This window comes from Equus asinus, chromosome 4 (assembly GCF_041296235.1).
Source record: "Equus asinus isolate D_3611 breed Donkey chromosome 4, EquAss-T2T_v2, whole genome shotgun sequence".
Taxonomy (NCBI): domain Eukaryota; kingdom Metazoa; phylum Chordata; class Mammalia; order Perissodactyla; family Equidae; genus Equus; species Equus asinus.
In genome coordinates, this window is record NC_091793.1 from 113,721,593 (window position 1) to 114,009,950 (window position 288,358).

General features: G+C 38.6%; 2 protein-coding genes, 1 long non-coding RNA gene and 1 other non-coding gene across 16 annotated transcripts; 2 read left to right on the top strand and 2 right to left on the bottom strand.

Moving 5' to 3' along the window:
* Positions 1 to 365: 365 nt before the first annotated feature.
* Positions 366 to 73,836, bottom strand: ATF2 (activating transcription factor 2). Of its 11 annotated transcripts, none has more exons than XM_044768678.2 (17): positions 73,626 to 73,836; positions 61,529 to 61,629; positions 58,633 to 58,667; positions 54,132 to 54,178; positions 53,234 to 53,308; positions 51,677 to 51,746; positions 40,519 to 40,615; positions 37,102 to 37,220; positions 36,832 to 36,960; positions 33,214 to 33,392; positions 32,479 to 32,593; positions 30,454 to 30,540; positions 20,639 to 20,788; positions 17,928 to 18,134; positions 7,422 to 7,527; positions 2,725 to 2,906; positions 366 to 1,845 (listed from the first exon to the last, which is right to left on the bottom strand). In XM_044768678.2, the coding sequence occupies exons 5-17, from the start codon at positions 53,263 to 53,265 to the stop codon at positions 1,780 to 1,782; spliced, it is 1,539 nt and encodes a 512-aa protein (XP_044624613.1). In that variant the 5' UTR covers positions 53,266 to 53,308; positions 54,132 to 54,178; positions 58,633 to 58,667; positions 61,529 to 61,629; positions 73,626 to 73,836; the 3' UTR covers positions 366 to 1,779. The 11 variants fall into 11 exon arrangements, with proteins under 11 accessions (XP_044624613.1, XP_044624614.1, XP_044624611.1 ...); XM_044768679.2 differs by lacking the exon at positions 54,132 to 54,178 and adding an exon at positions 69,365 to 69,446 and having other exon boundaries at positions 73,626 to 73,761; XM_044768676.2 differs by lacking the exon at positions 54,132 to 54,178.
* A 169-nt stretch (positions 73,837 to 74,005) lies between these two features.
* On the top strand, positions 74,006 to 137,294 carry LOC123285219 (uncharacterized). Of its 2 annotated transcripts, none has more exons than XR_011502871.1 (3): positions 74,006 to 74,123; positions 134,472 to 134,539; positions 135,029 to 137,294. It is a non-coding gene; the product is annotated as an uncharacterized lncRNA (long non-coding RNA). The 2 variants fall into 2 exon arrangements; XR_006526835.2 differs by having other exon boundaries at positions 74,032 to 74,167.
* On the bottom strand, positions 83,933 to 87,588 carry ATP5MC3 (ATP synthase membrane subunit c locus 3). 2 transcript variants are annotated; one of them, XM_014851662.3, is made up of 5 exons: positions 87,150 to 87,588; positions 86,852 to 86,962; positions 85,579 to 85,656; positions 84,869 to 85,062; positions 83,933 to 84,192 (listed from the first exon to the last, which is right to left on the bottom strand). In XM_014851662.3, the coding sequence occupies exons 2-5, from the start codon at positions 86,888 to 86,890 to the stop codon at positions 84,078 to 84,080; spliced, it is 426 nt and encodes a 141-aa protein (XP_014707148.1). In that variant the 5' UTR covers positions 86,891 to 86,962; positions 87,150 to 87,588; the 3' UTR covers positions 83,933 to 84,077. The 2 variants fall into 2 exon arrangements, with proteins under 2 accessions (XP_014707148.1, XP_044624618.1); XM_044768683.2 differs by having other exon boundaries at positions 86,852 to 86,979; positions 87,150 to 87,254.
* Positions 91,879 to 91,985, top strand: LOC123285393 (U6 spliceosomal RNA). The gene has a single exon (XR_006527143.1). It is a non-coding gene; the product is annotated as a U6 spliceosomal RNA (small nuclear RNA).
* Positions 137,295 to 288,358: the final 151,064 nt, after the last annotated feature.

Sequence of the window (288,358 nt, forward strand, 5' to 3'; positions counted from 1 at the left end):
AGTATGGTTGAGGGTAGGGCGGGGGAGGATTAAGAATTCAGTGTTGGGTATGTTATGTTTCAGGGGTTTTGTTAGGCAGTCACCAAGCGATGCCAAATGCTGGTGGATCTGTGTGTGGCTGAAGTTGAGGGAGTATTCTGGGCTGGGGACATAAGGTTCATTGCATATGAATGGGGCTTAAGGTGAATGCAGAGAAGAGGAACAAGGCCCGAGCACCCTGGGGTTAAAAGGTCTCTGAGAAGGAATAAATTTTTAGAGAAAGAGAATATCAGGTTCTTCTCAGATGATAAATGCCCTGACGGAAAAAACCGTATCAGGTGATGTTACATAATGAAAGATAGGTAAGAACAAGCAAATTATGAACATAATTTAAAGATAGAATTTATTCTCTGATGGTTTACTCATGCAAACTGCACATAAAAGAAAATAGTACAGTTTGTGTAACATTGCAAATATAAGGACTCAAAATGCTAGGTACAGAAGTAGTGTGACATTCTGAAAGTCAAAATGGAATTTGTGTTTATACAACTAATAATGATTTTTATTTGCTGAGTACAGACTGATTTACAATGAAAGTTTTGCTAACCTTGGTAAGCTCATTAACCGTTTACATGACTTCTTACATCTATGTAGTTTTATTTTACAGTTGCAAGAATTCCTGTTACCAAAGAACTTTAACTTGCATAAATAATAAAATGAAAGAAAAATGCACTGAAGGACTTAGCAGAGTCAAAAATTGAGGCTTTTCCTAACCCATCCAAACTACAATAAAAAATAGTCTTCTTGCAGAATTCGTATTTTGTGCCTTTGAGATCAACTCCTTAGCATAACTATGGCAAAATCATGATTAGAAATTGATTACTTTAAAATTATAAAATCAGTTAAAAAAATTTTAGAATAGAATTATCAACTAAAAATGCTTTCATTTTTAATAAGCCAAACAATAAAATTCCTATTATTTTCATACTTAAAAGTCCTGAAATGTCATTTGTATAATTTGAATGTTTCCCAGGTTGGAACTTAGGCAGGTGGGATATATCCTTGAATTATCAAGGATATTCCATATAGGTTTTTAAATGTCAGTCTCATTAGGAGATGGCACTGAGACTTTAGCAAATAGTGTAGTATGGATGCAGAACAAACTACACAACTTATTATAAATGCGTTACAGATATTTACATAATGGAATCCTGCTTGAATGCCAGAAGTTGCTACTGGGTAGGACTCATAACTATTTTACAAAGTTTCCTTACACACATCTACTACTTTATTTTTAACAATTTAGTCTATTTTAAAATATTGTACTGTATTTTGAACATAATTGCTGAATAAAAATAGATAATGGCACATTAGAAAACTCAGTATCCCACAGATGACTGGATAATGAGAAAAGTGTACCTACAATCATCTCATCAGAAACGAACTACATCATGGAATGTTAGTTCTCCAAGCCTGCACAGTAATGACATTTTAAATTGCAATCATCTATTGGCCAGCATCACACTGAAGGCATCTTAAACATTCAAGCAAAGATTGCTGGCATAAACTATTGAAAGACACACACACACACGCGCACACATACATTCTCTCTCATTCATTCTTGCTTCCCACATTATAATTACATTGTTCTAAAGATAGATACTGATTTTTTTCCCACGAGAAACGTTATCAAAATTTGCTACTAAAAGATGACAGTGCTTTCACAAGAATACGTACAAGTTAGCTTGCAAGTACAAGACAATGGGGGTAAACAGTCTTAAATTTTCTAAGTAGTAATTTTTAGGCTTTTCTGGCAACCATACCATACTTGATTATGCATAAACTTCTCAGTTTGTAACCTGAAATCTGCAAAAAAACAAAAAACAACCTAATTTCAAAAAATTATTAGATATCTGATAACCCTGTATCATACATTATATAATTTCGTATTAGCCTCAAAACATAGGGTTTAAAATACTGAATTTAAGACTTGAAAAATAGTCATTTTTGAAATGATAAAGGATTTCAAAATTCATGTCTACTTAAAATCTTAAGAGAAAATGCACTAGTAATGATCTTGATTTCGTTTAAGAGTGTGCATAAAAGCACTGTATGTCATTTACCATGTTTCACTCACATAAAAAGTGTTCTCTAATGTTCTTCCTTTTGCATTATGTGCAAAATAAAACGCAAAAAGATTAAAAGCAAATTTCTATCTTTCTCTGGCTAGTGCTTTATGACCTTGTTAACATTACAAAGTCAACAGGGACTACGCAAAACTTTGGTTTAAACGATATAACAATACTACCATCACAGTTGAGGGTTAAGAGGTGGTCAAAAGAAATGGAAGTGGGAAAAGAGATTCAGTAACACCCCCATTTATTAAAACACCACCAAATTAAAAGTGAAATAAACCACAATGAATTATAATACAATTTACACATTGAGCACAGAAAAATTATAACAATCTAACAATATTTATAAAAAAAAAGCAAAATCAGTCTTTTTCCAGAGACTAAAAACTGTTGTTCAGTCTGATCATCAACTGCTGCTACACCAACTTTAGAGCCAAATTTAATTTCAAGTAAAAAAAAAAAAATTTACAACCACAGATTTCGCATAAATGGAAACTGGTCTTTCCTTGATTTCCCTTTGAAGTCACTAATGAGTATCTAAGACTGCTGCACCGCAGGGTTTTAATCAGCTTCCGGAGGGCTGCGACTGGGAGGGAGGGGCCATAACAACCTGCGGGAGCGCCGGCTCTGTACTCTGGTCCGCCATCTGGGTGAGGACTGACGTGGCCACAGCTTCTGCCTTGGAGGTTGAACTGACGCCATTGGATGTGCTGACAGAACTATGCTGTATCGCTTCAGCGTGGGGACTACTCGGCACTGACAGGTCTTCTGAACTGTCATCTTTATCAGCAGCTGAGCGGAAAAAAGAAAAATTACTCAGTTTCTTAAAATATCTGTAAGAATGTATCAGTAGGTTGAAGTCAATATAGAGAGTAAAAAGAGGGCATTTTACAAAATCAGTTATTTAGATAAATGAGTATGACTGGAACTGAGGAACTGAGAGGTGGCTCTAAGTCCTGAAGTAGGCAATTTTACCCTCAACAGCTCCAACGAAGGCACAACCATGCACATGGAAATATCAGCGTGCTCAGTGCCTCACAAAATATGGCTGAAGAAATATTTGCTAAATAGTGTTAAGAAAGAAAATGGGTAGGAATTTGGGAGATAGCTTCTTATAAATATAACAAAACACTTATCAAACAACCCATTTAACAAAACCAGTCTCTTTGCCTACATGCTATTCTTATTAAAAGATAAAAAAATGTGTAAGCACATGCATAAACAAAATGAATTCTTACATACAAATTATATCTTCAAATTATTCCCTCTGCATTTTCCAGAACTATATTCTGGCTGACTTTCCCTCTACTGCAGCAATGGATGATTACAACACCTGATTCTAATGATGTACACACAGGAGAATAAGCAATATTTAGACTCTAAATGCCACCAGCTGTTATAGTTGCATGAATTAATTGGGATTCAAATAAAAATCCATATAAAACTCTAGACACTGCAATTGAAAAGATATTCAGGAAAGGGCATTCTAAATATTTATGAAAATAAATCTACCAATTTTTAGGCGTGAACAATGAATCTTCTGCATCTTAACAGAATAGAATCCAGTAATTTCATTTAGTGAACAATCTGACATTCACAACACACACACACAGTTATAGTGTTCGTAAGATACGAGACACAATGGCATGAACACCTGTGAACCCAGCCCCCAACTTGAGAAGACTGCCAATGACACTGATGCCTCCTGGAAGCTCCTCTCCTCACCAAAGCTAATCACCATTCTGATATTTCTTTAACCATTCTCTGGTTTTTTTCTTTGAAGTTTTACCAAATAGATATGTATCCCTAAACAATATCATTTAGCTTATTTTTTAACATTCTAAAAACAGTACCATACTGGATGTATTCTTTTGCGCCTTCCTTTTTTCACTTGGCATTAAAATAATTTTTACTTAGTGTTTAGAAGTGACAATAAGCAGGCTTTCTATCGAATCTGAGAATGCATACTGGCCTGCTTACTGATGGCTAAGTGCCTACTCTGAGAGTCAATTATTAAAAGACTGTGGACTCCATGAAGCAGGACTTATCCTATGATTTGAATTGTAGAAGATGAAGGGGGAGGACCCTGGCAAACACGACTTTAGCTCAAATAAAATTCCTCATTTTGAGGGTTTTCTGCAATATAGTAGTTCTTACAGAATTTTGACACATTTGCCTCAAATGCATGCATGTTTTAAAATATATTAATGAGATAGAATTCCATCTTCTCTATCAATCTGCTACAAATGCAAAACCACACCCCTGGATAAAAATTTGACCTCAAGATATAACAAAAAAAAACCCTCAATCAGTAATCCTTTTAAAATTATATAAAGCAAAAAGAATACTTTTCTGATCAAGCAATACTGAATGTTATAAAATATTTACAATTCAGTTAAATATCCAATATAACAGTTATATGTTCAAAGAAAACACTGGCAATGAGAGATTAACTGGAAAAAATACTAAAAAGCAGTCTTTATTTCACCACTGTTCTTCAAGAGGACAACAAACTGACCTTTCTCTCAATGTGAAGTTCTATAGCTACACCAGCTTTCAAAAATAAAAAGGCTGATCTGTGATGAGTAGTATAAGGAAATGTAAATATATAGTTGAGGCAATGAAACACTAAATTTGTAAGGGACAAATCTTTAGGCTGTACAAAGAATCAGGTACTCATAAATTATGTAACTAGAAATTTCACATATAAGATACTTTTATAATGTGATATATCCACACCTACGTCCACTTCTAGAAGGTGAGGGGAGAAAAATTACTAGTATAATCACAAGCACTAGAAAGAAAGAAGAGATCTTACGGCACTCAAAGAGCCCTTTTCAGCCCTACTTAAGCTGAAAGAAACCAGCTGTTTGACAATTCCCTCTCTCTGAAGTTCCCTACCTATGTTTATACATATTTTCATTAATGAAAATATAAAGTTCTCAATTACATTTAGAGCCCAAGAAGCTTTCATTCTCACTTATGATTACAGAAATGACTATAATAATATAGTTTTAATTACGCCCAGCAATCTAGAGAATATGAATTAATGGCAACAAAATCACTCTTGTGCTTTATTCTTCATGGAGCCCAAACATTAAAAAAGTGTTTGCATTTTCATTCATATTTTATACGATTTGACTGTTAAGGTGACTATTTGTCATGGTTTTCCTATGACTCAGGGGATTCCTAGGATGAAAGACTTTCAGTGTTAAAATTAGGGTTTCAGTGAAACCCTAAGATGGTGTGACTTTATACTGTCACCTTTACCAGCAAGATTTTGTAATAACCTTTAATTTCTACTAAGCCTTAGTTTCCTTTCACAAATGTTTTGAAAGAGTCAACCAGTATTATAGCTTACTACTATTAGCAATTGCTGTGTGCTGTAACATGATGTATAGTGTTAGGTATCTGTGAATTTCCCCATATTTTCTCCAAGGTTTAAATATTCACTTAGTCAATCTCTATATTTATCATTCCTGTTAAACAACAAAGAAGTCAGTATTTTTCCAAAGACTTCAAATTTGGAAATAGAAATTACTTGAAAATTTCTACAAAATCCAATTATCTCCCAAAAGTCCAATTAATTCCCAAAAGAGAATTAATTTTATGCTAGTCAGTCAATTTGATTATCTAGATGACTAGACAGGAAAAAAGGTAGGAATAGTTCCAAACCCCCAAAATGTCTAATTCATTTCTTGCAGTCTCACAATCTAGTATAATATATATATTCACTAAACACTTATTAATCTAGATTTTCAGTTTATTTAAACCCATACATCTATGCACTTAAAAAATATACATTATTGCTTAAAATGAAAAATTGGCTTGCATTTGCTGAGCATACACTGCCTCGATAATAGAAATAAAATTGTTGGAATTATCCAATGATTATACAAGATTAAAAAATTGCAGATAATTTTTAATTAAATGCAACTTAAGAGTTAATATTCCTTCTAATTTTATAGACTCAACTGTATGTTTCCTTTTGAAGCTATCAAAATTCAAGAGAGCTCTCTTGTTAAGAAAATCATGTATGCATAATGCTAGACTCAGTAGCTTCTATAGGAAATTACGTTGTTAAGTCAGATGGGAGCCATAATGGCCTCATCCCTGCAGCAATCATTGTTAATACGAACCCCAAACATATTTCTATACGGTTCCAATTTACTCCACAATGTGTTTCACCATCTTGTCAAAATGACTAGATATCAAAGGACTGAGATTTATTTGCTCAAAACTGACAAAAATCAATGTTCTAAATATATATGGCAATAGAGAGTTGCTAAATCTACTGAATCTTTTAAATTAAAAAATATTGCCCATTCTGATGAAACTGCTTACAATGGCTACAAGTAAAGATGGTGGCCATTAAGTTTTATTGTGAGCACCTGAGGAACTGTTTGCATCCAATAGAAAACGTTTCTTTCTTTTGAATTACTGACACTGGCAAATTAAAATGAAGTGGATACATATGGTTGAAACAATCTTCACATTTACAAATATCCTGAAATATCACTAAATCATAAAAATGAAAGCTGTGGGTTATATATTATGAATGTTGCCTAATGCATTCCCAGCTCTGTTATTTGTTACAAATTTGTGTACGATGGACAAAATTGGCCATTTATTCAAGAGTAACAGCTGCTTCCAACATTGTGCATCTTATCAAAAAAGAAGGACATTACAAGAAGGAAAAAGCACAATTAACCTCTAAAATGCTGAAAAGAGAAGAATCTCATTTTGGGGGGAAACCATTTAAAGGAAACTTACAAGCAGATAATTTAAATACTCTTCTATTTTAGCATTTTTATGACTAACTAGAAGACTCAATATAAAGGTTTACAACAATAAAAAAAATTGCACAATGCTGATATCTAAGAAAAAATAATAGGATCTGATCCTTAGACACTATATATTATTAAGTGAAGACACTTGATTTAAAAAAACTCATTACCAATTGGAGGCTAGAAAAGAAGCAGTGTTTCACTTGTCAATTTAAGATAAAGTGTTATTCTGGGAAGACAAACAAAATATCATCAGTACTTACAGTATATTTTAAATTATTAACTAACCCATTTTGTTGATTTATAGTAATCCCTAGAAAAAAGCTAGAAATAGGAAAATTCAAAAACTCTCTAGATTCTAAGAAGCATACCCCCTATTCCACAGTAACCTTGCGGAAGTTCTGATATTTAATATTAAATATTAGAACTGCAGTCTCTGTTTCTTTAATGGTAGCTTGGATCATTCGGGCAGTATTTCACTGCTGTAGCCTGAGGCTATAGGTAATGGAACATTACTCACTATGATAGCCAGATTTCTTCTGCATGGCGGTTACAGGGCAATCTTTATGAGCCAGAAGAAGCTGTTTCAGCTGTGCCACTTCATTTCTCAGCAGGGTGACTTCACTCTGGAGAAGAAACAACTTATGTACCTTACCAGCTTCACACTAAACGTTTCTTACTGTTTAAAACAAGCGAAGATTAAGATATGAAAATCAAACATCTATAACAGAATATGAGGGAATAAACAAAATATGCTGCTTAAATATGTTTAAGCCATACACAATAGTTTTTATATTTTAGCATTTGTTAAAAAACTGCAACTTTTATAAAAATTTAAGAGATAACACCATGACTGGATAGCATATTTCAAAGTTTTCCCATTACCATTTGCCTTTGGACTGCTTATATATTACAGGTTTCCTGCCAAAGGTTTTTTTCATTTTACATACGTTACCTGGTCTTTTGATTATTTGAAAAATTACAAACATCAAGGCAGTCAGGATAAATTTTCACTGACTCTATTTACTTGAAAATGAAAAATTTATCCTGGAAACTCAAGCAAGTTTCTAGAAACTAGGAAAACCTCCATAAGGGAAACCACAATAACCAAAGAATAATGGATACCTAAATGCATTGCAAGACACTGTGTTGGACATGGAAACAATGACAGGAGATGTAATATCTAAATAGCTTTGTTGCCTTTGACCTAGGCAATCTGTATACATCTAAATTTAAATCTGACAAATAAATGGTGATTTGTTCTACCCTTTATTATAGAATGAGCACTTCGGCCTTTGTTTTGAATGCATTAATCTGGTAGATTCTATGTAAAAGGTCCAAATTGAGAGAGTCCAACTAATTCCTTTGAGTCATCCCCAAATATTAAAGACACAAATTAGTGATTATTACCAATACTCAAGAGTTAGAAATAACATGAATTTAATAAATTGCTAACAAAAAAATCTTAATTTACAAACACCTCTACTTATTTGGACTTACTTTAACCTTTACTCAGACTTCATCCATGAACTCAAAATTAAATGAAGAAATACAGCAAACACCTGTATATAAAAGCTCAGGCACTTCATTTTCCAGCCCTCAGTCTCTTAACCAGAAAGCTGAATGTAAAATAATTCAGCAGAATAGGCTCATCAGGCTCCCTTAAGTGACCAATGACAGAAACATAAAAATCAAAAGAATAAAAGTTAAGCAATCTAAAGGTAAGTGTTGGGGCAAACAGTTCCTCACACACTGACACCAACGAACGGCAACGCTGTATTAAAGCACACAGAAACCGACACTCACAGTAACTCTTAACTGTTAATGAAAAGGGTAAACTGTGTTTAAAACGTTGCACTTGAGACAAGAATGGGAGTATAGTGATCAAAATACAAAAAAAGAAAATATAAAAGTTTTGCTTTAAAAATAAAGTCTTATCTCGAAAATACAATTCTATGGAATACTGCTGTCATTAGTCTCAATACTGCTAATTATAGCTGTTTATTAATGACACTACTAAAGAGAAACCATATTATGAATAATCCAATATACATTATCCAAAAAAGTTTCTCCCTCTTTCTGCCTCAGTAGCTTGATTTTGAGATTCACTTCTACAAGTTTCTCTCATTAATTTCTGTAATATGAAATAGGGCTAGATATGTATTTTTAGTCAAGAATACACAATCTCTTATAATCTGCTACCTGTGACCACCCTTCACATTAGTCTGAATCTATGAAATAACATATAATCGTTTTGACATATAAAAATAGAAATTTTGTATGGCTAAATACATAATGTCTCTACCTAGAAAAGTTTTCCCCTCCTTTTTGCCTTGCTAATTATTTTACTCATCTTTAAGAGTTAACTTAGTACGGTACAAATCTGCATAGGAAGACAAGTTAGGTGTCCATTTCTGTGGTCCCACAGCCATAAATACAGTCATGAGTCGCTTAATGATGGGGATACTTTCTGAGAGATGCATCCTCAGGCAATCTCGTTGTTTTAAGAACATCAGAGTGTACTTACATAAACCTAGATGGTACAGCATACTACACACCCAGGCTCTATGGTACTAGTCTTACGGGACCACCATCCTATATCCGGTCCATCACTGACAGAAACATCATTATGCCACACATGACTGTATATGTGTGTTGTGTTTACTTGTTTGCCACCTCTGCCAGATTGGGAATTTCTCAAGGGCAAGGATTATCTTGCTCTTTGTATCCCCAAGGCATAGCACACAGCCTGGCGTAGACTGAGTACATGATAATATTTTAGAGAGGATCATGGTAATTCTATGTCCAAGGGGTGAAAAACACCAAAGAAGGTGAAATGAAATAGCTTAAATAATATAAACCTGGTCAGGTCCTAATTTCACTATTTATGCCCAAAACCTCACCAACATAGCTACACTGTTAATCTTCTGAGTCATGAAATGAAAACTGGCATATTTTACAGCATCATCTCAATTACAGAATTTAAAAACTCAAACTGTCTTCTTTCCTAAATACACTAGACATTCACCATAAACCATATTATGAAATAAATGTATAGGATAATATTCCTGAAAGAAGTTATGACTTGATTATCTAATTGATACAAAACAGTTGATTTAAATAATTCTGAGGATTAACAATTAAAACAATATTCTTATGCACTCAAAATTAAATATATATATATTCAAAATCTCTGTTTAAGGCAGATTTGCAACTGATGAATGGAATATCAATTTCTGTATTTTAAACTTAACAGTTGGTGGTATTATGGCTGTTCATCTAATTGGAATGCCCCGTCCATTAACAAATGAACAAATGTGAAGAAGCCACTAGCTAACAATGGGTAATGACCATTAACGACTGATGAGGTAAGGCATTCGATTCCTGTTACAAAACTTATATTTGTGTTAACTGAATTTTAATCGGAATCACATTCAACAGAGCAAACAACTGAAAAGACCAGGAAGAGAGAAGAAAATTAAAAATAAAAGCTTTTGAACATTTTAATGTAATTTACATTTACCTAAAAGATGTAATACACAAGTATGCTGTTCTTTATCCAAAATTCAAATAATCAAATTTTCCCCTAACAAATTCAAGCTATGCTCAATACAAATTCAGTCCAATCTTTTATATCATCCTGATCTAAAATGTTTTACAACGATAAAAGATTTTCTTAATGATGATCTTGATGCTCAAAAATGATTTCTGATTGAAAAGTTAAATTAATAGTTTGTATTGTTACTATATCCTAACATTCAATTTCTTTAGAGCTGGTACCAGCATTAGACTGGAAGCAGCAAATGGGACGTCATTACTAGCAAGGAATTGGGACTGAGAGAAATAATGCAAAAAGCAAATGTAGTTGGAGTGCTGACTGGGAATTAGAGTAGGCCAAGCTTTGAAGGAAGTGGATTTAGAGGAGCTAGAGAGCCCTAAGTGTAAGTATATGCTACTGGTCAAGAACAGGTCGAGTAGGGGCTGGCCTGGTGGCGCAGCAATTAAGTTCACATGTTCCGCTTTGGTGGCCCAGGATTCGCCGGTTCGGATCCCGGGTGTGGACATGGCACCGCTTGGCAAGCAATGCTGCGGTAGGCGTCCCACATAGAAAGTGGAGGAAGATGGGCACAGATGTTAGTTTAGGGCCAGTCTTCCTCAGTAAAAAGAGAAGGACTGGCAGCAGATGTTGGCTCAGGGCTAATCTTCCTCAAAAAAAAAGAACTGGTCAGTAGAGGTTGACAACAGGAGGCTCATGGAGGTAAAGATTATATACAACTGGATTAGGCAGAAGAGGTTAAAGCCCAGCGTTTTTTAAGACATTTATGATAAATGTAGTAAAATTTGACAAATTAATCCAAACATTCAAGAACTACAGTCACATACCCATATGTAAAAAGGAAAGGACTTAAACGATAGGCATGACTATACTAACAACCAGTGGTTGTATAAATCATGACTTTAATTCTGAGATTTTTCTAGGAAGGTCAGAAAACAGGTAGAATCAGAGAGAAAGGCCTACATACGTATAATAAGAGGCCTGAAGAGTCTATACAGAGACCTTAGAATGAAAAAAAAAGCAGTTAACAGGGGGCTGGCCCCGTGGCCGAGTGGTTAAGTTCGCGCGCTCCGCTGCAGGCGGCCCAGTGTTTCGTTAGTTCGAATCCCGGGCGCCGACATGGCACTGCTCATCAGACCACGCTGAGGCAGCGTCCCACATGCCACAACTAGAAGAACCCACAACGAAGAATACACAACTATGTACCGGGGGGCTTTGGGGAGAAAAAGGAAAAAATAAAATCTTTAAAAAAAAAAAAAAATAGCAGTTAACAGATATATATATAACTTGTATTTATCTGTATATAAGTAATTTGTATTTAAATACATAAAACCAGTTTGCTTAAGCCAAAGTGAATCTGAAGGGGATAAATGTTAAGCCATAAACGGATTTAATACTAAATGAAAAAAGAATTATTTATACCTCTACCATCTACTCTGTGGATTATTTTAGAGTGAACATTAATTGGATTCAGCCTCCAAAGCCCATCTACTATTTGTTAGCATATTTGTAGAATATGTTAATTATCTTCCTGAGTCATTCTGAAGATGAAATGAAATAAGGGACACGAAAACATTTTGAAAATGTAGAAGTTCCAGTCTAGAATATCTAAGAAATTATTGATTTTTTTTTTTTTGCAAAGTAAAGTGTATTTGGTAAGATAAAGGAGACTCAGAAAAAAATTATTATTCTGGTTTCAAATAAAATGTAAATTGGGGCTGGTTCTGTGGCCTAGTGGTTAAGTTTGCCCCACTCTGCTTCAGCACTCCGGGGCTGGTTCCTGGGCACAGACCTACACCAATTGTCGGTGGCCATGTTGTGGTGGTGACCCACATACAAAATAGAGGAAGCTGGCACAGATACTAGCTCAGGGCAAATTTTCGTCAGCAAAAAAATAAAATAAAATAAAAAATAAAATGTAAATTATTTTGGCATTGTCTGTACCATTGCTCTACTCTATTTGTTTGCCACTCAAAGGTTAATTACATACTAATGAACAATAATATTTTTTTACAGTTTATTTGAAGCAGATCATATTGATAAAATCATGACAGAATAGTCAATTGATCAATCAATCAAAACTTTTCATTGATATTTGGCCATAGATTGATGACCAAGTATAACATAAATTTATAATCTTTTGACGAAATTTCTAGTTCAGCCACTACCCCCAAAATTAAAGAAATAATTTTGGATAGTTTCTTCTTTGGGGAATTTCTCATTGCTACTATTTCATGTTTAGTCTTCACAAAAATCAATGAGTAAGTATCAAGATTCCCACCAGACAGTTCCAAGGGTTGTCATGGATGCAAACCTTACATCTGAGAACAACACAGTTCTTTAATTTATGTCTGTAACAATAGAAAAAAGAGGACAAAGTTCTTAATATTTTGGAAATACTTTGCAAAATGAATGGGAATGACCCTTTTCCTATTCTCATATTTAATTACTTGTTTCATGTCTGTCTCCTCTGCTAGACCTCAAATTCTCTAAGTACAAGGACAATGTCTTTTTCACTGTTATAACCCCTGTGTATAATAACATGCCCTGCACACAAGAGATGCTTAGTGACAGAATGAATAATAAATAACTAGCATTTGCAGAGTGTAGTTACAACACACTTTTCTGTACCCTCTCTCATTTGATCTTCATAAGAGTGCTTATTCTATGAGTGTGACAGATGGGGAAGTAAAGACTCAGAAAGATTCTCAGTAAAGGCTAGTAAAAAGAAGCACCAGGTCTCAAACTCATAATAAAAAGCATGAAGGAGGCCAGCCCCAAGGCCTAGTGGTTAAGTTCAGCATGCTCTGCTCTGGTGGCCTGGGTTTAGTTCCTAGGTGTGGACCTATGCCACTTGTCGGCGGCCATGCTGTGGCAGCAACCCACCTACAAAATAGAGGAAGACTGACACAATGTTAGCTCAGGGTGAATCTTCCTCAGGGGGAAAAAAAAAGAGGTAAAAGGTGGCATCATTATTACCCTTTTTCTCCTCTAGAACATACTTAAAAACTCCAGAGCAAAAAAGGAAGACAGTTATATCATAGAATAATATTTTTTTAAGAAATTAAAACAAACAGGTATTATATAGCATCTTCCAACTGTTGCTATTCCTTTCTATTTCAAGTGATAAATATTGAAATAAAATATTGTTTAGGTACCAGGAATAAAAGATTTGATCCTATTCCTTTAAATCCTATTCCCTAATGGACCAATAAATAAAACCTTTTCCATATCATTAACCTATGAGTGAAAACTCTTTATGTATCCAGCTATCAAGATTGCTTCCATTAATTTATTGAGCTTCCACTCTACATACATTTTGCAATATCTAAATTTTAAAAGCAAAATCCACAACAAAATCTCCAAATTTTATCCACAGAGTAATTATTAAGGCCCTACTGTTAGCAAAGAGAAGAGTCTACCTTTGTTCATAAAGTTAACATGCTGAAATGGTAAACTGAAAACTAACCTCCAAAATGAGTGGAACTGAAAGACAAAGCCATAAAGAGGTTAAAACCATTTCAAGTAAAAGACAACAAAGTCATATATTGCCTTTAAAAATATAGCAGTATCCAATTCTAGATTACCATAAATGTCTATAACACAATTTGAAGAAATTGCTCTTTTAGCAATGATTTTAGAAAGCTAAAATATAATTAAATTCAGTGAGTGGGGCAATAAGGTTGAAAATTAATATTTTCTTTAAGCCTAATATACATTTGGTAAAACTATGAGCAGTCACACCTCAACGCTCGTTAAACCTTTTATTGTATATAATATATAAGCAACCATGGGTCATTACTGCCCACTACACTGATCAGCTAAGCCTGTATGTCACGTGAAGGATTATTAAGGAAATGTAGAACTGATGAATGTTTTCACATAAAGCACAGTTTAATTATTTCTTTGACATTCAATTTTCTTTACAAGTCATCCTGTTCTTCACAGTTAATGGTTTTGCTGTTGGCAGACTGAAAGAAATTTTTTCTTCCTGAATCTACTATAAGCAAGTTAACTCTTCACACTCTGAAAACTAGAACCTGTCACTTACTTTTTAAAAACTGTTTTTATTTTACTTGACAAACTAAACAAAAAATAAAAATCATATATCCACTTGAAACAATAGAGAAAGTCAGAGTGAAGTACTCTTTCTTCCCAAACCATCCATGCTTCCCAAAACACTCTTCACCACTGTTACATCCTGGTACATCAATTCCTAAGATTTTACCTATATTTAGGGATTCATTTCTGTGCCGATTTGCATAGCTACACATTTATCCATTTAACTATAAACCTTTTATTAATGAAAAAGAATTATACTGTACATTTAAGTATGCAACTAACTTTTGAGTAATTTATTGATGTGAAAGTCCCATAATACAGAATTAACCATTTTAACGTGAACAATTCAGTGGTGTTTAGTACATTTACAATGTTGTGAAATCACCTTCCTCAATCTAGTTATAAAACACTTCTGTCACTCCAAATAAAACCCCTCACTCATTAACCAGTTTCTCCTTATTTCTTCCTCCCTGCAGTCCCAGCAACCATCAATTTGCATTTTGTCTCTGTGGTTTTATCTGTTCTAGATATTTCATATAAACGGAATCATATAATATGTGACTCTGTGTCTGGCTTCTCTCACTTAACCATAACATTATGAGGTTCATCCACACTGTAGCATGTACTTTCACGCCTTTTTATCACTGAATAATATTCCACAGTATGTATGTACCATAATTTATCTGTTCATCCATTGATGGACCTTTTCCCTGTTTCCAGCAACTTTTTTTGCCCATAACAATATATTACAGACATTTTCCCAGGTTAATACATACAGATAGACATTTTTTTTTTCCTTTTTGAAGAAATATTTTAAAAATCCCTGGTACATCATTTCACCTATCTCCATATTTTGGTATGCATCCCTAAAACTAAGAATATTTTCTTAACTAACCATGATGCCATCATCACTCAGTTTTTATTAAAAATACATATGTTACTTGTTCTATTTGTAATTTGAGGTATTAACTAAAATTATATTCAACTTTAGAGCTTAATTTAGTGATTTCTTGAATTTGTCTTCTATTTAAAAGTTTCATGTTTTGAAATTGATGTTAGCTGACTTTTACCTAGATGATAAATCTTGCCTTTATTCCTCCAATCAAGAAATTTCTAGCCAGGGGCGGGCCCAGTGGCGCAGCGGTTGGGTATGCATGTTCCGCTTCAGCAGCCTGGGGTTCGCCGGTTTGGATCCCGGGTGCGGACATGGCACCACTTGGCAAGCCATGCTGTGGTAGGAGTCCCACAGATAAAGTAGAGGAAGATGGGCACGGATGTTAGCTCAGGGCCAATCTTTCTCAGAAAAAAGAGGAGGATTGGCAGATGTTAGTTCAGGGCTAATCTTCCTCGAAAAAAGAAAAAAAAAAAAAGAAATTCCTACCCAAATTAGGAAATAGAAAAATGTAACACATTTTACAATAATGACATTTTAACCATAGTTTAATTTGTATGGTGGAAAAAACATAAGGCTAATGAAGTAAAGATTATGTTTATTTTGAATATTGAATTTTCCAAAGTTTTCTGAAATAATAAAGTACTATTACTATTAATAATGGTGACCAGGGCTTCAGTATAATTAAGCCAACAGCAATATCTCATTAAAAGCTGTTAATATTGTTATAACTTGGGTCAAAGCAGAAAACTGGCCCAACCTAAAGTCTCAGAATACCTTGTAAATGATACCATATATTTACATACCACTTTTTAGTTTTCAAACATTTTTACTTCTTAAAAAAGTCATGATAAGCCAAATTACAAAGGAAAAATACTGATAAATTTATCGTACTAAAATTAAAAATTTATGTATTTAAAAATACTTGCATTCATTCTAATTCAACTGAGTTATGCAATAAGCCAGAGAAGTAGGACCAGCAGGTGTTATCTCTATCCTGTGGGTGAAACAATCAAGGCTAACAAAGAATGATATGTTTACTGTCATACTACTATAAAAGAGCCAAGTCCTTTGGAAGAATGATTTTGTTAGGAACAGAAAAGAAAAAAATAGATACCTAATCACTTTGTTAATGTAATATGAATATTTGAAAATTTAAACAGTAAGAGTTAATATTCTAACAGAGAGACCTGGTAAAGAATAGCCATTTTTATAGTATATAATCTTTTTCATTTTGTTTAAGTGGAAAAAATTCAGAAGTTTTTTCTAAAAAATTATGAAAATAGTTCTTGAATAAGAATTCATTTATCAGCTGATAACTGTATTATAATATTTCTTAACATACCTAAGTATATAAGTATATTTGAAGTCTCTGTGATATGGTAAATCATATTTAAATTAATGATTAAAAATAAGTTGTGCCAGACAATTTATTTGTTCTAAAGCTAACCTGTCAATATTCAAAGCACAACATAGAGTTTTATAAGACATCTGTCTCACATATGAAAAAATTTAAGTTATAAAAATCTACATTAAGTTAAATGCTATGCCTGATGCCAAAAACTGTTTCCTAAGCATTTACAGACATTTATATAGGTGACATCTTTAAAGATGGATTTAGGAAGACAGCAAGTCTCATCATCAATTATGATTATTAACTGGGAATGAATAACTCAGAAAATTGACCAATAACAACTTGAAGATATTAACATCAATCTTACTAGTTGGCGCTCATCAATTGGTAGTTTAGAAGATTTTACTGGAGAATATTCACAACATTAAAAAAACCTAACAAAAACAAAAGGAAGGAAGAAAAAACAGAAAGAAGGAAACAGACTTGGTGCTGCCCGATACCATCACTGGAAATCTCACAAAAGCTTGAATGGGAAGATTTAAAACCTTTATACCCATGAGATTCCTAAGAAATGTATCTAAGGCACATTGGCAGGGCAGTATGAAATGATTTCTACTGCCACTGGCCATATTGTACCTGTTCTCTGGATAATTAGAGTCCTTCAGTTTCCAAAGCTGTCAATGTGGCATCTTTCACGAGCACTATATTCACTTCAAATAAAACAAACAAAACAAAACAAAATTTGTAATTCAAAAAACAAAAGAACTTAAAAACAAAAACTGTTACTGAAGCAACTTTATAGTTGTGATACAAACAAAAAGTAACTAAGTGAAATACCAATGATATTTTTAATTTTAAGAGTCTTTCTTTGAACTTTATATCACAATTTTATAAAGTTTAAGCCAGGTAGTTTAGGTACTTTTGTACTACACAAGTAAACACATATTTAAAATTTCTTCATTCTATGAGTGTTGAAAGTTTTATATTACTTCATCTCAATATTCAAATAGGTTTATAAAACTATGCTTCACTAAAGATTCCATACACACCCAATATTATGTCCTAAAATATCTGGATAGCTAACTAGAAAGACAGGGAAGAGCCTATTTCACAATTATTAAAAATAAATAAATAAAACAAAATTTACATATATGTACCATACCTGCAGTTGACCATTTAATGAACTCAAGTCTTCTGCTTTCTTCTCTAAAGACTGAACCCAGACTTTCCTTTTTTGTCGGCATCTTGAAGCTGCTGCTCTATTTCGCTCCAGAAACTTCCTCCTTTTTTCATCAGGATCTTCATTAGCTGCTCTTCTTCGACGACCACTTGTATTTTGGGTCTGTGGAGCTGTGTGAGCTGGAGAAGCCTAGAATAAACACAATGGGAGCTTCTTACATTTGTATCTCGTGAAGGCACATAGGCAGTACAGGGTGGCAGAAGGAGAGAACTACTATTTTCTAAGTCAACACTGTATATATCAATATTCTGGGGCAATGTGAAAATCACTCTGTGGTTTAACAAATTCCTTGAAATAAATGAGCATTGCCAAAACAAGATTCTCACTAATTCACTATCATAGTGAACATATTTTTTAAAGTTTATATAATATTTTCCTTTATACAGAAATAAGAAATTGAAAATGCAATACAAATGATCATGTACATATCATATTTTTCAAGTGTACTTTTCAACAAACACCATATTATTCAATCCTTTGAAAACTAATTATAAGGTATTAAAGTAAAAAATTTAATAACTTACTTAAATTCACTATGGGAAACCATGTTTTCTATGCTATTTTTGAAATAAAAAATAGCATTAATCTGTAAATTTTCTTTAAAAATTGGTTTCTCTAAAATTAAGGAGGGAAAGTATGTACATACTTAGGTAAACTCAGCTTTTCTTCAGTTTTTGAAATTTAGGGTCAGTCGTTTTCTAAGGGTCAGGTTCACGTAATTATCAGTGCTCATTTTTCTGATGGGTAGAATCCCACAGGACTCCAGATCTTCACTTTAATTGGTCCCCCCACCCCTCAATGGAATGGCCTGGTTATCTCAGATCAGCCAGAGGCAAAAACCTTCAGCCACTAGTGATACTGTCTAGCGCCTAGGACTAAAGCACAGTAAGCCTCTTCAAGCCTCTCACAAATCCCAAAATTGTGCCACAGAACACCTGAATATGGGAGACAGGAAATGAACCCTCAGAAATAGTGCAAAGGAAACAGTACTTTATGGCCATAGGCACTTGATCCAAAGAAGCAGCCTGAAAACAATATTTTATCTATAATTAATTATATTTTTAAATGGTGTGAACAAAGAAAACTTCTATCTTCTCTTAATATAATAAGCAAAAGTCTTATAATATAAGCTCAAGATAAGTTCTGTAGGGAAATCACCAAACTAGTTCTCACTCTAAAAAATACAGTTATCGTTTAATATTTTCCAAATAATTAGCAATAAAAATTATGTTATTTCATTTATACTTTAATTGTAATAAAGATCAATTATTAAATTATATTTTCTTTTCTTCATTCTCTTTACTTATTGATAATAGTAGGTTTTTTTCTTTTACTCATTTGGCTGAATAGCAGAGAATAATTTTTTTTAAACTGACAACTCAGTTATTATAGCAAATGCTAAGCACAAGTATTAGAAGCAAAAACTATTACAGTTATTATTTGTATATTTTAACTCCTAATAAGGATTTGAGGCTATTTAGCAGCATACATTCCTCCTTCCATTAATTCACTCATTCCACTTCATTAAAAAAATATAGAACTAGTCTAGAAACTAGAGATACAGCAGTGAACAAACAGATAAAGTCCTGGCCGCATGGAGCTTCCATCCAATACAATAAAATATAAAGATAAAAAATTAGATCCAGGGAAACTATAGTTAGTATGAGAAAACAAATTATATTCATTTCTTTTAAATAAACTTTTAAAGATGTAAAAAGCATGCTTAGCCTACAGACCATACACAAAAACAGCCATGGCATTTGGCCTGTGAGCCAGTTTGCTAACCCCTGAGTTATGACATTAAAACACACTCACTCACTTACTTTTTCTCTCTTGGTCCCAAAGTAAGGCTGTTTAGTGGATGATAACCACAATTACATTCCACTTTATCTTAAGTTTTGTAAAGATAAAATACAGTTATCTAAATACCTATGCTTAGGAGGCAATTTAAAATTTCCTGTTTACATGTGTTTATTTAATTGGAAAGTTTTGCTTTTTAATGCCAATGCTAATATTTTTTAAGTAGAGAAGACAAAAGGTCTAGATAGAGTTCTGAAACGTTCAACCGAAATATAGTAATCCTTTACTGCAGAAATATACTGTAGACACAGAAATGTCAATCATCTAACAGGCAGTCACAAACTAGAGACAAGTGCAAAGGGGCTCCAGTATAACAGCTGCTATAAAGCATATCTACTCCTTTTGTGATGTTTCACAGATTTTAATCCAAGAACCATTTGATTCCTGTTAGTAATGTAATACATATATACATTAGTTGTTGAATACAAAAACAACAAAAATGCTTTATTTAAAAAGTATTGATGGATACTGTGCCATGTCAGACCAACATACGGAGACACCCACAGAAACACTTACATGGTGTCTGAGCAGTAACAACTGCTCGACTATTCATTTTTTAATTATTTTAATTAATTTATTTATATCAAAAAATAGAAATATCAATGCTTTTACACTGAACTACATTTTCCTAAGGCTTTTGATAGGCTTTTGAAATAACAGTATGACCAGAAATAATTTTGTTCAAAGTATATGAAGTAGTCATTTAAGTTACACTGTATTTGTTTTTTTAAGGATGATAACAGAGTGTTGAACGATAAAAGCAACACACATACCGGAGTTTCTGTAGTGGATGTGGCTGGCTGTTGTAATGACTGTGGTCGAGATTCCTCTGACTGAGTCCTAACCAATCCACTACTATGACCTTTGACAGCATCACCATTGGTAACTGGAGGATGTTGCTGAGTCAAAGCAGCTTTTAATCTCTGAAATGCAAACATGAATTGAAAAAAAGCTCCCTGATTTCCACCCAAATCCAACTCCCAACATACTCTTTGGTTAACCAAAAAAGATATTTGTTAAGGAATGCATAAATACATTTGGTTTTAAAATTAGTTTTCATTTATCATATTCCATTGCATTCCTAAGATCATTATAAATACCATTAAGACAGACAATAGGACCTTTGGAAAGCTTCCCCGCTTTTGTCGTTTTATCTAGTACTACTAGAGGATTCTATACTTTGTTGTATCTAATCAATTCTGAGAAAAGAGTGAAAAATAAAAATACTGTTGACTGAAAATAACTAGCTTTGCTCAACTAAAATAAGTAACACAAGTTAATTACGTACACTTTCATCTATTTTCTTCCACCCCATCCCTATATCCCATATCCCAATCTTCTCAGGCTCTGCCTAGATCCTTAAACCTAAATCTCTTCTTTTCCAGATTTGGGCCCATACAATCTCTGACTGCAGGTGAAAAGGACCTCAGGGACTCTGAGAGACCTGGGACTATCATTGTTGCTATTGTTCTTAATAACTGAGATGTAGTCCTTGAGCCCCAAATAAAGGGTTTTTTTTTTTTTTTTTTGGTGAGGAAGATAGGCCCTGAGCTAACATCTACTACCAATCTTCCTCTTTTTGCTTGAACAAGATTGTCCCTGAACTAACATCTGTGCCAATCTTGCTCTATTTTTTTGTAGGTGGGATGCTGTTACAGCATGGCTTAATGAGCAGTGTGTAGGTCCACATGCAGGATCCAAACCTGTGAACCCCTGGCCGCTGAAGTGGAGTGCGTGAACTTAACCACCATACCACCAGGCTGGCCCACCAAATAAAGTTTTATCATAAAGTTTGATGCAAAGATATGTCTATTACATTTTCCTCAGATCCACATTCAGGTGCATATTGAGGGAAGGAGGCTAAAACATCGATATGAGGACTGTGTTGCAGTCTATTCAGTCCTCCCCAAACTTCCTAGTAGTAAATAACTGCCTGGCTGTTACATGTTAAAAACAGATTCTTGGAAACCTTTACTCTCTTCCTTCCCTGGATATAACAGAAAGGGGTAGGTAAGAGAGAAGAGCTTTTAAGAAAAGTCCTCAAATGTTTCTAGTACAATTGCTTTCATTCACTCCATCTAAGAACAATTTAGAAAATTTTACAACTATTAAAAATTTGTAATTTCCCTATTTTCATCTATGCATATCTTCTTACAGTCTGTAAGTGATCCACATCCCTTGAAAACTGAAGCATATATGAATAGGTCACCAAAATTTCCACCAAGGCAATGATTATACCTGGACTAGTGTTAGTGGACATTCTCTCTCTACCGCTAATCGTTGTAGATTCTGGGTATGATTTTAAAAACAAAGTAAGTAGTTAAAAAAAGGTTTTATTGAGGTATAAGTTATATACAGTAAAATGACTTTTTAGTGTACAGTTCTATGAGTTTTAACAAGCACATACAGTCATGCAACACCCCCTACTACCAGGATACAGAACGGTTCTATTATCCCCCAAATTTCCTCATGCTCCTTTCCTATAACACTCTCCTCCCACCCCCAACCCCTGGAAACCATTAATCTGTTTCCTGATCCCAAAAGTTGTGCCTTCTCCAGAATATCATATAAATAGAATCATACAGTGTATATAGCCTTTCGAATCTGGCTTCTTTAGCATAATGCACTTGCGATCCATTGTGTCATTATCAGTAGTTTATCAATGAGTTTCTAACAGGACAGCATCTCTGTTTTACAGATTAGGAAACCAGAGCTCATTTGCCCAAGGTCACACAGCCATTAAGCTAGTTCAAATCCTGGATGTGAAGCTGGATCTCTTTAATTTCGAACTGTATGATTTTTCCCTGGCATCACGTTACATACATTATCCTACCAAAAAACACAAGAAAAGGTCAAGAAAGATAATCTGAGGCTGGATGGCTTAATGATTCAAAAGACAATCATAAAAGATTAGGAATGCCAAGTCTGATACTGCATCTGCTAAGGCCAGGTCACCCCAGGATCAGGTACGTTCTTCCCCTCTTTTTTGGCAGAACAGTTCTTTATGAATTGCAAACAGCACCACAGTATGTAAAGTCCTAGTATCGTCACTGATTAGTATACAGAATGTATACTGTATACAGATTAGTATACAGAATGTATACAGCTGAGAAGACACTTTATGTTCAGACTCTACCTCAAAGTAAGTGTGTAACTCTAAACAAATCATTTAATCTCTGAATCTCAGTTTCCTTATCTGTAAAACTGGGAATAATGATAACTTCCTTGTAGGGTTGAGGTAAAGATTAAATATAATATGCAGAACTTCCTAAATCAGAAAAGCATTTTTCAAATGTTAGCTTCCGTATTTCTTCAAAAATAGCAATTGAGGTCTCTATTTTCCTAGCACAGGTATGGAAGTGGGGATGTCAAAGAATCAGGAGAGTTCCTACACTTTTGTATTTTCAAAATGTACTTAGGAAAAACATATACTTAGGGGTCATCCTAAGTGCTGGTTCAGCCTGAGACATTTTATTACGTAAAATATGTTCTCAAGACTATGTCATACACTGCATCTTTCAGAATCCAGATAAGATTCCTAGTTCCTTCCTTTTTTTCTTCTTTCTTTTTTAAACAAGCAGAAATAACCACATTAGTAGCTAAGACACAAGAAACTGAGACACTCCTAACTGACGGGATAACGTGGAAGAGGATGGATTAGAACTAAAGTCAGGTAAGTGACCAAAGCAGTAGTTGGCTGTAATCAGGGAGGAATACTTAAGCTAAATGGTCAAAGAACTGAAAGTAGAAAGACCGGAATTTGAAAGTGTGGGTCATTTAAACAGAACAAAAGAGGAGATTCTGGGGAGGTGGTCTGTCTGCATAATTCTATCTTTTAAAGACAGAATGTGAGATATCAAAATACAACCAACAGTATCCAGTCTGTTAGGTTAGGGTTTCACTTCTGGATATAAAATGTGCATAAGTAAAAGTATCGGTTGAGATGTGAAGCTTGGTAAATTATGTTTTGGTAAACCATTTTTAAGTCCTTAGGTGAAAAACATCATAGAATGGAAGAGCATTTAAAGTTTTATAGTGAAGAGCTTAACTCTTAGAATTAATGAAATACAGTAACTGCACATAGGGGAGTCTGAAGTACATAAACATCACTCTCTTGAATAATCTTTAGTAGGGCAAGTTACTACCTTATAGAGCACTTAAAAGCAGCATCAGTATTCATTCATTATCCTCTCTTGACTGCCCTAGGGTATACAGTACTCATCCAGTGAGGAAACTCTAATGTGCTCCATGCTGTTACATTGATTACAATGGATCTGACTTGGAAAGTGTGCCACTGGGTACAAAACGTAAGAAAAAGATTTTTAAGGGTTAATTAACACTGCTCTGAACTGCAGACTTTTTCTTTTTAAACAGCAATAAAACTACATGTATATTAAAAAAATAGAATGGGTTAGGTGAAAAAAGTTGTCACTAAATATGATTCATATAAATTTTACAATTAATATGAGGATATCTATAATCTACCCGTATATAATTGTTAGAGACATTTTAAAGAAGGACAAATAGTTTGATTCAAAAAATTAACGAAAACATAAAAATATAACGAATATTTATTTTACAATAAAATTTGGAAGCTAGCAGAGATGCTGGAAATCAATTACTAGTCCAATCACCATCTTACAGATGAAGAAACTAAGGCCCAAAGAGCGAAGTTTCTTCCCAAAATCATAGAGTGAGTTAGAGGCAGAGCTAGGAAGAGAAATTCTGTTGACTCCTAATTCACTGACCATATTATAAAGAGTTTTATCAAGCTAGAGTTTTTGTCTAGTATATTAGTAATCAATAAGAGTATCAGACATTGGTGAGCCCATTATTAAAATCAAAATTTCTATCAAGAGAGAAATTTAATGGAAGTGAATAAAGATTGAGTCTGCAGAGGAATTACATAAGATTTAAAAGGTCTCGGGGCCGGCCCGGTGGCGCAGAGGTTAAGTTCGCACGTTCTGCTTCTTGGCGGCCTGGGGTTTGCCGGTTCGGATCCCGGGTGCAGACATGGCACTGCTTGGCAAGAGCCATGCTGTGGTAGGCGTCCCACGTATAAAGTAGAGGAAGATGGGCATGGATGTTAGCTCAGAGGCAGTCTTCCCAGCAAAAAGAGGAGGACTGGCAGTAGTTAGCTCAGGGATAATCTTTCTCAAAAAAAAAAAAAAAGTCTATATTCTCCAACATGTACAATAAAACCTAGACATAATTTTAATTTTAAAATAAAGGTATACATTATTTGAAAGAGAAGAAACCTTTGTTTTCTTTATTACTATAAAATCTTTATTACTATATTTCTAAGCAGTCTAATGTTTAGAGTTAATTTTCAGCAATGTAAAATTCAACTACCATCTTGAAAACCTTTTTTCTTAGAGATATAGAATGTGTCAATTAATTAAAGGGTGAATAGTTTGTTGTGTTGACCAATCTGACATACGCATTTTAAGAGGTAATCTGCTAAAAATAATTTGCTATTCAAATTCTATGTTGTATGTTGCACCCTTGAAAACAAATTTCATCACATCTGTCAGAACTTAGTAGGAACAAACTACTCCATCATAGTTCAAAGAAAAAACATAATGTTCTCTAGAAACAATTTATGAAAAAGTCAGATCCATATTTCATATGTGCCACAAAAGCTCATCAGAGTAATAACCCTCCTTCTCCTGGGTGTTATCTTACCATCTGCTGCTCTATTACTTATCTTTATTTTGCAACTAATTAACAGCATAATCTTCTAAATTCAGCAAGTTAATTATCATTATTGTGGTCTTTGCAGCATCATCAGTCCTCATGAAGTCTTGTCTCCCCACCCCCAGAGAACATAGGAAAATGAAGTAGGTTGGAAGAGAGTCTGTTTCTTTGGAGCGGGCTCATTAGGTGTTTGCTGATTAGCTTGGCATGCAGAGGCAGGTCAGAAGAATTCTGCTGAACATGAGGTTCCACGCAGGGCTCAACTAAGTTAATGTAGGTTTCTGAACATTTGCCAAGATGCCCTCTGTCAGCTCTCAGTTGAAACCCCCTGCAGAAAACCTACTGGCTACCCACTGTGTACAAAGCTATTTCTCAGTTTGTCACACAAGTATTAAAGGAATGATTCTGGAGAATACTACTTAAATACTTCACTAAATCTTCTTAAACAAAACTCCTAGATGATTAACATTTTCTTATTCAGAAGAGTTATTTTTTAATGACAAATATTACATAAGAAAATTGTATTATTAGAAGAGCACCACAGATAACAAATATCTACGGTTTATGTTCTTAATGACAAACAGAACCCCTAAACCTATATTTGGTGAGATCTAGTGCAATGTTGTAGAAAATAGTAAGTGCTAGGAATTTGTGATTAGTATTAAAAAGTACTAGATAATACTGTATTTGTGTACCCCCACCTACACTTTTTTTAACCACCTTCTTACTTTTCCAAAGACAAAGTTCTTAAAAAAAACCTTGCTCTGAAGAAATTTCTTCAGCAAAAAGAAGGATCTTATTTCAATATTTATAGTAGATGCAAATACAGCGCATCTTCCTGTAAGGACTGGACATCTGAAAACCAGGCCACTACAAAAGTATCCTTGCAGGGGCCAGCCCAGTGGCTCAGTGGTTAAGTTCGCACGTTCCGCTTCATGGCGGCCCGGGGTTCACCAGTTCGGATCCCGGGTGTGGACATGGCACCACAAGGCAAGCCATGCTATGGCAGGTGTCCCACATAGAAAGAGGAGGAAGATAGGCACGGATGTTAGCTCAGGGCCAGTCCTCCTCAGCAAAAAGAGGAGGATTGGCAGCAGATGTTAGCTCAGGGCTAATCGTCCTCAAAAAAAAAAATTAAAAAAAAATTTGTAAATAGAAATTTATAGCTTTAAATGCTTATATTAGAAAGGCAAAGAGATTTAAATCAATGATTAAGCTTCTACCTTAAGAAACTAAAAAAGATAAGCAAATTAAACCCAATTAAGTAGGAGAAAGGAAATAGTAAAGATAAAAGTAGCAATCAATGATAGTACAAATACACCATTAAGAAAAATAAAGGCAAGCTACAGATTGAGAAAATATTTGTAAGATATATAAATATATAACAAAAAATTTGTAGCTAGTGTGTGTATACACACACACACACACAAACATATATATAAAGAATTCCTGGGGCCAGACCAGTGGCGCAGTCCTTAAGTGCGCACGTTCCACTTTGGTGGCCCTGGGGTTCGCAGGTTTGGATCCTGGGTGCGGACATGGCACCTCTTGGCATGCCATGCTGTGGCAGGTGTCCCACATATAAAGTAGAGGAAGATGGGCATGGATGTTAGCTCAGGGCCAGTCTTCCTCAGCAAAAAGAGGAGGATTGGCAGCAGTTAGCTCAGGGCTAATCCTCCTCGAAAAAAAAAAAAGAATTCCTACAACATAATAATAAAAGACTAGTAACCCAATTTAAAAAATGGGCAAAAGATACCACAGAAAATGTCTGGCCAAACTGGAAATGCAAATTAAAACCACAAGATACTGCTACACACTCCTAGAATGTCTATAATGAAAAAGATAGACAAAACCAAATGCGGGTAAAAATGTGGGAACAACTGAAATTCTCATACACTGCTGGTGGGAAAGTAACCTCTGGCAAAAGATCTGGAAGTTTCTTATAAGTTAAATGCATATCTACCCTCTGACTCAGCAATTCTATGCTTTGGTAGACAGACCAAATGGAAATATACGTCTACAAAAAGAGTTATACAAGAATGTGTATAGTAGCTTTATTTACAATAGCTAAACACTGAAAACCATTCAAATGTCCATCAACAGGAGAATGGATAAAGAAATTGTATATGCACACAATGGAATACTACTCAGCAACAAAAAGAGGCAAACTATAATACACTCAACTACCTGGACAAATCTCACAGACATATGCTTAGCTGCACACAAGAGTATATACTGATTCCATTTATATAAAGTTCTAGAACTAACTGCTGATAACAAATATCAGAACATTTGGGGGAGGTGGACTGATTGGGAAGGGAAATAAACTTTCGGGAAAGATGGTAATATTCTATACTATAACAGGGGTGTGAGTTACATGAATGCACTTATTTATCAAAACTATACAGTTAAAATTGGTCCTTTGCAGTCTATGTAAATTTTACATTAAGAAAGGCCTATTAGAGCCACCCTGATGGCCTAACAGTTAAAGTTCAGCATGCTCTGCTTCAGCAGCCCAGGTTCAGTTCCCGGACACGGAACCACACCACTTGTCTGTTAGTAGCCATGCTATGGTGGTGGTTCACAAAGAACTAGAATAACTTACAACAATACACAACTACGTACTGGGGCTTTGTAGTGGGAGGGAGGTAGAAGATTGGCAAACATGTTAGCTTAGGGCAAATCTTCCTCTGCAAAAAAAAAAAAAAAGACTTCAAAACAGGCCTCTTAAAAAATAACTGAGTGGGGGTAGGGAGTGGTCTGAAGTATAGACAAACTAAGGAATGGCAGTTATATTGCTAATAATTTAAGATGAGTGATGAGTACATGGGGGTTCATTACACTACCCTGTTTACTTTGTACATGTGTGAAATTTTCCATAATGAAAAGTCAAAAAAAAGAAAAAAGGAAATAGACTAATTTCCGAGTCTTTATTTAATTAAAAACAGGACAATCTTATTTACTACCCAATTAAAATAGGTAATCATCTAAAGATGGCTATTTTACATAAGCAAAATTCTAACAAGAAACTTCACTGGATTGTTAAATTTAAGCGGGGCAATCTGTGACTCCCCATACTATGCTTTGGGCCTTCAACAATGACTGTTTTTCATAAATAAATTTGTGAAAGTTACAGCTTTGGTATTTTTTAAGATACAAGCATACAAAACACTTATTCTTATTAATTTCCCGGTGAGCTTAAAGAAAAAAAGTTATTCAGAGAAGTGTTAAATTTAATAGTTTCTACAAATACGGCCTACCTCTTGTAGTCAAAAGTAGTTCTTTAAATCTGATTTGTTCCTTTTGAATTCTCTTGTAGGAAAAAAGTCCACTGGATATGTAAAAATATTTCTAGTTGCAGTGTGCAACAAGAGGATCTCTTTAATTCCTATTTCTATTCTACTCAATTCTAACTGAATTTTTCATTAACACAGTATGTTTAAAGTAGACGAATAAAAACCCTTCCCAGTGAAGCTCTTCTGCTATCAAGTGAAAAAGATTCATCTTAATATTTCCAAAGCTTTGACCTAAATATGCTGTTATGAGAAACATTCCCCTCAGGTTTTCAAGGTGTCTCACCACCATCAATAACCAGCTAAGTTTTATACTCCTCAACCAAGTGCTGTTCATTCAGACGGTGCGTAAGTTTTACTGTTAAAAAAAAAGTTACCACATGTCAATTTCAGATTGACTATTTGCACTAATGTAGAATAGCATTAAAAAATTTAAAGCCTTGTAATATATAATGGGTTTTATGTGTACAAACTTATATTGTTAGTATACTGCCTAGCACAGAACTAAAATACATAATAGGTGTCTAATAACTATCTATTGATTTCCTAAGGATACATTCATTAAATGAAGTTAAGAAGAATTAGCCCTGAAGTGTGTTAGACTGCAGAAGGGAGAACTGCACTGATTAAAAAAAAGAATGGGGACTGGCCCAGTGGTGCAGAGGTTAAGCTCGCACATTCCACTTCGCTGGCCCAGGGTTCGCCAGTTTGGATCCTGGGTATGGACACGGCACTGCTTGGCAAGCCATGCAGTGGCAGGCGTCCCGCATATAAAATAGAGGAAGATGGGCATGGATGTTCACTGAGGGCCAGTCTTCCTCAGCAAAAAGAGGAGGATGGGCAGCAGATGTTAGCTCAGAGCTAATCTCCCTCAAAAAAAAAAAAAAAGGCAGCAGCAGATTCAGGTCTTCTACCAAAAAAATTCTCGTTTACAGGATTTGGGACTAAAAGAGACCCCAGAAATCAAAGTTTAATCCCTTTATTTTACAGATGAGGAAACTGAGACTCAGAAAAGTTAAAGTGGCTTGATTAAGGGTAGTGAATAGCAGAGTTAGGCTTAAAATTAAAAATACATCTCTCCTGAATCCTAATCTGTAGTTTATCCCTTAAATAATGCCAATTTCTTAGTGTCTGAAACACAACTCAAAAATATGGTTTTCCTTTAAATACTCCATGCAATGTTTACTAACTTTTACACTATATCAGAATTCTTGTTAATACTGTTCTAATTTGTATCACTGTTAAACCACTCATTATATCAGCACTGCCTTTAGTGGATTACATCTAGTTTCAGCTGTAATATTCCCAGCCTCCACCAGGAGGAGAGTTTGTTTAAAAAGGCAAAGCCAAAAACCAGACAAACCAACGACACGAACTAGAACTTTACTCCCAATCCATCCATTTATTTTAAAGTAACACTACTATTCACTGTGTTAATGGAAGCTTCTCTTTTTCAAATTTTCTGGTTCTTCTATAGTGTAAAACAGTATATAACTTTATAAAATGTGATCTAAATTTTGTGCATTTGAAGCAGGCTTTAATGGAAAAAACTAAAAATAGGCTCAAGGAATGTACAGAACAAATAAAATCTTGCTTACCATTTTTGCTTCTGACTGTACTGGTTGAGGGGAGGAAGGACCCGGAATTCCTGGAACACTAGGCACCATGGTGACTGGTCGAACAAGCTTTGCAAAATATATTGAAAAACAATTGCTAGAGAATATATTCAAAATGAGATTTGCACTTTATTTGCACAATGGCTGCTATGATAATTTGAGACTTCAGAATCAGAAAAACTGTATTTTTACCCTGAACCCTTATTGATCTTACACCCTGATTTATCCTTCAAAACTTGTCAATTTCTCCATGACACTGGCTTCCCTAATCTTCAATTTTCACAATTTCTTTTTTTAATGCTTCCTTCTTATAGAAATCCATAATATTCAAAGTGATTGAGGCAAAATTTCTCACAGATCCGTCACCCTTCCATTTTGAATGTGAAAGGAAAGAACGTCAAAACTTGTGACAACTAGGCATAAAAAATAATTTCAACAATGAATTTTGCTTTCCTAAAATATATATACATATAAAATTTCTAAACTATATAAATAAAAGTTCTCGGATATATTAGTATACTGTATAATAACAAAGAAAGAACCTGATTACCTCTAATAATAATAATCTAGAACACATTTTTCCATTTTGTTTTTTGCCTTTTTTTTAAACCTAATATCAACACTAAATGATTCATTTTTGTATAACTAAGGTATATCTCTTCTTTCATTTCAGTTTCTTTCATCACAGTTACATGTAACAGGATAACCGTATAATCTCAAATATAGGGCAAGAAGGTTTCCTCTTTCAAAAATATCCTAAGAAGTAGTTACCTTATATTTATCACCTTATATATAAGAGCCCTTATAGAGTCTCTCAAATAATGCATTTTGAACAGCAAAGCTCTGTTTGAAGAAGATACATTATTTTGAAATTAATCAATGCTAATTTTGGATATTTAGAAAGGTCATTTGGAAGAATTGGTTAATAAAAAAAGCAAACAATTTTAGTAATATTCCTGGGGGTATAATCTCACACCAAAAGAGTTGGATGTTACTCTAAGTAGGCTTTTAAAAATAACTTTTAAAAGCTATACAATAAATTATTATATTGTATTGATCAGAAATATCTGTCTAGAAGGTAAAAGAAGAAATTATCTTTTTATTGTATGAATGAATATTAGCATTTGGGTTAAGATTTCCAAGAAGAAAATAATAGATTCAAAAAGTGTTATATTCAAATTAGGCGAAAAAGAAAATGTGTTTTGGAAAACCGTGCTAGATGTCTTAAAAAGTGGTTCTAATGATGAAATCTTGAATGTTGAAGACACAGTTGATGAGTTAGAATAAAACTTTTATAAAATGTGAGAATACGAAAAAAGCATTATTTCTAACTTACATTATTCAAAAGAATGTGGTTTTAAATAGCCACTGTATTATTAAATATATAAATAGATATTTAACTATCGTCTATGTCTTTCAAAATGTATATATTTAACAAGTCCCTCAAAAAACTTTTCTTTTGGATCTTCCTTCCTGATTTATCCTTCAAAAGTTGTCAATTTTGCTGAGACACTTGTATTAGGAAAGTGGAGAACTCTCTACTGTTTTAAACTGTTCAGATTTTCATGTTTGCGCCAGCAAGGAATTCTGTAAACCCAAGTTGATCATAAAAGTTCACAGACAGTGTTTATGAACAACTTCTACAATAAGTGAAACATGGAGTAACCTGACAAGTATTTTAGGACAAATATCTTCATAAAGAATAGAAATCTGTGTTAACATTCAAATTCTACAAATCCAAATTGAAATGGATTGAACAAGGAATAAAGTTAATACTAAAAATATAAGGAAAATAATTAAGATTTTTGGAGGATGGAAAAATGTTTTCTATCCAGTTATGTTTGCCTTGAACGCTCTATGCTATCACTAAATACTACCCACCACTAATAAGTATTATGCTGAATTCAGTTTCATAAACCAATCAAGCAGCCACGAGTGTATTTTCTGACTACAGAGATCAGTTTTTCTATAAAGAAAAGATTTAAATAACCTAAATTGCAAACTTACTGGGACTGCAGCTGGAACATGCACATTAGAACTTGTAATTGACGCAGGAATAGCAACAGGCATAGTTTGTCCATTAGGCAGATGTAATAGAAGAGGGAATGGGCCTGGTACAGGACTAAGAAAAACAAAAGAAGGGAAATTTTAAAAATCCATATCAATCATCTCTAAAAAATATAAGAGTACTTTTATTCCTATTACCATAACATTTAAAAATAAATTTTCTAAACACTGCAAAGCAAATTGCAAAATTTAATAATTTTTAATTGTGTCCTAAATGCAGAATGTACAGAGCGGTGTGAAAAAAACAGTGAAAAAATGGAGAAAGTTATGGATTTACTTAGGACAATCTCCAATATGTTAAATAAGAAAAATTCTTACCAAAAAGCTCTTGAGAGCTACCTATGAGAACTGAAAGAAATGCCATCTGGTGATGGAGTAATTTTATGTTTTGTGTGAAATAGCGTGAAAATGAGAAACCATCTTAAATTCACATCCTATTAGCTGATTTGTTTTTAAAATTAAGTTCTAGATATTTACTTTCTAATCTATTAGATAATACTTATATTTAAAAAAAAAGACTACCCAAGAACTTTTTCCAAAATTCAAAGCAAGTAGAATATGATTTACATACACACACACAAGGCCACAATTTGAATAATGAAATGTCTTGGAAAAATCATGACAGGAAAACTTAACAATTCATAAACAGTTCAATGATTGGCCCAAATCACTTACACAATTGGCCTGTTGGAGGACGGTGCTTGGGTGATTACGGTACTTGAGGTTGGTGAAGGTACTGCCTGCTGAATAATTACGCTTGAGTCAGAACTTGTAAGCAGCACATTGGGAACCTGTAATGATGCGGGACGAACAATAGCTGATGTGGGCTGTGCGGTTTGCACCAATGGTACTTCCTGTTTAATAACGAGATAGACAAAGGGTGGAATTTTAAAATGCAAGTCAAGTCAAGTACCTTAGTGAACATATACACTTCTAAAAGCATCCGTAGGATAATATTAACACTCCCCCCAAAGTAAATTAATATCTAAAGTTATTTAAAAGAAAATTTTTGAAGCAACTGTAAAATTTCAAATGCAATGTTCATATTTTAATTTAAAAACATCTGAGTGATTTTTTTCAGTACAATTTGTTTTCCTATCAATCCAGAAATAAGTTAGACTGGCAACTTGGCTATGATTCCATGAGAATTTCAGTAAAAATATAATCCATTTTCATGGAATCATAGCACTTAAAATTCAAAGTGGATTGCCCAGTCTTACTCCATCATTATTCTCTAAGAAGAGGAAAGAGGTACAGGGAGACTGTATTATGGTTGATATAAATTCAGTAATACAAATGTTTAAAAAACTTTTAAAGCAATAGAAGTGTTCGCTAATCTCAGGTAGCTACCCCTCCATTACCAACAATTTCTCAGTACCAAAAGACCAAGTAATACTGATAACTTGAATGAAAAATAAATAATTACTGGAGTGAGATCTTTCCAAATTAAAAGAAAACAGAGAATTTGTGAATTAGCAAAGACCTTAAAGATGGTCTTTTCCCCAGTTTTACAGAATAGTAAACAAAGAGTCAAGGGCCTTACTCAGAACTCCTTTACTAGTCAGTATAAAACCTGGGTCTACCATGTTCCTTGAATTGGCCTTACTGATGCTGCTTATTATCAAAATCTTATTAAGCAACATAGGAAGAAAGATAAACTAGTATTATTAGAACTTGATTTATTTAACAAGCTGGAGAATTTATAACATGCTCTCAAGAACTAATGGGAAGAGAGAGACAATAAACAAGTAAAACAAACAAGAACATTTCAGATTGTAACATGTTATAGAGTAGTAGAACAACATAATGAATCTTGAAAGATTCACTGAGGGAAGGTTGGAGTTGGCTACTTTAGACAGCACAGTGAGGTAAGGGGAGGTTCTTTGCAAAAATGGCATTTGAACTGATACTGAAAGGATCAGGAGGAAAGCATTCCAGGGACAAGGAAGCAATCCACAGAGTAATGGTCTTTGAGGCAGGAAAAAGCTTGGAATATTTGAAGAACACACCAAGAGTGGCATGAGGTGAGGCTGGATGGGTAGGTAAGTTCAGATCAATGAGGGCTTATGGAAAGAGTGTGAGATATCTTAAATGCAATGGCAAACCACTGAAGGATTTTAAGCAGAGAAGTGATATAACGTATTAAAAATAAAACCATCTATGAAAAATAGATTGGAGATGGAAGTAGAAACTCCAGTTGAAAGTAACTGTTAGGGCCAGCCCGGGGGCGCAGCTGTTAAGTTCGCACGTTCTGCTTCTTGGCGGCCCAGGGTTCACCGGTTTGGATCCTGGGTGCGGACATGGCACTGCTTGGCAAAAGCCATGCTGTGGTAAGCGTCCCACGTATAAAGTAGAAGAAGATGGGCATGGACGTTAGCTCAGGGCCAGTCCTCCTCAGCAAAAAAGGGAGGATTGGCAGTAGTTAGCTCAGGGCTAATCTTCCTCAAAAAAATTTAAAAAATAAAAAAAAGAAACTGTTAATAATCCAAGTAAAAGATGATGATGGCTTGGACTAAAGTGGTGACACCGAAGACAAAGGAGAATATATTCAGGAAGCAGGTCTGATAAAATTTGCTATTGGTTTCACTATGAAGGAAAAGAAAGAATTAAGGTTTCTTGGCTTGAGCAACTAGATGGATGGAGAGAAAATTTACTGAGTTAGGGAAAACTGTGGAAAGAATCAGGGGCTCTGATCTAGACGTATTAAGTTTAAGATGTCTATTACACATAGAAAAGGAAATGTCAAGATGAAGTTGGATATGAATACGGAAATTCAGCAGATATCTAAGTTGATATAAATTTAAGAATCATTCATATGCAGACAGTTTCTAAAGTTATGGGCCTGGATGAGATCACCTAAGAAGAAAATCGAGAAAAAGAAGAGAAGGGGGCCCAGAACTGACTTTTTACAATTTGGCAAGACTATGCCCTGCCCAGGGGGAGCTAATGACTGAGAAATGCAGGAAGAAAGAATGCCTCTCAAAGAGGCTAATGCAGCAATGAACAGGGAAAAACTTGACTGTGAAGGGACTGAAATGCTCCATAGGAAAAAAGATACTCATATCAAAGATTTAACAGCATTTACAAAAACTGTGCTAATGTGGAAACAACCTTTAGGATAATAAAATACATTAAGATAATGGTAAAATAAAGTGCAACCATTAAAAATTATGATTTTGGAAACTTTCTAATGACATAGAAAAAGGTTCATTAAGGCCAAATGTCTAAAGCACAGTATAAAAGGATCTTTGTATTTTTCTGTGTATCCATCTATCTTTCTATGTAACTATTCACTTACAAACATTTACTTGTATTATAAATGTGTGCACATACCTAGGAGAAATGTTTCAAAATATTAGTAATTCTTATCACTCAATTACGGGATAACAGGTGATTTTGGTTTTCTTCCTTGTATTTTTATATTCTTAAAGTTTTTATAATGAGAATGCATTTTTGTAATCAGAAAATGAAAAAAAAAAAACCCACAAAATATATGCCTAGGTAAAAAGTTGCTTTGCTGCCTTACTTCTAGCTCCTCTGCCACGGCACAAGTCTATTAATTAGGTTATGGTTTTAGAATAACATATTCTCCAAAAGAACACTGTCACTGCCTCTTTATATCCATTATCTCTTTACTATACCCCACATGGTGTCCCCAAATAAATGTGTTCATTATATGTGCTTATGAATGAAAAGTGATCAAGAAGTACCTATAATAATGGTTATTCAACACACATGATAGCCCAGGTGGCACCAGGTTACCAGGATAATCAAGATCCAGGAATAAGGCCCTAAACCACCTACAAGAGGCCTGTATTAAGACAGTATCATCATCTTAGTTGCTGCTACCGAAGATCAATTGCTGAGAACGAGTAACTATTCCCTTAACCTTTTAAAAGCCTAAATAATCTTTGTTTAAACAATTTTTAATTGTAAAAATTCTTAATTAAGCCGACACTGTATAAAAGTAGTTAAAAATACCAAACCCAGAAAAATTAAGTTAAACTTATATAGCCTTTTAAAGTAACAGTTTTATCTAAAATGACTGCTATTCTCCTCTACCATTTTTCTGTGTGAAATAAAAAGCTAATTATCTATAAAGGTGGAGTCTTCTTTTCCTGAAATTTCTGTGAGTTTTCACAAGCTTTCATAAATAAGACTATTACAATCTGACACTGAATTATGTACAATTTATTATATTAACATTTTATGGAGATCAAATACTAAACTTTACTTGGGGTGCTGATTTTTTCCACTTAGTTTGTGTTTCTACCATAAATATAAATTTCGAACCTTTTCATCACTGGTGGTCGACTCTGGGTGAGGTAAAGGACTATCCTGGTGAGTTGTTTCTACAACAGAGGGCTCCTCAATTTTGCTTCTTATGATGGGTGTTGCAAGAGGGGATAAATCTAGAGGCATCTAAAACACAAACATTAAAGAAAGTGTTAGGAGTTCAAAAATAGCCAATTAGTATATCTAAAATAAGAAAGCAGGAAGTGTGAACTATGATTATTGTTCTGTCTGAAGTACTCTTTTTTAACTTTATGGTTAACAACCTACTTTTTTAATGTCATCTTCTGAGGCTTTCTTGAATTCATTTTCAAATGGACTTGCCAACTCATTAAACAAACCCACTTCTTCACAGTTTTTTAAGAATCTTGTTGGTGTTGGGGTCTGATCTGAAATAAATGTCAAGAAGTAATCACATAGATTTAAATATACAGAACTCTAAAATATAGCTAGTAAATTAACAAACTAACAGGGCTGGTTCAGTCAGCTGTTAATTCTCTCTTTGGAAAGACCTCTTCCTTTAAAGTAAACAAAATTGGTTAAGTTTTTGTTGCAGTTCAAGATTATTTCCTCCAAATTTATGAATCATAAAAGTATGAAAGAAGTCTCTCTTGTTCTTAGCCCACACCTTCTGTCTCAGTAGACTGACATAAGCATCCTCTACTCAGGGATCAACTATTACCATTATATAACACAGTAAAAATTTTTAAAAATTTACATAATTAAAAATTACAACTATTTAAAATACATGCAATTTGGGGAAAACTAGGACAAGAGCATGTATATTTGCTCTAACTTGGCCCTGCTGCTAGTGTTCATAATCTATTATGAGAGCAAGCTTAAGATAAAACAGAATCTTCAGTAGGTATATCAAAAAACTATGAAGAAAAGAAAGAAGGTTAAAACAAGAGCCCTAAAGACAAAAACAAACCAAAACAAATCCCTCCTTATTATTATCCATTGAAGCTAATTTTCTATTTTAATGCATTTTTCCAGCTTGGTGTGAGGGGCTATATAAGAGTTCATATCTATGGAATGTTCTAATAATTTCTAAGCAGCAGAGAAATAGTCAACGCTATTTTCTCACACCTTGAAACATTTTAACTATACTTGAATATGTACTCATGCTATGTGCACACATGTATTGGTTACAGAACAAATGGCAGTTAAGGTCCATGTTGAATGAAAAACAGCAAATTTATGAATTTTGCCTGTTTAGTCTTACTATTTTCAAGGCTATTTATTCATACTGATCACAGAGTTGGCAGGATATTCAAATTCTATTCACATTTTATATATTTTAGGGCATCAATTTTATAGGTTATATCAGGGATCCAGCCTAAGCTAAATGAAAGTATAAGGATGACTCCTAGTTTAAGATAAAATACTCAAAAAGTCCTTTTTGTTGTTTTTTTTGAGGAAGATTAGCCCTGAGCTCACATCTGCTGCCAATCCTCTTCTTTTTTTGCTGGGGAAGCCTGGCCCTGAGCGAACATCCGTGCCCATCTTCCTCTACTTTATATGTGGGATGCCTAGCACAGCATGGCTTGCCAAGCGGTGCCATGTCCACACTCAGGATCCGAACCGGCAAACCCTGGGCCGCCGAAGCAGAACACGTGAACTTAACTGCTGCACCACTGGGCTGGCCCCCAAAAAATCTTTTGTGAAATTAAAATTAATATATTTATTAACTACTGTGTCCCCAGAATGGGCATTACTTACTGTTTTATCTTTGCTCCCCGCTCCCCCATACCCAGAGTACTCCTATGCTCACTACATACAAATATATTTAACACTAAAAGGACAATAGGCCTATCTCAGATACTATTAGTATTATCAGAATTACTGAAGGGACTCTATTGTGTCATCATTTTACCTATTATGCAGTCTGCAACATACACACCCCTACCCTCAAAAAGATTTCCCAAATCATACTATAGCAAGGGCCCAGCATACAAATATTAGCTTAGGTCCATCATGACTGAATTAGTAAACTGAGTATAAATATGACTCTCCTGTTCACACCCAAAGGGTTTGTCTATCTAAGTTCAACAGAAGGCTCCTAATTTGTGTTAAAAGGAGAGAATAGTCTTAAAAATAAAATGCATATGCATAAATCACTTTTATCAGTGACTACTGGAATAATCGGGCTTCAGAAGAGAAAAGTCAATACAAGCACAATTGTTTAAACATGCAGATGGCTTATGGCCATTGATTATCAAATATATACCACACATATCATGCATTATGTTTATACAGTAATGCTAAACTATTCATTTCAACATATGTTAGTAAAAAGATGGTCAAGTGTTGTGTTCAAATGTGTTCTATTTTTCTTTGTATTAAATGTAAATAGTAACATAAATTCTAGAAATCAATCTCAAAACAATTTTGAGTTAAAAAGTTACAGAGAGAGATACTGCTCTAAGGCAGTAAGTTTCAGAAAAGCAAAGACCTTCACACTCAAGAGAGTGAAACTTCCAGGCTGTTGTTATTTCGCTTGTATTTTATTTTTTGGTTCTAGCTCTTAATAGCAGATGTACAATACTCTAAAGAAATGCATACTTCACTCTTCTCTGCCTCCTTATACTTATGGAACTGAAAACAGATCGAATGTTCCCCTAAATTTTTCCTAAGTAAATTGTTTTTGATAAATTACCAACATTTTGCTACCTCCAACTTTTTCATTACAAAAATTTTGATACTGAAATACAGGAAGAATCATTTAATATCTGCTTCATTATCTCTCCAAAGTACTGCATATGACAATTTGATCTCTATGTTGGGCAATAATTTAAAAGTATTAATAGTACTCAATATTCAGGTATAATCCCAGACTAACAAATAGTATAACCTAAGCTTTACAAAAGAAGAATTTAAGGGTAATTTCAATATTTATGATATGTAAATCTGTGGTTACAACAGAAAAAGGTCTGAAATTTATACATATTAAATTTTATATTAAACTTTGTTTTCTTATCTCAATACTTATAAAATATACACATGCAGTGAAATTATATATATTATGTATGTATACATATACACAGATGTGTGTATATATATTTACAAAGCAAAAAAGGGGCAGCTAATACAGCATGAAAGGATAATAAAACCAATGCATGAATTGAGTTTCTCTTTTCATATACTGTAAAAGATAATTATCTGCTTAGGTGATACCGTATGTTCATAAGATCAAAAACATCCCCTTACTGAGATTATTTTACGAACACAAATGTTTAGTCCAAAAAGAAATATAAACAAAGTCCTACTGAACAAGTCTGCTAATTGCTCTTTCTCCAACGGGAGGAGCTTGATCATTTTCTATTTCACACAGCATTGTAAACCAGGTGTAAACAGCTAAAAGAAACACTGACTAAACATCACATTAATTCAATTATCAGTTAAATGAAAGCTTTGGAGATGGTATGAATGCTCCCAGGAGTCTAATTAACTTACACAAAATTAACATTGAAATCTATATTTGAAAGCTACACAAAATATTTAACTGAAATGAATGGTCAGAAGGAAACATGAAAATGTAATGGGTAAAATACATGTTGCCAACATTTACTGTAAACGAAGTAATTGGAATATCACCAGACTATATTATTTACAGAGAATACACAAAAATTGTGCACATTCCAGGTGAAATATGTATATAAGCTATTAATAAAAGCATATACTAACCAGCCACAATGACACTGTCATTACGTGCTGGACCAAATTTCAGTGTCATCTCATGTTTATGTTTATGGACAGCCAAATGATCCTCGTTGGTAAAACGCTGTGGCAAAAAGTTTTAAAATATAGTTAAGATTTTCAATTTGATCAAGTAAAATGATAAGGAAATTCATTTCCACAACATGTAAAACCACCATTAACAATGAAATAGCAGTTAGTTAACTATAAAAGATCTATTGTTAGCACAGACTGACATACTAGATTTCAAATAATCATACAGAAACCCAATTACTCAAGAATAAGCAATACTGACATATTACTATGTCACGTAACTCATTTGAGAGCATTTAAAAACAAAATTTGAGGCAAAGAAACTTCATATAAATTTCATTTGGACACTAAAAATAGACCACTATTAATTTTTGTCATATCATAGTAGAAATATATACTCTATGGTATAATGACTTCTGAAGAAAGTACTGTATTTATATAGACTTCAGATTACTTACCCACATCTAAAATGAGAATTTTCTTATAAAAATATTAATCCTGGACAAATTAAGAAGTAAATCAGGGTCTTTATGTTACCACATAAAAAGAGAATGCCTCTGTTATAATCCAGTGAAGAAATAGCAACCAATACAATATCAAAGCAGTTCATTTTAAAATAAAATAAAATTTTAAACTTACAGTGATTTTTTTTCACTTTGTTTCATCATAGCTCTTATAAAAAAAATAAAGCAAAATTATTTTTAAAGCTACAAATAATTTGGACAGGTCCTGCACGGCAAAGGTGACATTTATGATTACAAGATCATAAACACATTGTTTAACTATTTCTGGACTGTATCTGGACATCAACCTTTATGAAGGTGCTCCTTATCAAGCAATATTTACACTGAAAATAGGGAGCACTTACTTTTTGTTACTTCAGAGCAATAATTATAAAATGCCAAATTAAGAGATCTAAACTCACTCTCTAGTCAATAACCTTATAAATGGGGATGTTAAAATTATATATATTTGAACTTGGTTCCCCTAAACCATTAAAATGGACTCCTTCTCTTGTGGAAATATCACTCCTGGACAAAATAAGAAGTAAATTAGGGTCTTTATGTTACCACATAAAGAAAGAATACCTCTGTCATAATCCAGCAAAGAAACAACCACCAATTACAAGGCAGTTAATTATAGAATAATCCCCCTCACTCAAGTGTTATCTTCCTATTGCTTTATCATTATAAGAATCCCTCTCAAGTTTGGAGCAATAAGAAGTAGCTGTCCTTTGACAGACTGCTGAATAACAAAGCTCTTGGAGAATGAACATATCCGCAGAGTCTACTGGCATTATTTCACTATTTTTTACTTTGCATTACAGTTTTAAATGAACATGTCCTACATTCCAGACTAAAAGTATCTAAGTTCCAAAGAACCTAACAATGTGGCTTCTCCATAGAAGACAATCATTAAGCATTTGGGAATAAATGCATTTTGGTTGAGGTCCTAGATTTAAAATGGCAAAGTCAGCATAATTAACAGGTAAGAACTTGGAAAGTTATATCCCATATCTACCCATATCCTCTGTTTGGATTGGTTTGACCACAAATATCCAAATCAAAGAGCAACTACCTATAGAATAAATAACATTATGTTTTGTACAAAACATGTGAAAATGGCACCAAGATTGATTTTAAGGGAAAAGGAGAGCCAAAAGGACTCTAAAAAACATTTAGGATCATGTGAATATTAAAAGGAGAAATGCAAGGAATATGAATTTACGAAGTTTCATGTAGGATCTAGACATCAAATTTACGTAAATGTTATTTATACAAGAATTCTTGATAACGTAATGATACTATTTATATACATGGATAAAATACACTCAAATTGGCACTTGATACAGGTGAGTTTAACCTTGGCTATCATCTGAGAAAATTTATTTACCTCTAACTGGAAACTTAAAAAGACAGTGACAAAACGCAATCCTGTTAAAAGGTAGTCACCAAGAGAAGAGAGAGATATATATATGAATGAATAAAAGAAATGCATTCTTTTTTTCAACAAATACTTCTAAAATAGCTACTATGTGCTAAGTTAAAATTTTTGAAGAATCTATTTGAATTGCTTTCCTCGCCAAATTAAAAAGTTTATTCTAAAAACAAACTTTGTAGAAAAATTATGCTACTGCTAGCAATAAAAATATATTGAATTCATATAATTTCTTTCTTCCAGGCAATTGAGAGTCCAACTCCAGTGCAAAATGTTGTAGATGTGCCCAGTATTTTTTTTTAAAGATTTTATTTTACCTTTTTCTCCCCAAATCCCCCCAGTACATAGTTGTATATTTTAGTTGTGGGTTGTTCTAGTCGTGGCATGTGGGATGCCGCCTAAGCGTGGCCTGATGAGCAGTGCCATGTCCGCACCCAGGATTCGAACTAGCGAAACCCTGGGCCACCGAAGCGGAGCGCGCGAACTTAACCACTCGGCTGTGGGGCTGGCCCTGTGCCCAGTATTTTTTAAACAAGACATTGAGCATATAGCTGAATAAACAATGGGAAAGGCAGTACAGAAAGGTAGGCGAGGATAACCATCTCCCTCAGATGGTTAAAAAGGAAGGGTTACCTGACAGATGGGAGAGAGGTGAATCAGTTGCTTCTATAATAAATTAATTTAAGCTCTGATAACTGAAAAATCTGTGTTGCCAAGGCTGAACACTCACCAGAATTAACTTCCTAAGACATAAGTCATTTTGCATGCATTCACATCCATGACTTAGACTATTACGCCCATTTAACAGATTAAATAGGTACAACTAAGTTACAAAGCCATCAGGCCAATAGCTCATTTTACTACTTCTTTCACTAGTTGAAGGATACTATTTGACATCAGGAAGTTACTGATTAATACACATGTATACACTTTCACTCACACACCTTCACTGAAACTATACTAAAGAAAATGAATCTTTATCTCCTTTATAAAACAGCTTATAATGTACAAACATTCTACTAAAGAAACAATTCTCAATGAAAGCATCACCAAAAGCAAAGATGTTATCAATGAAATAGAAGAATTCCAATGTTAAATGAATCTTTCACTTAATTATCTCATTTTGTCTTTTACTGAATTCAACAAAACATCACTTTAAAACAAATGAAATTCACAGAACTCTTCTGTGAAATACCTAATAGTGACAGAGGCATATAAAAAATAGATGTAAGGGGGCCGGCCCCGTGGCTGAGTGGTTAAGTTCACGACCTCTGCTTCAGCAGCCCAGGGTTTCGCCAGTTCAGATCCCGGGCGAGGACATGGCACCGCTCATCAGGCCATGTTGAGGCAGCATCCCACATGACACGACTCGAAGGACCCACAACTAAAAATATACAACTATGTACCGGGGGACTTTGGGGAGAAAAAGGAAAAATAAAATCTTAAAAAAACAAAAAATAGATTTAATAAGCAAGAGTCAACAGTTAAAATTCTTTGCATTGATTTTTATAGGTTTCTCTCTGAAATGACATCATAAACAAAATATATTTTAGATTTTAAAAATTCATTTTAAATTTTAAATTTAACTAAGTCCATTAAGTGTGTTGAAGCTAAAATTCAAATTTGGAAAAATGTCATCAATTGCTTATGATAAAAAATAATTTGCACTACCACCACTGAACTGGTGCTTCTAAAATCAATTTTTTTTTTAGGAAGATTAGCCCTGAGCTACCTACTGCCAATCCTCCTCTTTTTGCTGAGGAAGCCTGGCCCTGAGCTAACATCCATGCCCATCTTCTTCTACTTTATACATGGGACACCTACCACAGCATGGCTTGTCAAGCGGTGCCATGTCCGCAGCCGGGATCCGAACTGTCGAACCCCGGGCAGCCAAGAAGCGGAATGTGAGAACTTAACCGCTGCGCCACTGGGCCGGCCCCTAAAATCAATTCTAATTAGATCTTTTGAATTCCTCAGCAATACTATTTGACTTCAAAGAGACTACACCATTTCTGTTCTTAGTAAGATTTAACAAATGGATAATGCTGATATTAGCCAGGTTATTATTTTGGTCAGTAACTGTTACAAGGTATTATTATAATATAGAGATTATTTTAAGTGTCTTAGGGAACAAATATAGGCCAAAAAATAGTAATAATACTCAGGATTAGAGTGTTCATGATGAAAACAGTATTTAAACTATTAGTGAGAATAGGGGCTGGCCCCGTGGCCGAGTGGTTAAGTTCGCGCACTCCGCTGCAGGCGGCCCAGTGTTTCGTTAGTTCAAATCCTGGGCGCGGACATGGCACTGCTCATCAGACCACGCTGAGGCAGCATCCCACATGCCACAACTAGAAGAACCCACAACGAAGAATACACAACTATGTACCGGGGGGCTTTGGGGAGAAAAAGGAAAAAATAAAATAAATAAAATCTTAAAAAAAAAAAAAAAAAACTATTAGTGAGAATAAAGTATAGGTTTAGCCTTTAAAAAATAATATGGCAAAATGTACAAAGAATCTTAAAAATATGTATACATTTTGACTGGGTAATTCTATTTCTAAAAATATGTTTGAGGAATTAATTAGAGAGCATATAAAGGATTATGTAGATGGATATTCAGCACAAATGTTGCTTATAATACTGGAATTAATTTAAAAGCTCATAATAGAGGAATGGGCAAATAAATTATGGGACATGTTCTAGCAATACTATACTACATAGCAGCTTAAACCCATGTGTTCAATTAACACACAAAATGCTCACGATACATATAATATCATCTGCATACAAAGAGACTACAAAACTATATGTGCATATGGTCCCAATTTTGTTTTAAAAATAAAAGGTGGGAGGGGGCCGGCCTGGTGGTGCAGCGGTTAAGTGCGCACATTCCACTTCTCGGAGGCCCTGGGTTCCCCAGTTCAGATCCCGGGTGCGGACATGGCACCGCCTGGCAAAAAGCCATGCTGTGGTAGGCATCCCACATATAAAGTAGAGGAAGATGGGCACAGATGTTAGCTCAGGGCCAGTTTTCCTCAGCAAAAAGAGGAGGATTGGCATTAGTTAGCTCAGGGTTAATCTTCCTAAAAAATAAATAAATAAATAAAAAGGTGGGAAGGATTTAGGAAATGCACCAAATGTTAACAGAAGTCCTCTATGGATTTTATTTTGTCCTTTTAAAGTTGTCAAGATTTTCTGATGCTTTTTTAATTAAGAGGAAATAAAAACTTTTATATACAAATACAAAGACCCGTATTCAAATATATCTTGAAGTCTGAACATTCAATTTAGAGATGTTGCATTATACATGTAATACAAGAGTAGGCTTGGGTTCAAATTTATCTCCAATACCTGCTGGTTCTGTGACTCAGGGAAATTCAGTCATATGTTTAAGTTCAACTGCTCACCTGTAAAATGAGGCCAGTAGCACACATTTCATAGGGTTGTTGCGAGGATTAAATGACATAATCCACGTAAGCTTCCTTAGCACAGTGACTGGCTAAGTTAAAAAACATTATCATTATAATTGCTTTTATTACTATGACAGATATTATATGAACCTTTAATTCCTCAAATCCTTTTTGAAACAAGTTGGGGTACAGATAAATAACAGACATGGTATACACTTGATAAATATTTGAAAGTTCTATTTGGTGGTTCATAGGTAATTCTGTGTGTATTTTTGGGGTAGAGTTTTTTGTTGTTATTGTTTTGAATAAACTTTTAGTTTGGAATACCCTTACATTTACAGAAAAGTTGCAAAGATAGTACAGAGAGTTCCTACACACTCCTTTCTCAGTTTCAGTCCCCCCTAATGTTCTCATCTTATATTACTCTCACCTTACATTTGGTACATTTATCAAAACTAAGAAACCAACATTGATACATTACTATTAACTAAATTCCACATTTTAGTAACTTTGTTCCAAACTTTAAAAGTATTACCCTAGCTTAACCAGACTCAGCCTCCAAAAGACTTTTTGCCAGGTCCCCAAATTCAAAATCAACTCTGAAAACTATGGTAAAGACTGCTTGCTATCCCTCAATATCTATAACCCTTCTCCTTCAATAAAAGAAATGAACTTTAGGTGAGCATTTGGCTGCCCAGAACAAAGACCACATTTTCTAGCTTCCTTTGCAGTTTAGGTGGCCATGTGATCGAGTTCTAGCCAAAAGGAATGAAAGAAAATTATTTGCATTACTTCCAGTTTATGCTCCTAACATGTCAGGGGTGTGTGTACTCTGCTTTGCTTGCCCTTCTCCCTCCTTTATTGCTGGAGTGAGGATTTGATGGCAGGAGCTGGAACAGCCCATCCTGGACTAATGGAAGTTGCATGTTGAGGACAGCAGAGCCAGCCAGCTCTGGAACTCCTACTTACCGGCTGTTACATAAAAACAAAGTGTTCAATCTATTGTTAGGTTGAATCTTTGTCTTAACCTGCATCCTAAGTAATACAAGAAGCTAAAAATTTGTCATCCCTAAGGCTATTTAAAACAATGGGCCACCACATGTAAGCTAATTTCTTCTGCACAGCAGGATAAACGGAAATGTAGGGTTTTTTTGTTCTTGTGAGGAATACTGGCTCTGAGCTAACATCTGTTACCAATCTTCCTCTTTCTGCTTGAGGAAGATTGTTGCTGGGCTAACATCTGTGCCAATCTTGCTCTGTTTTATGTGAGATGCTGCCACAGCGTAGCTTGACAAGCGGTGTCAGGTCTGTGCCCGGGATCCAAACCTGCAAACCCTGGGCAGGCAAAGCAGAGTATGCGAACTTAACCACTATGCCACTGGGCCAGCCCCAGAAATGTCGTTTTTTAGTGGTGACTATATCAAAGGAAATATGTTTGTATGTCAAGCTTTGATAAGCTTTCTTTTCTCTATCCAAATGTCCTACATCTCTTCCCCACTTTTCAGTCTCAGCTATTATGGATGCACTGTCCATGGTCCTATCTAAGGCCAGTCCCTTCACTTGAGCACTGGATCCCATTCTCTCTTATCTACGTAAGAACCCCATTCCTGTAACAGTCCCCCTCTCTGAAATGTGAAATACGCTGTGACGTCCCCACCTTAAAACACAAAACAAATAAAAAAGCTCCATCTTCAATCTTCCGCCAGCAATATTTTACTGTTCCCTTTAAGCTATACTCTGAGAAAGAGGTATCTTATAATGTCTCTGCTTCTGGTTCTCCCCACTTACTCTTCAGACTACTCTAATAACATGGTTGTCACTGCTCCCTCACTGAAGCTACTCTTATCAACGTGTCTAATAATCTCCATTATTTCTAAATCCAATAGTAAATACTGAATCCTCACCTTATCCTATCAACTCCAAGACTACATTGTTCCCTCTACTTTGAAATGCTTTTGCTATTTGACTTCAGGACACAATTTTCTTCATTGTCTCAGCCTCCTATGCTACACCCTCCCCCTCCTTCTGACTTTTAAACACTGGAGTGCCTTAAAGCTTAGTTCTCACCCTACTTTATCCATACGACTTAAATATAGAAGTAAAACTAAGCAAATATGGGAATTACAGGTTATTAAACAAAATGGATAACAAACTTTGACAGTGTCAAAGTTAACAGAATAATTATCAGATATCAAGAGATGAGAAAGAAGAGGTATGAGGAAGTATGAATGTTAATCCTTCTCACAATAGGGAGTCTAAAAAACAATTCTAATTTTTTAATATTTTTCATAATTTTTTAATACTAGAGAAGTCTTTTAAAAAACAATCTCTCTTATAACACACATACACACATATACTCTGACACTCAGCAATAAGTTTCTTTTTATCCCGTTTAAGTAAATTTAAATATAATGCTTTTTATTAAAAATGGCATGCGTATTAGTAAGGAGTCAACCATAAGACAACAGAAACTATTCTAGTTTTTAAGCAGAAAAGAAGGTTGACAAGCAATTAGGGGCCTGTTTGAGACTGAGTTTCCAAGAATGAGTCCTAGAACAACATGGCAAAACTTGTCATTGTCCAAGGGCTGGCTCTAGAAACATTTTATATTAGCTGTAATGCAGGGATTACAGAATCATGTTGTGTCTGTTCAGTCCACTCTGGCAAAATGGATGACTTGAGAAATACCCTTCTCTCTCCATTGAACTCTGTACCAAATCCAAGGAGTAAATGTGATTTACCAGAATGAGTAAATCTGGTTGGTGGAACCTAAAATCATATCGAGAATTCTGGTTGCAAAGGATTTTGAGAATTGTAGTTTTTAGCTTTCTTGAATTTACAGAAAAAGGTGTATCAAATATATCTTCAAAATATATGTCAAATCACTCTATTTCTCTGTATGTCCACTGTTACCACGTAGTAAAGCCACCATTATCTCTCACCGGACTGCTGTCAGTCTCTACTCTCCCTGCTTCCACTCTTAGCTCAGCAAGCGCTTTTCACCACTCTGTGAATAAACCCCAAACACCTTACCAGTCTACAAAGCTCTACAGGGTATGGATTCTTTTCTTCTACCTTTCTGACCACATATCTTACCCTTATCCTCATTGATCACTATATGATCCAGCCACAATAGGTGTCTTCCTGTTTTGTTTTGTTTTTTGTAAATTTAATTGCTTTTTCTCCCCAAATCCCCCTAGTACATAGTTGCATCTTTTTAGTTGTGAGTCTTTCTAGTTGTGGCATGTCGGATGCCGCCTCAACATGGCCTGGTGAGCGGTGCCATGTCTGCGCCCAGGATTTGAACTGGCAAAACCCTGAGCCGCCAAAGCGGAGTGCGCGAACTTAACCACTCGGCCACAGGGCCGGCCCCGTCTTTCTGTTTTTAAACACACCAAATCCATTCCCTCCCTAGAGCCTTTATATTTGCTGTTCCTTCAGTCTGGAAAACTTCCCCCAAGGGTTTGCTCCCAAATTCTCATGTCTTTATTCAAATGTCACCTTATCAGAGAGGCATTCCCTGACCAACCTATCTAAAATAGCACCAACCCCAGTAACTCCTATCTTTACCCTGATCAACATCATTAGATACCATGTAAATCAAGATCATAATGAGATACCACTACACCCTCCCCAGAATGACTAAAATTAAAAGGCTATCCAAAACAATCTTGAAAAGGGAGAACTAAATTAGAAAACTTACCCTACCTGACTGGAGGGCTTACTGTAAAGTTAAAGCAATCAAGACAGTGTGGTACTGGCATAAAAATTGAAAGACTGATGAAAGGAACAGAACAGAAAGCTCAGAAACAGACCTAGACATATACAGTCATTTGATTTTCAATAAAGGAGCTAAAGTAATTTAATAGAGGAAAAAAAAATCTTTTAAACAAATGATGCTGGAACATATGAAAACCCATATGGAAAAAAGTGAGCTTCAACTCCTACCTCACACCACATACAAAAATTATTTCAAGATGCACAGAGACCTAAATGTATAATCAAACTTTCAGAGAAAAAAGGAGAATATCTTTGTGACTTAAGGGTAGGCAAAGCTTTTAGATAAGTCACAGAAAGCAAAACCATAGAAGACAAAAAAATTAACACATTAGACTTTGTCAAAATTAGAAACACCTGTTCATCAAAAGATATTATTATGAAAATTAAGATGCAAACCACAAACTGGAAGAAAATACTTGACAATGGAGTGGTATCCAGGATACATAAAGAACTCATACAACTCAATAATTAAAAGACAACCCAATTTTTAAAACAGGCAAAAGATTTGAAAAGATATTTCACAAAAAATATGGTATACAAATGAAAGTGCTCATTTTTTCATTACTCAAAGAAATGTAAATTCAAACCACATTACCTATCAGTATACACACAATGAACATGGCTAAAAGTCAAGGACTGACAACACCAAATGTCAGCAAGGACATGGCACAACAAGACCTCTTATACACTGTTCATGTGAATGTTAAGTGGTACATCTGTTTTGGAAAGCAGTTTGGCAATTTCCTGAAAAGTAAATATATAAATATTATATGTTCCCACTATCATACTCCTAGGTATTTACCCAAGAGAGGAGAAAGCATGCATCCATACAAAGACTTATACACAAATATTCACATCGGCTTTATTTGTAATAACTAAAAACTGGAAATAAGCCAAATGTTTATAATTGTAGAATGAAGAAATACTACTCCCTCAAGGAAAAGGAATTAACTACTGATCATATAACATGGAGAAATTATACATTAATTATGTGGAATGAAAGAAGTCAGACAAAAGTATACACTGTATATTCCATCTATATAAAACTCTAGAAAATGCAAAATAATCTATAGGGATAGAAGGCAGACCAATGGTTAACAGGGGCGGGAGAGGTAAGAGGGTGGGATAACAAATGGGAATGAGGCAACTTTTGGGGTGATGAATACATTCGCTATCTTAATTGTGGTGAGGTTTTCTGGATATATACATGTTAACATGCATCAAACTATACACTATAAGTATGTGCAGTTTATTGTATACCAATTATACCTCAATTTAAAATATCAACTAAAGGAAACAAACAAGAACCAAAGAAACACTTTAATGCTTATTTATGATTTATAGTTGTATATTTACATTCTCTGTAATTTCACTACACATTAAATTTATTCTTTCATTCCTTAATGTCTATAGTTAGTTTAAGACTAGACTAATGATAATAGCAACGATTAATAATTTAATGGCCTATTAAAAAATGCTGAAATATTATTTTCTGAAATAACACTGAAACATTATTTTCTGAAAATGTTTCCACACATGCTCTGTATTAACCATGTTAGACTCAAGAACACTAATATATTAGTAATATTCTCGGAGGTAAATATTAGTTAAATTTCATAAGAGTTCAGCAAGTAAATAATTTTCATACAAGATAATGTATATTTGATTTCCAATTAGGCAGTTTACAGTGATTTTCAACCAATAAAGGTCAAATGAAAATGCTTTTAAACCCTGAATTTGTCCAGGTTTTCCATCTTTCCATTAAAAGACATTTTTTTTTCCATATTAGATTGTGTTTTTCAAAACTCAGATACACTATTGAGGAAAAAGAATTATTTCCCCAAATTTTTCTGGGTTATTTTCATTCTAACTCCAAAACTGTACAAAACATTGTAAGAGAATCCTTTTAATGATAACATAAATTGTCAGTGTTTCTAATAAATGTGAATATACAAAATGATTTAAAGTAATTTATCTATTACCTGGCCACATCCAGGGGCAGTGCATAGAAAGGGTTTGTCATCACTCATATTCCACAGGTCCTTGTATTGCCTATAATAAAATATTAAAAGATGGCTAAATGTTTTACAGTACAGATTTTTAAATAAAGAATAAAAATGTAGTATTATTTGATTTTTCACTAAGCTTATTACCTTTTCTATTTGAATGTGAAATAAAATACTTTTACTGACATTTTAACCCTATTTGCCATCTTCTTATTAGGAGCAGACAAATAAATGTAACATGCAGATTTTACACTATAGAAAAAAAGGTTGAGAACTCTGGTCTATCAGGCTAAATCTTTCCTATTCAACAGCCTAAGTGCAGAAAGAATGAAATAATTAGAAAATCACTACTTTAACCTCCAATGAAATAATGGATCTAGGTAACTATCAATGTCTGATAAAACCATCAGGAGAAAAGGTGATGGAACTTTATAATGGTTGGATCAGGCTGACACCACCCTGAACTCCCAGGTCAGTCTTAAATTAACATCACTAAAAGAGGGACAAATAGACATTTTGTTCCTCCTGATATGATGCAACAGACAGCACATGAAGTATTCTTGGGGAGTAAAAAATAAAACCTGAATCTAATCCAGTCTCTTTAGATCCAACTACAGGAAACACAGGAGATAGAAAAATACGTCAAACAACACTACCAGAACGCAATCAGCCAGATTTTACAGGACAAAAAACCTGGTCTCTTCAACAAATAAACATCATGGGGAATAAAAGAGAGGAGGTAGGGGAATTATTTTAGATTAAAAGAGGTTTTACTAACCAAACGCAATATGTGGACCTTTTTGGATCCTGATTTGAACAGAACAACTACAAAAAGACATTTTTTAGTCAAGAACTATTTTTTCTACTTTTTGATTTAGACTTTAAGTTCCCAATCATTCCTGCCATCAACTTGTAAGTTTTAACTTTATTTTGGCCTTCTTTCTAGAAATTATATACAAGCATATTGGATTCGACTAAAAATTCTGTAACACTATTGCTTTCCCAACATTAGCCTGTTAACCCTTCAGAGCAATGTTTCCCAAAGCATTTTCAACAGGGATGACAATGGCTATTATAGAAAAAAGGTACGTGGCCAAAGAAATTTAGGAAATGCTGGAGTACTTTATTTTGTAGGACTTTTCAGAGCCTTTCACATGTTCAAGTGAAATGATTACCAGAGCACCTAGAACATGGCATTTTTTGCCACATCCATTTCTTATTTGAACCTTTTTTTCATGCAACATGTGATCTCACAGAACAGCAACATCAATACTAGTCAGAATTATTTGGAACTCATTTTAGGGGAAACCAAAACCCTAAAATATGTTTATGTTTGTCACAGTTAAGTGTATTTTGATGCTCTATTTGTTAATTTAAAAATGCAATAGGAGTATCAGCTAAACCACATACTAGATAAGTCTCTTCTTATCTATGGAAAAAAACACTGAAATATTTATCTGGAAACAACCTGGGAAAATTTTTATAATCTAAACTATGAAAAATAGCTAGAAATACCAAATATTGCACACATACCTGGCAGAATTCACACGTAACTTGAATTTCATAAGTCGAACAACTTATCACGTCCTCTTTTTCATTGCAAGGATACTGAAAAACAAAGTGGTTTCACGCTGTTAAAGATAGTTTTGAAACATTTCTTGAAACAGTAGAAAATAAAAACACTCAAATAATTACACTTTCTGTAACACTACTGTCATCCAAAAACCCAGTCACTATTAAGAATCTTTCTAATAGATAGAGTACTGCTCCTGAAAACAAATACCCATACAAATGCCTTAAAGATAGGTATTAATATATCTAACTCCACCACAAAAATGGTAAAGAAGAAACATTTAATTCAGCCCATAGTCTGTGGCTGAAGAGCAGCCATTAAAAGACTAACTTATTAAGCCTAATGAGAAAGATGATAATTAGTGTTTCAAAATATCTGTTCAGAAAGCTTTTAATTTTTTTAAATGTAGTCACTAGTGGTCCGATTCTCTGCCTAATTCATTAAAATCTATCTGTCCCATAATGCAGTTGATCTATATAAGCAAATCCCTCTTCCCTAACATTGTAACTTATTGAATATCAGCTTAAGGACAAGTACAACATACCAAAACTATCCAGGCCAGTGGCCCATTTTTAAAACTCTGCTAATACTTCATCTTACATTCACTGAACCCCCACTAGTGGCGAATGAAGTAACTATACACTAATCCAAATAAGCCAATGGTGCATAGAGAAAAATTTTCTTTTTCATAATTTTGCTGATAAATATGTGAAGAATGTCTTGCTCAGAAAAAAACAGATAATTCCTGTGGGGAAATGTGTAAATAACCACAGTTCTGAGTCCTGCAGTCAAGGGTGATCTGGTATAGGAGAAAGGAAGAACAAAGTATTTTCCTTGGCCCCAGGCAAAACTTGTTACCTGGTAGGATTCCATTTTTCCATTGACATCCAACTTTACCATGCTGTCTGTGAGAGGAGGGAAAAGAACACTAGAATAATCCAAAGTAAACCTATGAAAGTTATGCTTCTGTCATTACCAGCAGAATGTGAGCTCAATGAGGGCAAGGATCTTATCTTTGGGTTAACTACCTAAAACAGTGCCTAGCTCATAGTATAATTTACTTATTAAATATTAAGGAATGAATAAACAGATGCATGATATGAACAAGTCACAAAAGTTTGGTTCACTTTAACTCAAAAAGCTCTTCTAAAAATAATAAGAAAACGCACTTCATTTTGCTTGGAAAAATCAAAGCAATATTTGAACTCAGTTAAGTCCAAGAAACATTTAAACACCAAATATATGCCAAGATACAAAGATGAAAAAACAAACAGTCCATGTACTGGAGAAACTTTCAGTCTAGCAGAAGAAAGAGGAACACAGAAATATAATTTCAATTCTTTTGGTAAGAATAAGAGTTAAAATACTAGAACAATATAGAGGTAGTGCAGAAACCAATCCAATAGTTCTAGAAATGCTTTCTGAGGGAGTTAACCCTTGGTACCCTTCTCTCTCACTTTTCCCACTCACCCACTCCTACAACTGTCCCGTTCCTCTACAAAAGACGTTCCTTACCTACACATAAGCCTATTTCCTAGTCAACCAATAGAAATTCCCATTCCTTATTACTATTTTCTAATACCTTAGCTGAGGTAGCTGTAATTATAACAGTTGAAGGACCTTGAGACATAAATGATGATAATTCCTCTGGGAGGCTTAAATACTAACTCTTTGTGAATCTGACGGAATCTCAAGCCTCTAAATGCAGGGTTATCTCCCTTTTACAACAAGGTTGGAATTACGCTCACAGGGAAAGGAGGCTTTGTTCAACTATAAATTGGGGAAGTCACTGACTGCAGATAGAGAACTGTTAATATACCACACCACTCTCTGGTGGAGAGATCTTCCTACCAGTATAGGTTGGAAAATCACTCTCACAAAGAGTACACAGGAGGTTCCAGACAAAATTTAAAAGAAGTCAGCTTCTTTGGTTTCTCTACTCTCTCTCAACTCTTCTTCTAACACTTCTTTATCTTCCTTGCTCTCATGATCTAGTATCAAAGTCTCCCCTTTTCTTCTTTCAAGCAACAGATATTTGAGTGTCTACTTCGTGCTTGGCACTATGCCAGATGCTAGGGATGCAGTGGTGAATTAAGATAGATACCCGCCCTCAAGAAGCTTCCAGGAGAGTGAGGGAACTTACACTAGCAAATCAAGCATCTAGCTCAGAGACCCTCTTTCCAGTTTCCTAAGACAATTCCACATATAAACATGTATATGCTGCTCACATTTTCTATTTCATTGCTATAAGGCATTTTATTTTAGAACCCCAAACTTGGTTAAAGGTATACTTTGAATTTGGTTTGTTAGAACACTACCAGAGCAATTTTTACTGTTAGGTATCCCATACAAATGATCAATCTTACATAATTCTAAAAAATTGTTAAAGCTGAAGTTTTAACTGGGGTTCAGAAGGAGGTCATTGTTATTTCTTGATAATATGAACTAAATTACACCTACTGAACTAAGACATTGTAAGGAACTTTAAATTAGCTGCTAGAAAAACATGGAACAGCAAAACAACAAAATAGCAGTCATCCAAAATGCCACTATTCAGAGATAACTATTTAACATTCCAGAGTACATATTCCAGTCTTATCAATGTATAGAGCTACATGACTTTAAAAACTATAAAAACAGTATAACAACTTCCTTTCAAATGCAATTATCTAAATTCTACCACATCATTAAATAGCAATATCACTAAATATTACATGTCATATTTTTCTTCTGGGAAAGATTTGCCTTGAGCTAACATCTGTTGCCAATCTTCCTCTGGTTTTTCCTTTTTTTTTTCCCCTTGCCAAACCCCAGTAATACTTGTATATTGTAGTTGTCAAGTCTTTCTAGTTCTTCTATGGGAGAAGCCACCACAGCATGGCTACTGATAGACAAGTGGTATGGTTCCACCCCTGGGAACCAAACTTGGGCTGCCGAACTGGAGCGTCCCAAACTTTAATTGCTATGCCATCAGGGCTGGCTCTCTATTAGTGAATTTTTATCATCAATGAATATCCTTAATGACAAACCTTTGTGCAATATCTGTTATAATTTCCACAGGATTAATTTCTAGAAGTGAAATTGCTATGTCAAAGTGAAGCCATATTTTTAAGGCTTTTGATTTATATTGCTAAACTGCCCTCCAATACATAGTATTGATTTCTACTTTACCAGCAGTGTACAAAAAGAACTCATTTCTCAGTATCCACACCAACAGTGAAAATTATTTCTTAAAATTTTTATCAGATTAATGAAAAAAACTAATTTTAAAGTTGCATATCTTGACATACTCTTGAGGCTAAACTTTTTCATATACATAATGGTCATCTGTAGTTAACTATAAAATGCTTCCTTTTCCCATTCTTAAAAAAATAAGATGTTTGTTCAAAATTCTTCCTCTTGAATATACATCACAAGCTCTTTCTTATGACACGAATTTCTGATCATGTACCTCATTGTGTGCCTGATCTAATGCTAACTACTCAACCTACAAATGAGGTCCCAAAGGGTGAAATGACTTACTCAAGTTAAAAAATGGGACAACATGGGGTTGGCCCCGTGGCCAAGCAGTTAAAGTTCCGTGCGTTCTGCTTCAGTGGCCCGGGTTCGCAGGTTCGGATCCCAGGTGCAGACCTACTCCACTCATCTGCCATGCTGTGGAGGCATCCCACATACAAAAAAATAGAGGAAGATTGGCACAGACGTTAGCTCAGGGCTAATCTTCCTCAAGCTGAAAAAAAAAAAGAGGAAGATTGCCAACAGATGTTAGCTCAGGGCAAATCTTCCTCACCAAAAAAAAAAAGAAAAGAAAAAAATGGGACATTTCTACTGCTATATTGTGCCTACCAGCTGGTATGCCTTGCTATATTATGCATATCAACTATTATGCATTGTCATTCTATGCCTACCAATTATACAGAAATTTTATGTAAACCCACTTTTTCCAAAAATAGTATAGAAAGACTCTTTTGGGACTTCTAAAGTTATTCAACAGACCCATTATCAAATAAAATCACACATGATACAACATGCCAATAAGCAAATAATAAAGAAGAACCCTTAAAAAAAGATGAATAGAAGAAAATGGGAGAAATTAACTAGCAAATCATTTCTTATAACTTAAAATTAATATAAAAGCCCAGCTTCCAGAAAAAAAAAGACATCCTTATATATATATAAGGGTGTTTTCATGGGAGGCAGCTTACACAGGCTATGGGGTGGCGGAGGGGGGAGTGGGCAGACCAGTGGAGAGTGTCAGAGCCTGGGCAGGTGAGAAGGTGTCCATGGTGAGGAGAGGGGTTGGGCTGGAGGTGAGTCTGAGTTGGGTGAGGAAAGTCTATGTGTGGAGGGGGGAGGTGGCCTCATGTGGAATGTCAATGCCCAAGCAGGGTGAGGAGGCATCCACGTGAGGTAAGGGATAGAGATGGTACCAGTCCAGCATAGGATATCAGAGCCTAAGCAGGAGGACATCTACTTGAGGAGGAGGAGAGGGCCTAGTGGCCACAAGCAATTCATTAGATACACACACAGGGATTGACAGAACAAGTAAATATTTCAAGAATGTGGTGGGTGAAGGTAAATTTACACTATAGGTGAAAGTAATTATAGAGAATGAACCCTGGTATTAGACAAGATTTGGAGTTATTAGTGTGAACTCATGACTTTCTTTTTTTTTTTTTAAAGATTTTATTTTTTTCCTTTTTCTCCCCAAAGCCCCCCAGTACATAGTTGTATATTCTTCGTTGTAGGTCCTTCCAGTTGTGGCACGCGGGACACTGCCTCAGCGTGCTTGACGAGCAGTGCCATGTCCGCACCCAGGATTCGAACCAACGAAACACTGGGCCACCTGCAGCAGAGGGCGCGAACTTAACCACTCGGCCACGGGGCCAGCCCCTCATGACTTTCAATATAGATATAAAGACACATATGCATATGTGTTCATATATTTCCCTAGCTGTGTCCACTGAGAGGGCCTGGGAACACTTATACCCCAATAGCAATAAGCCCATTTAGCACCCAGATGGTGATGCCTAAATACCGTTCTCTACCAAAAGAAACCTGGGTTCTTTCAAGAATTGTCTGATTCCAATTCCCCGCTGGGGCGGGGAAAGTACGGCTGGGCCTTGAAGATCTTGTGTAAGAAAGTAAAGAAATACTTACTTAAGGATTTGGCCAGAGAGTGACAGATGTTAGCTCAGTGACAATCATCCTCAAGGAGAAAGAAGAAGACTGGCAACAAATGTTAGCTCAGGGCCAATCTTCCTCACCAAAAAAAAGTCAGGGATATCTCTAGATTCTAAGATGTGAAGCTGTCTTCTAATTAATTCGTTATAGAACTATAAATGTTGTAATCTCTTACCTTTAAAGCAGGTACTCAAGTTTCAAAGCAGATTTCTAAGATATGGATAATACTAAATGTTAATGTTACATACAATTTACAGCATTCCCAAACATTTCTAGTAGAAATAATTTATTTCATGGAAATTATCTGGAAAACATTTTGTTGCCTATTTTGTACCTGACATCATATTAAGAATAAGATATAGTGGTCCCTGCCCTCAAAATCAGATTAGTAAGAAAGACAAGTAAGTGAAAATAACAATACTAATTCAGTGATATACATAAAATAATAAAGATATAACAGGCACAATGGGAACACAGAGGAATAAGGAGTATACTGGAGCCGGTCATCTCTCCTCAGCACCCATACTCCCCTCTTAGAAAGCCTGACTGCCAGGAAAGGGCAATCCTATATATCCATGACCCTGACATATCTGCCTCAGGTGAATCGAGAGAGACACCTGACCAAGTTAAGCCAACCAGATTACTTCCTTAGGAAATCTGTAAAATGAAAAATAATCAGCCAAATAGAGGTGGGCACTAGAGATTCAAAATCATACTCAGGACTGGTGGATATTTTCTGTCATGTTTATACTGATAATAAATTAATGAAAGCCAGAATTGAGTACGTACAAAAAAACAAGAGATGAGAAACCATACAGTCAAGAGGAAGGAAAGTAGCTTCTGTGGTGCCTAACTAAGCTTTCTGTGGCTGCATTACGTGAGTCTTCTGTATGCTGAGTATGAGATTTTTTTTTTTAAACTTTATCTGATTAAGTTTCTATCCCCTAACTAAGACAAGTACCTAGCAACCCTGGAGAGAGGGTCTAGGAAGGCTACTGAAGGAATAATGCCTGAGCTTAGTATTCTTAAAGGAAGAGGTATCAGTCAGCTAAGGATGATGTTCTGGGCAGAGGAGACAGCATGTAGAAGCACAATAAAGCAAAGTACACTGAGGGATCCCTAAGAACTTCTGATGGATGAATCATGGGATACAAAGTTGGAAAGGAAGAGAGGTGAGGTCAGAGAGAGAAGCAAATCTGGAGAGGCCTTTAAAACTCTGGCAAGGAGTTTGGATTCCACCCTCCCCCATCTCACTCCCACCCTGAGTTTACAAACTGTGGCGCTGTGCCAAAATGTTGAGCTAAGAAAGTTTTTCACATTTTTAAATGGCTGTGGAGGGGAGGAGAAGAAACAGCAGCAGCAACAGAGACCATATGTGGCCCACACAAAGCCTAAAATATTTACTATCCAGCCCTTTAAAGAAAAAGTTTGCCTAACGCTACCACAAAAAATGGCAAGATTTTAATTAGGTGGATTGCACAATCAAAGGAGCATTTTTGCAAGATCACTAACAGAAGTGTGGAGGATGGATTAAAGAGGGCAACGCTATGCAGAAGAAAACCAGTACAAGCTACTGCTAAGTCCAGGAAAGAGAATGATGGTTTGCACTCAAACCATTCAGTGCCAGTCAAAATGAGAGGAAAGAACCAGTTATGAAAATAATGTTCTTAGGATAAGGCCTCAAATCCGCAACACTGTCTCCAGACCCCTGGAGAGACTGACCCGTGTCTCGTACTCCAAGCTAAGAAGCTACCCCTTGATCTCTTGGATCTACTTATACAAGCTTTTAGTCAGCTCCCTCTCTCAGCAGAACGCTCTCACTTTCCACTTGCCTACCTCTTAGTTAACACTAATCAGACTTACCTCTGATCTCCCTCCGTCCACTATCCTCCTATCCTGAAACTCAGATCTCTTATTTACTTAGTCATTCAGTCAATAAACACTTATTGAGTATGTGCAAGAGGGTAGGAATTGTGCTAGATCCGAGGTACAATGATACTGTCCTTCTGGAATTTACATTTTACGGAAAATACTTCTAACCAAATCAGTGGACTTGAACATTTAAGCATCAAGTATCAAGTAGCTCAAAGTTATTTAATGTATATATCAGTGTGTAAGAAAAAATTACAAGTGTTGCCACCCTTTCCTCATTAAACCTGCTTAAAAATTCTTACTTTTTCAAATAGATATGTACATTTAAATTATTTTCCAAAACTTTGTCATTATTTGAGTAACTGTACATTTACACATACTTTCTCTTGATCTAAACCTCCAGATTCAGGTACAACAGCATAGGCCAATTTGCCTGTGTATCTTGATATATCTGACAAAGTCTATCACTAGACCACCATGTTTTGAAAGATTTTATATGCCACACCACATTTACTAAATCAGTATCTTCCTTCCAGTTTTAGAAGCTGTATCCCCAAACTGTAAATGGCCTGAGACCAGAAACCATTGTACTTCGTTATCTTTAACATCAGTACAATGTGGCTAGCACATAGTAGATGTTCAATAAAGGTACATTTGAGGCGCTATATAACTTTCTATTAATGTTTCTGATCAGCACGAAATAATCATGGTACTATACTTACTTGATGCAATTCAATCCAAAAGCAAATAAATTTGACACTTCAGTTAGCTTGTACAGCCTTAGAGGGGGGAATACTTTCTGTCCAAAATATTTTTGCAATACAGAAAATACCTCAAGGATTACCTTCTGTTACTATCCTTATAAAATCCTAGAGAACTGGGACTTTCACATAGGGACTCTTTGCTATAGAGGATTCCCTAACCAGGTAAATTTAGGAGCTTCCAGGTTAAACAAAATTTAATACTTTCACATAAGTCTTCAGTGTGCTTTTAGATGCTGATATGCACTGTAGCTCCAGAAGGACATTTCCATATTTGCTGAACCTCAGAACTTTTTTCCCCCTAAACACTATCAATACCGTAGGACAGTAGCATTCTGAGGACTACAGTCTGGAAACATCTATTGAATTCAGTCATATTTGAGAGACAACCACAAAATAAAAAGACCACTTTTCCATTAAAAGCTTAAAATCTCTTACCTTTCTAGCTGGTGGGCCATGAGCTTTATTCACTCTGCTGCCAGGAATCCCTCAGCTCTAATCAAGTAAGCAGTGTCGCTGAAGTTCCCATCTAAGTATCCCTAGGGCAAAGGAGAGGCAGAAGAGTGAACTCGTTACTGTGCAAGATCTAAAGAAACAGCCTCATGCAGTTCAACTCCATTATAAAATTTTTGAAATGTTTTATATTTAAAAATGCATGTGAATTGTGCCTTCCATTCCATAATTTTTTAATATAAAAACTAAGGTTCTCTCTAAAATCTTCAATGCTCCAGGATTAAGTTTATCCTGTGGCCTCCCATAACTTCTGGCACACTGCCACCACCTATGAGAGGTATAACAGTCTCAAGGACAGAAGTTCAGCAATGCAGTCTTGGTGAAAAGAGAAAAACAAAGCTTTTTACCATAATAGAAGGGATAGGTAGTCACAGATGACAGACGAAAAGGCAGTGCTGAATCTGAGCATCAAAATTCTCAGAGTGAAGATTAATAGTTTTTCTTCTTATTTGGAAACAGCTTGACTTTTTTATATCTGTATCAGTTAGGATTAGGTTCAGCCATAAATGACAGAAAACTCAAAATAACAAAGGCTTAAATGATTCAGAGGTTTATTTCTCACGTAAAGGTAGACAGTGCAGAACCATGATGATTAGGAACCCAGGCTCATTCTGTTGTGTCGTTTTGCCATCTTCAATATACAGCATCCCCTTCATGGTTTAAAATAAAGTCTAGTTATCACATCTGCTAATCAGACAGAAGGAAAAGAATGGGGAGATGAGCGAGAGCCTCCCATTAAAGAAACTTTTGAGAAATCTCAGAGGAAACTTCTATTTACATTCCACAGGCCAGAACTTAAGTTACATGGCCATAGCTAGCAGGGAAGCTGGGAAATATATTCTTTATTTCACCACATGCTCAGCTAAAAATTGGAGCATCTACAATAAGGAAAAAGAAGAGAATGAATATTGGTGGACAATTAGTTGTTTCTGTCATCACACTCATTTCATTCTAAAATGTAAGATGGTTGGATACTCTGTAGAGACGCCTTAACAGTCTTCAGACATAAGCTTTCAAAAGCAGAAAGTCCTGCCAGTGGCCAAAGAGCAAAACCAACGTTCATAAGAACTTGTCTAAATGTGCAAGGCCAATCTGTAGGTGACGGAAGAAGCGGGGAAGATTCTGAAGACCAGAATAACAATGCAAGAGTAAAGAAACAACCTAAATAGTTGTAGTTTGGGAGGATAAACTCACAAAGCAGTCCACAAAACTTAGAAATGATTACAGGAGACCACTATGTAATAGAGTGCCCAAGGTGAGATTGGGTGCGACCTGCGCACAGGGCCAAGTTACCAACTGCATTAGGAAAAGGCAGTGATCCCAGGAGCAAGATGTTAAAAGGGAAAGCAGACTTTGCTCTTCCATTATTTGAGGGCAGAGCTCCCATTATTAGACCATGTAAAAACTTGGAGGATTTCCCTATTACACAGATTGTTGGAAATAAGGGTTGTACTTTATGCTGAATGAGGTTGGCTAAAACAGCCTTAATATGTTTAAAACTTTTATGTGAACACCAAAAGATAGAAAGACTTGCTTCAATGCTGGCAACAAAATTCTGTTTTATAATCAGACTGTTCCTTAAAGGGAAAGGGACAGCTATACAAATGCAAAATGGGGACTATAAATGGAGCAGCAACTCAAAGGACAAAGGGCTCTGTGTGATAATGTAAAGGTTCACATCTTCTAGGTAGAGACAAATTTCTGCAAATTGTTCCTTCCAAGAAAATGTTTAAGTATGACTTCAGATTTTCTTATGGAGTGTTTGTCTTATCTCAGCAGTTGCTCACAAAAGACCAGTAACTAACATCCTAGAAAACAGCAAGATGGACTTCTGGTCTTCACTTCAAGTGAAAGACAACAAAATTAAGCTAGCCAGCTGCACCTGGCCTATACAACTTATGTTTTACACATGTAATGTTAAAATAATCATCCAGAGTTTGAAAGACATTAAAAACAATGTTTACCTTTTTTGTAACTTGAAAGGCACAGATGTCAGGAACCTCTCCTTTATCATTACTACCCTACCTTAGCCACTGCATATGTATTTCTTACATTTGGATTTAATTAACCTGTGGGTGAGAGATAGGACCTCTGCTGAAGAGAGCAAATACTGCTAATGGCAAGTATTCTGGAAAAGGGCAGATAATGTGCCAGGAAACAGAGCCCCAAAAGTAGACGTTAGTGTGAGAAAGGAATTAATTCTCCTTTGGACATGGACTCAGAAGAGTCTAACATACCCAAGGGCAATCCTAGATAGTAGAGAGAAGTTGGCTTCTGGCCTTGTGGGGGGACAGGAGCTACGCAGGAGGCAGACACTCTTTCCAGGCAGCAGGGCTCAAAGACGTGTATGTATTGCTGAAGGTACACTAAGACTTTCCAAGGGACATCTGAACTTAGGGATAAATTTCCAGAAAACCAATTTCCAAATCTTCAACTTCTCTCTGTCTGCTTTCCTAAAAATGATCTGCCTACTTTCCCTAGGCCCTCATTGTTTCACATTTCAAAAGAAACCCATACTTCTCACCCATACCAAATCTTATTACAATGCATTGCCCCAGTTTGTAAAAACCTCCATGGAACAAAACAAGGGGATAATTTAAAATCACAGTGTCTTGAAGCCTCCACTAATCAAGGTACCATTAAACCTCAGGCTTGTGTCTTTCCCTGTCTTATAAATATTTCTGTTAAGTAAAGCATGGCTTTAAGAATGGTGTTTTGGTGGTCGGCCCAGTGGCATAGTTATGGTTAAGTCCATGTGCTCCGCTTCCAGAGCCCAGGGTTGACAGGTTCGGATCCTGGGCATGGACCTAAATGCTGCTCATTAAACCATTCTGTGGTGGCGACCCACATACAAAATGGCACATTAGTGCAGCAACAATCTTTCTCAAGCAAAAAGAGGAAGATTGGCAACAGATATTACTAGGTCAGGGCAAATCTTCCTAACCACAAAAAAAACGGTGTTTTCCCCTGTGTTTAGGAATGTTCTGAATTCAGATATATTGCAGTGTGATGACAGGAGCAATAAAAACTTTCATTTAATGATTGCCTCTTCCATTCTCAAAATATTGTCCAAAAATGCATTGTCCTGAGAAGGAGCTCCATGAGAACAAAGCAAAGAGGAAATCATTAAGAAAGTGAACAGTTTGGGGCTGGCCCAGTGGCTCAGCGGTTAAGTTTGCACATTCCACTTTGGTGGCCCAGGCAGGGTTTGGCCAGTTTGGATCCTGGGTGTGGACCTACGTACCACTTGGCAAGCTATGCTGTGGCAGGTGTCCATATAAAACAGAGGAAGATGGGCACGGATGTTAGCTCAGGGTCAGTCTTCCTCAGCAAAAAAAAAAAAAAAAGAGGAGGATTAGCAACAGATGTTAGCTCAGGGCTAACCTTCCTCAAAAAAAAAAAAAAAAAGAAACTGAAAAGTTCAATTTATACTTGTTGCAGGGAAGTATGGTAAGGTGATCAATAAAATACTTTAAAACATTAAAATATACTGGATTCAAATAAAATTATGTTGGAGAAGTGGAAATTAATATAACAAATAAATAAGAAAAAGAAACAATGAAAATTTCCAACTGTTAAAGATGAATTAAAGTTTGCCTTTTTTTTTCCTTAGGAAGATTTGCCCTGAGCTAACATCCATTGCCAATCCTCCTCTTTTTTACTTGAGGAAGATTAGCCTTGAGCTAACATCTGTGCCAATCTTCCTCTATTTTTTGTAAGTGGGACACCTCTACAGCAGTGGAGTAGGTCTATGCCCGGGATCTGGACCCACGAACCCAGGCTGCTGAAGTGGAGCGTACAGAACTTTAACCACTCAGCCACAGGGCCAGGCCTTAAAGTTTGGGTTTTTTTTTTTTATTTATTTTTTATTTTTTTCCTCTTTCTCCCCCAAGCTCCCCAGTACATAGTTGCATATTCTTCGTTGTGGGTCTTTCTAGTTGTGGTATGGGGGACGCTGCCTCAGTGTGGTTTGATGAGCAGTGCCATCTCCATGCCCAGGATTCGAACCAACGAAACACTGGGCCGCCTGCAGTGGAGCGCGCGAACTTAACCACTGGGCCACGGGGCCAACCCCTTAAAGTTTGTTTTTTAAAACCAATGATGGTATCAAACCTCTGTGGAAATTAGGTACTTATAAAAGAATGGTGTCAATATCTAGAAAAGCCAGAAATTATACCTCTTTCAAGTATTTAAACTTGTGATGAAAAATTTTAGGAATCAACTTAGAAAGGTGCAAGGGTACATAGTTTATCAAATTTCTTTTCAGTAGTATATATGAGTGTAGTAAGCGGAATGGACCCCAAAGATGTCCATCCTCTAATCCCTGGAACCTGTGAATAAGTTAGGTTACATGGCAAAATGGACTCTGTGGATATAAAAAGATTACAGATCCCAAAATAGGAAGATTATCCTGCGTTATCCAGGTGGCCCAATCTAATTATACAAGCATTTAAGAGCAGAGAACTTTCTCCATCTGGAGTTCAGAGATTCAGCAGAGGCAGAAGTCACAGAGATTAGAAACATGAGAAAGACCTGAACTGCCATTACTGGAGGGGGAAGCATTGAAAGCATTTCAGCTTTTAGGAGCAAATATCAGCCCTGATAGTCAGCAAAGAAAGAGGGACCTCCGTCCTACAACAGCATTCAGCCAACAATCTGAATGAACTTGGAAGCGGTTCCTCCCCAGAGACTCCAAAAAAGGAATGCACCTCTGCCAACATATTGCTTTTGGCTTTGTAAGACCCTAAGCAGAGGACCCACCTGAGCCCACCTGAACTTCTGACCTACAAAAAACTGTAAGATAAATCTGTGTTGTTTTAAGATGCAATGTATATGGTAATTTGTGATGCAGAAATAGAAAATTAGAGTGAGCAAAAATGTTAAGGTACCAAGGAGGACAGGCTTGTGTCCCAAGGTTTCCAGGGCAGCAGTACCTTATGGATAGAGAGTTTTCTCTGTGCCATAATTTCTTTCTTAGATCTTGGTCAAGCACCACAAAATGCAAGCAATGATCCTAGAGCTCACTTTGGGAACAGCAATATGGTCACTGTAACAAACTTAAACCTAAGAGTTTGAAAATCTGTAGCATTTAGCCAGTAGGACTTCATTCCCCTTTCAAAGTTAAAGTATCTTTACGTTTCTATATCAGAAAATTTTTAAATGGTATGATTTCACTACTATCCTCTCCAGTAAGAAACAATATACTAGTTTCAGTGTTGTCAAAAAAAAATGAATAATACATGTAAAATACGTAACAGTGCATGGCACCCATACAGTATCCATTATGTTTATTAGAAGTTTTACTTTGACTTTAAATGTATGTTTTCCTAATCCTCAACTAATCCTAATCTTACTACTTTCTTTATTTTTAAGGCTGGAAACTGAGAACTACATATTTAGTTTAACTTTTAGACAGAATATTTTTACATTAATCTTTAACTGAGGAATTTGATGTTATCCCATAAGGTTATTTGGTACATAAAGTTTAGTTCATCAATGTAAAGAAATCAAACTCCTCAGAAGCGAGAAAAATATAAACCCAGCTTTAACGAGGGACGCAGCAGTTTTTAATTTTTTACCTCTCACAGGAGACATGACAGATGTCCTTCCTTCACACATATCTCAACTCCTCAGTATATTAAAGTCTTAATGAAACTACTCAAAGCTGATGGGACACATAAAGAACATCACAGACTTTTCTCAATACTGTATTCATGAAAGAACACTATGACTACATGCATAGTGATATTGGTCCATTATTTCAAAATATTCTTTAATAAAAATATCAGTAGTTCTTTTTTCTTTTCTTTCTTTTTTTTTTGGTGAGGAAGATTTGACCCGAGCAAACATCCATTGCCAATGTTCTTCTTTTTTGGCTTGAGGAAGATTAGCCCTGAGCTAACATCTGTGCTAGTCTTCCTCTACTTTGTATGTTGGATGCCCCCACAGCAGGGCTGATGAGTGCAGTAGGTCCACGCCCAGGATCCAAATCCATGAACCCGGGCCACCAAAGGGGAATGCACAGAACTTTAACCACTAGGCCACAGGGCTAGCCCCCAGTAGTCCAATTTTTAAGTTAAACTTCACTTTTTAAGTGATTCTTTATTATTCCCAGACCTTTAATCTCTAGGTGATGTAACATAAGCAAGTTCCTGTTTTATAGTTTAAAATTACAAAAGAATAACATTAGAAATATATAAATACAAAGAACTTACAGATTAATAGCTATGAATATGAACAGTGCTAATGCAAGTTTACTAATAACATCATTTTAGATTCAGTAATTGTATCTGTTATATGAAATAACGTCCATAGCATTATTTTTGCTCAAGGTAGACGTATAAAATGTACTTATCATTGTTTTTCTTTTTTTTTTTACTAAAAACTTACCTTTTGCAAATGTAAAAAGAAAACAGAAATAGAAATTGACAACTCACCAAGAATTACAATAATTCAGTCATTACTGCTATTAAGAGTACATCAATAATAATTTCTCATTATAAAGAAGGCACGAATAAGATAGGGTAAAGATTACGTATAATTCCCATTTACAAGACTCATAAGCTCACCTCTCTCTTTTTCTCTCAAAGTACGTCAAAATTCAAGCAAGTGAAAGAGATATTATGACAGGAATAACCCTCAACCCAACATCCATATTTCAACAATCATTAAAACCTTCCTTGGGGCCAGCCCGTGGCCGAGTGGTTAAATTCATGCACTCCACTTTGACACTCAGGGTTTGCCGGTTCAGATTCTGGGCGTGGACCTATGCACCATGCATCAAGCCAAGCTATGGTGGCATCTCACATAGAAGAACTAGAATGAGTTAGAACCAGGATATACAACTATGTACCAGGACTTTGAGGAGGAGAAAAAAAAAAAAAAAAGGAAGATTGGCAAGAGATGCTAGCTCAGGGCCAATCTTTCTCACCAAAAAAAGCATACCTTTAAGAAAAAGAAAAACCAACTTTCCTTACAAATGATACAAGACACCAGTGAATTTCAACACTGTGGTTGAGAACTGATGATGGGGTTATATTAGTTGAATAGTTAGTAAAAAATTCAAAAGAATAAACATTAGAAATGTGGTCTTTTGATTTACACATCATCTCATCCACTATAGAGAGGAAGTAATGAAAGGTTTCACCAAAATGTTCATAGTGGTATTGGTGGAATACAAGAAAATGACAACTGGATTTTATGGTAATCAAAGTATCACAATTTTATCAGTTCAAAGTAGAGATATGCTATACTGCATGAGTTTTATATAGAAAAAGTCTGACTTGGGGAGAAGGGGTGTATATATGGAAGAAAAAATAAGAGATATTGCCTCACAGGGATTTATGAAAATTCTAAGGTACTAAGTTCCAGCTCAAATTTTAAGTTTCCAGGGAAAACTCAACTTTATCGTCAAAGCTACCAAATAGATGGTTGATGTACTGCCTTCAAGCCACATCACATGCATGCCTGGAGGTGCTGTGCTAGATGACTGTTATTTCTGAATGAACTTTCACAATAATAATTACCACACCATATAGTGAGTACTCATTAAGTTTCTGAGACTGTTTTAAGCATTGTACATACATTAATTATTTGAACATCCACAACAAGGCTCTGAGTTAAGTATTATTATCCTTAAAGATAAGGAAATGAGGCACAGAGAAGTTATATTATTTGCCCATGGTGACACAGATAACAAGTGGTAGACCCATGACAATCCAGTTCCTAAGAACTACCCTAAAACATTGATTATATACTTACTATGTGCCAGAAGACGATATAGAGGAAACAAAAATTCAGTCAATTTGGCTATCACATACACATTCTTTATTTCAAAGGTTACCTATATGGAAATAAACGTCAGTATGAATCTTATTAACTCATAAATCTACAGTTCAGAAAGTAGCTCTTATACTAAAACAAACTAGCAAAAGACATCCAATGTGTAAACTATGTAAATCTGCATAAAATTTAAGGATTATTGTTATTAGATTGTCAAAAGTTCCAGTAATCTTTAAGAGAAACAGTCAGTGAAATGACACAAAGTATAAAATACATAGTTATCTGTCCCAGCACACAGATTACTGGCAGACAAATAACTACAGACTGATACAGTCAACTAAATAAAACTGCTAAATATGCAAATTATTCCCATTAACAATTCCTAATTAAATAATCCTACTTTAATAAGCACAACTCCAAAGTTGGTAAAATTACGACAAAGTTGGTGCATTTGTATTTTGATGATGGTGTAAACTTGCTCAACTCTTTGGGGAGGCAAAAATTTTGCAACTGTGAAAACATTTATATCCTTTGGCCTGGTAATTTCATTTGATGTTAGTATCCTATGGAAACAAATCAAAATAAGAAAAAAGATACACGCACAGATATACTCAATTCAATGTTAAAACAGGCAGAAACTGAAAACAATTATTTTCCTGTTGGGGCATTTAAAATTGAGGAAATTTTTATAGTCATTTTGTAAACTATCATGTATGTACCCATTAAATATTACAAAGGTTGGATAACACAGGAAATTGCTAATGCCATAAAAGTAAAATAAAACTGTATCTACCATATAATTATGTAAAAGCTATAACATATATGCACAAGTTAGAAGACAACAAAAATAATAAAAACAATTATTTGTTAGTAGGGGAAATTTGGAGTTGATTTCTAGTAACACTATTCTAATGTGTTCATAAGTGAAAGGAGACACACTAGCCCAAACAGTAGAATTAGAAAAAACAAAGCTATAAAATTGGGATGACAAAGGTTTAGGTTCAGTTAGGCAACCTAAGGAACTCATAGGAACATATTTATAAATTTAAGGTTATAATATAGACAAAGGTAACGACATACTACCAAAATAACGAAAATATACTTGGTATTTTGCCACTTGGCTCTTGCCAATTACAATCATTCCACCCTGTCTTTCCCTACTATCTCGCTGAGAGTCTCTGTGGTAATAAGCTACTACTACTGTTGGGAGTGTTTTCTCTTCCTTGGCTATGAAGACAGAAAAAACGGTTGAGAACCACTATCTTTGTTAAGATACAGAATGCAGACACGGGTGAATAGGCCTAGCCTCAAAAGCATTGTTTATTTACATCCCTTTTTGTTGCAAAAAATGTTTTTAATCACTTTACTACCTCTGCCAAAATATCAAGAAGAAAAAAAAAAGCCTCACTAAACATAACACATAAAATATAAATGAATATACCAGTTAAAAAGAATAAATGAAAATAGCAGATTTAATAACTATCTGTATCTAAAAGTGTACAATTATAATGATATATATTTATAATAATATATGTAAACTAATTCTTATTGTTGGCCTTAAAGATCCACAAACTTTCCAAAATTTCTGTGAAACTATACCTTACTCTAAATTTTTAACCTTGACCTTAAGAAATAGAACAAAAGAAATAAAATGTTTTGTGGGGTTTTCCCCTATATATAAACAGGTGAATATTATCACTACTACCTCCTCATTAAAAATTACATTAAGAGAATGTACAGCAATTTAGAAACATTCTTAGCCTCAAGGAACAGGTGTGAGTATAAGACAAACACAGAAATACCAAGTTAAACTACTGACTATAACAATGCACATTTGTTTTTTTACAGTACATTTTACATACATAGAATAGAATAACAAGTACTGTATGTATTGATTTTTATAAGGATCAGCCGAATATCCAATTATTATTATTTAACGGGTTTTAAACAAGAGACGTTCTTGTGAAAATTTGGTTTTAAACAGGGAGATTTCAACTACTTTTTCTTCTCTAAGGACATTACAGTAAGAATACCAAAGAGAAAGAAGTGCCAGCTTAGAGACATATTTCATATTGGAAGGAAGAGCTTGAAGACAAAATGACTGGAAATAGCATTTATGGTGGGATTGTTTACCTAACAATTTAATTTACCAGCACAGAACAAATAAATCATTAAAACCTAACTTTTCCAAAATACAAAAATTTAGATGATTTGTTGAGTTACTGCTAATTATACGTAGTAGATGTTTGATGTACAGCATATTATTTTTTTAAGTGATATTCATATAGCTTCCAAATACTAAGTAGCAACAAAAAGCATCCTTCCAAATTATTTGTTAAAGACCTAACATACTCATTTCTACCGTTACCTTAGTTTAAAAATATGAAACAAATACTCCAAGTAAAACAGTAAATGCAGGAATTTCTGAATTACATACAGATTATGATATAGTGCCCCCAAATTTCCAAACATTCTAATAAAGAATTTAAAAAAGAAGTTCCAGGAAATGCAATCAGATCTACACAAGGAATTATGTACCTTAAAAACACACATACAAAAGCCCCTGAAAGCTCCTGCCTTACTCATAATTAATATACAAATCCTACATTCTAAATTACCACAATATTATACTTTACTAATTAAAACTGAATGGCAGTAGCATCCTCTAAAGCAAGATGAAACATGTCTTAGGCATGCAGCATACACACCAGCGTAAATTTGGAAAAATCTTATAAATTACAAAGACTAAGATTCTTAATTGTTACTCATTTATCGATGGCCTTAAATATCCATGCACTTGCTCAATTCTGTTTCTTGATCTGCAGAAGGACGTCTCTATTTTTTGAGCATACTTTACAACGATGTTCCGGCAGTTTTGAAAAAAGCGTTTAGAGTGGATTCCTCAAGTCAGTGTAACAAATTTAATTACAACATATAATTGCTACTTTCTGAGTCTTTCAGGGCACTTAACCTTGTAGGGCTGACTTTTTAACAAGCTTCTCACCTTCAGAGTTTTGGTACAACAGACCAAGGATACACAGCTATTTAAAGATTATGCCTAGAAACGCTAATACTGACAATGCCGGCGGTTATGAATTTCTTCAAATAGGACAAAAAAGTGTGCTCAGAGGAACAGATTTTGTTGTGACTTCAAATTTATACATTAAATGTATGCATTGTTACCGTCTCCGTAATTTGAAATTCCTAAGAAATCGTAACTTTCACATTACAATTTAGGGATTAGTCAATAGGTCTAAAGTCCATCAGGAGTAATCCCTTTTACTCCATCTTATTCACAGTAGTTTTGCTCTTGGCCTCAAAGGTTTTCAGACTCCTCATTAAGCAAAGACAATTTCATACTACCTAACGGCACAAAAATAGTCCCCAGCTCCTCCGCCCTCTCATTTCCAGCGTCGGTTCAACGAGCGAACAGAGAAAACATACACACACCCTCGGCCCTAGTCCCTAAGACATTAATAAAAAGCAGAGATTATCTCCCTACAGTAGGTCTGCAGTCCACCCAGGAAGGTAAAAAACGGGGGGAAAACCGAAATCAATCTGCACCCACACCTCAGCCCCGCCCCACGGGGATAAAGTGGGGGTGGCAGGAGTGTGAGGGGGCAGAAAGGAGAGAAAAGACCGAGACTTCCAGCTCCCAGCTTCTCCATACCATTTGTTCCATCACGTTCCACCGCAGCCAGAGACCCTGACCCTATTTCCAGCCGCGCCTCCGGATCCTCCTCCCCGCCACCATCACACACACACACACAGTCCCCAAGCTCTGAGTGCCGGGTGGGGAGCTCAGAGCCGGCCCTCTTCCTGCTCAATCCAAGGACTGAGAGGGTCTCCCTGTACCCTCGGCGGATCGACATGTGCCCCAGGGACCTCTGAACTGACCGGAGCGGGGAAGATAAATCGGGGGGAGGGGTCTAAGAGGAGCCGTTATTCCCTTTTCCTCTCCGTTAGGAAAGCGCGCGAGCGGGGAGGGGCCGGAACAACGAGCGCGTTACCTAACGGTCCAGCGCGGCCGGTCGGGCTCCCGAAGCCGAACGCCGCGCGGGCCGGTGAAGTGGCAGCCCAACCACAGTCGCCTCGAGGGTTAGGCACCGAGGCAGGCGCGCCCGAGGTGATGGGAAGCGGGGGGTGGGGACTATGGTGAGGGACGTCGCCATGTTAGCGCCTTCTTTCTCTGTATCCCTATGGTCTCCAGTCCTGCGGCCCTCTCCCCATGACCACTCACCTCGCCAGGTCACTAGTTCATGCTTCTTTCGGTCTCCGAGGAGGCCAGAGCTCAGCCGTGTTTACAAACTACCCCTGGAGGAAAGGGCTGAACCGCACTTTAAAGGCCACGGGCTCCCACAGGCTTCCGTCCTCTCTCGCGAGATCGGACTGACAACCCTTCTCCCCGCCCCACTCCCGGCATCCCCCCTTTCTTCTCGCGTCCCTTCCCTACACGCACACGCCCCTTCTTGCCTTCCTTCAGACCGAGCGCCTCCGGGTCAAGCTGTTCCGTCAGACTTAAAGGAGGGGGCAGGACTTCAGGAGGGCGGGGATGCAGGGGGCGGGAACCAAAGGACACTCGGCGTTGGTGATTGGACAAGGTCCCGAAGGGCGGGAAGCAGTTCTGGAGGGGGCGGGACCAGAGAGTAAATAAGAGGTGTCTCCGAAACTCAAGACCTGCGGAAGCGTGTGATTGGCAGCGGCTGGAGGCGGGCGCGGATGCCCGGCGCTGGAGCAGGTGGATGTTGAGGTCGCCGGAAGGGGTTGACGGTGTGCGGGGAGGTAAAGTCAACTCTAGAAAGGCTGCGAGTGGCGGGAGAGAAAGCGGGAAGGGTCCTCCCAGCCCCGCCCTGGGAACTCGGTATTTCCATTGCTGTCACTTCCCGGCCCTGGGTGGGAAGAAGAGTAAAGCGTAGGGAGTCGCGTGCCTAAACCCACCTTCTGGCTAACCTGCAGCCTGAAAAGGGGAGCTTCTGTTAAGATGAGGTTTGGGAGAGGCCGAATTTGCCGGAAATAATCCGCCAACCGCCTTACACGCCCAAAGCGGGAAAGCAAGATAAATCAGTTCTGAAAAGAAAAAGGCCTTACTCTGAATGACATTTGTTCGAATTTTCCTAGGCTGTAAGTGGACTGATCCTTCTGGCTTCTAAACGCCTAGAACAGGATATGATATTGGCATATAATTATGTTCTAAGTAACTTATCAAAAGGAAATACAATGCCTTCCACTGTATCACCGTAATTTAAAATAGTGCAAGGCTTGTTTATAAGAAAATCTTCCATATTATGGTGAATCCTATTTTATCAATTTTCCTTTACTTAGTAGTTATAGATTTAAAAAATATCAATTTTAGTAGAAATAATTTCAAACCTTTAAAACATCAACAACTCCGTATTAACATTTTAGAGAGGACAAAGGACACCAAATTAGAATATGGCATAGAAATGGCAGTCTTTCCACAATGTTATCCTACTGCTTAATAGGTCGGTGCAATGCCAAAGAAATGTCTGTCAAGCTTTGAAAGTAGTTCATTGAAAAAAGGAGGAGAGGGGGAGTTCATTTGGTTAATTTAACATGAGGGACAAAAAAGACCTTATTTACTACTCTGCAATTGACACAGATACACCCCTAAAAACACAGAAAGAAGTACATTGCTGGAAATGTTTCTTCTTAATGTTGCTCTGTAATTCTCTATACAACTTAAATATTTCAGTGTTAAGTGTAGGGATATTGATTGTTCAATAAATACACATCGGCACAAGTTGAAAAGCATGATCAGAGGCCTCTGAAAATTTGCATTAACTATTAAAAAAAAGTTTTTTCAGTGCCTTGTTTTTCCATTTACTAAGTGTTGATTTCTAGTCTATAACAAAATTACGAATAAAGTTTGTGTATTAACATAAAATGCGCTCCCAAACATTATCTCCAAACCACAGTGAAACTGAAATTGTTGGAAGATTATCGGGGATAGTATTTGAGAGTTAATGAACCTGTAGTTCAATAATGGTATCTGGCATAAAAATGAAATTGTAATAGCACTGGACCTTTTAACAGGCTTCTGGCCTGTATACATGTATGTGAGCCAACTCACTCCTCTTTAAAACTAATTTCATTGCTCCAGAGACCTGAAAGAAGCCAAATATTAACAGTTTACTTCTCAAATTAAAATGAAAGTACTATCCCTATATAATATTAATAACAGTGCAGTAGTGTTAGTGTAGTGTAGCACTAATTATTTAGCAATAATTATTAAAACCTCAGCAGCTCAGATTAATGATGATGAGCATGATGATGGACAAAATGTGCGACTGACAGATCACAAATTGTTAGGTCTAGAATACATTCACTAAAATGGTGCTTCTCTCCATCCCCTACCAGGTCTACTGTGAGAAACAGAACTATAAATGTTGTGGCATTTAAAATTAGAGTAGATTTTTTAAAATAATTATTTTCCATTCCCTTGTGTTAAAAATTTGAAAGTCTTTTCTCCGATCTTGATTCAACTGGCAGTCGGTTTGGTTTTAAATTTCTCCTCCTCATCCCTACTTCTCCAGTCTGTTGTCAAGTATGTAGTAATTATCTCCATAATGCACTAGAGGAATACATTATTTTAAAGAAAGTCTTTCAGGAGTCCTTTTAGATGAAAGAAGAATCATTTAGTAATATGAACAGTACTCTGATCTGTTGTGAGAATGCAATTTTAGCTAATTTTCTAAAAAGATGATATACCTAAAATGAGAAAATATAAAGGGGATTAGGGGAAAAAACAGGTGGAGAGGAAGAAAATCTATTATATATGCATGTTGGCAGCCTGTCAGTTAGCAAAGGGTCTCACTTTATCTACATATTTCTGGTTCCACAATAGTTCCTTTACTGTAACTTTTCTCAAATGAAGAAAACATTCAGTGTAACCAAATGAATGTCGTTACTATTTCAGTTCTGATCCTGTGAGCTTGTCTATTTATCCATATCTTCATAAAATGCTTTGCTTTTCAATTTTTTTCCCCTGGCTTCCAAATTCCTCAATATCCCCAAGAGCCCTAAGGTTCTCTAGAATCTTCTCTTTTGAAATGCAGGAAACTTCTTCTGGACCACTTCTTTGCCTGTCTTATTGTTTCAAACATGCATGTACCCAACATTTGTTGTTAGTGCCATTGAGTCGATTCTGACTCCTAGTGACCCTGTGTACAGCAGAGCGGAACCCTGTCCAGTTTTTTTGCGCCCTCCTCTCACCTTTTGGCACTGTATCAGACAATGCTCTGCTGCTGTTCATAGTTTTCATGGACAGTTTTTTTGAAGTGGGTGGCCAAGGCCTTCGTCCTAGTCTGTCTTAGTCTGGAAGCTCTGCTGCAACCTGTCTACCATGGTTGCCCCAGGTATTTGAAATACTGGTGGCGTAGCTTTTAGCGTCACAGCAACATGCAGCCGCCACAGTAACAGACAGGTGGTGTGGTTCCCTGACTGGGAAACAAACCCAGGTCTTGACAATGAGAGTGCCAAATCATAACCACTAGACCATTAGGGCTGGTGCTACCCAACTTACTCATAAGAATATTAGTGAGGATCTGGTGAACTGCCTTTAAGAAGCCAGCATGACTTCTGAATAAAACTGATATTCCTTAGATATGAGGCTATTTGAAAAAAACTCATTTCTATCGAATAAGTGTCCATTACTAAATACTACAAGAAGCAATGATGGCCTCTAAGTGCTCTCAAAACCTTCCAAATGCCACAGAATGTGGTATTTCCACTTTGTTTAGAAGCATTATGTGGTTGTTAATCCATCAATCTGTTATTGCTCATAAAAATTCTACTTAAACCCTGCTCAAATGTATATATATAAAAATGGAGTGAAACGGGAAGATTTAATATATCAGACATAGCTTCTGTTTGTCTGTAGCTAAACAAAACAGTATACTCCAGAGCATCCCTATCTCTATCTCTAAAGAGGCAGATAAATGCTTTGAGCTGTCCTTTACATACAAGTCTTGAAGGAATAATGCGGGACTGTCCTGCATCTGAGAGACTAAGCCAACCTATGTAGCTATTTGAGGAAGCAAACCCTGGGCCCCTCCCATAAGAGGAGAGAGCCTGAAATCTCCATGGCTGGGGAGTGCTGACTAAATGCTTTTTGTTGAAAAGTAGCCATTGCCAACAACCGTGGGTCCTCTTAGGAGTCTCTGCCAAGATCACTTGTAAGATGCTGGCTCATGCTAATAGGTGGAACAATCAAAAGCCTTTGGATTTATGAGTCCCTGTTGATCTTAGGTCAGTTCCTCCCTTCAATATTTAAGCTCCCCTGAGAAAGAAGCTCTAAGTTACTAAACATCTAAGAGGAGATAGATTACTTGCATCATCCAGGAGAAAGAAGTGCAGAGTCTCACCCGGAACCTGGGCCAATTTTTAGAGATTATAAATAGATTGATAGCTGAAAGGATGTGACCTAGGGAGATATGGTTACCCTCAATTTACAAAATTGACATTTCTATATAGTAAGTGAAATGTCACATTGAGCACGTTTTCTCACTGAGAGATTATACCAGTGGTTCTCAAACTTTTGGGACCCTATACCCCACAACAACATGTCAACACAACATTCTTTGAAAAATAACTGTATTTTCCAAAACGAAAATAGAAGAATGGCATTGTTTTCATTTTGGTAAATCACAATGTCAAGCTTAACAGAATATAGTTGCGTTCTTGTATCTGCTTCTGCATTTGATCTGTTGCAATATGTTGTTTTGGTTGAAGTATATGGTGAAAATCTAGCCTCACACAACTATGTACATGGAAAAGGGAGAACCTCATGAACCCCCTGAAAGGCTCTTGGGGCCCTCAGAGGTCTCAGACCACACTTTGAGAATCAACAAATTAGCAATACATTCCAATAGGAAGGAGAAAAAATGTCTCCCAATGAATGAGTTGACAGCTTCTTGAAAGATAAGGAGTGTGAGTCACGGCATACTGGAAATTATGGTATCCTAGTACAGTACTTCTCACAGTTTAAGGTATATACAAATCACCTGGGATCCTTGTAAAATTCAGATTCTGATTCAGAAGATGTGGTACAAGGCTCCAGAATCTATAGTTCTAACAAACGCCCAGGTGATGCTAATGCTGCTGATCCACAGACCCACAGACCTCACTTTCAGTAGCAATGCTCTAGTACATTATGATATACACAACACCAGAAAGCCTGGAGGAGCACACACAAGTGAGCTGGGGTAGAGGGAGGGAGAGTAGGATAGGGATGGGTGAAGGGAATAGAGAAGTATAAATAAACTCATGCTGTCTACTTTTTAAAAAATCTATAAAAATGATGCTATTGTTGTCTTATAAATCTTACACTATGACAAGTTTTGGCTACTACTTATTAACTATCTCTACATCAAAACAAGCTGAGGCATAATGTTGCTATTGGCAGAGACAGAATCCAACTGCCATGTTTGTTGAGGCAGAAGAGGATGGTACTAGACTTGAAAAAAATTGTAATTTTTGCCCCTAATAATATAAAGAATTAGGCAAGTAATTGATGGGCTATGTATTTGAGTCTTAAGTCCATAGTGATATCAGCAGAGTAATACCGTGAAATTACTAAATTAATATATGCTCAGCATGTAGAGAATTCAACAACTCATTTATAATTTCATGTGTAGAAATCATATAATATTTTTAAAAGCTTTGCAGAGGATAGTACTGCAACAATACAAACTTTTCCTCTCCTAAACACTAAGCACCCAAACCAATCCATATTGGTTAAAATTACCTAATAGAATTTAAAACTTACAGCAGAAGGATGAGTATAGTTTATTTGGTTCTCAAATGTTATTTCCCACTTGCCTACAATTCTTCCTTAAACTTAACTTCAATGACATTCATTTCTACTCAACTTAAGCTGTTTAGCAATTTGACCACAAATTTTCATCATTCTTTGGACCTACCTTACCTCTAAAATCTTGAACTCTGAAATTCTTTAAATTTCTTGTCTATTTTCTAGCGCTTGCTGAAATGGATCTTCGTTCGGCCTTATTGCAACCTCTGGGACCTTGATCCCTCTCACTTTAAAAAAAATAAATTTGATAAAATACGTACACATGGGCTAGCCCTGTGGCGCAGTGGTTAAGTTTGCATGTTCTACTTTGGCGGCCCGGGGTTCGCCGGTTCGGATCCCGGGTGCTGGCATGGCACGGCTTGGCAAGCCATGCTGTGGCAGGCATCCCACATAGAAAGTAGAGGAAGATGGGCACGGATGTTAGCTCAGGCCAGTCTTCCTCAGCAAAAAGAGGAGGATTGGTAGCAGTGAGCTCAGGGCTAATCTTCCTCAAAAAAAAACAAAAACAAAAAGATACACATAACATAAAATCTACCATCTTAACAATTTTAAGTGTACATTTCAGTGATATTAAATACATTCATAATGTTGCAACCATCACCACCATCCATCCCCATAATTCACCTTGTAAAACTGAAACTCTATACCCATTAAACTATAACCCTCCTCGATTCCCCCACCTCAGCCCCTAGCAAACCACGATTCAACTTTTTGTCTCTCTGATTTTGACTACTCTAAGTACCTCATATAAGTGGAATCATAGGCATTTGTCCTTTTGTGACAGGCTTATTTCACATAGCCTAATGTCCATAGGGTTCATTCGTGTTGCAGCATGTGTCAGAATTTCTTTCCTTTCTAAGGCTGAAAAATATTCTATTGTATGTATATACCACACTTTGCTTATCCGTTCATCCATCAGTGGACACTTGGGTTACTTCCATATTTTAGCTACTATGAATAATGATGCTATGAACATGAGCGTACAAACGTCTCTTCAAGATTTTGCTTTCAATTCTTTTGTATATACACCCAGAAGTGGAACTGCTGGATCATATGGTAATTCTATTTTTAATTTTTTGAGGAACCACTATAATGTTTTCCACAGCAGCTGTACCATTTTATATTCCTACCAACAGTGCACAAGGGTTCCAGTTTCTCCATATCCTTGCCAACATTTGCTGTTTTTCATTTTTTTGATAGTAGCCATCCTAGTGTTTGTGAAGTGGTATCTCTTTGTAGATTTAATTTGCATTTCCGTAATGATTAGCGATGTTGAGCATCTTTTCATGTGCTTGTTGTCCATTTGAATATCTTCTTTGGAGAAACGTCTAGGTCTTTTGAACATTTTAAAAATGAGTTGTTTTTTTGTTGTTGAGTTTTAGGAGTTCTCTATATATTCTGGATATTAATCCCTTATCAGATACATGATTTGTAAATATTTTCTCCCATTCTGTGTGTTGCCTTTTTACTATGTTGATAGCATCTTTTATGGCACAAAATTTTTAAATTTTCATGATGTCCAATTTGTCTATTTTTTCTTTTGTTGCTTGTGCCTTTTGTGTCATATGCAAGAAACCATTGCCAAATCCAATGTCCTACAGCTTTTGCCCCATTTTCTTCTAAGAGCTTTGTAGTTTTAGATCTTACATTTAAGTCTTTGATCCATTCTGAGTTAATTTTTGCATATGGTGTTAGATAAGGGTCTAACTTCATTCTTTTGCATGTGGATATCCAGTTTCCCCAGCACCATTTACTGAAAAGATTGTCCTTCCCCATTGAATGGTCTTGGCACTGTCAAAAATTACTTGACCATATATGTGACGGTTTATTTATGGGCTTTCTAGTTTATTCCATTGGTCTATTATGTCTGTCTTTATGCCAGTACCACACTGTTTTGATTACTGTAGCTTTGTAGTAAGTTTTGAAATCAGGAAGTTCATACAGCATTTTTTTATTTTCTCCACAGCTTCCTTTAGTTCTTTGATCATCGTTAAAATGGTTGTTTCAAAGTTTTAATTTAGTAGATGTGCCATCAGCTCTTTTTCAGGGACAGATTTTTTTTTTTCCTTTGAATGAACTATACTCTCGTTTCTTTGAATGCTTTGTGATATTTTGTTGAGAACTGGACATTTGGATCTAATAATGTGGTATCTCTGGAAATCAGATTCTCCTCCTTCCTCAAGGTTTGCTGGTTTTTTTGTTTGTTTGTTTGTTTTTTAATTGTTGTAGGCCATCTCTATGCCAAGGATCAGCGGGACATGTAAACTTAAGGTCTTCTCAGGTCTTTTCTGAGCCTGCACCTTTCCGTGGGCCTGAGTGGCCCGAGCCTAATTTTCTCTGTGTATGCAGTTGCTTTTGAATGTCCTGGTGTGTAATGTCTGGCTCCCAAAAGAGGAAAAACAGAAAAATGAAGGGGGGAAAAATGGGTGCAAGCTCTTTAAATTCCCTGGAAGTCACTTCAGCTGGAGATGGGCTTGCAACAATGAGGGGAGGTGCAACAACAATGGCTGCCCTCCTCTTCATCTACACCTTTGTAATCAGAAGCAGCAATCAGCGATCAGAGCTCAGATCCCCAATATTTGGAGGACACTGTTCTTTTTGCCCACCCTGGCTCTTGCAAGCTGTGTGCAAGCTGTTCCAGGAACACCTGCACAGCTGTCTGCCCCGGAACTAGGGCTGCAGGATGGTAGCTGCTACTCACTAAGAGCTAAAATTGACTGAAATTAGTCTTCAATAGACTCCAGAGTTCCAAAATAGTTACATTAGACAGATCCTGACAGTGCAATTGTTGTCTAGGTGGGAAGAGGGATTCCTGGTGCTTCCTACTCTGCCATCTTCCCAGAATCCTCTTGACCTCACCCCCAGCCTTATTAGAATTTGTCACCCCTATTGCGGCTTTACTTGTTCCTTACCCAGTTTGAAGCTCATAGGTCAGTCTGTTGAACAATGTACTTACCCACTGTCTGATTAGAGTCCCCTTGACCTCTGTCATCTCTTGCCTGATAACCCTCACTACTCTTTACATCAGTTTATGTTAACAATCTTTCCAACACTGCTGGAGTCACAAAACTAGGTCAATGAGGCTGGCTACAAATTCATGTTATCTCCCTGAAGGGGGGTCCTTACTGCTGCTCTGCACTTCTTTTATTCACATCTACTCCATACCATACGCCATACTTTTCATCTCATTTCAAGCCCGTAAGTCTCTCTGTAAGATTATGCTTCAATCTTGTATTTAAAATTCTGTAACAAAACAACATAATCATTTCCCTGAAATCAGCTTTTTGTCATCCCTAACATAATCATACTAAAAATCAAAGCATGGGCTTTGGAATCGAGGAAGATCTGAATCTGGATCCTGACTTTGCCACTTAACGACTATGTGATTTGGGGGAATGGTTTAACTCCTCGAGTCTACTTTTCTCTGCATCTTGGAAACTAATCCCAATTTTGCCGGGTTGTCATGCTGGTTAAATGACAGTATATATAATAATGTCCCCAAGACAGAGAATGGCACTTACTTAATGCACACACCCTCTCCTCCCCAACCTCATTCCCAAGATGTAGACATTAAATCCTACTGATACCACTTTTCTAGACTCTTTAAAAATACTCATTGCCATCATCCTAGACTGGGTCCTCATTACCTCTCAGCAAATCTACTATAGCAACCACTGATCATTACTAGCTCTGGTCCATCCTACGCACTTACATTAACCTTTCTAAAACATAGCTCTAAACCTTGGATGGCTGGTTGTGGTCACAAGTAAAACCCACACTCTTACATTTGCTAGAATACATACTTTGCCCCAGGTTACCTTGCGGCCTTATCTCACGTTACTTCCCTCCTATACCCAGGCAGTTCTTTGCTTCTCAAGTATCTTTCCTCATGCAATTCACTAACCAAGATAGTACTCCCTTCCAAGTAAAATAGCGTGTGATTATACTCGGAAGTTATACTGATTTTCTAAAGAATTTTTTTGCTCAGGAACTTGGAGGCCAGGCAGCCACAGTGCAGATATTTCCTTTTCATTCTCACGGATTTGTTCAGCTGCAGGCATGTCTTGAAAGAAACCTGTTTCAGAGTCAATGTTTCATGCCTCTTCAACAACCATACCAGCACTAAGAATAGGACGTTTTTACCCTAAATTGATTTTATTTAAAACGAACTTGGAACAGAGGTCTAATCTAAATATTTCCCTAGGATTTTAAAAATTTGCTATGATTTTATACTATGTACTTTGAGTTAATAGTACTTCTTTTTAAATTGTAGTAAAATAATCACCTCCCCTACCTCTGACCCCCATTTAACAAGCTTCAATTCCTAAAAAGCTGACGTGATTTATTTTTAGATCCAGCTGTGGAACACCAGCCAAGTTAGTCTTGGAAGGTGATTCTGTTTCTTACTATTGTAATTCATGTTATCCCTTAAAAACACAAAACGATCTTGAGCAATTAACTATCTTGGTTTAATTAATCATATTTCATAGAACTCAAAACACTCAAATATTTCACCTTTATATGAATAAACAAAAGCCCTATAATTTACAATGTGCAGAACACTATATAAAAGAATGTCCATAAAAATTACATTAGAATCTTTTTCATCAGTGAGGCAACTGCTGTAGTTTCCTCTGACTTGTACAGCAACTGCCCGAATGCATGTTCTTCTTTGTGATGATCTAAATTTAGGTAGGTACAAATCACAGCAAAAATTAAAGTTTTCATCTTTAATGAAATGACTTTGGAAATAACGTACATTTCCATGACACCAGTACTACAGTTTTCGGAGTCACAGTAAGATACACAGAATTACATCCGTAATTAATATGAATGCCAACATTTCTGCAGTAATTTCTGTTACATGGCAAACAAAATCAAGAAAGCAACCATCAAACAAAAGAGACCCATAGCTTCAGACAAGGCAAATCCCAGGATGGCATAGGAGAACAGCTGCTGCTTCAGTGAAGGGTTTCTAAAAGAGATACAACACATATAATCGTTACTTTGCAATATTATTTGAATTTAACATGTTTGGTTAATGTTAAAGAATCAGATTACTAGTGTGAGGGTCTTTGTAAACTGAAAGTTCTGGAAGAGTATTTGCCTAGATCTCTGTTGGTTTTGCCTTTGACATTCTCTTCTCCTCAATCCTAATCATATGGAGAAAAGGGAGGGAGCTGTCTCTGCATATCAGTATAAACAGTTAGTCTTTATCCATTTTGAGGGCTTCTGACATTCTCCTCATCCTTGTGAATGTTCTGTACTAAGATCTGATAGTTTAGAAATAAGGTCTTGAATAATAAATGGAAATTGATACTTTTGAAGAATGTATTCTGTTAATTATATTCCCAATATAGTTTAATAGTTAAGAGTGCAGACTGAAGTCAAACTGAGTTAAAATTTATTTTCTTACACTTACTAGCTATGACCTTGGGCAAGCAGTGTGACTTGTGTCTTGAGTCTTTCATGGGTAAACTGGATGTTATCTCCAAGGAGTGCTGAGGAGTAAGTGAGATAATGCATGCAAAGCCCTCAAAATATAATGCAAGACACACGGGAGGTACTTAATACAAAGTAGCTATTATTATTTCACTAGTTTTCTAAGTTTCCAACTCTTCCAAGCGTGCTTATTGGGCAATAGAAATTACCTGGCATAACCAATGATAAGGCTGCCAAAGACTGTTCCAATACCAGCACCAGAACCAGCCACTCCTACTGTTGCAGCACCTGCACCAATAAATTTGGCAGCAGTATCGATGTCTCTGCTGATTGCACTGGTCTGAAACTCCCTTTGGATTAGCTGAGACATGCCATTCTGGGCCCCATTAAATACCGTAGACCCCTAGAGAAGAGGAAATAAAGGCAAAGGTCAAATCAGTAGTCACAGTTAGCTATTTTAATTACCATGCTGTCAAAATGATACCTACTTCTCTACTTTGTGGCTGAGTTTGAATAGGAGGTGGTGTGGCACAACAGAAAAATCAAGAATAATTCCAGTCTTGTAGAATAGAAATAACAATATCTCCACCCTATAAGGTTGTTGAAAATTAAGAAACAGTGTATGTGCATATGCTTTTTAATTACAGCAGAGCTTTCAACAACTGTTGCTATTATAATCTTAAATATTGGCAACCCCAAACCATATACTTTATATACACACTGACCATATTTCTTAGGCAACTCAGGTGAATAAGTTTTAGATACAGAAGTATCCTTCATTAGCTCATCCTCTTCATGTTTTTTGGATTAAAGGGTGGAAAGGATTGACCTCAAACCATTCATTAATTTTTTCCCCTTCACTTTAATCAAAACATAAGACTGGGTAGTATTACTTAATTTTTTTTATTACTACTATTACCTCTCCACTCCTAGCCTCTGGTCGAGATAATACTGATGCAGAAATTGGTCTGTATGCAACTCTGGATCCAGCTCGGATCTATTAATGAAAAAAAGATTTCATGTATTAAGAATACAGATAAGACTTCAATGACCCTTCTTGCACCATGAATTCTAAAAAAGCAAACAGCAAAAATGAATCTGAAAGTTCACGACTTTTCTGCATTTTACTCTTATCTTGGCTACTTCGACATTTTCAATATATGAAGCAATTTTAATAGTTTAAAATTGCTAATGAAATTTTAAAATTTGCCTCATAATCTACTTGTAGTGCTCTGAACAAAAGTTCTAAGAACAATTAGTTTAAAAGAATAAATACTGCTTTTAAAATTTCAATTATGGTGCCACAATTCAGATCAGAAAAACGGTAAATAAAGACTCCACATTCTTTGGTAAGTTTAAGTGGACCAACAAGTAAGTACCAGGAGTGTCACTATACATGTCTCTCATTTAAAATAGTCCATCAGTTAATATGAGCCGCCAACATTTTCAAGAGATTGCTATTTATCCATTAATCATAAAACTAAAAAGCAGTTTAAGCAATCCTGCATCAGTGCGAGAATAATCGGTGAAATACTCTGACCATAAGGACATATTCCAGTCCAGCTTCTCTGCCCTTGAGTGTCCACTGAACTAAGGTCACAGAAAATCCCTTCAGAACCAAGACCTGATTCTCTAAGACAAATCCCCCGGATCTTCACTTGATCTAAAGCCTCCAAAACGGTTATGGAAACGACCAGAGGCAGGAAGACGACTTTCGGCTGCTCCACCACCTTCCTCCGCCCACACGGGGTAAGGCAAAGTCCCTCCCTCCGCAGCAGCAAGTTTGACCTAGAGATAGGCAGCGGAGAGCGCTGCTGCGGTGAACTAGGCCTCGGCGGCCCCCGACATCCTTCACAGCACCCCAACCTTCGCGTGCATCCCAACCCAACAGCAGGACCGCGGACATGCGCGAGCGGGCCACTCCGGGACCAGAGGCAAGGAGGTTTGACCTACGCCGAGTGGGGCCTGACAGCTAGGCCTCGGCTACTCTCCACCGCCCTTATGGAGGGAGGAGTGGAGTGCGATGCCCCAGGATTAAGAAGAAAGGAAGACAAGGATCCAGGTTCAGGAGCGAGGGGAGAGCTGTCCGAGAGGGCGGCGGGCCCCGCCCGGAGACGCCCCATTCAACAACGTGGACGCTCCAGGCCCCAGGGTACGGCCCACAGTCCCCCGGCCCAGCCCGGGCTACGCACCAGAGCTGGGGTGCAGGCGAGCTTGGCGCAGGCGAACATCTTACACGCTGGGGGGCGGCGCGGCTAGAGGACTAGGTGACAGTCGACGTGGGCTCCTCTCCCGCTTCCTCTCTGCGGAGGCAAAGAGGCTTAAGGTCAAGCGCCCTCCCAGGGCCTGCCCTTGCCACCCAGGTCCCGCCGGCTCCCAGGCACGCCGTCAGCTTGGGCCCCGCGCCCAGTGAGGCGCCCGTAGAATGAATGGGTCCCCGCGGGACGCTGCTCCGCCCGGGCCAGGCCCGCTCCCGAGTCCTCCGCTTACCTTCCCGCGAGGCGGCAGCGGCGGCACCGGCGGCGGCAGAGGTCGAAGGAGTGGGGCTGGGCGCGCAGGCGCAGTCGGCTCTTATCCGCGCCGCGGCGCCCGGATGGAGAAGGCGGGGAAACGGGTGCAGGAGGGAAGACGCTCAAGGTCACTTTGTAACAACTTTATTGGTAACCAGTGGGGAAGGACAAGAACACCCACCCCGTGATGGGCTGGCGGGCAGGGGTGGTAAAGGAGGGACAAAACGAAGAAATTGAAGACTAGCCCCAGCAAAGAGAACTGAACAGGTTGTTTCGTCTTTGATCTGAGCTGGCCGGAGGATAGTGCGACTTGCAGTTGACACCTTCTTGTGCGATCTGGCCCTTTTATCAGTTGCTACTTCTCTTTAGCAGGGGAGCTCCCTTCCTAGTCATTCTCTTCTGTGAAATAGGACTCGGGTGGGGTGGAGGGGGAGGGGGGAAGTCGAGGAAGGGAACAGAGGGCGTGGTGTTCATTGACTACTTGACAGAAGAAATTAGGGTTCCCAGCGAACTGAATACATTTATTTAAAGAAATCTGGAAAAGGATTCCAGAAGTATGGCTAATCCTATGTGTGAAAGAGAGCCTGACCTAGAAGTACTGGGACAAAGGAATGAGCAAATGAATAGATCTAAGAGTTTTGTGATTTTGGGCACAAAGTTGCCTCTTGGTAAAGTGAGGGAGGTCAGTTTTTCTTCTAGCTCTATGACTGGAAGAATTAAGGGATTGTAACTTACAGTATTTCATGTAGGGCCTGGGACTAAAGAAAGTCTGAATATTTTTAAAACCCATCCAATTTTAACACCTGTTCTTGGTAACTTTGGACAAATCATTTTCTCCAGATGAATACAAAAATGTCTCAGAAAGATGACTCTTAGTTATCTTCTGGTAAATCCTTGAATCTTGTAAATTTGACTTACTAGTTCTAACAAATGGCTAGTGGAACTGACACAAGTCAACATAAAAGATTAAACATCTAGTCTGCCCAGCTGAAGGGATGGCTGGGGACTGAAATCCAGCCCACTCAGCCTAGAGCCCTGGCATGGGACAACATCGACCCAGAGGATCACCCTTTTTCTAGTTAGCACAAAGGTACAGTACCATCTAGCAGCCACCCTGGGGAGAAGCCCTCAGAACTAAAACTTGAAGAATCAATAAGAATTTGTCACTGATCCAACTTCGAATGCAAATGGTTCAAAATCACATGAAAGCTAATAATTTTAGGCTTAGTCTTTAGCTTGTAAAATAGATAATTCACATGTATAGTTCAAAGAGAGATTATTAGTGTATTTTTCTCAAGTACTCAGTTCTTACCTGAAGTATGTGGTGTCCTGTGATGTCAAAAGTAGAGTAAACAATAGTTTAGATCAGTCTTATGATCTGTCATCTCTAAGCTGGAGACCCAGGAAAGCTGGTGGTGTATTTCAGTTGCATTTCAAAGGCCTGAGAACCAGGGAGGCCAGTGGTGCAATTCCCAGTCTGAGGGCCAGAGAAGGTGAGATGAGATGTCCTAGCTCTATGGTGAGACCGGAAAAAAGGGATGAATTTTTTCTTCCTTTGCCTTTTGTTCTATTCAGGCTCTCAATGGATTGCATGATGCCCACCCACACTGGGGAGGGCAATCTATTTTACTGAGTCCACTGATTCATATGCTAATCTCATCCAAAAACACCTTCACAGACACACCCAGAAATAATGTTTAATCTAGGCACCCCCATGGCCAGTCAAGTTGACACATAAAATTAACCATCATATGCCCTATACTTTAATAATAGATCTTTTAAGTGAAAAATTGTTCTAAATGGATTTGTGTATGGAGATGGTTTAAGGGAAATTCCTATCTCTTCAGCCATAAATTAGTAACAGTAACTGTTGAGGAGGAGGGGGTGGAGGCAGGAGACAAACCAGGATCCCTAACAAGGTCACTTCCATGGTGCACAGGGGCTAGTTGCCTATGGCAGGGAGAGGAGCAGTCTGAGTTCAGGCCCTGCACTGTCAACATGTCAGTAAGCAGGTGAACTGGCCTAGAAGAGGAGAGATTAGGTTCTTTGTGAGTTCTACCAGTTAGTGTTTACGTATTTATGAAAAATATTAGATGTTCAAAGAACAGATGTTCTGTCTTTGAGAATGGTGTGTGTGTGTGTGTGTGTGTGTGTAACAGAGAAAGAAACAGAGAAAGAGAGAGACAGCGGCAGACAGAGAGAAAGAGACAGAGAAAGACCTGTATATATATATAGAGAGAGAGAGAGAGAGAGAGAGAGGGAGGGAAAGGATCCAATAATTATTTGCTGGAGGAAGAATGCCTAAAGAACAAGAAAGCATATCCACCTTATTCAGGCTGGAGGCTAGAAACTGGACTTAGGGTTCTAAAGCACAGCCTAGACTGTTCTGTTGAGGGCTTGACCATGGCCATGTCTCCAAGGTGGTCTCTGGTTAGATTTGCTCAGATTTTGCATCCAAAGACACTGATAGATGGAGGGGAGTGGGTCTTGAGTGACAACAACTCATGTTGATAGGTGGTGGATATTTATTCTGAGGAAGTTTGAAGAAAAAAAGGCACCTTCTGAGAGGTGTAATGTGAGATCATAAAGATGAATAGGGGACTTCTTGTGAGGTATTTACTCCTGTCTGTGTTTTATGTCAGACTGGAGACAGTCATGTTAAGTTAGGAGACATCATAGGTATCTGATAAGCCTGGATGATTATGGCAGGGGGAAGAAAGGAATGGGGCAGTCAAGAGAAATGTGAGAAATCCTTTTCAAGTATAGATGTGACAATCCCTGCTGTCCTGTATGCCCCTTTACAAGGTGACTTAGCCACTCATCTCATCAAGCAGTAGCATCTGCTTCCCTTCCCCTTAAATCTGGGCCGACCCTGTGACTTGCTTTAACCAAGAGAATCCATTGGAAGTGACACTGTGTGACTTCTGGGCTAGGCCTTAAGAGGTCTCATGGCTCTCATTCTCTACTTTTTGGAAATCAGCCACCATATCAAGGAAGAGTTAGACTACTGAATGATAAGAAACCATGTGGACAGAAAAAAGCCTCATGAAAAGGGATAAATTCAACTGACCCATTAGTTTTTTCCTTTTCCCTGCCTGGAATATGGACCCAGTGTCTGGAGATAAAGAAGCAGTCTTACACCATGGGTACAGAAGCCACACATTAAGGATGGAGAAGCTGGAATCTAAAAGGAGCCTGAGTTCTTAACTTTTTTTTGAGTAGCTACAGCAGCTCTTAACTGCCTATTTATGGGTTTCATATTATATAAGAAAATAAATTTCTATTTGGTTAAGCCGCTGAGGTCAGTTTCCTGTTATATGCATCTGGACACAACACAAACTGATACATAATTTTGTATATCTACACCTCTGAAGCTTTTTGGTCTTTGGGCTGTGATTGCAACAGAAATGGCCTTTCTCTCACAGAATTTACATAAATTTACATCTATCTTTTTTTTCTTATTCTGCGGTATATCTGCTAAGGGACTAACCAGGAGGCAGAAATCGTGTCAGTAATTTAAACAGGGAAAATTTAATATAAAGATTTTTAACCAGTAAAAGGTGTCTAACAAAAAGAAGAGTGGAGTGGACTCTAAGGGATACAGAAGTAGCCACTGTAGGAATAGCTACTCCCCTTGGCTGAGGAAGAATTAACAGCAAGGAAGAACTTAGAAATTTAGAGGAGAGGGCGTGGCTGCCACAGGAACCTACAGTCCACCTGTGGTGAAGAAACTTGCTGGAGGCACAGGCCGCAAGTGAACCATGAGGACTGCTGAGGTGAACACCACCAGGCTTCTCCTGTGAACCAATCCACTAGCTCTGTGTGGAAACAGTACACCAGAAGAAGGGAAAATCGTTTCCTCCTGTTCTGGTCTCACACTGTCTTTCCATTGCCCTCCATTGGCAAAGCCTAACATTTTGCCAGTTGTCATGCAGAAATACCTACAGGGTCCAGCTCTAGAATAGTTATACAAGGCAAAGAAGGATGGATTTCTAGCTGAGAAGTCCTAAGTCAATAACTGGCACCGATGGTAAGATGCTCGAGGGCAGTTATTAGGTCTAATTCATATTTATGTCTTCCATAGCGCCTAACATAAAGTGTTAAACATAGTAGTTGCTCAATGAGTTTTGCTCAATAATAAATATGGGGCTTAGTATGTACAAAGTAATTTGCAATAGCTTTATTCTTCTCTCTTAACTAAGATTTTAGTCTCTGAACAAATAAGAATGACCTCTAGAATGTCTTTTTCTTTCTAGTATTGCAAAATTCAAACTTAGAGAACTCAAGGAACATTTTTTGATTTGTGGCAAGAGTTTGTTCAAACAAACATTTTTGTGTGCCTTTGAATGGTTCTGTGTTTATACCTCATGTGCCTAAAGAATTCACTAAAAAACCGAAACATTAAGGCCTTTTATCGATTCCTTCTGTGATGTAATAGAATATTGGCAAAGCTAGGAAGATAAGCTGAAGCAGGTAGGCCCTAGGCTGAGTTGTGAAGTAGGCAATATCTGTCTGCATTTACCCTTTCACTTTTTTTTTCAATGCCTTTGGTCCATCCTCAGGCAACTTGCTCTCCCTGCAGCCACCTGGTATCTTCCTGGTGTCTGGTGACTATATAAGGCTCTCCATGGTAGCACCTACTGAATCTGTCTTGCTCCAGGCAGTGTCCACCTTCTGAACTCTTATCCATGTAAAATCTTAATCTCTTAGTGCTTGCTTCAGCAGCACCCATGCCAAAATTGTAATGATGCAAAGAAGATTAGTATGGTACCTATGTGAGGATGATACACAAATTCATCAAGTATTCCATATTTTTATAGTATACTACCGTTTATCTAAGAAGTAGGGGGAGAGATATGAATGGATCTAAGTGGAGAGAATTACAAAAGTATTTCCTATATTTAAAAACTAGAAGGTTCGTAGATGGTTACCTATGGGGGAAGGAATAAGTTGGAGGGAACAAAAATAGAAGCCAGACTTCTTTGAATATATTTTGCTTTGTAGATTTGAATTTGGAACCATGCAAACCATTTATAAGGGTAAAATTTTTTAAACTCTCTAAAAATTGAAAGGAAACGAACAAATGAATTTAACTGTATCTAGTTGGTAGCATAATTTCATGGGGTAAATACAAATAGTCTCTATCAGTGGATAAAAGACGACTCCTTGATTGCTCTGCTTCATGTGCATTGGCCTCTTTGCTATTCTTCCAACATGCCAACCATATTCCACCTCATAGAGCTGCACTTTTTTGTTCCTTTAGCTTGGAATACCTTTCCCATGGATATACACTTGGCTATTCCTACACTTCATTCAAGTCTTTGCTCATGTCACCTCTTAAGAGAGGCCTTCCTGGATCTCTTACATATCTTTACATTTCTTCACAGCACTTATTGCTACCTGGCATTATTTATTGCTTGTTTGTTTGTCTCTTGTTTTAGGCTATAAGTCCATGAGGGCAGGGACTTTGTTTTATTCATTACTGTATCCATATAGTCTAGAACATACTTGGCCCATTAATAGGCCCTCGATAAATTTTTGAGCAATGAGGTTGGAGAAGGAAGAGAGAAACTTAACTTTTTCTTCACACACCTCTGTATTATTTGATATGTTAACATAAGCATGAATAACTTAAAAATTTAAAAAACCAATATGTTAGGAAAGTTTTAACAATTCACAATAATTATAAAATTTACTAGATTATCCCTTCTGTGGTACTTGCATTAATTAAACCAGAGGGAAGCATTATTAAATGTTGAATTTCAGTTCTTGGTGATGGACTTAGATGTACTTCTAAGCAGTAGCCCTACCCAATACTTTTCAAATTATATGCAAAGTCTAATGTATCTGTGGCAAGGCTATCCCTGTTTTGAAGCATCGTGTGTGTGTGTGTCTGTGTGTGTGTGTGTATACCTTCTTGTCTGTATATTGGTGGAGTTTCTTGTATGTGATAGGAAGATGTATGTCAATTTCAGCTATTTTTAAGATAATCAGTTGCAAGTAAGTCCTTATTCTGCTTCAAGAAATTATATCCATCCTTATTCAGTGGACCCAGATATTCAACTCATGGTTAAGAGATAAGGAATTTCACAACACTAACAAAATGTTTGAAAGGATTCTTGCTTATCAAATTTTCTGTTACTTTAGCCCCACTGAGGGCTTTAAGGGTCAAATTCCTAAGCCTAGAGCTTGTGATATACGAAGGTCTTACATCAATTTAAGGAATCATAGGGTTTCCATATGGTACAAGTGCACCATGCTGAGTAAAGCTTTATTTTCTTTCCGCATTTGGATCATCATGGCTCTATGGAGAAATAATATGGTTACACAGTATGAATTGCTCTTTCCTTAGCCACCTCCTACATCATTGATCTTAGTCAATTATTGCATTAGTTTGTTCAGATGAATAGTCCCAGACTTTTGCTTACCTGTCTCACCTTTCTAAGAATGTCTGATCAATGGACTTTGATACTGAGTTTCCTGTGTTGTGTCCCTAAGCCAGGGAACCTGTCTTAAAGTAGTGATAACTATGTAGTAATTTTAAGGGAAGTATGGTTTTCAGAGGCAAAACATCAAGGAGACACATTCTACAAAATTAGGTCTGTAAGTGGAAGACTTAAGGTTCGTTTAAGCCTGAAGGATTAGAGTGCTTGCTGAAATTGCCTCTCTTGATTTGAACTAAAGGAGAGCACAAGCAAAATATGCAAGTTTTAAATGTAAAAACTTTGTATTTGAACTTGAGGTAGAAAACACGGTCAGACGAACACTCACAATCAATAACTAGAGGAAAGCAAAGCACAGTTCGTAGTAGATGCTTCAATTTAGAGGGTCCCCGTCCCCTCGTTGTGATGAGAACATTCCAGTTTGGAAAGCTACACGTGGGAAAGCACTTGTTTCATCTGGTGATATTTTTGCGTGGTCTTGTGCAATCATAGAAGGCTGTCAATGATTTCGGGAGGCTGGGCATTTGTTCGTGGTAGGCACATGTTATTTAATTGCAGATTCTATCAGTTGTTCAAGGCTGTTCTTTGGTCAGATTCCATCTGCCTTTCTTGACCATTTAAGGGAGTCCTGTCAACTCGTTCTACCAAAAAAACTCCTTCCAGCACAGAAGCACAAGCAGATCCCCTGTAGGAGAATAGCCTTAAAGGACCAGGGAAACTTTTTAAAAGCCCCCTGTTCTATTGTATCTTTAAAAAAAACATGCAGTGTTTACATTAGATTCTTTGTAGAGATTTAGATAACTTAAAATGCTTTAAATTACCAATTAAATTGCTTAATTTTCCTATTTTCCTTCAGTAAAGCTGATGTACCAGGAGGTAGGTAATGTATTTCTATAGTTTTGTTCACTTCTTACCCCACCATTGCTTACTTCAAGAGTTCAGGGACCTCAGTTTTAGGGGGAAGGACTTCTTGTCAGACCTTCCTCTTTCTGGTCTGCTCATCCCATAGCCTCTGGCTAATAGAGGGTACATTAATATACAACAATATGGACAGCGGGTAGATAGTTCATCTTTCTGAAAACTTACTAGACTATGGCAAATTGTATACAAATCCTTTTCTTAAGATCTTAACAACCTTAATTTCTCAAGAGTTAACTTTAATCAAATGCTTTCCGCCGTCCCATTTCATCTTTTAAACTCTTGGCTGAAAACATTCCATTACTGTTTTTTACATTACATCCTTATATCTGATCAGCATCAGTTAACATCCTCAGATCACACAACATGCTGAGAGTTCTGGGGAATGAACTGGAAGGGAGGGACCAGGTACAAGGAGTTCAAGGTAAGCTCAGGGCCACAAGTGATAGCTTCTTCCCCATAGAAAGGCTGTGGCTTCTTCAGATAAGTTTTGGAAGGTACTTTTGTTAGGCAGAATAACAACCTTACTCAAAGATATCCATGTCCTAATCGCCAGATCTTGCGAATATGCTACCTTACACGGCAAAAGGGACTTTGTAGATGTGATTAAGTTAAGGATTTTGAGATGAAGAGATTATCCTGGATGATCTGGGTGGACACGATGTAATCACCGGGGTTCTTATAAGTGAAAGAGGGAGGCTGGAGGGTCAGAGTCAGAGAAGGAGATGTAATGATGAAAGCAGAGTCAGAGTGGTACAGCACAAGAAAGACTCTACTGGCCATTTCTAAGATATGGAAGAAGGACACCAGCCAAAGAATGCAGGCGGACTCCAGAATCTGGAAAGGCAAGGGAATGGATTCTCTCCTAGAGCTTCCAGAATGAATGCAGCCCTGTCAACACCTTGATTTTAGCTCAGTGAGACCCATTGCAGACATCTGTCCTCCAAAGCTGCAACGTAATAAATTTGTGTTGTTTTAAGCCACCCAGTTTGTGATAATTTGTTACAGCAGCAGTAGGAAACTAGCAAAGTAGTGAGACTCTTGTCTGATTCCAGGCATGGATAATTAGTCTGGAAGTATGAATCAGAGATGGCATGGGGACTTGATTTTGGAATTCAGGCAGCTAAGGTGCCCAGGGTTGTGTGGGATGGGTCGTTCATTATGCATCTTAGTTTAGTACAAGACCAGGGAGATGAGCAGCAGGGGTGTGCTCTGACAAATGATGGCATGATCTCCAAGAACATGGTAGTATACCAGCCAGCTGGCTAGGTGATAGGACCAGGCCCATCTTGAGCGCTAAAAAATTGGGAGAACAGGAAAAAACCCAGATACCTAGGGCCGACCACATGGCCGAGTGGTTAGAGTTCCCCGTGCTTCACTTTGGTGGGCCGGGTTCACAGGTTTGGATCCCGGGTGTGGACCTACTCCACTCATCAGCCATGCCGTGGAGGCATCCCATATATAAAGTAGAGGAAGATTGGCACAGATGTTAGCTCAGGGCTAATCTTCCTCAAGCAAAAAAAAAGAGGAGGATTGGCAACGTATGTTAGCTCAGGGTGAATCTTTCTCACACACATGTACACACAAACAAAACAGCCCAGGTACCCACAAAACCGTACAGAAGTGTATCAGAAGGGAAGACTGAGATCTCTGGGTATGCAGGTACAGGAAGCTGATATATAATAGTGCTGCTAAAATGCTCTTGAGCATAAAGTAATAGAATGTTTTCTGAACCTCACTGACTTCTAGAAGAAGAGCTAGAAATATCTTTCCAGATGGCCTCCAAGTTGCTCTTAGGGTAGAAAACCCTGTAGGAAGAGGGCAGCTAGAGGAGAGTCATCAATAATAGGGCATTGGCCAGAGAGGGAATAGAGTGAGGGCCAGGAAATGTGAAGCAGGGTCAGTTCAATGATAAGTCAGTTTCATTGGACGGTAAGAGTCATAGGCATCCGGAGTTGCACTTCTTGACTATTCAGGGGTCTTGTCCAGGTGGTACAATCTAGGGTGTAAATCTAGACACATTCCTTTCTTTTCTTCTCCCACTGAAACCACTCTGTTTAGGCCAATATCTTCTAGTATTAGTCTATCCTTATTTAGTCTACTTATCTTCTCTCTTCTCCTTCAGATTCACTTATCATTTGTTCATTCCTTCAACAAGCATTTTATTCATTTATTATATACAATTGTGAGACTGCTTTCAAAAGATATTTCTTTGGTGAAAACTTTAGAATAAAATGTATACTAATTGATATAAAATTAAAATCCCCTTTCTTTTTTTCTGTCCCCCTGCTGCTTTGCTGTTAAAATCTTCTGATCTGGCCAAAATGGTCCACTTTCCATCCTCCAAACAATCACTGCCTGAGAGCCTCTTTGTAATTCTGGCTGCTTTGCTCTGGCAAAGCTCACAGGGGCCTCTGAGTCTTCAGTTACCTCTTACATATATAAGCAAAACATATGCCACCCAAATACAGCTGAAGATTAAAAATGAAATAAATCAGGGGGTGGGCGGGTGGAAAGTTAAGAATTAGGACCGAGTCTTCTTAAATGTCTCTATTTGCTGTTGCTGCTGCCTGATTATCTGGACAAACAGCATTACCATGGAGATCTGCTAATTCCTTCCCACACTACAGTTCTCCTGCCTTAGAGTTTTTATTTAATTTGGATTCTAGCCTGCCAGAATATTGACCCTTGGCTTACTTGTTGCATGCTTTGACATCAAACCAACTTTCTCTTAAAAACAAATGGGAAAAAAAACCCCCACCAAAATTATCTTTTAAAAATTATATAAGTAATGTATGAATATGGGCTTATAAATAATTTAAACAACATAAAATTATATAGAGCAAAAACTATAGCTGTTGCATATCCTCCTCCCCAATATTGTTTTCCTTGCCAGGAGTAATCACTGTGAACAGTGTAGTGTGTATCTTTCTACACTTTCACTATGAAAGTAATCTTTATAGATTTTTCATTATGTTTTTATGTGAAAATGTATGAATATAGTGTTTAGTTTTCTTAAATAGAATTTATATCTTTTTTCAACAAATAGTGCTGGGAAAACTGGATGTATAATGCAAAATAGTTGGACCCTTTCCTTATACCATATGCAAAAATTAACCCAAAATCGATCAAAGACCTAAATGTAAGATTTAAATTTGTAAAACTCTTAGGAGAAAACATAGGGGAAAATCTTCATGACATTGGATTTTGCAATGATATTTTGGATATGACAACAAAAGCACAGGCAACAAAAGAAAAAACAGATAAATTGAACTTCTTCAAGATTAAAAACCTTGTGCATCAAAGGACACTATGAAGAGAAGGAAAAGACACCCCCGTGGAATGGGAGGAAATATTACAAATCATATATCTGATAAGGGATTAATATCCAGAATATATAAAGAACTCCTAAATGAAACAACAAAACCCCCGAACAACCCAATTCAAAAACGGACAAAGGAATCAAGTAGATGTTTCTCCAAAGATACACAAATGGCCAATAAGCACGTGAAAAGATGCACAACACCACTAGTCATTAGTGCAGTGCAAATCGAAACCACAGTAAGATGCCACTTCACACCCATTAGAATGGCTATTATAAAAAAAAAAAAAAAGAACTGTTGGTGAGGATGTAGAGAAAGTGGAATTCTTGTGCTTGCTAATGGGAATGTACAGTGGTGTAGCTGCTGTTGAAAACATTGTGATGGTTCTTCAAAAAGTTAAATATAGAATTACTATATGATCTAGCAGCTCCACTTCTAGGTAACATACACAAAAGAACTGAAAACAGGGATTCAAACAGACAGTTGTAACACCAATGTTCACAGCAGCCACAAGGTGGAAGCAACACAAATGTCCATCAATAAATGAACAGATAAGCAAAATGTGGTATATACATACAATGGAATATTATTCAGCCTTAACAGGGAATGAAGTTCTAATACACGGATGAACCTTAAAAACATTATGCTAAGTGAAATAAGCCAGATGCAAGAAGATAAATATTGTGTGATTCTACTTATATGATGTGCTTAGAAAAGGCACATTCATAGAGACAGAAGGCAGAATAGAGGCTACCGGGGGCTGAGGGGAGGAGCAATGGGGACTTTAATAGAGTTTCTGTATGAGATGCTGAAAAAGTTCTGGAAATGGATACTGATGCTTGTTGCACAACATGTGAATGTACTTAATGTCACTGAACTTTACACTTAAAATGATTAAAGTGGAAATTTTGTATTGTATATATTTTACAGTAATAAAAGAATAAAAAAAAACCTTGATAATTCAACAAATAGGTATTAGTAACATTTCAATTTCAGTAAGCAGATAGCTACTTCAATCCTTTAAAAATAATGTTTAAAATTTTATAGTGGAAATTTCATATATTCAAAAGTGAAGGGAATAGTATATTAAATTCCCACCCATCACCCAGCTTCAACAGTTATCAACACATGGTAAGTCTTATTTCTTCTATTCTCTCTCATTCACTTCTTTCCCCCCTGCCTCATGTTTTTTTGAAACAAATTCCAGAAGTCATAATATTTAAATTATGAATGTTTACGTATGAATCTCTATAAGGACTGTTTTCTGAGAAACATAACCACAATACCATTATCACACCTAAAATACTTTACAACGATTCCTTAATATTATCAAATATGCAGCCAGTGTTCAAATATCCCTGATTGTCTCATAATATTTTGTAACAGTTGGCTTGTTGAACTTGAGAATCTGTACAAGTTCTGCACATTGTTAGTTGCATGTCTTTTAAGTATCTTTTAACCTATAAATTCTCCCTCACTCTTCTTTCAGATTTAATAGTTGAAGAAACTCAATTGTTTTGTCATGTAGAGTTTTCCTGCATCCTGGATGTTGCCAATTTTATCCTCATAATGTCATTTAACATGTTCATCTGAACTCTGTATTTCCTATAAATTGGTAGATAGATCTAGAGGGTTGGTCAGCTTTTTTTTTCTTCTTCTTCTTAAAATCTCCTGTACAGGTGGTGTTGTGTATTTCCTGTGTGTACCATTTAGGAGGCACATAATGTCTGGTTGTCTTTTTTCTCATATTAAAGTTGATCAATGAGGTCAGCCTGATTCATCCATTATAAAGTTCCCTCTCAGCTTTTTCCTTAATGATTTTAGTGGTCATTGATGATTATTTCTTAGATTTATTATTTCATTAGGATAGAAATATGGTGAAATTCCTCTTCTGTCATTTCTTCTTTATTTATTATCTAGAATTATTCTACAAAGAAGAACTTTCCCATGGCAACTGTTTTTTTGTTAACCTGTATTAGAGTTAGGACAGAAAAGGCAAGATAAATTGTTGATTCTTTCCATTTATTTACCAGTTTTCAGGATAATAAGTCATATGTAATTTCAAACCATCAGGAAATGAGTACAGAATGATTTATCTTTAAGTAGGTGATATATCTTTAAGTAAATTTGGATGATTTTCTGTCTTTGAAAGAAGCCTGGACTAGATAATCTCTAAGATCCCTTTGAGCTCTTTTTTTTTTTGGTGAGAAAGATTAGCCCTGAGCTAACATCCATGCCAATCTTCCTCCAGTTTGTATGTGGGACGCTGCCACAGCATGGCTTGATGAGCAGTGTATAGATTTGTGCCCAGCATCTGAACCTATGAACCCTGGGCCACCAAAGCAGAGCATGTGCACCTAACCATTATGCCACTGGGCCAACCCCCCTTAGAGCTCTTATAGCTCATAATTTTTCTTGCTCATGAAAAACATTTATGTTTAATTCTCAGTTTCAAAAAGAATTAGTTAATAAATTCTGATGTTCTTTAGAGTAGACATTCCTTTAACATATAGCATGCTTTCTTTGCCAAATAATTTTCAATAGTTTTGTGGATTTGTCTCAAAGTACTGGATAGTTAGCTAATCTTTTTTTCAGGGACTGCTTCATTATCTTTTTAAATTTTTTAAGTATAAAAATTTTTAAGCCTATATTTTTAGACTTTAAATATTAAACAAAACACCTCACAAGAATAATTCAGAGAACTACTGTTTATCTTTTACCTTGATTCACCAATTGTTACCATTTTCTACACTTTTTTCGTATTCTCTCTCTCTCATTCTCTCTGTACACACACACACATATGTATGTATGTATGACACATAGACATCTGTCTTCTATCTATATATTATCTATACACATATGCACACAGACATATTATGCATATTTTTGTTTATTTTTTTCTAAACCATTTGAGAATAGGTTGCATGCATTCATGTCTCAATATTTCTATGTGTATTTCCTAAGAACAAGAAAATTCTCTCTATACAAATATTGAATCATTATGTTGTACACCTGAAACTAATATAATGTTATATGTCAATTATACTTCAGTAAAAAGGATTCTCTTACATAATCACAGTACAGTTGTAAAATTCAGGAAATTTAACATTGATAACATATTTTTATTCAGACTACAGTCTACATTGCAGCTTCGTCAGTTGTCCCAATAAGGTCCTCTATAAATTTTTTTCACTCTAATATAAGATCCAGTCCAAAATCACATATTGCATTTAGTTGTTGTGTCTCTTAGTCTATTATAATCTAGAACATTTCCTTGGTTCTTCTTTGTCTCTCATAACATTGACATTTTTGAGGCAAACAAGTCAACCTCATTTTTTGTCACTGCTAGAATCATATACATTACTCAGTTCTCGGTTGTAAGTAACAGAAATTGCCTATGGCTGAGTTAAGCAGAAACAGAATTTATTGAAAAGGTATTGAGTAGCTCCTAGAACTTCAATATATCTCAGTAAATGCATTTTATTTTGTGCATGTATCAAACAATATTGTTTTCAAACAAAAATGATAAATGATATTTATTAAGCATTTATATTCTGGGCACTATCCCTATTACATCACATATATTGTCTTATCCAAAACATAGCCCTATGAGGTAAATACTCTTCCAAATTCTCCTAAATCCCATTTTAAAAATGAGACAATTGTGGATTAGGAAGGTTAAGTGAATTGCCCAAAGTTACACAACTAGTAAGGGGCTGAGAGTTCAAAGTCAAGTTTTGTCTGACACTAAAGTCTATCCTTTTTCTAGTCCACACTTCTATATGGCAGCATAACTTGAAAACTTTCCTGTAAGATATTTGCTAGAAAATAAATGATCTGTGATAACCTGAAACACTAAGTATTGTTTCAGTTGACATTATAGAATAAGAGACATATGCTGAAAAAATACACTCTTTCTTAGCTCTTTTTCATTTTGAAAAACACTTCACAGACATGACCTAATGCTGGAGGAGCTGGCCAGAAAATCCTCAGCATGCACATCAAAATGTACCCACTTGGGGGCACCCACAATGCAGCTTTTCTGCCTGTTCTGCCCAGAAGCTTCAAGCCCGGCAGAGCTGGAGTTGAGCCAGCTGAGTTCAGTCAGCTCTACAGGACTCAGCCAGCCAGATCTGATGTCTCAGGGAACAGCCTCCTGTATCTCCAAGTTTGGGAAATATCTTACTTAGTATGTTGCCCACACAATAAACCAATTTGTGCTATTTAAAACATTAATAATTAGTGCATTTCCTACAGGCCAAATTATATTATTAGGATTTAATGACCAAGAACTAAAAATAATTTGCTGATTACAAGTGATATATTTGTCCAAAGGAGTTTTTGGATTAAATTAGGAACATCATAACCAGCATGGGTAAAAATGTGCCATAAAATCAAGCTATGCGTTTTGAATTGCCTCAGTCACCTGAGGCAAGCTCTCTGCTATGGGTGTATATATGTTGGTGGTCCCTAGAGCAAGGAAGTCTTCTCCAGGTACTGCTGCTGATGTAATCTCTAAGTCAGTCATTTGGTTTTCAGCTACATCAGATAGTAGAGATGCTCCTGAAATATACTGATGTCAAAGATGTCATTGACCCAGATGTAGTTGCTGTGGCTCTGTCTAGAAAGGGGTTATTATTCTAGAGCATAAGGAAAGAAGATATGGAAAATGAGGTTGTACTGGACGTAACTATCACAGTGTATTTTATACCTACCATCTCTACAAAAGAGGCAGGTGAAGGTGGCCATGTCTTGTACCACATAAATCTGCCTTTCATATGGCTGATTGCACTAGAGGGAGCCAAAATATAGACTGGAGAGCAGCTTATGGGGTGGACTGGCTTAAAAGGCTCTAGTTAAAGAAGGACAACCAGAGGCTGGCGCCATGGCCGAGTTTGCACACTCCGCTTTGGTGGCCCAGGGTTTCACTGGTTCGGATCCTGGGTGCAGACCAAGCACCGCTCATCAAGCCATGCTGAGGTGGCATCCCACATAGCACAACCAGAATGACCTACAACTAGAATGTACAACTATGTGCTGGGGGCTTTGGGGAGAAGAAGAAGAAGAAGAAAAAACAATTGGCAACAGAAGTTAGCTCAGGTGCCAATCTTTAAAAAAAAAAAAAAAGAGGGACAACCAGATCAATCATATGCTCACTCATGGGAACCTGATTTGGGAAACAGAATATGAGGTGGGTGACAGCAGGAACTGATATGAAAGGATGCATAGAGGGGGTATTATGTATATTACAGGCCAAGATGAAAGCTGGGTTGCAAGGAAGCTAAACTGTGAAGAAGGTGAGCAGTAATTCAGCAGAAGCTATGAGAAGGAAAAAAGATAGAGAAGAGGGTGCCAGTCTTCAGCAGAGAAGTAGCAAGAAGACATGAGAGAAGAAGCAGAGACAGGGAGAGGCTGAGATGTGTTAGTGAGGGAGCACTTGAGAGAAGAGTCACAGCTCTTGCTCCTGAGGGTCCTTGCGTACAGTTGTAGCTTCTGTTCCAGTCTGGTCCCTGTTCATTGATTGCCATGTGCTCCTGGCTCCATCCTGAGTCTTACAATAAACAGCCATTACTTGTAGAAACTTGAGTGAATATCTGTTCCCCTCCAACCAAAGTAACTAATTAGAATTGGAGTAATATGAGAGAATAATATTACTGCTTACTTTTTCCAGAGTCTTTTTGAAAAAATTGTGGTAAAATATAGCTAACATAAAATTTACCACTTTAACCATTTTTAAGTGTACAGTTCGGGGGCATTAAGTCATTCACATTCTTGTGCAACTATCACCAGTATCCATCTCAATTTTATCATCACCATTAGAACTTTATCATCATCTCAAACTCTGTACCCATTAAACTATAACTCCCCACATCCCCTCTCTGCAGTCCCTGGCAACCACTATGTCTCTGTGAATTTGTGCAGAGTCCTTTCTGAATGAATACTATTGGTATTAAGTGGTTAAGATATTATTTATACAGCAAACCTGTGAGTGACAAAGCCACTGCCTAGAGTTTTGTGGGAGCTGGAGTTATCCCAAATAGCCTGGAAAGTGTAGACTATTTATTGTGTGCAATCAACTGCAGAAGGAATACAAACCAGACAGGAAACCAAACCTGAATGGGAGGCCCCAAGGGAGTCTGAGATGTTGAGCTATGGGCTTTTGCCATGTTCTAGCAAAGGGGTTGCTGTGTTCAGAGGAACACTTTCTTGATGTGTGAAGTAATATGACCCTATCTGTGGGGAGGAAAGACTAAGATCTGGGAAGAAAGGAAGCCAAAGAAATTGTGGGTTAAGGTCTGCCATCTTTATATGGCTAGAATAGAATTATTATAGCAATTTGACTCCTGAAGCCAGTACTTTGGAAATATCTTTCTAAGAAGCTTCAAGGTGTCATAGAATATATAATTTGCCAGTGGTCATCCTGGACCCTCACCACTGAGGAGATAAGAGTAAACTTAGCTTTATGGGGCAAGGGTTTGGGGGAATGACCTGACCAGTGTCCAAGGAAGTTGGAACAGAAGTCCAAACACAAAATCCAAATTAAGGTTTCAGATAAGGTGAGCTGGGATCCTGCAGCAAGATTCTCTGAGCAGTAGCTGTGCTGGTGATACTTACTCAGCGGGTGACATCATTTTGATTGAGATGAAAACAGGATACCAGACAGCATATGGGGATCAGGGACATGGTCCAGACCCTGGGAAAAATAGATTGACCAGGACTAAGTGGATTAATAGAGTCCCAGCCAAGAAACACATTCAAGGCAGGGCTAGACCATTGAGTAAACCAGGACTGGTGTCAAAAGCCCACTACTACCAATTGAATTTCTGTGGTAGAGATTCATGTAGAAGGCTACTATTCCTCCCTTCCAGGTAAGACTGATGAAAAGAGAGAGAAGCACCACTTAAATATAGTCAGGTTTTGGTTCTCTTTAGCATGTTAGTGGGGTGAGACTGAGCCAGAAGGTTGAACATGTTAGCTGCCTACTTCCAGTCTTGAACATGCAAGAACAGACAGTGTGACAACCAGTGTCTTGCTGTAGAGTCTGGAGAAGTTCCATGGCCTTATTGACCAATCCTCTCTTTCAGACCATTCCAAGTAAGGCTAAGTGGGCACTGTCTTGAAAACATGTAACTTCCCTACTTCAGAGACCGTCAACAAACTCTGGACATGGAACTATTGTGTTTGATCAGGGCATTCTTGCTGAAAGCTGACCTGGGAGGTGAAGTTGTGGCACTGACCACTGGAATTCCATGTTATTCAACATACTTTGCCCATCCCTTTATGTGCCACTCAGATCCTCCTTTAATGGATCTTATTAACCCAGCTGTTAGGAGTGTTGTCAGCAGACAGCCTTCAGCTGTCAGCCCCATCAGGAATTACTTAACCAAGCAGAATGGCCTTACCCAAAGACATACCCTTTCCAGGACAGCCTGTATCCAATGATTGATCGATGAGGAAAACAAAGACAATGACATCTCAGCCCGACCTGAGACAACGTTGAAGGGCCATTCTAGTTCCACCACTTCCCATGGAGTCAGCTGAGGCAGCTTGATTTCTCCCTCTGCCCAATTTTGTTTCTGTCCCTGCTGTGGTCAATGTTTGTGTCTCCCCAAAATTTATGTGTTGAAATCCTAACCTCCAAAGGTCATAGTATTAGTAGTTGGGGCTTTTGGGAGGTGACTAGGTCATGAGGGTGGAGCCCTCATTAATAGGATTAATGCTTTTATGAGAGACCCTAGAGAGCTCCCTAGCCCCTTCTGCCATGTGATGACACAGCAGGAAGGTGCCAGCTATGAACCAGGAGGAAGGTCCTCACCAGAAAATGTGACCCTGCTGGTGCCTTGAGCTTGGACTTCCCACCTCCGGAACTGTGAGAAGTAAATTTCTTTTGTTTATAAGCTACCCAGTTGATGGCGTTTGTTATTGCCCTTCCTTCCACAGGTGTTCATCTCAAGGGTATTCCTTTATAAATATCCTTGCCGTGGGCCTCAGTTTATACTTTGGTGTTCATTCTTAGTTCTTGCTCTCAAGTCCCAGTTCTGGTGACCTGTCATGCCCCAGTCATCACACTGAAGCCTGGTCCTATTCTGACCTTGTTTTCAATGTGGGTGCTATTGCCATTTTGGTTTCCATTCATTTGAGGAAATTTAGCAACAGTGGCTAAACTCCAGTAGCATTGCTTAGCCGTGTACAGCCAGAAATGTTGCCAAACACCCCCTTGCTTGTTGCTCCACAAGCAGGTCAGTACGCCTTCCTAGGGCCCAGCAGCTTTGTCTTGAGCTCAGCCTGGAACCTCGTTGTCTGAGGGCAAAGCATGCCTCACTGTTTCCATGGACTCTGCTGTGCCCAGTTCTGTTCATCTATTAGAATGGGTGAATGGCCATTCCTGCAGTAGGTCCATCTATCAGAACCAGGGGAGACTAAGACAAGGGAAATGAGGTTGAGGGCCTGCCATTGTGTAACAGGTCCACACAATGTCATCATTAGATATAACCTCTGTTAATAAGAATAGAGACCACTTCATCACGGCTTGCTATGTGCTTCCATACATTAGTTCATTTAATTTTCGTAACAATTCTATGGGATAGGTACTATTATTTCTCCATTTTATAGGTTGGGAAATTGAGGTACACTGTTAAATTACTTGCCCAAGGTCACACAGCTGGTAGGTGACAGAACTGAGATTCCAGCACAGGAAGCTAAGTCCAGTTACTTCTCACCTCACATTGTTTCTTCTCAGTGTTAAGTTGAATCTCAACGGAGTCGATAGAAGTACAAAGGGCCATCATCCTCATCTTACAATAGGTTAGTTGCTAAAAATTGAAGGGAAACCAAATATTTGTTTGTCATCTCATTTTCTATAGAATTATGTTAAGATTTCATCCATGAGCCTGAGTTTTCATCAATTCAGAGCTTCTCAACGTGAATTTGGTGTGTGTGAGATCCTGATCTCTTGCACTCAGGGTGGCCAGGGAGTCAGCAACCTCTCGCATTCACTCGATTGGGACCTTCAAATATCATCATGTTTACATGTGCCCTGATGAAATGGCGGTGAAAGAGCAGCAATGAACGGATATTTCAAATTTTCTTGCTCTTGCCTTCTTAGTCAAATACTTACATTAATACTAAATATGCTGGGTAAGTTTGAGGCTGAAAGCTTTTTTTTTTTTTTCTTTTTATGATCTCGATTTAGACTGAAGTTAAATTTTCTGATATCAGATCTCTTCCTGGCTGGGAAGAAGGTGAAGTTTCAGTATTTGAGAGACAGAGAGGAGTGAGATACCACTAGATAGAGTTTCGGGATGTTACATTAGAAGATGTCAAGATGTCGTTGAGATTAACAGAACACCCTGAAATCAGGAGCAAATAAACATGGCGCTCTGAGAGAGGGTCATCTTGAAGCTAAGTGACTCAGAGCACACAGGGCTTTGCCAAAAGCCACGGATTACATAAACTTTATCTTATCTAAGGGCTTAAAAAAGTGATTGACCAATCAAAGAATTATTGAAGCAAAGATCTATACAAATGTTCTTTCAGTAGAGATATCTGCATTTGTGAAGGTCTGAAGTATTTCTTCTCAAAGCTTGGGGGAGCTATTCTGAGTGGTTAGTGTTTCTCCAACTTTGCTGCACATTAGAGTCACCTGGCAGATTTTAAAACTCTTGTGGCCCAGGCTGCACCCTATGCCAATTAAGTCAGAATCTCTGGGCCTGAGACATAGCCATCAGTATGAAAAAAAAATTTCTTACGTAATTCAAACACTTGAGAATGTGGCTTAGAGTAGTGTTTCTCAAACTTGAGCTGTATTAGAATCACCTGCAGGGCTTGTTAAAGCACAGATGGCTGCATCCCACCCCCAGAGTTTCTGATTCCATAGGTCTGGGGTGGGGCCTGAGAATTTTCATTTCTAGCATTCTCCCAAATAGCGCCAACACTGCTGGTCCACCAAACCACACTCTGAGAACTACTGGTTTGGAGAATTATTTACATATTCATTAATGCCATTTGAAGACGTGTAAGTCATAAATTTTTTGCTGGGTAGCTTAAGTAGATGCAACATCCTTGGAAAGGAATCTAACCACAGTTGTGAGATTACTGCACACACTGGTTCTTTGGCAGGGTTACATTCATGCCCATCTGTTGGGCTGGCAGCATGCCCACGGAGAATGTGCTCTGCCAATTTCAGCAGGGCATAGGTGCGAACCAACCACGGTTGTGGAGGGGCAGCTTTCATCACGCAGCAAGCGCCATTTCTTAGGCCAGGTAATCCTGCTGTTTGCAAACAGCTCCAGTCTGAGGCCACATGCTTTCTTACATCTGTAAATGCTTGAGGACATGATTAAAAAATAAATAATCAACAAATGGTTGATTACATTTCTCCCTCAATCTGCCCTAGCATTGTAATTGGGCATGTAGAGAAACACTCTCTCTTCAGTGAGCTGGAACCATTCCTAAGGACTCTACCTATGGAATGCTTTAAAACTCTCTGCACTTACTCGCTTGTAGATGTCATTACTGGGTTTTTTTGCTTTCTTTATATTTATTTATTTAAGTTTTTCTTTATTTAAATTTTAAAACATTTCTCTGTATGTTGTTGCTTTATTTTAGTTTAGGCTTTCACTTTGTTTCTGAGCTAGGTATTTTTTTCCTTTTTATAACCAGTTTTCTGAAGTCTCTGATTTGACTTTTAAAATATGGAAAGTCCTATTATAAAGTTAGACTGGGAGTGGGAGAGTTTCTGCTACAGAATTCCAATTACGTTATAAATCAATTATATTGATTATGAATCAAAGTATATACATTATTTTATTTGTTCCACAATCAAACCTGGGCTACGAGATCGTGAAACATTTTTAGATTAAAACATTAGTTTTTAGATTAAAAATTCTTTGAGCTATTTCAAACACATAAGTAAAAAGTAAAATAATAAAGAAAGAAATCCACTGATTTGTAAGAAACAAACCCATTGATTTACAAGACCTGCAAAATATTATTTTCTTTTAAGAAAGCATACTGATTATGCTGGGGTTATACAAGGGAATTTGGGGCTGGAAGAATGGATGGGCAAGGAAAAATGAAAAGAGACAGCTTTCTTCCTCTACTATGGTTGGATTTTATATTGGGCTTAATGGGCTTGAAAGAGGAGTCAGAGGTTTGAAACATTATGTATCCCAAATTCCAGGGAAAGGAACCTCTAGCTGTAGGATCTAGAGCAGGACTGAATAATGAATTGTGACTATGGAAAATCACTTTTATCAATTGTCCCACTTGGTTGAATAAGGAAAGTCATAGTTAAAAGTGGATTTAGAAATGATAGAGAATCAGCTAACATTCCTTATTAGCCTCTAAAACCCTTGAAAGTGTCTAGAAGTCTCCTTCAGAATTTCCACAGAAGTCTGTATTGAACATCTCTCTAACTTCTGTATACAAGTACTTTCTCTTGAAGGCAAGTTTTCAAGTTAGATTAAGGAAAAAAATGTTTTATAATTAAATGTAATTTTCTTTATTAGTAATAATTATTTTTCAAGAAAAAGTGTTTATTCCTTTTTATTTTCAAGATTGGATTTGTGGTTGTACTCAAATAGGATTTGGCGAATGAGGCTATGACTCATCTAGCATATACATCATTCCTTAGAAAATGTGACGCAGGGGCCGGCCTGGTGGTGCAGTGGTTAAGTTCGCACACTATGTTTTGGTGGCCCAGGGTTCGCCGGCCCAGATCCCGGACATAGACCTATGCACTGTTTATCAAGCCATGCTGTGGCAGGCATCCCACATATAAAGTAGAGGAAGATGGGCACAGATGTTAGCTCAGGGCCAATCTTCCTTAGTAAAAAGAGGAGGATTGGTATCAGATGTTAGCTCAGGGCTAATCTTCCTCAAAAAAAGAAGAAAATGTGATGCAAGAGTGGATCACAAATCTTATAAATGGACAAAGAGCTTGGGAAGGCAACTTATTTTCTAAGTAGGAGGACAGTTTCTTTGGGATATGGCAGAAGTGCAGGTCAGCCCTCACGGCTTTGAATTTCACTGCTTGAGATTCAAATTCCAGGAGGCAAGACCCTAATTGGCCCAGTTTGTGTCATAGTCCCTACCCGTCTTGATCTCATTGGCAGATTAGGTTGGGATCACCTTGTTTGACAATTTCACCAGAAATACTTTTTTCAAAAGAAGGTGAAACAGATGCCTGAGAGATAGAAATGGCAGATGTCAATTATACTCCAGGAAAGAAAAATAAAAGAGGTGTTTGGATGCAACTTACGGATCAAAAATCAAACTTGGTCAGAGGTCATGAGAAAACAATTGAAGAAAATCACGTGTGGATTATCCTCAAGTAGCACGGAATTTGACTTCCTTTTGCAATTAACATGTTGACCTCTACTTCCTTCTTGAAATGGGCTTTCTGCTCCCCAGACCTATGGGAGTTTTTCTGTTATAACCTCCTTTTCTCAGTGCCCAACCCTGGCCCCTTGTCCTCTGCCCTCTCCTTAAATGCTCATGTTCTCCTACTTTCCCTCCTTGGCCCTGTTCTCTTTTCACTCAGCTCATCTCTCTGAAGAGTCTCATTCATATCTCAAGTTTTTTTGGTCCATTATATGCCAATAAACTAATAAGACAACGTAGCACAAACTTCTTTCCTGAGCTTGTGACCCATATACTCAAGAGCAAACTGAGCCATAGTCCCCACCCATCCCCACACAAACTTTTTTCTTATCATTTTTCCTTGTCTCAGCAATGGTCCCAGCATGTATTTAGTCACTCAAATCTAGAGCATGAGTCATTCTAGACTTCCTCCTTATAGCTAATTAATTCTCATCTTTGGTGATATTCCTTCCTAAATATATTTTTGGTTTCCTCATTCTTCTCCATATCACAATCTCCTGTCAGGAACCTGTCATCTCTTGTCTAAATAATTTTCAGCAGGCTCTTAACTGGCCTTCCCTTCTCCATTTCATCATCTCTAATCCACTCTCTGTACTTCTGGAGTGATCCTTCCATAACTTACATTAAAATGCTTAAATCTTGATTAAAACCCTTCAAAAGTTCTTCATGACCTTTGAGATTGGTAGTCCGTTCTTCTGCCTTAATAAATTTAAGAGGATTGAAATCATATAAGATAGGTTCTCAAATATCTATGGAATTAAATTAAAAATCAACAATTGAAGGAAATTTAGGAAATTCACAAATATACGGAAATTAAATTATACGCTCCTAAATAACCAAAGGGTCAAAGAAGAAATCACAAAGAAAATTATAAAATAGTTGAGATGAATGAGAATGAAAGCACAAATACAAAATGTATGGGATACAGCTAATATGGTGCTTAGTGGGAAATTAATAGCTGTAAATGCCTGTATTAAAGAAGAAGAAAGATCTCAATAAATAACCTAAATTCACACTTTAAGACACTGAAAAGAAGAAACTAAACTCAAAGCAAGGAGAAGGAAAGAAACAATAAAGATTAGGGCAAAAATAAATGAAATAGAGAATGGAAAAACAATAGAGGAAAGCAATGAATTGCAAAGTTCGTTCTTTGAAATGATCAACAAAATTGATAATCTTTTAGCTAAACTAATCATGAAGAAAAGGAAAAAGGAGAAGACTCAGCTTACTAAAATCAGGGATGAAAGAGGGAATGTAACTACTGACTTAAAAAATCAAAAGGATCGTAAGGAAATACCATGAACAATCATATGCCAACAAAATATATAACCTAAGTGAAATGCACAAATTCCAAGAAAGAGACAAACTATTAAAACAGACTCAAGGAGAAATAGAAAACCTGAATAGACTTATAACAAGTAGAGAGACTGAATCAGTAATCAAAAAAAACTTCCTACAAAGAAAAGCCAAGGACCGGATGGTTTCACTGATGAATTCTGTCAAATATTTAAAGAAGAATTAGCACCAATCCTTTACCAACTCTTCCAAAAAACAGAAGTGGAGAGGATACTTCCTAACTCATTCTATAAGGCCAGTATTACCCACGTGCCGAAACCAGACAAAGACATCACAAGAAAACTATTGCCCAATAACTCTTACGGATATAGATGCAAAATTCCTCAACAAAAAACTAGCCAACTCAATCCAACAACATATAAAAGGAATTAAATAGGATTCATCTCAGGAATGCAGGGTTGGTTTAACATATAAAAATCAATAAATATAATACACAATATTAATAGAATAAAGGACAAAAACCACATGATTATCTCAATAGTCATAGAAAAAGCATTTGACAAATTCTAACAACTTTTCATGACAAAAACACTCAAGAAACTAGGAATAGAAGGAAACTTCTTCAATCTGGTAAAAGGTATCTAAGAAAAACCCACAACTACATCATAGTTAGTGATGAAAGACTGAATGTTTTCCTCCTAAGATCAGAAATAAGACAAAGATGTCTGTTCTCATCCCTTCTATTTAACATTGTACTAGAGGTTCTAGCTAAGGCAGTTAGGCAAGACAAGGAAATGAGAGCCATCCAGACGGGAAAGGAAGAAGTAAAAGTATCTCAATTTGTACGTGATGTGATCTTGTATATAAAAAATCCTATGGGATCCACTAAAAAGTTATTAGAACTAATGAATGAATTCAACAAGTTACAAGGTACAAGATCAATATACAAAATCAGTTTTATTTCATGCCCTAACAATGAACATTCTGAAAATGAAGTTAAGAAAACAATTTCATTTATAACGGCATCAAATATAGAATAGTAAAAATAAATTTAACAAAAGAAATGTCAGATTTGCACAATGAAAACCACAAAACATTGTTGAAAGAAATTAAAGCCTATTTAAATAAATAGAAAGACATCCACGCTCATGGATTGGAAGACTTACTATTGTTAAGATGGCAATACTCCCCAAATTGATGTCCAGATTCAACACAATCCATGTAAAAATTCCAGCGAACTTTTTGCAGTAATTGACAATCTGATCCTAAAATTCATATGAAAATGCAAGAGATTCAGAACAACCAAAGCAATTTTAAAAAATAGGAATAAAGTTGGAAGTTTCACACTTCCCAGTTTCAAATCTACAGTAATCAAGACATTATAGTGCCAACATAATGATAGACATATAGATCAGTGGAATAGAAGTGAGAATTCAGAAAGAAATTTGTCAGTTATGGTCAGTTCATGTTTTGGCAAGGGTGACCACACAATTCAATGGGGAAAGAATATTATTGTTGACAAATGGTGCTGGGACAACTGGGTATTCACATGCAAAAAAATAAATTTGGATCCATATCTCACACCATACACAAAATTTAACTCAAAATAGATAAAAAACCTAGATAGAAGAGAGAAAACTATAAAACTCTTAGGAAAAAAAACATAGGCATATATCTTTGTGACTTTAAATTAGTAAAGAGTTTCTTAGATATTACACCAAAGCCCAAGTAACGAGAGAAAAAAGAAGTAAATTAGGGGCTGGCTCCGTGGCCGAGTGGTTAAGTTCCCAGGCTCCTCTGCGGTGGCCCAGGGTTCGGATCCTGGGCGCGGACATGGCACCGCTCGTCAGGCCACGTTGAGGTGGCGTCCCACATCCCACAACTAGAAGGACATGCAGCTAAGATATACAACTGTGTACAGGGCAGGGTTGGGGAGATAAAGCAGAAAAAAAAAAAAAGATTGGCAACAGTTGTTAGCCCAGGTGCCAATCCTTAAAAGAAAAAAAAAAGGAAGATTGGCAACAGTTGTTAGCCCAGGTGCCAATCTTTAAAAAAACAAACAAAAAAAGAAGTAAATTGGACTTCATCAAAATTAAAACCTTTTCTGTTTTGAAGGGCACTATCAAAAACTGAAAAGACAGCCCACAGAATGGAAGAACGTTTGCAAATCATAGATCTGATAAGGGTCGAGAATATAACAAGAACTCATAACTCAAGAACAAAAAGACAAATAGCACAATTAAAAATTGGCGAAGGTTTGGAATAGACATTGCTGCAAAGAAGATATACAAATGGCCAATAAGCACATGAAACGATGCTAAGCATCATTAGCCGTTAGGGAAATGAGAATCAAAACCACAGTGGGATACCACTTGTTGTAGGTTGAATTGTGTCACCCAAAAAGATATGTTGAAGTCCTAACTCTGACAGCTGTGAATATGGTCTTATTTGGACATAGTGTCTTTGCAGATGTAGTCAAGACGAGGTCATACAGGATTAGGGTGGCTTCTAATCCAATATGGTTGAAGAAGAGATACAGGGGAGAATTCCACCTGATAACAGAATAAGAGGTTGAAATGATGCATCTACAAGCTAAGGAATGTTAAAGATTGCTGGCAACACAAGAAACCAGGAAAGGTATGGAACAGCTTTTCTCTTAGAGCCTTTAGAGAGAGCATGACCTTGCCGATACTTTGATTTCAGACTTCTAGCCCAAAACTATGAAAGAATAAATTTCTGTCGTTTTAAGTTACCAAGTTTGTGGTAATTTGAACCCTCAAATATTGCTGGTGGGAACATAAAATGGTGCAGCCACTTTGGAAGACAGTTTGACAGTTCCTCAAAAAGTAAACATAAGGTTACCATCTAACCCAGAAATTCCACTTCTAAGTATATATTCAAGAGAAATGAAAACATATCCACATAAAAACTTGTACATGAATGTTTATAGCAGCATTCTTAATAATAGCCAAAAAGTGGGAACAACCCAAATGTCCATGCACTGATGACTGGATCAACAAAAGGTGATGTATCCATACAATGGAATATCACTTGGCAATGAAAAGGAATGAAGTACTGACCCATGCTACAAAATGGATGAACCTTACAAACATGCTAAATGAAAGAACCACAAAAGACCGCATACTCTATGATTCCTTTAATATTAAATGTCTAGAATAGGCAAATTTGTGGAGGTAGAAAGTAGGTTAGTGAATTGCTTAGGCCTGGTGATAGGGGATGGGAAATGACTGCTAATGGTGGTGTATTTCATTTGAGGCTGATGAAATGTTCTAAAATTAGATACTGATGATGGTTTCACAACTTTGTGACTATACTAAAAACTACTGAAGTGTACCCTTTAAATGGATCAATTTTATGATATGTGAATTATATCCCAATAAAGCTACTAAAAAAGAATCCATTCTTCTGTGGGTGCTTTTCATTTTAGCTGTGCTTCACTTTGCTGTTTCCCACCTCTGAAATCCTATACATGGTGTGCCTGGAATGTTCTTCTCAATTTTGTCTCCTGATAATCCCTATTTATTCTTCAAAACTCAGCTTACACATCACCTCTTCTCTGAAGCTTCTGTCCTCACAGGAAAGTAAGCACTTCTCTGTGTTTCTATTTTTTTAAAAATTGAGATATAATTGACATATAACATTATATTACTTTCAGGTGTACAACATATTGATTCAATATTTGTCTCTGTGCAAATGATCACCACAATAAGTCTAGTTAACATCCATCACCATACATAATCACACATTTTTTTTTTACCTGTGATAAGAACTTTTAAGATCTACTCTTAGTAACTTTCAAGTATACAATACAGTATTATTAACTGTACTTGCCATATTGCACCTTAAATCCTCATGACTTATTTATTTTATAATTGGAAGTTTATACCTTTTGACCCCCTTTACTCGTTTCAGGCTCCACCGCCCCCCCTCCCCACCCCTGTCCCCCGCCAGCAAGCTCTGGCAACTACCGATCTGTTCTCTGCATCTATGAGTTTGGTTTTCTTTTCTTTTCTTTTCTTTTTTTAGATTCCACGTATAAGTGAGATCATATGGTATTTGACTTATTTCACTTAGCATAGTGCCCTCAAGGTGTTGCCTCTTGATGTGGTACTGGTGGGGACAGTTGTACATTTCTCGCTGTGTTGCCACTCTGCGTTTTCTTTTTGCTTTGATTTCTCCTGTAGGTTGTGTTCCTCTGAGGATGAGGAATGTATCTTACCACATCCGCGTCTATCCTCAGTGCTCATCTCTGTGCCTGGCACATAGCAGGCCATCAGTAAGCGCTTGCTAAATCCAACTGAATAATTTGAAAGCATATGGAACAAAGCTCAGGAATGAACAGCAAAGAAAGGATTACATAAGGTTGTGGTCATAAACAGCATTTCCTAATTAGACGGCGAAGAATGTGGTAATAACATGGCATTTGAGGCACCTATGGTTATAAAAGCTCTCAAATTTATCCTTTTATTACCCTGGCTATATTTCCAAAAGCCAGCTGGCTTTTTAGCTTTCATCCCTTCTTTTCTCCTACTCTCTTTCCTTGCTTCCCTCCCCTCCTTCCTTTTCGTTCCTGGGTCAGCATATGCATGTTTTCTCCTATTAAATTTTTTTTAACTTTCCATTTTAACATAATTTCAGTCTTGCAAAAATCATTCAAAGAATTCTCATATGCCCTTCACCCAGTTTCCCAAATGTTAACATCTTACAAAACGACAGTATGATGCTCAAAACCAGGAAATTACTTTTTATGCAATACTATTAACTAACGTACTGACCTTATTCAGATTTTGCCAATTGTCCCATTAATGTTCCTTTTCCGGTCCAGGATCCAATACAGGTTAGTTTCATGCCTTCTTAATCTCCCCTAATCTGGGACAATTTCTCAGTTTTTCATGACCTTGACACTTTGACCGAGCACAGGGCAATTGTTTTGAAGAATGTCCCTTAATTTAACAAATGCATAGTGGATACTTACTTTTTGTAGGCACTGTGCTGGTCTCTGGGATGCCTTAGTCTAGATGCAGTCTTTGTCCCCAGGAAGCTGGTTTTCTAGTGAAGGGAAGCAGAGATGCACAAATTAACAGGTAATTACGATACAGTGCAATAAATGCTGTAACAGAGGTAAACACTGAATATGGAGAAGATATTAGAAGGGAAAACTAGTTATATCTTGGGGGACTTGGAAAGACTTCTTGCAAGATATGATATCTAAACCAAGAGCAGAAGGATGAGGAGGTGAGCCAGGCAGAAGGTGGGGGCCCTAGAGAGAAGAGTGTTCCAGGCAAAATTTAATCCATCAAGTATAGCAGAACACTGCCGTCATTTTAAGGAATAACCTAAATACTCCTTGTAAAAATCTTTATAATCAGGACCACATTTGAACATGTTGAAGAAATCTGCTTTGACCTTTTCTGTCTTGTCAGAATTCATTTAAAAACCCTTGACATTCTGGCATTCATCCTTGTACTTTGGCAATTTCAGAAGTTCTGGTGATAAAATTGACTTTAAGAAGCACAATAAATGTGAAGCTAAAGAAAAAAAAGATTTTTATTGAGGTGAATTAATACAAGTAAATTCTGAAGTACATGAGCCTCTGAAGACAATGATTAAGGATGGTATAAAAAGAAATTAATTTATCAGAGGGACGCTGGCCTTGGTCATCACCGAGAAGCAATCACATAAATGTCATCATAAAGTTAGACAAAACCATGCAATTGTGTAAGCTTTTTGTATCTTGTAATACCCATCAGGAATAGTTCCCATTTGAACACAAGGGTTATAAGAGGTTCGTGTAAGAGAGAGCTGGCCAGGCTCATTAAAGCTGGACATCCACAGGTTGACTTATGAACTGCAGTCTATCATCACTCAGGTTCAAGTGTTTTTGGTTGGGAACTTTGAATAAAATTCTTGGCTGTGATTTAGAAACAAACTATTGAAGGATGAGGCTATAGGCAAATGTGTACCCAGAGTAGACCTCCTCCTCCTCTTCCATCTTCTTTTTTGTTCTCTACATTCCCTTCTGGGAACAGCGTTTGCCCACCTTGTCTCACCTGCCAAAACTTGGCCAATCATAATTCTTCATTTCTTTGGCCACTATGATTGGCTCAAAGAGTGGGAACAGTACTTCAGCAGGGCCAATGAGAGGCTTTTGCTGGGATATTTCAAACTGAATCTAGAAAGAGAAGGATCATTCCTCTCTAGTTGTGGAGGTAAGCAGAAAGGAGTCTGGAAGCCATGACTAATCACGAATCCTCTCTATGTCGAAAAACGTCTGCAGCAGATGTGTGAGAAAAACAGAGAAAAGAGGCTGAGGAAGAGCTCTGGTGGCATTGGCTGCAACATCCTTTTTTTATATTCTTTATTCTCTGTTTTCTTTTATTTATTTCTTAACAGCTTTATTGGGATATAATTCACATACCATACAATTCTCTCATTCAAAGTGTACAATTTGATAGTTTTTAGTATATTCACGGAGTTGTGTAGCTATCACCAGTCAATTTTAATGTAAGATTTTATCTCTGGACTCTCAATTCTATTCTGTTTGATTTATATGTCTATCCTTATGTGTATTTCTCTTTTGCACTGTTTTACTGATACAGAATTTACACCATCTATTTCTATTGGTTATCTTTGAAATTTTATTATACCCATGTAACTGAACAAAGCCCAAAGTTACACAATATCTTAATTCCACTTGAAATAAATACAAGTCCATAGAGCTATTTAACTTGGATCACACCCTTTCCCCTTCTGACTTATGGACAATTGTCCAACACAGGTTTCCCCCACCATCTGAAAGTTTGCTTTACACAACGTCGCTTTTAGAAAGCCCTACATTAGTACCTGTTTTTGCTAACGAAAAAAATCAGAAGATTTCGCTTTTATGGAGAAAGGTGAAAAGCAAAAATAGTGTTCAGTGCCTGTTTTGCAGTGAGCCATTATAGAGGCCAAGCAGGCGAGCACACTGTTGTATTTCAAACCTTCCACATCAGCCACACCAACCACATCAGCCACAGCAGACAACAAACCCTGACCTTCGACGCTGAGGCAGGCAGACACAGAAGAAGGTGTAGATGTTGGTGACCTGCCTGCCCTGATGGACTCAGAGGTGATTAATAGATGACTCTCTTCCTCTCCTCCACTCCGGTCTCCTGTACCTTCCACCACCACCAAGGACTCAGTCTAACAGAGCATCACCACCACCACCTCTCAGCCTTCCAGTGTGCTCGCTGTCTTCTCGATTCTGGCAAGTGAAACTACACTGTGCACACATTATTTCTACTTTATATAGGCTGAGTGTTTATCATATCATTCCTGCTTTTACTATATGTTAGCCTTATTTTAGGTTTTATGTGTTATCTGACATGATTTGGTAGGTTATTTTTTGGGCCTGAGAACTCTCAACAATTTTTTCCATATAAATTAACGGTAATTGCTTCCTTACTTTATGCCATTTCGGCTTACAGAGGATTTCACAAGAACACTCTACTTCCAGATAGTGGGGGGAAAGGGCTGCCTTAGTTTTGTCTTTTTCTTTTTCCATCCTCACAAACTAGATATTCTTCTTGTTATTATTCATACAGATAGTGATTGTGTACATCATTACCATTTTATTTCCTTACTATTCCTTCTCATATCTCAGATCATAATTCTAGAATCATTTTCATTGTTCCTGAAGTATCTCTTTTGGAAGTTCTTTTAGGGCAGGTCTGAAGGTAGTAAACTCTCCTAGTTTGTACTTAAATAAAATTGTCATTATTTCAGTCTCATTCTTGAAAGATAATTTTGTAGGATACACAATTCCAGATTGAGATTTGTTTTCTCTCACTTTATTTGAGAGAAATACTGCTCCTGACTTTCATTACAGATATTGAGAAATCAACCAATGGTTTAATGGTCATTCTTTTGTAAATTATTTCTTTTTACTCTTGGATTGATTTTAAGATCTTTGTCTTTGCTGTTTTGCGTTTTTACATAAGCCCAAGCATGAATATTTTTTATTTATGCTTCAATTCCAGAAAAATTGCAGCCACTGTTTCTCCAAAGATTTCTTCTCTGCTTCTCTTTAATCTTTTCTGCTGGGACTCCAATTGAACGCCGAGACATACCTCACACCATACACAAAAATAGTTTGGATTAAAATTAAATGTAAAAGCCAAATTTTAAAAAAATTTTAGGAAAATATCTTTATGACTTTGGAGTAAGGAAGGATTTCGGAAACAAGATGTAATAAAGCACACTCTTAAAGGAAAATATGAATGAATCCAGCTACATTTGGTTAAAAAACATCTGGTCAAAAATGAACACCATTAGAAATATAAAAAGAGTTTTTTGTTTGGCATCATTAGGAACTTGTGATTTTTAACATATCAGTTGTGTTTCAATCCTTTAATTGCTATTCTTCTGAATGCTCAAGTAACCCTATTTTGGTCTGTGGAAAGCTCTTTGAGTTGGCTCCTGAGCACTGCTGATGCGACTCTAGCAGACTTTGCAGCTTCCTTGCTTTCAGTTATGATGTATAGATTCATTCTATGTATTTCCTGTTCCAGATCAAGAGATAGCCATTTCTCCACGGATCCTTAGTTTATTTAGTGGAAAACAGTAGTTGGAGTCCACAACCTGTTCCCCTCTGTAGGAGTCTAGGGAACTAATTTATGATATTGTAAACTGTTAAAGAGAAATTAGCATTTATCTTGCTTTTTCTAAATGAACTGTACCTGAAGGTATCCATAGTTCATAAGGGGAAGTTTTTGTGTTTGTTTGTTCTGTTTCTTATTTTTTAATAGAAGTATTCCAGCTAATAAATAAAGGTGGACTGGTATCATTAGAATATCACCATTTTGCAACTCCTATTGAATTAATGAAACTAGACAATGATCATCGCAAAAGGAGAGACAGCTAGACATTATGTACCTCTGGATGGAATTACACTACATCATCAGTGAAGTAATCTTGCCAAAAATATTGCAGTTGAGTCTATTCAAGTGTCTCAATATAACTACCAAAATTTGATGCTGCTGCTATTTCTAGGCCTATAGACATTACTGCCTCCAGAAATTGTACGTAGGTGCTGTTGCTGCTGCTGCCTTCACTATAGGGGTTCCCCTTGGTCCCCATGTTTTAGGAACTCTGCAAGATAAAAACCTGACTCCTTCAACAATAACAAAAACATTTCCAAAAAATAAAAAAGAGAGAGAGATGGAGGGGTAACCTACAGATTAAAATCTACTTAAAAGATATATCAACCAATTGTAATGCTTATTGAATATTGATTATCAGATATTGATTGTAATTGATTATTTGGATATTGGCTCAAACAAACAAACTAAAAACATTTGTAAAGCACTTGGGGAAATTTGAACACTGACTGGATAATTTGACAATACTAAGGCATTGTTTTTTACATATTATTAGGTTGATGATGGCATTATGGTTCTGGTTTTACAAAGAGTTCTTTTCCTCAGAGATTCACACTGAAATATCTGTGCAGAAAGTGATATAATATCTGGGAATTGTCTTCTAAATAATCTAGTGTTGGGGAGTGCAGGTTGGTTATGTAGATGAAACAAGATCAACGAGCTGAGTGATGGCTACTCTGAGATTCACTATACTATTCTATTTTGTGTATGCTTGAAGATTTCCTAATAAGATACTTTTTTAAAATTGAAAAGATAATCCACGACCTGGGAAGAGATATATTTACTGCCTAGAACTTTAAAAAAATGGAATATATAAAAAGAAGCCCTTAATATCAATAAGAAAAAGGCCAAAAATCCAACTTAAAAATTGGGCAAAGGATAGGAATAGGCAGTTTATAGAACAAGCTCTAATGACTATGAAACATATTAAGGGATGCTCAGCTTTACCGTTAATCAAGAGAATGCAAATTAAAACCACATTGAGATATCTTTGCACAACCATTAGTTTGGCAAACATTAAGATGCTAGATGACACGACATGTTGGAAACTATGTGGAGAAATGGGAACTGTTAAAATTTTTATATCCACTGTGGAGACTGGATCAGAGCTGGTAAGTCTGCAGATTTGCATATCTCCCAGAAATGAAAAGTTATAAGACACTTGTCTTCCTAGCCTTCCATAAAGATGAGATGCAGGTGTTAGACCCAGTCTGCCAAACAGATACATTGGCTCCAAACTTTGAATCTGAAGATGGCATTAAAAAGTCCTTTTTTTTTAGTAAAGGTGATAGTGGCGATGGCACCTACGTACAATTTCTTGAGGCAACGACTATAGTCCTAGAAAGAGCACGAATATTGAGCATGCATCATTTTGTAAATAAAGGGGCAGTAGCTGCCTTTAAGCAGAGCAGCATTGTCCTCGTTAGATCAGTTCCATGGTATGATATTAAGTAGTTTATCTTCAGGTTGGTTCTCAAGCCCTTCCTGAGATTCTGTAAGCTATCCAACATCCTTTAAAAAATTATTTTTCTTGTTTAAGTGATCCATAATGGCTTTCTGCGGCTCATAACTAAGAGTCTTGACTGACATGGAGAGCAATTTGGCAATATCTATTGAAATTGAGGCTATGCATACCCTACAACTCAGCAATGCCACGACTGCGTTGTCTAGTAGGAGGACTGTGTCCTCCAATATACTAGCCACTAGTCACATGTGGCTACTGAACACTTGAAATGTGTTATGGCTAGTGTGACTGAGCAATTAAAATTTTAATTTTATTTGATTTATTACTTTTAATTAATTTAATTGATTTTAAAATTAATTTAAATTTAAGTTGCCACATGTGGCTACTGGCTACTTTATTGAACAACACAACTCTAGCAAAATGCTGCCCATGTGCACAAAGATACTCAGTGCAGCAATATTTGCAACAATAAAAAATCGGAAACAATCCATAGTTACACAAATACCATAAAGCAGTCAAAACTAGGAAATTGAGTTTCTATTATCAACATGGATAAACCTATAGACCTCAATTTGGAGGGAAAATGCAAGCTATATTATGATAGATACAATGTAGTACCACTTTATGTAAAGTTTAAGAAATACAGAATTATTCTTTATATTTTTTATTGATTTAAAAATGTGAGAAAAATTTAAAAAACACAAAAGGGAAGGTTTCACACTGAATTCAGGAGCATGTTCCCTCTGGTAAGGGAAGAGAGAGAATTGGAGGTCTTTGACTGTATACATTCTAGGATTTGTTAAAGCTTGGGCAAGCATCATTAATTAGTTGTATTATTAGAATTTTTATTAATATCTGAATGTTTCTAATCAACTATGAAATATTAAAATATTAAGAAATTTATATATACGTGTATACCTTTAATACATTGAGTAACAGACTAGCCTGCCTCTTCAGTCTCCTTTTATTCCAGTGATCATAAAGATTATCTGTTCTCCCAAATCCATTCTCCTCTTCTTCCATAGTGATGGAGATGTGCCTAGGATGAGAATGCCCATTTCCCAGGCTCCCTTGCAGGTAGATGTGCATGTGTGGCTCCACTCTTGCCGATGGAAGGTGGGTGGAAGTGAGGTGAGCAAATTGCCTCTAACAAATTTCTTGCCCCAAACTTCCAGGCTTCCACCCTCCAGATGGCTTGAAGAGCAACAACCAAGATGGCCTTGGAAGCCACATGTGGAAGAGGGAGTGCTGTCAGCCTCAGTCGGTGAATGGCTGTGTGGAACAGAGCTGTCCACCTACCCGTGACATTTACCTGAGAGAGAAATAAGCTTCCTTGTTTCTCGAGTCTTACTATTGTCGAGTCTCATTATGGCAGCTCCTTCAGATATGTAATCAGCTTTCATTTTTTTCACTTACTCTGTCCCAAGTTATTTTTCTGATACCTGCGTTGTTCATGGTGTTTATTAAAATAAGGGATTAGGGGTAAGTTACTCTTAATTAGTTACTCTTTACTAAAATAAGGGATTAGGGGTAAGCATAAAATAATATTAATTTTCACTCCTATTTAGGAAATACATATAGAAAGTATGATAAGTTTTTATAACTGCTAGATATAGGATAGTGAGTAGAAGATAATACAAATTACATTTTCATAGCAGTTATAATTTACTAAGAATTTCACATTTGGCACCTGTGGGCCTGCCTCTAGTTTCGATGTCTCATTCACAGATAAAGAAACCACAGCCCGAAGTTGTTGTACTTGACTAAATTCACACCATGAGTTAGTGGCAGAACCTTCTGGTTTATTCTCACTCCATTCCTCACCTCCTCCCATTGCCTCCCTAGCTTGGAAGGGAACTTGGAGAGAAAATGGTTGATGTATGATGCTTGAATTCTACCCACAGTAATTTATTGAAACATCAGGACAAGATACACACACTCCTGGGAATTTATAAATCTGGGCCACTCTGAATGTTCTCTTCCACACAAAGTGTTGGAGTAAACTTCTCAGAGCTAGTTAGTTTTGAGGCACAGTAATAAGTCTGAATATGAATTCTGGTTCGCTGATTCCGAGGTGCAAGTGGTATTCTTCACATTGGGAGATGAGAATTCACTTTCCATAAGGCAACGTGTCTTTGACTTTCCCCCTGAAGTTCCTCAGTGACAAAAACAGTGAACAGCTCTTTGTGTGAGGCGACAGGTGAGAGAAGGGTTCTGGGTATAAAATCTAAAGCTCCTTCCTCAGGAACAAAATTTCTTCAAAGGGATGTATTTTATATTTAGAATTCATGCTGATTTTTGCATGCTATTCCACAACATGGCTTTATTGGTTTTAATAGAAAAAGAATTTTTCAAATCATCAGTTAAATTTCTGAATTCCCTCTTCAAAATCTCTGTGGGAAGTTGCTGCCTTATTTATCCTGTGTACAGATAGACTTCCTCATGTCCACAAGGTCACAAGTCTCCCATTTTATAGTCATAGCTAAGATATTGGGCACAAGAGTAATTAACGCTCTTCATTTCAGAGTATCATCTCTCCTCCACACCCCTGAGGTTCAGGTCAAAGTCGCCTAGAATTCAAATCTTCCTGCAGGGGCTGTTTAAAAACTGGGACTAACTGTATTCCCATGAGAGCCTAGAGACTTTTTTTTGGAGGGAGTGGCGGAGCAGGGGGTCACTTACTCTTTGCGTAGAATATGGACAATAGAATACTAGTGCTAAAAGGATGCATACACAGCATCGATTCTTAGATAAATAAACAAAAACCCAGATAGATTATGGTTCTTGCCCCAAATTAAAAATCTGACCAAATATTAACACATTTTCCTCCTTGATTAATAGCTGGTTGGGATATCTTTTGCCCAAGTTCTAGATTACTACCAGCTATAGAATGTATAGTGGCCATCAGCTGCTTCCCAAATTGCCAAGAAGTTGTTGAACATTCGTACTTTCTTAACTCTTCAAGTACAAATGAGATACACATTTTGGTAGATGATTTTAGAATCCTTTCGCATTTGAAATGCTATTTAAAATCAACGTCATTTTAAGCAATGTTCAGCAACAATACCAAACAGCATTCCTGAATCATAAGAAGAAACTAATTATTTACGTAGAAATAACATGCAATGCCATAATTCAAAGGCCTAGAGCAGGGGTTGGCAAACTTTTTCTGTAAAAGGCCAGATGGTAAATATTTTAGGCTTTGCAGGTCATATAGTCTCTGTTAAAACTACTTAACAATGCCATTGTAGTGTGAAAGCAGCCATAAAAAATATGCAAAAGAATGAGCATGACTATGTTTCAATAAAACATTATTTACAAAAACAGGCAGCGTGCAGAATTTGGCCTTCAGGCTGCAGTTTGCAGACTCCTGCCCTAGAGTCCTGTGTTTTATAGGCTTTAAACGGTGTGTGTATATAAAGTTACCCAGAATGCTTGCTCTGAAAATGCTGCTAATCTTTTGTTTGGTTAGTTTTATTTATTTTTTAAATAGCTCCTACATATTTTAATAAATCGAATGTAAATCTAAGTGACAGGATACTTCCAGAGATGTGTGCATGGCCTGGCAAGAGTCATGTAATATGACTCATCTCAGTTACCTCATCTATAAAATGGCATATAATATAATCCTTATTTAGTTGCTATTTCTGAACTAGCTAGCTCAGGAATGATAGTAGGATGCACTGAAGACAAAAAGGGCATATTATTTATTTAGAGATGAATTTGTTATATCTGTCTGCCTCTTTATTTTGTTCCTTAAGAATGCCAAGTTTCTATCCCAGCCTCTTGTGTGGTCTTCTGTGAGTTATCTCAGCTTCTTTATCTGAATCATAAAGAATGATGCTTACCCACATCTTGTGGATATGGCAAGGAAAGCACTATGGATGCCAAATGTCATCTATCTAGCACTCACTGCTATTGGAGCTGGACATGTCCACACACTTTAATTGTAGCATACTGATGACTGCCAGGCCTCACAGTCTTGTGGCTTTCCATCAAACAACCTGAGAAGGGAGATAAAAAGGGAAGAAAACCAACAAAACAGAAAAGGAAAGACGATAAAACATAAGGATAATGGCTGAGTGGATAACATCTTTAGGTACCATGAAAAGTATTAAGCCAGTGCGTTTGTTGAATTCATTTTGTTGGTGGTCACTTTGTGTTCATTCTGAACATCCAGCAGTTAGCTAAGTAAACACACATGACTGATGAAAGAAGAAAGGGAACTATTTTTACGGGGGCCATTAAACTTTAACTACCATCTGGCAGGGAATGATTAGAGAAGATCAAAATTAAGGCAGTCAACACAAATGCTGTGTGAATACCTCAGGGAATTAATGTGGATAAAGACAGTGAACTTGTGGTTAAATAAAGAGACAGACATAAGAGGGAAGTGGTGAACACATCCTTTATAGCTTTGGACCTCATGGTCACATTCATTGCCAAAGGAGCTCAAAGAGGGGAGAAATAACAAGGAGGCCATGAGAAAATCTGAAACACCTGGAAATAATCAGATGCTCTGCACCAATCATAAAAAAGAAAGTTAAAGAACTACACAGGACCACATCATTTGGGCTTCCTCCCTACCCAGGAAGGAAATGTTTATAGGAGAGGTGTGTTGAAATTGGCAGATAGTTAATATTCAGATTGGCCTACTATTTAAAAGTAGGAAATGGTTGTATATACTGCTGGGAAAAAACATTAGGAACTACATCCTTGTGAACACTAAAACCTCCGTAATTTCTGGGAATCACTGTTTGCCCACTAATTGAATAGTCACCCAGCAGGTAGTTTGAGAGAGAGTAGAAAAAGGGAAGTTGGGCCTTATTCTTTCAGGGTGCGTCTCTATCTTCCGTCAGTGGATGGCACAGTACTTAACCCTAGGGCAGCTTCTCCCCATTGAAAGTACGCATAAAAGATTCTTGGAGAAAGCTACTTGTTTTGTTTTGTAGCTTGTTTCTGTATTTAGATGGACTTAGAAGGCCAACCTTTAAACATCTGAATGAGGAACCATGTCACACACGATAGCTGTGCTGGGTGGGCCCCTTAGCCTGCTCTCAGTTCTGAAATAAGAAGCTCCGTCTGGGGAAGGTCCAGGGCCTTGAACTTTGATTACTAGAGTGATCAAGACGGTTTTGGAACAAACACACCGAAGCTAGTCAGTCCCCGGCGTCAAAATGGAAATATCCTGAGGCAAAAGGAAGGAAGGATGTGTCACCTGAGGCAGTGTTTATGAAAATTCATGATGCATATTTTTTTTCTCTCTCTCTGATTTCTCCTTATTTAAGGACTTTATATCAGGTAGCGTGCAAAGTGCATTTCCACACCTTATCTCATTTAATTGTCAATGCAATCCTATGAGGTATGAATCATGATCTCCACCATACAGAGGAGAAAACTGAGAACCAAGACATAGAGAGGTTAAATAACTGGTCCCAGGATAAGGCCACATGGGTAGTCAGTGTTGGAGTCAGGATTCGAACCCAGGTCTTACTTTTTGCACGTTATTGCTCTTATGCTCTTACCTACCGTGAAATAATCTCCCTCCTACCATGAAATAATCTCCCTCTTACCACTCTACTGGTGCCAAAGTTCTCACACCAGTTCCCCGGCATGATGACCTCCACACTTTCCCCTTCTTGATTGAGGCCAGGCCCAACTTCCTGTTAGGGTCAGAGGGTTAAAAATAGTGGACACAGCCTAGTAAAGTGTCGGAGCAAGCCTGCTTGGATCCCCTGCACCCAGGTGGACAGAGCCTGGGGGTTCTGGACCAGTCATCACCACGCACCTGGGCTACTATATTTGGGCCAGACCCCTTCAAGGGATTTTGAAAAGAAAATCAATCCAAAGTAAAGCAACTGAATTTTTTTCAAGCTTTGAACAATATTTGGTATAGCCTGGTGAAGGTATATAAGCACATTTTCCTTGTTTCTTGTTTTTAGAGTGAAATATTTTAAAGTGAAATTCTATTTTAATTAAAATTCAAATAATGGCATGACATGCACAGATACCCAATGTGCAAGAAAATGCAGTGTTAAAAGTAAGAAAATTCAAAGGTGTGCCAGAAACCTCATCATTAACGCACTTCCTTCTGCCTTTGTACTTCTGGAATCTCTAAACATCTGGTGATTTTACCATCAGGAAACGGTGCAGTGTCCATCTGTTAAATCAGGCTTTGGCTTCATTCACCTGGGAGGAGCAGCCAGATGTGGGCGTCCTTTATATAATTAATGATTTCAGTCTTCCCTTTGTACATGCCCTGTGAGGGCACAGTCAGGGGTTCAGTCTATAAATCACTAAAAAATGAAAAATTCATATTTTCCTTTAGGCATAATGAAGAAGCAGAACACTTTTTTTTTTTAGTCAGAGCATAAATCATTAGAATCTATTTAAATTTTTGCCACCGAAGATTTTTAACTGCTTTTTTTCTTTGACAGAAAAACCGTTGTACACATTAACTTAACACAAAAAATGTTTCTGGCTGCTCAGGTAGTGGATGTGAAGTGGATCGCGCAAACATGTTCCCTGGATCTCTCCCTGTGGCAGTCTATGAGATCTTTACAACTCATTTATAAATAGCTTCATACGAAGTTTCAGTCCACAGTCTTTCCTATCCCATCACAGTTATTAATCATGCCCACATGTTAGAATGTCCCTGTGACAAAGCACCGACTTCAGTTACTGTCGGGGGCCTGAGACAGCGTGGCCTAATGATGACAAGCCCAGGCTCTGTCCATTATGGCACTGTGACCTTTGGTGAGTTGCTCAGTCTCTCTAACCCTCATTTCCTCCTCTGTAAAGTGGGGACAGTGATACTAATAGTCCCTACTTACAGAGCTGTGTTCAGAATTAAATGTGACCAGGTATGTGACTGGACCTGACACTTAGTCAGAACTCAGCAAAGTTAGCAATTATCAAATACTTATAGACACTGCGAGCAAACTACTTATAAAAAGATTTCTCACGAAAATTGAGTGGAAATTACAGAGATTTCCCATATAAACCTTGTTCCTATAGTTGTGCAGCCCCCCCCCATTATCAACATCCCTCACCCGAGAGGTACATTTGTTACAGCTGATGAACCTACACTGACACAGCATTGTCACCCAAAGTCCATAGTTTACATTAGGGCTCACTCTTGGTGTTGTATATTCTATGGGTTTGGCAAAATGCATAATGACATGTATCCACCACTATAGTATCATATAGAGTAGTTTCACTGCCCTAAAAATCCTCTATGTTCTGCCTAATCATCTCTCCCTCCTCCCTAACCCTGGCAACCACTGATCTTTTTACTGCCTCCATAATTTTGCCTTTTTCAGAACTTCCTATAGTTGGAATTAAACAGTATTTAGCCTTTAGAGATTGGTTTGTTTCACTTAGCAATATACATTTAAGTTTCCTCCATGTCTTTTTATGGCTTGATACCCCATTTCTTTTTAGCGCTGAATAATATTCCATTGTCTGGATGTACCACAGTTTATTGATGCATTCACCTACTAAAGGGCATCTTGGTTGCTCTCAAGTTCTAGCAATTATGAATAAAGCTGCTATAAACATCCGTGTGCAGGTATTTGTGTGGACGTAAGTTTTCAATTCATTTGGGTAAATACCAAGATGTACGATTGCTGGATAAATGTTTAGTTTTGTTCGAATCTGCCGAACTGTCTCCGAAAGTGGCTGTGTCATTTTGCATTCCCACAGCAATGAATGAGAGTTCTGCTCGGTTTTGCTGTGAGCCTAAAACTACTCTACAAAATAAAGTCTATTAGAGACTTAAAAAAGAAAAAGCCTTTCTCTTGACAAAATGGCTTCTGTCACCATCTGGATTAGTAGTCCTATGATCACGGACATAGCCAGTCTAATCTTTCAAAATTTCTGGTTCTCCGAATTAAATGCACAGGAAGATAATTATGCCTGTGAAATCTAGAGGTATTAATTTCAAGAAGTGTCACCATGTCACCATCTTCTCAGCAGCTATTTACTGAGAGCCTCCTACATGCCAGATTTGTACCAGAGGCTGAGACACATGGGGTAGGTCAAGACAGGAAAGGAACATTGGGTACTTCCCAACCTTCACCGTTGGAACTGTGAGATATCAATGAGAATCAATCCACGCTGCTTCCAACCTCTGAGAAGCATAGAAACTGGGTAGTGAACATCTTGCCTAAAACCAACATGAAAAATGTGATAAGCCACCAGTTTTTCTTACCTTAGCTTGTGTTGCATTGATTACTGTCATATGTCCCTGGGGACGTACCTCACTGGGTGGTTGGCCTTAAGCGTGTGCTCTTTTCCTCTTCGTCTAACTGTGGTCAATCCCACTCTTGCCTTCTTCCTGCTCTTGCCTCTGCCTGGGGCACAACTGGGACACTTGCCATCATTTTCCAGTGTCCACAGGGCGAAGTTAAGAGTTTTTAAGAGTTAATGTGGGAACCTCTCTACATTTCCCTCTTTCCAGACCACTCCCCTGCCTCCCCATCCCTTCTCCCATCCTTACTTCTTGTACCTCCAGCTCCTTCTAGTGGTTCAGAGTCCCATCACTTCTCACCATTCTTTCTCTCCAATCCCTTCGGTGGTTCCTACCACTTGTATTTTAGAGCTTAGGAGCTCCAACTCCTTCTCCCTGACAGGGAAATAGAAGGGAAAAGACAGAGTCCCTGATCCCTTCTGGGGCTGTAGCCAGAGAAAATGCATCCCTATCTCTGCTCTATTATCTGAACTCGTGTTCCAAGAAAGATTAAGCCAAGTGGTGGTTATTTTCTGCGGCATTTGTTGATTCCATTTTCCAACTGCGTTTGATGTTAAAGAAAATTCTGTGGCTGACCTGAGGCATACTGATTCACAAGTCAACATTAGAAATGTGGCTCTTCATTAAAAAGGAATACAAGTGCTGGGGAATAGAACTAGAACCTGATTAATTGGCTATTCACCAACAGTATTTTAATCCTGATTTTTCTGGATATAGCTATATTGGTGGGATCTTCATTTGATCTGACTTATATTTTATCAGTCTAATAACATATTGCTTTTATAGAGGGTTCTATAATTAGCACTAGATTCAAACATATCCAAACCATGAATTAGCTGTTCTCTTTGCATGTGAGTCAGTTGAGGGGGAACAGATGCAGAGAAAAATCTAAATATTGGCTACTGTGAGTTTAGGGTCCTGTGCGACTATATGCTCCTCTGATTCTCTCTTATGATTAGGCCATAGATCCTTTTTGGAGAGCTTTCCAGATGCTCTTCAAGCTATTGCTAATCCAATATTCCCAAATCCAGAATTTCATTTTTTCCTCCCTGAAATCAGGCCAAATTTATTTCTGTATACTTAGCTAAAAACTGAACATGAATTAAAGTACTAAGAAAGAACATGGAGAATGTTAGTCAGAATAGTGTTTATATTTCTCTATTGTAAAGAATAATCATTTGCAGACAAGGACACACCAATATCTTAATTATAAATATTAGTGAAAATATTACTTGATCGTGACATATTTTATGATTTCATGATGTAAAATTCAAATGTACTATTATTAAATGACAAATATTGACTCATAAAATATAATTCAGGTCTAAAGAACAATTGATCAAAACTGGAAGCAGATTTTTAAATAAGATAGGAATTCATATTTGAAATATTTTTTTCTCCATTTATATGTATACCGAGATGGTAATGTAAAATGCATCCTACTAGAAATAAAAAAGACTACTACCAGGATGTCATTGAACATACTTCGAATTGTTAGGGCTTTGGTTTATTTTTCATATATTTAGTAGACTATTCATTTTCTGGCAAAACCAGCTTCTACTCCGAGATGTAAAAGAGAAAGCAAGAAAGTGATTGGGACTTATTTAAACAAGATAATTTCTATGTCTTAACAAGTTTATAAACAGAGATATCAATGATTTTAAAAAAAGAGATTTTATGAGTCATAAGAAGGTGCTACTTTATGGAAAATGATAATAACAATGTAATTTATTGGGCTCCTACTCTCTGCCAGGCATGGTGTCAGATGCTTTATATTCATTAATTTTATCATCTAATCCTCAATATAACTCTTCAAGGTTGGCAAATTTCTCCAGAAAAACTAATGCTCAGGAAAATTAAACAATTGGATATAGCTTATAAATGCTACACAAAGTTTGATTAGCAGCACAGTGCTTACTCGCCTTGGAATTTTCCTTCCATCTGCATTTGCAGCTTCTCTTGAAGTCAAAGTGAAGAGAACGCCTCCAGCAGCACGGCCCATTGCAAATGCCTCCTTACTTGTCTTCCTGGTTCCAATATTAGCAACCTTCAGTCCATTTAGCACACGGTAGTTGGAGAGAGATCTTTTAAACACGTGTCACACCCCTGCTTAAAACCCTTCAAAAGCTTCTCATAGCACTTCAGAAAACCCAAATTAATGAGCCCTATATGATCTGACCCCAGCCCCTCTCCAATACAATTAACCCCCACTGCCCTGTCCTGCTCTGCCTAGCCACACTGGCCTTCTGTGGGTCCTGAAAACAGCCAGGAATCCTTGAGTACTTTCCTACTGCTCCTTCCTGGAAAGTTCTGGGCACTTCTCACTTTGCAGATTGTGGCTTAAATATCACCCCAGAGAGGCCCTCTCTGTTTGACTATCACTGCCCCCTACTCATTTACTTCACAGTGTGCATCATAACTTGTGGTTGCATATTTATTTGCTTATAGTTGGTCTCTTGCACATTGTCACCTACACAAGGGCAGAGAGTACATTAGAACATGTGGCCTAACTTGATGGGGGACACTGAATGAATTCTTAAACTTTATTCTGGAAAACAACCCACAAAACAGACCCAGATGAAGATGGACTTCACAGAATGGCTGTATGACTTAACAAACTAATTGCTGGGTAGTATATCTAGATGTTTTTATTCATTATATGTTTCATGATTAAAAACTCACTATTTTAAAAAGTTAGGGAACTGGGTGCCGAATGCCTTATGTTAACTTTCCGTTAGCCCTGTCTGTGCCCCAGGGGCCCAAAGCTGTGACAAAAAAGCGTTCTGCATAGAACATTTACACGCTTGATGTAGTACATGGCAGTTGCGAAGGCAGAAAGCCAGAGGTAATGAGCACTATGAGAATTATGTGCGGATCTTCTCTGCAGCACTTCCCGACTGTAATTGAACTGTCCCCTCCTGATCCTTCAGGTGCTATCAGGATGATTTTCTGCAGACTTCAAGAAAATCCCTGAAGGGCCAAAGACACTTTCTTGGTGTTACAGTCCTTATTTCAAGTGAAGCTAATGTTTGACTCCTAAGTATTTTAATAAGTTTCAAGAAAAAAGGAAATTCTGAGTTGAAACTCCTCTCCCCACCCCCAGCAAATACAAAACCTATAAGATTCACTTAAACAATAAGATCTGGAAGCTATGTCTCTGTTATAATCCACACTTGTCTCAGACATTCTAAGTCTATAGGCTTTTTTTTGGGGGGGGAGTGGATAGTAAATGGTTTCATTCTTTTGCAAGTGGTACCCCTAATACCAAGTATAGAGATCATTTCATGTTTGAGGCTTCGGCAAAGAGCCCAAGCACAAAATAAAGAGTGATAAAAATTCCTTCTCTCAGCTCTTGGAGTTGACTTAAGGAGAGTGAGGATACCTACCATCTGCCCTCGCTTTGCATTTTGGAGATCTAGCTTTTCAGTCTGTCTGCAATTTGTCTACTCTCTACGTCTACCAAAAAACATTACCTTTCTAAAGATAAACCTCACTAGAATATCCATTTACGTGCAAAATTCACTTATAAGAATAGCGGCTGCCATTTTCTGAGTTTTTACCATGCACCAAGCACTCTACAATGACTTCATTCATCCTTTCAGTTACTTGTTATTTTCATATGTTTGGTTATTCTAAAGAAATAGTTTCCAACCTATGGATCTTAGTTCCTAGGAGCCCTTGGAGTTACTGTAAAAGCTGTGTGAATGGATTCTGAGTTTGTGTCTCCCACATCTATGTACTGCTACTTTCCAAATATATGTAGGTATTGTGATTGATTAAATACGAGTTAATTTAAAGTTAAATGAATCACTAACGTGGCAGTAGCTCGTCCTCACTAGGTGGCTTCCTAATCAGCAGATAGTAAAAGTTCAAGGACTTCCAGCAAGGGATCCTAATACTTAAGAAGGTTGAGAACTCTGTTTCAAATGATCACTTCGGGATTCTCCAAATAATCACTAGAGATATTCAAATCTTCACTTGAAGTTCTCAAAGATATGCACTCAAAATTAAACATTTCTCTCATGACATTGTCTTTGTCGAATATTCCCATCTTTGTCGGGCTCAACATTTTGGGTGAGAACCAAAGAAACACAGGAACTGTGACTTCATCAAAGCAAGGTTATATTTTTGGAGAGAAAAATGGGACTTCAATTCAGTATTGAAAGGTCGATTGGCAGAAGATATTTGATACGGCTTTCGGTTTTAATCATGATTTATGGCTTTGGGAGGACACCTGGTCGCCAAGTATTTAACCCTGAGTGTCCATTTCTTGCTCTTGTCAGACTGCCTCAACATCAAAAGGAGAAAATCTTCCTTCACTCCCACCCCTGCTGGATGCTGCCCAGGACAGGTAGGAACATAGCTTTCCTGTGCCAAGGTACAAGTAGAGCAGATGAACCTGCCGTGGAGACCCTGTAGAAGTGGCTCTCTGTGGACATGTGGATACCAGTTTCACGGGCTGCCAACTCTGGAAGCTCCCCTCCCTGGCTGGGCCCTCGTCGGGGCCTCTGAATCTAGGTTTGCACTCAGGCATGGAGAAAGAGACTGGTCCTCCCCTCCCGAGTGTCAATCTTCTCAGGGGTATCTCTCCGGGTTTGTGACAGCCCAGTCTGAGCCGAGTGGTGGAGTAAACACTCCTTATTCGAGTTAGCAGGCAATACAGGCTCTTCAGCTTATTATGCATTAGAGATTATAAAATGTACATTTTAATCCCACTCTCTGATATTATGACTAGACTAGATATGGATTTTTCTGTTTCACAATTTACAATTTTCCCTTTCTCTGGACCTCAGTGGTCATTTGATTTGTATCTGGTATATGTAAAGTTCTTTTTTTTCAGGAAGATTAGCCCTGAGCTAACTACTGCCAATCCTCCTCTTTTCCCTGAGGAAGACTGGCCCTGAGCTAACATCCATGCCCATCTTCTTCTACTTTATATGTGGAACACCTGCCACAGCATGGCTTGCCAAGTGGTGCCATGTCCGCATCTGGGATCTGAACCTGCGAACCCCGGGCCGCCAAGAAGTGGAACCTGTGAACTTAACTGCGTGCGCCACCGGGCCTGCCCCTAAAGTGCTGTTCTTAATGTCAGTATGCCCACCTCTGGCAATACTTTTCTTCCAGGGTAACCAAGCTTGTTGGAATGTATATAAAAATAAGAGTAAATAGACTATAAAAGAGGGACCAAGGAATTTTCTCACGAATAAAATGGGTAAACTTTAGCCTGATTTATTTTTATTTCTTAGATGTCTTTTCAGTTTTCTTCTGGTTCCTTGGTTGTTGTATTCTGAGGAATGAAGCAATCAGATATATGAGATACAGTTAAAGTGTTACTATAATTTTGAAAGCATAGTTCTATTTCCTCAATTGTTGACAAGATCAAGGAAATAATACAATTTTGTGCGTGTGTGTGTGAAGTCTAAAGGTCAGGAGGAACCAGCTTTCATTCCAATTAAGAGTTATTGGAGTAGAGTTTGTGGGGTAGAAGATGACAATTTCATCCATCTGTATTATCTAACACTGAAATGTAATTGAAATTGAGTTGATCTCATGGTAGGCTTTTGAGAAGCAAAACATTTGCTAATATTTCTATTCAGAAAAATAATACATATTATTTGCAATTGAATGGATTTTATAGTTGTTCGCACATAATAATTTCATATTTCTGGTCTTTATTCCTTACTTTAACATATAAGTAGCATGTATTCTACAATAAAATAAATTGACTTTTTGTTCACTGTGAATATCTCTTCTATAATAAAATAGGCTGATACGTTTTTGCATTTTTACTCAACTTGAAAAACAAGTCTAAATCTTTAGAACTGATTTCTGTACCAAAACATTTTTTAATGAAAAGTTGTCAGTTGTAATGGTTAACAAGGATAAAATTGCAGGTGTCTTTATGTTCCAGCATATAAGCTTAGGTTGAACGTTCTTACTGTCATGTCACTGCTCTTCCCTGTAACCTTGATAGATCACCCCTATAAATATCTCTTGGGGTGAAAAGTAATTTAATCTGTGGATCTGTATATTACCTCCTCATGAACATCCTATCAATTGTGCCAGAGTGCTTTCATGATATGCACTGAACTGAAACCATCAAACCTATTTCACTGAGGATTGTTAGTTAGACCAGAATCTTTGGTCTCAACTCTGTCATTAAACTTTGCTAAAAGGTTGTTCACTTACGCACGGAAAAAAAGTAAAGTTCGTGATTTGGTTTCAAAAGACTCTCTGCATATAGGGCTGGGTGACTCCCGGGAACTGGAGCATTCGTTTGTTTTTATCTTGAGATTGACTCAATTAGAACCCAGATTGCAGTTCCATACAATGGCATAACTCTTACCACTTCCCAAATGATCTTGGAGCTCCAAGTTATGAGGACACATTCTACCCTCTATGCACCATCATAGTGGATAATGTTAAAATGGTTCCTACCTCACCACTTCTCTTCTTTTCTTTCTTCTAATTCATTTCCAGGACCCTTAGTTGAAAAATTGTCTACTGCTCTCAGAAAATTTGGGTTCATTAGTTCGTAGTTTGAATAAGATATTGTGAAACATAAATATGGACAGTCCATTCAGGATAACATGAATAATAAAAAAGTTGATAATTTAAATAATTTTCATGATGCCTTTCTATTAATTGGTTCTCAAGAGAGAGGCCTTCAGGCCTCGTTGGAAGAGCCTGTTAAATGGGGATTAGAGTATCTGCTCTATCTTGAGGGTTGTTAGGATAAAATGTGATGATAAAGGTGAAAGTGCTTTTCAAAGTTAAAACTATATACATGAGTACTCAGTCTCAGAGGACAACAAGTTGAATATATTTTTTCCAATTTTTCATGTATTTTTATGTATTATGTTGAGATATTATGGCCCAGAAAGTAATTATTTTATCGGATGGTATAAAGGGTGTGTATTTACGTTGCATTGGAATTATACAGGGGAGGATGAAGTAGTCTGGGTAGCTACTAAATCTTTGCTATGTCTCTATTAAGCGTTCTGTTTCTGTTTATGTAAGCTGTTGGTAATCATTTGTATAAGTGATGTTGTAAATTACTCTGTATAACTCCGGCAAATATTTATTTTAAATACGAAATAGTTCAATTTTCTGTGATGAAAAGACTAATTAATTCAACCACAAAAATATCACTTAATCTTTAGTGGAAAAACTGGCTAGCTGTAAACCAAAACATTTGGTTTTATTGCATGAGTGTCCAACAGTAAATTTAGCTTTAATATAAATGGCAAAATTGTGGTAATAACGATACTAGCCTCATTCTTAAGCTCTCTGTGAATTTGTTGTCTCTCACTACCAGCAGAGGGAGCCCTGAGAATTAAATCGTGCCAAGATAGCTTTGTTAACTCTTGTGTGTGTACACATTTAGCTCATAATAAAGAAATAAAAATCATCACAGATTAATGGAAAGTCATAATTCTAGCATTAGGCTATAGATTAGCATTTGATTCCACACTACCAATTATAATGAGCTTCAGTAGACTGGGAATGTCCATAGCCTGCCTCCACTCACCCTATCAAAGCATCAGCTGCAAACTTCCACCATCTAACAAAGTTCTGTATTAACATCACAATTCACAATTTACTTCACAGGACATCAGAAAGGATGCACCCCTCAAAACATAATTTTGTCAAATACACTGCAACAGTATTAAGAATTGCTCTCATTGACTGTACTGCCTCCACATGAAAATTGGAAAACACACACATATATTATGCAATCAGTTTTTCTTCATTTAAACGTATTTCATTATCTAAATTTTATCATTACTTTTAATAGGAAAATAGATTGAAGTGTTCTGAATGGAAAATAATGAAGTCCCAGCATTTATGATTCAGCAAAAATCTTATTTATAGTATCCCATTAGGAAAAAAACGTTTTCCAAATTTCAGGAAAATTAACCTGTTTATCAGAGAGCACATTATCATTGCTTTATTTCCCTTAATTAGATGTAACAGTGCAATGTGATTGCATATTTTATGCACTTGTGACTAAAGGCACTTATTGAAAGTTGAGAATGCAATAACAGCATTTTGATATTCCATAGCATCTCATTTTAATAATAGTACTCTAATATTGGCAATAACTGCTGATGAGATATAAAAAATACACCTTCCTTGGAACCAAGAAATTTACAATCTTTGTCTTCAAGGAGCTTATCTATTACCGTTGGGAATCCAATAGGGATTGATTCCCTTCTTCATGCTAAGGAATTCACCTCAGCAAACATTTATTGAGTGTCTATTACAAGCCAGACACTGTGCTCAGTATGGAGGCACAAATGTGAATATGACAGTGTGCCTGCTTGTAATCAAGAGGCTGAGGCTGACAAGCAAACCAAAGACTAGAAGGCAAGGTGGTACACACAGTCATAAAGGCAACACTCTGCTAGGCTTTAAGGTTACTGAAGGCAGGTAACATATCTAATCTTTGTAACCCCAATACTAAGCACAGTGTTTTGCATACAGTTAGTGCTCAATAAGTGAATTAATTAATTAACAGTATGTGGAGTGTATTAGCAAGCATCTCCTTCATAAATAAGTTACTTTAATGTTTCCTACTACTTATTCCCATCACTCTGGTCCTCTTTTCTCTAGTTCTCACAACTTGTGGATAGCCATGCTTTCCTCTCATACAGCCTAGCAGTTGGGTCACATGATATTTGATGCTTGGTCATGTGCTAGTCCCTGGGCTTTTTATTTGCTATTCTCTATACTGTGATAGCTTGGAATACATGAGATGTCTGTAATAATAATAACCAAAAAAACACAACAAAGGCAGCAGCGATGAGCATTCTGCTAAGCACCATATATGCATTATCTCACTTGATCCTTAAAAGAGTACTCATTATTCTATTTTCAGGAGAGAAATCTTATGCACAGGAAAATAACTTGCTTCCGGTCATAGGGCTGGTAAATAAATGGTGGTGCTCAGATTTGAATTCAGGACTCTCTGACATCAGACTTCCTGCTCTGAATGACTACAATACATTGTCTCTTTATATAGGTTGCTTAGAGGCAATTTGAATTTGTAGTGCAAATACTTTCTTGGAAGAGATGGTCTACTTCCTCCAAGAATATTATAAATAAATTGCTTTTAATGCCGTAAAATACATTTAAGCTTTTAAAATTATCTTATGAACACAGTACAATATTTAGGTTGTAGAGTACAAATGAATAAACAACTGATGATGCTTTCTAAGCAACGTGTTTCTTTTAAAACTGAAGAATTAAGGGTTCAATTTCTATAATAGGCAAAACACCTTAAAATGTATCTTCAGATGCTCAACAGACCCCAAAAGACTCCCCAGACCTGGACCACAGTGCAGTATGCTGTGGAATGCTTAGCAGCTTTGTTCTCCCAACCAGACTCATTAGCAGCACCAGGTGGTAATAACTATCCAACTGATTCCTACTAGTAAAAAAATCTGCCTGAGGTCACCATGGACTCTTTCCCCCATTCTCTGCCTCATCTCTGACCTGATACGCTTTTGGAAAATAATTATGCATGGCAGGAAGTTGCCATACAACTGAGAAGGATCATTGTGTTGTGGGATTATATAGGATCTCAGATCAAATACTTTTTATTGTGAGAAGAATAAATTGGAAAACATGGTTTCCACCAGCCTGACACAGGGAAATCTACTTCTTGCCTTTTTTTCTTTCCTGTTTATTTCATCATTAAAGACCCAATAAAGGAAATTGTTTACCAATTTGGGAGAATGCTAGCATCGGTATTGAGCATTCAGCATAATCACGTAGATCCCAGAAACAAAAACAGCTCCAGGGTCTGTCCAAGCTAACTGGGATAAAGGAACGGATATTTTAAAGCCGTCTCTTTTCACACATTATGTGTTGTTACTCATCAGGTAGAAATAGGAAGTAGTACATGAAGCAGTAAGTACTTTGTTAACCATGCTCTGCCTAGGAAGAATTTTCAATTAGCTAAATCTTGTTCCTGCTTCATTTTTTATTAAAAAGAAGAGGATAACAAGGGGAAATAAATCTGAGGATATGTTTTTAAAAAGCAACTTCCTGCTACCTTCCAAAGAACAACTCCTGGACTTGGACTATCCAATATCGTAGACGCTCGCTGCATGTGGCTATGCAGCACTTGCAGTGTGACTAGTTTGAACTGAGACACGTTGAAGCCTAAAATACATACTAGACGTTGGAAACTGAATGTGGATTACAAAGAAGATGAAATAACTCAGTAGTAATTTTTTATATTGATTACAGGTTGAAAAGATAATGTTTTAGAAATCTTGAGTTCAATAAAACATATAATTAAAATTAATCTCACCTATTTTGTTATTTTTTAAGAATGTGGCTACTAGAAGTTTTAAAGTTACATATATGACTTGTATTATGTTTCTATTGGACAGCACTGTCATTGGCTTTGGGACATCATTGCTCCCTGAGAACCAACTGACTGTGAATAACAGCAAGATCCTCAATTATGGAATTAAAACTTATTTCAAAATCCTTCTGAAAAGTATTTTAGAGATATATATTAAGAGACTTAAACGTTTCCAATCTCTTTTAAGCAAGAATTTACATTTCTAGCCCTATGACCCAGCAATTTCATTCTTACATATATTCCCAAGAGAAATGAAAGCATATGTCCACACAGAAACTTCTACAAGAATGTTTATAGCAGCATTATTCACACTAGCCAAAAGGTGGAAACAACCCAATTGTTTATCAACTGGAGAATGGATAAACAAAATGTGGTATATCCGTACAATGGAATATTATTCATCTGTAAAAAGGAATGAAGTATGGATACATGGTACAACATGGATAAACCTTGAAAACATTATGCTAAGTGAAAGAAGCCAGTTACAAAAGACCACATACTACATGATTCCATTCATATGAAATGTCTAGAACAGGCAAATCTATAGAGACAGAAAGTACAGTAGTGTTGCCTAGGGTTAGTGGAAAGTGGGTGTTGGGTGAAGGGTAGGAAGGTGCTAGCTAAAGAGTCTGGGGTTTGGGGGCCGGCCTGGTGGTGCAGCGGTTAAGTTCGCACATTCTGCTTTGGTGGCCCCGGGTTGCCAGTTCGGTTCCTGGGTGTGGACATGGCACTGCTTGGCAAGCCATGCTGTGGTGGGCATCCCACATATAAGGTGGAGGAAGATGGGCACGGATGTTAGCTCAGGGCCAGTCTTCCTCAGCAAAAAGGGGAGGATTGGTGGCAGATGTTAGCTCAGGGCTAATCTTCCTCACACACACACACAGACACACAAAATTAAATTAAGAGTATGGGGTTGCTAGGGGCTGGCCCTGCGGCCAAGTGATTAAGTTCCCACATACGTTCTGCTTCAGTGGCCCGGGGTTTGGCAGGTTTGGATCCTGGGCGTGGACGTAGCACTGCTTATCAAGCCATGCTGAAGCAGTGTCCCACTTAGCAGAACTAGAAGGACCTACAATGAGAATATACAACTATGTACTGGGTCGGGGGAGGGAGGGCCTTGGGAAAAAGAAGGAAAAAAAAAGAAGATTGGCAACAGATGTCAGCTCAAGGCCAGTTGAAAAAAAAAAGGCTTAAAAAAAAAAGAGTACGGGATTTCTTTCTGGGGTAATGAAAATTGTAGTGATGGTTACACATATCTGTGAATACATAGAAAGCAAAAAAATGGTATACTTTACATGGTGAATTGTATGCTATGTGAATTATGCTCAATAAAAAGCTGTTAAAAAAAGAATTTCATTCCTAGGAAATGAAAGTTAAGAAAATTATTCTAAATAAATTAGAAAAACGCTTTTAGGCATGAAGTTTCATATTATTGCATTATATATAATAGTGAAAAATTAAAAACAACCCAAATGTCCAAATAGAGGAGTGGCTAAAATGATTCATGGCATTATCTCATCATGGAATGAAGATATTAAAATGATGAGTATAAGCAAACTCTTGTAAGAGTTTGCAATAATATGAGAAAATTCATGTCTTCTATGGTTAAGTGAAAAAAACCTATGATATACATAGTTTGCATAGAATCATAACAATAAAAAAATGCCTAGAAAAGAACTAGAAGTAAATATTAGTAATGTTCGGATTGTGGCGGATGTGAGAATTTTACCTCTTCATACTTTATTTTCCGTAATTATCAACTTTTTAATCAAAAATATTTTATTAAACATCCAATAAATGCTATTTTCTAAAAAGTTAATTTTTACACTTTAATTGCCAAGAAAGGAGAGTAGACTAATAATAGATTTTTATAAAATTCAGAAACGGAAGTTGGAACAAGGCAAAATTTCTGTTTGAAACCTTCAATAAACCTTCAGTTAACAAAAACATTCAATTAATTGAGCACCACTGTCTTTGATATACAAACATGAAGATAACTAACCAAATCCAGGTAGTAGTTAAATTAGCTAAAAAGAATGGCGTGACAGCGTTGACTGTTATTTTACTCTGTTGATTGAGATGCTCAAACGCAACGACGTTTTACCCAGCCGTCATGTCCAGCTGGTATCCCACTTCTTGCCAGAGATTTCTCAGATTCTAGTGGGCAAAATAGTTCTCACTTGGTCCTGTGTGAGTGGAGGGCATGGACTGGGTCTTACTCAATTTGTTCCTACTCAGCAGAAAGTTTTCCATACAGTAGGTAATGCTCAATACGTGATCACAACATTGGAGGGGCTGACGAGACAAAGGATGTTGAGCTTTTTTTTTATCTCCTTTTGGTGATGTTTAGAGACTTTTTTCATATCCGTTGAGGATATTTGACTATTTCTAAAATAGAACTTTAGAGCTAAGAAAGAACTAGTCTAAACTTCTCATCTGTAGATGATGAACCCAAAGCCCAATGGCGCTGAGGTCAGCCACACAGTTGGTCTTCAACAGAACCACAACTAAAACTCGGGCCATCTGGCTCTCAAGTCAAGTCACTACTCACTTTCCCCTGCCCATCTTGTGCTTCCATCGCCCGAAAGTTTCAGAACTGACTGTTTTGTATCCTTCTCACTGAGGCCCCTCAGGAAACATAAAAACAATCTCCTGTGGACTTCGCTACCCTCCCTAGCCTGTGCACTCAAGATTTTCATTGACACTGAATATTCCTTTTGTACTCAAGAGGGTGACTAGCTGTCCTGATCTGCCCGGGACTGAGGGGGTTCCCAGGACATAGGACTTGCAGTGCTAAAGGAGAGAGTCCCGGGCAAACTGGGAATATTGGTCACCTTAGTATGGGGCATTCTACTAAGCACTTTAATATATATACCTTATTTAAATGGTAGCCCTGTGAATAGGCTTATTGCCATTTTACAGATAAGGAATACTGAGGTTCAAAGGGGTTAAACGATTTGTCCAAGGACATGTAGCTTATAAATGGCAGAGCCAAGATTAAAGCCTAGATATGTTTAATTGTAAGCTTGTGATCTTTCCACTACTTTCCAATGGGGAAGGGTGGGTGCTTTACAGCTGTTAAAATCTGCACAGGGAAAGATAACCCTGTGACATACTTAGTCTAAAATTTGATTGTTTATAGGCCAGTTTCTTTGAGATCTTACTAATTTGCATGATTGACACATAAAGAGAAGAAAAGTAGCTGCTTAAAATGCATAAATTATTTGAAAGTGATAATGAACCAGGTAAAATTTAAATTATGCAGTCTCAATCCATTTATTCTTCCCTTCCTGGAGTGGGAGGTGGGGTGGATGAGAGACAAACATCACATTTATTTATGTGTCTGGGAAGAAATGAATCAAGTTAACTTTATTAAGCTGAAGTTTGAATCAAAGACAGTACACTGCAGTCAAACTTGTATAGAAAAACTAAGGAGAAATATTAATAGTTTGACAGTAGTTGGATTAGTAGTTTGATAAATTAGAGCCTGATTTTCTCCCTTTCTCTAATTCTGTGATTGATTTATTCTTTTCTTTCTTTGGGAAAAAGCAGTAATTATGATTAGATACTGTTTTTTGTTTTGTTTTATTGTGAGGAAGATTCGCCCTGAGCTAACATCCATTGCCAAACATCCTCTTTTTTCGCTTGAGGAAGATTTGCCCTGAGCTAACATCCATGCCATCTTCCTCTACTTTGTATGTGGGATGCCTCCACAGCATGGCTGATGAGTGGAGTAGGTCTGCACCCGGGATCCAAGCCCACAAACCCTGGGCTGCCAAAGCAAAGCACATGGAACTTTAACCACTTGGCCATGGGGCCAGCCCCCTAGATACTGTTTTGAAAACTATTTAAATGTTTGAATTTTATTTTTATAAAAAGATAATATATTCTGGTGGTTAAGAAAAAACTATAAAAGGCTATTCAATGAAAAGTCTCCCTTTCACCTGAAAGCTACAGCCCCAGTGTTTCCCCTCAACACAACCAACTGATATTATTCAATTCTTGTGTATCCTAGCAGAGCTCATTCATCATATGCAAGTGAATACAAATTTATATTCCTCCTCCCTCCACAAAAATGGCAGCATATTAAGGACATTATTCTGCATATGGATAGTCTTTTAAACACAACACATCTGAGAGATCTTTCTAGATCAGTATGCGAAGAGCTTCATATTCTGTTTTATGATGACATAGTTTTCCACTCTATGAATATAACATATTTATTTAATTAGTTCCCTGTTGATAGTACGTACATCACTTAAACAACTTTTAATTTAACTTATTAAATAAGTAATATATTCGCATGGCTCAAAATTTATATATATCTGTACATTTATCAACATTTTGCACTCATTCATGTCTCCCTCCTCCCCAGTATCCACACCTCACCATACATACACCCAGATAAACTACATTATTAGTTTTAGATATAGACTTCAGAGTTTCCTTATGCATACAGAAGTAAACACAAATGTATATTCTTAATTTTGCTCCTGTTACATGTAAAAGATAGCCTACTATATACACTATCCTGTATTTTTCTTTGTCCACTGAACAAAATACTTTGGAAAATTTTTCCTATCAGTACATAATGAGCTTCCTCATTTTTCGTTTGTTTTAACAATTGCATAATCTTCTATTGTGTGAATAAACCATATTTTATTCAACTGGTCCTCTATCAATTAATGGTCATTAAGTACTATTTTGCCTGTTCAAATGCCCTGTGGCTCAACATCCTGCGACTATTGTCTGGCATAGAGAGTGTTTGATAAGTTTAAGTGCTTGACTGCATCTCTACTTTCACTAAGAGTTTTTCACATTAAGGGTTAAATATCAGTGCTGAATTTTTTGTTATTCTGTACATGGCAGAAACCTCTTACCTTATGCACCATAAATAGTCTCTCTGAATATTATTGAAATGCTGCTGCTACCACAATGAGGAATTACAGAAAATGTTGCAGCAATTATTACATTACTCTTCCCTATTGATTGAGCTGCTGCAGACGACACCAGATGTGAGTGGGCTGAGACTGCCTGACAATACCCGAGGAATTTGTTTTTAATCTTTTTTCTTTCTTTTGGGTGTGGAGAAAGTGAAGCCTCCAATGTTCATTGATTTTTAAAATGTTCTCTGACCAGGATCCAAAATGATAATTCCCAGTGATCCCTAATTAATTACTTCAAGAGCTAGAGTTTTACATCACAAAATAATACGGAATATATACAAACTTTCTTTTAGATTTATTTCAATGGAAATAAATTTGCATATCACATACAATTCTATAAGACCCTTCTTATGCAAGAGGTTATTAAAAGCCTTTTATTAAAAAAGCTAAGCAAAAATTATGGTAAAGTGGCTTTGGCTGTAAGATGGTTTAAATGGAAACAATCCAGTGGGAGGGAATTTAATCTACTTTTACAAAATAGAGGCATGTTTTGCCATAAAATAGGGCAAACTCTTTACTATTTTAGAGAGGATCTTTAATTCCAGTGTGGAAATTACAACAGTGGGAATAGTCTCTATCAAACATAGCAACATAAAGTAAAAAGAACAGCATTGAAATACAGCAATAACTATTCAGTTTTCACATGAGGATAGGTTTCAGGGATGTGAACTTTGCTACTCAAGAGAAAAATCATAGATTTAAAATTTTATTTTCAAGACTAAGACTTTAGGCTTCAGAGAGTATGACATTTCGGCATCTGATGGGCAGGTGTTGTAGTGGTTAAGAGCACGGCTCACCCACGTGGAATTCACAGCAACAAAGGTATGGACTCCAGCTCCAAAGCGTTGTTGGCTCCAGGCAAATCTCTGAGCCTCTGCTCCCTCATCCACATCATAGGGTGGTTGTGACAAATTCGATGCCTGCATATTTCAAGCTCTCAATAAGGGCAGCTTTTTACAGCTTAGTCACTAAGCTAGGGCACTTCTCTAAAGCTTTTGATTCTAACCTCTGATTTGCCTCATCTTGAAGGCATGTTCTGATGTCACATTGGGGTGTCAGAGGACATCTTGGGAGAGGATCATGAAAGCCTGAGGTTCTAGGAGGCCACCTCTCTCTCCACCCCTTTGGGAACATCCCTGGGTTGGGTTTGTTAGGGTTAGGCCGAGAACTGAGCGTGGGGAAGGCTTAGTATCCCCTTCAAGGCCTCCCTATCTAATGACTGTGCTGCACCAGGGCCCTGAGTTCTTTTGTCCTCCAAGTCATGGGACTGTCGTTGGAGCGTTACTTCGATTGGGTGAAGATCATATTGTGGGATAAAGCACATAAACTCCGTACTGTCTGCTAAACTCCTCTCCTACGTCTGGCCATATTTTTCTGAGCACCTAGAGAAATGGTGAGAAACTAATGACCAGTTTATAGCAATTTAAAAGGGTGCTTTTCATGTCTAATTCGTACATTCTAAAGTAGCTATACAGTAACCTGTCAAGCATTTTCTTATTTCTTTATGCATGTAATAAAGAATGGGGAAAAATAAGGTAATGAAATCAAAGCTGTATTTTGACTAGTTTGTATACGTATTATAAAAAATTCATAAGCTATCAAAAGCATCCATGATACATACGAAGAATGAAAACAGTATTAAAGTGTATGCCCTTCAGAAAAGGTCAAAGAAAGCCAAGCCTATGGTTTAGAAATGGTAACAATGTACAGATCCAATGAAAAGTTTTAGATCACAGCTGATTTTTAAAAACATCTGGAAAACAAATAAAATCTAAATAAACATCTGAAATAATTAATACATAATAGGTCTGAAATTTTTCTTGCATGTATAATCCCTGATCCTCAGGAGAGAAGTTATGTCTTTTCACTATTTATCCTAGGCAGATATTGGGCACTTGATGAATAAATTAATTTATGAATAAATGAATTAATTAATGAATTAGAATAATGTCAGGGTCTAAAACTCCTGACAAATTACATTTACAATACTTTCAATGTGATAATAGTAAGACACAGAAATACATCTTGAATGTCAAATGTCTCATGGTTGAGTGATAAATCTAAAAATAAGACAAAAGAATTCTTCAGTGTTTAAGGAAAAAACTGTAAATGTCATCCATAAATTTGCTGCCTTTATAAAAATGCAGACTTTTGATTAAATATGTAACAAAAGATATGTCTCATGACCATATTACTTACGATTAGTTAATAATTTGCAGCAAGGGGCAATGAGTTAATGTGTCATTAGTAATATTCAAACAAAATGAAACCTAAGCTAGACTCCTAGAGTAAGCATAGTTGAAGTCAAACACTTATACTAATCTATCGCCTGGTTTTTTTTTTGTCATTTTCTTATTTTAGGAGCAGAGATAGAACCCACCACCCCCCTCAAAAATATTTTCAGGTACTGCGATTAGCTCATTTACTTTTTTACCTGGAGATCTTATAAAGTAATATTTTATTTTATCTGATTCTTGCAGAGGATTTGAAATTAAACATTTTCCTTGCACCTGTAAAAATGTGTAAATGATGAAACTGGCAGCATGATGATCGCTTTACAGAGAAGCATTTCCTTCATCATCTTCAAGGTCGTTCAGATTTACGATCTAATCACCCGTCGCTCTTTAACAGGATGCATTTGAATCTGATTAAAAAGAGAAACAAATAGCAGTATGGATTTATTAATAAAATGTGCCTGACCTTTTCACTTATCTACCTCTTTCAACATATTGTGAGTTTAAATTCACGATAAAAGAGGGGCGTTTCTGGGGTTTTAATGTCGGATGTTTCAGCTTCAGAGTGGCTTCGGGAGCTCCCGCCCAGTGATTGGTGTGTGTGGATCGCGGAGGGCGATCTGCTTCCCCTGCTCTTTCTCTTTGGGGTTTAATTACTTCACCTACATCCTAATTCAGGTAACTCATAAAGCTTAGCCTTTGTTGTAGGTCCAACAGCTGTCTTATGTCAGTAGCAAGTAAAATGTTCACAAAGTACCGGAATGCTGCAAGACGGTTTATAGCGCTGCAATAAAAGGCAAATTGAATTTACAAAGATGCATTTGTCACTGATTAAAAACTTACAAAGTTAATTGGAAACACTGTGGAGGTGTTACCACACAACTCGAGGTGTAATGGGTGGTTCTAATTCAGCCTGGAGGAGAGTTGCGGGTCCCATTACGGTCTCACACAGTAAGATGCCCGGCATCGCGCTCCAATTTAAGGTGCAAAGCAACACCGTAAAGATCTCAAATATTCTTTAATACGAGGTGAGTGTAAATTGACTCACGATTGTTCTTGAAAATAGCTAGAGGAAAAAGCCTTCAGTGTTGCAGAAACACTAAATGTGCTAATCACATGGCTTTCCCCTAGAAAGCATATTGAAGGGTTTTTATTTTCCCCAACTGCTACGTTTCTTGTTTTCCTCATATTTACATTGGCAGCGCCACTGCAAGAAGCAGGTCAGTTGGGAAGGGAAAAACAAGGCTGAATCAGCCAGCAATTTGAAGTTAGCAGGACCCTCCCTTGGGACCTTGGAGAATTATCTCCACGTAATTCACTTAACCTTTGCCATTTGGGGACTTGGGAAACTGAATGTATTTCTAAACTTGAGGCTTTTAATTACTGGTTTTAGTGTCACTAGTCCAGCTCAATTGGAGAGATGATGATTGAAAAACAGTTCTAGGAGGCTTTTCACCTCTGCTGCGCATCCTGGATATAATTAAGTTGGTGGCCTGGGGTGGCCTTTAGATTTCTGCAGACAGGAGTGAACAGTTAAACCCCAAGTGATCGGCCTTGTGTGAACATTCTGTGTGCACCCTGAGTTGGATACAGAAATTCGAATTTTAGACCAGGTATGTGTTAAGCGATTAAAAGGAAAAAAACAGAGATGACTAAATTGAGTAATGGCCTTTGGTAAACTCATTATATCAAATGATCATAAAGTCATAGAATTTTTTGGCTGGAGTCTTACAGACCATATGTTTAAATTCAAATCTCATGTACTAGATTTTATATGTATTTTTTATTTCCATATAATTTATACTCTATACTTTCCAAAACTCTAATACTATTTATCAATAGCGTTTTTGGTCAGAGACGGCAGTAACTATGAAATTTTTGTATGTGTTTAATCTGTTACCTCTGCTGGATGGGCAGAGTTTTAAGTCTGATCGGTTCCTTTAGTCAACAAAGGAGACCATATAGCCACACAAATCTATTTTTCTGAAAGCTAGCATTTATTGAGTGCTTACTATGTGCTAAGTGCATTTTGTATTTAACCCCACTTAATCCTCACAACGATGCTATAAGGTAAGTGCTATCATTATCCCCATGGTACAGATGAGGACACTGAGATTCTACAATGTTAGGTAAGTTGGCCAAGTAAGCCTCGGAGCCAGGATTTGCATCTTGTACTGTCCAATTACAGAGGAAGCACTCTCTACTTATGGCCTCATTACCACTGGATTTGTAGTTCAAAGCCCTATTGCAAATATGCAGAGATGACATATTTGCTTGACCTTTGCTGGTTCCCCAGGATTGAGGGACTGGCCGACATCAGTCATTTGTTGAATCGTAGGAGCAAAAGTCAAGTTCATTTCTAAGGGTTAATGTGGTCTAGTGGAAAGTGCGCAGAATTTGGTATTTGAGTCCTAGCCTTCCCTGACAGGCTTCCACTGACCTGGATAAGGCAACTTCTTGAAACTTCAATTTCTTCATCCATAAGATGGGGATAATATACTTTATGGGGGTTAGTGTGAGGATTAAATGAGACAATGTGAAGAAAACTACGGGTTAAACAGTAAAGTCCTATTTAAATATTAATTACAACTTTTCTTCTTCATATAACATCATTTTCAGAATTCTCAACAAAATCTCTCTAATAAAATAGTTGTACTCACAAGCTGCTTGACAAACTTACTTAAGTATACTTGCAGGGAGCAATGAACATGTATCACAAATACCAATCTTAGGAGTACTCATTTGCACCTGTAGTCACGTGTTATGTTTAGAATTTTCCAGCAGAGCTTAGGTAACTATCAGCAAATTTTCTTCCTGAACGATGCTGATGAATTGTCAAAGGAACCAGTCACTTTGCAACCACCGAGAATCTTGGACATAGAGGAAAATTTCAAGTTTAAAAACTCTGAAAGTTTGCAGAATTTCATTAGAATTTCTGAAAAATCAGAAATGCATCGTTATAGACAAGAGAACACGGAAGAATGTTATTTCATTCCTTGAGGTATAAAAAGTGGTTCAGCCACAGGCACCCAGGAAAGTGTCCCACCCTCAAATTTACCCTCAAATTCCTTACACTTTTCATTAAGCTTCTTCTTTCCTTTTTTCTTGTATCTGTGGCTTATTGAATTTTGTAAGGCCTTTGTTTTTAAAATTGTCCTTTTATCAATGCTGCTCATTAAGCAAATATAGTGGCAACACAAATCTATTATTATATTTACAAAATATCAACTATCCACAGTTGTCGACTCTTGGCATCCATCCCTAATGAGATATCAGGAGAATCTGAATGATTTCAATCTACAGATAACATAAAGAACAAATCTTAACTCTAGTTCTTTTTCTCACCAAGCTTTTGGTGGAAGAGTCAAAATGTAAAATGGCCCAAAGTTAGAGTGAAATTCACAAACTTAATCAGTTCTCAAAATCTCTGTAGTTGAGACCAACTACCCCATAAGGTATAGATTACTATCATCCTATTCTTTTTATGAATAAGGAAATCAAGGTTTTAAGAGATTAAGGGACTTGTCTAAGATGAGTGGAAGCCAGTCAGAGAAAAACCTGGGATTTATGTAACAAATCCGTTTATAGAAGGGCTCACAGGGACGTCTCTGCCACAGAAGATAATGACTCTCAATACAAGCAAATTTATATTCTCGTCTTTGAACCCAAAGAAGTAGCATCACCTTCCACAAACAGAATCAGATTTATTTATACATATGTGCAAATATATATCAGGAAACAATTCTATGTTTTAAAAACATGTATCTCAACAAATCCTTGTCTTTTGAAAATACGATGAAGCAAGTAAAAAATATAAGGTGAATGATGGGTTGAGAGGAAAAGTTTGAACAACAAAAATATTAAAATAAATGAGAGTTAACTTTCCTTTGTTTCTAAGTAAAGTATTTCCTCTGACCTCAGAGAGTAACCAGACCAAGCTCTGGTTTGAGACCAAGATCTGAGAGATTTCAAGACTTGAATGAGATATGAATGAATTCAGGACAACAGTTTGAATTGTCGTACAGCCTCTTTTGACTAAAGATTTCAAAATATGGACAAATGAACTCACATATCTTGTTACTATTGGGAGATATTGGTAACACACATAAATTACCCAAATTGTGCCATCTACAGGCAGAGTAGCTGAGCAGCTAAAAGATACCAATTCATGTTTCTTTATTTCTAATTGCTTTTTTCTCCCCAAATCCCCTCAGTACATAGTTGCATATTTTAGTTGTGGGTCCTGTTAGCTGTGGCATGTGGGATGCCACCTTAGCATGGCCTGATGAGCAGTCCCATGTCTGCACCCAGGATCCAAACCAGCAAAACCCTGGGCCACTGAAGTGGAGCCCACGAACTCAACCACTCGGCCAAGGGGCCAGCCCCTCAATTCACATTTCTGAGGTAAGTGTCTTCTTTATCACTGGACTCTATAGTACTCTCCTTCCTTTTCACATAGTTAAAATTCTGTGTTAGATAGTATGGAATCATCATTGAATTTAAAAATTAGAGTTTAGGTATATTTTGACAGTCACATAACCTCTCCAGGCCTTAGTTTGCTCATCTTTAAAATGTGTATGTACAGGAGAGAGGATTGGGAAGGAGGGAAAGATACACCAGGTCAACAAATTCCGTTTCCAAAGAGATAGTAGCAGCGGTGTGCTGCAACCAGAAGCTTGGGAGCCAGTGGATGTCACATTGGCAGTTTGAAGTTGGCCGTGGGGGCAGTATTTACACCATGGAAATAGGTAAATGCTACAAACGAAGTCCCTTCCCCAAGAGCAGATTGTTAAACACTTACCAGCATGCCACTAGCGTTCATAGGTGCTCTTCCATTAGAGTTCTACTGTCAAACAGGTTTTGGAAACACGAGGTTTTACAAAGTTAAACAGTTCCTTTCTCTCTTTCTCCATATGTCTCCTTTTTCTTCTCTCCCTCCCTCCCTTCCTCTTTCTCCCTCTGTCTTTCCTCTTTTCCCTCCTTTCTTCCTTCTCTTGCCCTGACAAATAATCTAATTCTTAAGGACACCGAGGAAGAGATATACATCACCTCACGTTACAAAACTTTATAAAAATGCTCTTTAGACATGTCTTTTAATCCTTAAACTTCCATTCTTCATTGAGACTGATCGAATCTTCTCCCATCTCTCTTCTCTTTCTCCACTTTCTCTGAGATCTATTTCTTCATTTCTTTTTCAGGGAGTACAGCACATAGTTTGTATAAAATAATAAAAAGTGTAAGTATGTTTAGAGAATAAATATGAAAGCCCCCTATCACCACCAGTAGGGATTTTTTTTTTACTGCAGATCTACTGAGACTTTTCTATGCTAACGTGCACTGTGAGCCTCCAGCAGGGATGTTTCAAACTTTATTTGAACACAGAAACTGTTCCCCCAAACACCTATTAACATGTTGAAGAACATAAATATTCTTTGGAAGGAAGTTTCAGAAATTATGGACTAATAGATTTCTAAGAACGCTTTGAATTACAAAATTATACTATGATTCTAAAGATGGCTATAATTTCAGGTTCAGGATGAGCTGCATGAGGTCCTAGTTTTTGGATAACCTTGTGAAATAAGGACAAATAATTCTGTTAACTTACTTCCAGGATGGTAAAGATTCATCTTGTTTTCAAGTATTGGAATGTTCAGATCTCTTTTGATGCTTATCTAGAAATATGATCCGTATAGAAGATTTTGTGAAATTTCAAGAAATGTTATACTGTCACTCTAATTCAAAAGATGCTAGAAATGTAGCCTGCGTGATGTGCCTTTTGAAGTAGAAAATGAATTCTAAGAATTAAGTGTATTTAAGAATGTATCTACAGATGGACACAAATACAGAGATAGAGGGATAGATAGATAGGTAGATACAGATATAATTTTAAGGATTCTAGAAGAAATTTGGGATCCATGAATTATATTTAAAGTCTAGCTTTTACTTCTACCGATCCCGTTCACTAAATTCAAATTGATTCTATGTTATATTTGCAAGTTTATGCCGACTGCTTCCACCAGAGGTTAAAGGATGTTATAAGACTCTGATTCCCTCTTAAGGAAAATTTATCCAATTAACTCCTTTGATTTATTGTCAGATCCTTTAAGATAAATTGTAGATAACTTGTAGTTATTGAAAACAGTACATTTGCCTGTGAAATATGGTATCATTATGAAGCATAATATGAGCGCCTGGTCCAATGCCTTGCTCGTACTAGGTTCAGACTACCAGAGTTCTTGTTAGGTTGAATTAGTATATGGATTCGGATAATTGCTGTTAAAATAAGGTGAGATGTTAAAAGACTAAAGTAAAGCAAAAGGCCAAGGGAGATGACAACATGAATTACAGGAATTATTGAACTCTTATTCCAGAACACAGAGATAAATCTTAAAGATCGCCTTCTTTAAACTCGCCCTGTATCTTATTGAAGAAAGCAATAAAAACCTCCGTCTGGTCTCAGTGTGTTAAATGCTACTGCTGAAAGGGTGTGAGACTGACGGGATCCAGTGGTGAGTTGTAAGTGACACAGGCAGGGAACTGTTAACAATTAACCTTTTTCTCCCTCTCGGAATTCACAAGGGACTCGGTCCACAGGAAGCTAGAGTTAGCTTTCTTCTCCTTTCAGTTAGGAGAAAATGCCTTTTGCAGAAAATATTGCCTGCTGACCATATCGAAGATCACATTGAGAATAAGTTAGTTTAACATCACGATCCACAGGTTAGTTAAGTGTTGAAAGAAGTTGGTATGGATAGAGGCTGGGAAGACCTACTCTTAAGAGGGTAAGCGCTGATTAATGTCCAAATCCAAGGCAACCTGAACAGGGAAAATAAAGATATCACAAACAACTCTTGTCAGAAGCAGAGATAAGCTAGGATGATTTTCAAATGATTTTGGAATATTCCTAAGGGACAGATTAGAAATTCTTACTTACTTTGAGGATGAGTGTACATGAAATGCCAGTGATACAGTATTGAAGACGCTTTTTATTCTCTCTTGTTTTCCCAAAAAGAGATACTCTCAGCTCAAGGGAAATGACTCTTTTCCCATAAAAGTAGAATTGTTTTTAGGAAAAGAAAGAACAAATGCTGAAATGAGCTGAATTCATGTGAGTAGTAGGTTAAAATTATTCTTTGCAAGCTCCATGTGGTTTTGTGAACTATTGTATACACAGTGTCCAACATATATTAGGCAAATAATACATATTTGCTGAGTAAATAGTGAGCAAATGAATATGTGCATGATTTTTTTTTTACTGGGGAATGTAACCTATATTCGGAGTGGTTTTGTGCCTGGGAAAAAATCAGGGGCTCTAATGCAATGTTAGAATAGTAGAAAGATGTTGAAGAACTAGTAGTTTCTCCCGCTGCCATCCACAACAGCCCCTCTCCAACCCCAGCCTGAATCTGAAACACTAGTACTAAATAGTAATGTCAGCCGTATGAATGATTTTTTTAAAAATGTCGGTGGATAGAGTTCAGTGAGCAAATAGAAAAAAGATAGGTAGGTACCTTTATATATACCCAATACAAGTTGATGGATTCAATTTTCTTTTTGGCAAATTAGTATCTCTATTATTTATAATAATTACCTAAGTCCATCATGCTTAGCTAAGACTTGTGATCTTATTGTGTTTTCCCCCTTTATTCCAAGACTCTTATTTTCACCAGTGATGGGCGTTAACTCTGGTACCATAAGAGTGTTGGAGAAATCTCTCATCAGGAGGTAGCCTTAACTCATGGCGGAACCAGGTTACTGAGGGGAGACGTCCTCACCCACAAGAGTCTGTAAGCACTAGCCTCACCTCCTCACACCTGAATTGATTGTCCAGTCATCTTCTGTCACTTCTCCAGGTCCCACTTCCTGTTTGGAACATTTTGCCCTTGTGTCTGACAACTACGAGAATGTAGTTCTCAAGCCCCCTTAACCTATGTTATCCTCTTGACTGCACTTTCTACAGTAGGAGGGCCAGAGCCACACTCAGCCTCAGATCCTAGAATGCCAGCCTTGGCCAAAAACCTAGCCCTTCTGTCCTTAGAGGGAAAGTTAGTCTTGGTTCTCGGTTCCCTCAAGGGAATTTAACTCTAATTCATCTCTAAGGTCATGTTCAGATAGAACAGTATGAATTTTGATTTTGATGGTTCTAGGATTCTACTTACTACCTTAGGAAATAGTAACCATAGAATATAAACGGCCCATTCAAAGGTCTGGCCTCTGTTTGGCCATGTGGATGGAAGGAGCAGAAAAGCTGTAGGATATACTTGAGAAGGTTGCTGTGGCCAACAGCAGCCGTGTGTAGGGGACTGCTCCCCAGGCTCCTGCAGAAAGGGTGCATACACGTGCTGCCACTCCTGTAGGTGTGGAGTGGGGGTGGGGATGTCAGGCTTATTTGCCATCTCGCCCAATCACTGAAGAGATTATGATGTCCCTCCCCACTAACCTGGTATCTATTTCAAAATTAAAATATTTCTTCACCATGAGACTCAAAACTTAGACTAAAATGAAAAGTATTTGTGTATTTTTTAAAAGGTTTCTTGATTGCAAAATTTGGGACAGGTTCAAAGTTCAAGCTGAAATTTTCTCATTGCTACTATAAGCATATATTTGGATCTTCCTGTTTGAAAATCTCACCCTGACATTGAGTTTGGGTCTGAAGCTTTGCCCCTTGTTGTTGCCAAATGCCAATGCCATGGTTCTATCAGTCAACCAGAAAGTGGAGAACTGAGTCTTAAAAACCAGACCCAGGTGCACAGATTAACCCTACTGATGTCCCCAGCCCTTTTTCCATTGCTGTAATTCAGTAGCAATCTCATCTCTTCTAGGGCTTCACTGTCACTTCTAGGTCACTGATTCAAGAAAGCCCTCTCCAGGTCCACCCTGAATGACCCCTGACACTCTATTTTCTCCCTGATGCTCAGCTCACCAATTTCTCCAACATTCTCTCAGCCACATAACTCACAAAGTTAGAGGTAATTTTTGACTCCTTCCCTTCCTTTTACCCAGTCAGTCACTGATTCCTCTCTTTTCTACTTCTTTCATTCATCTGTTCATTTACCAGCAGTTACCATGTCCCTTTATGCCCTTGGCACTGTATTACGAAATGTGGCTACAACTGGCTCTGCCTTCATGCAGCCTGCAGACAAGCAGGTTTGAAATCTCTCCTGCATCTTGCCCCTTCCATTCTGATCCCTTAGTTCCTGTTCCCACAGGCCCTGGACTAAAGCTACTTAGTGCTAATGCTGATCTTTTAATCTAGCTTACATATGGGCCTGCCAGATCAATCTTCCTAAAACACAGAGATGATCAGTTCATTCCTTTGCTCAAAAACTGTCAGTGGCTTTCTATTCCCTACTGTAATGCAGCCTGTTGTAGTAGAAGGAACACTGGGCCAGGAGTCTGTAGGCTGGGTTCTGGAAGAGCAGCAGGCTGCAATGGAAACCAAGTAGGTTTCTAATCCCGGCTCTGCCTAAAACTCACTGTCAGGCTTGGGATCCTTTTCTGGATCTTTGTTTCCTTATCGGTAACGGGATGGAGGGTGGGGAGTTGGGTGTGGTGAATTCTAAACACCCTTTCAGCTCTTATTTTCTATTTGTTATTTTTGCTCTATTTTCAGAGCCCTACCTCTCTGCAGACTCAGGGCTCTTTGAACTTTGGCATATCTTCTAGCATGTGTACAGGAGATTTCTAAAGAAATTTAAGAAAAGTTTTCTAAGGACTTCTGCTTTTTTTCCTATGGAGTTGGAAGAGTTTTTTTCTTTTACCCCCAGCGAGAGATGGTTTCATAATTCTCTGCTCTCTTGTTTCTTAATGTGAAAATAGTTACCAGCGCAGCCCTTAGCTATTGCACACACATGGCTCTCCCCAGAGTCAGCCCAGGCATGTCAGAAAGGGAGAATTAGGAAAACGAAGGCTGGCTCTGTTGTTTGAGTAATCAACATGCTTATGGTTTAAAACGGTGAACACGAACACATCTTCTGGTGCTAAATGAACATTAGTGCAGATTAGAAAATAATGACTCTCTCCCAGGTTGGGCTGTGGCCACTGACTTTCACAGTGGCTTTTCTGCAGCACCCAGCTCAGGAAGACCAATAATGATTCAATTTTTCCTGTTTCTAAGAGGTTTCAGCCTCGATATGCTGAGGCCTCCTTTCTATCGCTCAACGTTCAGGTGACAGCAGCGGCAAATTTGGAGCAGCAGTGGCCTTTGGAGCACCGATATTTAAGAGTAGCCATTTCTACACGTGAAGCAAATATGGTTGTGAATATATTTGGATTTATATTAGGAAAAAAATCATATGTTCCCAGAACAGAAGTATGCAAGCTCGCTGATTTTCCCCCTTCTTTGAAGGTTCTATGGCAAATTTGTTGTTGAGTTATGGTCATCACAGCTACATAAGGAACAGCAAGGAAAAATGATAGCCTATCATATATTACCATGATGTTCCTGTGTTATTCATGGTGATTATACTGATTCTAGAGGTATATCATATTGACTACCAGCTCGTGACTTACCCACTGCTGTGCCCCCTCTGTGACCTCCACAGCTCCTGAGTCCTGCCTGCTGGCTTCATGGGGACCTTGTACATGCAGAGAAGAGTATTATGGGGAGATAATGAGAAATGGTTCTGAATCTTATTATTACGTTTGTAATTATGTACTTGAATTTCACTTAGAGAACAGCAATTGGTAGTTTTGGTTAGAGAGAGAATAATGTATGTTAGGTGCTTGTGTAGTTTACATAAGTTTTTGACAATCATTTTCCTTGTAAAATCATGCCGTATAAAACCATGTCCAAATTGTTTAGAAAATAATTACTAATTTCTTAGCAGAATATACTTAAGCTAGATCATTTTGGTGGCCATTATGTATAAATGAATAAAGCAGGTTGTAGGAATTTTGTATTTGTCCTGAGTTTTTTGGTAGTCTGGTTTTAAAAAACAGAAGTTAGACTATATTTCAAAAAATGTTTTGTCTTACCCCCACTCTTAGCTATTGTTCTCCCCAAATAGGGTATTATTATTCTTTCTTAATTGAGCTGATATTTATAAAGCACTTGGAAGAGTACCTGGCACGTAGTGTTAATCAGGATTTAAGAAAAAAACTGCAAAACTTAATTAAATTAATTAAAAATAAAAACCTCAGCAGCATTTTGGGGGAAAGTTCCAATAACTTTGGCATTATCAGTAACTGATGTATGAAAATAATTTTAGGATTTATCCCAAATAAATGAGATTTTAAACCAGATTGATAAAAGTCAATATTTGTGTTCAAAAATACATTAAATTTATTTTACACAAATTATTATTCATGCATACTGTAGAAAATATATGTAAATATAGATTTAAAAATTCCACTACCCGGAGACAATCATCTTCTCATTTTATATGTTTTCCCAGAATTTTTTCCCTCTATGTATATATGCTATACATATATAACTATTTATTTAAAAATATAAATGTATATGCATATTAAATTATATGTTTAAAGATATACATTAATATCATACATACTTTAAATACATTTTTTAGCGGGATCTGTTTTTCTCGTTCATTTGAGGGCTCAGTGAGTCCCTACAAAGCAGTTTCAATTATGGCCGTGTTGATGACCGCGTGGCAGGCCCGAAGCTCTGTGCTCTACGTGTATTGTTTTATTTGGTCCTTATAACTCCTCAGAGATAGCTGCTGTTCCATCCACATCACACATGAGGATCTGAGAATTAGACTGAGGAACTTAGCAAGACCACAGAGCTGGTGTCTGACCTGGAATTGGAATCCACTGTGCCCTGAAGCACTGGACTTCCAGGCTAGGTATCTCTATGGACTAAGATAATAACTCATTATTTTTCATACCAAGGGCAGTATCTTCGTAAAGAGCTGTACAAATCAGTCATCAGGAGCCACAAACTCTATTCAACCCATTTTCTACCTTGGTGCCTGTGTTCGACTTTCCAGCTGAGATTTCCACAGCATGAAAATCAAAAGATCTGGGTTTTTATCCCATCCCGATTCTAATCAACTGTATGACCCAACACAAGTCATTGTCCTCCTATTGGTTTCTTTTTTATTGTCTGTAACAAGAGGGAATTGGGCCATGAGTTATTTATTCACCTACAATTTATTGAACATGTTTGAAAGGACAAGTTAGACACCGAGATAACAAAAGAAATGAGATATCCTTCTCCTCTAGCAGAATAAAGACCGCTGGGCTTCAGTGAGCTGTGTGCTTTGACAGAGGTGTGGGCGTGGTGTTGATGGAGGCAGGAAAAGGAGCGATACCTCCTCCAGCCCTTCCCGCTCTGAACGACTCTAGAAAGACTGGCCTTTACTCAGTTGGATCTCTTCTATATCCTTTCGATGTAACTCATGTTAAGGTGAAAAATATGTTTGCTGAAGCTTTAAAAGTACTGTCACATGAATAGTGGCTTAGCTCACTTAGACACTTATCAGAGAAAATTGCAATGACAATGTAATGTTAGCCATTTGGCTTCTTCTTTGGGGGTAGGATAAAAGCTTTGAGTATGTTTTTAGTTTTGAGTTAGCTTATTATAAATTAAGAAATGATTTGGGCTTTGCAAAATTAAGAATTCCATCATTCCTTTTCATTCCATTGAAAAATAAAGGCAAGGTATGTAAAGATGGAACTCACCCCATGCAAAAATGGACATTTGCGTTTTTTCTTCATTAGTAATGCGGGAAGGTCTTTAGATAAATTGTTGGAAATAAAAGCCTCACACCTCATATTTCTTAGTAAAATATTTGCAAAGGAAAGAAGTTCAAATCTTATTTTGTTAAAGTAAATTAAAAGGCATATTTCTAAAGAAATTTCTGTAACCTATTTATTTTTTATTTACATGCTGCCACATTCTACAAAGAGATCATCTATAACCTTGCTTTTTAGTTAAATAAAATTATAAATCCTTCTTATTGGTGCAGCAAATAAACATTTGCATGTTGTATTACTAAATATTGCTTCCAAAATATTCGTAATTTATTGACTTTAGGACATTTTACATCCCAAGATTTTCTAAGTATAGGCTTCAATACTTTGACAAATAGGGTAACCAAATTGTCATTCATTTATTTATTGTAGAATTTCAGGTAAAAAGGATAGTATGATAATTGTAAGGACTGAGGAATTGACAATGTTCATATTCAACTGAAATTTAAAGAGCTAGATCTGTAGGAGGAGGAGAGGGAAATGGGGAAGAATAGGCTTAATTCACACTTCCTTAGGAATGATTTTGTTGAAGGGTACCCAAAGTCCCAGTGAGGGCACTGCTAAGCCAATGCAGGGTGTCCCTGCACCCATACACTAACGTGGTAACGACACCCAAAGAGCAGCCAGGCTTGAGAACCCTGGTCTCCTGGGGTCTTGTTCTAGGGCTCTTTCTACTATACCACCCTGCCAATAAATAAATAAATAAATAAATAAATAAATAATTTATTGGCAGGCCCAAGTAGACTTTACTTACATCTTTATGGTTCAAAAACAGGATCGTGAATGTAATTGTGCTATTACTTACCCAAAATGTCTACTAATAACTCAATAACAGGTATATTAGCCAGAAAGCCAAAAGAACACAGTCAATGTTAACCAACTTTAAATGTAACTGACACATCAATTGTAACTGTTATGAAATGCGGGGGAAAATTACAAAACCATGAACTCAGATTCTAATTTAGAAGTCCTAAACTTCACGGGCACCCTTTGAAAACTGAATTTGCACAGGTCACATCTCATCGGTTAAATCTGATCCTGAGCTGCAAAGTTCTTCAGTGAACTTATGCATAATATCTTTCCGGTTCTATCTTGAAGAATATTCACATTACTCTGTGATTATGCGGAGAAGACAAACATTAGCTTGTTATTCTTCCAGTGCCTTTCCCCTGGGGGGCTGTATGTACTTCAGGTTCCGATTTGCAGATGGAGGGGAATGTGGGTCACCGAAGGCTCTCCAATAATGGATGGTACATAAAGAGATAAGAGAAACCACTCATCTCCTTTTCTGATAAAAATGTTATTTGCAAAACCTGTTATTTTTCTAGGCATTTTTAAAGAATAAATAGCCCTTTTCCATTTAGGGGTCTGTTTTTGGAGATTTATCTCAGGGTTAGGCAAAGAAGATGATAACCCCTTTGCTAGGGTGTCCCACTGCTCTTAGCTTCCTGATTTTATTGCTGAGTTTCCCCTTGATTTTTCCCAGCTGGATCACCTTTGCCCAGGGGAGACTTTCCTGGCTCATGCCACTCAGAATGCTATTATTTCTGAACAATTAAAACGCAATCCACATCTCCTCTAATCGACAAATGTCAATGATTATAATGAAAGACTTGCCAATATTTTAAAACCAGAATGGCTCTGAGCTGCTGGGTAGCAGGAAGCCAGTGAGAGATGGGTGGATGGATCACCTGACACGGAGCCTGGCAATAAAGGAAAAACTAAAGGGGGTGAGATAGGTGGAGATAAAGGTGAAAGCATTTTTATTACTTGGCAATCCATCATTTTAAGGAGGAGGGAGCCCCAAAGAACAATGGAACTATGCAGATATGGTGAATCTGGCTGAAGAAACAAATGTTACGTTACAATGGGGTTGTCAGTTGGCAACATCTATTTATTGAACACAGCATAGAGCACCGTTCTAGGCGTTATGCCAGGGCTTAAATTATGGGCACTTTCAGACTCACACCCCCTCCTTTCTGTAACTTGGAGAATAGGGAGACAGGGAAGAGATGTGTGTTTCCTCCCTTTCCTTAAAGTCCCTACTGTAACTAATTACATATGCTACTGAAATGATTTCACGCCATGATAGTTTTTCCTAACGCCAACATCCCGTTAAGGAAAAAGGACTCCTTCCTGATTAGCACATTAGTACAGTTTAATAAATTATAGTTATCACACAAGAAGAAACAATAAGGATAAAGTAACACTTTGTTTATGCTGAGACGTGTATCTGTTTTTCCGGTTTCTTAAGGACCCTTTAAACATAGGGCACTCTCTGCCTTCCTCTTCTGCCTTTCACTTCCCCAGCCCACCCCGCTGCCCCCCTTCTTATTTGGAATAACCAGTTCCCTCCCCACCCCAGGACTTCACAGGAGCACAGAGCCACTTGCAAAAAAAGTAAGGAAGCCAGTGGGGAGGATAAAAATCTCTTGAGCAGGTGGTTTAAGCTATGGCTGGAATCTTCCTTACTCCCCCCACCCCTCCTTCCCCCGTTCAATCAACCAGAGCTTCTTCAGGTACAACTAGGTCCTCCGTGGGGACGCAGAGCGCCTCTTGAGCGTGCTGAGACTTTTACTCACTTTCACATGGTATGAATTTAAGCAAATCAACACGTGACACAGGGCAAAGATGCTTTGATGCTGGTGCGAAGAGAAGGTGAGCAGGACCAGGACAAGAAAAAAGCACAAGAGAGGTTGCTGGAACTCCATTCACATCAGCCCTTCTCCTCTGCACTTGCTTGCCATGACCCCACCTTCCTGTGCACTTTGAATCCCAACATCCTCCCCCAGTGTTGGGAGGTGGCTACATTATGGTCTAATTATATAGTTATGAGCTGAATTTGGTCCTCTCTAAATTCCTCTAACCCCCAGTGCCTCAGAATGTGACTGTATTTGGAGATAGGCCTCTCAAGTGGTAATTAAGTTAAAATGAACCTTTAGGATGAGTCCTAATCCAGTCTGACTGGGGTCTGTAGAAGAAGAGAAAATTTGGACTTGCAAAGAGACAGCAGGGATGTGTGTGCACAGAGCAAAGATCACGTGAGGACACAGCGAGCAGGCGGCCATCTACCAGGCAGGGAGAGAGGCCTCAGGAGAAATCAACCCTGATGGCATCTTGATCTTGGACTTCCAGCCTCCAGAACTGTGAGAAGATAAATTTCTGTTGTTTAAGCCCCCCAGTCTGTGGCATTTTGTTATGGCAGCTCGAGCAAACTTAACACATATATGATGGAGTCCTGGACAACAAAATGCTCTCATTTCCCTGGAGTATTTATTGAGTCCATCCTATTATATACAGTTCCTGCTTGCTGAGGGTTTATCGTGTGCGATACTGTGCCAAATGCTTTCCTGTATCATCTCATTTAATGGTTAAGCCAAATCCTCTTGACAACCTCTTGAGGCCAGATTTATCCAAGAAACTCAATATTGTAGCAAAGCTGTTTTAAAGAAAAGCTGAAAGTAATTTATCTTATAATTTGTAATATTCCATTACATTTCAAGATAGTCCCAATCTAAGGACTGCTAACAATTTAATTTACCAAAATCATTAAACCAAATAACATCTTTAGTCGTGGCTTCTAAATGGGAGAGCTCTTTCAATGCCATCTTTGGGAAGAAACAGAGTAGAAAACATATCTATAAACAAGAATTAATTGCTATAGGTTACTTGGAAAGGGAAAAATGTCAAGTTGATACAACAAATATTATTGACCCATGGATTTACAACTATATAATAATTTAGTACCTGGTTTATTTCTTAAAGACTGAGTACACTTCTCCTTCTTTTCTCCAATTATATTGCATGTACAGGACATTTTGATAGTCAAGCAGAAAAGATACATACACCATCTCAATCTTTGTTGTCTAATTAAACACTTTTTATGCATAGCAATTTTCCCATTTTGCATTATCGCTCGAGCTCATTTCTCATGGAAAAAAATTAGCATCAGTTTAAAAGAATATTTCTTTAATCACCAGTTCTGATTGTCAGCAGTACCATTTTGTAGATAGGTTTTAGCTGACTAACAAATCTTTTATTTTATTGGCTGTCTCATTTTGCTCTCTTTCATATTTCACATTTATGGTCTATTCAGACATTCTCCTGTTTTGTTAAGTAGGAATCTGTGTGGTCTTTGATGTAACACATAATTTATTTGACAAGGAAATATGAGTCTGTGCCCTGAATCTACATTTAACTGATGGATTGAGAAATTTAAAAATTGCAACAAGATAGACTCTCCCCCAGATTGCCATAGTACTAGCATTTCGCTAATCTATTTGGAAGTGAATTTGCATATCTGTGTCTATATATGAATATACTGATATTCACACAGTCATGCAACTGTATCCGAGTGTTTTCATTAATAGAAAAAGAAGTCTCATTTTATTAGTCATTGATGGTTCCTGTGGAAAATTTTTACAGATTTTTTTCCTAAAATTAAAATCAAGATAGTTGTTTTATTTTATCTTTATATAGATAGTTATAGCTTTATAAAGTGAGCCATAATGTCTTCAAGTCTACGCTGCTCATTCTTCAACCTAGTAAATGGAAGTTCTATTAGCCTTTCCAGATTTATATATTTCATACATTTTCCCAAGTCTCTGTCCCAGTTCTGGTAATTGGAAGCTTACTTGCAGCTCATTCCCTCTCCTCAAACAACTTGTCAATTAATCTTTGCAAAATGAAAGTTTTAAAAAATATGGCTTTCATATTTCAATCATGTTTATTTCCAATCATCTCAAAATGTAGAAATTAAATAACACTTGGGGGTCTGCAATGTTTCTTACATGTCATGTAAGGTTTGAAACGTCCCTTTGATATTCAATATGACTACTATTTATGTGCAATGGATGAGAATAAGTGGTTAAAATTATTTGTGCTAGAAATCTCCCTGCTTCGTTTACAGGTGTGAACAAAATACTAACTATGCCAAAAGTGTTTTTCATGAATGTACTCCATTTCCATTGACATTTTTGACGGTCATCTGCAACATGCTAGGCCATACAGAGCTTTGGGGAATCAAACAAAGGTTCTACTGTGTATTGGACATTTACATTTGGATGAACTGGATGGAGTCGTTGCCCATCCTGGACTACTGAGCCCGTTGTCTCAGGCAGGGTTGGAGTTACCATCTCCTAATAGCAGCTGAGCAGAGAGGGAAGAGGTCTCTCATTCGGTGCAGACCCGGTTATTAGAACCTACTCCCATGCAAGAGACTGTACTTTTACAAAGGTGAATCAGACCCTGATTTTTCCCACTTTAGTGGCCCCTATCTACCCACCCTCACTGTCTAGTCCCCCATCCTGGACTGCTTAAATGTTTGTTTGAAACTCCCTTTTTCTTCCTTGGCATTTATTTTAACTTGTTTTACTAATATGGCAGAAAGGAGCATGTTTCATCACGAACATCACAACCCTAATATTCATCCCTGAGGAGAATGGTAAAAACTCGACCTTCCGCCGGGGTTGAAGGCAATCTTTCACGGTCTTGGGAACATCTTGATGTAAACTTTTATGCTATTTACCTGCCCTCTGCCCTCCTAGATCTCAGATTCCTTTAGAAGCAAACGTTCTCATTCTTAGAACGTACTCTCCTCCAGTTAGAAAGTACACCGTATCATATATGAATGCAATTTAATAACTGCTCTTACCCTTTGGGAAAATTTCCAAACTTTGCCTAATCTTCTGTTTGTCTTACAGCCAATTGACTCCTCAACCTGCTGGGAGAGAAAGACTGTAGCATATACATGTAGTTTCTTTCTCTCTTGCCTTTTTCATTTTTTTTCTTCTCATTTATCGTTGAATGTTAACAGAATTAAAATCCAGTAATAATTTCTTACTCTGATGATGTATAAAGTAATATGAGCTCTTAGAGTCTGATAGAACTAAATTTGACTCTGGACATTACTACTTACTGTATGACTTTAGGCAGTTTCAATTCTCCTCTTTGAGCCTCAATTTCCCCATCTGTAAAACCCACCTTGCAGAGTTATGCAAACAGAAATAAAACGTTTAGCACAAACTTAACACAAAGTACATGCCCAGTAAGTGCTGTTTTTTAAAAAGCAGTATAGCATAGAGGTTAAAAGCGTAGACTCTGAAGCCAGACAGCTAGGATTCATAGTTCCAGCTCTATCAGTTAATAGAGCATGGGCAAGCTACCTGACTTCTTGGTGTGATAATAGTAATTTACTTCCTAGGGTTTTTGTGAGGATTAAATGAGTCAATATCTGCAAAGTGCTCAGAATAGTGCCTGGCATCTGGTAAGCATTATTTAAGTATTATTATTTTCCTCTTCTTTCTCCAAGATATGACCCTGATCTCATGAGTGTAATGGTTTCCCAATCACTGGAACCAAAGTTGGACTGGGACTGGCTGGTCAAAAACAGCCTTCTTTGGCCAATCTTCCAAGCACTGCTCCGATGATAACACTTTGTCTTTTCTTGAAGAAGGAAAACGTGGAGGGTACATTCTATCTGCTATGAGCCATGAATTAGAGAGATGGCAGCCCTTGCCAGGATGCTGGCTGGATTGGTTGGCTATAGCTCACAATCATTCTTACTCATGTGGGAATCCAGGAAACCAAGCTAAGCTTAAGGAAAGAGAAGCCCCAGGAGTGAACCTGTGAGCACTGAATTCTATACCTTATCAGCACTCGAAAATGTGAGAGACTGCTAATTATTTCAGCAATAGTCAATCTCATTTATTTATGTAGGTGGGAACTGAGAGTCAAATGAAATCCTAGTGGAAACTAAGTTGAGAAAAAAAATCAAGATCAATTTTCTTTTTCTGTAAATCAAAAAGAGACCATTTAAATACGTAACAGTGATGCCTGTATTCAGCTTGAAGAGACTGAGATGAAGGTATGGGAATTGAGTCAACTTCTGGAGGATGGTGATACATACATTACACAGACCTTTATGAACACAAATTAAAGATAAAGTAAAGATAATGTATACAGCATGGAGCTCTGGAATTCTAACTTGTTCTCATTGTCTTGCCTGAGCAACAGTGTGATTAAAGCAATTGATTTTGTTTTTATCATTTCATCGTTTTATCCTTCATCAGTAGCCTCTTAGAATCCTTATTCATTGCTATAAACAAAAGCAATGTCTTGACTTCATAAAACGAATACCATTTTTGCTTCAGTTTTATTTTAGACCTAGTTTTGGCTCATGATGAATTGCTGAATGGTTGGTTTCCTCACGCTCCTTTTTGCTAACCCTTCCTGACAGCTTCTGGATTGCTCTAGCTAGTAATTTGCTCCATAATAATGGCTACTGTGAGGTGTCTCCTAACTATTTCCTTTATTTTTAACAAGGATTCTTAACACCCTCTGTAGGTGACAATATGCAATTACAGATATAGAGTGTCCCCCAGGGATGGCCACTCACAGATGCCACCAGGATTTTTGTAGTGCAACTGTTAAATGTAATGAAAACAAAGAATCACACTCTCCAAACATCCAGTTCAAATAAAATTTTAATTAAAAGTTATGAAGGCATTTTATTGATTAACAATCTTAGTAATTAAAGAGTGTGGTCGACATTTTTTTTCCGGGTTGGATTTGTTCTTCCTCTGAGATCTCTAATTGTTGTATGGTTTTACATTTATTGATAACTCTGTTTGATGAATGCAGATGCCACCTTTTACAGCCATCGTTGACAGAGTAATCATATTGTGAGAAACACCAGGCTTATGTAGTAACAGCTGTTGCAGTTATCCATGCTGACATCCATCGGGGAAATGTGTTTGCTGCTATCATGGGGACACAATAAATGGAAGGTGCAATAAAGCACAAGCTAACATTTTGAATATCCTTACAACTCTAGGAACTTTATTGCATATTACAAGCACTTTGATCTCTGTCCAGTACTTAAGTCTTAATTATCAGACTAATTGCACAGACTATGTTCATTTTCAGTGGTAATCCTTTTGTGATTAGCTTCTGTGTTCAATAACTGACTTATCCTTTAATTAAAAGGACTATTAACCTTAAGGCTGCTGTGGTGTCTTGGGATTAACCCATACAGAGTTAATGTTTAATATCATTGTAAAAGCTTTTGCTGAAAGGTGTAGCATAAAAATGTGGAGAGGGAAAGCCATGAAATGTATCTCACTTTTCTGATGTGCAAAAAGCTCTGCTAACAGAGAGGGTTTTAACGAAGCCCCTTGTAGATGAAATCTCCTAAGGGCCTACCTTACTGTAGGCCACTGGATTAACCCTTTGAACCTTGGACTCATTTACAGGAAGACAGTGCTAACTTTAGGATAAGGCAGAGTTTTCTCTCCATTTTCAAAATCATTAGACGTGTGCGTGATCAGGGTATTTAGCTGCTGGTGGTCCAGAATAGAGAATTTCTTTTTTTTTTTTCACCCTTATAGCTGAAAGTTTCTTGATATTGATTTCTCCGGAAAGACTCGCAGCCCCTTGAAAATAGACATAACAGTGGCACATTTATCCACAGTCCAAGCGGTGCATGGTCAAAGTGGGTAAAACTTAGTTCACAGGTAACTAGTGAAACGATTAAGGAGCAGATGCACGGAGAATCAGCAGCACAGTGCGGAAAGCTTGCCAAAAAGCCAGGTGCAGCTGCTGGAAGCGCTCTGTTTCTTCCTCGCTTTGGCATCTGGGTTCTGCAATGAACATTTTCCCCTAGTGTGGCCCTGGCACAGGGTCTATGGCTGCACCAGCCACTTAGGATGAGGAAGAGAAACGGTTCCTCTGATTTCTCCCTCTCTTGCTCATATCCTTCCTCCCAGGAGAAGAGGCCCTTCATTGATTTCTCACCCCTGGTGTCTTCACGTGTCACATGCAGGCTGCTGGGACTAAGGAGCTGCGGGAATGCCTCCATTCTAAGCCTCTTGGGCCAGCAGGAGGCCCAGTAAATGCTGTTCTGTCTTGTCTTCCAAATTTTACTTCTATTAGTGATGTGAAGACTAGCCAGACAAGAATTTTTCTTCAATGGTACATTTTTTTCAGGAATTCAGCAATAACATGAAATATTTACCAAATAAGCATTGCCATCTGCCAGGGGATTCTGTGTTGAACAAGAGGGCGAGATACCATCCTCCTTAAGCTTAGAGTCCAGCTAGTGGGATAGTAACTCCTTCCAGCCCACCTTCCATTGCTGGGGGTGGTGGCACAGCAAGGGGACTGACTCTGCCCTGAATAGACTATGTTCTTTCTGGGTTTAGAATTCACTGGGTATTTTGTTCTTAATAATGTATAGGGAGTTGCATGTGATGAGTGGGGCTGGTAAAACATTGCCAATGTTAGCGGGGAGGGAGTCTACGCCAGCAGTTGCGAGCATCAACTCTGGAGCTGGATAGATACCAGTTCAATCCCAGCTCCATCGATGATCAGCTGTGTGACTGTAGACAAATTACTCCCTTTCTGAAGCTAGTCTTCCTCTACTGTAAAATAGGGATATTACTGGTGTGGTTGTAAGGAATAAATGAGATTGCATTTGTGAAGCGTTTAGCACAATACCTGATGCATAGTGTTTGATAAATGGTAGCTATCAGTATCCAGATTTAAGTTTCTGGATCTTGAGAGACTGCTCAGTAGCTAAGAAATTAGGGGGCAATATGCTACCTATAGTGGTTAGGATGATACTAATTTCTTATAATTCTGGGCTATACAGTCCCTCCTCGGACCCTTGCTGGAGCACCAAGAGGTAGGCTCCTTTGCTGACGACAAGACCGAGGCTTGGGCTAGGTGTGTGTCTTGCTCAGGCTCACATGTTGTAGATGAGGGACTTAGAATCAAACTAGTGTCACGTCACCAAGCCCAGCACTCTATGGCTAGCAATTTTACTCAAGGAGACAGAGGCACGTGAATCAGGAGGCTGCAGCCTTTTTCAAGTTTTCCTACCAACTCACAGCTCAATCACTTATCTCTTTTTCCCTCAAGGCATTAAACTTTTTCTAAATAGAGTATTTTAGGTGCATCTCTTAATTATATATTCAATATATAAAGTCCACAGTAATTTCTCACAATTAAAGGACACATTAATCTTTGTAAAGTTCAACAGTCTACCCTGCTGCCAATATGCATTTCAAAATATATTTCAAAAGAGCTTACAAAGTGAATCTGCTTTTAGTAAAGAAATTCTAACTATGCAGTTAATTTCAACAGCAAATCTGCATTAATTATAGGAGGTGACTTTTCATCAATTGTGATTTATTAAAGCTCAAAATGTCCTGGAAGGAAGCAACAAATGAAATATAATATGACAAATAATGTTAAATAGAGCTAGGATGCTGTTATTCATATTCTATTGTGAAGGAGCACGTATGGAGGGAAGTTATCAAACTGTTCAGCACATTTTTTGTAAAAGAAGAATGGAGCAGCAAAACATTGGGTAAATTGGACATGTCTAAGAAAATATCCTAAGATAACTTATTGGCCCTAACAATTTTGAGGCTGGGGGTTGGAAGGATGGACTGTATTGATGCACGCATATAGGAAAATGGCTGGTTGTATTAGGGGGTAGATTCTACGAGCTAACTATGTATGTATACACTTTAATTTCTGTCTCTTATATTAAATAGAGATGAAGATACCCTGTATATGTTTCAAAAATAAGTTGCAGTTGCAGTTTCCACAATAAACAGGCTATCTCAACTAGTACAGGAAAGTAGACACAATTAGCCTCCTTGAAAAAAAAAACCTGCTTAAAAATCACCATTAAACATAAAGGACTATTGAATAAAGGGTTATATTTTACGCGTTGCCCAAAGGCTTCTTGTGTCTAGCGGGGAATCTCTACTATGTATGCCTTCTTAGTGTTCAGATTACACATCTTATTAGGCAGCCTGGTTGAAGAATTTCAACTCATGGAGACAGAAACTGCCATCGCAGCGCCCTGTGCTCCAGTCTCTGCTACCAGGGGCTGCATCTTTCCATTTCCACCATAGCGAGCTGCCTTGATAATAGCTCCCTCTGATTCCCAACCATCTCAGTCATTTTTAATTATTAAAAGACTCATTTTGGTTATTAAAATTTAGTCCCTTTTATTTAAAAACTTTAATCTCCTATTTGATCTAAAGCATTCATCTTCTCTCAGTACAGACTAGCTTTGGGACTCCAGCTGTTGGAGTGTGTGTGTGTGTGTGTGCTGCACAATTTGCTGTCATACACCTCTGCGTCTTTCCTGTTCTTACTACTCTGGTGTAGGGGCAAGGAAGAACAAGAGAACAAAATCATTTCCTTGTAACTCCAGGGCTCAACGAGTCTTCGTTGGTTGCAATCACTGCTCTCATCATACACATCTCATGACTGACCCCTCTGCGGTGGTTTTTGCTCTTTTTCTGTGATTGATCAGCCATCCAAATGCTGGTTCCCTTGGGCAGGTGCAATAGGGTGCTCTGAAGAGTTCTTCCAAGAGCCCGACAGACACTTGCACCCAAAAAGTCTCCTGTAAGAGTCCCCTCTGAGCCTGGGCCTCTTGCTTTCTCCCTCAGCCCTCACCTCAGACTGTCCACCCAGTGGATGGCCCTCAGGGGTGGCACTAGCCAGGGAGCCTTTCAAGGCTGGCTCCTTTATCTGTTTTTTGCTGAAGAAGATTCGCCCTGAGCTAACATCTATGCCAGTCTTCCTCTGTTTCGTATGTGAGTCCTGGGCACAGCATGGCCGCCAATGAATGGTGTAGGTCCACACCTGGGAACTGAACCTGGGCTGCCGAGGTGGAGTGCGCCAAACTTAACCCCTAGGCCACGGGGCTGGACTCTCCTTTATCTTTTCAGCACACTGTCTGACGTTCTTGAGAACATCCCTAAGTACTGACAGGCAACAACAGGATGTTCTCAGCCTGTCCCGATTTTTTCCTGCCTCAGAACATAGGATCACCTACCCTGGAAGGAGTTCTGGTTCTTTGCGGTAAAGAACAATATTGAGTACCCTGGGTGTGCCTGAGCTTGAGAGTTTGCAGTGTGCAAATTGCTGCTGCTTCCCTTGGACACCTTTATTGGTGGAGCTGGAAAAACGCTTCTTTTTAAGATTGTGAATTATCTTATTTTCCCAAAGTAACTCAAACTTATTTTAAAATTTTGTTTTAGTATAAATACTTTAAATTTGTTTTCTCTATCACATCCTTACTTAAAATTTTCACCTTTCAACTAAAAATTCTTACAGTCTCAACATTTGTCATTGTGTAATCATGTTATTGACACAGTGGAGGATAATTAAAAACATTTTATAAGAGAGAATAATATTGCAATATGTAAATGTATAATATACATGATGTATAATCAATGTATAAGTACATAATAAATATTTTATGACAAGCTATTTATTTATAGGTTTATTGAAATACTTAAGCAGAATACAATGAGAGAATCAGAAGAGTTCTGATGAACTTACTCAATCCTTAAGGAAAGATTTTTTATTGTTACAGACATGAATAATGAAGAATTCTCACTCTAAGCTCATTTTATTCTTGTTGGCTGGTGATGGACAGAACTGAGGACCTAATTCTCATCTTTTCATCCCTCTTCTGCATTCCAATGGCATTGTGGAGCTTCTAGTGAAGAATTTTTCAACGGCCATCATCATAGTTGACGTTTGGCTATTTCAGTGGTTAGAAAGAATTAAAGCTTAATGAGTACTGCCTAACAGAAACATAGTCTAGTTATTTCTGCTTTTAGACTGTTTTTTGATTTTTACATTTCTGTCACCATCACCTTACTTCAGGCAGTTGTTACCTCTAACCTCAGTTATTGCAATGATTTTATCTTTTGACTTTTCCTTTTGACTATGATTAGTTAAAATTTACCCATCGGTTGAGGGTTTTTGTGAAATTGAAGCAATTACATTCATTTCCAGGATTTCTAAATCTTTTTTTAATATCCCTGTACTGAGTCATAGCTGCTTGTTTTTATTTTATAACCTCTTATTGTTCTATAATAAAACATATCTGAAGATCTTATAAACGTTCTTTTAAATTACTGTATTATTTCCTTTTCCAAAATAAATGTGAATTCTTTTGTGCTTTGAGTTTGTTGACTGTTTTTCATGGGGTGAATTTCCCTTATGCGATTTGAAATTTTCATTTGCAAACTCATTATGAGTGGAAATTTCTGGGTGTTTTTTGTGCTTGTTCTCTTCCTGAGCTCATCCTTCCTTGGTTAGTGATTTTGTAACTGTCTCCTGGACCAGGACCAGGTCTTATACTATATGAGCAACTTACAGCTCTTGCACTCAGGATATTGCATGTCCAGTCCCAGAGCTTCAGTCTCCATTCCTGGGATGGACAGCCACATCCAAGCTCTGGTGCCCTTCCGTGAATGGGAAATGTTGAGTCTTCATTCTCCTGCATGAGTTTAATTTACCTCTTGTTTCACATCCACTGAGACGTTTATCTTGATTTTGGGTGTAACAATGTCTTTTAAATATTTTCTCTTCTTATTTTATTAGTTGTTGCTCTATGTTTCAAGGTCATAGTGATAGAGATTGTGAGGTGGGGCCGAGGGTTGTTTGTGTGAACTACTCTGTCCTCTTGACCAGAAATCTCTACACTTAAATTCATAATTGGTATTCTTGCCTCCATTCCTTTCTCTACTTTTATTCATATTTTATGTTACTGCAAAATTCAAATTCTTAAGGCATCAATTTTTATCTCTACGTTATACTTCTTAAAAACCTTAAATGGTTCCCCACTGGCTATCAGTAAAAATGCTCTAATGTATCACAATTACATATGACATTAACTGTTGGTTTAAGATTGCGGAATTATTTCTAAACTTCGCACTTTTTTAAAAATTAGAGTTTTTTTCACAGATTGATTTTTTTTCCGATTAAGGGCCAGATCTTCACCAAAAATAGTTGTTAGGTAATACCAACAAAAGTTTTGTTTTTGTTTTTTGCTGGTATACTTTTCAATGAGCGCTGATTATTTTTTCCACCCTGATGCATTAGAATTATACAGAAAGATAATTATATTTCCCCACTGCTAATTTGGCATTTTCTTTGATTTATTTTCTAGTTTTGGGGATGGATTACTATTGACTGGTTCATACTTTCTTGGCCACGTACACAAGAGGTAAGAATTAGGGATGCAGTTTATATTATGGAGCAAATCAAAGGTAGTGGTTTCAATGAGACTGAACTCCTGACTTTGACATAGTTTATACATTGTCCTAGCCCAGGATTTCTGCACTTTGTGGTTATCAGTGAAAACATGATGATTTATTTAGGAAAGCCTCTGGGGTTTGCTTGATGGCAGAGATGCCCTGAGTAGCCATGTGGCTGTGCCTCCTAGGGAGAGAGTGTCTGGGTGGGTCACGGCAGTCCACACTGTGGTCCTAAACTTCTCAGGTTCATATACCGGATTTTGATGGTATACACAGAGTTCTTCCGGCTGCGGGGGACTGATGCACTGTAACAGCTCGGCACTGTGGTAAGAGCATAGCACTGAAGGCAGACAGAATATGTGAATGTGAATCATAGCTCTGCCTCTTACTTGAATATTCAGCCCTCTGAGCCTCAATTTGATCGTTTCTACAATGGGAAGGGTAAGAGTTTTGACCCTTTTCAGGCTGTTGTAAAAGTGAGAGATAACATACATCTGGTAAAGCATCTGGTATTTAGGCTGCATACTTGCTTTACATGACCCTTGTGTTCTGTGACCCAAACTCCAGGTAACTTACTAAAAGGAAAGGTCCAGAAGCTGTCTTCTCATTGGCTCAGGGCTATGTTCTAGGTTTTCTCTCTTATCCTCTTCCCCTGTCTAGATCCTCATAGCTGATTCTCTCTCTCTGCCTAACTATAGACTATTTGCTGGATATTCTCCCTGGAGAATATGGCTGTGTTCCTAAGATATCCTTTCAGAATACACACCCTCCCCTCGTTACCTCCCCAACCATTTCCACGCACACATCCTTGGACAAAGGATGCCTCACTCCTGTGCCAGGGCTCTGGAGTATCCATCTCCAACTAGGCCCAGGACCCTGGGCCCCCAAGTGTTCAACTGTGGGAGAAATGAGGGGGAGAAAGCAAATACCCAGTTCCATGTAATAGCTTTAATAAATGGTTGTGATTGCTGCTCTTAAAAAAGTTCTGTGTAAACCAGAGTGCCAATTTTTTAATTTTACAATGGAGGCTTCCCTTCTATTGGTTGATTTTTGTGTCCATTATCCAGTATACTCTCATTATCATTAAGATACTTGAGTAACTGAATTTGTATTCAAAAGGTTTCTGGGTGAGCAGAGAATCAGGTAACGGCTGGATTATGGGAAGGCCTAGGAGGAAAAATTCAGTGCCTGGAGGCTCCCTTGCTAATCCTACTGTTAGTACAAGGCTGAACCCATTAGACGTTTGTTAAGGGCTCAGCAGACGGCCTGCTCCTGTTTGTAAGTCTAGCCTACACAGAGTGGGCATGAAACAGTTCTACAGTAAAATCCAGGTGGCTGGAGCCAGGAGGATGCTTGATGATGTGGCACAGGAAGTGTCCTAGTCAATAACTTCTGCCCAGCGGGGGAGACTTCCTCTGGTTGTACATAGCCTGGTAGCCTGTCAAAAAACCAGGGAGGTCTGTATAATCTCCCTCACCACTGGAGCGCAGAGGAGAGTTGATGGCGCGCAGAAAGGGAATGGGAGAGAAGGGAACCACTTTTGGTTGAGGAGCAGCAGGCATCTTCGGCAGCAGCATACAGAGAAAGGGAACTTGCTGAAGTCCCAGCTTGCAGGTGTGTCCAGGACAAGGCAGAAACAGCAGCACTGCTGCATATTTGACAGCTCACTTCTCTCTGGCTAACATGCTCAATGTTTATGCTCCCGTGTCCTTTCACAAAATATGCTTTGTGAACCCCCAACGTGGATCAACCCAACCATCTGTTATCTGTGCTCCTGCATCCCAACCTGCTGAGACACTCACGTAGTTGCGTGAATTGGTGTCACTGATGATTTCCCGCTTGAATAGGCACCTCTGAAACATGGGGCAATATTTTTCTTCCCCTGGATCCACTCTCTTTTTCTCCATCCCCACAGCTTGGCTGACCCTTCTTCTACAGCTCTGTGCTTCTATCAGTCATATTTACTTCCCTAGAGCCTCCCATGAAGAGGGAGCCCTTTCCTTTTCAAGGCGCTTTGGTCTCCTTCCCTTGTTTCCTCTTAAAATTATCTATGGCACATCTACCTTTCTGTCTGTCTCTATATATCTGTCTGTCTATTATCTATCTATCTATCTATCTTTCTGTCTAGTCATTTATTTTTTTAAAGAAACCCTCCTGGCATCTTCCCTACAGACCATAAACATGCTTAAGTCTTTAATCTGAAAAACAAACAAACAGCAAAAACCTCCCTCCACCTTGCTTTCTCCCACTTGCTTCTGCCAACTTTCTTCTGAGTTCTATCACAACTGAGTTCTAGAAAGAGCAGCTATAACAATCCTCTTCTCTTCCTAACTTCCCAGCCCATTGCAATTGGCCTTTGCTTTCATTACTTCCTGGAAATTAATTCTTCAAAGTTTCCAATAACTTCTTTTTTTCCGAAATTAGTGGAATTTTTTTCTTTCATTCTTCTTATTTGACTTATGGAAACATATACAACTATGATCATCCACTTTTGAGACTCTTTCTTTATTTTTCACAGAGGGAGGAGTGGAAAGGGGGCTGCCAGTGGGAGTGGGGTAGCTGAGACCTGATTATGTTGGCATCATTACTTATTTATTAACAATAGGGGAATTGAAAATTTCTTTCCAGAAGGTTGTGAACCCCCTCTGGATGACCCTGGAGATTTCCCCAGTACTACTCTCTTTTGTCCCGTTTCAGCCTCCTTGGATGATTGTTTTCCTCTGGCTGGCTCCTTAAATGTGGCGCCCATGGAGTTCTGCTTTTTGCCTTGTTCTCTCCTCACATGCTCCAAAAGGTCTCACTCACTCCTAGCGGCTCCAGCATTCACTATGTGCTCTCAGCTTCCGAGTCTGCATCTTCAGCCCCCTTCTCTCTCCTGAACTCTAGGCCCAAATATTTAATTGATTACTAGATCTTTCCACCTAAAAGTCCCACTGGCATCTTAAACTCAATGTGCTCTAAACTTATCTCCCTCACCTGTCTCAAACCATCTTGAGGCTGCATCTACTCAGTTATCTAGGTCAGAAACTTGGGAATGATTCTTGACTTCCCCTCTCTCCCACCCTCTCTAACTTTCCCCCTCAGTCAGAATCTAAGCAGTCCACTTACTTTTTTCTATAGCTCTGTTTGTTGTTGTTAGTGGCGCTGAGTCGATTCTGACTCCTAGTGACCCTGTGGACAGCAGAGCAGAACCCTGCCCGGTCTTTTTGCACCATCCTCTCACCTTCCAGAGCCGTATCAGCCAATGATCCATTGCTTTTCATAGAGGTTTCATGGTCAACAGTTTCAGAAGTGGGTGGCCAGGTCCTTCCTAGTCTGTCTTAGTCTGGAAGCTCCACTGAAACGTGTCCACTGTGGGTGACCCTGGTGGTATTTGACATACCGTTGGCACAGCTTTCAGCATCACAGCAACTGTTACTACCAACTCAGTTCAAGCCTTTGTTGTTGAGCGTCTGACAAAATCCCAGAGAAAGAGCTTTGTGCACAGTATTTATTATTTTAATTATGAATACAGATTATAAATGTTATGACCACATTAATTACATACATTGCTTTAAAGACCTAAAGTAGCAGTTTTTCCACAGGGCTTTTGATTAGCACGATGATTACTGGAACGTATCATAGGGAGGCTCTTAACCAAGGAGATTTATGACCAAATTTTGATTATCTTGGTTGGGAGGCCAAGGAAAACACAAGGGATGGAAATAGTGAAATGACCCTAAAGCCTCATCTCAGGCAACAGCTTCAATCTTCTTTTCCTCTGAATATTTTATCAGCACAGACAACATGTGAGGAGGCTGTTGTTGGCTTGAATTTCTGCCTCTTGAGTGCCCATGCCAGATGAGTGGTGAAGTAGCTAAGTGACCACAATTCCCAGTCAAGATAAGAAGAGGAAGCAAGAAACTCAAATAATCCACAGTCTAGTTAAGAATCTGCATGTTCCAGTGGAGGGGAAATCAAGACTTGAGACTGAGCAATCTCAGTGCTTTAATCTCACTGAGTACTTATCATGCTAAGTGGCCTGGTGATGACTGAGTTTCTGGGCTGTGGTTCTAGGATTTAAACTCCTCATTTGTCGTGGCTTTCCCTGTTACTCTTTGTATTTTGGTCATTTGTACAATGAGGGGAAATGCTGTCCCAACAGCTTAGAATCTTGCCATAATGTCAGGAGCCTTAGGCAAGGTGAGAAAGGGTTGGGCAGAAAAGGAAATAGCATCTATTATTAGACAAGGGCCAGCCATGTCAATGGGTAAATTGAATAAGACAGGGTGGTGGTGCCGAATCCCTCCCTTAGCTAATCTCTTGTCAAGATCTTGATTTCAGGTGCATGGAAACGGAGAGCAAAATGTAGCCATGTAAAGCTGTTTTATCCATCATTATCTCAGATTTCCTGATGAGGCTGATAAGCTTAAGCTTGGCGTAGGCATTAAACCAGCCTGTCATTGCTCTCCTGCTGCTTTCATGATTTCTTACTGGTTTGGCCCAATAATCTGGGCAGGAGCTCTCTTAATATATATGCTCTGTTATGTGACTACCCAATGTGAATGCCTCTAAATTGAGTGATTTCCTCACTCCCTTAAAATCAGATGACAAATACTACATTTGAGTATTTTTACTTCCTATTTTGTTTGTTTATATTCTGGCAGAATATTCACATAAAGGGTCTCACAACGTGGAAGAAACTGCTGTATTGCATTTTGAACGCATGGTATTGATTGCCAGAGAATCAGTTAAATTGGGGTGTGAATGATGATGGGCAATGGCCTTAACCCCTTTGGCTAAAATTGCTTATTTGTCATCCTGGCTCACGGAAGAGATAAACAATTGCTTGCTGATGATCTAACGGATCAACTGTACATTTGGCATGTCAGATGAGAGCTAATTTAATGAGCTGCAGTTCCTGCCAATTACCTGGAAACAAATCCCTCCGCAAGCTATTCTGTACATCATCAAAATGTTTAACCAAATTCTCACTTGTGGCAGGTAAGATGATTGGGTGTTTGATTAGTCAACATGCTGTCGATAGTATCTTACATGCATTTGTCCTGTCTACTTATCCAATTACCTTCATTCTTTAACAATGACAAATTATAATACATAGTCATCCAATTCTTGATTTTAAATTACTCTGCTCAGTATGGATACTAACTATAAAACCCAAACATCCCCATGTGTGGGTGGATTGAATTGCAGACGATGTTACTTGTGCAGTGCATGATCTTGGCGGTTGGCTGGAATAGAAAAAAGTGACTTTATTCACGTGCTGTTTGAATGCCTACAACGAAATTCTCTGACAAGAGCAAGAAATCCGGATGACTCTATGAATAGCTTCACATAAAAAGGGGGAACGTCTGGGGATGAGAGGTCTGTGAACTAGCATTGATTGGGCAGGGAGAAAGACAGGCAATGGGAGGAGAGAGTAGGAAGAAGCCGAGGTTCAAGGACAAGGGGAAGAGGGAAGATGAGGTGCATGTGGCATCCCTGTGGGCAAGAAGGGGACAAAGGCGTGGGTCACACAGACCATGGGTACCTAGAAAGCCTGAGGCCTCCCTGGTTGTGGGAGCTTCATATATCCTTGGTTCAGCCACCTTCCTTTTACCCCCTCCTTGGGTTTCTGAGTTTCAGAGAATGCCCTTCCCCAGGAACATTGTTTTCTGGCTCTATCTTTCTATCTCTGGCTCTTGCATATGAGTGCGTTTGCTGCTTCTGTGCCACTCCATGTTAATCTAGACAGGAAGCCCAGTTTGTTGACAGTTATTCCCTTTCCATATCAGTGTGCACAAAGCCTTTGGTGCCTTTACCTCCTACCGTCCACCATGCCACTGCCTCTGCTCTTCCTTCTCTGTCATATTTCTTCCACCTCTCTCTAGCAACACACACTTCCTCCTTTCCAGAACATGCATGAGGGTTGGGGGAAGGGCAGCCCAGTAGCTTCTGTCCCAAGCAATCTTTTCAGAAAATTTGCAACATAGGTGTCTCTCTCTCTGAAGAGGAATTCTTGTGGTAGTTGGTAAGAAGATAACACTTTCACCATCTTTTTAATTCTCCCTGAGAAAAAGATTTCCATCCTTGCTAATTTACTATGCACATTTTCTGAGACATATGTAAGAAGACATCCTGAGCTGTTTTTACTCACAAAACTTCTGACACCAAATGTGTAGGGGCTTTCTGCACCAAGCCGTTTTCCAATTCTCTGTGGATACCACTTGGATGTCATACAATTCAATTCAATTCTGACACTAACTTCCCGGAGTCAGTGCAGACCCCACCGACTGCACCCCACTTCAGCCAGCCCCAGGTCCCAGGTTGCCACCTGTACTTCTGACTGACTGGCTATAAATCAGGCGGTTCTCATGACTCCCTCTTTAGGTTTGCTAATTTGCCAGAACAGCCCACAGAACCTAGGAAAGTGTTTTACTGACTATTACTGGTTTATTATAAAGGATACAACTTGGGAAAAGCCAAATGGAAGAGATGCCTAGGGCAAGGTATGTGGGAAGAGGCTCAGAGCTTCCATGCCCTCTCTGGGTGTGCCACCCTCCCTGCACTCCATGTGTTCACCAACCCAGGAGCCCTCCCAACTCCGTGGTTTAGGGATTTTTATGGAGGTTTCATTAGGTAGGCATGATTGATTAAATCATGGGGTGTTGGTGATTAACTCAACCTCCAGCCCCCCTCCCCTCTCTGGAGGTCATGGGGGAGGGGCTGAAGGTTCCAACCCTCTAATCACACATTGGTCTTTCTGTCAACCAGCCTGAAGCTGTCTAGGGGCACTAGTCAACTCATCAACATCGAGAAGACACTCTTTTCACTCCAGAGATTCCAAAGTCTTAGGAGCTGTATGCCAGGAACCAGGGACAAAGACCAAATATCTATTTCCCATTGTACCACAGAGCCCAAGATTTATCTGTGGCCTCCATAGCTCCCTCATGTTTCTTTATTCCACGGAACTGTGCAGGACTTTTAAAAAAATTCGAGACCTTCTTTGAGGTATTTCTTCCTGGCTCTACCTTGTTACCTCAGATATTGGGAGACAGTGTCACTTTCCTTCCAGTGTCCTGGTGCCACACACTGGGTCTCCTCCATCCCCACACACAGGCACAGGTTTACCTTCATCAGAAGTCCTCAGTGGTTCACAGAGGGCTGGGACAGTAGCGTTGGTTTCTACACAGTGATGTTAGGGACCAGGATTTCTGCCATATATCCTTTGCCGTCAAAACAGATGAAGGTTTTTGTATCACACAGGCCTGGGATGTCCTGTGTGCTTCTGGCTTTGTATTGTATGCCTGGACCTTGCTAGGTGCCACAGAGTCTCATCTGTCCTGTGCATTACCTGACCCTAAATGGAAGGCAAATCCGTGGATTTTGTCTCTCCATCTGGCCCCTGATTTGTTCTAGGGTGTAGTCTTGTCCAGAGATGAGTAACCTACTCATTTCTTTCTCCTGGGGCTCTGCTTTTTGAGAATCTGATCACAGGAGTAGAGACCTCTGCAAATCACAACTTGGTTCTCCAATTCCAGCTTTGATGATCTGATTTGTTCCCCAAGGACAGCTGACAACCTTGCCTCCCTTCCTCCTCCTAAATTAGTTTCCCTAAAAGTGAGAACTCAGTGCCCTGGGGTGACTTCAGCAGTCTGAGCCACTGCGGTAACGGGTCACAGTATTGCTCCCGCAGCAATCTGCTCTAACAGGGTCTAATTCTCCCAACGATGACTGCAGCCTTGTGCTGCTGGAAAAGACTTTCAGTCTAGAGGTGTTTTTCTCTTTCCCATTGTTGCGTGATCAGAAAGTTGACATTCAAGCCCTAGCACCTCTCTCACTACAGAAAGTCGAGTCCACACAGGCAAGTCTTCAGCTCTAGCAATAGGCACCTTGGTGGGTGTGACCAGTTTTAATTCCTGCCCCAGGGTTCTTGCTTGCTCTCTGGTAATCTGCATGGCTTCTCCACTGCCAGGGTCGGCCACATGTAACCTTTTCTTCTTTTTAGGGGAATGAGTGTGAGGAGTGCTGTTAGAATTCAGTCTACTGTGCAGGGACCAAGTTCAGGGGCCCACCTGAGCAAGTATCGGGGATGTGGGAGCTGCCCATTATTCCTCCTCTCTATTTTAGACTGTGGCTGGAGAGGAACAAGCTGTCTGTCACCTGTGACCTCCTGTATAGTACCTTGTCCAAATACTCAATAAGTATTTGTTGAATTAAATGTAAATAAATCCACCACAGTAGGACACACTGCTTAGTACTTGTAATCATCACCCACCATTCAAGAAAGGACAATGTCAAAGGGGGATGGAGGTTTACATGTGTGCCCAATGTGCTGTACATCTAGAAAGAAGGCTGTCTGGTGAACATGCAAAGCCTGAATACCGACTAGGATTAGGAAAACGCACTTCCTGCTCATAGAGTTTTTTGCAGGGCTCCCCTTTTCACTTTGCAGCCTCAGGCAACCTCCTCTACCTTCTTCAAGTTATTTAACTCAGCCCAATTCTTTTCAACAAACTCCTTACAAACTATGCAGGTGAGAACTACTGGATTAGGTGTTAATGGGACACAGAGTTGAATAAAATATCAACTCTGCCCTTGAGGAATTCACAGTCCAGTAGCACCCCCTCTTCCTGGCTGTGTGACCTTAGGCAAATTATTTAACCTCTCTGTGCCTCAGTGTCCTTATCTATAATACTGGTGTGGCAAGAGCAGCTACCTCCTGGGGTAGTTATGGAGACTAGATGGATTAAAAGTATAACGTACTTGAAAGGGTGTCTGGCACACAGAAAGCATTTAATAAATCTTATTTATTATATTACTCACGCCAACACCATAGTATCTGTAATCTAAGCCCCTTGTTTGCACTCCCCACTGAGCTCTGATTTTCCACAGTTCTCTGACTTTTTGTGTGACAGTGATGAAAGTGATGGACCCTGTGGGTAGAGGGTTGTGTGCTGGCTGGAGTGGACTCAGGGTCATGGAGGGTGTGATGCAGAAGCTCAGGCTCCTACTTCAGTTTCTGCGTATTTTGTTCACAGCGGGGCTAGTTCAGCACCACAGGGTTCAAATGACAGTACTAGGGAGATGATACATATTGCGCTTGCCCGCGGTCTTTCCAAATTCAGGTTTTCAAAACCTTAAGTTGGTTATCAATATAGTTATGCTGAGAAACTATGTATTTTGAAATATTGTTTTGGAGGTTCTGTCCTTGCACCTCTGGAATGTTCTTTATTCTCAGCATCCCTATGACTCACCGTATGGATTAAATTGCCTTTTGACAAGGTTTTCTAATAAATCACCAATTATACTCTTGGGGAGGATCCAAGTGAGACCTGTTTTTTTATTGAGGTCAGCTCCATTGTTTTAGGAGGGTCAATTACATTGCTGTTATTTGAAAACAAAACCAAACCCCAGAACACTTTCCTGCCAAGTGCATGTAACTCTGGCACTGAAAATGCAGACAGCATCCCTGAATGATTGGATTACGATTTCTGATCGTCGGATCAGACTCCACATTGTTCCCAGCACAAGGAGGGGCAGTGCCAGGCGCCCTCCCATCCTGTCCTGCAGGATCACATCTAGCAGCACACTCAGGCCCGAAGCTTCCAGAATGGGTGTGTTTTCCATTCCTGTTGAGAGGTAGTGCTTTGTAAATATTGTGAGAAGCCCAGAATGAAAAGGTTAAACTAGTACGTTTTGGCTGGACGAGGATTAATTAAGAGATGATTTGTGAGGACTATTATGTGTGTGCTAAATTTACTGACCCTTTTTCCCCCTCTGTATAGAATGAAGCTCTGTGCTCTGTGCTCATTATCCTTAAGCATTTTCTTTTCTCTGTATCATCACCTCGTTCATTTCATTTGTTAGCTTTAAAATTCACTAATTTGGAGCAGTAGGCTTCATTGATTCCTGGGAATAGAACTTTCAGTAGGCACAGCTATGTAGGCCTTAGGAAAACCCTTTATGATCATTGCGGACTCTCTGGCACTAGGACTGGGCTCCTGGTCCAGGTTGGCAAGGATCCCAACAGATACTCTCCCACTGCTATGTGGGCAGAAGGCATGTCTGAAGTCCCTACGAACAAGTTTTAAAACCAAGTTGACGTACTGCCTTGCTATTTCTTGGCTGTTTAGGGACAGTGATCTATTTCGTTGATTAACTAGAATCCCTTTTCATCTATTTCTGGATTTTTTTGTTGGCCTTTGGACCAATTGTTGCTTGGCTGCACTGCTGTCCAAGGGCAGGCTGGGGGAAGGGATGAAAGGGGCTGGACATTCTGGGAGTGCCTAACTCTGCTTTGTCTGAGCATCCTACAAAATGATGCTGAAGGCTCTCCTGCCTGAGAGCCCCTCAGGTCACCAGGATGGCAGACAAAAGCAGAGGAGGAGGTGTGGGTGAGGACAGGGAGCTTGAGCAGGAGGGGCAGGCTGGCCAGGCAATTCTGCTGGTCCAAGCCTGACTTTGTTGATGGAAGAAATGGGTGTGGAAGAAGGCGGCTCCTCTTGGGCTTCCATGTGCCCTGTGGCTCACGCTGTGGGGAGTCAGGGCAGTGAGAAGACAAGGAGAAGGGTGGGAGAAAGCCCAAAGCCCAGGGGAATCATTTCCTCCTGAGTTCTTGTGTTCATCCCTAGCTCTTCTACTCACCATCTTTCTGCTTCTTCGCCTTTATCCTCTAATGATTTGAAAAAGGAAGTTTGAACTCAAAGACAAGAAACAGAGCTCTGTGATCTGTTGGGCATCTTTCCTCTATTTGGTTCTGGCTAGAAATTCTGGTTAAAAAAGAGGCAAGAGGAGTTAGAAATAAAGCCTGAAATGAGAATCTGTGGTCTTATTTGGCTTTAATTGATCTCTGTCTCCCTATCTATTCTACTTTAATCGAACTTTGATTGAAATATGCAAATCTTGATTTTAAAAAGACATGATTTTAAGAATTGAAAAAAGTGTGTAAAAATGTTCATCATGTTTTAGAATACAATCCCTTGGTGTGAATTAATTATCCAGGAAACAATTTACATACAACTTCTCAAGAGTGTTTCTAATTGTGAGAAGTGAGCTACCTCAAGACAGTAAGGGTGGGCTGCTCTGAATGTTTGCCCGAGCCCTTAACCCATGTAGGTGTTCTGTAACTACTGAATCCATCGTCAGGCTATTTTGACTCTTTCGACTGCTCTGCGTTGCTGAATTTTAAATTGCTACTTGCTAGGAAGGCAAGGTTGAAGGCGAGGGGCAAGTCCCAGTACCAGGAGTAGCTAGATGAGCTTTGATGGGACTGAGAAAGATGGAGTTTCCAGGGCTTTGACATTTCATTCTCTTGTTATATAGCAGCTATAAAAAAGTCACTAGCATTTTCCTGTCTTCCTTACTGATACACACCAGCAATAGGAGAAATGAGGGTCCCCGTCTCTCATGCCTAATTTGGTAGCTTAACTGGTGAAAGGAGCTATGAGATACCCGGAGCAATAGGGCTCATGTCAGCAGGTTCACCCAAGCAGAAGTCCCCCGTGGAGGTGATTGAAATGGGGAAATGTTTCATGTGAAGGTCCCTTTCCTGAAAAACCCAGTGTGAACGATTACTGAAGGCCATTTCTAAAGTTATTTCTATAATGTCCATTTGCTGAAAATGAAAGAAAATGAAAGATGCTAATGTTCGAATATTATGAAGCTCGATGCTGTACACATCAGGACATTTCCTATTTAATTTAATGAGTCACCCAGGTGTTCATTGACCAGTTGCTTTTTTAAACTTGGAGAATAATTTTTTTCTTATGCTGTGGTCTGTTCTGTGTGTGACTTTTTTTTTTTTAATATGTGGGATATTACAGCACTGAAAATATTACTGATGCAGATTTTATTCCCAGACCATTGAGTCTATTTAGATATGTCATGCTCATAAAAGCTCACGTTTATTGAAGAGGGTTATTAAATTTACTGTAAGATTTCATAAAGACCCTTTTAGGTGAAAAATGCAGGTAGAATGGTTTGAGTGGATGCTTTATAAACCTTTTATGAGCTCCCAAAATAAAAAGTTCTAAATGCAAATGTCTTACGTGGAAAGTAAAAGCAATTTGTTTTTCTCATTAGGTGGCAGACAGCCGGCTAACATGAAGATGACAGATTTTGAGATCTATGAAATCAGAGCTAGCTTTCTCTAACAGAGGACTGTTAGCTGCTTACCTTCTTTATCAAAATGCGCTTTCATTCTAAGGTTAAGTACAGGTGTATAAATGTCTGCCTGGTTTGGGAGTGGCTCTATTCAATCCCTAGATATGTTGTTGAGAGAATTGCGATACATTTAGTTTGGAACACACACGTGCACACACACACTGTTACAGAATCCAGCGTAATTAAAGATATTCATCACTATGTTCATTTGAATTCGTACAATAAAAGTATCCCACACTGTTTCTCCTCATTACTATGTAAGGCCAGAGATTATATTTCCTGATTTGGAATGATGCCAGAGAGTCATTTCAATATTTGAGCTTTATACATTATTATTAATCATCATGATGATGCACTTTTCAATATTCATGGTACTTTGCAACAATTTTTATTAGCTGTTTCTCTTAGCTGAATCAGGTCAAGGAAAATTACTACTCTGTTACAGGTGAAGAAACAGAGGCACAGAGAGATGCATGACTTCTGGATCACACGTAGATTATTGGTGTAGCTGGTATGAAAACTCACAATCTTGTATTTTTACATTCTGACTCTGAGTCTCTTCTCACAAATTCTCCTTTTTGAGAATAAATTTTCCTGTCAGAAGTTTCCGATATATTGGGGAAGGTAAAAAATTCCATTGAGTAGCACAGTGTTTGGCACGTAATGGCTTTTCAATAAATATTAGCTAAAGAAATGTACAAATATTAGTTGCAGGTTTAAAGCATAAGATTTTCAAAATAAAGCTTTGTGTAAAAGTAGCATATTTTGAGTTAATTAATGGTAATTGGAATAGGACCCCAGTTAGTGGGGAAGTTGGGTATATCGTATGTTTCAGAGTTGAGTGATAAATCACTGCAGGATGATAATGACAGTAGGTGTCTCCAACAGCTTTTCAGCAGAGGTGTGATGTTCTAAACATAAACTAGTGGACCAAAGAGATAGCGAAGATTTGTTTCCTAACTGTTGGCAGAAATAGATTTCTTTCCCTAGCCTATTAATGATGATGCCTTAAAAATGTTTTACAATAACCTCAGTTAAAATGATAAAGCAAATGTACTATAATTAAAATGCCTAAAAACCCCAAAGGGCCAACTCAGTCTTAATATTGTCGAGACGGATTGCATCCCAGGATCCTAGCTGTTCCCTGTACTATGGGGGAGATTTAACGACGGTAATGCCATATAGTTTGCCGCCACTGACAAGACAAGCACATTATTCCATCAGGGAATCTGTACCCATTGATATCTTCGTGTTTTCTTACCACATTGCTCTTGAAATGTCTGGATCAAGTGTCTTGATAAGTTCTGATTTAGGCTGTTTCAATATAGTTCACTGAACTTTTGCTCAAAAAGTATAAAGCATTTTAAATGCTCTTTCTTGAAAATTATGTTGTATGCTTGTATCACTGAGGAAGCTGTCTAATGCACAGAGGAACTCTGAGCACTGTGGTACATGGTACAGTCATTGCTCGTCGCTTCCTTCTGTAAATGACCAGGCAAGCTGGATGCTGCCCACGTCATCAAAGGAGAACAGGATCAACACTTGTCTCTGTTTTTACACTATCTGTTCATTCATTGTGAGATCCACTTTTCAAATTTCTTGGATTTTGAATAATTTAGTAAAATGAGCCCAGCCAATTTTCAGTTTGTTTTTAAAGGTGTTATTATAGGTAGTGCTGGGAATCAGAATTCTAAGCTTAACACAACCTGTGTTTATACGATGAAAATGTTTTCTAACCAGACTTTATCATTTGGACGCAATCATTACCCTTTGCACTGTCTAAATCACGTCTGGCAGTCAAAGAAGCGGCCCAGGGAAGGATTCTGGATCAAACAACACAGCCTTGTTTTGCCTGAAGGTGTGGCAGATCCAGGGCACTTGAGATGGTCCTGTGTTTAAGGGGGAAATACTGTATGATACCCCCCACTGAATTTGGGGATTCATTCAACAGATGCTAATTGAATGCTTATTGTGTGGGAGGCACAGTGCTGACTCTGCTAAGATCTCAGAAGAGAGTCCTTATACATAGAGTCTGCTGTACTCTCACTAAGTATTTTGACCTAAGTTTGGGATGGCCTGAACCTAAAATCCTGGAAGGGAGACCCTATTCTGATGATGCTGACAACTTGGGAAGAGGCTTGATGAAACAAGGCAGCAGGGGTCACCCATAAAACAGGCATAACAGCACTCTGCTTATCATGTTCGGTAAAATGTTGGGCAAAAGAATGTATTGAGGCTTGTATGACAGCAGAGTCTACTTGTCCCTGTCACCGTATCATCTGCTTTGCCAGCAATACATTTCCAATGACTGAGCACATTATGCACAGTAGGTGGGATTAGAATGTTTGCAGGAATCTTTAATGCCCTCCTATCTTGCGGATGGTTTCCTTAGGCAAATACTGATTTCAGAACATGTGCTTCTTAAATAGACAGCTGTTTAAGGGGCCATCAAACTAAATGGGAGCTACAGCTAGAGTTTTGCTATTGGTTTAACCACTGTCTCTCCCTCCTCCACACCTCCACTGTGCTCAAAAAAAGAAAGAAATGGAACCACATTGACACACAAAACAAGAAAACAAAACCAGACTCCCCAAATAGTTTGGGTTACCCACTTGTGCGAAGACTGGTGGCAATTCTCAAGTTTGGAACGACTACTAACTAAAGGGAAGTTTTGCAACTCTCCCTCCCTCCCACTGACTATTTGCATAGTTGTAAACCACATCATAAGATCAGTTAGACACTTGCAGTAAAAATGTTCTTTTAATTTTCAAAACCTGTAGATCCTGGGGAGGGTATTTTGCTATTATAATTATAGCATTGTACAAATCGAATCAAGAATAATAGCAATGACCCTGGCAACAATGATAGCTAATATACAATGATCATGTGCTGTGGGCTAGTTACTGTTCTAAGGGCTTTTATGTATTCATTCATTTAATACAATTAATTGTGAAGTAGGTACTATATTAGCCCCATCTTATAGATGAGGACACTGAGGTACAGAGGGGTTTAGTAATTGTCTAAGATCACATAGCTAGTAAGTGACAGAGCTGCATTTATGGACCCAGGCTGACTGGCTCCAGACTTTGCATTCTTAAATACTCAATTATACTCTGTTTGTAGAATCATTCAAGTGCTTTACTTTGCTCATGTTTTAGTAATCCGGGAGTTGACAATGAGGAAACAACTACCCCCATACACTGTTTCTTTTGGGCTTAATCTTTCTTGCTTAAAAATTTCCCTTTTAAATACACACATGGTAAGAAATTAAAACTGCAAAAGAATACAGAGAAAAGTAAGTCTCTCACTCGCTCTGCTAGTTTTGCTTTCCTTACCCAGAGGCAAGCCTTGTGCCCAACTGCTTGTGTATGCTTCTAGACATATTCCATGCACATACAAGCTGATATTTAAAATCACTTTTAAAAAATGGTTGAACTTTCTGAACAGACAGTTTTGAACATCAGCCAACTCAAATCAGTGACACCAAATGTGTCCTGGAAAACCAAGATACCCAGACACTTAGATAATCATATTCAGTTGGGCATATTGACCAGGACACTCAAGCTTATGCTGTCCCCAGCCCATGGGAAGCACAGCTAAGAAGGTTATAAATGTGACATGTTTAGTCCCCTGGGACCCAGGTAGACACTGTGCTCAGAACCCTTGGCCATTTGCTCCTTGCAGCAGCACAAAGTAGTGCCAGCAGAACCTGTTTCAAAGACAGTCTGTCCCAGAAGAAACACACGCATTATTCCAGCGGGGACTCCAGATTCTGGATAAGGTGAGGACGTGTCTATGTGTACAAATCAAGTTAAAAATATGGGAATTTAAAAATCAACTGTTTGTTGGAAAAAAAGTGTATTCTCAGTGATCTAGCAAGCCTACTTCTAGAAATTTAGCTACCTGGATGTTCATGACAACCATTCGGGAATAAACCTAAATAACCAACAATAGAGGCTTGGTTAAATAAATGACATTAATTGAATAGAAAATCACCTAGCCATTAAGAAGAGGACAAAGAATACTAAATGCTATAGAAAAGTGTTTACAATACACGGCTAAGTGAAAAGAGCAATATATAGAGAAGAATTTGTACAGAAAAAATATTTATTGTATATGGAGAGTGTAATAAGAAAGATCATGCGTGAGAGCTAGCAGAACGATTTACAACAAATATTAACCTTTGCTAGGTGGGAAATAGGCAATTTTAATGGAGGCTTTTCACTACTTATTCAAAATCTAAAAAATTTAATACTGAACACTTTTTATCTGTATTGGAAATAAAACAAAAAGACATTTTTTAAAATTTAAGAATAATTGATTAACTCTTGAAGCAACCAGTTGTAGATTATTCATTAACCTCTTATTTAAATAGCCTTTCTGGGGTACAATCTAATATTTTTTCCAACATCTGCTACCTTGTCTCCCTCTTACCTTTGAAATTGAGCCCTGTCAAGATCCACTGATTAAAATAGCATATGAACCCTTCACGATGTCTTTGGATTATTATCTGGCAGGCAATTATTGTTTTTAATTTAGATGTGTTGCCTGAGCTCTGTTGAACAGTCCCCAGACTCTTTCAATTTTGACTCAATGGTAATAATAATAATAGCTAACATTGGTTGGACTCTCGTCCGTACTAGGCACTGGGCAAAGTGCTTTACAAGTGGGATTTTGGTGAATCCCTAAGGGGCACGGACTACTACTGTCTTCTCTTTACAGATGTGGAAACTGAGGCTCTGAGAGGTTAAGTAACATGTCCAAGTTTACCGAGTTGATAAAGTGGAGGAGACAGGATTCCAGAGCTTGGGCTCTTAATCAGTGTAAAAAGCTATGCTGCCATCTATAAGACTGTCCCATCTCAGATTTGATGATTGGAGATTTTTAAAGCATCTTATAAATCCCATTTTGTAGACGATGAAATTGAGCCAGGAAGTGGGTGATGTGTACATGTTTGGAAAGGTAATCCATGGAGAGGCCGGTTCAATTCAGCATCTCCTGGGTCTTGTCTCTGCATTTGGAGCTAACTTAACTTTTTAGTAGAACATAAACCACTTCAGTGGCCTGCATAGCACTATGATGAAATAATGGGAATGTGATTATTGAGCCGCTCAATAATGGAGGAGATGAAAATCTTCCTACCTCATCTTGCTTGTTGCTGATTGTGCATACAACACTTGCCCATCGAGATCATTTTCAAAAGATGATTACTTCAGTGTGCCCAGGCCTGCAGGACATAAGTACATGGGCAGGAGTGGTAAGAGCTATAATTGTTCTTAATGGGAAAATGTGCAGGTAATGACTTGGATGATCATGTATCTGTAATGTACGAGTTCCAAAGCCCAGTGAAGTAATTAAGCAGTCTGTAAACATGCAGGGGGAAAAGCCTGAAATGAAAAAGAACCAAAATAATGTTCCTTTGAATAACTGGCAACTTTCTTAAGGATGGGTCATAAAAAGACATCTTTCTTGTCTATCTATCTATTTATCTATCTATCATGCATCTATCATCTATCTATCTATCTATTTATCAACTCTCTATCTACCTATCTATCTATCTATCATCTATCTTTCTTTCTATCTATTCATCCACCCATCCATCCCTCCATCTATCTAACTATCCTGCCTGCCTGGTCTCATAAGCAAATATTTCTATATCTTACAAACGAAGTAGTTCTTGGGAGGCAGTTTTACCAAGTTGTTAGTTCAAAGGATAGTATTTGTTCTTTATGGAACATGAATTTGCATATAGCTTTATCTTTATGGAGTGCGTTCACGTATCCGGGTCCACCTCATGCTCAAAGGCAGAAGGAGAGAGCAGAAACAGTCCATGGCAAGGACTGGGTCTGAGTGTGAATTCTGCTTCCTCTACTTGCTCTATGGTTGACCTTGGTTAATCACTCACTCTCTTCTTTAGGGTGATAATTCTTCCCTCCTGGGTGGGGTTGCTGGAGGATTCAGAGTGGGAGAAAGTGCTTCACCATGACAGAGCTGTGAGTTGTGCGCCTGTTAAGCATAGCCTATATTGTTAATATAGGTTTGCTCTGGAGCAGGTTTCTTTTTCCTGCTCTGTAAATGAAGAATCTGTGGCACAATGATTTGTCTAAAGACATAGAACTGGTTGCAGGCAGATAACTCAAATTTTCTGCTTCTTTATTGAGTATGACGTAGTGTATTCTAAAAAAGCAACGCAAAGAAAAGAAAGAAGGTTTGGTAGTTGATCTTGGCAATACCTTGATAAGCCTGGAGTTGTTCAGAGCATCAATAATAGAAGATTTTCTCAAAATAGGCTCTTTGAAATGGTGGGTATAGAGTAACTATGTGTAAACATGTAAACCAATCGAATCCGAGGGGCGCTTTTGCGGAATACTACACCAATATATTAGTCTTCTGAAGGATTTATGGAGTAGAAGGTGGGGAGGAAATGGCTAGATTAGGGCTGTCCAGGGAACAATTAGCAGCACTTACCAGCTATTAAAGCACTTTGTCCTTAGAAAACAACAACAGAAAATTGGAAAGAAAGGTTTCTTTTTCCCTTTCAACATGCAGGCTCTCTGATGCCAAAAGCAAAAAGGTTGCTGTGAAATTTGCAAGAGGATGTCATCTGATTAATTCATGCTGCAGCTTTTAAGTTTCTGTACTGTGGTACATTGCGTTATGATTTTGTCACTGTCACTGACAAAGCAGCTTCAGGCCAAATCGGGATTTTAAGAAGACCTGAAAGGCCAACAAAGAATGTTGAGGGATGTCATTGGTGGCCCAGTAGGTGGCAGCCTCCCCTCTGAGTTAGTGTCTTGCAAGAGGCTTGGGGGCTGAGGGGATGGGGGAGATTCTGTCTTTATTTATTCATTAAAAAAATTATTCCAGGTTGTTTGAGGTGCCCTGGGGAAAATGGCAAGTAAGGGAGATATGGCGTTAAAACTTCTTTTCCTCTCCTATTCATATTGGATAATTACGTGCTGGCTTCTCCGTACATTTAGATAACGTGCTCCTTATTTAAGGTGGTATTGTTTCCTGTGATACGGTGCTAAGCAGATGCTGCATCTTTCTTCCACTGATGGATATTCTTATTATTTTGCTTTTACTTGGTAAAAGGTCCCGGCTTTCTTTGGATAAAAGGCGGATAGATATGCCACATGCACAAAAAACTCCTAAGGTTTACGGGGAAAAAAGTTTTAATAGTGTTTCTTTCCGTCTCAGGGAAAAAAATCATGACTCACCCTTCCTTCCCTACCAAGCACCTGTACCGCTGCCCCATGGTTTGTGGCTGCAGCCACTCCTCACAGAGCCTGGGGTGCTGACATTTGATCCCGATGCTCACACCCCGTCCACCCGCAGGAGAACACCTGCTCCATCCCCCGTTGTTACGGGGTGAAGGTAGGCTACCCCATCTGCTGCACCTGAAGTTGTAGGTCCAGGCTGTTGGGCTAATCCATGTCTATATTTCCTGGATAAGGAAAAGGAAGGGAACTGAGCAGGCAGGGGAAGGAGAAGAGCTGACATTTATCGACTCCTTATTTCATACCAGGCACTGTACTAGTTGCATATACTACCTCCTGTAATTCTTAGAAAAAAGGGAAGAGCTTGAGGCGACGGGGACCAGATTGATGTTGTCTCCATTGCAGGGATGAGAAAACAAAGGCTCAAAGAGATTAAATAACTTGCCCAAGGTCACTCAACTAGTAAGAGCCAGGGTATGAAACAGAAGCTTTACATTAGGGATGCTCAAATTTACTTCTAATTCCCCAATCCCATTTTATATATGTATTGGCATTTACCTTTAAGCTATCTCGAACAAGTGCTTTGTCACCAAAACACACCTATTGTGAACGCTTTGCCTTGATGATTCAAGCATTTCATCTTCACACTAAAAACCTTTAAGAACCAGAAATGTGTAGTCTTGACTCTCAACTTGAACCTTAGCCACATTTATGCTAGAATTCAAACTTGAGTGGACATCTCTAGAGGCCCCAGTGAGCTAATCTTTAAGGGTTTATTTGCATGGTGAGGAGGAGCCCAAATTTGGACAAAGACAAACCTAGAGGTTGGAGGGAAAGGGTCAGCAAGAAGTCTGTTTCTTAAGTTTCCTCCAGCCCAGTGTGAGTGGTAGAAATTAAGGACTGAAAATAAAATCTGAAAGAGTTGTTTGAAAACTTAGTAAGACATGGTGGGAGGGTGGGCATTATATGCTGGGTGATCATGTTATAAACAAGGTCAGAAAGGTACAGAGGAGAAATGTTTCCTCATCCAAATGTACAGTGTCAGCCGCATCAATTTTGATTTTGACTCTTTGGAGTATCGTTAGCAAATGAGAATGGGTGGTCCTGGTGAATGGGCTGCAGCCAGAGAAATGTTTCATAATTGTTTTTGTGGTGATGCATCAGAGAAACCCCAGTCATCCAAAGAAGAAATAATGGCTGAATTTTGTGTTTTGTGTTGGGCTTGGGATTTTTAAGGCAGTGGGCTCTGGCATAGTCTCAAATTATACCATGAGGGCAGCCCTTACTTGATCTACTCAAAAGGCAACTGTGGTTCTCACCCATTTAATGGGTCCCTAGAGGTGAGATTCATGAGGAGGTAATGAGCAGACAAGAAATCTTGCTTAATTAGGTCTTCGGTTGATATTAACATGATATTAACATGATCTGTATTCCCTTTTATTCCCCCCTTCCTGCCATCTAACCCGTTTCTGAAGGGCAGAGTAATTAGTAGAAGAAAAGGGACAGAACTCACTGAGACTTGGTGAAGGGAATATGGGTAATACTTGTCCAAAAATAACTTCCAGAGGGAGGAGGACATGATTGTGGCTGCCTTCGAGTATTTAAGGATCTATTTTACAGAGGAGAAATTAGACTCGTTTTGTATGCCTCGAGAGGTAGAACTTGGGCGACTGAATAAAAGTTACAGGGAGAAAGACTTCAGCTCAATGTAAGGGAGAACTTAGAGACTGTCAAATCCATGCAGAGGTGGAATGGGTCACTTTGGGAGAGAGGGAATTCTCTGCTGCTGGAGATGCCCAAGCAGAGATCAGAAGCCACCTGGTGGGATTATCCCAGAAACAGGAAATAGGGAGAGTGAGAGTAGACGACCTTTAATGTCCTTTCTAACTGTGAGATCCCGAGATTCGATGATCATATAACTGTACTTCTTGGATTCTATTGAATAAATGAAAGCAATTTTCTTAAAAGTAAAAAAAAATGAAGTGGTCCAATAGCCCAAACAAAACAACAAAGCTTAGGCTCCTTGACTCTTGAATTTCACATAGAGCCTCAGGCCCCCTAATTCGTGGGTTGAAGGTCTCAAAGGCCTGCCCAACATTTCTGCTACTTTCCAGTGCTCTTGTGATCCTGCTTCTGAGAGCAAGTGTGTTACCTCTGTTCTATTTCTGCATCATCCTCGTACAAAAATTAGTTGTTTTACTGATAATTCACTAACAGCAAGTATTTTGTGAGTTTTTGTAGTATCTGCTTAAGATTTGGAAGTTATGGGGTGGGGCTTCCATTGTATAACCCACAGCCTCCCTTCATTTCCGGCCTATATTGTGCTCTTTCTTTCCTTTCTCATGGAACAAGGAACAGATTCTTCATGAAGATCAGTGTTGTGAACATCTAGGCTTTTTGAGATCTGGTCTTCTAGTCTGTATTAGTGAGGATAGGCGAGATAAAGCTTCCATAACAAATTAACTCTAAAATCTTAGAGGCTGCCACAACAAAAGTTTATTTCCCACTCTTATTAGATGTCTAATATGGGTCATCAAGGAATTCTACTCTATAGAGCCACTCAGCAACCCAGGCTGACACGGGCTCCACTGTTTGAAAACAGCAAGCACTCCTGCATGGTTCTACCTCAAAGCAACACATGGTGTTACTTGTCATAGCCCATGGACCAGACCATGCCCCACATGGCTCCACTAACTCTAAGGGGATAGGAAATACAGGGAACCACAGAATAGCTGGTGAGCATTGCTGTTTCTACCTCCTACCCAAAGTAGGAATTTTCCCAACAAAGATGGCTCCCTCCTCAAAGGGAATTCTCACACCTCTCACTAAAAGATATTTTCTCCTTTGACTTACACTTCTATTCTCAACTTAATTTTACCACAGTTCAGCAATAACTTCTGAGGTAAATCCTTAAATTAGGAAGGTATGAATTCTGCCTGGCTGAGGTTCTATTTATGTTTGTTGCCCAACTTAACGGGCACTATTTGAAAAGTTTAGTGTAAGCTATAACTATCCAAATTCAATACAGTACACTAGCTTGGAGTCACAAATTATTTCTAGTTTAGAAAGAAAGTAACTATGGGGATATGGCTTTTATTCTTTTGGTTTTACTATGCTGGTATCTTTTGAGCTAGAACTTTCTTAGCCCAATCTTTAATAGCATTGGTTTGCATGTCAATATTTCCCCCACTCGAGAATGGATTATTTACTTCTAGTTAAAAATGCTTGAGAATTTTTATTGCTTCTGACAAAATTGATGGTAGAACAGAGATATTCTAATCTAGATTTTAATAGTTTCCCAAATTTGGTCTGTCTTTTCAGAAACTGCAGTTTACTCTGAAAAGCTCAGGTTTTAGATTTTTGCTCTGTATCAGCAGTGTGTTTATGGTTATGAACTGTACTTTGCCTCTCACTTTTTGATAATTGCTATTTCTGGTCCATGAAGCTAGTTAGGGTATTTTATGAGGCACTTTCTCCCTCACTTTTTAAAAAATGGCTTTTAATTTAGGCTGTCCTTCCCTTGTTTGCTCTTATGCACATTTTCTGTAAACTTTTCTGAAAGATAAACTTGTGCACGGGCAGGGTGCCTTACACAATTCCTATAAAGTGGTTAATGTCAACACAAGTGAGAAAAATCTTAGGAACATATGCTATCTCAAAATGCCATATTCATGCCAAAAACAAACACACAGTTCACGGAAGAAATCAACCAGATACGATCAAACAAAGCATGAACTCCCACCAAATAAAAATGCTGTGGAAACATTTTTGACATTGTTTTAGTCACAAATGTTGACAGTCTCTCACCTTGGCCTCCCTGCCAATGAGGGCGCTAAGACCTAGAGGGGAAGAGACTCATCCAAGAGCACAGGGAGATCTCTCAGGGCCAAATGCAGGCTTTGTGTGGACTGACTATGAGAACATTGTGCCCCACAAAACCACAAGGGTAGAGGTGATGAGAAGGCTGAGCGACAAAGGAGCAAGCAGCCTCCTGCCATGTTCACTCATTCCTTCCTTCCCTTAAAGATGTATGGAATTCTTACTATGCGTCAGATGCTGCGCCAGGTGCTGGGGAAGGAAATGAGGACAAGACAAAAGCTCTGTCCCCAAGGGACTTGCTCTCTGTCTTTCTAATCTTGAATCAAATTTGCTCACTTTTTCAAGACCAGGCCTCCAGACAAAAAGACATTCCTCTTTATAGATTCTAGGCTTTATAGGCCGAGCACTTCCAAGTATGCTCCCTACTTCTGCCTGAAATGTTTATCGTAATATTGATATCTCTGCATTATTATACCATGTGCCTCCTCTTAAAATTGAGAAAGCTTATCTTGGAAAAAAGTGTTAAGCTGCCAATTAATGTATAAATTATTTTGCATAATGCAAGATCCTGAGGAGAAGGCACAAATGCTTGGTAGTGTGGGTACAGGCAGGGGAGGGAAAAGTTAAGAGCAGAAGGATGTAGGGCCCTGTGGGCTGCCAAGGATGGCGGGTGTGATGAGCTGCATCTGAGAAGAGAGGAAGATCTTAAAGGGGAGCTGGACGGGCCCAGCAGAAAACAGAGCTCCAGTTGGACGGTTCGAAAGGTTTTTAATGAAAGGACTACTTACAGATGTGGGCATGGGGATTAAGAGAAGCAACAAAGGATGCTGAAGTACTCAGACACCAGCGACAGCAGGAAGCCATCGTCACCCATTATCACAGGGAGGACACAATGTTTCAAGTTTACATTGAAAGTAAGAGCCACACAAGAGGGACCACTGGGCAGGAGCTATAATAATAGAGGGCACAGCCACTGTCAACTAAAGTGACTCAGAGAATGGAGGGAGAGGAGAAGAAATAACCAGCCTCCCCCTTCTTACACCTTCTGACCTCCTGCAGGAACCTCAAATTGCTCAAATCCAAGCGGTAGACAACTAGCAAGGGAAACCGCGTGGTGCAGTCCAGAGAAGCCAGCTTCCCAAAGCAGGGAACTGGGTGGAGAAGGGGAAGAGTGGATCTGACTTGAGGGCAAGTGGAGAAGAGCCAGTACACACTTTCAGGGGAGAAAAACAACCTCCAAACACATGTGAAAGCACAGACTAGAATAACAACTCCTCATCTGCCCATAACCCAGCTTTAACAATTATTAGCATTTTGTATTTGGTGGAATGAAATATACTTTATATTCCATTGTTTGAGAGAATCAAATTCTCTATATTAAATCTCTTACTAATTGAAAAACAGAGCAGTTTGGTGCACTGAATCTTATTGAAAGCCATGTTCTACACTAGTTATCATCCATCTATTTGAAGAACTTGGAAAGCTAAAAGCTATATTTCTTAGGTTGCATTGCAGCCAGGATTTTGCATGTGAATTATGTTCTGCCTTTAAAATAGACTTACATGGAGTTTGGAAGCAAGCTCTGCCAGACGCAAGCGCTGGCAGCTGTTAGACTCCATGTTCCACTGTGGGGATGCTGTCTTCCTGGGCCTGAGGCATTGGTAGCAATGGCAGCAGCAGTAGCTGAAACATCTTTGCATCATGGTGACAGTGTCAGGATTTTGTAACCCAGTCCAGTGGAGGCCCCCTGACTTTTACCTCTTGAATCTTTCCACTGCTTGAAACAACCTAATTCCCTATATTAACTACTTAATTCAGTTCCGAAGGGTGACATGAACTCTTAGAATTTACGTGAAGAGAGATGGAGGTTTGTTGAAACCCAAGAAGCATTGTTTGGAGTAGTAAGTGACATTTGGTCTTGGAAATTAAAAAAAAAACCAAAACGGTGATGGGAGTATTAATTTCCAAATGATTAGGCAGTGTTGTTTAATAAAAGGCTCACGGGGCCCCTCAGATATGGTGTGTTCTGGAGGTAATGATGAATCAGATGCAGAAAGGCAAGAATGGAACCCAGGAGGTGTCAGGTTCAAGGAATGTGGTCTGGGGACCCATCAGACTCGATGGGCAGTAGTGGGAGTTGGTAAGTTTGATAGTTTCTCTGCAGCATCACTGAACATATTACTTTGACCGCCTAAATCAACGATGAAAGCCATATGATGAAAATGTTTGCATCGAATTGCTAACAGTATGAATTTGCCAAGGCTGGTTTGACTGAGACACTAAACAGGACCTTACACTCACCCAGAGTAAAGTGACCCATATACTGGCTGGCCCCAAAGGCGGTCTCCATAATTACTCCACGACAACTTGAAGCAGGAACCAGCAGTTCCTTAAATTCGCCATAAAGAATCCATTTGCGCTAAAGCATTTGTGAACGTTGAAGATTTCATAGAAGAAACTGAAGATGTGATTATGTTGCATATGCCAGAGTATTTCACCAAAAAACATTCCCTTTAGATTTACCTTTTTTCTCAAGTCTTTCATTTGGCCACTAGCCATGAAATTGGCTTCTTTCTCACTTACTCTATGCAAACCGTATTTCTTGGCATGTTTGTCAGTGATATTGGAGGCGGACATTTTCGGAGGTGGACAGAGGAGGATTGGGGCAGCTTATCACAGCAGCAGCTTCCTGGCATTAGGTTAGGATGAGCCCTCCTATCATCTCCTCTAATGTCTTTAATATACTATGGTGCAGTGTTTACAGAGTAATACCAAGACCTTTGTGTGTTTTGCTCTCCAGCTGTGAACCAAGATAATAGCATTTTATTCTCATCTTCTTTCCTATCTCCATTCTTGTCAGATTATCAGGAAACAATTTCCCGTTTCCTGATAATAAGAAAGTGGATAACTGCAGTTTTCTTTTCTGTAACTGCTTCAGTGGTTTTGTAGGTAAGAAATCATATTTAGGCTTCAGCTCCAATAGTCCCCGTGCCTCACGGTTCAACCTGTCAGCACCATGGGCAATAATTTCCCCACATAATTGCCATGTAAGTGCTTAAATAATATAGCAGGAAAATGTCTGCTAAAAATCAAATTACATGAGCAATAGAGTGTTGGGGACTTCACCATTCGAAAGTGTCTGCCATGTTTTTATATGTATTTTCTCACTTAATTCATTCAACACACCTTGAGGTAAGTATTATGAGCCACACTTAACAGTGGAAGAATCTGAGGCTGAGAGGAGGTAATAAATTTGCCTGGGCCACGGAGCTAATAAATAGTGAAACTTACACTCAGTCTCAGGTCTGAGTTAGAAGCATGTGTGTGTGTTGGGGGGCAGGGAAGAGACAGGGCAGTCACAGCCCCCCGAACAGTCTTCAATAATGATCCCTTTCCGACAGACGAAATGGAAGGGAAAATGTTGGCCTTACCCTGTAGGCGAGACTGTGATGAAAAACAGAAGATGAAGCAGTGAAATGAGGCTAAGAAATGTATGGAGAAAGTAACCCATTTAAAGTAAATAATCACTTTAGCATAACCTTCAATTATAACAAAAATCAGTGTGTGTATATTGAAGAAAATTAGGAAATACAGTTAAAAATAAGAAAATGGAAACATTATGTTCTCACTACCCAGGGAGCACCTCTATTTCCACCTTAATTCATATACTTTCAGGTCAACACGTGTATGCATATATATGTATGTATTTTTACAGAAGGAGATCCTATTGTACATATTGTTCTGTAACCAGCTTCTTTCAGTTAACAATTTCCATATTTCTTTGACAATAAATATGCTTGCTGGCTCCCCCACCAAACTCTGTGTGTATGATGACCTCTGCTTGGCCCTGCCTTCAAGTTTGCTATCTTCCTTGTGATGTTAGAATCTGGCTATGTTCTTTTCACAATAGCATCCTATGTGTGAGCAAAACTTTTCACCTTTTCTTCTAAGTATAAAAATAAAAACCAGTGGGATTTAAATAAGGATTTAGATTAGATAACATGAATTCTTTATCTGGAATCCAAACTGTGTGTGTGTGCACATATACACGTGTGTGTCTGTATGTTAACAAGATGGAGATAAGTGACAAATAGGTGGTCTGGTCCTAGAATTCTCCTCTCTATGTAGTTTCTGAAGTTACAGTTCTGTTCAGTGATAATTAATGTGGGAAACGATGACTTAAGTCCCCCAAGAGCTGACATGACTTCTGGATCATTCTATCAGGGTTATCTGGGTGTTAGAGGTCAGAGTAATTATTCCAGTCTCGCAGGTATTAAAGCAACAACATCCCGCTGCTTTCTTACATCAGCTCCTGAAAGCTTGAGCTGTTTCTTGTTGTGTGGGACAAGCTTCTCTCCAGAAGGTGAAGTAAACACAGGGTTACTGCGAGGTCTTGCTGGTATTCTACTTTATATGGTGTCTTTGGAGCATTGTTTTTCTTCCTCAAACTTAGCACCCTGCTTTGTTAGGCTTTATTGATTGAAAAAGTCACCTCCATGGGAAAATGTGCTGTGGAAATTTCTTTTCATGTTAAAAATCATAGCACATATCCCAACTGGGGATCACCATGCTTAATAAACAGTGTGCTGATGCACAGTAATTGATAGTTGATGCTCTTTATTATGTTTCAAATATTTAACTATTGATATTTTATTGAACTATGTATGACATCTGTTAACTAGTTTTGCAGTTTTTACTTGAAGCTGTCCTATTTTATTGCATTCCAATTCTTTCTAAATTAACAAGGATAATAACAACGGATATAAGAGGGGATAATAAGACCTATGTAGTAGGGAGTTTCCTAATGAATAAACTGAGACGTTATATGCAAAATATTAAACATGCACCTGGTTAGAGAAGGCAATAAATGTTACAAGCAAAAGAAAAAAGAGACTAAACAGCATGTGTGAGGTCCTCTGATCCATATGGTGGAAGATCAGGGGCTTGACCTTGGGTCCTATGACTCCAAGGTCAGGGCTCTTTGCCCCACTATGCAGTGTTTTGCTGCTGTCAGTTCTTTAAATCTGTCTCTGCAAATGAGGGCTTGGTAATGATAAAAGTGTTGAAACACATTCTTGAGGGACTTTGTGGAACTGCCTTGCATGATGTTGTAAAGACTGGATATGGTTTTGGGCTCCGGAGTCTTTTTGTATCGGGATAGCCTGGCATGCTGGGGTGCGGTGAACAAGGGGAGCTGTGTGTGGATCTTGAGGTTTCTCTCTGTCCATCCCTTACAAATCTTACAATCTGTTAAACGTGACACAAACGAAACCAGGTGAGAAAACTGTCTCTTCTTTGGGAGCTGAGCAGACACCATCTCTCCTTCCCTTCCCAGAAAAACACCACACAGCTTTAGAGAGTAAGTAACATTTTACAAGTAAAGATGTGGCTGAAAAGGAACACCTAGCAAAAAAGATCAAATGATTTTGATGGTCATTTCTCTTTGACAAAATTCATGGAGGACTGAGAAGCCACAAAATAAGAGAACTAAAAAAGTGATTCTAATCTAGACTAATGTGTGTTGTTCAGTATTTATTTCTGTCAGTACATTAATCATGTCTTATTATGCTTCACGCTAAAGTTATATTAAAAAAAGCCCTAATGGTAACATTGATGCATTTGTCCTTTGTTGTGAGCATAAAGACTTAATTTGATGAATAGAAGTTAAGAAAATGTTTAATCTTCCATTATAGTATAATGATTGAGATTCATCCGTCTGCTCCACAATAATAATAATTTATCATGAATGAGCATCTTATAAAATTATGGAGGCACATCACAGAAGTCAGGTTCTTTTTCCTAATTCAAAATTTTGAGCCTACCCCCTTTTAACTGACCTATTCTTTCATCTTTAAGGTTATTCATTATACCCCAGATTTCTTCCACCTACATTTTTCAATATTTTCACTAATTCTTCTTGGAAGGACTGGAAGATAGAAGACAGAGACTTGTAAACATCTCAAGCACTAAATTTTCCCATTTCTGTCTATTTAGCAGCCCTGCAGCAATGTATCAATTTCCTTTTTTCTCCCATTTAGGGTCCTTGGAGGTTTTATAAAGCAAATTTGAATGTTGGTTTTTCTATCTAGCTAACCTTGATTTGAATGTTGGTTTTTCTATCTAACTAACCTTGATTTGATGTTTTGAGTTAGAGGTAAATTTCTGAGTTCGCTGACTACAGAGAAGGTGTGAGTGTGTAGTCGGGGTAAGCCAGAGCAATAAACTGGGTTTTCATGATGCAATATATTCTTCAGGTTTTCATTTTAACCTTGAGGAAGCACATGGGAGGGGGAGAGTGGACAATCCTACAGAATTATTTTGGCACCTTTGTGTCTCTACCGAGAGAGAGCTCTTTCCTTAAGCTTAGGCAGGAACCTAGAGATGGAAACACATAACAAAGTTATTAACGATCTGGATGGAGGAAGGAACAGTACCTTAGTGAACTCACTAATGAAATTAGATGGAGAGGTGTCAGGACATCCGTGGGGAGAGAGGAAATACCTGGGAGGAATGAGGTCTATTGGCAGAGGAGCGATTCTGTCTGGACATTGATGACTTAATTTAACTTGGAAATAACTTTCAGCTCTCTGAACAAGTGGATTCGAGGGCAGAAAGAACTTAGAAAAAAATATCTTTCCTGAAATCCAATCTACTCCAGGTTTGGAGAATGAAAGATGTTGACCATCAATAAGGAGTCTATACGGCAAGATAATGGGAGGAAAAGGCCAGCTGACCTGCCGGCTGCATTGTGAGGGTCGTAAAAGAGGACATATGTACAAAAAGCTCAGAGAATTAAAAAAAAATTCAACCACACAAAAAGTTCGGGTAATTAAAAAAAAACCATATCCGTGAGCCCATCATGGTAATATTTGCTGTATTTGCTTCAGATTTCTTTTTTAAGTCGTAAGTTTTTACAGAGGCAGTTGAAGCCTCTTTTTGTCCTGCCTTGATTTGACTCTCCTCCCTGGTGACATCATTCTTGGAAAATTAGTGTCTGTCCTTCCCTTTTGTGTGTTATCCTTTCTCTGGGTAGGTGTGTATCTGTATAGAGTCTTAACTTCCACATAAAGGACATCACACTGTACACATGTCCTTTGTCAACTTGATTTTTTCACTCAGCGTTGTTTCAAACATTTATTCCTGTTGATAATACAGCCCAGGTTCTTTATTTTAACTATTGTATAGTATTATATTGTATGGATATATTATAACTCACCTATCTCCCTATTGATGAACATTTAGGTTGTTTCCAATATTTGCCTCTTAAAACCAAACGGCAGAGAACATCTTTCTGCATGTCTCCATGGGCGTTTATATGAGATTCTTTCCTGAGATATATCTGCTAGAAGTGGAGTCTGTGGATCATCAGGTGTGCACATATTTGAGTTTTCTAGATATTGCCAAATTGTTCTCCAAAATGTTTGGGCTGCCTTATACTCCTCCCAGCAGAGTATTTTCATTCTGCCACATACTACGCTTTAAACATTTTTGTAATTGATGTAGCTCTCTAAGATTTTTAATACGAGAAGAGGCCTGAATGGCCACTTGAGGTCATTTTTAGGTCTAAGAATCTATTTATTCCCAACACACAGAATTATATCCCGCTATGACACTTCTGAATGAAACTGCTCTTTCATTAGTGATTGAGTTAAAGTGTGGCCCAGTATAGCGCCCATCTCATTCTTTTGAATGTTGATATTCCTGACATATTTGGTGTTGCAATAAGAAATTATTATTGCCAGATATTTAAAGCCAGATATACACAGGAATTTATACCATAGTAGCAAAGTGTAACCCCCACCACGTGGGCCAAGAAATAATATATGCCATCTAATTTGTCAAGACAACATGTTTTTGTGGGACCCCCTGACTTCTGCTAGGGGACTTTGGGGAAGTTAAGGAGCCAGCCCCACTCTGTCTTACTTTCTAGGAGTATAACAGGCTCTTGCAGCCTTCTCTTCCAGTCCTAATTCTAGTCATCTTACTCATCTCTCCTTGGCAAAGAGGGAACTTCAAATGCCCCACAGACTTGGAACAAACCCCAAACCTCGTCACCCAGCACACAAATGCAACCATTTCTGGATTCATTCCTCCCAGGATGGAAAGAAGTGTCTAAGAAATGACATCTTAAAGACAGGTGAGTCTCCATGAGCCATAACAAACTTAGGAAAAGAACTTGAACTTGAGAAAATAGACGTGAGGTTAAATTAATACATTTATTTTATTTTATCAAATAACTGGCAAAATTGCTGAAAAGCAACTAGAAACAATCTGGTTTGACTAAATTAATGAATTAGCATCTAGTAATGTATGTCTATTATAATAGAAAGTTGCAGTCATATGAAAAATGAAAGAGTTATATAAAAACACCCAGACTAAGGTCAAAATAACCAGAAGTTAGTTGTGGAATCTCCAAGCCTGTGGCTCTTTCCACGTGGTTTAGTGTGAGCAACCTGCCAGGAGAGCTTTCCTTCCTTGTACTTCCTTGGCAAACTAGAGAGAGGGAAATAAAAGTTGCTAAATGAAAATGAATAAAGGTGTGTGGCTGGAGAAAGCCTTCCAGGTAGATGAACTCTTATGGTAATTCCCTGAAAGGAGAAACAGTGGGCACATCGTCTCCAAGTGGCTCACTTTTAACACCTTTCTAGACAAGCTCAGCTGAGAACCAGGAATGTTTGTTCAGTGTCAGGACAGGCTCTGGAATTGAGAAGCCGGTTTGCTTTCAGGACAGGCTCTGGAATTGAGAAGCCGTCTTGCTTCATAACTTGGAGACAAGGTGACCACTGGGCCAGAGAAGTAGGAAGATGGTGGTTCATGGAGACTCATTCTAGGTTTTTAAGTCTCTCATAGACTTCTAGAGCTTGCTTCCTCTCTCCATCTCAAACTCGTAGAATTACTTTAAAACATGTTTATCTAAATAATAGCCCATACTTAAACAGTGGTTTGCATAAGCCAGGATGTTTATGTATATGAACTCCTCTAACTCTCAGAACAGTCACTATGTCTATTTTGCTAATGGGGAAAGTGAGGCACAGAGTGGTTGAAAAACTAGACTAAGGTTCATACAACTAGCAAGCAGCAGGGCTGGGATTTGACACTGGGCTACAGTCTGTTCTTAACCACTGTGCTATCCCGCCCCCAGTTTAAAGCATTGTTTACTCCCTCCTTCCAGCTTTTATACAAATAAAAAGCACGCAGCTGTGCATTTCAACCCGAGTGACCATTCCCACTTGGTTCCGTTATCTTCTGACCATTTTAATAAAGCAACTCCTCAAACAGAAAAATTAGGTTTAAAAAAAGGTTGTTGTATTCTGTTTACTTAAACAGACAAAATATAATTTTAGCAACGCCCTTTTGATGTAAACATAAAAACACTGAAAGCATAAATAACTATCAGGCCAACCAAATGGTAATTATTTTGACATTAAACAAGATATCCATCTGCTTTCCCAAGTAAATAATCTCTGACAGCATCTAAAAGACAACAAGAGCACGAAGCATTCGGGGCACTAATGTACGCACTCTGTGGGGATAAAAGAAGCAAATGGTGGTGGATCAAAGGGGCCCCGAGCAATGAGTAATGTAACACTCATCTCAGATTAAACAGCCAGCTCCATGATGGGATGCAGAGTTGTCTACCCCACTTTCTTTAGCAGCTGGAAAAGGAGAAGCAGTATTCCTGGGAAAAAGAGGATTAGGGAGGAGGAAGGCAGAGATGGCTGCGGCAGAGGCAGAGAAGGGGAATAGAGGAAAGAACAGAGGGGGCCACCTTTGTGTTCTGGCTCCTACTCTGCTCCATGGAATGGGTGAGGATCCATCGATTGCACCCATTCCATCCAATGGCGTTCGGAGTCCTTCCTCTTAACCTGTGGGTGCCTGTGTTCTGGAGCAGTGGTGTTTCAAATGTTGGGGAATCTTTGAGAATGTGATGAAAATATTGAGGCACCTACAGAGAAAAATACAAAACTCTAGGTGCAAACGTTTGCGCGTATCTTTAGGGGACTCCAGAATCCGTCGAGACCCACCCAGGTACTCCAAGCCACCGCTGCTTCACAGATCCCAGGAAAACAACTCCGTTTTTAGAAATTGTTCAATCACTCAAATAGCATTGAATAAGCACCTAATGGGTGTTTGGTACCAGGTGAACACAAAAGAAGTCAGCTGTTCTCCTCCATCCTAAGAGCTTATGAGTTTATGGTTGATTTTCAAGACAAACCTACAAAGTACGTAAAGATTCATTAAGTATCAATCTGCAGTAATAATAACAGTGAATTTCTATCTACGACTTACAATGGGCAACCACTTTCAATACAGTGTCATGGTTCTCAGACTTCAGCAGGCATCAGAATCACCTGGGAGCTTGTTAAAGCACAGATTGCTGGGCCTGGCCCCCAGGGTTTCCGATTTAGTGGGTCTGGGTGAGGCAGAATTTGTACTTCTAACAAGTTCCCAGGTAATGTGCTGTTGTGTGTGGGGCCGCACTTTGCAAACCAGTGCATTAACTCATTCCTCACCGCAATCCTATGATGTAGATTCTATCATTATCCACAATTTATGGATGAGGAAGCCGGGATCCAGAGACGTGAAGTAACTTGTTCAAGGTCATGTAGCCGCTACGAGGCGAGCCCAAATAGAAATGCAGGAAGTTTGATTCTAAAGCAGGGATTGGCAAACTTTCTTCAAGGCCGTGTGATAAATATTTTAGGCTTGCAGACCTTAGGGGGTTTCAGTCGCAACTGCTCAACTCAGCCATTGTAGCCCCAAAGCAACCGTGAACAACAGTAAAATGAATGGGCATGGCTGTGTTCCAGTAAAAGTTTAATTACAAAAGCAGGTGCCTGGCACTCGGGCTTACTGACCACTGCTCTAGAGTCTTGTGCTTCTTAAGCCTTAAACGTAAAATGGCAATCTCAAAGGATTGTTAAAAATCAACAATGCATGTTCAGTGCTTGGAACAGTGCCTGACATATGAGAAATCAAAATCTGTTTGTCCTCATTATATCCCTGAGAATTCCCCATGTCACAGATAAGTGCTTTGCTTCTCATTTTCAAGCCTAGAAATCCAAAGGGTAGTACCCTTGGCCCACAAAATGGGAGGGTGAAGGGAAGCGTCCGAGGTGCCAGCACTCACTGGACCTCTAGATTCTATTGCCTGATCCCAGAGGGAGAGCACCCCCAGTCCGATGGATGCATGAGGACTGCATGCAGCTGTGACATGTATAATGGAGGATGACATGGAATCATAGAGCCACTAACTTTGGGGTCTAGAGTTGGGAGTGGGTTGGAGAAGAACTGGAAGAGAATTCAGGAAAAGGATTGGGATGATCAAGGAAAGGAAGGGAATCAGTACCCTGAAAGATGCTATTGATGTACAAATTATGTCTTTTTGTAACAGAATTCTCCAATTACCCAATTCATTTGAACCACATAGTGTGTCCCCTTTGTCACTTAGAAGTTGATGTTGTGAAGGGTCCCACTCTAAGGAGAGCCCAGAAAACATCATCTCGCTTGACAATCTCTGTCATCTGATTAGTAAAAGCCCAAATCTCCATAAGGTGCAGCAATAGGACAGAAGTATAAATACCTTGATCATCGATATTCAATGATGATAGTCATCGATAAGCACTTTTTTTAATGAAAACTTTTAAGATCTACTCTTAGCAAATTCCAAATATACCATACAGTATTATTAACTATAGTCACCCTCCTGTACATTACATCCCCAGAACTTACTCTTTTTATAACTGGAAGTTTGTGCCTTTTGAATCCCTTCACCTGTTTTGTCCGCTCTCCACCTCCCACCTCTGCAACCACCAATTTGTTCTCTGGGTTTATGAGCTCGTTTTTTTTTAGATTCCACATATAAGGAGAACATACAGGATTTATCTTTCTCTGTCTGACTTATTTCACTGAGCAGAATGCCCTCAAGGTCCTTCCATGATGTCACAAATGGCAAGATTTCCTTCTTTGTTATGGCCGAATAATATTCCAGTGTGCATGCGTGTGTGTGTGTGTGTGTATCACATTTTCTTTGTCCATTCATCCATCAGTGGACACTTAGGTTGTTTCCATGTCTTGGCTATTGTGAATAATGCTGCAATGAACATGGGGGTGCATATATCTTTTTGAGTTAGTGTTTTCATTTCCTCTGGATAAATATCCAGAAGTGGAATTGCTGGATCATATGGTAGTGCTATTTTTAATCTTTTGAGGAACTTCCATACTGTTTTCCATAATGACTGCACCAATTTACGTTCTCACCAACAGTGCACAAGGGTTTCCTTTTAAGCACTTTTGAAATCTATTGTTCCCTTATGCTTGGCTTCCTCATCTATAAATTGGGGATAATAGTACCTCTCACATGGGGTTGTTCTGCGGATTTAAGTGTAAAACACCAAAAACAGTGTGTGACACATCGTAAGTGCTAACCATATTTTTTGTTACTGTAATTATTTTACATCCTCCCTTAAAAACCCTGTGGAACAGTAGTCAGGGAGGATTGTCATTACCTCTATTTTCCCGATAAGGAAACTGAGGCATGGAGAAGTCTGATTTTCCTTTTTCCCTCCAAGCTTGTGGCAGCTTTAGCAGTAAAAGCTCCCGACTTGTGTTTCAGCTCTCTGTTCACTGGCCCAGAACCAAAGTACTATTTTCCCTTTAATCTCAGCGTCCTTTGGGAACAACTCCTAGCAGGGTCTTCTGGGATCCCCTTCCTAACCCAAGGATTCCTTTTGTCTAAGTATGAACCTTCTTGTAGTAAAACCCAGCTCCCCTAATGCACTATGGATTTGTGAAGAATCACCAGACTGTTGGGAAAGGTGTGACAAAATGGGGCTTTGGCGTGTTTATAAACAATCCTTGCTCAGACTTGGGTAAGTGAATTAAACTGGGCAGAACAACCCTTCAGTTCACTTCCTAGTCCCTTGCGGGAACAGGAAGTGGGGGTGATAGTTCGTGGGAAAAGAGGAGGACTTGGTGTGATGCTGAGGCCGTTGGGCAAAGGCCTCCTGCTAAATGTTAGCATTAGTGGGTACACTTGCAGGGAGCTTTCCAGTTACGAGCACTTGCATGTGATACGTTATCACATTAGCCCTCATGATAAGCCTGGGAAACTATGATCTGCAGATCAGGAGGCTGAGGGTCCGAGAGGTTAAGAGACAAGCCCAGGATTGTCCCTTGGGCAGAGGGCTCAAAGCCAGTCTCTCGCACCTACAGTTAAACAGGGCCGGGTTGGCTAAGAGCCAGAGTGGCTGGGCCAGAGGGAGAAGTGTCTGGGGTCCTGGGTCATGTGAAGAGCACTTTCTCAAGAAGCTGGACAAGCCAGGGGGCCTAGCAGGGGGCGAGAAGAGGGCAGGAGGCCAATTGCCGTTAAGGGGGCCTGCTTTGTACTCAGGGGACGTTGAGACTGCTCTATGCCCAGTGGGTACCAGGGAGCTTTAGGTGGATCAGGCCGCTGGGCCTGGCTCCACTTTTCTTTGGAGGAAAGAGGGAAAAATCCGAATTGCGGTCAAAGTATCGCACAGGGGCAAAATAGCTCCCTCTGGTGTCTGTTTCTGGTAGTGGCAGAGGCCGCAAAAACCAGCTCCAGTTATGGTTTATGATAATGAGATCCAGGAGAGGCGGAAGATCCTAAACATGCAGTGTTCTCTCAGATACCGTTCTTCCCGTGTATGGAAGTTGTCACATCTGTCATCTCTCTATAGATGGACTTGTATCACACAATCTATCCCCCTTGTATATCTAGTATTTATTTTGCTGTTAACACTATGCTGGGGACTTTACAGTCATTATTTCATTTAAGTTTTATTATTGTGGCATTATTAAATCCATTTAACAGTTGGGGGAAACTGAGGTTCAGAGATGTTAAGTAAGTTTACCAAAGTCGTACAGCTTGTTAGTGGTAGAACCTGGATTCAAACTCACATCTGACTCAAATCCCAATTGCTTCTCCTCCATGCTCTGCTGTCCATCATGGAAGCCTTTGTTGTTAATATTCGACAGCATCGCTGCTGACCCTGACATGCCATTGTCTAGCACAATGGTTATGCATCAGGGTCTCAAAGATACTTTAAAAGTACAGATTCCTAGTCCCCCACTTCAGAAACATCAGACCAAAATCTCTGAGTGTGAGACCTATGCATCTCTATTTTACAAAGTTCTTCCTGGGCCATTCTGCTGTGGACAGCTCAGTGAAGGTCAGTGAATTGAAATCTGTAAACCACTACTCTGGTACTTTTAATTTTTCTAGCACCATCTCATCTGCAACTTCATTTGCCTTTGAGAAAGAACACACATATGAAAAGAGACAGGCCCAGGAAGCATGCTGGCTGAGCTCCATGGTTCAGCTCTGCCATACAGGACAGGGAGAGGACAGACTAGCTGGGGACTGTCTCTGGACAAGTTCCTGTGCAAGGTGTGCAGACCGAGTTCTGGTGGCTGTGTTGACCATGTCACCCAAAATTTATTTATGGCTCAGGCCATAAATGAGGCTGCTTCTCCAAGGAAATACGAAACAGAGAGAGACTAGCTTAAACTGAGCCTACGGGTAGAAACACAGATAGTGAGAAAGTCAGGTTTATTAGTTAGCATGTCTCTAGCTGCTATAACAATTAGAATCAAAAACATATAATGGTTCATATATAACAGCAGTTTCTTTCTTACCCAGACAGCAAACCAGAGCAGATGCTTCAGGCTGCTCTCTTCCACAAGGTGCTTCAAGGACCCAGCCCCCTTCCATCTTGTGGCTCACTTATCCCCTGGGACCTCACAGTCTTCTGCCTCCAGCCAGTGGAAGGACATGAAGAGCATGGAGGAGACACACTCACTTCTTAAAAGCCTTAGCCTTCTCGCTATTGCCTAGGAGATCTCAACTATAGGCCCACCGCTAACTAACAGGAACTAGGAAATAACGTTTATCTGTATGCCTAGAAACAAAGAGGAACGTGACAACTACATACAGCCAGTCTCTGCCACATCATAGGAGGGTCCCCCCAAAGCCTGTGGTTAGAGGAGAACCCTGTTGATGTTGATAAATATGTTTGATAGATACGTCATGTGTCAAAGATCATTAAGGAAAGTTAAAAGTGACTTAGTAAAATTATTGTTGAAATTTTGATTGAAGAAAAATGAAGTGCTTGAAGGATAAAAAGGATGATACAGTGAGATCAGCATGAACAAAAATAACTGGTGAACCAAATAAGTTCTTAATTCTAGGCAGGGAGTCATAGTGTCATCCCCATAAGGAACAGGGACCAATAATAAGGATCTTTCATTAAACTTAAAGTTTTTAGGCTGATTTTTTAGCTATGGCAGTCTCTTTGCAAAGACTGGAATCTGAAAGTTGCTCCCAACCTGATATGAAATATATGAGCTGACATTTTTTTTTGTTGTTTTCAAAAAGCATGTCCTTTCTTGACCCAGAAAGAAAAACAATAGTAATATCTTGATGTTGAGCAGTCCTTACCTCTGCAGACCCTGCGTTGCCAGCCCTGCGCTTCCACTGTTCATGGTATCCTCTAGGGCTGTTGGTGAGACCTTGCCTTGTGAAGGTAATGTGCTTCTGAAAAGCAGCGTGCAAATAGCCTTTGGCAAACCCAAACATTTGAAAAATACACTGGGTGACTTTTCTATTTAAGGAAATTCAGTGGTTGGTCATTTTTGTTACACAACTAATCAATACTGTAATTTATCTTTTGAGTGTAATGTTTTTATTTTGCAGGCCCCTTATATGTAAATATTCTCTTCAGCTAATAAATACATCTCTCCTTTGATTTTGTTTCCGTGACTTCTTCTTTCTTCCTGGTCATTTACGGCTGTCACCTGTTGGAATAGCAGATGGGATGACTGGCAGATTATCCATGGAGGGGTCCCTGCTCCCTCCAGATCCGTGGTCCTCACCCAGTCCCCTTCCTTTTTGGCCTTTGGGAGGGTTAGAACATGGGAGGTGAGGGTAACTCCTCTCCTGCATTTATATTGACACCTACTTTGGGATCAGCAATTTCCTAGTCTCCATTCCGCATACCTCACCCTGGATTCCAGTGGAGTGGAACCGAGGGGATGGGAGATTTGGACTCTGGACTTGAGTCAAAATCATTCACAACCCCATCATAGGGCTCAAATCAAAGTTGGCCAGATGGAGGGCTATATTGTCTCCAGTCTCATTCTTGTGCTGAAGATTTTAGTGATTTTAGTCCAGAAAAGTGTGCTCTGGATGGGGAATCACAGCCGTAGAATATGAGTCTGGGCTGCCTCAGTGAGCAGGGAGGTCATTCTGAGCCCGGATCCTTAGTCTCTGCATAAGAACTCAATCCACTTAGCCTGATCCATAACAAGATATGCGGAAACCATGAAAACAAAAGAAAGGAGAGTAAGAGAAGTATCAGAAAGACCACAGTACTATAGGAAAGAAGTGTCCAAGGTAAAATGGGAGGAAAATTTTGAAATCAGAGTTAAGAAAATGTTTTAATTTATTGGTGCAAACAATGAGTCTTTGTGATCCTATCCAAAAATGACCCAATCATGCTAGGTCTTTTTTTGTCTTATGTTAGAGAGTCACAAGAGTTGAGGTAAAATTTAATGCATTGAGGAATCTTTGTAGCAGACTCATAATTGGCCCCCAATGACTGTTAGTCCCTCTTCTAGAGCAATAGGAGTCCTGATTTTGAGCTGGGTTACATGATTTCCCAGAATAAAGACCCTACTTCTTTGCCTGCTTTGCAGCTAGCTGTGGTCATATGAGTAAATTCTGGTAAATGGAGGGGGGCAAAAGCGACATGTGTGACTTCGAGATTACACTGTAAGAGGGGTGGGGCAGGCCCTCCCTGACCCCTTTCCCCCTCCTGCTGCCTAGGATGCAATGATGGTAGTGATGACCTGTCTGGAACCATGTGGATGAGGTCAACCCTAGAGAAGGTGGAGCAACAATATAGAAGGAGCCTGTGGTGCTGCCACCATGGAGATGCAGTACTCGTGGTGGAAAGCCCATCCTGAACTGTTGCAAGTTACATGAGAAATTAATGTCTTTCTTGCTTTAAGTCACTATAATTGAAGTTGTGGGTTTTTAGGAGGGAAATCGTTTCATAATTACGTATCTTCATTTATTTTCTGATTTCTTTCCCTAAAGGGATACATGTCTATCCTCAAACACTAACATCAAAGATTGTGTAATCTATTAAAAATTTTTTTAATAAACTTTATTTTTAGAACAGTTTTACAGGAAAATCGTAAAGATAGTACACAGAGTTCCCGTATATCCCACACTTCGTTTCCATTATTATTAACATTTTATAATCATATGATACGTTGGTTACAATTAATGAAGCAAAATTAATACATCATTAATGTAAATGGGAGACTCCAGGAATGGGGGTGGGAATGAAACTAACATTTATTGATAGTTGTTGTTATTTAGCGTAGGCTTAACTTCTACAAAAAATAGACCCCAAGATGCAGTGGCTCTAACAAAATGAAAGTTTTTTCTTGCTCACACAACAGTTTAGAGTGGGTATTCCAGGATGCTGGGGTAGCTTGGGTTGGGGAGGGAGGGGAGTGGCTCTGCCCCAGGCGGTTACTGAGGGACCCAGACTACCATGTTCAGTGTGGTTCCAAAGTCTGTTTGACCTTGTTCCAGCCCATAGACCAATGGCTGTGGCGGGGTAATGGGATATTGATCAGCTCAGTGCTGGCCATGCCATCACTGGGGGTGGGGAAGGCTTCTGGAGAGTGCTGGGTAGACAGGAACAATCCTTACTACAGGAGCCTTATTCCTACCCAAGCGTCCCCTCACAGAGAAGTTTGTAAACTTAGACATTTGTATCTTCATGTAAGTTACGCATGGAGATAGTCTCCCAGGACGTTTAAACTTAAAATCTTAGTTCTACTTGTGGGATAAAGGGCTCTAGTTAAGATGAGGAAGTTGAAGGATTGGACCCAGCAGATGCGGGCTGGTACTTTAGGTTGAGTTAGACTGATGGGGGCTGCTGGGAGCTCCAGGACAATAATGTGGTATAGACAGCTGGACCTGGGTTTGAATTCTGGCTTAGTAACTTACTAGCTTTGTGAACTTGGGAAAGGTGCTTAAATTCTCTGGGCCTCAGTTTCCTTGTGTAAAGAGCTAAAAATATCAGCTTCCTTGTGAAGTTTTATGAGGAGTGAGATAACATATATAAAGCGCCCAATAAACGCAGATTCCCTTTCCTGAAACCACATGTCAAATGTGGACCCCATTCTTCCTACATGTAAGGCTATCTCTGATTACCAAGAATATTAATACATCTTTCCTGAAAGCGCCAACACAGATCTACCTTCTTAGATTTGAACAATTTATAACAACACTTTATTTATTTTTTTGCTGAGGAAGACTCACCCTGAGCTAACATCTGTGCCAATCTTCCTCTGTTTTGTATGTGGATTGCTGCCACAGCACAGTTGACCAGCGGTGTAGGTCCATGCCCGGGAACAAAACCTGTGAACACCAGCTGCCAAAGTGGAGCACACCCAACTTAACCACTAGGCCACGGGGCTGGGCCCATAACAACACTTTAAATGGCTCTCACCATTTAAATAGAGGTTAAATGGTAGAGGTTATCCTTCCAATGTTCTTGTAGGATATGGGTAATTGGATAATGTAGTTGAATTGGAACTTTTTCTCTTTTTTATCTTATCTCTGTTTTGTCTTCATTTTCCCCCTTTAGCTAATAAAAGATCAAAATTAATTAAATCTTTTGATGTATCAGGATAGCTCTTAGAGTAAGTGTTAAGATAAGGACACTGAACTTTTCCAGATGCTGGAAGCTCTATAACCTGAACACAGATTTAATGCCATGCCTTTTAGCCTCTGGGAGATTAATTACTGCACCAAATGCTACCAGGCTGACTGGGTTTCTTACCTGAGGCATGAGAGTATGAGTCTGCTATTTTATGAGGGTTATCTGAAAGCAGCTGAGCAGACTCTGACCAGGCATGAGGACTTAGGGGGTGTTCACATGCTTGGCAGTCTCCCCACTCAGACTCTGCTTGGTCCATGGGTCTGGACAAACTATAATCAGAAAGGGATCAATGATGATTGCCTTCACTTCCTAGGCTCCAGGAAAATGTGGTGAGCATTGAGGCTGGTGAGCTTGCCGTGAGGAAGGCGTTGTATTTCTATGTCAAACTTTCCTGTCATTTTTCTCATTTAGAACCCAGAGCATTTTAGTTTACTTCGAAGCAGAAGACATGGACTTATAAATAACTGGAAACATGTCTTTTAATCTCACACCATGTGGATAGTATTTTAATTCGCTCCAAAATGCTTCTGTGGGCTTAGGAAGCAGCAGTTCTGGGTTCTTCTGCTCTCCCAGCAGTGGAGAGCCATTTCATGAGGACATGTCAACTTTCTCATTTTCTAGATGATGAAACAAAATTTACGAAAGTTGGGTGATTTTTGAAGTCTTAATTATCTGTTCCTTCCAATTGTGCTATATCTGGCCTACGCATGCCGCACTCTTGTACAATGAATTTTATTTCTAATGACAAACACTGACTACTTTAAGAACCTATGCAAAGAAAAAGCTGTTGCTCACGCTGCTCACTATCCATTTTCTGTTTTCATGGCTTACTGACTTCAAATAAAGATGCAAAATGAGCCTGGAAGGACAATGCGCATCAGATTACTCTACCAATGACAAGGCCTTGACAATCACAAACATTTCTAGGCTCCATTTAAGGATCCATTTACATCAGTAATATCTTACACCGTGGAATTTCAGGACAGCAAAAGAAGCTGGATGTCCTGTAAAGTCTGTTGTGATGGGATGTGGCTAACCAGGAATACTTCAGGGGCTGGTATTAAATTAGATCTCAGATCTGAATGACTTTACGTTTCTGCAAATGACCTTTTACTGGCAAGAAGCTGGCTTCTTTGAGCAAGTTTTGAGCCCTGCAACCAGACGCAGACTTAGTGCGAAGCCAACTAAGACTTAGCAGTGTGGGCACATGGTTGTGGTTTTGAAAAATTCACAAAAATAAATAAATAAATACATAAAATAACATGGTCTGTTTCCACCGTGGCTTGCCTCCCTTTGTACCTCCCCTTGAACTGGGCGGTGTTGAAATGGCTATAGGGATTTTTGGGTTCTGGCAAGGGGAAGTTGAATTGGGGATGCATTTATTTTGGATTTAGAGGGATATATTTATGTGATTTGCAGTCACTTCTGTGTATAGTTAAGTTATTTTTAGCCATTCTGGTGAAAGAATGACTTCTAGGAATACTTCTGCTGCCCGCTGGGCTGACAAGCCCAACTCTGTGAAATGACTGTGCAGGACCAGAAGTAGCATTGGGATATGAATGCACCTTATAGTGCCTGACACAAATAGTAGGTGGATGGTGGAGGAGCGACACAAATAGAAATGTCTTCAAAAGAATCAGATGTAAACATTTTTGAAGGGAGGGATTCGTTTTCATTAAAGTCTAGTCAAAATGGAAGTTCTCCCTGTCAAGAATAGTTTCAATAATGCAGTGTGCAATTATAAATGCACCACTCATTTTCTTTTTTGATGAGATTTTGAAATTTATTAGAATTCCCATGTGGCAGGACAGTCCGCAGCAGCGCCACCACCAGTGCATACAGTTGTAGGTGAAGTTGCATGTTTTACACATTCCAAAATACAGCCGTCCCCCCTTATCTGTGGAGGATACGTTCCAAGACCCCCAGTGGATGCCTGAAACCATGGAGGGGACCAAACCCTAATATATTATATATTTTCCCATACATACATATAGATGATAAAGTTTAGTTTATAAATTAGGCACAGCAAGAGATTAACAACAATAATCAATAATAAAAGAGGACAATTATAACAATATAGTGTAATAAAAGTTATGTGAATGTGGTCTCTGTCTCTCTCTTTCAAAATATCTTATTGTACAAATTTAATGCCTTTTCCATCTCAACTAAGCACTTAGAATGCGCTGTGGCTCTAACTTTTGCAGTTTGAGGTCTAACAGCAAAACTAGCACAAATTTCTTTTTCCTTCTTCACAATTTCATGGATAGAAGTTTTGTTCTTACAGTAGATCTTAGCAACCTCAGCATATGACTTTTTTTCTTTTATTAAGTCGAGAACTTTCACCTTTTTCACTTAAAGGAGGCACTTTGTGGCTTCTCTTGGCATATCTGAATTGCACTTTGGGACATTATTAAGTAAAATAAGGGTTACTTGAACACAAGCACTGTGATATCATGACAATTGATCTGATAACTGAGACGACTACTAAGTGACTAATGGGCGGGTAGCACACACAGTGTGGATCCCATAGACAAAGGCATGATTCACATCCTGTGCGGGATGGTGTGAGATTTTATCACGATACTCAGAATCATGCCCACTTTAAAACTTATAAGTTGTCTATTTCTGGAATTTTCGATTTAATATTTTTGGACTGCAGTTGACAGCGGGTAACTGAAACCTTGGAAAGTGAAACTGTGGATAAGGAGGGACTACTGTATGGCACTGTACCTTTAAAACACTGGTGTAAATTGCTCTACAAAATCTGGTGATTTCAGACGAAAAGGCATATAAAATTGTCACTGTTTCAACAAACAGTCAGAAAAATCAAGAAACAAAACTACACGTATTCAAGTTTAATGTATGTTGTATAAGAGTAATTTGGTTTATTGTACCACAATACAATGTAGTGTCAATTCAAAAATACATTTTAATGGTTCTTGTGTATGCCTTATGTTAATATTGTATAATTTTTCAGAATACACAGCCAGGAATATAAGAAAAAATACAGGTGTATCATGAAGTTAATTATAAATATTAATATATTTTTCTGGATTTTTACAATGTTTGTGGCATAAGCCAGCTTTTAAAAAATTTCTATTTTTTGTGACTTAATCTTTTCACTCCAAATAAAAATCCATATCTATGTTTAATTTTGTGTATGTAACTTTGTTTTTCTTTCTTAAAAAAAACAAACAGAAAAAAGAAAAAAAACAGAAAAAAAGAATTTCTCAAATTGTATAAACTTCAGGGATCACAAAACCAGGATTCGCCCCTGTTTGCAAGGTGGGAAGATGTATAATGGTCACAGTTATGTGTGGCTGACAGTATTCTATATCATAAATCTTAGGTTGAAAATTTTTTTTAATGCATTTGACATTCTAAAAAATTGGAATTGAAGAACAGAAGAAAAGTTATCCTCACACCTCCACATCTCTAACACCTTCAAAAAGGTCAACTCCACAGTCCATTTATGTTTCTAGATCCATCTTCCCCTAAAGCTGCCTTCAGGGGAGAGTACTCTTTCTTCATGTCCCTGAAGCCAGGAGGGTAGCATTCATCTTGCCCTCTCCTGGCCATTTCTAGACAATTACCCACCCACCTTATTGTAAAAGCTCCTCCTCTTTGGGGGTTCATACTGCCTAGCATTTCCACTCCATGTGTGGAAATTATTGAGCTCTCCACTTACACCGTCTTAACCATCAAAGACTCTTTGCCCAACCCACAGTAAACCCAGGATATTTCAATGTCCATGTAACACACTCAGTAACCTAGCTATGTTAGTTAATGTGGCTGCTGTAATATATTACCATAAACTTGGTGGCTTAAAATAAGAGAATTTTCTTCTTTCACAGTTCTGGAAGCCAGAGTCTGAAATCAGCAGCATTGGGCTAAAACCTAGGCGTCACAGGGCCAGGCTTTAAGGGGAGAATCTGGTTCTTTCCATTTCCAGTTTCCAGTGGCTGTCAGCATTCCTTGGCTTGTGGCCACATCACTCCAATTCCTTCCTTTGTGGTCACATTGCCTTCTCTCTTTCTGGGTCTGTAAAATCTCCCTTTGCTTCCGTCTTATAAAGATAAACGTGAGGGCATTTATAATGCAGGATAATCTCCTCATCTCGAGATCCTTACCTTAATCACACCTTCAAAGACTACCCGCCCCCTACTTTTTGCCATATAAGGTGACGTTCCAGGGATTCCAGATTCCAGGGATTAAGACGTAGCTATCTTTGGGGAGACCATTTGTCAGCCTACCACACTAGCATTGCAATTCCCGGATATTGTTATCTCCTCGTCCCTCTGTCTTTGTTCCAGTTCAGCCATGCACTTCCAGGACAATATACTCTGAGGACAGTCATAACCCAGAACTGCTCTGCATTGAAGACTGACCACAGTCTCCTTACTTCTCTGTCACCCCTACTGCCCACACCTCTGCACTTTGACCTCGTAGAGACTTTCGGTTGCTTGAGTCCTTGATTTTCTCCCAGTCTTTCAACTCCCTTCTGGGTTTTTTACCTTCCTACCCAGCCTAGACACTCCAGCTGATTGAATACCTTGAACTTTTCTCTCTCCAGAAACTTGGATTATTTGCATCCTTCCAGGGCACTATTCCAGAAAGCCCTCGAGCCTGGACTCACGTGACTGTGGACATTCTTGGCTTCTGCACTTGGTTCTACTGAGTCCAAGTCACTGGAGAGTCACAGGCCATGCTGATGCCACTCCCTGGCCTTGGCACCTCTGCTTCTGCTCCATCCATCATCTTTCTTTTCCTCTGTTTCTCTCCATCAGCTGATAGTCTGTCTCAGAACTCATTCTGTGGACCCTCCCTAGCAGAATCTCCTGGAACACTTGTGAAAGATTGCTGGGCCTCACCCCAGACTTGTTGGATCAGAATCTTTGGGGAGGAGTCTGGAAATTTTCATTTCCAACAAGTCCCCCCTCCAGGTGACTTTTCCTCCTCATTCTACATTTGTCTTCAAGTGTTTTCCATTCTGGGACTTTCTAGTACACTAACACCCACAGTTAAAATATGAAACACTTTAGTACCAGTTGGTTAACACCACTCCCAACCTCCCTGAGTGCCCCTGCTCCCTCTCTGGAGAATCATGGATCTCCCTGTGGTCCAGCACCTAAAGGGTTTACTGCTCTTGCTCTGACTTGGGGGGACCTTTACCACACTAGGTAAGTATTGTGAATACATCTTTACTCCCTATCCTTCCTTGACATTGCCCTTCCCCATACTGTCTCTCCTTTCTCTTCTTCCCTTTTTATATAACTCCATCAAAAATGTATCAGTCAAAAAATAAAAATGAAAACAAAGAAAAAGCAAAATTAAAAACAATGCATCAGTCAGAGAAGACAACGGAAAGCACTCTAGCTAACTCAGGAGAAAGCACAAAGCACATTCTAGTAAGGGAAAGCACATTCTAATACAGGGAAAGCACATTCTAATACAGGGAATTTTTGGAAGTGTTGGAGAGAGGACTCAGGGAGCTGAGACGGAACCCAGCACTCTGCTTGTGACCCAGAGGCTGGGGAGTTCTGCTGTCACCACCAATGCCGTTTCACCACCAATGCTTGATCCAAGAACACAAGGTCAGATGAGGAGAGTTACTGATTTTAGAGTCCTCTCCAAGAAGACAGGATTTAACACCCTGGCAAGGACACCAGGAGATGGTGCAAATTTGCTTCTAGGATGGCTCCTAGAAGCATAAAAGTAGCGATGGCCTACACTAAGTGAGGCTGCAGTGTCAGAACTGCCTTGAGAGAGGGTGGAAGGAGGGATTCAAAGGCTCAGAGAAGTCAGCATGCTAGAGTGAAAGGCTGGAAAACTCACCCTATGATTATGTTCCATGGGAAGGCTCGAAGGATACACTATTTACCGAGGATATACAGGATTCACTGGTGGGAGGGGCATTAGTGTCACCAAGAAGTCTGGTGATGGCTCTCCTCTGTAGGCCAGGACTGCTGGGAGGAGATGCTGCCACAGAAACAGGCACCTTGGTAGCGAAGTCCTAGACAATAGAGGCCAGGTGACAGTGATTACCTTCAGCAGCCAGGTGGACGCAGTTATCATAACAAGTAGCAAGTGTGGAGGGGAGTGGGGTTGCTAATCTTCAGAGTTGTGCATGGTTAATACAACACCATGGTCCTAGGGACAAAATAGATGGGCAGTGACGAGGGTACTACTCAATCTGTACCATCAAAAGTAATCAAGGATAGGTGGCGTATTAGTTTCCTAGGGATGCTGTAACAAAATATCATAAACTAGTGGCTCAAAACAGCAGAAATTTATTCTGTCACAGTTCTGGAGGATAGAAGTCCGAAACTGAGGTGCTAGCAGGATTGGTTCTTTCTGAGGCTCTGAGGGAGGATCTGTTTCATGCCTCTTTTCTAGTTTCTGGTGGTTGCCGGGATCCTTGGTATTCCTTGGATTGTCACTGCATCACTTCATATCTACCTCTGTTGTCATATGGCATTCTCCCTGTATATCTGCATCTTCACTTGTCACATGGCATCTTCTCCTCTCCATGTGTCTGAGTCCAAATTACCCTTCTCATATAAGGACACCAGTGACTGGATTAGGGTCCTCCCTGGTACAGTATGATCTCAACTTAATGATCCTCTTAGTGCTTCCTTAAAGGGTTCTACTGCCTTTTATCTGGATAACTGAGCACTGAGCATCCAAATATTTCAGGAATTATTGGACACAGGATCCTAGCTGACATTAATGCCTGGAGAGCCTAAGCATCACCGTGGGCCTCCTGTTAGAGTGTGGGCACATTGGAGCCAGGTGATAAATGAGTGGAATCCCGGCCACAGTGAGTAGTTTAGGTTTGGTTCACGGTGGGTAAATTGGGTCTGCAGACACATCTGGTGGTCTTTTTCCTGGTCCCTGAATACATAATTGGAAAAATACTTGGTACTACCCCTGTTTGGGATCCTTGGCTAACTGAATCTCCAATACAGCACCATTTGGAGACCAATAAGCCATTTGGTGAGGAGTTGATTACATCAAATCCCTTCCACATTGAAAGGGATAGTGATTCATTCGGACAGGAATAAACACATATTTTGGGTATCAATTTGCTTTTCTTGCCTACAGGACCTTCTCTAGCACGACTATTTGAGGGATTGTAAAGAATGTGATCCACTGGCATGGGATCCTACATCCTATGACATCAGATTAGGGGACTCACTTTGTAGCAAATGAGGTGTGAGAGAGAGGATCCATGACCATGGGATTCACTGAACATGATACACATTGCTCCACCCCAAAGCCGGTGGCCTGACAGAGTGTTAGAATGGACTGCTGAAGGCTCAGCCAAAGTGCCACCCTTCAAGACACAGTGTATACCTGGAGTCAGAGACCTTTATATGTTGCTGTGTCCTCAATAGGAAGAATACATTGGTCTGGGAAATACAGGATGGCAGCAGACCCCGCTCGCTTTCATTTTCAATGACCAACTTGGGGAATTTATACTTCTCATCTCCACAAATCTAGGCTCTTCAGGGTTAGAGATTCTGGCCCTCAAAGGGGGAACACTTCCACTGGGGAACCTAGGAAGAGTCTCACAGAACCATAAGTTGCGGCTACTACCTGGGCCCTTTGGGTTTCTGATGTCCAGGAATAAACAAGCAAGAAAAGGAGTTACTGTTTTGGTAGGAGTCGTTGACCCTAACCATCATGTGGTGTCAGGCTGCAGTTACACAATGGGGGCGAGGAGTAATAGGTTGGCCTCAGGCGATCCATTTGCATGCCTCTTGGTATTCACTGTATCAGTTTTGATAGTAAGTGGACACGTGCAGCAACCTTGGTCTGAGAAGGGCTTAGTGACCACGGCTCAGATGCCTCAGGGATGAAGTTCTAGGCCACATCACCAGGTAAGCCACTGAAACTAGCAAAGGTGGTAGCTGAGGATGAGGTGAATCTTGACTAGGTAGTGAAGGAGGGAAATGACAAGGATAAGCTGTGGCCCCAAGACCAGCTGCAAGAGTGGGGCTGAAACTCATCCTACTAACCTTCCTCTCAGATTTTGCTCAGAAGCGAGGTCCACTAGAATCTTAAAAATTATTTTTTTCTTTAATTATATCAGGATGATAAATGAATTCTTAATTTGTAGTCTAGTAATAACTTGATATATTAAATTTTATGTCGTTTTTTTCTTTCCTGCAACTGACCTGCCTCTCATCTCAACCCATCAGAATCCTCTCGAAGCTGAGAATATCTGCAACAGGCAGCAGGGAGCGGTGGTGGGAGTGGGGTAAGTACGGTGTTTTCTTCCTCGGAGTGATCTGTTTTTGAGTATCAGCCCTTGCAGACGTATCTTTTGCCACCTAGGTCAGAAAGAGAGTAGTGGAGAGATGGCAGGGCATCAAAGTTGGCCTCCCCACTCCCAGCTTCTGGAGAGTACCCTGCCTTGTTTGGTTTTGTGAGCCCAGGGTGTGAGGAGTCTGGTAGTTAGGAGACTGTGTTGATGTGACTGTCCCTGAGGTTGCCTGGCAAAGCCAAAGGATGGCATTGAAAATATACATATGCACCTTTTACTAGAGTTAGGAAGGAAAATTGGCTACAGCTCTGGAATATCATCCACTACGAAAGCTGGGCTGCATGCCAGAAGATTCCAGTGGACAAGCCAATTGCCATCAGAAGAGCAAGCATCAGGCATTATCCTTCAGGGACCAGCCCAGGGTGTCTCAGGTGAGAGGTCTTCCAGCTCTCTCCACACCATCACCCCCCTGGCTGTGATCACCTGGTGTTCAGAGGAGAGGTGGGGAGCAGAGACTGACTGGAGACGGTGTTAGCTACTGTGCTGACAACATCATTTTTAGCTAAAAAATCACTTTATTGCACCAACTGTATCTGAAATTAGCAGGGTTAAGTCTGCCACCACTAGCAGAAATAGAGACTTGGAAGCTTTCTAAATAACAACATTAACAACCAACAGCATGATTAATGACAGCTAATATTTATTAAACCCTTACTGCTTCCAACAACTGTCGTGAGAGCATGATATATATTATTTTATTTAATCCCCGTAACAATTCTAGGAAATAGCCTCTTCTTATTCTAATTTTCTTCTGGCAAAATTGAGGCTCAGAGAGGTCACCTGACTTGCTCAAGGTTGCATAGTTTGTAACTTACAGAGCCTAGATTCATAGCTAGTTTCAAAATAAGAGGTGATCTAGAGAGCAAGTAGTACTCAATACTTTGGCTTCATAGCTTAATGGGAATAACCCAAAGAAGAAATGTTTAAGAAGACACAGAATGTTGCTAATTTCATTGACAGATTTGAGAGCCCTGGGCATTTGCCTCTTTTTCTGGGATATTTAGCTCAGAAAGTGATTATCATTTCATTCTCCTTCCAGAGACCATAGCTCCGGGGTTTTGGAGACTTGAGTGTAGTGACCGTTTCGTCTATATTGTGAGCTATCAATACAGCTGCTCTTCATGTCTAACTTAAAGAGGAGTCAAACTTGAGCTCAGGAAGCATTTCTTGTGACTTTGTAGTCATCTGGTTATTGCAGGGGACTGGCAGGAGGGATGTGCTCAGAAAAAAGTGCCTATATTTGGCACTGGTGGCAGAACACAGTCTGAGGATCTTTGGATCCACTGCCTGGCTGAGAGACTGCGGGAACCTTTTCCTGCCCCTGGTAGACCCGGGAAACCGAACGACTGCTGTAGTTTTAAAAACTTCTCCTTGGCACCCCTCTAGACCCAGCAGTAGTGGGTCCTCCTCTGGCTGCCACCCAGCTTGGGGAGGGACTGTGGAGGCAGCGAGTCCATGGAAAAGGAGGCAGGTACAAGGGAAACACAAGGAGAGAAGAGAAGCCATTGTTTCTGGACTTGGCCACCCCACTCAGGAGCACGGTAAGCTGCTCCATCTGGGTGAATAAGGGCTTTTAGAGTTCATAATAAATGGATTGTGAATCTTTATTCCTTTCCTGTAATAACATGAGTTGCCATAAGAGGTCTTAAAACAGATAACTCAGTTTAGTCTGGCATCTCAATCTTGGCACCATGTGACACGGTAGAGGAGAAAGTCATCTTTCCTTTCCCAAACTCCAACTTCTTGTAAGAGAAAAATTGCATGAATATCCAGCCCCTCGCACGAAATGCCCCTAACCAGGAAGGTTAATCATTTTCTAAAAGGAACTTTGATTAGAGAATAAAAATATTTCATGATCTTATCATGTTATACCCATTGTAAACCCTTTCTAGAAAATCTTCAGTATGGTGTAAAAGTCAAAAGACTTGAATGTTTATGCCCTCTTACCGTGTAGTGTAGATGAAGTTTGAGGGGAGGATGAACAAGAAGAGATAGATTTGTACACTTGGGGCTCATCTTTTTTGGGGGCCATGTGAGAAATGCTGCCCTTGGCTGTTTTTATAATGGTGCTTCTCTCTGACTCAGCCTTACTTTGTGCCGATAAGAATAGCCTGGAAATATAATTAACGTCTTTGTGTTTAAGACATTTCTTTTCAAAATGACTGGGTATACCAACAGTTATGGCACTGAAATCATTAAAATCATGCAAATGCTTAAAGTGTATAGGCCTGAGAGATTATAGTTTCATTAGAGAAAAGGCTATAAAGTTAGACCTAGGTAATTACCTTTCCCATTAATGCTAGAAAATTCTGTGCTCCACTGAGAAGTGATTGTGGTGTATCGTGCCTTCTGTGCTTTCACATTCAAACTGCAGGGGCCTTTATTTCATCAGCACAAACTGTGAGGAAACAGCGGCAGCTTTCCAGGTGTACTTTGCAAATTGGGGTTTAAATGTGGAACGTATCAAATTAAAATTCAATATTAATTATTTTGTCTTGCTAGGAGTCTGAGTGGTTTAAAGCAGCAAGGGTAATTGTCTAATTCATTGTGTGTGTCTACAGCGAACTTAATCATTATGTCAGCTTCCTAATAAAAGGTTATTATAGAAACAAAGATCCCAATTTTACATATGGTAGGCTAGGGAGGATTCGAAGAGCCGGTCTCTAAGGTAGACTTGAAGATCTTGACAAATGATGCCCATGCTGTGATCAGATACTTAACAAGAAATCTCGTTATTAACTAGGCCTGTACAGATAATTAGCACTTGAGCTTCAAATTTTAAATCTGGCTTGAGATGTATAATTTATCAAAAGCCTTAGCTTGCTGTCAAAGTCCGATAATAAGGTAGTGTTATTGATGAATTGAGATTAAGAGCAGATTGAAGAGAAAATTAGGCCACTGGTTAGCCTGAAAGGTCTGATTTCAATATTTACAGTACTAATTTGGTATTATTTTGGTAAATGGATGTGGTCCCCAAGTGCTGCATGGTATAAAAGAGTAAACTATGCATCATTATTCTAACAGAAAAAGTATTGTTTACTGTGTGCTGGATTTTGCAGCACTAGCAGTCTGGTTAATAGGCTGCTTTATAAGATGAGTGTACCTGCTTTTTATTGCGTGCATTTATTATAACCCATTCAGCACCTAGGGCTTTTAGTGAAAATTAGAAAATGTAGCTTCTTTACATTAAAAATGATATTACATTAGACTAATTGCTCCAGCGCCTGTCTTCCTGATTTAACTCACTTTCGTTTATCTCTTGGCATTGTCTTTCAAACATTCTTGCCACTAGAATTTAGATAGCTACCATTTTATATATTCAAGCTACATAAAATGAGCAATCTTTTTTTAATGATCTCTGGTAGCACTTCATTGCAAGCAATCTTGGGGGTGGGGGAAGAAATGAGATGTACGATAAACCATCTATCTGTAGTGCCTCTTGGCTTCAAAGCATATTCTGACTACACTTACGTGACCCTTAGCAAGTTAAATCTTTTTGATGCATGTAATAAAATGTTGTTTAGGGCAATAGCTGATTTCCGAAATTATATTAGGCATAACATAAGGCTGTGGCAAATTGTGTCCCTATTTTTCTTTGCTCGAGCTCACAAATGGAATTGGAAAGTGTTGGAGTGTTTTATTGTGTATCATATCAGGTATAAGTAGACAGGACACCACACTGTAATATATCTATATGTAGCTCATAGCAATATCTGCCCATGAAATAATAAAGCACAGGACTGTTGGTTTCCAGAAAATTGCCTGAAAATCCCTTGTAACATGTTATTGGCAGCAGCCCCTCTTCTCCAGTCTCCAGCTGTCCATCGGGGTGTGCCAAGTCACAGCAGGACCTGAGGACTGTTTGCAGTGAATGGTGGCACAGAGCTTTCTGGTGGTTTTCCTTGTATATTGTGCACTTGCAGACAAGCAGTCTCTCCGAGGCTCAGCAGGAGTGTACCAGTGTTTATGCTGAGGTGGTTAGCTAGTTGGCAAATTGCTATTATTCAGAAATGTGTGGCAGAGGAAAATGTATTGCATTACATTTTCTATCAATATCATCTTAATGCTGACCAATAACAGGACTCCGTTCAAGCTGACCCTTCTTTTCTGACTTTTATCTTAGGCATGATTCAGTTGAGTGGAATTTAGGGGAGATATTTTAGTGGGACGAGGAAGAGGGTTTTTGCCTCATCCTAGCTGGATCTCCCCAACCTAGCCTCAACCTCGACTCAGCAATGCCTCCCCATTTTGCCTCCCACTATTCCTGAAATAACATTAATTTAGCATTCTGCTTTTAGAGGAAAAAGATTTGGTGTTTCAGCTGTTCCAATATATCTTGACTACTGACTAATGGATATTTATTCCACTTTATTGCTTTCTATAGGCAAAATTCAAACAAAAGGAATTGGATTTTGCTAATAGCAATGAGCAGCATTGGCATTTTTTGACAGTATTAGGGAAAATCATGACCCCACACCTGGAAATAGGATGTGTAGCTTTTCAAAGCCCTTTTACACGTCATCCCCCTTGATTCATGTATGACACAGGAGGGTAGGGGTTATAATGCCCATTTACCAGATGAGTAGAAACGAAACAAAGAAAGAGGTTATAGAATTATCTCATGGCAGAGCTGGTGACATTTTGTTCTTTGAAATTTCTGGCTTTTTGTTCTCTGTTCTTTTCTCTCAATAAAGCAGTCCTATACTTTATAATAATATTTCTTTTTATCATTAAAGTTTGCAGAAATACTGTCTGTACAGGGCATTCCTTCCACATCTCTCAGAGTTTGATAAGACAGTTGTCAACAGCCAAGAGAGTGGGTAGAAATGCGTTGCTACAGGTCTGTTCCTTGCGGGGTCATTATCTAGGTCCAAGTACGCATTCTAGAATTGTACCTTGTGAGGCATCGTCCAATAGCCCATGAAGGTGCCGGAGTGTAGCCTCATGGACTCTGTATTTAAAAACCATCGATCAGTTATTAACTTCAGCAGTTCAGATAGTGCATACATTTCAAGAAAATCACCTTTTTTTTTTTTTTCTTTTTAACCCATTCAGGAAAGGTAATGACAGAGCAAACAGTGCTAAGATTAGAACTCAGGGATTTCTCTTCTCTGGTGTCTACGTCACTGTGCCCTGGAGCTTTCCGACCTTTTGAAAATTCCAACATCCCCAACCCCACCCCACTCACACACTCCGAACTCCAAGGCAGGAATGCCTCGCTTCCGTGCTGGTTCTGTCAGGCCCAGTTCACTGGGGAACTTTGCGGGGAGGGAGATGAGTGCGTTTCCTGAAGGAACGCTCCTTTCTCAAACATACCCCTCTCCGGCTTCAGCCTTCGGGACTAAGTCTGAGCTTGTAAATAAACCATACCCAGTGCTTTAGCGGCAGTTGGATGTAGCAGAGTAAAAATATTTTCTTCTATTTCAAATAAGATTAGGAACTCATCACGAATAAATTACATGTGCATGTGGGTGGGACAGGTTGGTACACGTGGCAAAGAAATCAATGGTCATCAATGATTACAGGGTGTGAACAGGAATTAGTATTTTCTATGGAGCTCACAGGGACCAGATTCTGTGCTCCACACCCAGGCTCTCTCCTCCGCAAGGAGCCGCAGCTCCAGGCAAGGGAACGATCTTGTTTGGAAGAGGAGTCTGTGTGTGCATGTTTTGAGGAGGAAGGAGGGAGAAATAGCAATTCAGTTTGCAAGGAAAAATCATGGAGAAGAAAGCAAGTATGAAAATGTTAAAACCAATAACAAAAGTGAATCAAGAACTTACTGTGTCTGTAAAGGTTTTTGAAGTATGTTTTTTCCATTAGAATTATTTTTGTTTGATAAGGTGTATTATGTTAAGATGCCAGTCGAAAGATATGGGTATTTCAAGTCGAAGCACAAAGATATTTTTCTTCTGGTAAGTGATGAGCTTTGCTTTTTGCAGAACACTGTGGTCAGAGTAGACGTTTTTAACATTTTTAGAGCAAGTATTTAAAATAAATACTTATCATATTCATGTTGCTATTCTTCTTTTAAAAATTTATTTTAAGGGTAGGTGGAGAATAAAGAGGAAAAACATGGAACACCATTTACGAAATGACATTCTCATCCAATTCCTCCATCCCAAATGAATGAAGATTTATGGTACGTTTGGTATCATACAACACCTTTCACATTATAGTTATAAAAGAAACCCTAGCTGTTGCATCTTTTAAGCTGTCGAACTAATTTCAATATACACTTGAAGAATTCGTCTAAATGTTTGAGAGGTCATTATTTTTCAGAAGAAATTAATTTGTCCTTTATGATTTGAAATAAAAATTTTACTTGAAGCATTCAGAGGTTCTAAACTAGCACCTTTTCATTTAAATTAAGCAAGTTACCTTTTAAGGGTCCTGCAAAAGGCTAATTATTTATTAAACTCTATCACTGAAATATTTAAAAGCAATATAATATTGTTTTTAAAGTTGGACATACAAAGCGTATAACTTGCTACCTAATTCTCAGAGAGACTGGAAATTTGTGGATGCTTTGCCATATTTGATCAAAATGTATGTATATAACAGCAATGCTGCATTTATCCCTGTCGTCTATTTACTGAAAATGAATTGCCCCCAAATTACAGGTGGTCACGTATTGTTTTTCTTGTCATTTGTACTGCTTTTCTATTTAGTGATGTCTTTATACAAACACAAAGTACGGTAAACACACACAGGTTTGCTTTCACAAACTGATTAATCGGTATGTAAAAATTGTCAGTGCTGTGGCTTTCGGCTCTACTGGAACCCAAAGGAGTTGAGCAGAAGCCGACCCAGTTTCTGTTGGTTGGGGCGTCGGGCCACGCATTCACTGCCCCAGTCTCACCAATAGGGGTCTCCAGTGTACCACAGAACTATTTACAACCACTCCATTATGATTATTTACAGTATGCTGTACATGCCGACGGAGGCAAAGGGGCAGAACAGATTTATATGGGCTGGACTGATACTGGATTTATTCAAGGAGTGGAAGGGTGACGTCACAAGTTATAAGTGATGAAGAGAAGCAAAGACACGTCTAGGTTTGATGTGAGAACACCTTTAACCTAACCGTGTGGACGCAATCTGACTGTTCCTCAAATAGATGAAAGCATATCCAAGCAGCTACATTGGTGTTTCCAAATTTTTAAATATGTGTCTTTGTTTAGATGGAACATCCAAAAGAGTGAGGGAGCTTCTCTGTTCTTGCTTGAATGTTTTGGGAATGAGTTGACACTGTCTAAATATCAACACTAAAACTGGTTCATAATAATGCTTTATAAAGTTATTTATGTTTTAGTGAGATTGTAGGTGTTTAAACTTGTTTTTCCTCCCCTTTATTATAAATAATTAGAGTAAGGAAATCTAGAAAGGGTAATTACAATTTGTCATAATTGAATGTAAAGTTTAGGCCATGTTTAGAAACAGGTTCTTGATATCTAAAGTATGTCATAACATGCTATCTTTTTATGCATCGTGAAATTCCTTTGTGCCATCCCTTCTGTAAAACTTTAGTTTTTAAAACCCCTGAACTAATACAGTAAGACATTTCTGGAGTTTTTGAGTTAGATCTATTTGTGTAGAGGACAACTGATATTCAAAATCCTTTCTCATCATTCATTTATTTATTCAACAAACATTTATTTAGGTCATACTTTGTGAAGTCATTCAGTGCCTAAAGGAGAATATCTCTCTTAGGGAGAGCAGTCTAATAAGTGATAAATAAAAAAAGAAATCCTAATAGAAAATAGACTTAGGGAGGAGCTGGCACTGAGGCAAAAGTCAGATACGTGAAAGCGAAGAGGATTAAACAGTTAATTCTGAGGGAGGGGGTTGAGTGTGTTCAAAAAACTGCATTTGCCTTTAAGATGAGTTGTGAACGAAGTTTAGGATTGTGACGGGGAGTGTTAGGGAGAAGAACATTCCATGTGCAAAGACTTGGAGGCTATCTATGGAATGACAAAGTATGTACAGAGATGGAGTAAACTTTATGAGATGTGTTGGCTTGTTCTTCCTGAGAAGGGAGGATAGGTGAAGTTATAAGGGATAAAGACAAGCTGGGTGAAGGTGAACTGAGTTTAGAGTTCAAGACTGTGATGGGTGGAAAGAAACCCAGGCAAATATAACATACGAATGTCCAGAAATCAGAGTCTAGAAGCTTAGAGGGATTGTCAAAAATGACCCCACTGGAGTGAGGCACAAGGCTGTATAAATGCTGATTCAATAAAACCCCGTGTGACCAGCACCATTGTGGTCTGTTTCATTTTTCCACATTTAGGTGTGGCCAATTTTCTCCTTTCAGGTTTGGAAACAGAACATTGTAATCTGTTTGTGTCATCCTAACTAGCTGGATGACTTAGGAGTTAGTCTCTTCAGTCTTCCTCAGATTAACATTTTGTCTATAAAATGAGAGGTTGTATTAGCTTATAGCTGAGGTCTCCACCAGCTCTTAAGGATCTTGTGGATCAAAGTAAGACTGAAGACGCAGTTCAGCATATCCCATGAGACAAAGAAGTTCGGAGGAGCTGCATACTTTAGACGAAATACCACTGAGGACACAAGAAACTCTCTCTCATTGCTGATGTGAAAAAGAGAAAAGCTACGGAGGAACAACTTGACTAAATAACAGCCAAAGACCCCAAGTTCAAAAATCAATACTGCAAGATGTGAAAATGAGACTAAGATGTTAGAGATGAATATCATGGAAGATTCTAACCTCCCTGCGGTCAACTGAATAAATGCAGCAAAATTGCACTTGGGCAAAGCCGATGACATGTATTACTTCCTTTCAGTGAGACTTTTGATTCAGTCAAAATTGAGTTGCCATCACAGGAAACAAGTAGGGATGGAGTGATTGATTCAGACTTGAGGAATCACAGAAGTCTTCCCAGATGAGATGACACTGGGGCCCTACCACTAATAACGAATCGTGGCTTTATAGGTGGAGAGCGCATAGAAGGGCACTTTGAGTTAAATCAGAAGACAATCAGAACTATGCTTGGAATTGAAAAGTCACACTCAGAAGCAGAGGAAACTTACTTGGTTATATGGATAACAAAGAAGATTTTTCTAACTCAGTATTGGCCAGGCAGAGGGTCTTCCTTAGGTGCCAGCTATCGATCTGTACTATGTCTGAAATTCTCGGGGACTTACATGATGGCATGACACCAAGCCGGTGAGACAAAATGACAAGCAGAATTTGAAATCTAATAACCTTTCAAGTTTTAAAAATGGCTAGTAATAATTGGGACAACCCTTAATAGGAATATTATATATGTAATGTATCTGGGAAAATAAATCTCAAATGAAATTTAGAAAATAATTCACTGTGCATATTAGACAGGAAATGATCTGGGTTATAAAGTTGAACATAAATCAATACTATAGTTATAACATTGTTCCAAGGACCACGCTTGGGGCCTCCTAAAAGGTGAGAGAGCTTCGAAAGAAGATTCTTCTGCTACAGCAGTCTCAAATTCTTTAGTTTAAGGTACAAGATAGACATAGAACTTGCCAGTTTACACTCTTTGGTAAACACTGCTATGGAGAAATATGGATATAAAGCCAAATTATAAGTTTGTAATTCAATTTGTCTAAGCCAATGTTGATTGTAAATACCACAGATGCTCTCAAAAAATTCAACACGGTGTTTCTAACAGAGAGATGGAGGCGGCAGAAAGGTGTGAAACAAGAAAGAAAAAGATACTAGGCGTTAGGTTATCTATCATTTCATGCAAGGTAGGCAGATATAAATAAATGGAAGTATAAAAAATGATGAAAGGCACAGAAAATAGGTCCTCTGAAAGAATATTATACTCATTGTGGTTATATAGCTCAGAGAAAAGGGAACTGAAGGGGGTTTCAATAACACTCTATAGGAAGGATTTTGATAAAACTAGTGATCAATTTTAGATCTTCACTTGATTAGATTTAACTTGAAACATCCTCAGATTACGGAATTACAGACCTTGGAGTTAATTGAAAGAATGCTGCTTTGCTAATAGAAACGGTTATTGGGCATAGGAGTCAGCCCAGGATAACGCCTTGAGGTCAGAGCACTTGGCTGAGTTTTGGCTCTTCCACTTGACAGCTGTGTGCGTAACTTCTCCGGGCCTGCATATTTTTATCAGTAAGATGGAGATAAAAAACTGTTTCTGTCTCAAAGGATTTGTGAGGATTAAACATATTAATACAGCGAAAAGACTTAGAACAATTCTGGAAGATAGTAATGCTCAATAACGATTAGCTCTTATTACTATTACTTGAGCATAATTGGTGCTCATTGAATACCTATTGATTGCTTACCACAGTGAGCGCTGCCAGATTCTCATCTATTTTAAAAAATAAAAGCAATCATTTTTTGGCGTGATTCAGCGAGAGCCTTGCTTGAGCTATATACTGCCCTGGTATAGAGTCTTTCTTAGACGCGTAGTAGATGTGCACAAAATACTTCTGAATGTTAAAAGGCAAAATTACATAAGAAAATGCATTTGACAACTCAGTGTGAAAATACGTTCTGATAATTAGTGGATGGCACTGAGTGCATTTTGAGGGCAGCTCTACATGGCTGATTGCCAAACAAGAAGAGACAACTGTCCTGAAGCTTAGGACATTTTGAAAATGGAGCCCAGCTCCATAGGCTGTGACAATGCACAGTGGTTGATGAGTTAGTTCTAGAGGCTTCTGAATTTTAATGATGCTGGAGATGATATTGTGTGTCCTTCAGCTTGTTAGAGTGACACCAGCACTCCATAAATCATAATACCTGTGTATTGTAAAATCAATAGCAAAGTGCTACCTCAGCGCTAACCCTTAATAAGTTTTCCAGCGCTCTAACAGCTTAAACTTTGCCGTCATGCCATTGGACCTGTAGGTTAGGATCAGAGCATGCTTAATTTGTTTTGTAATAGAGACTTTTCATTAATGAAGGACCGATTAGTTAAGCTTTGGTTGCCACTCTGGTGATCAGTTGGCAGAACAGCCTCTGCAATTAAACTCATGTATCTCTGTCCTGAATCAGAAAAGCAGGCTTACACAGTCAATAAACGTTAATCCAGTCACAACCTGTCTCTGTCTTTGAAGGCTGCCCATGAGGGTTTTTTTTTCTTCCCACATCACATTTTTTTCATCTTGTTTTAAATGTGGTGGTCCCCCTGGAGTCGGGATGTGGCGTACATGACCTCCCACGGTTCTGTAATAAGATCTGGCGTGCTAACAACATTGTCTACAGATCTGTCATCTATAAGTCTGTCTGTCCCTCCCCCTCCCTCATCTCCTCATCTCTTTATCCAAGGTTGAAGAATAAATGAGCAATTGGAGCACATGAGGCCTCCAGAAGAAATTGGGTAAATATGTATGCAAAAAGGAGGGTGTGCTTTTGTGTGGCTAGCACATAGATTATGGTCTCTCTCCCACTTTCACTATGTACGTATGGTCAGGCTGGTGTAGAAAAACCTTTTCTCATTTGCTTTTATTGCAGTGGATGTGGGTTGTAATCGTCCCTGATGAGTGTAGGAAGCAAGAGCTCAGGGCAAAGCCAGCCAGCGAGGTGGAACTTCAAAATAATTTCCAGGGTGTTGGGAGAGAGGGAAAGAAAAGAAAAGGAAGGAGAGAAAAACTGGGAAATTAAAAAAAAAATCTTTTTAAAACTATTTGATACACACCATGTTATCTGTGTTCTCAAGCAAAATTTCAGCTATTTTGCCATTTTTTTTTATTACTCTTTCATATAAGAGTGAGGAGTAAAGACTGACAGCCAGAGAGGAAAGGAGCTAATCTAGACTGTGGCCCATAGACTAGTGGGTGAAGGAAAAGAGAGTGGTGTGAAAGTGTACATGTCTTGTGTTGGATCCAGGACCACGTACTTTGGGAGTCTAGGGACTGTTTATTTCTTTAAGTAGAAGCTTGCATTTCACTGGGCATGCATGGGGTCCATTTTACTTTATATAATTATCCTATGTTCCTGATTGAAAGATTCAAAGTTGTGGGGGAAGGAGATGCAAAGGAGGGTGAGGGGGTGAGGGCACTGAAAGGTCGCTTTCTAGGAGTCACTGGTATGGGGAGCTGTGTTGAAAAATGATGCAACGAACAAATCAAAGGAGGGACGTCTAGAATTGAACTTGCCCTTAGCCTGGGTTTTGTAGAACTGTTGTTTGGTTGGCACTTAATTTAGCACACTACTAATTTATGATAAAATTTTATCATTTAAAATAAGGTAAATTAGTACTCATCAGAGTATTAACTTAGCCTAATTATGCTTTTCAAACTTTCTGAAGCTGGAGAGCTCTTTTTCGTGGGTCTTCCTCCTGGAATGCCAGCACTTGGATGAGATCTGATAGTATGGAAAAGTCAGGAATTAATCATGTCCCTATGAACTTATTTATTTTTGAAGAACCCCCAGTAACTTCTCTGTGATTCTAGTTTTTCAGAGAAAAGAATTTCAAAACAATGCTATAGAATATACACAAATATAACTCTGCCTTAGTAAAGGCAGACCCTTTTCTTTTTTTTTAAGATTTTATTTTTTCCTTTTTCTCCCCAAAGCCCCCCGGTACATAGTTGTATATTTTTAGTTGTGGATCCTTCTAGTTGTGGCATGTGGGATGCCGCCTCAGCATGGCTTGATGAGTGGTTCCCTGTCAGCACGCAGGATCCGAACCTGCAAAACCCTGGGCCGCCCAAGTGGAGTGCACGAACTTAACCACTCAGCCACGGGGCCAGCCCCAGGCAGACCCTTTCAATTATTCAATTACTCAGTCAACAAATATTTATTGAGTATTTACTATGTATTCCTTACCAAGCCAGGTACAGAAGAAACAATGAAAAATAAAACAAGCATGGTCTCTGCCCTTGGTCCTATGCTCATGGTTGCGAAATCTAATATATGCAAGGAAATACATTTAAAGTAAAAAGAAATCAAACACAAATATATTGATCATAAGCACTGAAGGCAAAAAATAATTAGCATTACTCAAGTAATTTATGGCCCTAACGGACACTGAGCCACATGCTGCAAGCCTTCAGTCACTCAGGGACAGCGTCTTCCTGAGTTCTCATTCTGTAAGAAGCATTGTATCAGAGACTGTGGGTAGTTGTCAAGAACGTTAAAGATATTCAGCTCTCAAACTTTATAATCTTATTTTTCTCCCTCAAGAATGTCAAATGAAATATATAGGTCAGGAAAATTGTAATCAGTTAAAGAGCTGTAATACGTATGTTTAGGCCTCGTTTCCTCGTCTTACATTCCGTGTAGATTGTTCCTGCTGGACTGTTGGTTGTAAGTGGGATCATTTGAAATGCACGATTTAAAAGAATCCCACTGTGATTCCTTTTATTAAGCAGAGGAGAACCGTTTTAATGTGGATAAATTACTATAAATTTTCTGTCCTCTAAGTCTGAATTTGGTGAGTTGGGTTTCCTAACCGGGGCTGGATGGACAGGCGTGCGCACACACACATATAGTCTCTCAGTGGGTCTGAGTCACCGAAGGGGTGGGAAATGGGGTTGACCCTGCCAAAGAATTTTTAGACAGAGCTGACTCTGAGGCCAGTGGTCAATGGAGGGCCACTTTCTCCTAGACCTCTCATATTCCCAATGCTACCAAATAGTCACAAGCCAAGGACAGTCATTCTGAGAGCGCAGCAGGGAGTGAGCAGGAAGGGAGAGAAAGAAATCAATATCATCATCAGTGTTGTTTAACGTTTCTTTGTTAAGCTTTGCAGCCTAACAAATATTTTACAACTCTTTTGTTCCCTAGTCTGGCTAACCAAGAAACAAATCCGGAAGGAAAGGAGCTCTGTTCTCAAGCTTCTGGGAGGGAACTTACTGTTCTCTTTAACCAATTAAAGCCCATTAAAAGCATGTGGTTTTCCCTTATGGCTCTAGTTTAAATAGACAGAGGCAAGGACATTCCTAATGGAGGTGCCCCTTACTTCTTTCATTGATGTGTGGATGGCACAAATATCTCTGTGGTGAGAGCTATAGCTGGATAGAAGAATGGTGTATGCTGAAATGGAAAAGAAAGTTGGTAGCAAGGGAGGAGCCTTCTTGGCCCCTCTGCCCTTACCCACGGCCTCTTCCCACTCACGGCACACTCAATGGGGCCAAGAGCCAGGCATCTGGCAGGTTAGTGGCTCCCCAGTTCTCTCCGAGTCATTCTTCCCAGTGCATATAATATGAATGGACAGAAGGCGTTCTCATGGGACATTGGTCTCCAAAGAAGCAAATACAGCTTGTTAATGGTAGATTGCAAAGAAGCATAAAATTAATCTTTCTTAGGGCAGAACCCCTGAAGTTAGACAGACGGTGCAGGCGCAGTGTACCTTGGGACACTGAGCCCGGTTTCAGCGTGCTGTAAGGCGCTCACATGGCTTTTTGGATGAATTTCTTCTGAACAGGATTCAGAAACTTGCATTTAACTCTCAGCTGTGTACATCCATGTTGACGGTCCCCTTAGAAAGGGCCCTTTGCATCTCTCTGGTGGAGCCTTTCTGATTCTTCATCCCATTAGGCTTGCCCTGAGAGTTGGGCATACTGGGAATTGAATGCTTTGGAAATTAAGCTCCATTCCCACCATTTTCTTTAAAATTAGAAAGTTCTGCCAGGAAAAAAACCAGGCTAATTTGAGAGTTATTGTGGGTAGAAACTGAAGAAATTACCAAGCCATAGTTCCACAGTAAAATGAATGAAGGAGGGGAAAGAAAGTGGACTGTACAGTAAATTATAGCAAGCAGAGGACAGTTTTTGAGGTCTGACACTGCGTTTGAATATCTGCTTTGCCATTTAACTTTGTGACTCTGGGTAAACTTATTTAACCTCCTAGAGCCTATTTTCATGGGATTGCTGTGAAATTTTATTGAAAACGCATATATAAAGCTCCTAAAACAGTAGCAGGCACGAGAGTCGCTGCTCCAGGCATACTGATTTCTCCATATTTCTACTTTCTTTTTGGTTTTTGGCTAAATTCAAATACTTATGCTGTTTTAACCTTTTAAGGTAAAATGTCTACAAACAGGACAAAACTATAATTAGCGGGTACAATAAACGAGACTAAAGCTAAGGAGATAATGTTTAGTTTTACTTGTATACGGGGTGTGCTACAGTAAGTATATGGAGTTTGTAGATTCTCGATGTCCTCTTGCCAAGATGTAGAAAATGAAATTGTCGTTTGTAAGCATGACTGGGTAACGTACAACACTTGCTAAGTTCTCAGTACGTCCTGAGAATGTTTAGGATTTCACTCCACAATATGATGGTTAACGTGCGCTAATCATGAAAATACATGAATGCCCCTATGATTGAAGGCATTGTACACTCTTATTTCCAAGTCAATTTGGGCCAGGCTAAATCCTAGACGCACACCGTGAAACAAAACTAGTGTGTGGCAAGCAATGGTTTTTCCTAAGCCTCAATAACTCAAATATTTTCGTTAAAATACACACTACTCTAGACTGACTTGATGCCTGGCAAGTGCGTTTATTTTTTCCTTTTTATTTTTAAACAAAGCAAGGAGCTGAAAGCATCAGAAATAATGAAAGCAGCATATTTTTATTGCTCTGTTCTTACAAGACTGATTTTTAATGAAATTTAGTTTAAAGCAAAAAATCTTGTTCCTGTGTTGAACCTTTTTGCATGGTGCATTCCAGCCTGGGGCTATCTTTTATTGGCCAAGTTATAAACCCCAGAAAAGGGGGTTTTATAGTGGAAATGCTGACAGAACCCGCATAGTGCTACTGGGTGCCTCTCTAATTAGTCTGAAATCCTGAAAGCTGAATTCCATAATATGTGGCCTGTACTGGAGCGAGATTACAGTGTGGACCAAACCCCGAGCTTAACTGGGCATTTCACGTGCAATCAGGGCTTCATATAGACTGTGGCGGAGCCTGTTCCAGTTGTGAAATGCTGGTACTTTTAAGCAAGAGAAATCTTTATTGGTCTTCTTACTTGTTTAAATGTTAAGCAGGGCTGTTTGGATATTTTTTCATGATCTGGGAGTCGTTGGCATGCATATCCCACTTTGCAGACAATGAGCCTCCACCTGGGCCTGGACAGTTGGATTTTTAGAGATTCGTTTTAGCACTTGTTTAAACACCTTTCATAAAACCAACTTTTATTTGTGCTCAAGTGCTAATGTTGACAGAGAAACATCCTGCCAGGGCACTGCCGTGAGTAACCAGCAAGACGCACAGAGCCTTCCACACACGCAGGTTTCCCCTGTGGGCTGGCTGCCCTCCCCCTTGTCCCACCCCTACCTGCCTTGTCCAGGTCCTCTGTTCGCTTGGGAAGAGCGCAGGCGCTCACACTGGCTGGGGACGGGTCTGAGAGGACCTGTTTCTCTCGCAGCTGCTGAGCTCACTCAGAAGACCCTTCAGCAATGGTGCCCTGGCCTGGACTCAAGCTGAGCAGGCTCTCCCCTGGGGGTCTTACCTAAGAAAAAAATACAAGTATCAGATTCTCTTAAAAAGGGAGCGCATGTTAGACAGACCCGCAATTTGTGACATAGCCCGCCCCCTTCCTCCACTGTGACCTTGATTTCCTTCTCATTTTGCCTTCATCTTTTGGTTGCTTGGGAACCCCCCACCATGGGTTTCAGTTTGCTGAGGTGTTCTGCTGTGTTCCGGAGGTTAGGGACACATGCTGATCAAGGCTCCTACAGCTATCAGTGGTTGTCCAGGAGCTGCATGTCTGCAAAGTAGAAGACCAGGAGAGCAAAATGTCGGAAAGACTGGAAGTTCTCACAAGCGACACCCTGGACTGCAGCCCTGGTGCCTTTTGGCCGAAGGCTCTGCAGGCATAGGGTTGGTCGCACTGAAAACTTAGAGAACATTTTCATGAAACGGTACCACCCCGACTGCCTTTCTCCTGGAACTTGCCATCACTTAGCACAGGATTTTTGGTCCAGAAATTACTACTTAGTGATTTTCAGGGCATATAACATAAGAAGACAGCAGAGATCTGTGATAGGCATTATCTCCTTAAAATCACAGTGATAGCAATAGCAAACGCACTTTCTTTCTCTCCTTTTTGTTTAGGTGACGTGCATGGTGAAGTGGTCAGTGTGTTTACCCTCAGCTAATATGGGTTCCAACAGGATTTCAAAAAACATTATGTATTAATTATAAATACATGACTAAAAATAAATTGTGTACTACTTATGTACATTTATAAATTGGATGTTTTATGGGAGAAAATATTTCAGAGAAGAGTCTTAAATTTGATCAGCAAAAAATGAGCTTGGCTTTTTTCTCTCCTTTTTTGTCTTCCTTATTCTGTGAGACAGCTACTTTTAGTATGACCCAATGGTTAGTCTTATTAAGATTTCTATGAATATGATTTGGTAAACCATTCATCTTGGATTTCTCTGGGTCCATTTTGATTATAAATATTTTGCTAACTGTTAGACCATGGGTTAGACCACAGATATTGCTTTGGGGCTTGGAAAACACACGATCACTCTGCCCACAATCCAATAAGATGTTCAAAAAGTAAATGGTCATCTCTCGAGTAGGGTGTAGGGATGTTGGAATGTGAGTGTGGAGGAAAGAGGGAGAGAAGATCAAAGTAAGCCTTCAAAATTATTTATGCAACTGGATTTGCCTGATTGAAAAAATATTTCAATGAAGAAAACCTTGAGTAAAATGAATGATACAAGATTAGTCAGCTCTCTAGGACTTAGCTGATTGAAATTGCCACAATATGCTGAGACTCCAGGAAAGGCACTGGAGCAACGACATACTAGCAGACTCATTCTCAGTGAGTCAACTGCATGTAGAAAGAGTTTACTCACAAAGAGGGTGGGTAGAACTTTTCAGCTGACCCTAAAGTCTGCATAGAAGATAAACAATCAAAAATAGTCATGGGACATTTGAGGCAGGTTAGAAGGGAGAATTCATCCTAGAAGATATCAGCCTTCTTATAAAAATACAGTAATTAAGATGTTGAGGTATTGGTTAAAAGACAGACAAATAGACCAGCGAAAGAGAACCGAAAGGCCAGGAATATACATATGGGCATTTAGCAGTTGGCAAAGATAGCATGAACTTCAGTGGCATCACAATTTCTAAAATGTTACTTGGACAAGCGGGTATACAGGAAAAAATGTAGAATTCTTATCATATACCATATAAAAAATAATTTCAGAAAGGACAAAAAACTTTTATGATTAAATATGAAAAATATCTATATAAAAGGGGATAGAGAAACATTTGTTAAATAAAAAGCTCAAACCATAATGGAAGAGATTGATGAACTAGACTAAATTAAATGCAAACTAAAAAATAAGCTGCAGACTAGGAGAAGATATTTACAATACACATACCTGGTAAAAGATAAGCTCTGTGTGTGTGTGTACACACACATTTATTTATAAGTGCTAGGAGTGTAAATCAACAACCCATTTGGAGGGAATCTGGCAATATCTAATATGGTTAAAGCTGAGCCTACCCCATAACACAGCAATTCCTCGTCTAGGGGTATACAGCAAAGAAAATTTTGTCCATGTGTATAAGGGCCATGTGTAAGAGTTTTCAATGCAGTATTGAAATAGTAAAAAATTGGAAATAATATAAATATCTGGCAATTTTAAAACAGAAAAACAAATTGTTGTAAAATCACAAAATGGGATACTACTATGCAGCGGTTAAAATGAATGAATTACATCTGCATGCATTTCCATGGATGCATCTGAAAAACAAATAGTTGATTAAAAAAAGCAATTTGCAAAGGATATGTACAGTATATATACACTTTGAAACCATTAATAACAATTTTTAAAATTAGCTAGATACTTCTATTTTGTTACGGGTTCATGTATGTATGTTGAAAAGGATAATGATAAAGTTATGAAGGCTATATTACACCTCCCAGATAGTGGTTTCCTCTAGAGAGCAAACAGGGGAAGTAGTTAAATCTATGTAGTTTTATAAATTTTATAAGAATTTTTATTTGTATTTTGAATCTCATCTTCTTAATATTTCAATTTTTACGTGTAATTTACAATGTACATAGGTTATTAATATAGTAGAACACAAATATTACTAAAAATACTTGTGCGATCATATTATGCAATCATGTTCAATCATCTTATGCAAAATGTTTTTGAGATACCTTTTTTGCTTACATGTAAACAACTTTCCATATCAATAAATTATTTTCTTCAATACAATTTATTTAACTATTATTACTCTTTTCTGTTAGACTTGTAATATTTAAAATAATGACACTTCTTTCTGATTATAAAAATAATGGATATTCATTGAAGAAAATTTGAAAAATACAAAGGGGAAATTTTAAATCACACATAATCCCACCACTCTAAGAAAATCAAGATTAATATTTTCATGTGTGTATCTCTCCATTCTTGTGTGTTTGTACATTTATAGTATATAGACTATAATTCTAATTTCAGAAAAACTGTTAAAAACTAGCATATACGGTTTTGCCATTTTTAACAACATTTTAACATAAGTATTTATTCACGTCATTAAATATTCTTAAAAAACTTAAACTTTAAGGGTTGTACAGTTTCCATCAAATGACCATAAGTCATTTAACCAGGAATGTGTTGTTGGGCATTGATGATATTTCCAGCTTGTCACTATGATAAATAGCACCGTAATAAACACCCTTATAGAGAAGTTGTGGTAACCTTGGTGATTATGTCCTTATGATAGATTCTGGGTCAAAGGATAAGAACTTTTTCAGGCTCGTAACACATACTGCCAAATTACCTTCCAGAAAATATCAGTATTTTATACCTACATATAAGTGATATATAAAGGACATTAAAAGTCTTATTTTCATAAAATATAAGTGGGCACATTAATTCATGGAATAAATCTGTCTCTGAATTTGATATAAGAATCTATGCTTATGATTTAATTTGCTTTGAAATCAGTGGGTAAAAGTAGTTATAAGGATAAAATGTTTTCATAATTGATACATTAGTCAACTAACTTGATAAATGTCCTTTTAATGCACACTGGAAACTAAAAGAGAAAAAATTGAATTTTTTTGGTGGTGAAAAACCAAATGAATAAATCTGGAAATACTATAAATTTACATATAAATTATTAAGGGTGCCTCAAAAAAGAAAAAAATATACTTGGAAGAGGAAAAGATTCAATGCTTTTTAAATAATAAGCACCATAATTGGAGTTTATTTATAAAACATTTTCATTATTAAAACCAAAACATATGGTTGTTTTTCATGAGAGTTGGCAAATGTCTTTATTGCTTTATAAAATATTATTGAATTATGCTCTATAAATCTAATCGGCATATAGATTTTTAATGGTATATATTCTGTTTCATTAACTTAGAGCTGTTTTCCATAAATACCAAATAGTGGTTAAAGCTCAAAATGAGGGGAGACAAGGTTAAATTTAGGTGCTTAAAATATAGACAAATCAAATTTTGAAATATAATTTTAGAACATGTTCTAGGTCCTTTAGGATTTTCATGGTAGGCTAATTCACGAGTGATTTCTAAAGGAATGCTTTATTCCAAATTCCACCTTGAAGGACAAACACTACCCACTGAAAAGAAAAGACTTGGAGATATTAAATAGTTCTTAATTTCAGAAGCTAATAAAGGTCAGAGCAATCTGGCCACAAAAATGAGTTGTGTTTACCGTGTTCATTCTTTTTAACACCCAAAGTGATATGAAATTTCACAGATCATTTGTGCCAGTCTCAATCCAAGAAGAGAGAATCTTACAGAGATAAAGACCCAAACTATCACAAATTCTCCTTAGAATGTGAAAACAAACCAAAGTTAAATGGTATTTTGTTGAAGTTTTGAATTCAGTTCCAAATAGCTCAGCTCTAAAAGTTCAGTCTATTAAAATAGGTTTTGGGGCCAGCCCGGTGGCGCAGCAGTTAATTTCGCATGTTCCTCTTGGACGGCCCAGGGCTCGCCAGTTTGGTTCCTGGGCGCGGACCTATGCACCATTTGTTAGGCCATGCTGTGGTAGGTGTCCCACATATGACGTAGAGGAAGATGGGAATGGATGTTAGCTCAGGGCCAGTCCTCCTCAGCAAAAAGAGGAGGATTGGCAGCAGATGTTAGCTCAGGGCTAATCTTCCTCAAAAAAGAGAAAAAAAGTTTGGTCTGTTTGTGCCACTTCCTGCCTTTCGTAAAGGGGTTCTGAGCACCCCCAGAGATCAGTGACAGCTGCCCATCAGGCCTCCTTTGGGGACGACTTGGGGGATAGTGCTCGTCTGCTAGGAGATGGACAGTGAGTGGGAAGGGAAGCATGATTATTCTTCTTGGAGCCCCTACCCCCAGCTGTTAGGTCCTAGAAGATCAAGGGGTGTCACGACTGTTCCAGGGGTAACATAGAGATATTGTAATTTATTGAGTTTAAATCATGATGACTTTTATTGTTGAGAGAGAAAGAGAGTGAGAGAGGAAGAAATGAGAAGAACAAATTTTATGCAGATCCAAAGATGAACTCTTAACTGTTGAATCCAAACCCAAAATAAATTGAACAATAGTAGAGTAGATAAATAAGCCCAGATGTCTTTTTTTTCCAGAAACAAATTATATTTCTGTTTATTTAGGACAAAGATTAATTCATTAATTGGTATTTCCTGATTGCTTATTATGTGCCCACCTATGTGCAAGTGGGACAAAGAGGTATGGACTCTGGTTTCCTGAATACAAAGAGTCTTAATCTATTTGGGGACCTTAAGGCACAGGGAAAAATGAGACCAAATGATGGCAGCCTTCTTCTGAAGCCGACTTGTCATGGGAACTCACTCAACTAATGATGTCTATGTGTTCTTATGGTCACTGGACCCATTCTATTGATCATTAAGCCAACTAGATCAGACAGTTAGGCATCCAGAAGACATAGCTAACACATCTCAACAGAGTCACTGTGACCTTAGTGCTAGGAAAGAGTGGGGAGGCATATAGACTAGTGGTCAAGAACTTTGGCCCTGGAGTCAGACTAGAGCCAAGTGCAAGTGTTTCACTACTGTCCTAGCCATATACCTCGGACAAGTGACTTAAACACCCTGAACCACAGTTTTCCCATCTGTAAAATGAGGATTCCAGCTCGTAGTGTTGCTGTAGGGATTAAAGGGGTGATGCACGAGAATGCCTAGGATATAAACATCAGATTTCCTTGAGTCTAAGATGTGATCACTTGGACAATGTACCCTTGGTGAAATAACAGCTTTGGAGACAAAAGAAGAAACATTAGATTAAACACAAACACTAAGATAAAACCTACTAGTAGCATATATTTGTGTACTTTCTTCTTACCACCCTCTATGTTTGCAGCTTAGCTTTCTCCATACTGAGGTAAAGAGTCTTCCGAATCACTTTGGTAATCCATAGTTATGTGTATGTAACAAGACGTGACTTGTGGCTCTCAACAGCTGACACTTGTGATCTTGATCTCGTTAGCATCTTTAAGACTGAAAATAGGAGCTGGCTCTGTGCCCGAGTGGTTAAGTTCACACGCTCCACTGCGGCGGCCAGGGGTTTGGATCCTGGGCACAGACATGACACTACTTGTCAGGCCACGTTGAGGTGGCGTCCCACGTCCCACAACTAGAAGGACGTGCAACTAATGATATACAACTGTGTACAGGGGGGGTTTGGGGAAATGAAGCAGAAAAAAAAAAAGATTGGCAACAGTTGTTAGCCCAGGTGCCAATCTTTGGGAAAAAAAAACAAGGAAGATTGGCAACAGTTGTTAGCCCAGGTGCCAATCTTTAAAAAAAAAAAAAGACTGAAAATACAACTTTTGAAGGTTATGCAAGAGAACAGGTTTTCATTTGCACTTCTTGTTTGGTTAAACATGTGGCATTCTGTCCTTGGCTAAAGGAAGTTAAGTAGCTTTTCTTGAAAGTCAAATGAAATCTCCTGACAGATATTTGGTGCTTGAGCCACAATCATGATGCATGAATCAGTCATGCCAGCCTCTCTTAGTTTTGGTAATTCTAAAACGTAATCTGCTGGATTTGCGGGATCTATTGTGTTTAGTCACATTGCCAAGTAAGAGACAGGCATTATTCTACGTTCCTGATAACTTTTTCTTTGAATGTTACATCATCATGTAATCTTTTTGGAGATATTTTCAAGACAATTAAGGATACACGTTTAAATAAAGTTCATCCACTTGTGGTGTTATTCATGCAAATAAATTAATTGAGATAATAATCAGATAAAGAGAGCCTTCCTAAGCAAGCCTGATTTCACATACACTCATGCAGTGAAACTACTTGCCTAGAAGCCAGCAGTTTTCTTCTGAGATCAACTGTAAGATTCTCCTTGTCCTCAGAAACATTAAAATGTGCTTCTTAAAAGAAAGGAAATGATCAGGTAGAGAACGAGAGAGAGGGCCTTCCAGGCAGAGGAGGCAGCTTCTACAACAGCATAGAGATGGGGATATTGGAACAGTTCAATGCAGGAGGAGCATGAGGTGTCGGCAGGAAATCAGAAGGGATCGGAGCTGGGACACATTTGTTAAGACACTGGCTTGCTCCTGGTAGTAATTTGGGCCTTAATAGTTTGAGAATCCATGAAAGGTTTCCAAGCAAAAAAGTGACCCACTCTGGGCTTAGAAAAGACATACTTGTGATCTGTGTGGGAGACTGGAGGGAGGGATAGCAGTTATGTGGATTTATTAAAGGCCCAGGTAAGAGCAAATGCAAGCTTCGATTAAGTGAGAAACATTTATGACGGAGAGTTGATGATTTGGTGACCGATGGGATGGGATGTTCTACTAATTAGTTAGGCAGAGTCATCTAGTAGGATCCCTAAAAGCAAAATGTTTTAGCTTTTGAGTGTTGGGCCAAATCTTTTAAAATTGTAATGATAGTTAATATCTTTTTTCTAGAGTGCACATTTCTAAGGATAGAGAATAGAGTTTTATCTTTACATATTATTCCTTGTAAGTAAGTTATGATCCTTAACTTATGATCCTTATCAAGATCATGGTTACAGATGGGCACTCTGGGCCAGAGAGCCTCAAATAGCTTGTCCACATGGCCAAGGAGCCACCAGAGCAACTGTGACAAATCTCTGTCTTCTTCCATTGCTCTTTTATTAAGTTTGGTGGGGAAGCTTTAGAAAGTAAGACAGGCAACTCAGAATTAGAGAACAAAAAGTAAGTAAGTAGGCCTTAGGTGAGGGATAAATAAACATATTTACAGATGTGGAGTTGTAGCATTTAAGATAATGTTAAAGCATTTAGGAGTTAAACTTTCTCTTACCCCTTATTCTAACTGTCAGGTAGGAAGCAAAAGTAAGAAATATAAGTACAGTTATTTAAATGAATAACTTTCACTGTAAAAAACATCCAGGTGTTTTTTACATTACTGTTATATTTTAGAATGAGAAAGAGAACATACTTCACATCTAACGTACTGTGTCTGAGGTGTGTTCCACTCAAACATCGTTTAGAATCTGGCTTAGATGATCTTCCAGTGATCTAAGGGAACTTTTAATTCTTCCTATTGTTTTGATGGATTATGCATTTCTAATTATTACTACTTTTAGCATATATTCCCGAGAAAAAGAAAGAAAGGCATAAAATTGACATGAAGGTGACATGAGAAACATTTTAAAGATGGAAAGGGAAAAAGAAGTAGGAATACAGGAGAGAAAAACAAAATTGGGGACAGAAAACTAAAATTCAAAAATAATTTAAATGACAGGCATTGCTAGGGTCTGGGAATCCAGAATGAAAAGACAAGGAAATTAAATGTTTATTGTTGTCTGGAGTTCCTTGAAGGAAAATGATGCTTATCTGAAGCAGACGAAATTGACAGTGACTGGCTTAGAATATCTTGACTAATGTGTTTTCTCACAGAAAGGGTTCTTTCAGCTTCGTGCATGACCTGGAGATAGCTGGAGGTACTGTTCTTGTATGAGTTGTGGTATGTTAGGTCACTGGTCAAATGGTTGATCATGTGTCAGTAGCAGTACTTAGGTGTAATTTTATAGGATTTTTTTCTCCATCATGTCAAAAAATACACAGTATTGAGAAATACACAACATCATTTATTTTGAAAAATGGACAACCCCATCCTAGTCAATGAACTGAAGGAGCAGCATCAGGAATTTAATAGTGGCTTACTGTAGGACGAGGAGACATGACAGAAGTCATTCATTTATGAGAGCCACAGAGCAAATGGGGAGTGGAAAGCTGCTGTCATTGGTCTGGGGTTGTGAAACATGCTTAACGCAGCCAGGGTGCATTGATAATGGCTGAGGAACACTTATGTGTCAATTGATCTATAAATGGAGGAAAGACGATTTTATTCAGCAAAGATATGAAGAACCATATGTTGCCATGTTGCTGCCTGGGTAGCTGAGTTTCAGAAAAGCAGTTTATAAGGGGTAAAGGGCCCAGCAGCTCAGTGAAATGATACAGGGAGTATGTGCCAACCTGGGGAATGGTTGGCTGGTTGGCTTCCAAGAAGCCGTACATTACCTTGGTGGATTTACATGGCCCAGAGACTGAACCTCAGTTTTACAAGCTTAAGAGCTTGTTTTTTATTGGTATACCAAGAGTGGATTCATTTCTCAGGACTGAACTCATGGTAACCAAGCTTATGAGACTGATGTATAAAACCATAACTTCCAGTTTGCCAGTTTTATTGATAGTGGAAATGCATCTGTCCTTGGCATGAATCTATTCTAAGTCTAGAAGGTACACTCAATTTTTCCTTCTAGGCTGACAATTTCCCTCAAATTGTAATCAGAAGGTGACTTGGTGAGTGTTGAATCAAAACAAAGGGAGTTCAAAGAACCAAATATTTAATTATGTCAGATTAGTGTAACTTGATGCACAAGCTTACAACAGAAATGGACGTTGAAAATCCAACGTCCCTGACCTAAGCTCTCCTGCCACGGATAGTGCCATTTATATTTTGTCTGAGATATTTCATTTTCTTTGCATCTCCTATTAACCAAACCTCTCTGATTTATAGTCAGGGGGTGGAGAATTGCAGGAGAATCAGATACAGTGTCCCAGAGGAAAAACTTAGTATGCCCTGGGAACATGAGGAACTGTTATGTCATTTGGAAGTAAGTTTGTTAGCTCTACTGAATTTCCTTGAATCACTCTGTGTATGTAGGTCATGTGGCAACTAGTATGTGGATTAGGCAATGGTGATCCAGAATCAACACTTCTGTTGCTATTAGTGAAGAACCCTGAACTGTGTCCCCCAGGCAATCACGCCTTCAGTCAGGAAGACACTTACGCTTAAGTTAGAAAAATAAATGGAAAGCACAAACTGGCACTGAGATGGGAAAAGATTATCGAATAAAGAGAATCTGTAACCATTAATGAAAGGTCAAGAGTCTCACTGGAAAAAGTATCTTCCAAAGTGATGCTCTTTAGTTTTTAGCCAAATATCCCTTGAGCTCTCTCCTTACCCTGCTCCACCTCTGACCCCGCAGTTCAGAATCCTCAACATGGTGGTAAACATTTGGCCTCCGTGTAGCTCACTGTACTGAGAGAATCTGATTTGTAAAAATGGCTCTCTGAAACTAGGACAATGAACAATGTGGAAGAATGTAAGGCAAAGACGCTGTCTTGTCAAAAAGCTTTTAGGCCAAACCACTAAGAGTTCCAGGAAGAAAGTTTTCCTCTTGGAAAACCTTCCTTCATGTGTGTTCACTCTGAAGCCCTTAAGTAGGTCTTTCAGGCACCGCAAAGACGTTAGCCAGCGTATTACATCTAATGAATGCTGGCGCAGCACAGCCGCATAGAGGGAGTCAACTCCAGGAAACAGAGAGCCAGCTAAATTAGCCCAAATGCTAAGCAGGCCCTGTTGTTAGTATGTTTACGAAGCTTTAGGGTTTGAAATTTCCCTTCCAGAAGCATATTTTATTGCATTATCTCCCCAACAGAACTCATCTTTGTTCTTTCTTGGACAGCCTTTCTTCCAAAGCACGAATCCAAAGGGCTGCTGCCCCATAGAATGGCATCGACGGCAGGGCAAATATTGTTGACAGAACCGAAGCTGGAGGTCAGGATGAATCACTGAGTGAATGTGTGTAGTCAGGCAATGATTTGCTCCTATTTAGTTGTGTATAATCTGATAATAATAGGAAGTGGGGGGGGGAATAGTCTTACGCATTTATAATTAATTAATCTTCCTTCCTTCCTACCTCTCTCCCTCCTTCCCTGCTGCCCACCTTTCCTTCCTCCCTCTTTTCAGTTTTTCTTCCTTCCTTCCTTCCTTTCTTTCTTTTTCTTTCTTTCTTTTTCATTCATTCTTTCTTCCGTCTTTCCTTCCTTTTGTTCATTCTTTTTTTTTCTCTCTCTCTCTCTCTTTTTTCCTTTCTTTCATACCAGACAATTTTAACTCCTTAGTAGAAACAAGATGTGGAAAATTCAAAGAAAGTTCATAGGAGACATTGAAAAAGTGTCTTCTGAAGTGTATAGAGAGCCTTTGCTTCCCCAAGTCTCTACTGACATCGACAGAGCTGCTGTTTTCTAAGCGCAAGCTTTGAGTCATTTTCAACTCTGTTTTCTTTAGCTCCTAATTTCAATCAACCCATCTCCAATTCCTACTGAAACTTTATTTCTTTAATTTGGCCCTTCTTGTTCAGTTTCCCCATCCCAAATATCCTGTCTAGAAATTATGACAATGGTAATTGAGTTGGTTAATGGTAACTGCTTCCCGTCTCTGGCTCTCTATATTTCCCCAATCTCAACCTCAAACATCATTTTTATTACACCATTATTCTAAGATAGTTCTTTTTTATTTTTTTATACCATTAAAATTTTTTTTTGGTGAGGAAGATTGGCTGTGAGCTAACACGTTGCCAATCTTCCTCTTTTTTTCTCCCCAGAGGCCCCCAGTACGTAGTGGTACATCCTAGTTGTAGGTCCTTCTGCTTCTTCTGTGTGGGACACCACCTCAGCACGGCTTGATGAGTGGTGCTAGGTCTGTGCCCAGGATCCAAACCAGTGAACCCCAGACCACGGAAGCAGAGTGCAGACTATGCCACAGGGCCAGCCCCAGCTCTCTCTCTCTCTTTTTTTTTTTCACCTTTGGCAAATTAAGTATTTAAGTAGTTCACCATTTCTAAAATTAATTAATAGGTATTATTTCTAGTCATCATAAATGTTCTGTGGGCCCCAAATAAGATGCACTTCCACAATTGGGAGATAAGATCATGAAGAATCATGGTAAGTAGAATGAAGAAGTCACATAACAAAATGTGTTTAACAGTCTTTGGAAATCATTATGAAGCAAGTCACCCTATAAGGAGAATTGCAAATATTTACTGATAAGATTGGAGTATGTCCCCCAAATACTCCAATCTAAAATGGAATAAAGATAAAATAAGATGCAATCTTAGAGTGCAACATGAGACAGCATAGTGACAGATTGGTATCTTAGAAAAGAAGCATTAAGTAGAAAAGATGATTGGCGAATTCTGTCTCCAATGCTCTGATTCTACAAGGCTGGTATATGTGCTTAGTCTGACACATCTCATCTGGAGTCTGGGAGAGGGGAATGTGGTTTGGCACAGGGTAGAAATACCCATCAAAGACACTCAGTTCCCTGTGCTCTCATTCTGAGTACGCCACGTGACCATACATTAAACGAAATCATGAGAGCCTCATTATGAGCTAGGAACCAATTTATCGATTTTCTGTTGGAGGCAATCTGGAGAAAAACACCTGCTTTGTGCATGGGCCACTCCTTCTGAGTGAGCAGATGCACTCAAAGGGTTAGGGTTGGAGATAGGGTTAGGGTTAGGGTTAGCATGAACTGAACACTTACAGACTGATCAACCTTAGATGACATAAGAAAATTACATTTATGAAACAGAAATTGAAAAGGCTGACCTCAAGATAAACACTTGGCCCAGAAGACCACATGCCTTTAGGACAGGCAATCTTTCTGTACAAAATCCTGAAGGACATTTATGCTATTTCTAAACATTTTTGTTCACAAAAGTCACCTGGGGAGATTATTAAAAATGCAGACTTTTGGCCCCACCCCCAGGGATTCTAAGACAGATGGTCCACTGTCTTTACTGTGAGAAACACTGCTTGATATAAATCCTTAAATCTAGCTACAATTGCTTGGTATTTTTCTGTCTGAAAATCACTCGTTTCTGAGGACATTGCTTTGCATGCAGCTGTATGTGAACTTACTCCAGCTCAGGAATGGCAGACGTGAGGCAGGCATTCTGCAGCTCTCTCCGACTGGTCCGTGGCAGACACCCTTAGTTGATTCCAGCATTTTCCCTGCTGAGTAGTGGTATGATCTCGGAATCCTTCTCAATACCCATTCCCAGAAGCTGCGACCAATTGACAGGATTTGGCAAGGAGTCGACCCGATTTACCTTCTTAGTTCTAGATCAGTGCTGCTCAAACCTGGCTACTGTGAGAAAGAACCTCAGGCTCTACCCTGGGCGCACAGTAGGCGCCTGGCATATTGCCTGGCACAGAATAGGTATTCAGGATTTCTTCTCTTTGTCTTCACATGAATTAGGGAACACTTTCAAGATCTCTTAGTCTTGGCCTGCAACTGAATAAATATCTTACTAAAATGCTGTGAGGTCCTTCTAGTGGCCATCTCTCTGTGTGATTCTGGTCATCCCCAGGAAGACTGAGAAGAGGGTCCTTCAAGCAGCCATTCTGTTTGGGAGGATGATCTCCAGGCCAGAGGGGTACCTATGTTCTTGGGGACATGGTCACCTCAGGCTTTAAACCTGTAATCAGGTATATCAGCTAATGTCAGAACTGGAACTTAATTAACGGACAATACTCTGAAAAAACGCCTTAGTCCTGCGCTATAGATTTTTCACCTATCTTTTGCTTTGAACCCTGGGAAAGTTCCTTTGTGGGTATATGTTTCCATTTTGTTGTTGATAATCCTTTAGAACCGTTAGCATAGAGGATGATTTTGATTTTTGAATATAGAGACTTTCTGTGATTGTAAATGTTAGAATTTAATAAATAAAGTCACAAGCTTATGGTTATTTTAGAAAAATACAACTTCATGAAGGCCAGAGAAATAAAAGTATTCATATAATAGGAAGTCAGAACTTGCTAAACAAGCCATACACCACATTCATATGTCAGACAACATTTACAAATGTGGCAGAAGATCTATCATGCCTGCTGTATGTTTTTAGGGATTCTGATTAATTGTGGTGCATGCGCACCGTGGTGGAAATACTGTGAACACCATGTAAATGTTACCTTTGCTCTCTCATCAGCGTCTTCAGAAGATTCTCCTGCTGAGGTGCAGGATGTGCCCCGTCCCCTGTCTGCATTTGCGTTGTTTCACTCCATATTTCCGCAGTCTGCCATGTCTGTGTCTTAATGGGTCAGCTATTTGTGTTACTCTGAGAGGTTTGCTAGTCAGTCAAGAGCCTGACACAGAGCTGGGACACAAAAGGTAAACTTAGCAAATATTTCACGAATTTTTCATTGATTTTTAGAGGCTTTCATGGGTTGAGAGCTAGAAAGTAGCCTCATACATCCAAGGCAGAGTGACAGATGACTCTTCATCATGATGACTCATGATGAAGAGGCAACATTCCATCCATTGATATCAAATACCTTTACATACCTAACACACATATTTGCCCCAACATGATTTCCATTTCCCAAAGTAGAAGTAAAATTTCCTCTAAAGAAATCAAAGAATGTATTCTTGGTAGTTTTGTTCTGCGTCTGCAAATATTTTGTGTGCACAATGGCCATAATTCCACTTGGGAATAAAAGCACTCTTTCTTCTCTCACTTCGGCCTGATTGAATTCATTTGTTTTGGAAGTTCATATGGCAAATCGTTTCTCAAAAATCAAAAACATCAAACAATCCAACAAAATAATTTGTTAGAATCTCATTAGTAATTCCTAGTCTTTCTGATACCAGGTCTAGTTTGTTCTCAGTCTCACCGTGAGTTTAAGAAGAACCAAAAATGGGAGGAATGAGTGCGCAGCTCAAAAAATTTTCAAAATGAAATTCGATTTGTAAAATCAATGAATCATTATGTTCTAGAACTGCTAGTGACCTCAGAAGTCATCTAATCCAGCTGCCTGATTTTGTAAATGTGGAAACTGAAGTTTAGAGTAGGAAACGTGTTGGACGCTCCACAGCTTGTTGGTGTTGTACTCTGAGCTGCTTGGTCTCTTCACCCTCGTTCCCTTGACATTAGTTGGAAAAAATTACTTAGAATTTATTGGTTTTCGTCATTGTTGGTTCTTCTCCACATTCTTAGGAGGCAGAGCTAAAGCCTATATGTCTCTTCTAGACTTAACAGATTCAAGCTGAGAATTTCTTGATTATCAGAATTTTTAAAACCTCAGTTACATGAGATAACACACGCCAAGCATCCAGGACAGCCCTCGGCAAATAGTAGATGCTCAATAAAGATTTTTAAAATTCCTCTTTCTGCCTCAGTTACAGTTCAGAGATTTGACATTTAATTATTCTTTCTATAGTTGTGCGTTGAAAACAGTGTTATTGGAACTGTAGATGTACCCTCTCTTTGTCTAGCGTATTCTTTTGAAGACCGTTTATATCAGACAAAAACAGGTAGGGGGTAGAGGAGGAGGTCTTGGACTCACAAGGTTTTGAGCAAGATTCTCCAAGACCCTCTGGCACAGGGGTGTGAGTGACTCTTGTAGTTGAGAGACTGGGTTATAATTTGTGTTGAAGCTACACGGGTTTTCAGCAGCAGGTTTTGTACATAACAGGGAGTTTCTGGATCTTGTTAGCTCAGGGCAAAAAGTCATGCTTTGGAGCAGTTACCCCAGCAGGAGGAGAAAAGATGATGGTTGGTAATTACATCAGTTTTGCACTGTTGAGCAGATGTTCTTGCAGATAGATTTTGGCTGGCATTTACAGAATCTCGCTGGAGATTCTCATGATAGTGTCAGAGCTGCTACAAGTGGAGGGAACTGCAGGTCTGTAAAACGTTGTGAGAAGGAGGACAAGGGAACCAGATAGAAGTCTGGAAGTTAAAAAGCAACTCTTTAAGAAGGTTCTAGCAAGATTTGCTTGGAGATGATAGTTTTGCTCAACTGGAGAATTAGATCTAATACATATCTGATAACTTATTTTGCTATTTAACTTTGAGAATAATTTAGTAGTCTATCAGTGTTTGAAAAAGTATATGTCTTTTTTAAAGTAAGGGACAATTTAGAAAACAGATGAGAGAGCTGAACTTTGATTAGAACATAAAGTTAAGCAGCAAGATCAAAACATAGAGTGAGTAATGGAAAAGAATGACCAAAGGGACTGTTAACAAGAAATGCTGCCCATTTGGCTAGGAATGCAATTTCAAGTAAGCAGAAACCGGGATGGTCAGCAGCAAGACACTAGTAACAAAGTGCCTTTAAGGGAGAGACTATTTTTTCTCTCTTGGCTTAAAAATCTTTCCACATTTCTCCAGTTTGTTTTTTTATACTGATTTAAGTTCTCTCTGTCTCTGCTCTGGGATATGTAAGGATACTCGTAGCACTAGATCTTGGAACCTTACTCTGTTGATGTCATAAGTCACTGTAACGTCTTCTCTATACACAGTGATGGGAATATTTTTTAGTTTACTGACAGGCAACATTAAGTGAAAAGATAAATTCTAATACAATGATAATTGCATTGGAATCCCTACCGTTTCATTTTCGGTGGCCACAGAAACACTTTAAACACTGCCACCTTGTTGTCATGGGCTCTTCTGGGTAAATGATCCAAAAAAGAACAAAGAAAAGAAAAGAAGGAAATATATCTAGGGTAGCCTCAACGGAGGTGGAAAGAGATGGGTGAATATGGGAGGGCGTGGTCCAGCATTTCTCATGTACGAGTGCTTAATAACAACTTGAATGGGCTAATCAGTGGATAAATAAGATGATGACTCTAGAAGAGTCGTTTCTGAGCACTTAGTTCCCTGTTTCAGCATTGTCAAGAGAACCCTCTTACACAGAGGTAATATGCACTTTGGCACGCACCTTTTGGGAAACAGTTGTGCTATTGTTTTGTGAAGTTAATATTTGGCCTCAGAATTGATACTAGCAGAAGGAAAGCCACCTTGCCCACCTCTGTGGCTCTAAAAAGAGGACCTGGCATTCCTTCTTCACACTCACACATTTGGCTTTTGTGAGCTGTGGGTTACTTTCATCTTGTTAATCGTTCAGTGACGTTTCTTTTTCTTCTTTTACGGTACGTACCTCTATTTCTACTTCTCTACTAAATGTGATCATGGGTAGTTACTGTAACATAACTGGATTTTTTTTGATTAACAAAATATCAGAGGCATATTTTACATATTAAATGTTTTTCTGCAATCATATTTTAGTGGCTATGTAGAGTATTCCATTGTATGGATAAACTTTCGTTGTTGGGCATTCAAGTTTTTTCAACATTTTATTATTATAAACTATGCTGTCATGAACAGCTTTTTAGATAAATCTTTGCCACATCCATGATTATTTCTGTTAAGTAATTTCATAAAAGTAGAACTACTGCGTCAAATGGTGGGATGGATCTTAAATGACAACCTTCAAGCACATGATCGGGATTTACTGGTGTTCCCTGACAAATGCCATCTAGCTCAGGCATAATTCTAGGCAAAAATAGTAAAGTTAGAGGTAAAGATTTTTCTCCCATTGCTTTCAAGCTCTTTTTTCTGTTCTCTTTTCTCTCTTTGTAAACCTGCTTTCTCCTTCTTTCTCAAAGCACTCAGTGTATTTTAAGTTATAAACTTATGAAACTTATTCTAGGAAAGGATCTGATACATCCACGTGTGTTAGGATCTAAATGACTGATGTGGCATTATTTATAATTACCTTAAGGAATAAACTTCTGTTTTGGTAAGTCAAAAGATGAACATCCAAGTATGAGTTTGGGACATCCACTGGAGAGGTTAACAAAACAAGCCTTCTGAATGCTCTAACATTGTACCCCACAGGCAGACATTCACCCCCAGTCAGGGGACCACCCCTCTTACATGACATTGTGGATCTGTTCAGTGTTTGTGTCAATGACCATCACCATGTGATGTCACAGGACCTACACCCAACTCATGCAGTGAAGAGATCTCATTTAATTCTGGTTTGTTGGAGCTTGGAAAAGAAATATTCTTGTTAATAATGATTACCTCTGAAATTGAGCTTTAAAACCAACACAGGAAGCCCTTGGTATCCACGGATAACTCTTAATGGAAAAAAGACACTTGAAATAAATTTACACAAAATGAGCAATTGAATTTCACAGTATTGTATCAAACATGGGAAACTCCAGCTTAAAAATAAAGCCAAAGTTATAAAAACAAATGTGTTTTCTGTTACGCTTGACCACCTTTACATCATACTTGCAGCTATGTGCCAATTCTAAAAGCAAAGAACCAATCAAGAGTTTATTTTTTGGTAAAATTTTTCTGATGACCCTGTGACAATATGACTCAGCGTCCTTTATGGCATGTTTGACCTTTTCAGTGTAAATGTGAAGTCAGTTAGTTTGCAAAAAATAGTCCAGGGTTTCATCCAATTTCTCAAAGCCCTCTTTTTATTCTTAGATGCTTCAATCATTGTATTTTGAAATGTCTATTGTATTGTCAATTCTTAGCTGGTCTAACTTGGCCAAATCCTCATATCTCAATAGCTTTGCCTAGTGCTTTGAGCAGTTCCAGGCTAACATTGAGTGGGCACTTATTTTTTAAGAAGTCAGTTCATTAGTGAACAGGTTTGTGTTCTGGTGGCTTCTGCTCTCCTGCCCGATCTTGTAACTGTAGGTATTCAAGCAGTTAATGCTTGCTTAATGACCAACACCCTGTTCTCAATTTCTGGGTAGACATTAGGCGTTAGGATATTTATGTTAAAGAGCAAAGGGTCATTCCTTCTATTCTACAGATATGTAAACTGAGGTAAAGATGGCACCAGGTGATGTCTTTAAAATCAGAAAAGCAAAATTTGGAATGATATAGGTTCTCTCTCAATTTTGTACTCACCTACAAACCTGGCTCCATTCCTCTATGTCCTGAGCGAGCCCTTATTTTGGAGTGATGTTGCTGGCAAGTGGGAATTTGACCAGTAAGAAAAATGGTGTCTTTGCCCTGGCCTATACCATAATAAACCAAATGACAGAAAAACAAATGTCACTTATTAGAACATTGAGGTTTACTGTTCAAGTGATTAACTAAGAATCATTTGTATGATTAAATGCTGGAAAATAATTTGCTTTTCCTATGAACCTATAGCTTAGATCTCATTACACAGAAGTGCTACATATTAGTTGAAGCAAATTAACATTCAAACACTTTCTGGAGTGGCTGCTAATCACAGGCTGTTAATTACTGTCATTACATTAGGCTGCAGCAGAGACTACCCAAAGAATCATTCTCATGATCTTGGTATTTGAAAGTGATCTTCACCAATAAAAACACATGTCAGACACACAGAAATTGCAAATTGCTGAAATTGCTGACGGGGTTGAAAATTCCGCTGACTCTAAGCACCCATCTAGTGATGGATGCCTTCTTGACACAGTTTCAGTGTTTGGACTTAGGAAATAATGAGTATCAATGTCCTAGCAAGGGAATATGCAAAGATGAAGGAGCCCTTTTGTATCCTTAATTAAGGAAAAGTAGTAGCAGAACTCGTTCACAGATAAGTGACTGTACATAATAATCATGTATTTATGTAAGGGACTGCTATGCTATATTACTGTAGTGGCAATTAGATTTTCACAAAGTCGTTTTAATAAAAGGCATACTTACATAATAAATAAACAAAACCGCTCATTTTCATGGCAGCCTCTCTAATTATACACTGGCTTAAAATAAAACGTTCTGCAATGCTAAGTTAAACATATAGACTCTAGCTGCCTTCCACCATGTGCCCCAAATCTTTTTTCACCCCATAGTCTCAGTTGTCTCAGGAACTCTGCTAAACAGGGAAAGAGTATGTGTGCATTTTGCTTGTTCTGCATAAGGGAGGAATCATTTGAGAATTTAGAGGTCAAGGCTTCTGGTATCTATTGACCTGACTTTCTTTACTGCCTAGAAAGTTTGCTGCCCACCCTGTGGCTGCCAGCAATTGGGATCACCCCAGTGACAGCATGGTGAGGACTCTGGTGACCAGGTGTGTTGGCTCTGCCGGCAACCCAATTCATTAGCAAAACCATGTGAGGGAAGCGCAACCTACAAGCCTTTGAAGATCCATTTGTAGGTTTCCTAATTTAGGCTTCTTGTTCTTTCATTAATTCATTCAACAAATATGTATTAAATACCTTCCTTGTGGGAAACATTGTACTAGGTACCATGGGAATGCAAAGATGAAGTAGATATGGATCTTGTCTTCGAAGAACTTATAGCTTAGTATGGGACAATCATTTTATCAATGTAAGCCTCGGGTCCTAGTGGGACAGAGTGAGAGATTTTGGATGGATCTGGGTAAATCCCTCTCTGATCCTGTAACTGTGGACCACCTCCCAGGATTTTCCCTACCACCTCTAAGTGTGGTTACATCACTGCCAAAGGAATCCCTGTCCCTAAGTTCACAGGTAGGACACTGTCTCCTAAGGACTAATTAAGACACATCCACAGCTACATAGCTCTTTCTTCCTTCTTTCCTCCCTCTCTCCCTCACTCACTTCCTTCCTTCCTATTTATTCAGTGTTTGCTATGGGACAACTTCTGGGGATCTGAAAATGAACATAATACATATGCTCCTGCATAGGACTTGCAATCTAGTGGGGAATACAGATAAAAAGACACTTCCAATATGTGTGTCCTCTGGTAGAAGTGCATTTAGCATGCAATGAAAGCACGTGAGAAGGACTCACAGGCTTAAAGGGACAGGTTAGCTGGGATTTGAGGGAAGACTAGCAGTGAACAGTGGGAGTTTTGTGTATGGGGGGTGGTGTTCCATTATGGTGTGTTGGAGAAACCCAGCGAAGTCTGGTATGACTAGTTAATAGAAGGCAAGGAGATGGGAGCAATGAAGCCTGATACCGGAGAAGTAGGACTTGTAAACAACAGGAAAGAATTTAAGATTTATCCCAAGTATTTCCTAAGGAAAGCTACTGATGTTTTAAAACAGAGAATGGCATGATCAACTTTGTGTTTTAAAAAGATCCCTCTGGTTTTGTCTGGAGAATGAATTGAACAGGGGCAAAACTGAAGACAGAGAGAGCAGCTGGGATGTTATTGCTGTGGTCTATGTGGCTTGGGTGAGGGGGTGGCGGTGGATGTGGAGCTTGATTAGATAGATATGTCGGGGTCGGGGGAGGTTGGCCATGCTGAGGGAGAGGAAGAAGTCAAGGATGACCCTCAGGTTACTGGGCTGATGGTGTTCTCATTCTTAAAATGAAGAAGACAGTAGGTTGGGAGGGGGGCATTGGTGGTGAGTTTGGTTTTGAATGTTGATTGTGAAGTCTACTTTAAGGACTTCCAAATGGAAACGTCCAGTAGATGATTGTATATGGAAGTCTGGGGCTCAGAAGAAAGAGCCAGTGGGAAGAACAGTCCTTGCCGATGCCCTTTATGTTTATTTGCTCTTAGTTGCCTGGTTTCACTACATTTCATCAACACAGGCAGAGATGAAAGTCAGTGTTTTACTCAACAGTGTTTCTCTCCCAGCATGTGTACATACCTTTTAATTATCTTGCTTTATGTATTATTAAATATAGGAAATTGTGCTCAGATATCATGGGCTTAATTTAAACTGACAGAAGCAAAAGACATTACAAATTAAAGTAGCCATGTTTCCATTTAATGCCTTTAAAGTTTCCATTTATTAAAAGGAAATTTAAAAGAAGTGTTTGTGTTCTTTTCCGGAAAATGTATTTCTGGAATCTATCCAACCTTGAGGCAAGTTCTTGACATGGCGTTGAAAGGGAGTATATAAAAGATACAAGTCAATGTACTACAACTAGAAGGACTCACAACTAAAATATACAACTATATACTGGGGGGATTTGGGGAGAAAAAGCAGAAAGAAAAAAAAAAGATACAAGTCAGCTTTGAGTGGATTTATGATACCCTCTCCCCCTTTGACAGGAGCAGTAACATGTTTAGCCATAAGAAAACACTTCAAGGGGCTCAAAAACCTGGGCCAGCCTGGGTTTGAGTCTACAGCTAGTCCACTGGCGTTCTCTCCATTTCTTTCTCCATTAAAGATGCTCTCAGTACCCAACTCCCTGCTAAACCAGTGATGGGGAATTTTTAGCAAGGCTAGCTTTCCTGGGGAAAGCTGGGAGAGTTAAGTGGGTGGGTAGGGTCACCAAGATCTTCCTGCCAGCAAAATAAGAGGAAGAGGTTACTCCCTCAGAGGAGTGTAACGAATATGTGAGACTCTAGATAACAACATGACACAAATAAATTCATCCATTAACACAGATTTTATTTCAAAATTAGAGGCATCGTCTCCCTATCACCAGCTCACTAAGAAGAAGTCATGGTGCAATTTGAGTGCTTGTTCAATAGCTCAGGTCCCCCTAGCAGAACTCTACTGTGTGAGGGCTCCCAGAGTCACAGGCAACAATGACACAGACTCTCATTTGACAAGAGAACGTCGGCCCACTTTGTAGGACTGGGGTGGCTCCATCCTCACTCTTTCCCTTCTCATTAACCACTGGTAATACACATGGTAGCCAGTGGACAGAGCTGAGCTAACAGCTCATTGAAGGATCAGCTTCCATTAATGCAGAGCTGTGAGGCATTCTCCATGCCAGGATCCTTTGAGATCTTGACTGTGTGAGCCTCTCTCTCAACTCCCAGCATTCTCCTGAACAGAGGTGAAATCTGGCTGAAATGAATATGAAAATCAGCAGCATTCAGTCAAACTCAGATGGCTGACTGCAGTCTCTAGGTGTTATTTGTGGAAGACAGTGCTCAATGGTGGGGTTTGTGATATGACAACATATGGAAGGGTGCTATTCCCAGGAGTGAGAAGACAAGAATCCCCTTCTCAGAGTTCCAGGTCCTGGGAGAAGACTCAAGCTTGAGAACACTCTAGGGAATTCGCTGGGCAGGACTGGAGTTGAGGGTAGTGGCCCAAAAGCAGGAAATTTTGGGGGGAGAAGGGTGTGGGTAGAAAAGTGGGAAGATAAACATTATTGACAGGTGGCGGTCCCACCCGTGTTGCTGATGAATCAGTGGAGACTCATCTATTTACACAAATTATAAATGAGCACAGTAGTAGATTTGAGGGTTGATTTTGATGTCAGCAGTCTCCTTTTCCTCCTTTGGCCATGTCTTTCTACTCATTACACAGCTCCAAAAGAGCTGGTATTGTCCCAAATCCAAGACCCAGATTGACCACTGCCACGTGCTTTACACTAATGATAACTATAGTACTTATCAACAGAGCTACCCAGCCAGTGATAACCAAAGCAAGCTGGGTCTCAAGCATAATAACTATGTTTGTTACTAATGAGCACCATGCACCTATCTGAATGACCGGCTTCAATAGAGATGTAAATATTAATATGTCTCTACTTTCTTATAAACATTATCGAATAACGAGGCATTTGTACTTCAGCACAATTGAAACAGTTTAATAGGTCAGAATTACTCTCCATTGTGCAAAATTAGAGTAACTAGTGTGTCCTTATAAAGTAGTATCAATGTAGACAAATTCACACAACTTCTCTCAAATCTTGATGCTCCAAACCACTACATAATGGACTATAGCTAGAATGAAATTAATTTTTTTATGTATTTTTATTCCAATTTTCTGAACATCAGCCCCTCTCCTCCAAGTCTTAGCTTTTCACATGAGTCTTCAGGTGTTATGGCATCTCTCACACTCTCCCAATTCACCCTGTCATGCGTGCTCACCCAACTGGCCCTCAGGAACACGGTCTGGCTCCGGACTGCCTGCCAACCATTGCTCCCCCTAAGGTTGAGAGCCTCCTTCTGGGCTCCCAGGCCTTAGCCCATCCTTGGGCTGGGTTCCTACCACCAAGGAGATCTCAGTGAGGCACCACTCCTCTCCTCTTTCCCTCAGGCCTAAGCATGGGTGAGAAAAGCCCTTGCCTTGACCTTCTTCACCTAAACACACACGTAGACGCACACAGTTGAACTTGGGCTGAATCATGGAACAAGACTTTTGTGAAGGCTCTGGGAAAATGGAAGGAAATTACAACCCCTTGTTACTTGTTCCCAGATACGGCTGCTCCAAAGCTCACAGAGCCTTGCTTATTCTCATGGAGTTCCTGTAAAAGCTGCCTCTGGGCCCTGCTGTAGGGTTTCTTCCCTCCCCTCTCAGAGACACTTTTTTGGTCAACCGTAGTTTCCAGTCCAGCCCATTCCTGGATGCCTCCTGAAAGAGAAGGTACACTCTTCTCAACACCTAAGAGTAGCATGTCTAGACTCCTGGGATTAAGGGCTAAATCTCCTAGTCTGTCCACTTTGTCACTGCTTAGGGAAGAAACACCTTCTCTTACTTTAGTTTAGGCTGGCCTCCCCGCCTTTTTTTGTCCAAGGATTTTTCTTTTCCCAGCATGATTGATAGTGGGAGTATTCATTCCCTTATATCAGTAGAAAAGATACATAAACAATAGCTGTCTTTTCCTCCCGCTCTTCCAAATTACAGAGAGAAAAGATGACTCCTTTCGTTTTTACAGTTCTCAATATTGGGATTATTCATTTAAAAATAATACTATGTCTAAACCAGGCTAGGTTAAACCTCTGAGTCCATTCAATCCAGTTCTTACAGTCTTTGCTCCAGTAAGAGTTGCAGATAAGGCCTGCAAATCCTTGAAATCTCCTTGAGCTTAGCTCTTGATGTCTTATGAACAACTGAACAAGAAGAATTATTCTGTTCTCACAAGAACCCACACCATTTGAAGGCCCAGGGCAACCTACATCCATATTCATTCACTCACTAAATATTTATTAAGCACATGTTTTGTTTTGAGTCCAGTGCACATGGTCTGCAGAGATGCAACTCTCTCTACATCATAAAGAACGTGTACAGTATCCCCAGATTACCCCACCATGCCATACTGCCCCAATCCATCAAATTAAACTTAAACTATAAGCTCCTCTTGTCTCTGCTTCTCAAAGAGCTCCACTTCCAATTATGAAATCTCTTTTCCACGCATAACACTCATTCTGGTGGTTAAAAAAAAAAAAAGGAACAACAATATATTCTAAAGGGGTCTTTTTCAAGTTCCTTCTCTTTCCAAACAGAAACCACTCATCTTTTGAGATGACAGCTCCCTTCTCCCCTCCTTGGGGCAAGTTTCAGGCAGAATATCCTGACTGAATAGAGGTGATGTGGAGGGAGTGAAGTCTAGGCCTGGAGAGCTGCCCTACCACTTACTAGAGATGTGGTTTTGGGGCCAAGATTGAGGCAAAATTTTTCACGTCATTGAACCTTAGTTTCCACATCTGTGAAATGAAGGCCTGATGACTAGCTCATAGGAATGCTATGAGGATTAAGTTAAATGAGATAATTGTATTGTGTCTCTATTGCCTAGCAGGCACTTTGTATAGACGGAGTGGAGTTGCACTGTAAGTGCCAGTTGACTTTAGAACCCAAACCCAGGGAAAGATAGGCTTAATCATGACAGACGCGCTCCTATTATATATTGAGGTTATGTCCAGAAAAATGCAAATTGTAATGGAAAGACTTATAAAGAAGAATTAATTTTATTTTAGCTGAATATGAAAAGTCTAGATATTTCCCCGACCAATTATCCAACACTTTTCCAAATGGATTTTGTAGTACGCATTAAAAAATGTAGATAGCATGTTTTATCTATTTACTTATTAATAACTTTTTATTTTGATATTGTTGCAAGAATAGTACAAAGAACATTCACATATCCTTTATCCAAGCAAAAAGTACACGGATGTGAACATTTTATTAGTGTTTCTATCCATTTGCTTTATCATTTCTCTCTAGATAGATAGATGATAGATAGGTAGTTTTCTGAACCATCTGATATAAAGTTACAGACATCATGCCTCTTTGCCCCTAAATACTTCAGTATGTATTTCCTAAGAACAAGGACATTCTTTATATAACCATAGCACAGTTATCAATATCAGGAAATTTAACATCAAATACAATACTATTATCTAATTTATAGTCCATGTGGAAAATTGCCAATTGCAACCCCTCTCCCCCAGGTTCCAATCTAGGATCACCAATTGCATTTAGTTGTCACTTCTAACCTTAGTTTCTTTAATTTGTAACAGGGCATCAGCCTTAATTGTCTTTTACAGCCTTGAAATTTTGAAGTGTACAGGCCAGCTAGTTTGTAGAATGTCCTGAAATTTGGATGTCTCTGATGCGCCCTCATGATCGGATTTAGGTTATGCATTTGGGGCAGGGTTACCACAGAAGTCATATTGTGTCCTTCTTAGTGAATCATCTCAAGAATCACAGATGCCAACTTTTCACAGTATCAGTGGTGCAAACTTCAATAATTTTGTTACAGTGGTGCCAGCCAGGTTTCCCCTTGTAAAATTACTATCTTTCCCTTTGTAATTTTTACATAGTTTGTAGGGAGATACTTTGAGACTATTTACATATCCTGCCCTTCATTATAATTTTACTCATGACTTTCAGCATTTATTGATAATTCTTGCTCAAAGCTATTATCACTATGAGGACGCAAATGGTGATTTTTAACTCAGTTTTTCTACATTTACAAATTTGCATTCTACTGTAAAGATGAGCTTTTCCTTCTCCCTCATTTACTTTTCATTCCTTCATTTATTCAAATCACTATGAACTCTAGACTCTCATAGATTCTATTTTTTATTATTCATTATTTATTTGGATGCTAAAATTGTCCCAGATTTGGCCATTTGGAACCACTTCAAGCTGGCTCCTGTATCTTTTGTGACATGTCTGCATTATATATCAATTGCTTCTTTACCTTCTGACCCAAAAGTGATTTTAGACTTATCTTGTATTTTGTCCACTCCAATCACTTCTCCAAGGAGCTCCAATTTCTTTTAGTGTGAAATGTTACTTAGTAAGCAAAATCTGAGCATATATAGTATTTTAAATAAATTAAATAAATAATAAAGAATGTATATAACTATGTAATTTTTCTTACCTAAAAATGGTACTTGTCAGCAGATTATGGGGAATTATGGAAATAGCCATAAATACATGCCTTTGAGATGGAGTTAGGCAGTTAACTCCATATTAAGGAGGCTAGATGTGGATGGAGGGTGAAAACTTGAAAGTCTGAATGACTTGTTGCCTCTTTATCCTTTGAAGATGTCAAGAAAGAAAAAAAAGTCAATAATTTCCACATGAACTCACTTTTATTCTTTCTTAACCAGTGGAGTTGTTGAACTTACAGAAAGCCAAACTTAGGTTAACAAGGGTGTAGAAAAATGTGTTCCATATAAATGAGCAATGTATAGAAGAAAATATTCATAAAGAGTTGACATGTGAGGCAAACCTCTGCATTCATTAATCCATTTTACATGTGAAGAAACTGAGGGTCATAGGGATGATAATTTGCTGAAGACTAGACAGCTAGTCTCAGAATTTCCACCTAGTTTTGCCAATTTCTTAATTCTCTTATTATGCTGCCTTGCCCAATTGTCTTCAACATTTAATTATTATTATTTTGTAGATGCATTCTCATGGGCCCTCCAGATTCAAATTGGTCCTTTGGGCCTTCATTTTTTAGCTGTTTAGCTCTATAGCCTTTAAAATAATAACAATAGCTAATTTTCTATGTGTTTACATGTATTATCTTACTAAATCTCCAACAACTCTATGAAATGACTATCATCATCACTATCATCATCATCATCTCATGTATAAATGAGGGACCCAAAGCTTGGAGCAAGTTAAATAACTTGCCTATGGAAAAAGCTTGTCAGTGGAGGAACTTAGATTTGAACCTGGGTAGTGTGGCTCTATGTTTTTTAACCACTGTTTTCTACCAGAACCCATTAAGGGATGTAGGAGTGTTCCTAGTGGTCCAGTTGTTCCATAAAATGTGCCAACTGGCTATTCCTAGGATTACCTGTAGCAATATGCTTCTAGTGCTGGAATGAGCCATTTCCCCTTCAGGTATAGGTAAATTAAGGAAGATGAAGCAAGATAGCTCACAAGTCATGGATACTGCTTTGGAGTGTACAATGATATTCTCCCCAGTAGATACTGCCTCTTCAATCTCTCCCTGACAATAACATTTACTTTTATTGAGGGGAAATAAGTTGTAAAGTTGTTGGTTGGATGTGAGATAGCAAGTTAGTTTTAGGATGTTATTGTAGATAAATTGCCAAGTGGAAAGTATACTTAGAGACAATCCAGAGGTCATCACATTAAAGAAATCAGGAAAGACCAAGTCCTCTGACCATGGAAAGCAGGAGTCAGAAGACAGGTTAACATGGTGGTTATGAATGTGGGCTCTGGAGTCAGACCATGCATGTCTGAATCCCGGCTTTGTCAGCTCCAAGCTGTGTGACTCTGAACAAGTTACTTAACCTTTGCTTGCCTCAGTTTCCTTGACATATTATTCTTCCCATAACACTCTCCCCCTGCCACCCACTGCCATCCTGGTTTGTCATGCTGGGAGTTTGAATAAGAATCTCAGTAAGGGAGGATCAGAGAATGCAGATGAAAACGTTATCTAGGAATTTATGACACTCCCAACTCCATCCATTTTCTTCCTTCAACCCCCTCCCTGGATGGAGAACTGCTGATCTAAGGAATTCCTTGGAAAAATTGTATATTAGTTTATAATGCTAACTGCTATAACCAACACATCCAATAATGTATGGTGGCTTAAACATCATATACATTTGGTTTTTGTCCCTAAAAAGCCTAACTGGTGGTGATTCAGAGACTCAGGCTGCTTCCAACCTGTAGCTTCACCATATTCAGTCTTGACTTCCCAGGTCACTGTGCTTGTCTTCATCAAGCTCGCAGAAGGGGAAAGAACATGGAGGATGCATCTGAGAAGTTTTTAGGAGCCAGGCCTGGAAGTGGCCTGCACCACTTCTACTCACATTCCACGGGCTCGATCTGAACCACATGGCCATACTTAAGCACAAGTAAGAGTGGAAGATGTAGTCCAGCTGTGTGCCCAGGAAGATGAGAAAATGGGTCTGGTGAAGAGCTAGCAGTCTCTGTGATGAACAGCAGTTGCAGAATTACGAAGAGAAGTTTAGAAGCAAAACAGACCTTCAGGCTTGCAATTTGTGTTGTTTTAGCCTCTTTCTGTGCCTCTTTCATTCTGGTCCCAGCCCTTCAGGTTGCACTTGCTGATCACTCAGCCTGATCTGATTCTTGAATGGCTAAAATGAAATTTTACTATGGACATTTTCATCAAGCAAATACGACATTGTGTAAACTGCAAAAAGTTGATCTAATACTTGTGATGGTACAGATGGTATAGATTGGCACACTAACATAATATTACCATTACCAGAGTGTGCAGGGGCCATTGTGAAATGCTGCTGCACAAACAGCCCATTGAGAGAAGTTAAATTTTGTATACTCCAGTGAGCATAAAATACATGGTTGCTTTTGATTCTAATATGTGTTAATTATGAAAATCGGCTCCAAGCAAAGCAAGCCATAATAATTAAAAACCATCTTTCCATCTTAAAAAAGCTCCCTCCCCAAAGTATTTATGCACTTTAATGAAACAAATAAAAATAGTTATAGCAAAACCTAAATAATAACCTCTATTAAAGTCGTATATACACTCCATAATATGTAATTATGTTGCACTTAAATAGCAGCAGACATAGAACAAATTCTTTTAGTGAACAGCAACAAAATAGATAATAGATTATGAATGTCGCTGCATGCTTTGTTGTTTCTTTCTTTTCTGGTATATATAAGTTCTGAAGAAAAGACCACTTTGGCACAATTCTCACACGCATTTAAAAATTTCAAAACTGATATACTGGCCCCAAGACATCAGAGAGGATTGATTTCATATGCTAATTCCAACCAGTCATAGTGGCTCTTGGAACATTGCCTAGAATTGTGTGGTTCTGTCCAAACTCACTGGGGAAAGAGTGCTATGATCAATTAGTGATGTCTGCCTAGGCATAGCAGTAGAGAGTAGTGGCATTCTTGTCAAATGTTTTCCAAGCATAGATCCACATTTATTAAATAGATTAGAGATAAAAGAAAAAAGAATAAAAGAAAAGGTCAATTTGGGTCCTTATCTTGGGTCTAAAGTTTATCCTTCCAATTTTAGGAACCAGTAGAGTAAAGCTGACAAATCTTAGACATAAAAAGCAACAAATAGTACATAAAGTTATTTAAGCTGCTTTTTTGTTTGTTTGTTCTTTGTCCATTAGTTTTATTTTGCCAGGCCATCAAGATGTAGCTGACTCATCATAATGAAGCAATTTTTAATAACTTCGAGTTGCATATCTTAAACCTTTGCCTTCCATAAATAAATGCAAAAACAACCCGATGTAGGGAATGACTATTTGATATCAAGACAAAAATTAGAAATTCAAATATTCACCTTTTAAGAATATGTATTGAGAAACTCAAAAGGAGCTTGCATATAAAAACCTAAAATAAACTTATGATTTAGACAAAAATGTTAAAAACCACAAGGTTTTGGGCTGGCCCCATGGCCTAGTGGTTAAGTTTGGCAAGCTCCATTTTGGTGGCCTGGGTTTGTGGGTTTGGATTCTGGGTGCAGACCTACACCACTTGTCAGCCATGCTGTGGCAGTGACCCACATACAAAGTGGCGGAAGATTGGCACAGATGTTAGCTCGGGGCTAATTTACCTCAGCAAAAAAATGAAAAACAAAAAAATCCCCACAAATTTTCTCTCCCACTTATATGGAGAATTCATAATGGAACTTCTGTTAGAATCAAAGCATTTCTGGGGCAAAGTCAGAGGTGATTTCAGTGTTTCAGGCATTCAGAGCAGACTTGCCCCAATAGCTCTGAAAGAGGGTTTCACCCTCCACTTATCACTTAGAAGAAAGAAGACATGCACTTGTTTAACTTGTTTGTTTTTTATTATTTGCTTGCTGTATTTGGGGGCAATTCAAATTTAATCCTAAATGACTCACTTGAACCTCTCACCTCCCAGCTCCTTCCCCCAGTGAATCATCTTTGCCCTGAAGTAAGCTCTTTGCTCCAGGCAGTTTGACAAATTGCGTTTATCTGGACGATCTCATGTTTCTAATAAGTCTGCACATCCACTGGCTCCAAGACTTCCCTTTTCAAAACAGAAGGTTTCCCTGGCACCCAGCCCTGTGTACTCACTCTAACACTGAGCTCCTGCTGACCTTAAATCTTAAGCTGTAGAAAGTTAATTTTCATTAATTTGCTTAGCATTTTCATTTTACCATGCAAACATATCCCCAGCTGCTTTATCTCTAAAAGGAGAAATTACTCCCTTTCCCCTCCCACTTGAACCTATATTTTAAATTATATTTAAACAAACTGCAACAGCTTTAGAACACAGATATGCAATGGTTTCTATACAATTTACTGAATAAGGGAGATTTTATTGTCACATATTCTTACATCCTACTATTTATTTTTACAGCTTCATAACAATCTACAAAGCTCAAGTTCTGATTTTTCTCTATTTCACATAGCAGCTGCGTTATTCTTTTCCTACTGCAGTGGGAAAGACCTGCCTTAGGGCTTTTTTCATTTAACCCTAAGAAGTGGTTTACATGAGTTTTACACTTTATCTTCTCTGCCTGGACAAATACAAATGATGATTCTACAAGGAAAGTTACTGATGATGCTTATAAACTAGTTAGTAGACTTTAAATGTTCTGTGAAGTTTTAGCTTTCATCCTTCACCAAAATACCAGTCTTCTCCACACAGCATGACTACAATTGGCTTTTTTTCTGCTATTGCCAGTCACTCAAAGACCAAAAGATAACTACAAATTTTCAGATCCCTACTGAAAATTTGAGAGCCTAAACCCAGACAACACAGCGGAGATAGGATTGGTCACACATCAGAATAGAAGGGGTGTTACATGGCACCTTAGTCAGGCCCTAGGCTGAAATTTCTCCTTGATTGTCCTGTTTTGATTCTAATATATACATATAGAGAGATTTATTTGTAGACTTACATATGTATTTTTACATATATGTTATGTTATATATATGTTATTATATAGGTATGTTATGTATTTATATGTGTATTTATTTATATATACTAGTATATATATTTTTATTTCTCTTCATTGCTGCATAAAGCTCCAATTGCTTTCCCATATTAAATCTGCTTTTGAACAACTGATTTTATTTAATTGTCTGTTATTTACCAGGTTGTTTTTAATCAATAATTTGATTTGCTCCAGGAGTAGAGACCTCTGCGGGGCAGGAGGTGGGACCATCTGTAGAAGTGCTCAAGAGAGACCAGCTGAAGAGCCAAGGATGAGCTGGAGATCCACCGGCAAATGGTCAGCAGCGAGACAGACGGAAGGCCTTTATCATCTCCGGGCCCTCTCCAAACACACAAATCAATAACAATTAAAGCAGATTATGAAAAGGCAATAATGGATAATTAAATGTTTGGACTTGATTTAAACTGGGATAAACGCTCTCACATGGAAATTTACTCTATAGAGAGGTTGCCAGAGAGGATAATTTAGGGCTGTGGTTTGGGGTAAGGCTTGGAAGCATAGCTCATACTTCCTCATAATCATAAATTACATATACACACATATGTGTATATAAGTATGTGTATATTTCTGACATATGAGCATTGTGATATATAGATATAGATATCTGCCAGAAGTCAGCATAACATGATAAACTTTGTTTTGTTTTCAAAGTGCTGGTATGCCCTTTCTTGCCCACCCATAATGTGATAGTTATCACTGGGTCCTTGGAGAACTCTGGAGCTAGAACTCAAAGCAAATTGCCGACCTCACAGAAAGTCTCAAGGAACCTACAAAAACAAAACTAAACAAATGAATTACTTATCTGGGCTGATGCCCTACAACAGGGTTTGAGCAGCATAATAAAGATGCACTACTGTCCCAATATCCTGCACAATGTAAGGAATTTTCCCCAAAGATCATGCAAATTCCAATTTCCTGATAGCATGTAACTTCCACCTCCGTGGGAACACCAATCTTTCAGCGAAGGCAGTCAAGCCAGAAGAAAACGAAAGGACCTGGTGAATCAGTACCTGGGCTGATGTTGTTTGGAAAGTCAAGTGGCTAAGAGGTGGGAGGAGACTAAGGCAGTTAAAAAGGTGAAAGGTCCATCAAATTCCATTTAGTCATTCTCCCTGTCAGAAACAGGGACTCCTAAGGCCACCCAAGTACAGGGCCGAAGGACGCCCGCTGCCGGGAGAGGTGCATGTCTGCAGATAGCTCTGGGGCGGGGAGCCCAGAAGAGCTGCTGGAGGGGAGACTCTCAGGAGGGGCAGCATTGGCTCAACTACTTAACACAGGGATGCACGAGGCGCTGTTCTCGTGGCCCCACCAAGCCTTCTGCTGCTCCTCTTCTCCATCATCGCTTGCCTGACTATGGCCTCCAGCGCGCTCTCTCACCGTCCCTCCAGTTTTATGTCCTTCTCATTTTATCCCACACACTGCTGAGCACGTGATCTTTCTGCAATGTCTCCCCATGCAGAGTTAGTCTCTTCTGTCACTGTGTATCTGTGGTTCCCGGTGCAGATTGCTCCTAGAGCCCTTATCACACTGCATGGTCATTATGTGTGTGCACACCTGATGGCCGCACCTGCCGTCCCCACCTGCTAGTAGGTTCCAGAAAGGCAAGGGTGGCCTCATCTACAACTTTATATCTCCGGGGCTTTATGCACTCACGGCTGGTTCAAAGTAGCTGCCCCAGCCTCCCCTAGTCTCTCCCATTTCAGGAAATGGCCACTCCATCCTTCTAGTTATTCAGGTCAAGAACCCAGGAGTCTTTCTAGATTCCTTTCTCTCTTTTCCAAGCTCTTTCGGGTTTTGGCACAGAATTCAAGATTTAGACCTGCATTATCTAAATCAGTGGTTCTCACTCTGGCGTCACATTAGATACACTTGGGAAATTTAAAAACATTAAAAAATATACTGATGCTCTGTCCCTATACCAGACCAATTAAATATGGGGCAGGGGTGAGGCCCATGCATGAGTATTTAAAAACAAACAACAACTCCTGAAAATGGACTTCAACTGATGGCAACGTGCAGCCAGGGTTGAGGAGCCTGAACTCAGGTGCTGTACTGGGGATGTGGTAGTTCCCAGTCCTCAACCTGGGTCGAGCTGCCGGGTTCCCTCTCCCTGCTCCCGCTGAGGACTGTCAACTGCGTCCTCTAGGCTCTTCTAGTACTTGTGACTGTCTTCATCTGCTGCTGTGTTTCTAGGTACTGCTTACTGAGTGCTTACTCGGAACAAGACACAGTGAAAGCACTACCTTATCTCAATCTCCTCAGGAATCCTTCAGGGAAGGGCTAGTATCATACCCATTCATCAGATGAGGAAACTGAGGCTTAGAGTGGTTACATAATTGACCCAAGGTTAAAAAGTGGTCAAGAAGCTTAGCTGGGAGTTGAACTCAGGTTTTCTCCTTTCTTGCAGTCTCTCTTCTTAACACCCTGTTAACTCATCTCAGTCTGACCCACTTGGGGCTTCTAATTTTCACTCTCATGACCCCTCCATTCCAGGTGGTCTGTCTTCCTCTTTCGATTAGCCCCAACTTGTTGCCTGGTTCCCAGAGACCCCTTTAATGTACTTCTGGGTGTGGATTAAAATGATTTAATACCAGCCTCAATGATTGTAGCTGATAATGCAAAAAATGAGTAAGTTATCTCAGCAGTACCTGCTGTGACCTCATAATTACTGAGAAGCTTCAAGCCAATTACTTCAGACTTGATGTCCTTTTGGAGGCTACTCATGGTCTTCCCACAAAGGAGCTCTCGGGATAACCTGTTTACTGCGGATCTAGGAAGGCTCAAAAGGCATCTCGTACGCTGGCTCTCGGGACGCCATCCTCGAGGTTAGAGAGAGAGTCCTTCTTCCGAGCTGCTGCCACCTTGGCTTTCACAAGTGGCACTGTCTACATGACCCCAATTCCCTGCCTAGATGGAGCTGCTTTTAGTTTTAAAAGTTACTGCTGGCATTGAAAAAAAGGTGAAGCAAAAATGTGGAACTTATCTACAACTAAGTACAACTCTGTCCCCAGGTTCCCAAGGACACATGAATATCAAAATAAAGCCAATGGTGGAGAGTTCAACCCAAGTTCATCCCTTTAAAAGGACACGAGTGGTTCGTTGTTCCACCTTCTGCTCCACCCAGTCCCTCTGCCTTCGCCAGGTGGCCTCGTACTTGCACTTCCCATCCTATTGAAGCTTCGCTCCTTCCAGCCCAGGCCCAGCTCTGCTCCGTCCTTGTTCTCTCTGGGAGGCTTGTCTGGGGTGAATGCTTCCTCTGGAGCCTGTAATCTGTGAATAATGGGCTGTGCTGTGTGAACTGTGCAGGCTGAACCTAAAGGATGTGCTTAAAAGGTCCTGAGACGTGTGAGCTTAGTCCTTGACACTATGGTCTCACTTTGGGTCCTAGCTGCAAAACAACTGGTGGAGTAGGGAATAATGACTGCCAGGGGATGAACATGCTGGCATGGCCTCATGGCTCATCTTCTTCAGTATCTTATTTAGATGCCCCCTTTAGAGCTCCTACAGCTTCCTGGGCCTAAGCCTGCCACAGCATGCATTCAGGATGGCAGACTACCAGTCTACCTGTTTAAATCAGATGCTTTAGGTGAAAGAGAATTACTTGGAGCTAAGAAGGGGATTCCTACAGTTTGTCACAGTCGCCACTGTGCCCTATTGTCTCCTAATGCCAATGATGAGCCCCAGCTACCCCTCAAGCAACACATGTGCATGAGATTGCTTCACCCTGGCCTGCTTCACTCAGGGGCCTGCCCCACTAGACATCCGCTCCTTGAGCACACAAGATGGTGCCTGGGGCTCTCTTGTAGAGAACTCAACCCCCAAGGCCAAGGACAGTGCCTAACATGTAGAAAGTGCTCAATACAGGCATGTTGAGTGAAGGAATGATGAACGACTGAGGAGGATAGGATATAATTCCTCCTGACTTCATTATCCCAGGCCCCTAAAATGACTACTTTCAGCCACATTTCCAGGGCCCCCTTAATTCATCCAACTGGCTTGCTGTTCCATGGCAGGAGATAAAGTTTTCATTCTACAATTAGCTGTGAATGGTATAAAAGGCAAATACTCTGGTAGAGGTAAAGCAGCCTCGTGAACTGGTTTCAGGCAAGTGGAAACATCAGCTCCTTCCTGCTCTGATTCAGGTGGGAGTATCAGACAGCAGAAGGCACTGAGATGCTGGACTGGGGAAGACATGAGAGGGAGTCATACAACAAGAAGCTGACTATGTTCATTTTCACTAACGTACTGAAAACAAGAATTGTGGGCAGAGGCATTTTGTGTATATGCTACTTTGCAGAAATTATGTTTGTGTCTCATTGGCTACCCTGGGCCCTAATTTCGGGGGCTAAAGGGTTGTGTAGTAGAAAGACAAAAAACTGGATTTGACATGAAAATGATCTGGCCTTGAACCCTGGCCTGCCATTTCCTCACTGCATGTGACAGTGGACCAGTCTCAGCTCTGTAGGTCTCAGTTTCTACATCTGTGAATGGTACATAGAAGGTTATTAACAAATGTTGCTTACCTATTGGCTGATTGACTCAGTAAATGAATAAATGAATTTAGGTAGCTCTGTATTAGTTTCCCAGGGCTGTCACAACAAATTGCCACCAACTTGATGGCTTAAAACAACAGAAATTTATTCTCTCACGGATCTGGAGAAGTCAGAAGTCAAGGTGTTAGGCCAGCCTCATCCCCTCTAGGGGCGCTAGAAGGATTCTGGTCTAGCCTCTTCCAGGTTCTGGTGGCTCCTGGTGGCTCCGGGTGTCCCTGGGCTTCTCTGCCTCAGTGTCACATTGCCTTTTCCTCTTCTCTGGGTCATGTCTCCCTCTGCCTTACTCTTATAAGCAGACTTACTGAATTTAGGGCCCACCTGGATAATCCAGGATGCTCTTGTCACAACATCCTTAACCTATTTACATCTGCCAAGACCCTTTTTCTACATAAGGTCACATTCACAGGTTTGAGGAATTAGGGCATGGACATGTCGTTTTTGGGCCCACCATTCAACCCACTATAGGTTCCCAACGCCATTGTTAACATATTCTGTGAAGCAAGGTGCTTTGGAACCACCCCCGAGAAATCATCCCTAGCAGCGCTTCTCAAACTTCGATGTGCATGTACAGTACCTGAAGATCTTGGGAAAATGCAGGTCTGTTGTGAGGCCTGAGCTTCTGCACTTCTGACAGACTCCCAGGTGCTGCCTCTGCTGCTGGTCCGTGAAACACACTTTGAGTGGCATGGCTTTAGAGCAGAAGCCTTTCCTGAACAAGGCCCGCCTGACCGTAGGGTTGTCTCCTGGGAGCCAGCGTGGCCACCTTTCCTCCAAGCTTGCTAAGGCCTTGTGTTGAGTGGCCCAGGTAACACAGCTGTCTGTTCATGAAGCATGAGTGGAAGTTCTACTTCCAAAGAGATTGAATTCAAGTTTTCTATCTTCTCAGTAGAGAACCCTTGGATGTGACTGACTTCTGCTGAGGGTTAAAGCTCTGGATGGTGGACAGAGATTTGGCTGAAATTCTTCGTGTGCCAATAAGTGTTTTCTCTATGTGTTGTTTCTGCTTGTATGTTGTCTATTAATTTGCACTCTTCATCCTCACTCTGTTTGGGCCTCCAAGCCACTGATCTGTGGTTGGTTTGATTGTCTACAGGAGATGAGCAGTCTTCCTGTCAGGGCCTGGACCAGGGTGAGGCAAGCGTGGTGCCTTGGGTATGAAACTTAAGCAGCTTCACTTTCATGGGTGTGCAAATGCAGAGTGGGCACTTTTGTAACCCTGAGAGTGAGGGCCTCCTTACATTTGGCTCCCTTGGGGCCTCACTCGCCTCCTCCTAATCCTGGCCTACTCTCTGGCTTCCCAGGCAATTAGCTTTCCATTCTCTCACATTGTGGGGTTCTAGCTCTTTCTACTTCTCTAATATTGTAATTTCATCTTTTCTGTGGTTTGCTTTTCTCCAGTGATTGTAATCTTGCTAGCAAATGGTGTTTCCTCTTAAAAAGTATTTAAACTTCAATGAATGAATGAAGCTCAATGAACAATAAGCACAAGAAACTTGAAGAAAACTATACCAAGACATACCATAATCAAATCACTCAAAACTAGTGATAAAGAGAACATCTTAAAAGCAGCCAGAGGAAAAATACACTTTATGGACAGAGGAACAAATATAAGAATTACAGTAGGTTTCTCACTAGAAATAATGCAAACAAGAAGACAGTGGAGCAACACCTTTAAAGTACTGAAAGAAAAAACTATCAGCAGACCTATAGGCAGTGAAAATCTTTCAAAAATGAAGGTGAAATAAGGAAACTTTCAGACATACAAAAGCCGAAATAGTTAATCACCAGCAGACCCGTTAAGCAATGTTAAAGGAATTCCTTCAGGCAGAAAGAAAACTACTAAATGGCCATAAGGATATAAACAAAGAAATGAAGAGTGCCAAAAATGGTAACTACGTGGATAAGTATACAAGATGCTTTCCTTAACATTTTAAATCTCTTAAAACATAATTTACCATTTAAATAAAAAATAATACAATATGCCGTGGAGTTTATAACATATGCATAGATACATTTGTGCAACAACAGCACAAAGACTGGGAGGGAAGACATGGAAGGATACTCTTTTAAGTTTCTTATACATGAAGAAGTATAACATCATTTGAAGGTAGACAGTGATAAATTAAAGATGTATACTATAAGCCCTAAAGTACCCACTAAAATAACAAAACAAAGAATTAATGCTAATAAGCCAACGAAGGAGATTAAATGGAATCATAAAACATACTCTTGTAATCCAAAGAAACTAGAAAAAAAGGAAACTGAATTAAATGAGACACATAAAAAGCAAATTGCAAGATGATAGCCTTAAAGCAAACCATATCAATAATCACATTAAATGTAAATAATCCAAACCATAGGTTGGCAACCGTTTTTTGGTAAAGAACCAAATTTTGTGGCTACATCGGTCCCTGTTGCATATTTTTCTTTATTTTGTTTTGCTTTACCAATGTTTTAAAATGTAAATACCATTCTTAGCTTCCAAGCTGTATAAAAATAGGTGGCAGGCTGCATTTACCCATGGGCTGTAATTTGCCAACCCTTTGTCTAAACATCCTAAATGAAAAGCAGAGATTGTCAGATTGGATAAAAATGCAAGACCTTAGTATATTCTGCCTACAAGAAATTCACTTTAAATATATAGACACAAATAACTTAAAAGTAAGATGATGGAAAAGGATATACCATGCTAACTTTAGTCAAAAGAAAGCTGGAGCACACATGTTAATATCAGACAAAGTAGATTTCAGAATAAAGAGCGCCACAAGGATAAATAAATTATTTTTTAATCATAAAGGGGTAAATTAAGAAGATATAACATTTATGCTCTTAAACATTTATGCTCCTGATAAAAGAGCTTCAAAATACATAAAGCAAAAACTGAGAGAACTGCAAGAAGAAATAGACAAATCCACAATTATACTCAGAGATTTCAACACCTCTCCCTCAATAATTGGAATAACATCTACAGGAAATCAGCAAGGATATGGTAGACTTAAAAACACTGTCATTCAAGTTGACATTTACAGAATAGCCCACTCAACAACAGAAGAGTACCCATTCTTCTCAAGCACACATGGAACGTTTACTAAGACAGACAACATTCTAGGCCATAAAATAAGTCTCAATATGTTTAAAAGGATTCCAGTCATCTAAAATATTTTCTCTGACCACATGGAGTTAAACTAGAGATCAATAACAGTAAGATAAGCAGAAAATCTCCAGATATTTGTAAATTAAATAATTCACTTCTAAATAATCCATAGACCAAAGAGGAAATCAAACAGGAAATTCAAAAGTATTTTTAACTAAATGAAAATAAAAATGCAATTTATTCTGGGAAACCATTAGAGTAGTACCTAGTGGAAAATTTATAGCATCTATATTAGGAAAGAAGAAAAGCTTCAAATTAATGACTTCAACTTCCACTTTAAGAAACCAAGAAAATAAGAGCAAATTAAATAGAAAGTAAGCAGGAAAGAAAAAAACACAGCAAAAATTATTGAAAAAGAAAACAAGAAAGAATAGACAAAAATCAATGAAAGCAAAAGCTGGCTTTTGGGGAAGATAAACATTATTGCCAAACCTCTAGACAGACTGATGAGGGAAAAAAAGAGAGAAGACACAAATTACCATCAGAAATGAGAAAGGTGATATCACCACAAATTTTCAGATATTAAAAAGATAATAAGGGAGTGTAATGAACAACTTTATGCCTAAAAATTTGACAACTTATTTGAAAGGACAAATTCCTTGAAAGATGCAAATTACTAAGTCTTACTCAAGAAGAAATAGATAACTTGACTAGTCCTATATTTATTAAAAAATTCAATTTGTAGTTTAAAAATTTTCTATAAAGAAAACTCCAGGCCCAAATGGCTTCACTGGTGAATTCTACCAAAAATTTAAGGAATGTGCTATAACATGAGTGAACTTTGAAAACACTATGCTGAGTGAAAGAAGCCAGTAACAAAGCACCATACTGTATGATTTCATTTATATGAGGTGTCCAGAATCGACAAATTTATAGAGCTGGAAAGTAGATTAGTGGTTGTCTTGGGATGGAGGAGATGGGGAGATTGGATGATGGCTAAGGGGTGTAGTGTTTCTTTTGGAGGTAATAAAAGTGTTGTAAATTTAGTGTAGTGACAGGTACACAACTCTTTGGATACACCAGAAGCCGTGGAGTTGTACACTTTAAATGAGTGAATTGTATGATATGTGAATTACATCTCAATAAACTGTTTACAAAAAGATTTAAGGAAGAAATAGTACCAATTCTGTATAAGAAATAAAAACTCCATGAGACCATTGTCCTTCATGAATATAGAAGCAAAAATTCTGAACAAAATGTTAGTAAATCAAATTCAATAATACATAAAAGGATAATATACCATAATCAATTGGGGTTTATTCCAAGAATGCAGGGTTTGTTTAACATTAGAAAACCAATCACTGCATTGACTAACTAAAAAAGAAAAAACACATGATCATCTTAATAGACATAAAAAAATTATTTGAGGGAGCTGGTCCAGTGGTGCAGAGGTTAAGTGTGCACATTCTACTTTGGTGGCCCAGGGTTCACCTGTTTGGATCCTGCATGTGGACATGGCACTGCTTGGCAAGCCATGCTGTGGTAGGTGTCTCACGTATAAAATAGAGGAAGATGGGCACAGATGTTAGCTCAGGGCCGGTCTTCCTCAGCAAAAAGAGGAGGATTGGTGGCAGATGTTAGCTCAGGGTTAATCTTCCTAAAAAAAGAAAAATTATTTGACAAATCCAACATACATTTCTCATAAAAACTCTAAGCAAACTAGGAAGGGAAGGGAATTTTCTTAACTTGATAAAGGGCATCTACAAAAAACCTACAGCTAACCTCATACTTAACAGTAAAGACTGAATCCTTTCCTCCTAAGATCAGGAAAAAGACTAGGATGACTGCTCTTGCCTCTACTTTTCCATATGGTAGTGAAGGTTTTAGCCAGTGCAATCAGTTAAGAAAAAGAAATAAATGGCATCCCAATTGAAAAAAGGATAAAACTATCGTCATTCACAATGTTATTGTCTAAGTAGAAAATCCAATGGAATCTACCAAAAAGCTAGTAGAACTAATAAATGAATTTAGCAATATTGCAAGATACAAGATAAACACACAAAAATCAATTGTAGGACATCAGCAACATGGCACAGTGAGCAGTTCCCCTTGTCTCTCCCCCTTTGAACTACAACTAAATGGACATTCATTGATTAGCAGAGGATACTCATACAGCACATCAGGATGCCTGAGAGACCTGCACAGCTATCCATCTGAAGGTGGATGGACTATCCTGGGGAGGTGGTAGAGATAGGTGAGCCCTCTCCAGCCCCCCAGTAGCCCTGTACATGCATGCAACTGCTCTCCCAGCTAGAGCGCCCATAGCACTGCTGTGGCTCTGAGGGTGGGAGCACACCTAGGCACGACTACAGGAACAGGTGATGGCAGCCTTGAGCCCCCACATGATCACTTTCTTGTCTGGTGGGAGAGCCCACAGTGCTGCTGTGGTCCCCAGGGATCAGCCCAGGCTTGGATCCAGTGAGGAGGCCCTGCTCACCAAGCACCAGAGCTGGTGCAACCTAGGAGGAGATGGTAGCGGATCTGCCTACCTGGGAGAACAGATTCCCAGCTGCTGTGAAAGCCCATAGTACCGCTGTGGTCCTGAGGGGGGAGTGCGTCTTGGCAGGACTGGGGGAGCAGGTGGCAGCAGCCCTGAGCCCCCGTGTGATTGCTTTCCCATTTGGTGGGAGAGCCTGCAAGGCTGCTGCAGTCCCAAGGAGTGGCCCAGGCTTGGGCAGGCACAGCTGAGAGGGATCATGGTGGGTTCAGAATACCTAGCTCCTGCCACCCGCCCAGGGGTGGCAGATGGAACCTGCCACCAGAAACTATCACTCTGTGATGGCACAAATGCACTCCATCAAATAGTATGAAGAAATATATTAATACTCCAGACCAGAAGGAAAGAGACAAACACCCAGAAATCAATCCTGAAGGCACAGACATCTTCAATCTAAATGACAGAGAATTCAAAATAGCTATCATAAAAAACTCAATGAGTTACAAGAGAACTCAGAAGATAGTTCAATGAAATCAGGAATGAAATTAATGAACAGAGGGAATTCTTCACAAAAAAGATTGAAACTACAAAGAAAAACCAATCAGAAATGTTGGAGATGACAAACACAATGAATAAGATAAAGAAAAGTCTGGAATCCTTAAATAACAGAGGTGATATTATGGAGGATAGAAATAGCAATCTAGAAGATAGTTATATAGAAATACTTCAGGTGGAAGAGGAGAACTAAGACTAAAAAGAATTGAAGAAGTTCCCTGAGAAATGTCTAACTCAATTAGGAAATGCAACATAAGGATTATAGGCGTTCCAGAGGAAGAAGAGAGGGAGAAAGGAGCAGAAAGCTGGTTTAAAGAAATAATAGCTGGGAACTTCCCAAACCTAGGGAAGACGCTGGAAATACAAGTAAAAGAAGCAATATAACTCCTAATTACAGCAATGTAAAAAGACCTTCTTCAATGCATATATTAGTAAAACTGGAAAAAGTTAAGGACAAAGAAAAAATATTAAGGGCAGCAAGGCCAAAATTGCAGGGTACAAAATCAACTTACAAAAATCAGTTGCCTTTCTATACTCTAACAACAAACTAACAGAAAGAGAACTCGAGAATACCATCCTATTTACAACCACAACAAAAAGAATAAAATATCTAGGAATAAATTTAACCATGGAAGTGAAAGTCCTATACAATGAAAACTGTAAGACATTATTGAAAGAAATCGATAATGAAACAGAGAAATGGAAAGATAGGACATGCACATGGATTGGAAGAATAAACATGGTTAAAGTGTCCATACTACCTAAAGCAATCCATAGATTCAATGCAATCCCCATCAGAATCCCAAAGGCATTCTTCATGGAAATAGAACAAAGAATCTTAAAATTATGTGGAACAACAAAAGACCCTGAATAGCCAAAGCAATACTGAGAAAAAAGAACAAAAGCTGGATGCCTCACAATACCTGACTTCAAAATATAGTACAGGGGCTGGCCCCGTGGCCGAGTGGTTGAGTTCGCGCGCTCCGCTGCAGGCGGCCCAGTGTTTCGTTAGTTCGAATCCTGGGCGCGGACATGGCACTGCTCATCGGACCACGCTGGGGCAGCGTCCCACATGCCACAACTAGAAGAACCCACAACGAAGAATACACAACTATGTACCGGGGGGCTTTGGGGAGAAAAAAGGAAAAAATAAAATCTTAAAAAAAAAAAAATATAGTACAAAGCTATAGTGATCAAAACAGTGTGCTACTGGTACAAAAACAGCCACACAGATCAATGGAACAGAATTGGAAGCCCAGAAATAAAACCACACATACAGACACCTAATCTTCGACAAAGGAGCTAAGAACATAGAATGGAGAAAGGAAAGTCTCTTCAATAAATTGTGCTGGGAAAACTGGGCAGGCACATGCAAAAGAATGAAAGTAGGCAATTGTCTTTAGCCATACACAAAAATTAACTCAAAATGGATTAAAGACTTGAAGATAAGACCATAATACTCCCAGAAGAAAATATAGGCAGTACACTCTTTGACACTGGACTTAGAAGGATCTTTTCAAATACCATATCTATTCAGGCAATGGAAACAAAAGAAAAATAAATTAATGGGACTTCATCAGACTAAAGAGTTCTGCAAGGTAAAGGAAACAAAGAACAAATGAAAAGACAACCCACCAATTGGGAGAAAATATTTGCAAATCATATATCTGACGGGGGTAAAATCACAAAAATATAGAGAGAACTCATACAGCTCAACAACAACAAAAACAAAAAACCTGATCAAAAAATGGGCAGAGGATATGAATGGACATTTCTCCAAAGAAGATGTGCAGATGGCCAACAAGCACATGAAAAGATGTTCAACATCACTAATCATCAGGGAAATGCAAATCAAAACTACAATGAGATATTACCTTACACCTGTTAGAATGGCTATAATTACCAAGACAAAAAACAACAAATGTTCGAGAGGATGTGGAGAAAAGGGAACCCTCATCTACTGCTGGTGGGAATGCAAACTGGTGCAGCCACTATGGAAAACAGTATGGGGATTTCTCAAAAAATTGAACATCAAAATACCATATGACCCAGCTATTTCAATACTGGGTATTTATCCAAAGGACTTAAAATCAACAATTCAAAGAGACTTATGCACCCCTATGTTCATTGCAGAATTACTCACAATAGCCAAGATGTGGAAGCAATCCAAGTGCCCACTGATTGAGGAAAGGATAAAGACATGTGGTATATATGTATAATGAAATACTACTCAACCATAAAAAAAGACAAAATTGTCCCATTTGCAACAACATGGATGGAACTTAAGGGTATTATGTCAAGCGAAATAAGCCAGACAGAGAAAGACAAACACTGTATGATTTCAGTCATATGTGGGAGATAAACAAATACATGGACAAAGAGAACAGATTACTAGTTACCAGAGCGGAAGGGGGCAGGGAGGGGGTGGGCATAATGGATAAAAGGGCACTTCTATATGGTGACTGACAAACAATAACGTACAACTGAAATTTCACAATGTTATAAGCTATTATGATCTCAATAAAAAAAATCTATTCTGTTTTTACATACTAACAACAAAGATTAAGAAATCAAAATAAAAAGAAATAAGTCAATTCATTGAAATTAAAAATCAATAACATTTATAATAGATACAACTTATAATTGATATACTTTGGGATAAATACAACAAAAGATGTAAGATTGTACACTGAAAACTATAAGATATTGCTGAGATAAATTAAAGTAGACCTAAATAAACGGAGAAGAATATCTCGCTAATGGGTTGGAAGACTCAACTGTTAAAATGTTACTTCTTTGCAAAGATCTATAGATCCAAATAAATCCAAGTGGAAATACTAGCTTGGTTTTTCGTAGCTTGTGACAAGATGAGTCTATCATCTGCATGGAAATGTAAAGGACCTAGCTAGAATAGCCACAGTAAGTTTGAAAAAGAAAAATGTAATTAGGGGACTAGTGCCACCTCTTATCCAGATCTATTAAGAATCTGTAGTCATCAAAACAGTGTGGTATGGTGTAAAGATAGACAAATAGATCAATGGAACAGAATAGCAAGTCCAGAAATAGACCTTACAAATACACAAAAAAACTGATTTTTGACAAAGGGACAAAATAGTTGAACAGACCACCAAAAAAGATATACAAATGGCAAATAAGCACACAAAATGATGATCAATATCATTAGCCACTAAAGAAGTGAAAATTAAAACCACAGTGAAATATTACTATACAGCTGTTAAAATGACTAAAATTAAAGCACCTGACCATATCAAGCGTTGGTCAGGATGTGGAGGAACTGGAACGCTCATGCACTGCTGGAGGTAAAGTAAAAAGGTACAACCACTTTGGAAAACAATTTCACAGCATAATCCAGACATTGCATTTCTAGGTATTTATCTAATAGAAAGAAAACATATGTTCACACCAAGACTTATGTATGAATGTTCATAGCAGCCTTATTTGCAATAGCTAAAAAGTGAAAACAAGCCAAATGTCCATGAACAGCTGAATTGGACAAAAGAACTGAGGTATTGACATATAATGGAACATTATTTGATAATAAAAAGGAATGAACTACGGATACATGCAAAAACATGGAAGAATCTCAAAATCATTCTGAGTGAAAGCAGCCAGACACACACACAAAAAGTATGTATTGAGTCCCTTTATATGAACTTCTAGAAAATGTAAGCTAATCTATGGTGACAGAAAGCATTTCAGTGGTTGCCTGGGGAAGTGGAACAGGGAGGGATGGAAGGAAGGGCTTACAAATGGGCATGAGGAAATTTGGGAGTGATGGATGTGTTCATTATCTTGTTGTTATGATGCTTTCATAGCTGTATGCATGTGTCAAACTTATCAAGCTGTATACTTTATTTTATTTTTTTAAAGATTGGCACCTGAGCTAACATCTGTCGCCAGTCGTTTTCTTCTTCTTCTCCCCAACAGCCCCCAGTATATAGTTGCATATTCTAGCTTTAGGTCCCTTTAGTTGTGCTATGTGGGACACCACCTCAGGGTGGCCTGACGAGTGGTGCCATGTCCACGCTCAGGATCCGAACCTGCAAAACCACTGACCATGAAGTGGATTGTACGAGAACTTAACCACTGGGCCACGGGGCTGGCCGCAAATTGTACACTTTAAATAGTGCAGTTTTCTGTAACTCAGTTATACCTCAACCTAGCTGTTTTTAAAAAGTGATAGAAAAGTTGGCAGACTAATGAAAGATTGAAAACAAATGCACCTTTGACCCCGATTTTGATGACAGACACCTGGGTTTCCTGGGCTCCCAACTTCACAGCATTACATGGGACCCTGGTTCCCCCTGCGCTTCTGCAGGTCCCACATGTTCTGTTCCATTTCAGCTCACTCTGCACTCGCTTGTCTGACTTTTAAAGGATTTATAAGGAACTGTGAATGAATAGCCTGTTAAGTGACTCATAAAAGTGATTTGTATAAGAATAGCTTCTTGTGAGGCAAGGGGGTGGGGAGGGAAGTTGACAAGTTTCTTGCTTCTGCTTTCAGCTGGGAAGGTCTTGGCAGTTTGGGGGTAGCCTAGGAAAGCTAGAAAATATCACATCAAACCTAACCAAGACTATGTCATATTTACACTCCATTGTAGTAAATTCATGGTCAGGTGGTCAATTGTAGTTTGTAATCAGAGTTCTAGCTGCCATGTGTGTTATGTGTGAAGGCCAAAGATTCTCATAGAGGCAGTCATTTAAAAAAATAAATTGTAAGCAATTACACTGCACCTAATTCAATTTG

Coding starts and splice junctions, on each gene's coding strand:
- ATP5MC3 (XM_014851662.3), bottom strand. CDS start 86,890: ATGTTCGCCTGCGCCAAGCTCGCCTGCACCCCAGCTCTG. Junction 85,657..86,851: donor TCGCCTGCACCCCAGCTCTG/GTGCGTAGCCCG, acceptor TTTCATTAATAG/ATCCGAGCTGGATCCAGAGT. Junction 85,063..85,578: donor CAGAGGCTAGGAGTGGAGAG/GTAATAGTAGTA, acceptor CCTCTTCTCTAG/GGGTCTACGGTATTTAATGG.
- ATF2 (XM_044768676.2), bottom strand. CDS start 53,265: ATGAAATTCAAGTTACGTGTGAATTCTGCCAG. Junction 30,541..32,478: donor ATGTTCCAGCTGCAGTCCCA/GTAAGTTTGCAA, acceptor TATTTTGCAAAG/CTTGTTCGACCAGTCACCAT. Junction 18,135..20,638: donor CATCCACTACAGAAACTCCG/GTATGTGTGTTG, acceptor TGTTTATTCTAG/GCTTCTCCAGCTCACACAGC.